The 288,358-nt window shown below is 41.1% G+C and overlaps 5 protein-coding genes and 1 pseudogene across 17 annotated transcripts; 3 read left to right on the forward strand and 3 right to left on the reverse strand.

Annotated features, from left to right (window-relative positions):
- The first annotated feature begins 4,951 nt into the window (after window positions 1–4,951).
- On the forward strand, window positions 4,952–60,712 carry ESRP1 (epithelial splicing regulatory protein 1). Of its 4 annotated transcripts, none has more exons than XM_055431741.2 (16): window positions 4,952–5,326; window positions 5,842–5,970; window positions 7,568–7,681; window positions 10,463–10,577; window positions 23,636–23,734; window positions 23,894–23,948; window positions 25,193–25,303; window positions 25,423–25,555; window positions 25,648–25,690; window positions 28,150–28,451; window positions 31,645–31,863; window positions 34,281–34,479; window positions 37,536–37,704; window positions 49,818–49,968; window positions 53,105–53,214; window positions 59,185–60,712. In XM_055431741.2, exons 1-15 carry the CDS (start codon window positions 5,195–5,197, stop codon window positions 53,177–53,179), a joined length of 2,046 nt encoding a protein of 681 aa, XP_055287716.1. In that variant the 5' UTR covers window positions 4,952–5,194; the 3' UTR covers window positions 53,180–53,214; window positions 59,185–60,712. The 4 variants fall into 4 exon arrangements, with proteins under 4 accessions (XP_055287716.1, XP_055287717.1, XP_055287718.1 ...); XM_055431742.2 differs by having other exon boundaries at window positions 5,090–5,326; window positions 34,281–34,467; XM_055431743.2 differs by lacking the exon at window positions 49,818–49,968 and having other exon boundaries at window positions 5,090–5,326.
- Window positions 28,777–28,868, reverse strand: LOC129560549 (small nucleolar RNA U3; annotated as a pseudogene).
- Window positions 60,713–75,973: 15,261 nt separating the features above from the next.
- DPY19L4 (dpy-19 like 4) lies at window positions 75,974–137,718 on the forward strand. Of its 2 annotated transcripts, none has more exons than XM_055431721.2 (19): window positions 75,974–76,107; window positions 81,328–81,438; window positions 89,793–89,917; window positions 92,299–92,389; window positions 92,662–92,783; window positions 92,890–93,035; window positions 101,111–101,234; window positions 106,701–106,835; window positions 109,342–109,473; window positions 109,571–109,669; window positions 110,203–110,276; window positions 115,626–115,784; window positions 116,788–116,907; window positions 119,689–119,809; window positions 122,150–122,206; window positions 122,948–123,030; window positions 125,945–126,077; window positions 130,134–130,292; window positions 132,265–137,718. In XM_055431721.2, exons 1-19 carry the CDS (start codon window positions 76,092–76,094, stop codon window positions 132,427–132,429), a joined length of 2,172 nt encoding a protein of 723 aa, XP_055287696.1. In that variant the 5' UTR covers window positions 75,974–76,091; the 3' UTR covers window positions 132,430–137,718. The 2 variants fall into 2 exon arrangements, with proteins under 2 accessions (XP_055287696.1, XP_055287695.1); XM_055431720.2 differs by lacking the exon at window positions 75,974–76,107 and adding an exon at window positions 77,349–77,776.
- Window positions 137,719–156,931: 19,213 nt separating this feature from the next.
- Window positions 156,932–203,833, forward strand: INTS8 (integrator complex subunit 8). 4 transcript variants are annotated; one of them, XM_055432563.2, is made up of 27 exons: window positions 156,933–157,228; window positions 159,711–159,885; window positions 161,520–161,660; window positions 162,097–162,168; window positions 162,886–162,937; window positions 163,809–163,991; window positions 167,569–167,676; window positions 169,028–169,183; window positions 172,330–172,430; window positions 172,877–173,018; window positions 176,651–176,721; window positions 177,114–177,289; window positions 178,415–178,548; window positions 180,349–180,459; window positions 181,941–182,142; window positions 185,174–185,295; window positions 188,903–189,087; window positions 189,530–189,563; window positions 190,320–190,376; window positions 190,463–190,524; window positions 193,886–194,004; window positions 195,260–195,363; window positions 196,111–196,161; window positions 199,697–199,770; window positions 199,845–199,909; window positions 200,074–200,117; window positions 203,632–203,833. In XM_055432563.2, exons 1-27 carry the CDS (start codon window positions 157,099–157,101, stop codon window positions 203,746–203,748), a joined length of 2,988 nt encoding a protein of 995 aa, XP_055288538.1. In that variant the 5' UTR covers window positions 156,933–157,098; the 3' UTR covers window positions 203,749–203,833. The 4 variants fall into 4 exon arrangements, 3 of the variants coding, with proteins under 3 accessions (XP_055288538.1, XP_088700798.1, XP_055288539.1); XR_016039332.1 differs by lacking the exons at window positions 195,260–195,363; window positions 203,632–203,833 and having other exon boundaries at window positions 156,932–157,228; XM_088844672.1 differs by lacking the exons at window positions 167,569–167,676; window positions 169,028–169,183.
- Window positions 200,128–216,899, reverse strand: CCNE2 (cyclin E2). 4 transcript variants are annotated; one of them, XM_055432569.2, is made up of 12 exons: window positions 216,425–216,480; window positions 215,371–215,410; window positions 215,178–215,274; window positions 215,044–215,097; window positions 213,980–214,131; window positions 212,941–213,076; window positions 210,501–210,647; window positions 209,294–209,389; window positions 207,641–207,775; window positions 206,498–206,609; window positions 205,661–205,818; window positions 200,128–201,268 (listed from the first exon to the last, which is right to left on the reverse strand). In XM_055432569.2, the coding sequence occupies exons 2-12, from the start codon at window positions 215,382–215,384 to the stop codon at window positions 201,242–201,244; spliced, it is 1,128 nt and encodes a 375-aa protein (XP_055288544.1). In that variant the 5' UTR covers window positions 215,385–215,410; window positions 216,425–216,480; the 3' UTR covers window positions 200,128–201,241. The 4 variants fall into 4 exon arrangements, with proteins under 4 accessions (XP_055288544.1, XP_055288542.1, XP_055288541.1 ...); XM_055432567.2 differs by lacking the exons at window positions 200,128–201,268; window positions 216,425–216,480 and adding exons at window positions 204,879–205,270; window positions 216,788–216,899; XM_055432566.1 differs by lacking the exons at window positions 200,128–201,268; window positions 216,425–216,480 and adding exons at window positions 204,879–205,270; window positions 216,641–216,763.
- Window positions 216,900–253,883: 36,984 nt separating this feature from the next.
- Window positions 253,884–270,819, reverse strand: TP53INP1 (tumor protein p53 inducible nuclear protein 1). 3 transcript variants are annotated; one of them, XM_055432574.2, is made up of 5 exons: window positions 269,930–270,120; window positions 263,222–263,481; window positions 262,267–262,627; window positions 259,809–259,846; window positions 258,592–258,730 (listed from the first exon to the last, which is right to left on the reverse strand). In XM_055432574.2, the coding sequence occupies exons 2-4, from the start codon at window positions 263,331–263,333 to the stop codon at window positions 259,825–259,827; spliced, it is 495 nt and encodes a 164-aa protein (XP_055288549.1). In that variant the 5' UTR covers window positions 263,334–263,481; window positions 269,930–270,120; the 3' UTR covers window positions 258,592–258,730; window positions 259,809–259,824. The 3 variants fall into 3 exon arrangements, with proteins under 3 accessions (XP_055288547.1, XP_055288546.1, XP_055288549.1); XM_055432572.2 differs by lacking the exons at window positions 259,809–259,846; window positions 269,930–270,120 and adding an exon at window positions 270,696–270,819 and having other exon boundaries at window positions 253,884–258,730; XM_055432571.2 differs by lacking the exon at window positions 259,809–259,846 and having other exon boundaries at window positions 253,884–258,730.
- Between the last annotated feature and the right edge of the window lie 17,539 nt (window positions 270,820–288,358).

The raw sequence follows: 288,358 nt of genomic DNA on the forward strand, positions 1-288,358 counted from the left end.
ATTCACGACACATTTCCCCAAACAAAGTTTTTCTGTACGTTTTCCTTCCACAGATAGTAAAATCTTATGGTGTCTTTAATCTAATATAAGGTGAGAGCCTTTGTGGTTATTGCCCAAATAGAAAAGTAAAAGTGTCAGTCACTCAGTTGTGTCCGACTCTTTTGCGGCCCCATGAACTGCATCCCGCCAGGCTCCTCTGTCCATGGAATTCTCCAGGCAATACCAGAGTGGGTAGCCATTCCCTTCTCCAAGGGATCTTCCCACTGCAGGGACTAAACCTGGGTCTCCTGCATTGCAGGCATATTCTTTACTATCTGAGCCACCAGGAAAACACCCTCCCCAAGGGAAGGTTCCAATTTTGTAGAAACTTCTTGGTTCTCAAGTTTTTTTCCTTTAAAGAAGACACTTCTTTACGTATTTCCTCTCCCCTGAAGATCTATGACATACACATTATCATCATGCCCAATTATATAGGTGAGAAACTGAGTCCTGGTAAGGTTAAGGAACACGCCCATAGCCATGAAGGTAGCACATGACAGGACCAGTTATTAAACCCATACTTTTTACATGCAGATCATCTATAATAATTGCCATAATAAAGGTTCAGAACAGTCATTTGTTTAAATGTGTAACGCACAGAGTAATTCATAGAAAATTATAATGTATTTCGTTATCCTGACCATCCTGACTCTCCCCTTACCTTTTCACTTCAGAGAGATTGGATTTGTCCAGGGAGTATAAAATGTGATCTCTTTTACAACTTTATCTCGTACATAAAACTAAGAAATATCAATGGTTTGTGGTAGCCTCCGAACACAAGGTTTTTATAATACTTTGATTTGCTCTTTTAAAAATGGAAATATAATTCATATACCATAACAGACTTTTTAAACTGTACAATTCAGTAGTTTTTAGTCTATTTACATGTTCGTGCAATTATCACCACTATCTAACTCGAGAACACTTTGACACTTTGATTCACTTTTGAAGGCTCTTTTCTTACAGGCACAAGAGAACCACTGAATATGTGCAAGCAAAAACTCCAAGAAAGATCTGGAGACCTCAGAGCAAGACTGGCGCCCATAAATGCAATGCTGCTGTAGTTTTAAGAGGGGAGCTGCATTGTAAGTAATAAGATGCAGCTAGGGAGTTCCCTGGGTTAGGATTCTGGGCTTTTACTGTCAGGCCTGCGTTCAATTCCTGGTCAGGGAACTGAGATCCCACAACCGCAGGGGAAAAAAAAGAAAAGACTATGATGTCCAGGTACTACTGTGTCAGTGGTCAGGCCACGGAGGACACATTTGTTTTCTGTCTAGTGCAAGAGCAGCTCTCTAAAAGTGCTAAGAGGAGAAGGGTCCAAAGAGCGTGATGAAGAGAAAGAGCAGGCAAGTACGAGTCATGATGAAACCTATAAAGAGGTTGCAGTAATTTAGTCTAGTAAAGTTATTTAAGAAAACCTTAAAAGATATGAAAGGATTTTTATACAGAAAATGTGACTGTTTCTTTCTCCTTTCACTAGGGAAAAGATAAAATGGATTCATTCTATAGTATGGAGGATTAGGTTAACAGAGAAAAGTCAGGAGATAGACCCTTGTTAACCACCAAATGATGGTGGCAGCAAGCAGTCCTCTGACACTAAAAAAAATATTTTATTTATTTTAAAAAAACTTTAGGTTGCAAAGAATAGTATAATTTGTTCACTCAGATTCTACATTAACATTTTACACTTTTTCTGTTATCATTCTCTTTCTCTTCATATATCTGTATATACACATGTGTTTATATATATATATTTGGTCAGAATCTTTTGAGCATAAGTTATAGACAATGATTTCCCTTTATCACTGGGTAGTTCCTAAAACAAAGGCCATTTCCCTGTTGAATCACAGTAAGATTACAAAAGTTCATAAATTAGCAGTGATAAGGCACTACTATCTAATTTTCAGACCTTATTCAAATTTTTCCTTTTGTCCCAATAATGTCCTTTAGACGGTAAAAATAAAAGTTTTTTTCTGGTACAGAATCCATTTTGCATTGAATTGTCATATCTTAATTCCGGAACAGTTCTTCAGAAAATAATTTTAAGGCCTTTAAAAATTTTAAGAATACAGGCCAGTTACTTTGCTGCCTGTCCCTCAATTTGGGTCTCTGCTGCTTTTAACAAAGGTTCGCTTCTGTTTTGGGAGTTTTAGGCGTGTCCTGAATTAAGACCAAAAGCAGAGGGTTCCTCTCTTACAAGGACTATTCCTATTATATATTCGAACCATTTGCAAATGGTGGGATGGACAATAAAACGTCTTTGCATTCAGAACTCATAATTTTTGTATTATATAGTTTGCTCAGCATTCCTGCATTTCACGAGTTTAATTTTTCTTTTTTTACAATATCTTGATTTCAACAGATTTGTGAATAATTAGCACCTACTCTTTCAAAAAACACTTGACACTTGAATTACCTATAAACTCCCCTTTTCATAATCTCACCGTTGCAGTCGTGAACTGTGCCGTGGCTCAGGGGACAAACAGCTGCAAAAACGGGTGGGTGGGTGGAGTTACTATCTAAAATCTTTCAACAAATATTTGTGGAGTACTTCGTGGATGTCAAGCTCTGCTCCAAGTCCTCGGAATCAATTGTACAACAAAGTAAGACAAAAAACTCCTGTCTGTGTAGTCGGACGAATTAAAATTCAGATTAAAAAGAATCGGACATTAGGAAACCGATTTCCTTAAAGAGGAAGCAGGCAAGGCTCTGAGAAAAGGGTTCTCAGAGGCTCGATCCTAACGCGCCCAACGCCGCCGATCCCCCGGCAAACGCCCTGGTAATCAAGTTCTGCGTTTACCCAAAACGCACTCCTCAGATCCCGACACCAAAGGCCTGGAAGGACGGGCGGGGCAGGACTGCCTGAGCAGTTGTAACACTTTTTCAGCAACAGTCTCCCGCCCGTGCGTGTGGGGAAGACTGCTTGTTCCCCCCGCACCAGGCCCCGCGCCCCGCAGGGCCGAGCACCTGGGAACCGCGCGCGGAGAACGCCCCGCGGGCAGGCGGCTCGGGGGAACCGGCTCCTCCGGCGGCCTCGCCCACTGCAATGCAATCTGGGTGGTTTTTCCAGGTCCCTCCCTGCCGCCTTCCGCGCCCAGTCCCTGCCCCCGCGGCGCCCGCGGGCCTGGGAGAGCGCGCGGGGACGCGCGGCCCGGGGGGTGGGCGAGGCTGCGGCCGCGGAACCCGTGGAGGGGCTGTGGGCGCCCTTCCGGATCCCGCACCTGAAAGCGCGGGACGCTGGGGCTCCGGCTGCCGACAAGCCTGGTACCCAGCCCACGCGGGGGCCCCCGGAGAGCCCGGCATTCATTCTCCCGCTCTCCCGGGGCGCGCTCTGCGGTTACCTGCGCGGCGACTCTCCACGCGGCCTCGGGCTCCTGAAACCCTCCCGCCACCTGCCCTCTCGGCCCGCGCTTCCTCCCGGGCGGCAAAACCCTATCTCCAGCGTCCCCGGAGCATCCTGAAAGGGGCTCAGATTTGTACCTGGCGCGGGTTACTGTAGTGATTGGGGTACAGTTACCGGTTCTCCCATTATGAGTCAAGGGCTGGATACTTGGAGCCGAAGGAATAATACTTCAAAAGGCGTTGTGTTCCCAATAAGAGATCGATTTCAAACATAAAAACCCAACTTCATCCCCAGCCCTTTTCTCTGGAAAACGGCAACAGAACCCACCACACTGCCGTCCGGCGAGGGGGCAGGGCGATGGCGGGGCTGGCGGGGGGCGCTAAGGTTGGCGCTCAAGCTCCAGGCAGGTTTAGCTGAACGAGTAGGGAGATCGCTCGGGGAACTTGGCCAAATCGACACAGAAGTACAAAGGCAATGGTACGAGGTGGAGGGCGGGAGATCTGAGCCACGAACTGTGCAAGAAGCTCTGCTTTGGCTTGATTTAGGAACACATCAGGTACGGTATTCGATACATTTTATTTAGGGCCCAGGGCAAAGCAAAGGAAGTGGGCCCCTGGACCGGAGGAGGCTGCAGTCTCCAGCGAGCAGCCAGCACCGAACGAGGAGGAGCAGTTGAGAGGAAAGGGCGTGGGGGTCCACGGTGCCCGAAAGCTTGCATGGGGCGACCGCGTCATTTGGTGGCCGAGCATCCAGCCCCTTTCGCCCCCGAGACCCGTGCCACCGCGCGCGGCGGTTTCACTCCCCAAGGTGGGCAGTGAGTGACTCGGGAACGGAGGAGCGTAAGCCCCGAGAGGGGGAGGGCCGGCAGGCTTTCGCCGGCTGTTTGCACTTAAAGGTGTGTTGGGCTCGGGAGCGGCTTTTCCGGGGCTTGGCCAGCGCGCCCGCTGCCTCCCGGCCGCCGTTGGCCGCTCCCTCCCCCCGCGGCTCGCCCCCTCGGGGCGCCGCGCCCCGGGCAGCTCCGCACCTGGGCCTCACCTCTGTCCTGCTTTCGCCTCCCCGCGCCAGGCCTTTGAGCTTGACCCTTTAGAACCTGCGGCTTCGTTCCCCACAGCCGGCGCTTCTCCAAGCGCACCCCCCTTGCCCCCCACCACAGCCTCTCGGGCCCTTCCACCCGGGCGACCGGTCCCTCCGCGCCCTCGCCGCCTCACCCTTCCCCGTCCGGCCTCGGCTCCCCCTCTGGGTGGCCGCCGCCTCTTCCCCGCCCCTAGCGTCTCCCCCTCCCCTCTGCCGGCAGCCAGCCATTGTCTCCCGCCCCCCCCGCCCCGGGCGGCCTCCTCCCCCACCGCCTCTGCCACGTCGTGGTTTGAAGGAGCCAATGGGCCGGCCCCGCCAGGTGTCTCCTACCTGCACCACGTGGGGGAGGGGGAGGGGGCGGGCAGGTAGGGCCACATCCCAAAACAGAAAAGCTTTTCAGCCATTGCGCGCCTCCCAGGGGTGCAGCCTGGGCTCCGAGCTTTTTGCATAGACGCACGGGGCCATTGAATACAAAAAGGGCAGGCCTCCTTCGCCCTGCTTCCCACCCCCCTTCCTGCCCTGGGCGTGGAGCTCGGGCCAGGTGAGGGCTGGGGTGGTTGGTTACCGCCTTTTGCACCGGCGGCGGCGGCGGCGAGGAGCAGGAGGGGGGGGTGGGTGGGCGCTCTATTTTTTTTTTTCCTTCGGAGAGGTTTTAGCACAGGTTTTTTCCCCTCGTTCTCGCGGCCGCCCCACCTCGCCGCCTCCCGACCCCCCTTCTCCCCCTCCCCACCCTTCGTCATGACGGCGTCTCCGGATTACTTGGTGGTGCTCTTCGGAATCACGGCTGGGGCCACCGGGGCCAAGCTGGGCTCGGACGAGAAGGAGCTGATCCTGCTCTTGTGGAAAGTCGTGGATCTGGCCAACAAGAAGGTATTTCTGCACGGTTTCTGTCCAAGGGATAGGCGTGGGGGTAGAAGCTGGTCCGAGTTGAGAGGGAAGTGGGTAAACAACGGCTCTCGTTTGCCCACTTGTGAGGCTGGACCCGAGGTCTGGAGAATCCAAGGAGAAAACCAGACTTCTCTTCCAGCCGCTTTTGAACTTACTCTTTCAGCCCTCCAAAATCTGGCCCAGGTGGGGAGGCCGGGCGCCGCCAAGCTCTGTTCTCCCGTCAGGGGCTGCCCGGCGGAGGCGGGGTGGGGTCCCTGGGGGGCCCGAGCACGACTTCCAGGGCGTTTTCGGACCTGATCCGGGTGGGGGTGGGGCTGGGGGGCAGGGCGGCACCGACCTCTCGGCTACCGGAGCCTGGATTCTGAAGCCGGACCCGCCGGGAGGAGTGGGCCTTCCCTGCAGGGGAGCGAGGGAGGAGGCTGAGGATGGAGGTCCCCGCGTTCACGGAGGGGAAACTGACCCCTGCTTCTTGTTTGTTTTCTTTCTTTTTCCCGGAGGTGGGACAGTTGCACGAAGTACTAGTTAGACCGGATCACTTGGAGCTGACGGAGGACTGCAAAGAAGAAACGAAGCTCGACGCCGAGAGCCTGTCCTCGGCGCCGCAGCTGGACCAAGCGCTGCGACAGGTGACAGCGCGGGGCCGCGCCGCCCACCCCATCCGCCGCGTCCGGGCGGCGCGCCCTGGCTCCCGGGTCGGGGTGGCGAGACCCGGGCCGGGAGCCCTCGGTGGACTCTCGGCGGCGAAGTCTCTGTTCCTTGAAGCCTCCCAGCCCCCCGGGGTGGCGGTGGTCAAGTCGCTCAGTCGTGTCCGACTCTTGCGACCCCATGGACAGTAGCCTGGCAAAGCTCCTCAGTGCATGGGATTCTCCAGGCAAGAACGCTGGAGTGGGTAGCCATTCCCTTTTCAAGGAGATCTTCCCGGCCCAGGGATCGAACCTGGGTCTCCTGCATTGCAGGCGGATTCTTTACCATCTGAGATGGGGAAGCCCAGCCCCCGGGATCTTTGGGCCAAAACTTGTTAGTTTTCGGGCTGTTTCCTGAATCCCTCCTGGGGCCCGAGATCCGCCGGGTTATTCACCAGTCGTGTGTCGAGCGGAGTTGGAATCCGAGCACCCCCAACCCCAGGCCGAGACCCCGCTGTGGTCTGCGGCTCTGCCCCCAGCGCAGGGGGAGCTGCGGGGCTGGCGGGCCTCGCGCGGAGAGCTAGAGGGGAGCCCCCGCTGGGTGGGAACCGGGGACGGGGTTGTGGCTTGGTTTCAGGCTCCTGAATTCCCCCCAGGACCCGGTTCCGGTTCCGTTTACCTCTTTAGTGACCTTGGGCCTAGCGCCGGGAGGGTTTGTGGGCCCGACCGGGTGGGGCTGCCCCTTGGGTGGCCGCGAAAGTAGTGGCTGGGGTTGAGGTGACCTGAAAACCAGGATGCTGACGGGTCCTGGACCGCGGCTAGGGCGGGGCGCTGAACACCTGTGCGCAGGTGAGTGTCCTGCGTGCTCCCGGCTTCTGCCCTAGAACAAAAGTTGCTAATTACAGGGAAAAGTTACCATTGCTGGGGTGTGTTACAGGAAACGTGGTGCTGCGTTTAACAGAGTTCTGTGTACCCATCGTTGTCTGGTCTCTTAAGTCGTGTCCGACTCTGCGACCCCATGGACTGTAGCCCACCAGGCTCCTCTGTCCATGGGGTTTCCCAGGCAAGAATACTGTCATTTCCTTCTCCTGGGGATCTTCCCGACCCAGGAATCCAATCTGCGTCTCCTGCCTTAGCAGGCAAATTCTTTACTACCGAGACACCAGGAAAGCCCTCTATATACCCATTAGCCACATTTACTTCAGAAGCTGGTATCTTTTAAGTTTAGAGCATCTTAACGGAAAAAAAAAAAAAGTAACACCAGAGAATGATGTAATCAGAAGGCAATTTGCTGATGAAATGAGACCTCTGACTTAAAAGTCTTGAATGGATTTATTAGAAAAATGCAAGGAGGAGGGATGTTGAAGGATGCATTTACTGAATTCTTCAGTCGGTTAACTGAGGGTTGATTGGAAAACTCCCCCGTCTAAAGGAAGCTGGACCATTTGGAGGGACTGGTTCCTTCTAATGTTGCCTCCAGTAGTGGTGTTCTTTGCAGCTGTTAGCCCGTTGTTTTCTGGTTTTAAACAAGAGGGGCCACTTTTCAGAGTTGGTGAATCCTGCATCCTTTGCATCTCTGGGTGTGTTTTGTTCTTTTCAGTTTAACCAGTCAGTGAGCAATGAACTGAATATTGGGGTAGGAACCTCCTTCTGTCTCTGTACGGATGGGCAGCTTCATGTCAGGCAAATTCTGCATCCCGAGGCTTCTAAGAAGGTAAGAGAGCCCATTTCCAGAAAAAGATGATTAGACCTTAGGGGTGACTGGAGGCTTAAGCAACGGTGTATCCAGGTTTCTCTATTTTAAAAATATGCACATGAGGAGTTAGTATGTCATGGGTACAGAATTCAGTTTGAATTGATGACAAGGGAGTGGTGGTGACGGTTCCACAACAGCGTGGCTGTATTTAATGCCTCTAAATTATACACTTAAAAATCGTCAAAATGGTAAATACTGCATTATGTATATTTTACCACAATAAAAAATTTGCGGCACTTTTATAGAGATATTTGAGGTAACAGTAATTTTATAGATATCCTTTGGGGACTTAAAAGTTTGTTTTTGTGTATGTTAAGTTTTAGAGAGTCTTGACACTCTTTTCCAAGGCATATTAGCTGAATTTTTGACATTTAAAGTGGGTAAAACTGTAGTTTAATACATCGTGATATTCCCATCTGTGTTAACAAATGCCTTATCCTAGAAAGGAGGGAGCAAAGAAAAAATCTTTCAAATTAGAGTGTAATTCTAATAATTTCATTAAAAAGCTTTGTACTTTTAAGTAAATAGTTAAATGTTAATTATAGCATATTGTGTTTTGTCTGACTTTAAGTAAATGTGCAGCTGATTGAATTTTGTATCAAAGTAATGGGGTCAGCCTCATCTTTTACCTTTACTCATCTTTCTGGTATGGAAAAAAGTATGAAATGAGAAAGATACTATCTTAGGTAGATGTGATTTCCCTTCTGGGGAAGAATACTGAGGGATTGAGAAAAAATGGTACCCATAGACAGCAGATGCAGTGTGACCAATTATTGTTAATGTAATTGATCTTATCAGCTTAATTAGTTAGAGCTGTAACTTTTTATTGTGATAGGCAGATACTGAACTTGAAAAGATGGAAGTAAAATATTTTCATACGGAAAGGTATGTGAGGTAAATCTTGCAATAAAAAGTGTAGACTGGCTAATTGATGTTACAAGTGAGTAGTCAGTGCAGACTTTTTGTTTTTACTCCAGCAGGGAAAGGAAAGGAATGAATTAAATGTATAATGACAACTTTAAAAGTTTAAAGGAGAAACTCAAGTTCCTGTATCTTGAGAGTTGGATAAAAACTCCTCTTTTTACAACAACCTTAGTAATTGATGAAAAGAGAGGGTTATTTGTTAGTTAAATGCTAAACAAATTGCTATACCCTCAATCCAGAAAAAGATACATATATGGAATTTTTTTTCCCTTCAAACTCATATAAGGGATAAAATTTAATCTTTCTCTTTTGGGCTGGAGTAAAGCAGCAGTTTTTGTTATTTTAGATACACTGCTTTGGATGTGAGACAACCTCCAGAGAAAAATTTTCCTGAGTAACTTCTGTTAAGATTTTGATAAAATTAAAACAATTAATTTAGCCTCATAATGAAAATAATTCTATTCATTATAGAAAAATAAGAAAATGGTAAAACAAAATAATCCTTCTAGTCAGAAAACAGTGGTTTTTTGAATGTGAACATAATTGAATGTGTTCTTTCAGAATTTTGAAAAAAAAGCCTTACTTTTACAAGGAGCATTCATACTACATAAATCTTTTAGCGTATTTTAAATTTAATATAACATCAGTATTTTGTGTAAGCAGTAAAAAAAAAAAATTCACTGTCTTAAATGGATATACCTATTTAAACCAAACTTTTATTGTTGGACTTTTGAGTTATTGTCAGTCTAAACTGCTTTTAAATAAGCATTTTTGTAGGTAATCTTAAAAGATTCACAATTCAAGATTACCTATTTTGAAAACATCACCATGATATACTGATACCTATTTCAAATAGCATGAGCAAACCACATCTAATAGAATCCAATAAAGGAAATTTAGAGATATAATTGCATAAATATTATGGGTCACAAACATTAAAAAGTCTTTATATCCTTGATTTTATAATGTACAAATTCCCAGCAAGTGAACATAGACTGTCTTGACGTTTTAAGACAAATCTAAATTCACTGTAACAAAACTCAACTTTGAAAATTATTCAATGAGGATTTTTTTTCTTTCAGAAAAGTGACACAATAGTGTGATATTTGCTCCGACAGTTGAGCTTTGTTTAATTACAAGAGTGATGCTAGTCAATAGGAACCATGTCTTCTTTGCCACTGAGATTTGTGATATATTCTTTTAAGTCTAATTTGAGTTCTCAGGGTTTAGCCGGAATAATAATGGTCTGGAAAACTAATGTGGGACTATAATTTGGCAGAAAAATAATCCTCTTCAGGTAATCAGGAATTTGCTATGTTATTCTAATTTTAGTGTGTGAAGTATGCTTTATCAGAACCCAGTATTTTAAGCTTTTTTTTAATAGAAAACTAAATTTTGATAAAGACTTAGGGTCCAATGTCTAGACATATGTTGTAAACATATGCATCTGTATGAAAACTGAGAGGACTAATACCGCTTCCTAAAACTTTGTCTAACATTGTGGCTAGACAAAGAACATTGTCCTATCAGACAGGAAATATAAAATATAGCCTAAATGTTTTATAGCTTCAGAACTGTCTTAGAGGAATACATAGTGGAGCACAAATGTATAATCTATTGCCTTAAAATGAATTATTTTTTCATGACACTTTTATATAGGATGTAATACTTTAACAGAAAATGAAGACACTCTGTTTAAAAATTTTTTTTAATTGTGGTAAAATATAATTACATTCAGTTCTTAGATTCCTAATTGTTAGGGAATTATTGAACTAAATGTGTCTAGTTAACACTATCTACCTTGTCCTTCCTCAGAATGTATTATTGCCTGAATGCTTCTATTCCTTTTTTGATCTTCGAAAAGAATTCAAGAAGTGTTGCCCCGGTTCACCTGATATCGATAAACTCGATGTTGCGGCAATGACAGAGTGTATCCTTTAAGTGATGACTCGGGAATCAGTTGAGAAGACAGCTTTAGGAAAACATGACAATTCAAGAAACTCTAAAACATTGTATGAAAATTCACTTGTCCAAAATTTGTCTCTTGTGCTAGGGGAAAACAGTACAGTCAAAGTAGTTATAATTGACTGAATTTGAATGGTGATCTATGTGGCTTTAGATGTTGATTTTTGTGAGGTGAACACATAAAATAGAATTCAATTTTGAATTATGGGAGTGGCTTGGTTTTATTTTGTTTTTTCAGTCAATGAATTGTTGAATGTGAAGACCAGAATTTTTTTGCCCATTCTAAGGCCACTTATTCTTGATTATCTTGGTTTTGGTGTTTATTTCTGCTTCTTTTGAATGGATAAGAGTGTTTGGTTTTTTAATTGTGGATGTATACTCTTTACAAACAGCTGTTCATCATTGGCACCCCTTTTAATCTCTGTTTTTCAAATACATGTAGATTATGATGATTACTATAACTATCTGTTGAGATGATAAAATGAGGTTAAGATTTTACCCCAAATTATTTCATTATCAAGTTAATATATCTGATGCATCATGTACTGTAAAAGTAAATTTTATAATCACAAATCTTGTCATGAATGACCCATCATCTTTCATATAGTAAGTCTTTAAAGTGCTAACTAGTAAGCAATTATGTGCTAACTATCAGATGTAACACTGAGTAACAGAGGTGTTGGGGACCCACCCAAAGCCACTATGAGAATCATGGTGAAGTCAGATTCAGGTTATTTTCAGGAACTTGTAAGTTACAGATGTTTATTCTTAAACTTCATCATTCTTTTTCAGGAGCTAAAGCCTGATTTTTATTTCAAAATTTCTTGATGAAAAAGATGGTTTGGATATTTTTCCTAACCATTTGTAAGCAGATCAAACTCATTTATTTGCTTTCTTGGAAGTAGATAGCTAGAATTTTGGTGTAACTGATTTGGCTGCTCAGACGATAAAGAATCTGCCTGCCATGTAGGAGACCTGGGTTCAATCCCTGGGTTGGGAAGATCCCCTGGAGAAGGGAACGGCTACCCACTCCAGTATTCTTGGCTTGGAGAATTCTATGGACAGAGGAACCTGGCAGACAACAGCCCATGGGGTCACAAAGAGTCAGACACAACTGAGTGATTTTCACTAAGTTACTGGTTTAGCTCCCAGCAGTTGGGAGAAGGGTAGAATATGCTCATTTGAAGGAATTCTTCACACGAGTTTTCATTAGAAGGTTGGGACAGCAGAAAAACATTTGTTATGTGTTTTGTTGGTTAGAATGCTGTATTAGTTAGCTCAGGCTGCCATAACGAATACCCTAGACTGGTGACTTATTAGATATTAGTAAAAATGTGCATAGCTACAAATAAGAGGTTCTTACATTTCGGTATTCTTTTTTTTTTTCAATGTGTTTTCAGTTCAGAGATAACTTGTTAAAAGTTTACCCATTTTTTCTCCTTGGTTTCTTAAGAGCTTAACATATATAAGATTTGGGATATTAGTAAACATCTTCAGTATGGTAACCTGGGCTTTTTACTTGCTCTATGCTATATTATCTGGGCTTCCCTGGTGGCTCAGATAGTAAAGAATCTGCCTGCAATGCAGAAAACCTGGGCTCGATCCTTGGATCGGGAAGATCCCCTGGAGAAGCGAATGGCTACCCACTCCAGTATTCTTACCTGGAGAGTTCCATGGAAGAGGAGCCTGGTGAGTTGGAGCATGGGTTGCAAGCGTCAGACATGACGGAGCAACTAACACTTTCACTTTTCACTTCATGCTGTATTACCTTCACATTATGCTCCGTACTCTTTAAAAAATTTCTGTATACCTTTATATAATTTTTGCGTTATCTGACCTTTAGGTGAATGGGTAATATGATATTTTTTTTCTGTCATTCCTTTTCATTTTAGCTCCATAACTATTTGTTGGCAATTTTGTGTTTTGTTTTCCAAATACCATAGTACTGAAAATCAGAAATATTTGACTACATCAAACAGGTGAATTATGAATAAAGCTAAGTTAGGCTCCATTTCAGGCATGTGTGTGTGCTCAGTTGTATCATACTCTTTTGTGACCCCATAGACTGTGGCCTTCCAGGCTCCTCTATGCATGGAATTTTCCAGGCAGACATACTGGAGCAGGTGACCGTTTCCTCCTCCAGGGGATCTCCCTGACCTATGGATCAAACCTCAGTCTCCTGTGTTGGCAGGTGGATTCTTTTCCACTGAGCTACCTGGGAAGTCCTTCTCTAGTTCCTCGACTACGAATCAAGCCTAGGACTGTGGGGTCTTAGCCACTGGGCCACCAGGGAAAGTCCCTCAAGCCTCACGTTTATTTGTGGTATTTCCCAGTGAAAGCTTTGTGAACCCTGGATGTAAATGAAGCAGTATGACCACTTTGATAAAAGGTTTAGGCATTTCTTGTATGCAGTCCTGGTTCTTACATTAGCATTTATTTTCCTCTTTTGTCTTTGTATTGGTTGTAGAACCACTGCAGGGGTTAATGTTGAGTCTCTCTGAGTTATTCCAGCTGCAATTTTGTTACCTGCTTTTTTGAGTTATGCAGTCCTAAGTAGAGAGAAGACCTCACTTAGCAAGTGAACTATGGCTGGCATTTTGTAATCAGGTGAAGCGGTAAGGGTATGATGATAGGAATTGGGGCCCATGTAATATTTTTTTTAAAGGAAGAAATTTATCATAGATACCTTGGGGGAAATTAATTTTACTTGTCCCCTGCTGAAAGTCCATTTTGATTATGAGACTGTTTGTATGACTTACCTGTTTTGTTTTTTTTTTAAGAACAAACCTATTTCCCCCACAATCTTGAGTGGAATTACTTCCTCCTGGTTTTTTAACCTATTTGTTTGTTTGTTTTGTTATTCATGAGCTGATTTATTCTCCTTAATCAAGACCTTTACCACTGTCTATTTCATTTTACCAAGCCTTTACTGAGAACTCATTTTAAATGAAGTATGGCCTTATCCAGAGAGCACGTGAACGTAGGAAACTGTCGATTGGAGAGTATTGTTTACCCAGTAATAGCCTCCCAAGAGCCCCGTAGAGGAAGTATTGCCCCCTTTTTATAGCTGGGGAAACTGACGCTTCGAGGTTTTGTCTTCAGTTAGAAATGGCAGCATTTGAACCTGAGTCTGATTGCAAACATCCTGCTTGTTAACTAGGGGATAAAATTCTAGAATTTGTAAAGATTATTTGAGCATGGGGTTGCCTACTTAAATAGATTATCTCCCTTATAAATTTATATTCTGTTTCCTGAGACTATAATATTCAGGGGGAAAGGGAAGCTAATTTTGTAAAATTTCAATCCAATTGTAGGGTATTACATCCATATATGCTGTTTGACATTATTAGCAAATGCCATTTCACTAGTGCAGGTTTACAATATCACAGTAAAAAAAAATCACTAAGCCACTCTTGTCTGCCCATCCGAGTGTTAGTAGGAGTGTGTGTGTGCTTCACCACTTAGTGATAGGAGTAAACCATACGTGTTTGTGTGGGCACGCTGCTAACATGGTAACAATGGCCTATTTTCCCCATATATTAAAGATGGACATAATAGCCTTACTGGCAGAGTGGTAAGAACAGGAGCTCTGGGGTCTGATTTACTGGGGGTGAATTTACTGAACCTTTCAGCCTCAGTTTCCCCATCTTGAAATGGGCGTGACTTTTCTAAGGAATAATCATGTGGTCCATGCAACCACGCAGCTACTGTCTGCCCTACTGTGCACTCTCCAGTGTAGACTGGGTTGTTGAGTGTCGTGGAAAAAGAAAGCCAGCTGCCGATGACTGAAAGGACTTCCTTATTGATTTAGGACCTTATCGAAACTATTTTACCCCTAAATATTTTTTTCTAACCTTGTATGAGACTGGGTATAGGCTTTTTAACATGTCAGCTACATGTTAGTACGGGTAAACTTAAGGGTTAATTTAGCTTCTCCATTGTAAAATGGTGAATGTGGTTCATTCTGCGCTTATGTGCTTGTTTTTATGATATTTATTTTTAATTGTTTTGTAATATTGCTTTCTGTCATACATCAGCATGAATAGCCATAGGTGTGCCTATGTCCTCTCCCTCCTGCCCATTCCCACCCCTCTAGGTTATCAAAGAGGTCCAGTCTGAGTTCCCGGAGTCATGCAGCAAATTCCCATCAGCTCTTTATTATGTTAATGTACGTGCAACCATGTGCCTCTCTCCCTCTCCTCCCCCACCCCATTGCTGTTCTTTGAACAGATTCGTCAGTGCCATCCTTTTAGATTCCATATATATGCATTAATATATGGTATTTGTTTTTTGACTTCTCTCCATATAATAGGCTCTAGGTTCATTCACCTCATTAGAACTGACTCAAGTGCATTCCTTTTTTCGGCTGAGTAATATTCCCAGCTTCTTTATCCATTCATCTGGCGATGGACATCGAGGTTGCTTCCATGTTCCAGCTGTTGTAAATAGTGCTGCAATGAACATTGAAATACACATGTCTTTTTCAGTTTTGGTTTCTTCAGAGTATATGCCCAGAAGTGGTATTGCTGGGTAATATGGTGGCTTATTTGGTTTTTTGTTTCAAAAAATGTTGTTTTGGTTTCGCTGGGTCTTCGTTGCTGCGAGAAGTGTTTCTCTAGTTGCGGTGTCCGGACTTCTCATTGTGGTCGTTTCTCTTGTTACAGAGCGTGGCTCTGGAGCACAGGCTTGGTAGAGGCTTGGGGGCTTAGTTACCCCGAGGCATGTGGCATCTTCCAGGGCAGAACCTGTGTCCCCTGCATAAGCAGGCAGATTCTTAACCACTGGACTACCAGGGAAGTCCACTTGTTTGTTATGATTAGTTGAACTGGATCTTTGTGGTTGTACACACCTTCGTTGCCCTTCTTAAAAAAATAGAGGCAAATGCTGAATCCTCCCTGGTATCTTTTTGCATATGAAAGGGATGTAAAATATCACCTAGTTAAGCTGGGTTACTAGTTGACCTTGTTAGCTGAAGTGGGGAAGAAATTATCTTTGGCACCACATGGCTGTGATGTGAGCCAAATCGGCCAGTAGTCAGGTTTGTGGTGACTAGAAATACTGTATATTCTTGGCCAGCACTCAGAGTTGTTATGTTAATTTTATGTGGTTTATTTTGATTACAAAATAGTTTACTTTTAAAATGTGAGTTTGGGAATTCTAGGATAGTTGTGTTTTTTGTTTTTTGTTTTTTAGGATAGTTGTTTTGTTGTAGAAGGCTTTGGAAAACATTATGGAGTCTCTCTTTCCTAATTTGTTTATCCCATATAAATGTCTTTTTCTAAAGTAGAAATTTTTCTTTTATTTTGCTTTGGCCCCTACTTCCAGCTTATTTCTTCAGAGGTATAATTGTAATATTAACAATAATACCTCCTGAAGTAATAGTTGTTAGGATGAATCTCATTTTTCTGTCCCTCTTAGAAAGTGTAGGCTTCTGCGAAAGAGTTAAAACTACGGATATATGTTCCCCAGCATTTATCATAAAAAAAGTTTTTGTTGCTTTGAATCTTAGTTACATTCTTTTATAGTGGCATTCTTATTTGCTTCTTTCAAAGCTTACTTTAAAATATAGCAGATCATTTATACAACCTGTTTTACTTTTTTTATTTTTTTTGGCCACTCAGCATGGCTTGAGGGATCTTAGTTCCCTGACTAGGGATTGAACTGTGCCCCCTGCAGTGGAAGCACAGAGTCCTGTCCACTAGACTGCCAGGGAATTCCCTAGAACCCATTTTTTTAAATTATGCAACTCATATAAGGGTAATTTATCACTTTCCCTTTTTTCCTTCACATAATTGTAGGAAATTCAGTTCTTATTTGGAGCACTGTTTCAACTTTTTTTTGGGTCTATTCCTTTGTTCCTTTAGCACAGGAATTTTATTGAAAAATGTCTGTCTGGCAATATAGGCAGCTGTGTTAAAAGTAAGCAGTAGAAGGGGAAGAAGCAAACTTTGTCTTTGGTGGGAGGTGCGGGGCTGCTCCGAGAAGGCACTGGCAAGCCACTCCAGTACTCTTGCCTAGAAAATCCCATGGATGGAGAAGCCTGGTGGGCTGCAGTCCGTAGGGTCGCTAAGGGTCGGACACGACTGAGCGAGTTCACTTTCCCTTTTCACTTTCACACATTGGAGAAGGAAATGGCAACCCACTCCAGTGTTCTTGCCGGGAGAATCCCAGGGACGGGGGAGCCTGGTGGGCTTCCGTCTATGGGGTCGCACAGAGTCGGACACCATTGAAGTGACTTAGCAGCAGCAGCAGCAGCTGGGCTGCTGTTTAATGGCAATGAAAATGCCTTTGAGTTGGAATTTTGATGCAATTTTAACATAGTTTAAATTCAGTTGCTCCACAGTGCCTTTGTTTTATATGTGTGCTTTCTCCTCGAAACTAAAAATTTGTTTTAAACTAGTTTAAGTCCTGAAATCTGTTTCACTGATGTGGCACCCTCTGTTCGTCTATCGACGAGGTCTCCGGAAGTCTCTGTAAATGCAGCGCTTAGCTCAGTTGTAGCCTGAAACGCTCATTTTGTTCCCACATGTCTGGCTTTACCCTTCCGCGTTTCCTTACGGCGTGTCTCATTTGTCGAGCTGGCCAAGCCTGTTGGTGCTGTTGTGGCTGCCTCGAGGGCAGAATGACTAAGTTGCATGACGAACCATAAATCAGGAGGCACAGACTCATCTTTCCGTCTCTCAAGATCAGACGCGTAGCAGGTCATTCAGTATATAATTATGAATTGATAGGAGAAAGAATCGGTACTAAACGTGTTTTTCTCACTCTCCTGTATGTATGTGTTGTTCATGTTACATTCTGGTAAGAATTACTCAAAACTGAATCTTCCGAGGACACTGGTGTGGGTGAGTGGGTGGTTTGGGCATGCAGGAGGTTGGGTGACTTTTAAAAGTTGCTAGGAGCTCAGAGCTGCTGATCTTCCTGGTGTGTGATGACTTGAAGGGAAACATGTTGGGACCTGTTATGTGGAAGCAGGTTAGCCAAATGTCTACAACACATTCTTAATTCAAAAAGTCGAGTTCAGTAAAATAATTCTTCAGGTGCAGATCTATTCTACACAAACAGGGTACTTCACGTAGTTACTTCTGATCTTTTTCACTTGGCTTTCATATATTTATTTGTTAATTATTATTTTATCACCTGTATTATTCCGAAAGTAGTTTCCATAGGTTGGTTTTAGACTTAAACTAGATAAAACGCCTTCTCAGCTTTAGTGCAACTGAGAGGATGTCTGCTTACATGTAATCTGGGTATTCTCAGGTTCAGACTGTAGTTCGGGCGGGATCATGACCCATGCTAGAGTCCCCCTTAGTCCTCTTTTCTGTTTTGGTTTTCAAACTTTAAACTTTTAATTTCGTATTGGAGCATAGCTGATCAACAGCGTTGCAGTAGTTTCAGGCTAACAGTGAAGGGACTCAACCATACATAAACGTTTCATATATACATTGAGAAAGCTTCTCACAAACTGTTGCTCAAAACAAATTAAACAGAGCTGCTTATCTCGGGGCGGTGAATTGCATACACAGTCAAATCAGAACTCTATGATAATTCCAGCTCCATTACCTACCAGCTGGGAAACTTGAGTGAGTTACGGAACTTCTCTCAATCCTAGTTTCATCATCTGTTTGGTTTCACTGTTATCCACCTGGCAGGGCTACTGCGAAAGTATAGGAGGAAATAGTGTTTGGCACAAAATGGTGTGTAGTAAATATCACCATTTATGTCAGTAGAATCTTAGAAGTTAATAGGTGCTGTGGTAGATGGAAAGAGATCAGAGGAAAGGGAACCTGTGCTCAGGAAATGCAAAGTAGAGTTGACGAGAGTCATATTAATATTGTATAGAAATAGTATCTAATCAACTCAGATTGATGGTTGTGACCTCGAGCAGTTAAAGGAGGCTTTGGTGCTGAGTGGGAGTGACCCATGGTCTAATTTGGTTAAGGGATTATGAAGATAAGAGAATTTTATAGGGGAGTTACCTGAGCAAAGGTGAGAAGGCTTATGCCTTTTGTCATTTACAGAAGAGAAAAAACTGGTTCGAATGGAGCATACTCTCCCCATCCAATTCCTTCAAAGTTTAATTTTCCCCCAAGATTCTGTTTTGTAATAGAAAGTTACAATGTGACAAATATTTCTGCAGCATTCTCTATTTTTGGCAATTTTATTCTTCCAAATCAGAAGTTAGCAATCCTATTCACTAAAGGGCTAGAGAGTCAATGTTTTAGATTTTGGAGGCCACATACAATCTCTTCTCATTCTTTCTTTACAATCCTTTTAAAAACAGGAAAGCCATATTTTTCTCTGGGCTGCCCCAAAATTGAGTGAGGGTCAAGGGTTTCCTTTTGCTGTGTTTTCATCCGTGTTCCTTAAGGTATAGGGTCTGTGTCTGTGTGTCTCTTCTGATCAGAGTTTTGTCACAGCATCAGATTGCCTTATGCAGTGTTTCCTTGGTTAAATATCTTCAAACTTCCTGTCCAGTAATGATCTCCTACATATAAAACTTTTCTCTGAATCAGTCGTAAGGGGTTAAGTTGCCGCTCTTTGGAGCTGTTAGCTTTTAATGATGTTTTTCAACCGAGGCTAGATTTTGCCCACCTGGGGACACGGCAAAAATCTGGAGACTTTTTTTGGGCGGGAGGGGGAGAGACATTGTTAATTGTTAAAACTGGTAGTAGGTAGAGGTTAGCGTGGTACTAAAAATCCTATGGTACAAAGACACCACCCCTTCTCCCAACAAAGATTTATCTATCCTACAAGCCACTGATGGTGAGGTTGAGAAACGCTGCCTTTGTGGTGGATGGCACTGGTCTCCGTTTCTTGGATATCCTTCTCTTTACGTCATTGTAGGCCCTTACAAGAGGGAAAGTGTTACAAGAATTGCAGGGTTCCAGACGATTGGTGGCATAGTTTACATGATGCGTTATGGCTAGTCACAGCTCTTATTTCTTAGTTCTGTAAGGGCCCTTAAAGTCCCTCCCATCTCCCCGGAAAACTTGGGGCAGTTGTCTTCCTAAAGCATCTTCAGCCTTTGGTTCCAGTTTTTCTGTCCTGTCATTACATTCTTTGAAAATGGCCCTGAATTAATAAATACAGTACAGTCTTCCAATGATGATCATTTTTTTAAAAGCTTCGTATTTTGTATTGGGGTATAGACAAACAATGTTGTGATAGTTCCAGGTAGCAGGGAAGGGACTCAGCCATACATATTACATGGATCCATTCTTCCCCCAAACTGCCCTTCCATCCAGGCTTCCACGTAACTTGGAGCAGAGTTCTCTATGCTATATAGTAGGTCCTTGTTGGTTGGTTATCCATTTTAAATATAGTAGTGTGTCCAGGCCCGAGAAGGCAATGGCAAGCCACTCCAGTAAGCTTGCCTAGAAAATCCCATGGATGGAGGAGCCTGGTAGGCTGCAGTCCGTGGGGTTGCTAAGGGTCGAACATGACTGAACGACTTCACTTTCACACATTGGAGAAGGAAATGGCAACCCACTCCAGTGTTCTTGCCTGGAGAATCCCAGGACGGGGGAGTGGGCTTCCGTCTGTGGGGTCACACAGAGTCGGACATGACTGAAGTGACTTAGCAGCAGCAGCAGCAGCAGTGTGTCCAGGCAGTTATAAGTGTGTCGTCCTCTAAGTGTGTGAGTCTTTCTGTTTTATAAGTTCATTTGTATCGTTTCTTTTTAGAGTGTATATATATATATATATATATATATAAGGGATGTCGCACAGTATTTCTCCTTCTCTGACTGACTGCATTCAGTATGACAGTCTCTAGGCCCATCCATGTTGCTGCGAATGGCATTGTTTCTTTTTAACGGTTGAGTGATATTCCGTTGTATATGTGTACCACATCCTCTTTATCCATTCCTCTGTTAAGGAGCATTTAGGCTGCTTCCAGGCTATCAGGTTGCTATTGTCAACAGTGCTGCAGTGAACGTTGGGGCGCGTGTATCCTTTCAGATCATGTTTTTCTTTGAATATACATGCTCAGTGCTTCAGCTGAGCACATGCAAGCACATTCTGTTTTGGGGCTTCCCGGGTGGTGCTAGTGGTAAAGAACCCGGCTGCCAATGCAGGAGACAGACTCGGGTTTGTTCCCTGGGTCGGGGAGATCTCCTGGAGAAAGGCGTGGCAACCCCCTCCAGTATTCTCGCCTGGAGAATCCCATGGACAGAGGAGCCTGGTAGGCTACAGTCCATAGGGTCGCAGAGAGTCAGACACACCTGAAGTGACTCAGCACAGACAAATACGAACATATGCCCAGGGTGGGATTGCAGGGTCATGTGGTAGCGCTGTTTCTTAGTTTTTTAAGGAGTCTTCCTACTGTTCTCCTTAGTGGTCATATCAGTTTACATTCCCACCAACAGTGTAGGAGGGTTCTTCTCTCCACACCCTCTCCAGCATTTGTTTCTGGATTTTTTTGATGACACCCATTCTGGCTGGTGTGAGGTGATATCTCATTGTATGTAGTTTTCTAGTTTTGATTCACATTTCTCTAATCATTAGTGATGTTGAACATCTTTTTACGTGTCTCTTGGCCATCTGTATGTCTCCTTTGGCGAAATGTCTATTTAGGTCTTCTGCCCATTTGTTGATTGACTTGTTTGTTTTGATGCTGTTGAGCATCATGAGCTGTTTGTAAATTTTGGAAACTAATCTGTTGACAGTCGTACCATTTGCAAATATTTCCTCCCAGTCTGTGGGTTGTCTTTTTGTTTTGTTGTTTCCTTTGCTGTGCAGAAGCTTTTGGGTTGAAGTAGGTCCCATTTGTTTACTTTTGGTTTTATTTCCATTATTCTGGTAGATGGGTCGAAAAAAGATACTGCTGCAGTTTATGTCATAAAATGTTCTGCCAATATTTTCCTCTAAGAGTTTTATTGTGTCTGGTCTTATATTGAGGTCGTTAATCCATTTGGGGCTTCTTTGTGTGTATGGTGTTAAAGAATGATCTTATTTCATTTTTTTTACCAGTAGTTGTCCAGTTCTCCCAGCACCATGTGTTGAAGAGACTGTCTCCAACATCGTGTAGTCTTGCCTCCTTTGTCATAGATTGGCCAAGGACAATCATTTTAATAACCCTGGTCACCGGTCATTGCTCGGTTGCTTGAACATCTCCTGGGATTGATTTTCTAATCCCTCAGTGGGCAGCACATTTATTTCATCACTCAGTGATTAATGTAAAGGGTGAGGCTACAGCGGGAATGCAGAAATTATCCACCATTTTAGCTTGATTATCCTGTGAGTATACCAATAGGCATCTGGTGAGCTCAGATTGTTTTTTAGTCATAAATGTGACCCTCTTAAAGTGTCCTTATTGTGGGTTATGAAAGTTGGGTCACCTAAAAGCGGGGAGCTTCAAGTATTAAATGCCTGCTTTGTGTCCTCAGCTTGTTTTATCTCGTTTAATCTTCACAAAAGTCCAGGAAGGTAAAGGTGATCACAGCTTTGGCTTTACAAATAGCATGAAGTTTAGTGGGGTTAAGTAATTTGCCAAGGAACATATGGCTGCCTTTCTACATGTAGTATATTTAACTACAGAGAAATGTAACTGGTTGAGAGACAAGAGAAAAATGAATTTGCCTGGCATGAGGGAAAGCAACGCAGTGTCTCTATTGGAGAAAGGAAAGAGGAAGCTGCTGGGGATGAAATAGAAAGGGATTTTGAGTTGAGAATAGAAAAGAGTATTACTCATTCGGAAGACTGGCTATAATTCTTGGTGGGAAAGAGATCTCTGAGTTGTTTTTACGTTGTATCCTCTTTATTTGCAGTTAAATGTTACCTACTTTTTATTAATATTTGTCTTCATTTTTTACCCTTATTACAAAATCCCAGTCAGAAAACATTTTTTATAAAATGAGGCAAACATTTTAACAACCACAGCACAGACAGCTGTTTTCATTTTAAACTCAAGAAAAGGCAGTCCTATAGTATTACTTGTTATGTGCATTGTCCTACACTATAAAACTTATGACACAGTGAATTCATGACAAAGTGACTATGGCACTGAAGCTGAAAATAAAGAAATGAGCCATTTTAATGTCTGTTGACTTTCTAAGGTAACTATTTTGACAAAGTCGCACGCTTTAGACTGCAAATTCATAAAACCTGGCAGAAACCTCTTTTGGTTGCACCCTCAACACAACTTGAGCCATGCATTTCGTCAAAGCCATGTCTCCTGGCTTATCCAGACAGTGTACTCACTTGATCAGAAGTCACATTGGTCACTGTTGGCCCTGAGTACTTGAGTTGTTTCTACACATCTACTCTGAAAAGACAAGCCTTTGTTGCCATCCAAGATAGCTGTGTTCAGTTCAGTTCAGTCACTCAGTCGTGTCCGACTCTCCGCGACCCCATGAATCACAGCACGCCAGGCCTCCCTGTCCATCACCAACTCCCAGAGTTCACTCAAACTCATGTCCACAGACTCAGTGATGCCATCCAGCCATCTCATTCTCTGTCGTCCCCTTCTCCTCCCACCCCCAACCTTTTCCAGCATTTATGGGACTCCAAAAATCTTGTGAAAAGGAGTTCAGGATAAAAATAGTATCAGAGATACAATGTTGTCAGTAATCTGAAAAGTTTTTGAACATTAGGCTTAAAGCCATTTAATACCTTGTGATTTTGGTAGATGTAACTATATCTTTCGGTCAGCATGGTTGTTGCCTGGGTGTGCTGTAAAGGTAAGGTAGGGATTCTGTTAATTTCACTGCATACTTCATGGTTTGACAGTAAAGTACTCATTATTCATGCACTTGCTACCCCTCAATAAACATTTTATTCCTGGTATTATTCCTCAGGACAGGATTGATTTGGCCATCTTAGTCCAAAGGGGCAATTGGTTACTTCAGGAACTGTGAGTGAAGTCCAGACTGATGGGAAGCAACTATTTTGAGATTTCAAAGAATTTTCAGTCTAGATGCATTTTACTTGACTTCTTCTTGGCTCCATGACAGTTTAATTTGGGGTTAAAAGGAAGCTCATTTTGCCTCCCCAAAATATTTCCTTAACTTAATTTCCCAGGTTTAAATTTTGAGAAGGATAGTTCAGCCTCCCGGTATGGAGCATCTCAAGTTGAAGATATGGGAAATATAATCTTAGCAATGATTTCAGACCCTTATAGTAAGTATTGGTGTTACAGCAACAAGGACCTGGAATCTGATCCCATCCACTTTCCGCCACCTATGCTTCTGAGTCCCGCTCTGCCCCGCCACACACACTCACACTCACACTCACAGCTTTCTCTCCAGCTAAAAGGTGACTTGTATGTTCTCATTTTAGATCACAGGTTTTCAGATCCAGAGAGAGTAAATTACAAATTTGAAAGTGGCACTTGGTAAGTCCTTGCATACTACTCCAGTAGAGTCTTTCAGTGTGTTTTTATTCATATTGTGGTATTTAACTCCCCTTATATTTTAGTGACTTTACTGACCCTTTTGGCTCTCCATTTTCTACTATTACATCATTCATTAAAGGAGATTGTGATTTAAAGTGAGCATGGATGTTGGGATTAACATTTAATGAAATATTTGTATCCTTAGTCACTGTGACCTTAGGGACATCTTGTGTTCCTATCTGTGATTTTGATTTTAGCCTCTGAACTGTCCATCCTCGCTGGAAAATTTCCAAGGGGGAAAATCACAGGGCTTAAAAGAGTTCACAAGTTTTTTACTGAGATAATTTTAAGTGTGTTCTATCAGCTCCTACTTTAAAGCTGGGAGAAGTATGGGAGAAGTATGAGATGGTGGTATCTCTGTTTGTGATCACAGGCAGACCTGTTTGTACATCACTGCAGCGGCTTGCATGAGGTTACTTGGTGCCTGAAGTGAACAGAAACTTCTGACATCTTTGCCCATTAGAGACACTGAGGCCTGTTTAGTTGTGGGCAAAGTGACTCATTAAGAAAATGTCCTCAGAGTACTGAAAATAAAAATATGGGAGTAATAGAACATCAAAAGATGTCAAAATATAGAATAGGTGATTTACAAATGACTCATTAAGGTGTGGGAACTCCCAAGCATTTCCATAAACACTCTGTGATGCCTCCCTGTTTGATAGGGGAGATATTTTAATGGCAGACTTCTGACCACGTGCACCCATTACTGATGTGGGTTAATTACCAGCTTTATGGGAATCTTAAGTTTTTGAAGTCAAGCTGGATCTAAACCCCACTGGTATACTGGCCAGATCAGAGAATGAGTTTAAACCTACCCTTCTCAGCTCTAGGAACTTACAGGCCATCAGGGTGTTGGGAGGATGTTTCTTCCTGTGAATTGATCTTGGGTTCTTGTGAGAACGAGGAAGCAGCAACTTAGCTGATAGGTGGTTTGCTGGGTAAGCAAGCTGTGATGAACTTGCATAGGCAGTTGCCTTTGTATAGTTACCCACCTAAAAAATACTTTGAACTATATACCCAGAGAATTTTTGAAATTATGAAGTACACTGGGCAGTATGACAAGTTTGTCTGAACTCCAAATGAAGAATAGCTCAAGTGCAAATAGGCCAGTTGTCTTAGGAGGGGGTAGTAGGTCAGACTGCCTAGCATTAATCACGTAAGCTGAAGTTTTGCTTGATCCACAGCAGCAAGATGGAACTGATTGATGACAACACAGTAGTCAGGGCACGAGGTTTACCGTGGCAGTCTTCGGATCAAGATATTGCAAGATTCTTCAAAGGACTCAATATTGCCAAGTTGGTTTTCCTTAGTCTCTATTTGACCTCACAGTCCCAAGGGGATAAATAGACGTTGTGTCACTTTTCTCCTCACTTATTTTTTCCCCCATTGTTTTCTGTTCGGTTATTTTTCTAAGGGGCGGTGCAGCGCTTTGTTTGAATGCCCAGGGGCGGAGGAACGGAGAAGCCCTGGTCCGGTTTGTGAGCGAGGAGCACCGAGATCTGGCTCTGCAGAGACACAAGCATCACATGGGGAGCCGGTACATTGAGGTGTGTCCTCAGCCTGCCGGCTGGCGTCCTAAGTGAGTGTGTGCAGCAGAAGCCTCAGAAACCGCATCTCATTTCCCTTCGTCTTTCCTTAGGTTTACAAAGCGACAGGTGAAGATTTCCTGAAAATTGCTGGCGGTGAGTACCTTCCATATAATGTGCCTGCATTGAGAAGGATCTAAAATTTTACTTAAATACCGAAGACAGATAAATAAAATCATGAATGTTTTTTTACTCCCAGTGAAACATAGGAGTTGACTTTTATTCCTTTGATAGGAGGAAGAACTATCCAGTGCTATCAGGTAGTGTACTGTGTAAAACTTGTCCTAAGGCTTAAGTCAACCAACTGTAGTTAAATAGCAATTAAAAATACTTCCATACAAAGGCCAAAGGGTACATGTAAAGTCATGTACAAAGGGAAAGAGTAGTTCATGCGAGAAATGAAATAGTCTGAAAACTTTCAAACAGCCATAACGGCCATACCCGAATACCTGGAATCGTTGCATATCTGCTTCTAATTTTTCTCAACTTCCTAACTCGTCAGTGGCCAGGAACATGGTGGCTTTCTGGCTTCTAGTATTTTAGAATATGTGATGTTTGAAGTAACATGGTCAAAAAGAAGTAGGAATAGGAAGTCTTGATCTAATTCTGGAGAGATTTGTAACTTTAAAACCTATAAATAACAGATACATAAAAAATGTCAACTGTGGTTTGTCCAACAGATGTTTTTCTTTGCTCATATTGCTTTAATTTCCTTTCTCCTTTTATTATATTATGAATATCTTCTTAAATATCTCAATGTTCCTCAGTGCTCATTGCTGGGCTTCCCAGGTGGCGCTAGTGGTAAAGAATCCACCTGCCAATAAGGAAAGGCACAAGATGAGGGGTTGATCCCTGGGTCAGGAAGATCCCCTGGAGAAGGAAATGGCAACCGACTCCAGTATTCTTGCCCAGAAAATCTCATGGACAGATGAGCCTGGTGGGCTACAGTCCATGGGGTCTCAAAGAGTTGGACACGACTTAGCACACACATGCAATTATATTTACCATAATTTTTTATGAAAACAATCATATTGGAAACAAGCTTCAATTGCCCAACTTTTCACTCTATAAGTATGTTGCAGTGAATATTTTTGTATCTCTGTTTGTGCCACTCATTAGGATAAATTCCTAAAAATGGGATTACTAGATCAAAGAATATGGACATCTTAAGGAGTTTTTGACACATATTGCCAAAATATGCTAAGGTGGCTTTCACTTAAATACAGAGAACTTTTATACCCCTTCATTATCATTTTATTATTTATCCCTGATAAAAATCTTTGTTGTTATTACAAGTTTTACAGTTGTATTCTGTTAATACAGTTTGCTGGTATATTTCTTGCACTTACTTCCTGAAATAAACCAAGGCTTCCAAATTAAAAACTTCTAGTTTAATAGGGTTTCCAATGTTTGCTATTCATTGGGGACAAAGTATATTTGGAAGTGCTATGGTCCTGAGGTTCCATGGTAGATAACATTGTACATCACAGGTAGCAAAGTTGACTGAGTGTTTGAGTATTTGCTACAAGGCAGCATTGTACAAAACGCTTCATGTTCAGCAGAGTATTGATAAATGTTGAAACTAGCTGCCAAATGTGTTCATTATCCTTTCTGCTTGAGTATGTTTGGACCTTTCCTAATAAAAAGTAATTAGGAAAACAATAACAAAAATCACTAAGTGCTTTGTATGTAGTCACTTATTCTCATAATTTATGAGGTAGGTAATTTTACTCCCATTTTACAGATGAGCAAACTGAGGTACAGAGATTAAACTTAATGAGGTCACAGCCTGGAAAATGATAAAGCCACAGTTGCACCCAGGCATTCTAGCTTCAGTGTCTGTGCCCTTAACCACCATGACTAGTTACTTCTCCTTCAAGAATATGATTGTTGGTCCATGATTCAACTGTATGGCTACTTTCCTAACTTAAGAGAGGTATTTTATGAAATCACTTGCTCACAAAGTGAAAGTTGCTCAGTTGTGTCCGACTTTTTGCGACCCCATGGACTACATAGTCCATGGAATTCTCCAGGCTAGGATACTGGAGTGGGTAACCTTTCCCTATTCCAGGGGATCTTCTCAACCCGGGGATTGAACCCAGGTCTCCCACACTACAGGCGGATTCTTTACCAGCTGAGCCACAAGGCTTCCCTGGTGGCTCAGAGGTTAAAGCGTCTGCCTGCAATGCGGGAGACCTGGGTGCGATCCCTGGGTTGGGAAGATCCCCTGGAGAAGGAAATGGCACACTACTCCAGTATTCTTGCCTGGAGAATCCCATGGACGGAGGAGCCTGGTGGGCTACAGTCCACGGGGTCGCAAAGAGTTGGACATGACTGAGTGACTTCACTCACTCATTTCATGAAAAGGGTAGAGGGGAAGGTTTCAAATTAATTGGAAGCGAGTTCTGATTCCTGGAATGTCACTATGAATTCTTTTGGTAGTGCAGGTCTTACTTATAAATTCAGGACATTGCCTAAGATTTCACCATTTTAATTTTGGTGAAGTTGATGTCTTAACTGTTTCTCCCTGTGCTTCCTGCTGTTTGTGTTCCCAGGTACATCCAATGAGGTGGCCCAGTTTCTCTCCAAGGAAAACCAAGTTATTGTCCGCATGCGGGGGCTCCCCTTCACAGCCACGGCTGATGAAGTGGTGGCCTTCTTTGGACAACATTGCCCCATCACTGGGGGGAAGGAAGGCATCCTCTTTGTTACCTACCCGGACGGTAGGCCCACAGGGGATGCTTTTGTCCTCTTTGCTTGCGAGGAATACGCACAGAACGCACTGAGGAAGCATAAAGACTTGTTGGGTAAAAGATACATCGAACTCTTCAGGAGCACAGCAGCTGAAGTTCAGCAGGTTGGTGGCTTTGCCTTATTTCTACCCTCTTTTTGTTTAACTAATTTATTTTTTAATTGCAATATAGTTCGTTTGCAATGTTTTAGGTATCTAGCAAAGCAATTCAGTTATATATATATTCTTTTTCAGATTTTTTTCCATTGTAAGGTATTACAAGATATCGAATATAGTTTCTACTCATTATTTCGGATCCTACATTATTTGGTGTGCTAAAATAAAACTTGGAAATAAAATTTGGAAATTACAGAAAGTATAAGCACATGAAAAAAATCTTATTCTGTAACTAAATGAGAGCCACTATAATCTTAATATACACACAAAAAATTCAGTATTTACTTCTATGTCTAACAGCAGCATATAATTCATTTAGAAAGTCTAGTAACGAACTATAGAAATGATTCCTGAAAGTATAGTCTTTTGTGTCGGGTTTTTGTTTTTTTTTCCCCTATCATTAGAAATTTCTAGGTAAACATGCTAATAAAACAGTCAGTTTCTGATTGATTTCTTTAGGACTGGATATGGGGAAATAAGATTTTAATGTCTTGCCAATTTGTTTCCCAAAAGGCTTGATCAGTTTCCTACTGCTGGGAGAGTGCGAAGTGTCCTTTTGTCTCGCTGCTGTTCATCCCTTTCACCCTTTCAGAATTGAGCTCTCTTTGAGACACGGACGGGGCAGTCAGTTCCTGAAAACATGCCAAGATCCAAGCATAAAACCATCTCTAGGGTCTCAAGCCTTTCAGCTGTTCTTCTTGACTTACAAGCTGATCATTTCACTTCAGGGGTCAGTTAGCTTTGCACCTGAGATCATGTAGACTGTTTCACGTGGCTCTTCAGCTTATTCTACTTGATTCGCTAGTAGGATATAGTCATTTCGGTGATTTTCTTTGGTCTTTCTTGCAAGCAGTTCAGACACTGACTCTACCGTTATTTCAGTGAGTTCCTAAAATGATTTTTGTCTAGCTTCTGCAAAGCCCATTGTAATGATTTAAAATAATTCTCCAAAGTTAAATGGAACCATCATCTGCTAGAATATCAGATTTATTTTTATGCTCAAATAAGTGTAAGCGAAATGCTTCATTTATTCTGTATTCTATTGTACTGGTGATGAGGGAATCCTAAACTATGAGCATACTTGTAGTATAATCAATTGTACTTGTTGAAAGTGAGTATCATAAATTCTGAGTCTCTAAAATATGCTGAGCATGCTTAAGGCTTAAAACGTCCTGCCCAAACTAGTGGGGGGCGGGGGTGAAATTTTTATTTTAGATCTTTAATTCAAAAGAACCGTTTCATGGAAATCATGCCCTAGAATGTATTACCCTAGAGCCTTGGCTGCTGCTGCTGCTAAGTTACTTCAGTCATGTCCGATTCTGTGTGACCCCATAAACGGCAGCCCACCAGGCTCCCCCGTCCCTGGGATTCTCCAGGCAAGAACACTGGAGTGGGTTGCCATTTCCTTCTCCAATGTGTGAAAGTGAAGTCGCTCAGTCATGTCAGACTCTTTGTGACCCCATGGACTGCAGCCTACCAGGCTCCTCCGTCCATGGGATTTTCTAGGCAAGAGTACTGGAGTGGCTTGCCATTGCCTTCTCCGAGAGCCTTGGCTACTGTTTATTTATTGGCTTGGATGTAAAGTATGCTGTCTCTATGACTCTGCCATAGGTGGTTTTGAGCATAGGGGGAAGTTTTCTCTTTCCTGCCTCCCATCTCTAATAATTTATTTTAATAAGTACTGAAGTAGTCTTAGACTTTCTGCTGTCTCTGTTACTAATAATCACTTAGGAACTTTTTACTCACCTTCTATTTGGCAGGTTATGTAGGTGCTAGACCGTTTCCTGTCCCAAGTTTGTTCATAACCACATTTGTTTTCTATTCATGTTCTTCCCCCTAATGTTTGTACTGTGTCTGGATTGTTTGTATATTTTCTTAAAGTCTTGCTTTCTCTTTGGCTGTGTTGTGTTTACTTTTTATTGTTGTCACCTCTTACTAACCTGGCAATTGGACAGGCTGTGAGTGAGGAAGTTAGTACAGTTTGGGGGGAGTTCATGGATTGTCTTATGTTTTTAGTTATGAGCTGGTAACTAGTTGGGCTTCCCTCATAGCTCAGTCGGTAAAGAATCTGCCTGCAATGCGGGAAACCTGGGTTCGATTCCTGGGTTGGGAAGATCCCCTGGAGAAGGAAATGGCAACCCACTCCAGTACTCTTGCCTGAAGAATCCCATGGGCAGGGGAGCCTGGTGGGCTACAGTCCACGGGGTCCCAAGAGTCAGACACGACTTAGCGAATAGACCACCACCACATGAGCAGATGAAGGCCACAGTGGTAAGTGGTTCAGAAATCTTGGGGATTCCACCCATGGCATTTTCACAAGGACCTCCTCGCGTTATTAGCTAATAGGCATACTCTAAACTACAACAGAAGTAGACAGCAACCTTGTGACACGAGTTTCGCCTGGGAGCAATTCTTTCTCCATTCCAGAATGTACCTGACCTCATCCATTCTCAGGAGAGCTGAATTCCATGAATGTAAAACACAGGAGCCTCTGTTTGCCGCTGTCTCAAATTCACATGGAAATTGATTTTTTATTTCCACGAGTGGATTTTTTCCCCAGGTTTATGTTATCCAGGCATTTTGCTTTACATATCATTATAAATGTGACGTATTTTAATGTAATTGAGTCACTATTTGACCTTTGGTTCCTTTACTGGGTGGTTTTCTTTATATTCTTGGGTTTGGAGGTGGAATGTGAAGATAATATTGAGAACACTATTTAATGAAATGGAATCTAGTAGGTTGTCCATAAGTCCACATTTTAATAATATGTCCTGAAAAGCAGCTGACTTGAAGAGTACTTTCTCAAAGCAGATAGTGATGCATTTGTCCAGGTCAGTAAGTCCTTAATCAAAGTTCATTGTGTTGTGTGTGGCGTATACCTCAGAATGCCTCTAACAAAAGTGGGCTTATGGTCTCCCAGCTGAAAAGCATGAACGACTTTCTCCATGAGTGCTTCTCAAACGTTATTATGCTGGTTGATCACCCGGGAATCTTGTTAAACTGCAGACTCACTCGGACTGGGTCGGGGTGGAGCTGAGAGGATGCATCTCTAGCCATTCCCCAGGAACGCCAGCCCTGGCCTGCAGGCAGCATTGCAGTAGCGAGGCTCTAAATCACTTCTGTTTTGCTTCGAGCACAGGTGCTGAATCGATTCTCCTCGGCTCCTCTCATTCCACTTCCAACCCCTCCCGTTATTCCAGTATTACCTCAGCAGTTTGTGCCCCCTACAAACGTTAGAGACTGTATACGCCTCCGAGGTCTTCCCTATGCGGCCACAATTGAGGATATCCTTGACTTCCTGGGGGAGTTTTCCACCGACATCCGAACTCATGGGGTCCACATGGTATTGAATCACCAGGTAAGAAAATCACTGGAAAACTGATTTGCTGCTGCTTATTAAAGACACTCTTCAGTAAACAAGTAACAACTGTTCATCCATTTGTATAGTAAGTTTTGCAGGAAAAATTTAAATGCAAGAGATCTTTTAAGATGAGCTCCAGAAAGAATGCTGGAGTTGGTACAGTAATTCAGATTCAGTTTTGATTCCATTCTCTCATACATCCACTGAGTCATCAGTAGCATCAGGTCGGAGAAAAAGACGTTATCAGCATTTTACTATTGCAACTATTGAATTCTGTTGGAGTGAGAAAGCAATCATAGACAGCATTTAAAAGGAATGAGCGTGTCTGTGCTCCCAAGTATTTTGTATCCATAGATGGTTTAGAAGTGGCTTATTTCATGCAGCTATCAAATCACATTTAGTAGAGTGCAAACTCAGAACTTGTGTCTATACCACTTGGAATAGTACGTGATCATAAAAGACATTCAAATGTATTAGTGTATTTGCATGCGTTCTAAGTCATTTCAGTCGTGTCCAACTCTTTGGCGACCCACCCGACTTCAGCCCGCCAGGCTCCTATGTCCATGGAATTCTCAAGTCAAGAATCCTGGAGCAAGTTGCCATGCCCTCCTCCAGGGGATCTTCCCAAACCAGGGGTCAAACCTGTGTCTCTTACGTCTCCTGCTTTGACAGGAGGGTCTTTACCATTAGTGCCATAGTTGTTGAGAATCCTCTATGAAAATCTAACCAGATTCTTATAGTTTGCAATATATATTCTAAGCATATTAAAAATAGGTCTCAACTTGGTATCTCTTGCTCTTTAAATAAAGTTAATTGTATTAGTTGCTGGGCAGTTTGCCAGTATGTTGTGTTATCATAAGCAGGACAGAACTCTAAATACCCATATAGCGTGTAATTCTAAATAAAATTTTGGAACTGTGTATTAAAAAGCCAAGTTGTATTAATTTTTGAAAAGATGCTTTCTGTGCGTATAGTCTTGAATATAGGTTTGTATTAGAAATACCCACATTTTCTAAACTGCTAGTTTCCCACTTTCTGTTTTCTTGTGAAGATGGGTCACATTCATAACCATAATCCTTGTCTCACTGGAAAGTGCGTGCCACTGGGTACAGGGAACCAGAAGGTGCTGAGTCCCTGGTTGATGTTCCACACTAGCACGTGCTCACTCTCACACCACTTTTGAGCTGTGTAACTTTTTATCCAACTAGGACTCCTCTCAGCATGTTTCACTGATGGGAGTCCTTTTGAATCAGATTTCCCACAATTCAGCATCACCAGAGAATTGTCTGGGTTCTGAGTCACCATTTCTAGTGATCTCGGGGCTATTATTGCTCTTTGATTAACAACCGTGGACAGGTTTGCCTCTCATTGACCCTCGTGACCTACCGTGACTGCACCTGGGAGAAGTGCTTCTTTGATGATGGACAAGCTCTTAGCTGCCTCAAAGATGTTAGTTTTCCATCTTGGACTGGGTTTCCCTGGTGTCCTTAATTTCCCTGGTATGGTAACTCTGATGGTAACTTGCATGGTAATCGTTTGCCGTAACTAGTCCCTTAGAGACTTTAAAGAAACCCATAAAATTAAAAAGAAAAGGAGTCTTATAAGCCAGTTGTGTCTTTCTTTCTCTCCCATAAAATGTCTATGCTAAATAAGACTAAAGCATTCTGGTCCTGTGTAGCAGAGATCCACCCGCTTTGTTTTAGAGAGGATTTTTAGCAAGCTGTTAGTAACAGAGGAAGTGTCTACAGACACCTGTTGGCCAAGGTTTAAAATGGAAATGCAAAGGAAGAGGTGAGAGAAGGGCTCCCACGCAGTGCTGGGCCAGCTCTGGCCACCCTTCACGGTGCTCTGCAATCCCAGCTCCTCTCCTCCTTCCCTGTCTATAGGCCACACCCCAATCTAGGTAGGCTTCAGGGAGGAGGAAAAGGGATGTTATACGTCAGTGAGGGACAGACTTGAGAGCCCATAGAGAACACTGGTTTCTTCATTTTCATGTAGGAGGATGGGTAAAGCTCTAATACTGCTTCTGTTACTAGCTTTTCTCAGTTGAGTGAGTTTTAATCAGATTTTTCAGAAAGGGAAAAACCCCAGTGTACAATCCCTATAGTTTGAAACCGCAGTCACAAGGAGACCTTTTCAAAAACCCATAAATCTTATTCTAGTTGATAAAAATCCAAAAAGGATCACTTTCAGCTATGAGCTCTCAAAACTTATTTCTTCAAGGTTTTGTGGGCAATTCTGATGTTTAGGTGATGAAACAGAAGTCAGGTTTCAGTAGATCTTCCTGTCACCCAGATTTTGTGGCTAAAATGTCTGTACCATGGGTGATTGTCACTGTGCATGTTTTGTAAGCAACCACTTCCTTGTTGAAGGAGACAGTCTCCTTTTGTTTTTATTCTTCCTTACGCGCTCAGGGCCGCCCATCAGGAGATGCCTTTATCCAGATGAAGTCTGCGGACAGAGCATTTATGGCTGCACAGAAGTGTCATAAAAAAACCATGAAGGACAGATATGTTGAAGTCTTTCAGTGTTCAGCTGAGGAGATGAACTTTGTGTTAATGGGGGGCACTTTAAATCGAAATGGCTTATCCCCACCGCCATGTAAGTTACCATGTAAGTTTTTCTTGGGTCTTGGCGCTATTCTACGCTATATGCTGGTAGGTGCTTAAGCTGCTTTCATAACTTTCTGTGCCCCTGGTTCTTTCTAAGGCAGGTGAGGTGGTTACATAAGGCTTTCCCGTCTGAAATCGGTAGTATCTGGTAATCATTTAAGACCTTGGTTGCGGACCCCCATAATTAGAGATGCTGCAAATACCTCCTTTCAAATTATATTCTTGCTTTTCCAGTGGTAAGCACTTGATTTCTGAAGCTTAGTGTGCTCAAGATAAGCACTGACTCTGGGAGGCAACCTGGCTATGTAGATATTTTAATACGCATTTATAGGTAAAATAAATATAACATCCCTTTTGTTTTTTTCCTGCAACATATGGTGGGTTTCTTTTTTTTTTAAAGCAAAGGGTGATTTCATGCCCATTTTGCATTTTTAATTTTTGAGCATTAAGTATTTTGGGGGAAGGATAACCTGAAGAGCATCTCTCTTGCTTTCCAGGATACCTGGAATGAGCAGGTTAGTAAAAACTAAAATGCGTAAATAAATTAGCCAAAGTTACCATTGTATCACAGGATCAGTGCTTAAATCAAGCCATGCTGTTGCTCATTGGCACCTGGGTGCAAGCCATCTGGAATCCTGTTTGAGAGGAATAAGCCCTTAAGCAAGGAGACCAAGTTCTGGTTCACGACTAAGGAACATTTGGGGATCTGATGTTCAAAACTTGAATTTCCTAATAAAGTCTTCAGTTTTGAATAAGACATTTTCTTAGGAAGTATGTTGGGTATGTTTAAAGAATGTAGCACTCAAAGTATAGTCCAAAGATAACTAAGAAAGTAAACTGGATGGTGTGCTTGATTCCAATAAAATGTGGAGTGTTCAGACATCACTTTCTAGTAAAGAGGAATCCATACCAATAAACCTATTTGATAAAGTATTATTCATAGAACATTTGGTAGGGCTTAATCCTTTATTGCCCTTGGAATTCCTAAATGCTAATATTCCATTTATCTGCTGCTTGCTGTTGGTGAACATCTAAGAATTGATCACTAATGACTATAAAGTTTAAAACATTCTTATTGGGCTGAATTGGATATCTTAATGCAATCTGTTGTGTTTCCTGTCCATAAACCTACTGATAATATCAGTAACTTTTACAATTTCCTTTACTGATAATCTATCAAACATTATAAGATAAGGGAATTTCTCCATCATGTATAACCCCAGTTCTTTTACTGTGATACCTTTTAACTTCTCTCTTCCTAGTGGAAAAAATGGTCATTACAGGCTTCATAAGACTTGTATTTCTCTTTCCCCTATCACAAACCCTAAAATAATAATTTTTCAAAATTTAAATGCATTTTTACATAAACACTTACTTCCATATTTTTATTACCTTCTAAAGATTTTAATTGAAATTCAGCTGTTTGTTATTTTAATGGAAGAGTTTGCTAATTAAAAATAATTAGAACCAATTTTTGCATGCTATTATGCTTGTTCTGGTAGTTTAGTCATTTAGTCATGTCCGACTCTTGTGACCCCTTGGACTGTAGCCTGCTAGGCTCCTCTGTCCATGAAAATTCTCCAGACAAGAATACTGGAGTGGGTTGCCAGGGATGCTTGTTCTACTGCACTTATTTTTTTTCTGCCAACTCACTTTAGGTGACCCTCTCTTTATGACTTAGGTGCCTCAGTTCTGTTTGCCCTTTCTCTGGACTTTTTCAGGCCAGGGATCATAATTTTAAAATTATCTACACACTAGGTATCTAACATGTAACAGTTTTTGATGGATATGAAGGAGGCACCCAAAAAGTGAATATGAGATCAATATGTTAGTCTTGGGTTTTTGGTTTGTTTGGAGGGGTTGGGGTTTTTTGGTTTTGTTTGTTTTTGGCTGCACTGCTTACCTTGCGGGATCTCAGTTCCCCAACCAGGGACTGACCCAGGCCATAGCAGTGAAAGCCCAGAATACTAACCACTAGACCACCAGGGCACTCTCAGGTCTCGGGTTTAAGTACCCTTATTCAGCTAACTTACTCATCTCCATAGACATACAGAAACCTCTAAGAAGACCCAAAGACAGAGAGGTTTTCATGTGAAAAGTTATCCATTGGGCCTCAGCTGTTGGCAAAATATATTGGGTGATCCTAGGTTTGAAAATTGAAGTCAGGGACCCCACATTCAGGCCACCTCTCAGTTATCTCTCCTGTTGGGTGCAGATGTCCTGGAGTTGTGCTCATCCCACACATTAAAGCTAGGGACCAGCAAGTGGTCTGACTTAAGTGAGTTGCTATCTTCAAAGGCTTTGCATAGCCAGAAGACAAAAAATCCAGTCCTTTCTAATCTAATCTGAATCCACTTTTCATCAGCTGACTCTCAGGAAGATTTACACATATTTCTTCAGGGTTTTTTTTTCAAGGAATCTTTTTTTCTTTTTTTTTTGCACTGGTCTGAAGATGTCGATTAGTTTTGAAAACCCATCTTCTGGGTTGCCTTGAAGTGTACACAGTACAGAGATAATCTGCTTCTTTTGGGTTAGTTTACTGTGTCAGTCCATGCTTTGGCCTAGTGCGTGGTCCTGGTGAATAGTATCTTACCGTAACTGTCCTCATGCTGTGCTATAGAGTCTAAAACAAGATGGACTGGCAGTATAGCTCTCAAAAGGGAAAAAAAAGAAAGCTTTTAGTTTGAAGTTGCACGAAATGTCAGTCTGTCCCATGTTTCTTTCCTCAAAGAGTGAGTTTGTGGTTTCTTGCACTTAGGAGCAGGGTTAAAAAAAAAAAACAACAACCATGTGTCATGAAATTTTGAGAAGACTTGAAAGTCCACTTGGAACCATTTGGTTTTTTTTCCCCAAATTTCAAACTAAGAACCATTCTTTAAGTAGATGGAGTATGTGAGATTTGAGATTGCTTCTAGTTATTATCTATGTAATCAAAAGGCAGTTGCTTGGGACGGTATACGGCACTGGTCTCTTTCTTTCAAATGTGTGTGTAGAAGGGCGACCTCATGGCGTCAGTGTCACTAAGATATCTCAAGGTCTCTCTCTCTGTTTGTGTAGGCCTGTCTCCTCCCTCCTACACATTTCCAGCTCCTGCAGCAGTTATTCCTACTGAAGCTGCCATCTACCAGCCCTCGGTGCTTCTGAGCCCACGAGCGCTGCAGCCCTCCGCGGCGTACTACCCCGCGGGCACCCAGCTCTTCATGAACTACACGGCGTACTACCCCAGGTAAGGCTCACAGGAACAAAGGACTCCTTTGATAGCCGCTGCCTGAGTCCACAAAAGAAGGTTGCCTGCCACGTGGAAGGTTAGCGTGGCAGGCTGCAGTTTCTGGTCATATATATCTCTGTCCAAGAAGGTTGTCTCAAGACAACCAGAATGTTTATTTTTTTATTCATCTCTTATTGACAGCATAGTCTTTTAGATTACTTATGTATACAGCTTTCCCTTTTTCCTTCTGTTTTAGGGCTGCTCGTGAGTTAGCCCAGTAATCATTATAAAAGGGTGACAGTATCATGTGAATGAATTACAAAACGAGAAAATCTGTGGTGAGGGCAGTTAATTTTTAAGAATTCATGTCAGCCGAAAATAGATAAAAATTGTTTTAAATTTTATAGGGCTTGTATTCTTTCCCCTCTAAGTCTTTACTAACAAGTCCAGAAAATGAGATTTTTCAGTACTTTCTTAGACTCAACATATTTTAAATCTGATTACTTTTAGTTGTTCTGTTTCTTGGAGGCAACAGGATATAACGGAGAGAAATTCTGTCAGTGTCATCTCTTCTACCCGCAGCAGTTTGCTTAACCTTTCTGGTTCTTATACAGCGATGGGATCAGCCATGTTTCTGGAGTCCCTGAGTCCCCCCCAGGTCTGATTGCCTGTGATTCTAACTTGGATATATAATGTCCTCTCATTCTCAATCTATTTTTCAAAAAAAAGTTTTAAGTCTTTGTTTAGTTACTAACCAGTTCACTTTATTAAAATAAAAATTTTACTTTGGCACAAACAATATTGCTCAAAATTTTTTTTTAAGTACACAAGGGCCTTGTTTTTTTCCTTCTCAAGCTATTTAAAATAGATGTGTTGAATACATCCACCAATGTACCTGTGAGGTTTTGGCCTGGAACTTACCTCTCTGATCTCTAGAGTTTGTCACATTGTGGTTTTTTATTTTTGTTGCTTGTTTGTTTGTTTGGCTGGGGAGTGTTGTTGGCCTTGCTGCATGGCTTTTGGGATCTTCGTTTCCCGACTAGGGATCAAACCTGACTCCCCTGCAGTGAGGTGTGGTGTCCTAACCACTGGACCACCAGGGAATTCCCTGTCACACTGTATTTCTGTGCCTTCTCCATCTACAGTTTCCTCACAGGGAGCGAGAACATTGAGATATTGGTATCAGTGAAGCTTGTAGCCAATAAATTTATTTTTTTAGGAATTTAAAAAACTTTCATTCTTGTTTTTAAATGGAAAATATTGAAAATTTTCTTTATTGGGGAAGAACAATGAGAAAGCCATGATAATCATCAGCTGACCATCTTTTGAAAATTTGAAAAGGCCCAGAAGCATGAGTAATTGTTCTTGGTTGAGTTCTGTGTCAGGCACCCACTCCAGTCCCAATCTGTCACCTGTGATAGTCACTTGCTGGTAGTGGCTCTGGTTATAAGAAAAATCTTGGTCTTCCTTTCTTAGGCCACCAGAATGCCAGGAGTGGAATGCTCTGTGCCCCTGGATGTCGGGGGCAGTTTCTTGTGTCTGTAATACACTTGTAGAGTATCCAGTTCCATCGTTGCCTTTCTCTCTGGACACTGTTAAAAGAAGGAATCTCTTAGAAATAGTTTCCCATCATAGTGAGTTGGGAGCTTCAGTCTGGAACTGAAGCCCCAAAGGCAAGAGAAACGGATTTATGGCTTAATAGTTCCTGTAATTTTTTTCTACTAGTAGTTTTAAAGTTTGTCGCAAAGAGTCGGACACAACTGAGCGACTGAACTGAACTGAATGTCCTCCTTATTAAGTCTAAGAGGATAGAAGTAGTGAGGAAAAGTAGATTCAGATTTTACACAACTCTTAAGTCCAAAAGTAACCTCAGTTATCAATTTGAGAACATACATATCTGTGTGCTTGTAAATAATGTGACATACTAACATATGCTTGGTTTGTTTTTTCAACTTGCCAGTAGACCTAAGGAATATCTGCAAATTTACCTCACTCTTGTAACTTCCCGTGGTAACTAACAAGTTACTTCCCATTCATGTAACTTTCTAAGAATGAAAATGTCATAATTTTAAAATTCCTTTATTTTTATAGACATCTAATTGTATCTTTCTCTATTAAACCTCATACCGATCATTAAATACTTCTATGGAACAATTTCACAAAAGTGGGATTTTTAAGTCATGCTTGTGTGTTGTATTTAAATTAATATTTCCAAATGACTCCTAGTATGTTTCATTATTTGAATTTTCATTTCCCTCTTTCTAGGAAATTATACACACTAACAAAGTGTTCAAACATTGGAATGTCCTGTTAACCAGACTTAAAGTCTGATATAATCTAAAAAAAATATTCCAAAAGCCATCAAATATTTCGTAGTTTTGGGAGAACACCATTAATTTCTAACCTCACATGACTAAGGCATTTGAGACTCTGTAATGTAAATGTTGAAAGTATATTTTGGCTTATTTACTGATGTGTAGGAAAATTGGAGATAGCATGCTATGCTAAGTCACTTCAGTCGTGTCCGACTCTGTGTGACCCCATAGACGGAAACCCACCAGGCTCCCCCGTCCCTGGGATTCTCCAGGCAAGAACACTGGAGTGGGTTGCCATTTCCTTCTCCAGGAGATAGCATACTTCAGGCTAAAACAGGATATTAAATCGGAAGCTCTGGAGTTTGTCTCTTTTCAAATTAGAAATAAATTTAAATTCCCTCCACTTAAAAAAAAATACTTTATTGAAGTATCGTTGATTTACAGTGTTGTGTTTATTTCTGCAGTACAACAGAGTGATCAGTTATACGCATTTTCTTTTTCCTGTTCTTTTCCATTATGGTTTATCATAGGATGTTGTCCCTCTACTTGTTAAATGAAAGCTAGCTGTCCAACTTCAGATTAATGCTGAAATTCAGATTAATGTTCATTAAAGATACTTTAAAGATGCTAACATATTTTGCAAACTTTTAAAAGCAGGCCCCTCAGAAAATGATACTGAGTTTTACCTGTTTTTAATTAATTTATCTGGGCAAGCTGTTATTCAGTACCTCTGTGTGCAACACATTTGGAATATTAGGATTAATAAAATATGAACCCTTTCTGCCATAGGGTAGCTGACAGAATTCATCCCTGTGCAAAGTCAGTGACTTCAAAGGGCTCCTTCCGCTAGAGGGCATTTGTTCTTATTTTATTTCCTCCTACTTGGTATATCTTCCAGTGGGTATTGCTCTGAGAATATGCTGATAACATCTCTCACCATTAGGATTTGGATTGCTTGAGGAACATGTAAGGAAAAAAGCAATGAACCAGTGAATTGCTTTTTGTTTATTACTAGATGAGTTTTTAGCAGTCTAAATGTGTGGCTGTGACAACAACATCTTGAAGAGCTAGTGAAATTAAAACAAATGGTTCTATTTGCTGCTTGTGAACATTGGTTTTTTTCTTTCTCCACTTGAAAGAAGGTTTCAGGTACCCAGTATGCCAGAGCTTAGCCTAGGATACAAAAGAAGTGTTGATGCCCACCCTGCTTATCACTCAAATGTTCTCTCCCATTACACCTTTTCTCTCCTATTACATAAAGTCCTACCTTTTGTTCTGACCTCTTATTTTTCTTAGAAAAGAATATTCTCTTTTGCATCAGAGCTATAAGCACAGGTAAGAAACATGCTAGATCTTCAGCTAAATGTCATATGATTTAAAGAAAGATGGATTAACGTAAATGTCTTGTGTATATCCATTGCCTCACCTTTTGTAGGACATATAAGTAATAACATATTCACCTTGAACCAAGGTAGAGGGCAAGGGGATGTTTAACGTTTTTAATGAGGGATGCTTTATTTGCATGCCCACAAGAAAGGGTGGGGGTTGGGGGGGATCCTTTTTTTCTTGGGATAACCCTTTATGTGAAATCAGCTCCTTTCTACCCAAGCATTAAATACATATATTTAGTAAGAGTGAAACATTCTGCAGTGCTTGGTTTGTCATGTCGTTTTTATATTCTCTTCTGAAAGTCTTTGCACTTGAACCGAAAGAATATGAACCCTCTGAGAGATACCTGCACTTGCTGTTGTGAAACACTTGGCTTTCTCGCTCCAGTCTCCTTTGTTTTATTGAGATAAGCTTAGGTTCACACGCCATGTAACAAACAGTACAGAGCATTCATATACACTTGAACTTGTTTAGTCACTAGGTTGTGTCCAACTCTTTGTGACCTCATGGACTGTAGCCCACCAGGCTCCTCTGTCCATGGGATTTCTCAGGAAAGAACACTGGAATGGGTTGCCATATCCTTCTCCAGGGGATCTTCCTGACTCAGGGACTGAGCCATGTCTCCTGCTTGGCAGGAAGATTCTTTTCTGTTGAGCCACTGGGAAAGCCATATTTACTTGCTGAAAGCTTTTTGATAGGACCAAGAAAAAGAATTCTTGTTTTAAAATTTTCTTTTTATAACAAATACTTAGTGTCACAAATGTAAGTTGGAACTCAGCATGCAGTGAAATGACACGAGAATTTTGTAAAATGTGATATTAATGCAATATCAGAGAATGTAATATCGAAGAAGCACCAGATAATTTCTGTTGGTGGAAACAGCTTTTTTTCTTTCCCAATTTGAATGTCATTGCTAAATGACATAAGCAAGAACTGTTGTGGGCAATAGACTATACTATCAGTGCTTGAGAATTCAGTGTAGTTTCATGGAAGGAATAGTTGTTTACTAAAGACCTTATATAATGAGTAACTCAGGGAATTTAAAATATACTTAAAATTCTTAACTTCAAGGAAAAAACTTTAATTACTCAAAACACTTAATTGATTTCAATATATAAGGTTTTTTTTCCCCTATTCTTTTTCTTAAAAATGTTATTTTAAGCATAGCTTTTAGAAAAGCTATTACAGAAATTTTCAAACAAGTAATTTGGGAATATATCTATTACTCAATATTTTGCCAATCTGGTGTCCTATCGAGGACATTTTAAAGCCCAGAAACCTAGATATCATTTCTTTCATGTGTTGCTGTTTATGTGCGCAGTATATCTTTAAGCACCTTATTCTTGAGTATTAATGCTGTTGCTGCGCTTGTGCTCAGTCCTTTCCGACTCTTCTCAACCCCGTGGACTGTAGCCCGTCAGGCTTCTCTGTCCATGAGATTCTCCAGGCAAGAATCCTGGAGTGGGTTGCATTTCCTCCTCCAGGGGATCTTCCTGACCCAGGGATCGAACCCACGTCTCTTGCATCGCCTGCATTGGCGGGAGGGTTCTTTGTTACTGTGCCACCTGGGAAGCCTTTAAGTATTGATAACTTTAGTTAAAGGAGATAAACTTAACTAGGACACACATACCTATCTTGATAAAACAAATAAGCCTCTTTTGCCTCCATTGCCCTATTTAAGCATTTCCTTGGTATATATTGATTGCACTGAAGTAGTTGTAAGGTAAAAACGACCCAGGCACCAGATGGATAGTGTAACAGGCTTTAATAGCAAGGTGCTCCCGGGCGGGGTTCCCGGACCCAAGCAAGTGAGGTCGAGGAAGTCCGCGCCCAAACAAAGACAAGAGGCAGCTTATACAGCTTTACAGTAACAAACAGCGAAATTTTTCCCGAATAAGGCAAGATTTGGAATGGTGGTCCCTCATAGGGCAGGAGCCGGGGTGGCAAGACCGAGTTGGTTGCCCGATCTGCTCAAGGTTGTGCTGATGCGGTGGAATAGTTCTTGCTGTTTCTGGGCGGGAGGTTAGGAGAGGGTTGATTTCTACATCAAGGACACTCCAGCAGTGGGGGAGGGAATGAGGGAACAGAGCACAATAGAGTTCTGGTGGGACGGGAAAGGGGGGAGGAGGCGGAGAGACCAAAATGGCCACCGAGGTCCGACCTTACATTAGGTTTAAAGGAAAAACCGACATTTGTCTATGAATTTTATTTAATAATAGAGTAATGCTTTTTATTTTATTTATTAAGTTCAAAATAAACCATAATAACCACAAAACTCGAATGGGATTGCTTCTAGACAGGGTCTGATTTGGGGGGAAAGAATGTGGTGGAGTCATCCTGCTTGCCTTTTACTTGTGCCTTTCAATGTTGTCCTCAGTTCCTATTCAAAAATAAGACAAAAGTGCGTTTAAAAAACAAAAACCCAAAAGTAGTTTCCAAAATAATAGCTTCTGTAAATGTGCCTCTCTGGAAATTGTTAACGTAGCATGGATCACAGTGTGTTTTGCTTGCTGCTTCATCTACAGCTTTTCATCAAAATACTGCTTTTTAAAATGTCATTGTTCTCAAAATATGTAAGAAGATCGGTTATCATTTTGTGCTTTAAATCAAGCAAAAAGATTACTTTTAAAATAATTTCTGGTGTAGGGTGTTTTCAAATGTAAAATGAAGCTTTGTGGGGACAATTCTTGTTTTGAGTAAGCAGTCTGTAACTTTACTATGTATTTGGAATATATTATGATAACTGTGGTAGGGGGTTTAAATTTTTGTAATCTTTAACATAATTGGAGTAAATTTAAGTTTAGCTACCAAACAATTTTGACAGTACCTAAATTTGCTTACTATTTTAGTGAAATGGATTCTTGAAAGATTTCTTTATTCCTTCTGAAGTGTTTTTATATTTGTTGGTTACTTAAACTTTCTCCAGGAGGTAGATGCACTTGGAAAGAGAGACTTGTAGCCTTTAAGAAGAGCTAACAGAAATGGAGGATCCATGTGTACTGAGCAGTCCATCTACATGAGCATTAAGCTCAAAAGAATGTTGCAAAGTCAGCCTTCTTGAGATTGTTCACTTCAGATGAACAAGTTAGTTCAGAAATTTCCAAATGAAAATTGATTACAGTCTTTACATGTGCTAGGATTAAAACATTGTTTTTCCAGTCACTTTCCAAATATAGGGTCTTTATGTCACTAGGGGTGTTAATAACTGTTAAGCAAAGACTCTGTACAGTAATTTTGCAAGGAAGTAGAAACCAGATTTCTTTTTGTAAGACTTCTCAGAATGTTTTCTGTGTTGATGTGTTGCTGATGTATTGTGACTCATTCAGAGGAGAGTATACTCTCTCCTCTAATTTTCTTTTCCCTTGACCTCTTTCTCTAATAAGGTAGATAATACTTTTGATCTTTGTTCTCTAGAGAAATATGACAAGTTGTTTGTCAAAATATCACATTGTTTTGTCATGCTATAACTGCTTCTACTTTGGAATGCTATCTGTGTTGCCAATGTTTAGTAATTTGTAATTGTTAAATGAAAGAGTATTGTCTTATGAGAACTGTTTTCAAAAGAGTATATATTTAGTTTTCTTGGTTGTTGAACACCTTGGCCTTCATTGTTTTTATATATCTTTCCCTGTTCTGAAAAAGAATTTGCAGTGATGTATTAAGATACAGAGTATTTTAAAAAGTGATATAAATTAAGACTTGATAAAAATATAAGATAGGAAATGTTTGATAGTCTCGCAATTAAATTAATCTTAGGCAGTTAATATTGGCATAACAGTCATGGGCTTTGGGCAGGAGGAAACTTTAATTGCACACAGAATTTAAAAGGAAAGGAAGTCATAAATATCTTGGGGAAATCCAGTTTTTCTCCACATCAAGTTTGAGAATTAGTACTCAAATCCACAGAGAGAACACGGAGTACTCCCATGGAGGAGATCTTCAACTTTATAACTCAAGTGTTTGACTCCAGCTACAAGTATACATATATCCCTTCCCTTGTGAGCCTCACTCCAGAAGTTTCTTAACACGATCTCAGGGTCACTTGCTGATTGAGTCTCAGCAGCAGTGTCTGCATAACTGTGATGCTCTAGCAGTCTTTTGAAAATAAACCTTTGGGGAGAACCTCCCTGCCACCCCATGCTGTTTTCTTTTTCTCTTCATCTCCCCTCAGGTTGCTGGTTCAGGCAACCCCAACAGGGTTTCTTACCAGTTCAAGGGCATCTCCTTGTTAGTTTATACAGTCTCTCCATGCTCTGTTGGAACTCGGTGTTCAGTGTTAGGTTGACTCATTCATTTGGACCCTAACCCTTGGGTTCCTTTGTGATTCTATCAGTTTTTGGATCTTTGCAGCTTTTGAGTACCAGTTACATTATTGGTACTATGTCCATCTGAGACTTTTTTTTTTTTTGCTGAGTGTTGGGATCTTAAGTTTCCCAACCAAGGGATTGATCCCATACCCCCTGCAATGGAAACACAGTCTTAACCACAGAACCACTAGGGAAGTGCTTCTAACAATTTAGAGTAACTGCTAGAAGAGCCATGGTGTCCATTAGTGGCAACTCCAGTTCACTTCCCTTCTACCCACTTTACTTGCCCCTTCCACATCCCTAAATAACTATTACTCTATTTTCTTTTTCTATAGATTTGCCTGTTCAGATGTTTAATATAAGCAGAATAATGCCATTTGTGGTCTTTCATGACTAGTTTCTTTGATTTAGCCTGTTTTTGAGGTTCATTCATGTTGTAATATGGATCAACAGTTTTCATTCCTTTTTATGGTTAAGCAATATTCCATTGTAGGAGTATACAACATTTAGTTTATCATCAGCTGTCAGACAGTTGGACTTGTTTATTCTGTCAATAATGCTATATACATCTGCTTTCAAGTTTTTGTGTGGACCTAGATTTTCAGCTTTCTTTAGTTAGATATGTACATAGGAGTAGAATTGCTGGGTCATGTGGTAACTTTATGTTTAAGTTTTCAGAATCAGCCAAACTGTTTTCCAAAGGGGCTTCACCATCTTAACATTCCCATTAACAATGTTTTGGCATTTTTCCTTTCTTTACATCTTTTCAGCTCTTTTAACTATTTTCATGGGTGTGGATTTGCTGTCTCATTATGGTTTTGATTTACATTTATGTAACTATTGATTTTGAGCAACTTTATATGTGCTTACTAGCCATTCACGTGTTTGCTTTGGAGAAAAGTTTATGGAAGTGCTTTGCACATTTTTTAATTGAGCAATGTTTCTTACTGTATTTTAGCTGTAAAGTTTCTGTATATATTCTAAGTAGGACATCTTAGGTGACTTACAAATATTTTCTCCCAGTCTGTGGGTTGTCTTTTCATTTTCTTGATGATGTTCTTTAAAGCACAAAAGTTTTTAAGTTTTGGTGGGTTTTGTTTTTGGCCATGCCACATAGTAAAATCATGGATTCCTAACCATTTGGATCACCAGGAGAAAAAAGTCAAAGTAGAAACTGTTAGTTGCTCAGTCATGTCTGACTCTTTGCGACCACTTGGTATGTCCATGGGATTCTCCAGGCCAGAATACTGGAGTAGGTAGCCTTTCCCTTCTCCAGGGGATCTTCCCAACCCAGGGATTGAACCAAGGTCTCCTGCGTTGCAGGCAGATTCTTTATCATCTGAGCTACCAGGGACTAATTCCCCAAAAGTTTTAAATTTTGATGCAGTTCAACTTATCTGTTTCTTTTCTCACTACACTTTTGTCATATAGAATGCAAGGTCATGAAAATGTATTACTACATATTCTTATAAGAGTTTTGTAGTGTTAGCTCTTGTACTTAGGCGTATTATCCATCTTGAATTAGTTTTTTATACAGAGTAAGGTAGAAGTCTAAATTCATCTTTTTGCCTGTGGACATTTCACTATTCAGCCCCATTTACTGAAAAGAGTTATTTTCTCATCAAATTGTCTTGGGACTCTTGTCAAAAATCAGTTGACCAGGGACTTCATGAGTCTTGTGGTTGGGACTCCATGGTTTCATTGCTGAGGGCCTTGGTCTGGGAACTGGGATCCCATGGGTTAACAAACAAGCAAATAAATTGACCACAAATGTAAGAGTTTATTTCTGGCCTCTCAAATTCTATTCTGTTGATCTTGGCCTACCATTATGGAAGTACCACACCAAAATTACTGCAGTTTTATAGTAAAGTTTTTAGGAAATTCAAAATATTTTGCTCTTTTTCAAGAAAGTGTGGCTGTTCTTGGTCATTTGTAATTCCATATATGTTTTAGCTTCAGTTTTGTTGATGTCTGGGAGGAACAAAAAGACAATATAATAGCTATTGCATCAAATCTATACAATTTAGAGTATTGCCATTTTAACAAAATTAAATTGTCTGTTTATGAACATGGACTGTCCATTTATTTAGATGACTTCAATTTTTTAACAATGTTTCATAGTTTTTAGTGTGTCAGTCTTGCTGTTCCTTTATCACTTTTTTTTTTGTGTGTAATATTTTGTTCTTTTAATGCTATTGTGAATGATTACTTTCCTAATTTCATTTTTGGGTTGTTCATTGTATGTGAAAGTCAATCAGTTGTGTCTGACTCTTTGCAACCCCATAGACAGTATATATAGTCCATGGAATTCTCCAGGGCATCTTCCAAACCCAGGGATCGAACCCAGGTCTCCCACATTGCAGGTGGATTCTTTACCAACTGAGCCACAAGGAACGCCCTATTGTAGTGTACAGAAATGTAATTGATTTATTTTGTGCATTGATCTTATATTTGTAACCTTCCTGCTTTGAATGAATGCTGCCTGTGTGTGGGGGAGCATTGAGCTAGGAGTTAAGAAATCTGTGTAGTTCTTTGGTTTTGTGAAGAGCTAACTGGTTGTGTGACCTTCGGGAAATTATTTAACTCTTAGTTTCCGTTTCTACCTCTGTGAAAACAAGAAGGTATGGCTGAATGATGGCTGAAGTCCCTCTCAGCCCTAAAGATCAGCATTCTCTCTCTGCTGTCACAGTTACACATAGATTGACTTTTGGTCTCTAAACAGACTCTCCTTGGAGAGAGTTGTAAAAATCTCTCCAAGTATCTCAAATATGCTGGTGAGTTGAGAATTACTGTTTTAGAGACTTAGATTATGGGCAGCTTGATGTCAAGTAATATTTTCAGGCTTCCATATTTTAGATATGATGAAATGGAAGAATGGTGATGGAAATAGCAAGAGTGAGAATAATAACAGAACAGCAAATTACTGCATTTATGGTTTGTGGAGGATTTCAATACATTAAATCATTGATGCTGAAGAACATTTCTGTGAAACTAGGAAGTGTTTTCATTCCCGTTTAAGAAATGATAAAATTGGAGTTCAGAGAAATTGACTTGTTCAAGGTTACTGTACTAATAAAATGGAGGCTAGGATTGGATTCGCCATCTGGTATCATTCCTGTTAACTCACTAGTTAGGATTATGTAGGATAGATAATCTCAAAAATTTTTAGTCCCTTTCATTATGTTTACTTGTCTTTGAAGTGGGATAATTACCTACTTAGAATGATTTGTGTTAATAATCTAAAGCTGTGGATCTTTATTGGTCTTTTAAGCTAATGACTTTAAAAAAAAATCCCTACGCATATATGAGTATCGAGCAACTAATTGTGAGAAACAGGTTGGTATGGGACATGGTGAAACTAATTTCATAATATAGTAATCACTTGAGTTACTACATGAAGAATGATTAGCTATTCATGTGGCTTGTGTTTCTTGGAGGTAATTGTTGCAGATACACTGAAAGGACCCAACATCAGTTTCCCCTCCTGTTAATTGTGGTTAATATAATTTGTTATGCATCGCTTCCAGTTTACTTGTCCCCTCCCCCAGTACACACTCTTTTTTCAGTTAGGTTGGAAGAAATAACTCATGGGTGCTATAGTACTTTGCTCTCATATTGTTCTGTGCTTAACTGTGTTGTGCATTTGCTTTACACAGGGATAGAACAGTGTGTTCTTTGGAGCAATCATTTTGTATACCTTTTGGTCTCTCTGGCTATGGTTTCTGTTATTCCTTTGTGTTCATGACTTTCCTTGCCTTAGTATTCCTGGTAACTAGCCAGTTAATCATCAATGAGCTGGGCTTTGGAAGTGGTGCTTTGTGGTTGAGTGGCTGCAGAAGTTTCCTTCTCTCCTTCCTTCACTTAAGAATCTCGGACAGAACCAGATCTTTGGGGACACCCTGCATTTAACTCTGCATTAACCCTTCTGTCTTTCCAACTTTGGGCTTTTGTAGAAATGGGGGACAGAATAGCTGTGGTGTACTTACCTGCCATGGGAGAGAGAACAGAATTCTAAGAAAGGTCACCTTGAGAAAGTGTTTCTTTAAGTCACTATTGTTTTTAGAGTAAATGTTAGACATTGTCTGTTTCTATTGGTTCATTGTGCTTTCTCTCCCTTTAGCCCCCCAGGTTCGCCCAATAGTCTTGGCTACTTCCCTACAGCTGCTAATCTTAGCGGTGTCCCTCCACAGCCTGGCGCGGTGGTCAGAATGCAGGGCCTGGCCTACAATACTGGAGTTAAGGAAATTCTTAACTTCTTCCAAGGTTACCAGGTCAGTACCTTGAAGAAGAAAAATGCTCAGTGCCCTTATTACTTAAGCTGATGTGCCTAAAGAATGCAGCCAGGAATATTCTCTGAAACTCATGTGTATAAGTGCTTTTAAATAGATTTGCTTTATGAAGAACCAGAGTCAGGGGGGACTCGTTATCTGAGTGCTTACTTCAAACTCATCCCTTTGGAAGGATTAGGGCGCTTCCATGCTATTTTAATGACTTCCACTTAATCTTAGATGCTTTTCTTTTTCTCTCTTTCAGTTGGGCTACTTGGAGAAAGCTCTTTGTGCACACAGTGGTGAGGGTCTTTCCATCTAGAATAAGACTGGCTAAGAAGGAATTTTCTTCAAAGTCAACTTTGACTAACGAGAAAATAGAGAGTTTGAGTATTTAAAAAGTAGTCAGAGTCCTTTCTGCCTGAAGAAACAAGGGTGACTCAATGAATCTTTAGATGGTAACTCTTGAAAAGAGCTGTAGGAAGTGTTTCTTTTATAACTCTAATGAAACTGCTTTTTACTCTTTTCTATTTTTCTAACACTACCTGTGTCCATCAGTTGTTCTTTGTTTTTTGGTAAGAGCTCCTTAAAAGCAGGCAGTCTTCTCGTTCTCATTTCACCTGAGAGGATACTTTTCCTTCCTTAAATCACATGGTTAGACCCAGATTCCTTCTTCCCTACAGTGTCTCAAATCAGTATCTTGCAGTCTTTTACTTGCACTAAAAGCGAAAATGGTCTTTCCTCTTGGAGCTGAGCCTTGCTCGAGTCATTAGAGTTGAGAAACACTTGTAGGCCTAATCATCAAGTCCTAAAGCATTAACTGGACAACACGATAAGGCTTTTGCCTGCAGGCGCAGTTGCGCTCTTACTCTTAGAATAGGTTTACAAGGTTGGTATCTATGGACCATGGAGTCGCAAAGAGTTGGACACGACTTGGCGACCATAAATCTTGGAGGATTGTGGAGCTCAGCTAAAGCAATGTCAGTGGGGCTGCCCCAGACCTACCAAGTTACCATCATGCCATATTTTTTTTTGACAATTGAAGAAAATCTATGTCTGATAGTGAAAGACTGAATGAAATTGGACAGAAGTTACGTTTTGTTACTGCTTGGCTTAGCACATTCTTTGCAGACATAAGCTATTTTTCAGAGATCAGCAGATACTTTGCTTCTTCCCTACCTGTTGGAATCCCTTGGAGTGGTAAAAAGTTACTTCCCAAACTTCTTATGTGATTCACTAGATTACAAAGGGAGAATTTTACCAATGGCTATTGAAAAGATAAAATCACATGGGGAATACATGTGAGTTTAGTGTTTTCTCCCATGATTTTCCAGTTGTTTTGACTAATTTTTGTTACATTCAAACTGAACAGCATTAAGTGGTCATACATATAAACTATATACGAGTAACGAAACTGCTCTTCTTATGGGTATTTATAAAACCACAAACACATAATAGCAGTTATTTCTAGATTTATGGCTAAAGGATTTACAGGCTTCAAAATTAAGATATACTACTACAGATTGAAGATATTTTATCTTCTAGTAGCTTCTAGGGAATTATTCAGTGTTGGAGCAGACCTAGTATAATCAGAAGCAAAAGGATTCTGCAACACTATTTTGTCTCAAGGCATTTGCCTTCATTTCTGAAGTGCTTGGAATTTATAAACTGGATAGATAAATTAGGATTACATAGGAACCTCAGTTATTGAATTCAGCATATCAAATTATTCTTGAATAGTTTTAAGGTAGTTAAAATGCATACATTAAAAATCTTTTGTATATAACCTAATTTCAAGTCACTTTTACATAAAAGTTTATATTTTCTGCTGTATTTAAGAGTCCTTGCCTTCTTATTTATTTTTGCCTGTTCTCAGTTATTTTAGTAATGGCCACTAACCATGAAGCTCTAGATTCTTTTAGATATGGTTTTGTCACAAGATAAAAAAATTAAAGATTAAAAAAAATTGTTCTGAGGTATAATCTTTGTGTCTATCTTTATATATGGGGCCTTTATTGCTGTTGCTTATTTATTGGGAGGCTTTTATTTGATTTCTGGTTACTTATAATTTATCCTACATAATTATGTAATTTATTTATGTAAGTAATAATTATGTAGGTAATAATACCAAATACTTGGTAATAATTGTTTGAATGAATGAAATCTCTTTATGGTTTCTGATTCTGTCTTTTAAAACATACATATATATATATACAATAATGGCGTATGTCATTTTTATAAATGTTACTTTTAATTTTTAGATGTATGGTTCCCCTTTCCTCAGCAAAATTCTTTCTGTAAAACTACTCCCACTTGATTTTTCCTTATTTGATTTGGGGTTGAGGGGGCTGGAAAGGGCTGATTTACAAAAAGAGAAAAATTGTGATACTAAAGCACGATGCAGGATATAGGTTCTGCTATCAAATCTGCATTTTTGTAAATTAACCTGAGTGAGGCCCATTTTGATAAATGAAATTAATAGAATGAGAATTGAATTTATGAAGGCAAACTACTATAAAAATATTTAGTGATGAGGATGTCATTCTGGTCGTGGAAACAAATCTTTGTCTTTATTTTAGTTGATGGACTTTTTATTCTGAAATGGGCTCTTAGGTATCCTTATATTAGTCCTTTAACTTGTTCATTTGCTCTTTGCATTAACCTTTTCTGTCAGTGGCTTTGCATTTTCAATAGTGTTGATTTTTTTTTTTTTTTCTCCTCCAAATACTGACTTTAATCATTTTCTGTTTGGGCCTCTCACTGCTTTTAACTTGCTGCACTGCTGAGAGAACTAGATTGATACTACAAATATAGCTAATGCTTGTGGTGTCATGGAAACTGTATTGTTAGCAAGATCTGAATTGTTTGGTAATGTTGTGGTACACTGTTCTTTTTCTATCTGCATGTTCATCTAACTTCCCACTTAGAAGAGATTTTTATGGTATTTAGACATGTTAAGTAAGAAACAATTTGAGATTCGCAGGTACATATATAGCTTGTATCAGCGTTAACTTGTTTCCTATGGTTTTAACGTCCTGTATATAATTCAGCTGGTAGAACTATTCAGTTGAAATACTAACCATCTGTAGTGATAGTTTGTCCATCTTTTGATCCTGTTTGTTTTTAACTTGCATTTTAGTATGCAACCGAGGATGGATTTGTACACACAAGTGACCAGGCCAGGACTCTATCCAAAGAATGGGTTTGTATTTAAGGGCCCCAGCAGTTAGATCATCCTCAGAAAAGAAGGTAAGGCTCCATGCTGTAGAAGTTAAATTATAAAGGGCCTAACAAAGAGAGATCAAGAATCTTGGTATTTTTTAGGTCAGGTGGGACTTCTCTTCCCTTTATGTGATATAAGAAATGACAGAAATCTTGGAAGGAATGGAGACTGAAATTAAGATTGTCATCTAAGTATAGTATCTAAGCAACATATATGGAAACAGTTGTATGTTATTTTGGCGTAAGGGAAAACTTTTCCATTTGGAAATTATTTTAAAGTATACAGTTAAATGATATTTAGAGTATTTGCAATATTGTACAACCACTATTTCTGTCTAGTTCCAAAACATTTTTATCAACTCTGAAAGAAAATCCCATACTCATTAAGCAGTAGCTCCCAGTTTTCCCTCCCAATAGACCCAGGCAACCAATCTACTTCATTTCACATGTTTTTGAGGTTTATCCATGTTATGTATGTATCAGTACTTCATTCCTTTTAATGACTGATTAATATTCCATTGTATCAAGTCGGAATTAATATTCTGGCTTGATGGACATGAGTTTGAGCAAGCTCCAGGAGTTGGTGATGGACATGGAAGCCTAGCGTGCTGCAGACCATGAGGTCACAAAAAGTCAGACACGACTGAGTGACTGAACTGAATATTCCATGGTACGGCTATATGAGATTTTATTTTTCCCCCATATATCTATTGATGGGCTTATGGGCTGTTTCCACCTTCTGGGTATTGTAAATAGTGCTGATATGAATAATTATGTACAAATATTTGAATATCTTAAATTATTTTGGGTGTATATTTAGGAATAGAAACACTGAGTCATATGATAACTCTATTAAGTTGGTTATACTTTCTTCCCTAGTTTCTCTTTTCTAAAGCTGTGGTAAAATAATATATAACATAATACGATTTTAATCATATTTTAAGTGTACAGTTCGTGGCATTAAGTACATCCAGACTTTCTTTCTTTGGCTGCACTGGGTCTTTGTTGCTGTTCTCGGGCTTTCTCTGGTTGCAGTGATCGGAGACTACTTTCCAGACTTCTTTCGGTGGCTTCCCTTGTGCTGAGCACAGGCTCCATGCGTTGGGGCTTCAGCAGTTTCAGTGGGCACACCCAGCAGGAGGCGGCTGGCGGGCGGTAGTTGTGGCACACGGGCTTAGTCACCCTGCAGCATGTGGGAGCTTCTGTAGCAGGGATCGAACCTGTGTCTCCTGCTTTAGCTGGTGAATTCTTAACCACTGGGCCTTCAGGAAGTCCTGAAGGGTATTTTTTCATTCTTGGTTTTTTAAGTGTATACTTTGGATTACTTTGTGGATTGAAAAAAAGTTGTTTTCTTTTGGATCAACATAGTGACTAATATTTTAGTTTCTGGCCCAAAAATTCAAGACATCTTTTGAATTAAAAAAGCCGCTTTGAAAATTGGACAAAACTTCTCTCTTCCTTCTCCAACTAGGATTATAAAAATGGGCCAGAATAACAAATAAATATTGATTCTTTTGATTTAACTGACAAACAGCCTTTCTTTGATTAAAGAATTTGAGTTATGGGTTTTATTTTATCTTGTCGGAGAAGGCAATGGTAACCCACTCCAGTACTCTTGCCTGGAAAATCCCATGGACAGAGGAGCCTGGTGGGCTGCAGTCCATGGGGTCGCTAAGAGCAGGCACAACTGAGTGACTTCACTTTCACCTTCATGCATTGGAGAAGGAAATGGCAACCCACTCCAGTGTTCTTGCCTGGAGAATCCCAGGGACAGAGGAGCCTAGTGGGCTGCTGTCTATGGCGTCGCACAGAGTCGGACACGACTGAAGCAACTCAGCAGCAGCAGCATCTGCAAAGGAAGAAGAAACTGTTCTGTCCTAATAAAAGATCCCACCTATGAATTACACTTTTCAGAAAAGAGATGTCAAAATTACTGGGAGGAAGTGAAATATTACAACTACAGACAGTCCCATACATATGAACAAGTTCTGTTCCAAGAGTACTTTTTAAGTCCCAATTTGTTAGTAAGTCCAACAAAGTTAGCCTAGATACCCAGCTAACACAATTAGCTATATAGTACCATACTGTAATAGGCTTATAATGCTTTTCACACAAATAATACATAAAAAATAAACATGAGAAATAAAACATTTTCCATCTTACCATACAGTACCTTGAAAAGTACAGTACGATAGCTGGCACACGGGCTGGCATGGAGTGAGCGGGCAAGGGCAGTTACTGACTAGAGGAGGGATGGGAGGTGGGAAAGCTGAAGGACCATCAGCAATAGGAGACGCAGGGCAAGCTGCAACTTCCCTCATACAGCTGATGGCACAGGATCTGGTTCTTTGCTGGATTAACTTCTGTAAGCCTTTGACTATATGGATCACAATAAACTGTGGAAAATTCTGAAAGAGATGGGAATACCAGACCACCTTACCTGCCTCTTGAGAAACCTGTATGCAGGTCAGGAAGCAACAGTTAGAACTGGACATGGAACAACAGACTGGTTCCAAATAGGAAAAGGAGTACGTCAAGGTTGTATATTGTCACGCTGCTTATTTAACTTATATGCAGAGTACATCATGAGGAACGCTGGGCTGGAAGAAGCACAAGCTGGAATCAAGATTGCCGGGAGAAATATCAGTACCCTCAGATATGCAGATGACACCACCTTTATGGCAGAAAGTGAAGAGGAACTCAAAAGCCTCTTGATGAAAGTGAAAGAGGAGAGTGAAAAAAAAGGTTGGCTTGAAGCTCAACATTCAGAAAACAAAGATCATGGCATCTGGTCCCATCACTTCATGGGAAATAGATGGGGAAACAGTGGAAACAGTGTCAGACTTCATTTTGGGGGGCTCCAAAATCACTGAGGATGCTGATTGCAGCCATGAAATTAAAAGACGCTTACTCCTTGGAAGGAAAGTTATGGCCAACCTGGATAGTGTATTAAAAAGCAGAGACATTACTTTGCCAACCAAGGTCCGTCTAGTCAAGGCTATGGTTTTTCCCGTGGTCATGTATGGATGTGAGAGTTGGACTGTGAAGAAAGCTGATCGCCAAAGAATTGATGCCTTTGAACTGTGGTGCTGGAGAAGACTCTTGAGAGTCCCTTGGACTGCAAGGAGATCCAACCAGTCCATTCTAGAGGAGATCAGTCCTGGGTGTTCATTGGAGGGACTGATGCTAAAGCTGAAACTCCAGTACTTTCGCCACCTCATGTGACGAGTTGATTCACTGGCAAAGACTCTGATGCTGGGAGGGATTGGGGGCGGGAAGAGACGGGGACGACAGAGAATGAGATGGCTGGATGGCATCTCCGACTCGATGAATATGAGTTTGAGTGAACTCTGGGAGTTGGTGATGGACAGGGAGGCCTGGCGTGCTGTGATTCATGGGGTCGCAAAGAGTCGGACATGACTGAGCAACTGAACTGAACCCTCTTGTAAAAAACGATCCAGTGATGTCTGGGTAGTAGCTGTTTTTTCTCGTCATAGATGACACAGTAGTGCTGGCTCGCATTCTGAATGGCTGCTGCAAACTTCTTGAGCCGTTGTACGCTCCCCTGCTGTGCCTCAAAGACTAATGGTACCTCCTCAAATAAACAAAATCCCCTCGCCATCTGCTGCGTCGTGAATCTCTTCAGTTCTCTGTTTACTTCTTCCCTCTTTTCTCTCTCTGTCCTTTCTCTGGGCTTCCAGTGCCATCAGGTCTCTAACACTCATTTGCATCTTTGAAAGTTTGCAACTTGAAGGTTCGCATGTAGGGGACTTACTGTAATAAGAGTTGTAGGCATTTTTTTCTTTTTAAGGGGTGTAGGTTCATTCCATAGGGCATAAGCACCAGTTGGTGAAACCAGATATTTTAAAAGAATTCTTTGTAAAGGTACATAGAACTTTTAATGACAGCTTAGTGCAAAATACAGCATTATACGATTTGACGCAGATCTTACTAGAAAGGAAAGACAAATTTGTGGATATTTGCAGTTGTACCTTAAAAATTGTCTTTGCATAATAGCATTTGTTTTTCTGCAGCTATAGGGGAATATGAAACATTTTCTCCTTATCCCTTTGAGGTTTGCTTTTTTGTTGTTGTTGTGACAGCTAGGAATCTACATTTGCATTGCTAAATTCTAAAATTCCATTGGATACCATGGGGATTAAAAGGCAGGTCTGAGAAGTTGTTAAGCTTTTAATTTTTTCAGAACTTGTCCACATTTTCATAAGACATGAAGGTATAACTTTCAGCATCTACAGTGATTTCCTACTGGAATACCAGTAGTCTGGGCTGAAAATGAGGAAGGTGGAATTCATTGACTCTGATAACAGACAGGTCCATAGTCGACCAGCTTGGCTGCATCCAAGGCCTCAAGCTCAGCCCAACTCTCTTTGTGCCATACTCGCAGCAAATCCTGGCTTGCCGCCCTTCCATTGCCAAGTCCAGAGGAAGCCAGGGCTTCAGTGTCACTGGCCTCACTTTAAGTCCATGTCTGAAACCATTGTGGCCAAGGACACACAGGACTCTAATGGGCTATATCTGGGTCACTTGTTGGGCTCAGTGGTAAAGTTGCCTCTTCATGGCCTTGAGATTGGGGGCAGGGCAGTCATTTAAGGAAAATCAGGTGCTGTTGCCAAAAGATAGACAAAATAGATATTGGACAACAGTAATGATGTCGGGTCATTGATAGAGATTTTCTTATCCAAATTTAGTATCCAAAGAGCAGGTTTCAATGCATAGTATTTTAAAGCTAAGTGCTAAATTATGGTCCTTTTGAAAACCACGTTTAAAAATGAATTCTAACAAAGAAACAAATGTTTCTATATGCTTAGAGTACCTGAATCTAAACCTGTATCCAGTTTTGAAATCTTTTTTTTTTTTTGGCTAAATGCTAAGTCTTAGTCGTGGCACACAGGATTTTGATTTCCATTGCAGCATGCAAACTCCTAGCTGTGGCATGTGGGACCTGGTTCCCTGACCAGGGATCGAACCCAGGGCCCTCTGCATTGGGAGCACGGAGTCTTAGCCACTGGACTACCATGCAAGTCCCAGAATCTGCTTTTAAAGCAAATCTGCGATTAACCACAATTACACATTGGCCATATGAACAGAACTAAACTCTGAAGAACTGTATTTCTATCTTCATTTATTTCTCATTTACATGTGAAAGTATACACAGGACTAGTTAGTTTTCACTTTGAAGATTGTGTGTGGGATATAAGTGAATAGCACAGAAGAACCAATTTGCATCCACATTCTAGATCTTCCAATTATTGGCTTAATTTCTCTGTGCCTCAGGTTTCCTATCTGTAAAATGGGGGTGACATGGCACAATAGGGTGGTTGTAAGGATGAAATAGTCCACATAAAGGTGGTTTTTATAGATTGGTCACTGACATATAGACCTCTTTTGCTACAGTGTCATTATTTGGTGCTTCTTTTCTTTTGGCTGCACCACATGGCATGTGTGGTTAATTTTCCCACCAGCTATGAAACTTGTGCCCCCTGCTTTGAAAGCATGGAGTCTTAACCACTGGACCACCAGGGAAGTCCCCTCTCAGTGCTTCTTACTGATACAAATCTTGTTTGAATTTTTTTTGAAATTTCTTATATTAGAATTTAATATTAAATTTTCGCCTTAATGGCTTGATTTATTTAAAAAATGGTATTGAACCTCCACTATCACTAAAATGCTTGGATAACTTGGGGACCCAGAATAAAGAATGAAGAGAATAGTCTCCTCACAAAAGATTTCAGTGGGGAGGTAAAAACATACATTATCCCATGCATGATAATATGGCTAGGGTATTGTGGAAAGGCCAATTATCACTTGTCAGCATTGTATTCCCTGAGAATTTGCTGTGTAAATACCAATTATGTCTGTAAAATAAAAATTTAGAATCCTTTTAAGACTTTTAGACCTTTTAGAATTCAGAATCTTTTTTAAGGCGACTGAGAATTGTAAAATTGAGAGACTATAATTTTTCTCTTTTTTTTCCAGTGTTTGAAAGATGTATGGAGATCCTGAAACCTTCAGACATAAGACAACTTCCAGCAAGTTCAGAAGAAGTTTGTCTACACTCAGGCTGCAGTATTTTCAGCAAACATCATTGGACGGTGGGCCAGTGCCCTATCTTTTGGTGGAATGAAAAATTTGAGCCAGTGAAGCCAAATTCTCATTGCAAGCAGCATGCTTGACTCCTTGCTCACTGCAAACAGGCATCTAAAATGTGAATTTGAAATCGTGTGTCTCCATTACTACCAGCTAATGTGGCATCATAGGTGTTTCCTAAGTTTTAAGTCTTGGGGGAAAAAAATACTCCACTAGCATCTGCCATCTCCATCAGGAACTCTTTTATGGAAGCTTCATTTTTGTGTGTTCCCACTCTTCTCCCCATCTCCCTATCTTCTGCACAATCCTGTGCTCTTCTGAAGTAAGAATAAGCTCTTGGAGTACGTAAGTCCAAGACTTACAAAAAGAAATAAAGCTATTATTTTCCCAGTCTCTTGGTCATCACAATGTCTTACAGTTAAAAGCCACCAAAAACTATTTTTAAAACACCTTGGAATAAGTGAGAAGAAATGGCACACCCATCACAAAACATACATAGTTTAAAAGTTGTATTTTTTTCTCAGTGGGTATCAGTTGTAAATAAAAATTCAAGGGGCCAAACTATAAAACCAAAAATGAAGCAGCTACATATAGTTATTAATTTCTAGTTTGAAGTGTAACTGAATACTGTGGCTTCGTATGTATTATTTTATATTGTACTTTTCCCATTATTGATGGTTCGGACTTTAATAAGAAATTCCATAGTTTTTAATATCACAAATGAGAATATTTGAACAATGTATTCTAGAAAGCAATATACTAACTAAAGTGAATGCTTGTATATAATAAGATAGCCTTAATCCTTTTTCTCTAATGCCTTAACTGTCAATTAATTAAAACTTTTAAAAAGCCTAGGGTTATAGTCAGCATGCTAGACTGAGAGGGAAACACTGATGTGGCGAGAACAGGTTCTGATGCTGTCAGTGTTTAGCACTGTGTGTTTAGCTGTGTTTATGCTCCAGAAGTGCAATATTAGACACTCGCTAGATAGTACTGCTGCCTCGTGTAACTCCAAAGAGAAAAACAGAATTTGATTAACCGAGTGCACGTGTTCCTTTAAGTTACTCTTAATGTCCTTAGCTTGAATGCAATGCCATACAGATTTATGTGGCTGCTATTTTTATTTACTTTGCCTTATTTTGATTAATACCTTGAATGGAAAGCCAAACATTCCCTCTTCACTGACCGGTAATGGCCCTTTATCTGCAGTAGGAAAAATAAGAAGAACCATGTTGTGTGAAAATTGGTGATAACTGGCACTTAAGATCATAAAAATAGTTCTTTATATTTGGCTGCCTTAAGATGCTGTTTGCCCAGAGCTCTGAAAGACTTTAAGATAGGCAGTAATACTATAATACTACTGAATTTTTGTAGAATTGTTACATTTGATAATAAAACTTGCCTGGTTTAATCTCAATGTTTGCATTCTGTTTTGTAATTAGAAGAGTTAAGGGTAATAGATGAAGGGTGTGGTGGGTAAAGCCATCTTTTCCTGAGGTGGTAGGATATTTCCCTAAGTTACTGTGCGTATTTGTAGGTGTGCTCTGTCGTGTCTGACTCTTTGTGACCCCATGGACTGTAGCCCGCCAGGCTCCTCTGTCCATGGAATTTTCCAGGCAAGAATACTGGATTGGGTTGCCATTTCCTTTTCCAGGAGATCCTCCTGATCCAGGGAATCGAACCTGCATATCCCGTACTTCCTGCATTATAGGCAGATTCTTTACTGCTGAAACACAGGGGAAGCTATCAATGATTAATGCACTCCAGATACAGATTAAACAACCAGCCTTAGAGTATAAATCATTGAGACTTTGATCCCAAAATTCTTAAAACTGTAGTCATAGTTATTAATATGTGGTCCTTGCATCTTACTATTAGAGCTCTGTTTGCTTGACAATTTGAAAACCTATTGGAGCCACATAAGACATTTCTTAAAAAGCCATATAATAAAAGCTAGAACTCTAGTGTTTCTGAATCCCATATACTTCTTTATTCCAATTTCTGTCTCTGCTGATTATGAGTTCTCCAATATTATCTCTAATCCAAATTTTATCCATTTTTTAGGAGCCAGGTTAAGACTTGCCTGACTTCCACCATTTTAGAGTTACATATATTGACCGTATCATTATTCGATGTATATATTCCTTATGGAGTTCAATTCCAGATCTAGTACATTTTTACACACATGATCTTGTTAAGTACTCACCAAGTGAAGTTTAGTTCACCTGGGACACTTTTGCAATCTCAGTCCTTGCCAATATCATTTATAAGAACGAAGCAATTGCTTTCAGGTTTGTCCTTCAGCTTTGGGTCTGTGAGGAGGGAGCAGAGCCCTCTGGGCAATCTAAGGTTCTGCTCCAGGTTCTGTATCTTTATGTCTGGTAGGCATTTAATGTCCAGGCTATTTCTTGCCTTAAAGAAAAACAGGTTGCCTGGGCTAAGGAGATAGCTATTTACCTCCTTGAAATAGTACCTCATATAGTTAACTGTGGTGCTGGAGAAGACTCTTGAGAGTCCCTTGGACTGCAGGGAGATCCAACCAGTCCATTCTAGAGGAGATCAATCCTGGGTGTTCATTGGAAGGACTGATGCTAAAACTGAAACTCCAGTACTTTGGCCACCTCATGTGACGAGTTGACTCACTGGAAAAGACTCTGATGATGGGAGTGATTGGGGGCGGGAGGAGACGAGGACGACAGAGAATGAGATGGCTGGATGGCATCACCGACTCGATGGACATGAGTTTGAGTGAACTCTGGGAGTTGGTGATGGACAGGGAGGCCTGGCGTGCTGTGATTCATGGGGTCGCGGAGAGTTGGGCATGACTGAGCGACTGAACTGAACTGAAGGCGGAAAAAGAACATCGGCAGTCATGATGGTATGAGATTAAGAAAGGCCGGTGGGAAAGAACTGAGAATAGGACTTGAGTATATAAAAAAAAAATCTTAAAGTCCTATCTCTTAGGTTTGTAGTTAGTTACATAATTTCTCTTCCTCTCTCTGCTTCCCCCAACTCTTTGGGGAAAATGTTTTTAACATATACAAAAATAGAATAATGGCCACCAAGCCTGTATCCAGCTTCAACAATTACGAACTCAAAGCCAATCTTGCCTGTAGATGGATTATATCATCAATTGTAAAATCTATTACATACTGGATTCTATGTAGTTATATTGTTGTTCAGCAACTACGTCGTGTCTGACTGCGACCCCATGAACTGCAGCATGCCAGGCTTCTCTGACCTTTATTACCTCCCTGAGTTTGCTCATACTTATGTCTACTGAGTCAGTGAGGCCGTTCAACCATCTCATCCTCTGTGGCTTCCTTCTCTTTCCCTCAATCTTTCCCAGTGTCAGGTTTTTTCTGATGTGTCAGCTCTTTGCATCAGGTGGCAAAAGTATTGGAGCGTCAGCATCCGTCCTTCCAATGAATATTCAGGGTTGATTTCCTTTAGGATTGACTGGTTGGATCTCCTTGCAGTCCAAGGGACTCTCAAGAGTCTTCTCCAGCACCACAGATTGAAAGCATCAGTTCTTTGGCACACAGCCTTCTTTATGGTCCAACTCTCACATCCATACATGACTATTGAAAAAACCATAGCTTTGACTATACAGACCTTTATCGGCAAAGTGATCTCTGCCTCTTAATACTGTCTAGGTTTGTCATGGAGAAGGTAATGGCAACCCACTCCAGTACTCTCGCCTAGAAAATCCCATGGACGGAGGAGCCTGGTAGGCTGCAGTCCATGGGGTCGCTAAGAGTTGGACACGACTGAGCGACTTCACTTTCACTTTTCCTTTCATGCATTGGAGAAGGAAATGGCAACCCACTCCAGTGTTCTTGCCTGGAGAATCCCAGGATGGGGGAGCCTGGTGGGCTGCCGTCTATGGGGTCACACAGAGTTGGACACGACTGAAGTGACGCAGCAGCAGCAGCAGCAGCAGGTTTGTCATAGCTATTCTTCCAAGGAGCAAATGTTTTTTAATTGCATGACTGTAGTCACCATCCACATTGACTTTGGAGCCCAAAATAAAATCTGACAATGTTTCCACATTTTCCCCATCTATTTGCCATGAAGAGATGGGATTGGATGCCATGATCTTAGTTCTTTGAATGTTGAGTTTTAAGCCAGATTTTTCACTGTCCTCTTTCACCTTCGTCAAGAATCTCTTTAGTTCCTCTTCAGCTTCTGCCATTAAAGTGGCATCATCTGCCTATCTGAGGTAGTTGATATTTCTCCTAGCAATCTTGATTCCAGCTTGTGATTCATCCAGCCCAGCATTTTTCATTATGTTCTCTGCATATAAGTTAAATAAGCAGGGTGACAATATACAGCCTTGAAGTATCCTTTCCCAGTTTTGAACCAGTCTGTTGTTCCATGTTCTAACTGTTGCTTCTCATTCTGTATACAGGTTTCCCAGGAAGCAGGTAATGTGGTCTGGTAGTCCCATCTCATTAAGAATATTCCACAGTTTATTGTAATCTGCACAGCCAAAAGCTTTAGCATAGTCCATAAAGCAGAAATAGATAATTTTTTGGAATTCCTTTCCTTTTCCATGATCCACTTTATGTTGGCAATTTGATCTCTGGTTCCTCTGCCTTTTCTAAACCCAGCTTATACATCTGGAAGTTCTCAGTTCACATGCTGCTGAAGCCTATCTTGAAGGAATTTGAGCATAATCCTGCTGGCATGTGAAATGATTGCAACTGTTCAGTAATTTGAATATCCTTTGGCATTGCCTTTCTTTGGAATTGGAATGAAAACTGACCTTTTCCAGATTATATAGATGATCCATATTTCTTTCCACTTTTCCCACTGTTGTGTTATTTTTAAGCAAATTCTTTGGGCCACGATTAAAATGGAACTCCAAGTATAAAACTGGGCCATGATAGGAAGTGTTTTAATGAGAAGTGTGTGTGCTCAGTCATGTCTGACTCTGTAACCCCATGGATAGTAGCTCACAGGCTCCTCTGTCCAGGGAATTTTCCAGGCAAGAATACGGGAGCAGGTTACCATTTCTGCCCCAGGGATAGAACCCAAGTCTGTTGCATCTCCTACATTGGCAGGCAGATTCTTTACCACTGCACTACCTGGGAAGCTTCTTAGTGAGAAGAGGCAAAGGCTAAATAGGTCTTAACTGGTAAAAATAATTCGGTTTCTGAATTTCTGCAGTTGTGCTTTGTAGTCCATTCCCTATCCCATGTGCCAATATGAGACACAGCGTAGACAGGAGACGGTGTAAACTGAGGACTGGAAGGCCACCAGAACGGAATTTAGAATACGAGAGCCCTGAATGAGTACCCTAGGGGGAAACTGTTTTTCTACATTTTTGCTGCCTTCTTTAAGTGAGTTTTGAGGCCAAGATCCTAAGGGATCAAAGGTTCAAAAACAAATGACTAGCTCCTAACTTAGAAAAATTAAAGGGAAATGTCCATATTTCAGTGTACTTCCCCTCAGTTACTTTATGTGGAAAGTGGAGGGATATTTCAAGCCAAAACCAAGCTGATAATCATTACCTTGGAAGAGTATACAAAAAAAAAAAAAACAACAGAGAATATATATAAATTATACATATATAAAAAGCACAATAAAAAGCACTGTGTAGGTTAAATGAATCTTCACAATAACCTATCAGGTGGCGCTGGCGGTAAAGAACCACCTGCTGATGCAGGAGACACAGACTCAGGTTTTAGCCCTCGGTCAGGAAGGTCCCCTGCAGGAGGGCATGGCAGCCCACTCCAGTATTCCCGCCTGAAGAATCCCATGGACAGAGGAGACGGGCAGGCTACAGTCCATGGGGTGGCAAAGAACCGGACACTATTGAAGCGACTTAGCATGCACGCAACACTATTATTTTTACTGACCAGGAAACTAAGTGTAGGTTAAGTAGCATCTGTCATGGCTGCCGAGAAAGTACAGGAAAGGATCTAGAAGATAAAGATTTGGAGTCCAGTTGATGTGATTAGTGCTCTCATAACTGCTTCTTAGCAGTTCTGGCTCTTCCTAGCATTGCACAAATACAATCCATCATTACAGAGTCACAGAGTTGGGCTTCAAAATGTTCCTTTGGTCTGCCTTTTCACATTTTTACCACTGTGCCATCAGTTCAGCTGCTGAATTATTCAGCAGCTACATACTATTGCTGTGCTAAAAGGCAGTGTTGATAAATGAGTAACAAAGCTGCTGATTACACACTCAAATTTGAGCTAGTGTTTTTTAACCCATATGAAACCAATATGATAGTGGCATTAAACACTAGAAACATTTTTAAAAATAAATGTGAAATTCCCATCTTGTTCTGGACGGTTCTCAGCGTGTGTGTGTGTGTGTATTCCCATCTTGTTCTGGACGGTTCTCAGCGTGTGTGTCAGAAACAGAGAAAGAGATTCATCCTTCCTTCCCTGATGGTGTTTGTCATGGTTTCTTCCTTAGCCACCTTCTCTATTTTTTGGGCAAATTCACCAAGTTACTTCTGCCGCCTTCTCTGGAGCCACTAGCTTCTAAACCCACCAATTCAATGGACATTTATTTCCATTTAAATATCTCTCTGGGCATTTCAAACGCAACACGCTAAAAACAAACATATCTTTCTATGTTAGCAGGGCGGAAAACCTGCTACTTATGTTTTCTCTACTTCAGGAACAGCACCACACAGTACCAGGTATTAAAGTTAAGAAAGCATTTGTAGCTTCCGCACCTCACCAACCTCATCATCAGCATCTCTCACGAGTTCTTTGTCTCAGTATTGAATCCGTGCATCAAAGTCTGCTTTCCTCTATTGCCAGAATGCTTTTCTATAAGAATATTTCAAATTATTAAATTTTAAAATAAAAGTGTTTATTTATTTGGCTGCACTGGTCTTTAGTTGCAGCATTCTGAATATTTAGCTTCAGCATATGAACTCACAGTTGTAGTATCTAGTTCCCTAACCAAGGATCGAACCTGGGCCCTGGGCATTGGGAATGTGGAGTCTTAGCCACTGGACCACCAGGGAAGTCCCTGATTACATGTTTTGAAACCACTTTATTGAAGTATTATTGAGATATAAAGACTGTACTTAATATATGCAACTTGGTGAGTTGTATCATAGAAAAAGCAAGAGAGTTCCAGAAAAACATCTACTTCTGCTTTACTGACTACCCCAAAGCCTTTGACTGTGGATCACCACAAACTGTGGAAAATTCTTAGAGATGGGAATACCAAAGTACCTTACCTCCCTCCTGAGAAACCTGTATGCAGGTCAAGAAGCAATACTTATAACCGGACATGGAACAACGGACTGGTTCAAAGGAGTGACTTGGAAAAGGAGTGTGTCAAAGCTGAATATGGTCACCCTGCTTATTTAACTTCTATGCAGAGTACATCATGAGAAATGCCGGACTGAATGAAGCACAGGCCAGAATCAAGGCTGCCGGGAGAAATATCAATAACCTCAGATATGCAGAGGACACCACCCTTATGGCAGAAAGCGAAGAGGAACTAGACAGCCTCTTGATGAAAGTGAAAGAGGAAAGTGAAAAAGTTGGCTTAAAACTCAACATTCAGAAAACTAAGATCATGGCATCCAGTCCCATCACTTCATGGGAAATAGATGGTGAAACAATGGAAACCGTGACACACTTTATTTTCTTGGGTTCCAAAATCACTGCAGATGGTGATTGCAGCCATGAAATTAAAAGGTACTTGCTCCTTGGAAGAAAAGCTTTGACAAACCTAGACAGTGTATTTAAAAACAGAAACATCACTTTGCCGACAAAGGTCTGTATAGTCAGAGCTATGGTTTTTCCAGTGGTCATGTATGGATGTGAGACTTGGATCATAAAGAAGGCTGAGCGCCAAAGAATTGATGCTTTTGAACTGTGGCGTTGGAGAAGACTCTTGAGAGTCCCATGGACTGCAAGGAGATCAAACCAGTCAGTCCTAAAGGAAATCAACCCTGAACATTCATTGGAAGGATTGATGCTGAAGCTGAAACTCCAATACTTTGGCCACCTGATGCGAAGAGCCATATCATTGGAAAAGATCCTGATGCTGGGAAAGATTGAGGGCAGGAGGAGAAGGGGGCAACAGAGGACAAGATGGTTGGATGGCATCCCCGACTCAATGGACATGAGTTTGAGCAAGCTCCAAGAGATGGGGAAGGACAGGGAAGCCTGGCATGCTGCAGTCCATGGGGTCACAGAGTCAGTCAAGACTGAGCAACTTAATAGCATACTAGGTAAGCATATTAGTGAAACCATCACCACAGTCAATGCCATAAATATCACCTCCAAAAATTTTCTCCCACCCTCTTTTTGTGTGGGTGTGTGATAAGAACACAACAAAGTGATCATGTGTTCTTCACATCTTTTCTACTAAAGGTTTCCATTTGCTGTTTAAAATACCCAAATGTATCGCTTCTTGGCCTTTTGGCTAAGATCAAGTGTAAAATATCCAAATGTATTACTGCATGCTATTGGGTGAGCTGACTTCTGCCTACCTCTTCAGTTTTATTCAAGGCACCCTTACCCTCATGCTCTACATTTTGTTGTCTTTTTTCCAGGTTGTTGCAGGAGTGATGCAGTTTTTTTCTGTTATCTTTCTCTTCACTGACTAACTGCTATGCAGAATTCTTACCTTTCTAAGGAAGGCCTTTCCCGACTCACTAGATTCTGTAAATCTCCCTATAATCTGCTCCCCAGATTGTAACTTCAATCAAGGTAAAGTGTATCTTCTTCCCCACTGAATCTTTAGTGACTAGGCAGCACTTGGGATATATACAATAAGTATCTGTTAAATGAATAAGTATTCAATAAGTATGTTCATTCCTGCAGGTGAAAAGGAATGTGCTTTATGCAGTTTTCCTTTAAAGTTGTCTATAAATTTAAAAGTTAAAGATAAAAAATTGTTTTTCTTTCAGTTCAGTTCAGTCGCTGAGTCGTGTCCGACTCTTTGCGACCCCATGAATCATAGCACGCCAGGCCTTCCTGTCCATCACCAACTCCTGGAGTTCACTCAAACTCATGTCCATCAAGTTGGTGATGCCATCCAGCCATCTCATTGTCTGTCATCCCCTTCTCCTCCCTCCCCCAATCCTTCCCAGCATCAGACTCTTTTCCAGTGAGTCAACTCGTCACATGAGGTGGCCAAAGTATTGGAATTTCAGCTTTAGCATCAGTCCTTCCAATGAACACCCAGGATTGATCTCCTTTAGAATGCACTGGTTGGATCTCCTTGCAGTCCAAGGACTCTCAAGAGTCTTCTCCAGCACCACAGTTAAAAAGCATCAATTCTTTGGCGATCAGCTTTCTTCACAGTCCAACTCTCACATCCATACATGACCACTGCAAAAACCATAGCCTTGACTAGACGGACCTTGGTTGGCAAAGTAATGTCTCTGCTTTTTAATATGCTATCTAGGTTGGTCATAACTTTCCTTCCAAGGAGTAAGTGTCTTTTAATTTCATGGCTGCAGTCAGCATCCGCAGTGATTTTGGAGCCCAAAAAAATAAAGTCTGACACTGTTTCCACTGTTTTTCCATCTATTTCCCATGAAGTGTTGGGACCAGATGCCATGATCTTTGTTTTATGAATGTTGAGCTTGTTTTTCTTTAGCACCATTTAAAATGTTAGTATTATCTAGTTATTAACAGTATGCTTTTTACACTAAAGTGTAAAGTCAGAGTCACCTTTCACATTGATGTACATATCCAAAGAGAAAGTTTGGTATGAAATTCACCCAAACATGATTTTGGATGCCTCTGCCATCTCCAGGACTTACAGTGACTTTTCAGGGTCCTTTTCTCAACCAGAGTGCTTATGCGGAACTGAAACAGATTTTTAAAATTTATCTATATTTAAATCATGTCATAATTGGCGAACATATTTTTTGTCTTTGGTTTGGTTTTTTTACTGTATTAAGAAAAAAATAACATGGCAATTACCCTGTTACACTTAAATTGTTATGGTGATACATCGTAATCTTGCTGGGAAAACTTTTCCCCCCACAATCACTGCATGCTTTTGGCTTTAAGATATATCTGTTCTCTGGAAGTGTGACTAGTCCTCCACACAGCTGGTCTAGATACACCCTATCAGTCATCTGCATTGATTGGCTGGCTGAGAAGCAGATCAGTGGTAGCTCTTGGAGGCAGCAGGACCATCCAAGGTCTAGCTGGAACCATTTTCAGGGTGGGAAGACAACATCAGCAGTTTCATGTATCAGTGCTTGAGGAATGGCAGATTCTTTTCTGAATTAATAATTGATGTACTCAGAATCCACCTGCTATGCCTTCCCTCTATCATGAGAAAGAATTTAATCTGTTATTTACATGGGTCCAGAATGCTGGAGAGTAATCAATGCTAGGGAGCTCCTCATGGGGCAGTCTCAATCCATAAATAGAGTCGACAAAGGAACGAAAAGCCAAACCAAACCAAAAGCAGCACACTTAATTAAATGGAAACTTCAAATAAGCAACAAGTAATTTTTAGCTTAAGCTGGCCCAAATATTGCATGGAGCATATTATATTAAAGTGTCCTATATCATCTGGCAATTCTAATATTCAACTAAATTTTACAAATATTTACTTACTTGCTTACCTTAGGGTTTACTTACCTGAAAGAACAGAGGATGAAATCTTGGTCTACTAAGATAGAAGCTTTGCCTGGGAAAATCTTAATAATAACCCATTTAGGACCACTAATTTTTTTTTATTAATGAATGAAATAATGTGTTTAATTAATGAATTAGTGATTTCCTATGACTAATCTGATTAAAAAATAAGTCTCTTCCTGGAGGACTTTTAACTGTAGGAAAAAACTATACTTTGGAAAATGTCCCAGAGTTCAACTGTCTATGTTCAAATGTCCTATGTTAAATTTAAAAATATTTAAATAGAATACACATCGTTTAATGTTTTCCCACTGGGGCTGCTGCTGCTGCTAAGTCACTTCAGTCGTGTCCGACTCTGTGCGACCCCATAGACGACAGCCCAGAGGCTTATACAGTTTCCCAGATTGACTATTGCTTTGTATGATTGTAATTCTTCCAGTCAGTGGAAGAGGAAGACAGCCAATCCTTGTGAGGGATAACACAGCAAATATATTCAAGAGGCACCGAAGTACAGCTTCAAACAATGAGGAAAAAGTGAGTCCTGCTTGAGAAACAACCACAGGAGCAACTGACAATATAGCCCTTTATTTCCTCTTTTACAGAAAAAGCATAGAAAAAAATTAATCCACAGTCACAAGAAGAACTAACGACAAGCTAATAAGACAAAACAGTGTGTAATCATAGTTTTCATGGTTAGTGTGAGATATGCAACTTATCTAAGACATCCACAGCTCATGCTAATTATCAGCAACTTTTAAATTAATTACCAACAAAGTCTACAACATGTTTCAAAGAGTTGAAAGAACAGGATAAATCATGACCAAAGTACAAGTCAGAATATAATCCTGGTAAGAGTGTTATGTGTTTTCAAGGACTACCTGATCATACCTGGTTCAGACTTCACAAAGGAGATGGTATTGAGAATAACTTAATATGTTACTTAATGGATAATTACAAATTTATGACATAATAAAGGTGAGAAAGAGTTCCATATCTTTAATAGAAGAAAAGCTGAACTAATGCAAAGATTTCACACTAATTAGTATTCTTGTCTGGGAAATTCCACGGACAGAGGAGCCTGTTGCAAAGAGTCAGACATGACTTAGCAACTAAAAACAACATTTAGTGACCAGTAGCAGTAGGAGACGGAGAAGGCAGTGGCAAGCCACTCCAGTACTCTTGCCTAGAAAATCCCATGGACGGAGGAGCCTGGTAGGCTGCAGTCGGTAGGGTCGCTAAGGGTTGGACAGGACTGAGCGACTTCACTTTCACTTTTCACTTTCACACATTGGAGAAGGAAATGGCAACCCACTCCAGTGTTCTTGCCTGGAGAATCCCAGGGATGGGGGAGGCTGGTTGGCTTCCGTCTATGGGGTCACACAGAGTCGGACACGACTGAAGTGACTTAGCAGCAGCAGCAGCAGCAGCAAGATGGAGAATTGGATAGAAGAATATCTTTTAAAATAGTCTTGTTTTTTTTTGGTTTCAAGTAGGTAAGTCTTCAAGGGCTTTTGTTTTATATTTGTCTCATATCCTGGTAACAAACAATACTTGACACACAGAAGGCACATGATCAATTTTAAGATAGAAACCTTAAGAGTCATTCTCAACTTATCATTTATCACATCCAATTTGTCACTAGGCCCTTAGATTTTACCTCCAGCATATTTTGAATCCGTTCTCTTCGAACACTTTTATTTCCATTGCCTTATTTCAAGCCTTTATTTTTTAACCCAGTTACTACAATACCCTTCTAAACTACATTTTCTTAAAAGACTTTAACTTCTTAAACAAAGCATTTCACATCCCTAAGAATATCCACTGCATACAAAAGGGGTCCTTAAACTTCTCGGTGGTAGTTTAGTCTCTAAATTGTGTCCAACTCTTGCAAACCCCATGGACTGTAACTCGACAGGCTCCTCTGTCCATGGGATTTCCCAGGCAAGAATACTGGAGTGGGTTGCCATTTCCTTCTCCAGGGGATCTTCCCAACCCAGAGATGGAACCAGGGTCTCTTGCATTACAGGCGGATTCTTTCCCCAATTGAGCCACTGGGGAAGCCAAACTTCTAGAGGAGGCAGTAAATCATACTGTTCTTTGAGTGTAGACTATAAATAAAAGACCATTTAAGAAAATCTGAAGTGTTTAGGGTTGGTCAAGACGAGGCAAAGGTTAATGAAGTGACCCTTCAAATTCTGGATGGGAAACTAGCAGCCCATGGTTTGCGGTCATAAAATGGTCAATGAAGTCAGAATCAGAAGTTATCATTCTGATTATCACACATATTAGGATCACGTGTGCGCCTGGTTGTGTATATTACCACCTGTAATCACCTGGTCTTATCGAGTTATGGAATGACCTACTGAAAGCTCAGCTACACTGCCAGGTGAATGGTGACATCTTGAGCAGTTAGGGGTCCGTCTTTTTGAATGAAATTGATATTTGGAATAAAAAACGTCTCATTTTTCTCATAGGGAAATTCCACTGGTTCAGGGATAAAATGATTCATTCTCAGTCTTACGGGAAGGTTTAGGGTTCAAGGGAAGACTGTTCCTATTAGGGAACACAATCACAATGCCACTGATTCGTATCTAAAGATTGAATAAGTATCTCTCCTTTCATATTCCTATTTGATTCTGAGAATCAATATTTTCTTCTCTTTTTCTACTTCTGTGTAGCGCATGTACGACCTGAGGAATGGTCATCACCTCAAGACCCTTGACCTGGAAAACAGTGGCCCTCATGAGGTGGAGCTCTGCTTGCTCCTCATCTGATAAGCTGGGCACTGACCTCTGCTGCTTGTGTGCATGGGCTCTTGTGGTTTTCAGTGACCAACAGTTCTGTTCTCTCAGTTTTGACTCAGGCTTTTTGTGGGCAACTAGTGTCTTCCCATAGAAACCCATGTTTCTAAGTCCTTGTCCAGTGTTACTTGTCAGGCGAGAAATATTTACAGGTGACCAAATGCATAAAAAGAGTTCCTGGAACTGTTTTTGCATAGCACTGAAAGCTGACAGCTTCTCCCCAAATATCCTGACTTAATATAGATGCTATTAGGAAGGAGACTTGCTGTCTGCTAAAAATGGGACAACCATCATTACCCCATGACTTCAGTGAGTTCTTGTGCTTTTTTCCTCTCATTCTATAACGGGCATTTTATCAGTTCTTAAATTTACTTTTTCCTACCGTTGAAATGCATGAATGCAAAGTGTTATGACCAGGATAACCATAATAGTGTGGTCACTCACCTAGAACCAGACATCCTGGAGTGCAAAATCAAGTAGGCATTAGGAAGCCTTACTACAAAGCTAGTGGAGGTGATGGAATTCCAGCTGAGCTATTTAAAATTCTAAAGGATGATGCTGTTAAAGTGCTGCTCTCAATATGTCAGGAAATTTGGAAAACTCAGCAGTGGCCACAGGATTGAAAATGTCAGCTTTCATTTCAATCCCAAAGAAGGTCAATGCCAAAGTATGTTCAAATTACCATAAAATTGCACTCATTTCTCATGCTAGCAATGTGATGCTCAAAATCCTTCAAGCTAGGTGGTGCTAGTCGTAAAGAAACCGCCTGCCAATGCTGGAGTTGTAAGAGATGCAAGTTTGATCCCTAGGTGAGGGAAGATCCCCTGGAGAAGGAAATGACAACCCACTCCAGTATTCTTGCCTGGGAAATCCCATGGACAGAGGAGCTCAACTGGTCTCAGTTCATGGGGTCGCAAAAATTCGGAGAGAACTGAAGTGATTTAGCACAGAACACAGGCTTCAGCAGTATGTGAACTGAGAAATTCCAGATGTACAACTGAGTTTTCAATAGGCAGAGGAACTAGAGATCAAATTGCCTACATTCATCGGATCATAGAGAAAGCAAGGGAGTTCCAGAAAAATATGTTTCATTGACTATGCTAAAGCCTTTGACTGTGTGGATCACAATAAACTGTGGAAAATTCTTAAAGAGATGGGAGTACCGGGTTACCCTACCTGTCTGCTGAGAAATCTGTAGGTAGGTCAAGAAGCAAGTTAGAATCGGACATGGAACAACTGACTGGTTCAAAATTGGGAAAGCAGGATGACAATATACAATACTGTATATTGTCATCCTGCTTATTTAGCTTATATGCAGAATATTTCAGGCAAAATGCCACCCTGGGTGACTCACAAGCTGAAATCAAGATTGCTGGGAGAAATTTCAACAACCTTAGATATGCAGATAATACCACTCTAATGGCAGAAAGTTAAGAGGAACTAAAGAGCCTCTTTGATGAGGGTGAAAAGTTGACTTAAAACGCAACATTCAAAAACCTAAGATCATGACATCCAGTCCTATCAGTTAATGGCAAATAGAAGGGGGAATAGTGGAAGCAGTGACAGATTTTATTTTCTTGGTTTCCAAAATCACCGCAGACAATGACTGCAGCCATGCAATTAAAAGATGCTTGCTCCTTAGAAGGAAAGCTGTGACAAACTCAGCCAGTGTATTCAAAAGCAGAGGCATCTGTTTGATATATGACAAAGTCAAAGCTATGGTTTTTCTAGTAGTCATGTATGGATGTGACAGGTGGACTGGAAAGAAGGCTGAACGCCAAAGACTTGATGGTTTTGAATTGTGGTGCCAGAGAAGACTCTTGAGACTCCCTTGGAGAGCAAGGAGCTTAAACCTAAACCTAAAGGAAGGCAACCCGAAACATTCATTTGAAGGACTGTTGCTAAAGTTGAAGCTCCAATAGTTCCGCCGCCTGATATGACTGAGCTGACTTACTGGGAAAGACTCTGACTCTGGGAAAGACTGAGGGCAAAAGGAGTGCGTCAGAGGGTAAGATGGTTAGAAAGTATCACTGACTCAATGGTCATGAATCTGAGTAAACTCCGGGAGATAGTGAAGGACAGGAGAGCCTGTCATGCTGTAGTCCATGGGGACACAAAGACAAGACTTAACGACTGAACGACAGCAATACTGTTGAAGGGGAAAGATCCAGGTATATTTGTAGAATGCCTGATATAATAAAAGTGAAGATAAACAGTGTGACAAGTTAAAACTACTGCACCCTCTCCTCTGCACTGGCTGTAGTATTACTGTTTGTAAAATAATATTATGAAATGCATATACCTTTCTTTAACCACTTTGGGCGGTTAAGACACTTAAGTTCCAAGTACAAGCTTCTTTCTTGTAAATATCTGCTGCTGCTGCTAAGTCGCTTCAGTCGTGTCCGACTCTGTGCGACCCCACAGACGGCAGCCCACCAGGCTCCACCGTCCCTGGGATTCTCCAGGCAAGAACACTGGAGTGGGCTGCCATTTCCTTCTCCAATGTGTAAACGTGAAAGTGAAGTCGCTCAGTCGTGTCCGACTCTTAGCGACCCCATGGACTGCAGCCCACCAGGCTCCTCCGCCCATGGGATTTTCCAGGCAAGAGTACTGGAGTGGGTTGCCATTGCCTTCTCCGTAAAGCGGGCTACTAAACCAATGTGCCAACAACCCAAAGGGGTTTTGCCGCGCTCTGAAGGCACTCTGAGGATTCAGGAGCCCTGGTTCAGACTAGCTTGCTGACTTAGCCTCGCTGTACCTCCTTCTCCTCTCTGTAAAATGGAGCAGCTACGGGGGCTGGATCTGAATAGTCTCTGGACTGTGCCGTACTTAGTCACTCAGTCGTGTCCGACTCTTTGCGACCCGGTGGACTGCAGCCCACCAGGCTCCTGTGTCCACTGGGAATTCTCAAGGCAAGAACACTGGAGCGGGTTTCTATGGCCTCCTGCAGGGGATCTTCCCGACCCAGGGATCGAACCCAGATCTCCCACACTGCAGTCAGAGTCTTTACCGTCTGAGCCAGCAGGGAACACCCGAGTCCCGTCACAACAGGGCCAGAAAGGCCCTCGGGCACCCACCGGTGTGTCTCCTAGGGTTGTGCGCGGAAGGGGCCCGGAGCGCCAGCCAAACCGCCCCCTTTCCTTCCCGCTCAGGCCCGGGCGCGCCCGCCAAACACTCCGGCCAGCCCTCCGCTCCCGGCACTCTAGTTCCAGGGCGGCCCGGGGCGGGGGGACGCGGTTGGCGGCGACACCGGAGGGGGCCGGGTGGGCGGGTCAGGAAGTCGGGGCGCGGCGGCCCGGGCGCGGGCCTGAGACGAGCCGCGGGGCTCGGCTACGCGGAGGCGGGGGACGCCGGGCGGCGCGGGAGCCCCGAGGGGAGGCCCTCCGCGGCCTCCGCGGGAACGATGGCGGAGGAGGAAGGTGACCGGCCCCGGGGTCCGCGCGCGTCCGGCCGCCAGAGGGCTCGGGAAGGGAGGGCCGGGAGCCCCGGGCGGCGGGCGGCCGCGGCTGGCCGGCGGGGGGGTGCGGAGACCTCGCGAGGGCGCGGCGTGCACGGCCTCGAGGCGTGCCGGCCGGAGCGGGAGGCAGCAGGGGAGCCTGAGGCTGCAGCGCGGGTCGCGGGAGAGAGCGCCGTGGGGGAGTGGCCGGGGGCTGCCGGCGGGCGGAGCGGGGGCGGGCTCGGGCCGCGAAGCTGCCGCTGCGAGTGCTGAGCGCCTCTGCGGGAGTGCACGTCGCGGGGCCGCGCGCCCCTCGGGCTGCGTGCGCTCCTGAGAGGGCTGCGGGCGCTGGCCAGGCCGCCCCCGGGTCGGGGGAGCCGCGCTGCGCGGGCTCCGAAAGGGGCAAGGGTGTAGGAAGAGAGGGGCGAGCGAGGCGGGCTGGGCGGAGACCGAGCGGCAGAAGCGGAAGCGTGAAGGGCAGCCAGTTTCATTCACAGGTTTATGGGGAGAAGGAACGAGTGGCTCTGGGGCGATCCGGAAGCCCGGAGAGCTTAGAGGGTGAAAGTAGGTGGGCTGGAGAAAGCTTTCACGGCCACTGCCGAGACAACTCAGTATTGATCCACAGAAGTTGATAGGTGTGAGAGAAAAATGGGGAGCTGGGCGGAACTTCGCCCAGAGAAGAGAGATGGTCTAGGAAACATTTGTGTCACGTGTTCATAATAGGCATGATGCTTTCAGGCATGGATGTAATGGTATCGCCTGACTGAGCAGTTAGACTTTTCATTCTTCTGGGAAACATGACTTTTTAACCTTGTTGAGGAGGGTTGTGGGTGTGATCTGTTTAGACTGAAGCCTTGCTAAACCAGGAATGCAAGAAGGGAGTCTGAAGAATTCAGTGGAAAACAGTTTTTAAAAAATTAATTTTAAGAATTGTTTGCTCTGTGACTTGCTGCTCTGTTTCTGCACTCACTCTTGCCTCATATTTGCCTCCTCCTCCTCCTTAAGTTTTCTGGGTTAAAACTGGTCTAATTTAAGACACTGTACCTAAAACCAGCTTCAAAACTAAACTCTTTGTTGTTGGTAAGGAAGAATGTATTTCTGTTTGTTGCCTTGGTTTTATCTTTGCTTCCAGTATATGTGATACATTTTTTCATATTTTTTACTTTTCTAACTACCTGCAAGTCTCTGGGGTGGGTTGATAATGTTTCCATGAGCAGTTAAAGCATAAAAAAATTAAAACTGCAGTACTGAAAGTCTTTAATATTATATATCATGCTAATGAGGAATTGTTTTAACAGGTTAAAGTTAGACCTAACTAAGCAGATATGATGTGGAACCAGTTATGATTTCATAAGCCATACAAGTTTGTGAAATTTACTTCCGTGATATAAAGTGAAAAATGACTTTTGTTTGTAGAATGACAGATAATCCAAAGGAATGAAATACATCTTACTTGGAAAAATTAATGCATTGAAGTTTTGTTAAGTTACAGTTTCATTCAACAGACTTTTAATTCCATAAATATTTGGCTGTCTAATTTGTTAGGTGTGCTTCCCCAATGGCTCAACAGGTAAAGAATATGCCTGCAATGCAGGAGACACAGGAGATAACGGGGTTGGAAATCTCTGGGTTGGGAAGATCCCCTGGAGGAGGTAATAACAACCCACTCCGGTATTCTTGCCTGAAAAATCCCATGGATAGAGGAGCCTGGAGGGCTACAGCCCAAAGGGTCGTGAACAGTCAGATATGACTGAGCACAGCAACAACTAGTAATTAAATTCTTATTTATTGTAATCTAGTAATGTTATTTATAGTAAACATGTCTACGTGCTAGGCATTATTTTGAATATGTTTATTAGGCACGCCACGCTTTTTTTCAGAATGCATGTTTTTGGTATTCACTGTATTAAAGTTTGACTAAATAGTGTATTTCACTTGTATCCACATGTTTTCTATATTGCTTTTTTGCTTATCATTCACTTCACTTGGACCCTTTGTCCCACTTTTCTCTAAGTAAATTCTCTTTGGAAATCTCATCTTCTCTTGATGCTGTAGAGAGTCATGGTATTATATTTGTATTTCCTGGAAGAAATGTTAGAGCAAAGGAAGTGACAGCTTTGAGTAGATCAGTATTCACACTTCTCTTGGAAATTGCTATGTATAGTCTAGATGGACATTTGAAAGCCTATTTGTAGCCTTGTTAACTGTATGATGTGAAGATCACAGAGCCAGAGACTGAAATAGTAGGTTGTTCCTCTGGCTGTGTTATCATTTTTATTTACTGGACTTTTTCTTTACAATGGTAAAATTATAAGATAGTGAAAAGAAAATTTGAATTCTATCCCAGAGCTTTCCTATCAGAATGAATAATCTGGTTTATCCACTGCTTTGGTCTTTGTTGCTTATCCACCTAGGGATTCTGGGCTTTGTTTGTCAGTTATGAAGTTAAAAGATCATCATAAAGAAAATGAGATAAAATTTGCATCCAGTCAGTTTTGTTTTATAGTCACAGGCAAAAAGTTTAGGAACAAGATGGAAGAAATTGGTTAAAAAGGTTACTGTATTTCCTAAGTAGTACTTTTTACTCCCACAATTTAATGCCACTGAAATTGGCATGCCTTAAAATCAGTGCAGGTATTTAATATGGTAGTATTTTTTTTTTTTCCTCTTGAGAAACTGTTATTAAATAGTGTCTTAAAATATATGACATTTTAGAATCAAGAAAATAGTACTGGAATTCCCTGGAGGTCCATTGCTTAGGACTTCGAGTGTCCACTGCAGGGGTCATGGGTTTGATCTCTAGAGAACTAAGATCCCGCATCCTGTGCAGCATGGATGCAAAAAACAAAACAAAAATGCCCATGTGTGTGCACACTCCATTAAAATCTCTGTAAAGTGATTTATTTTATAGAGAAATTTTTTAAAAAAGAAAAATAATAGCTTTTTGTGAAGAACACTTTTCTGTGAATATCCTCATCCTTCCCAAGTTATCATTATCTTAAATGCATACTTTTAGACTCTGTAATAAAAAAAGTCCTATCTAACCCATTGGTCACATATTTTGTTTGGCTTGCCTAGTTGCTCAGACAATAAAGAATCAGCCTGCAGTGCAGGAGACCTGAGTTTGATTCCTGGGTCAGGAAGACCCCCTGGAGAAGGAAATGGCGAAGCACTCCAGTATTCTTGCCTGGAGAATCCCATGGACAGAGGAACCTGGCGGGCTCTAATCCACCATGCTGCAAAGCATTGGATACAATTGAGCAACTAACACTTTAACTTTCAGTAGAATTGTTTACTTGATTTCTGAAATTACCCAATTACATTTTAAAAAAAATCTAATACTATTAACATGTTTGATCATGGATGTGTGTCTGCTAAGTAAATGTCTTGTAGTTATAATTTTTTCTTATATTCTTTTAAAAAATTTTTTCTGTATGTATTTTATTTTTGACTGTGTTGGCTCTTCGTTGCTGGGCTTTCTGTGGGTGTGGGGTGGAGGACTACTCTAGCTGTGGTCCCCGGGCCTCCACTGTGGTGGCTTCTCTTGCTGTGGGCGCAGGCTCTAGGGTGCTCGGGCTTCAGCAGCTGTGGTCCCCGGGCCTCCACTGTGGCGGCTTCTCTTGCTGTGGGCGCAGGCTCTAGGGTGCTCGGGCTTCAGCAGCTGTGGTCCCCGGGCCTCCACTGTGGCGGCTTCTCTTGCTGTGGGTGCAGGCTCTAGGGTGCTCGGGCTTCAGTAGCTGTGGTGCATGGCCTTAGTTACCTCACTGCATGTGGGGTCTTCCTGGACCAGGGACCGAACCCATGTCTCCTGCACTGGCAGGCAGATTCTTAACCACTGGACCACCAGGGAAGCCCTGTGTTCTGTTTCAGTAAAATTTAAAATGATCGCTTGCATCAGAAGACTTTGTTTGGCTTTACATACATTTTCATTCTTGTTGACTGCTTCTAACTTTTGCTTTAACCCATAGCAAAATTAAAAGGACATAATAAATGAGGAATATAATAGTATTTATTAGTTGTCCCAGATTTGTATGCAAAAATGCTTAATATCCATGGTATGACTTTTCTAATAATGTCATTTTCTAATCTTTGACTTTGCTACTTAATATGATTATAATATAAAGAATAAATGATATAAAAATGGTTAAAATTTAGACTAGTCAGACAGAAGCCACTAAGTATATGGTATTTTTTTCCCTCAGTATGTCAGTGTTGAAAGACATTTTAACAAACATACGAATTTGCTTTGAAGCACTTCTAAAATAAATTTTATTCATTTTCCACAGTTAGAATTAGCCATCTGATATCAGCAATAGTAGCTGATTCATTTCTCCTTTTTTGACTTCTCTTTTTAGACTCATTTTTCTATCCTTAAGACATTATAAAGAGAAAAGAGAAAAACCCTGCTTCTATAGGAAGGAGAAAAATTCTTGTACCACCTTAAACCTTGGTAGCCCATGATAGTGTCCTACACCTACATGACACAGTCTACCTTATAATTAACTAGGGAAGAAGAATAATTATGGAGAATATAGTAAATTCTTATTTAATTTGGAATTTGGTTTACTGATTTGAAAGTACTTTTTGCATTACATTTTTTTAGTCGGTTGTAGAAATAGTAGATAGTGTAAAATTGGAAAAAATTTTGAGAGCTTCCCAAATATATTGATTTTTATGGTTTCAGTCTGTTTTCTGATACCTAAACCTCTAAGACTGTTGAATGATAATGATAACACAGCACTGTGAAATTCTGTAGAACCTTCAGGATTTTAAACAAATGAAGTATAATTTTATGATCAATTTATTTTATTATATTTTTATTTTTAAAAAATTGTTAATTCATGAGTAATGCATATAATACTCTCAGTTAACTTGAAAAATAATCCAATTTATTAAATAACACTTTGTTCTCCAGTCATTCTGGAAAAGAGTACTTATTTTAGGATGTTTTGAAAATAGCATCATCTCAAGAGAAGAGCTCAGTTTATCCATAAGACTCTGAAAGCATGGATTAGAGGCAGAACTTATATTGTCTTTTGGTTTGTAGGAATATTTGTTTTGCAGGGAGTGCTAAACTAATTATGAAAAGAGTTATCTTTGGTACTAATAGTTCTTCATGGGACTTTTGCCTTAGTAAATCAGTTCAAGATATAGACAAAATAATTTGTTACACACATTGCAATAACGTCTCAAATATTTTAAGGACCACCTATAGAACTGCGCCAAAGAAAAAAGCCAAAGTCATCAGAAAATAAAGAATCTGCCAAAGAAGAGAAAATCAATGACGCTCCAGTTCCTGAAAGAGCTCCAAAATGTAAGTTAGATTTGGAGTTTTTTAGTTACGTTAGGTAGTATATTTTACAGTAACATTTTAAATTATAAATATATTTTGTCTTAAGTATGTGGTGATATCAGTCAGCTTTCATTAGGTTTTGCTGTAGAACATTTCCTAAGTGTCACTGGCTTACAAAAAGCGTTTATTTCTGATTAACTTGCATATTGCGGCTGTCAGTTGGCTGATGAAGCTTCATGTGTCCTGAAGGAACAATCTCTATTTGGGATGTGTTCTTGTGGCAGAGAAGAAGAGCAGGAGATAGGCAGAGTCATGCAGTACCTCATAAAGGTTTTGCTGAACTGCACACTGTCACTTGTACTTGCATTCTGTTGGCCCAAAGAAGTCATCCCATCAATCCAGGCAGTGAGGTGGAGAAGTTTATTCTGACTACAGGATGCATGGCAAGTCACGTGGTGATGGGCAGGGAAGAAAAATCTCTACAGGAAACGACAAAGTAGTTGGGAATAATAATAATAGTCTACCACTTTCTGGCCTTTTGGTCATAAATATTTACTTCTTTCCCTCAGACAAAATACACTTGGTACCTCCCCGACTCCAAGGAAGACACTCAGTCTTACCTAGTGAGGGCATAATTCTTGAAGCCTAAGGTCATCTTATCAGGGTCTATTAAGGGTCAGCTCTGACTCATTCTGATCCAAAAGAATTAAAAAAATAAGTTACTTGCTCTGTGTCAGGGGTCCCCAAACCCAGTCCTATGTTCAGACATTGAACAATACAAAACAAAATCAGCAAAGGGAAAAGGCATATGGGCTGAAGTCTGCAAGAAACTAGGCAAAAATTTCCAGGATGCCTAGGACATGCATAATTCCTTCAGCCTCAGTTTGTGGCATTTGTAGTTTTGTCTGCCTAGGAAGCTTACTAACAACTCTGCTCGGGATTTTTAGTGGTGGCTGATCACGTAACCTCTGCTTAATGCATGCAGAAGTTCTAGACTCCTAGAAGGAAAGCAGTAGGTGTGAAGTATACTGTTTGCACAAATAAGTTAGACACAGTAAACCACTCATTAGAAAATGATGGGAAACCTTTTGAAATCCAGGTTCCCAGAGGCCTACCAAGAGCCTAGCTTTTAAGCAGGCTTTTCTTAGCAAAGCAGTTATAAGCCTGCTATGGTAATCTTTTCTGTACATGTCCCCTTTTCCATTATACATTTTTGGTTGGAGACAGGATAACCAAAATAAATGCTTCCATTCAGAAAGAGGAAGAGTAAGAGGCACATTAAACACGGGTCCACAGCAATTTTGAAATCCTACTAGGTAAATATGAGGTCTTCCTCCTCTGGGGAAGGGAATGTTCCTTGATTAGTCACTAGCTGTTTTCCTCGGGAGTAGTTGCCCAGTTCATTGGCTTTATCCTCTGAAGGTCCTTCCTTTTCCATTATCCTCCTGAACCATATCTGAAAGTGGCTTTGGAGAATATGCCATCCTTAGGAGCCGAACAATTTGGTGCTTTTGAACTGTGGTGTTGGAGAAGACTCTTGAGAGTCCCTTGGATTGCAAGGAGATCCAACCAGTCCATTCTAAAGGAGATCAATCCTGGGTGTTCATTGGAAGGACTGATGCAAAAGCTGAAACTGCAATACTTTGGCCACCTCATGCGACGAGTCGACTCACTGGAAAAGACTCTGATGCTGGGAGGGATTGGGGCCAAGAGGAGAAGGGGACGACCAAGAATGAGATGGCTGGATGGCATCACCGACTTTGTGGACATGAGTTTGAGTGAACTCCAGGAGTTGGTGATGGACAGGGAGGCCTGGCGTGCTGTGATTCATGGGGTCGCGGAGAGTCGGACACGATTGAGCAACTGAACTGAACTGAACTGAGGAGCCGAACAGCTTTTACAAATAGATTCTTCCCAAAGGGAGTTCAAAGCCAATTTATATAAATTTTTTCAAATAAGATAAACATTTTGGGAGATGAAAAATAATAATCCATAATATGTGTGATAAATCATTCTATAAAACTGTTTCTGTGAATAGTTGCAATTTTAGTACTGAGTTTTGTTTTTGTTACTTTAGATAACAAGATCACAAAAGAGATTATTACTAGAGTACCTTGATTGTGAACTGCTTTGATTGCAGGAAAGAGATCCATTAGAACAGAACTGGCCCATTTGCCAGCAGACATGAAAAGGAAAACAGGAGTCCGAAATTTCTGAGACTTGTAGTGTTGAAGTTAGTATTGTTTGTCTTTTCAACTAGTAAATCATAAAATTGAGAAATATTTTAAGTAACAAAGGCTGATAAAGATGAATCCTTAGGGCAGTGACCAAATCAAGGGCATGACCAGTCACATAGTCTGTTAAAATGTATGAGGTTTAAAGCAGTTCCTAGTAACTCCTTTCAGTTGAATAAAGCACTCAGGGGAAAAGAACAAAGGGTGTGGCTTTTGTGACAAATAAGCAAAGCTTGATTAGCTCAAAATAAATGTAGTTAAATCTCTTAGAGAGGCATATCTAGAAGAAAAATTTGGGGTATAGTTATTGGAGAACAGAGCTGACTGGAATCAAGTAGGTAAAAAAAACAATAAAATCAGTTTTTTTTTTTTTTGCAAAATGAATGATTTAATTTTGTAAAATTAAGGTACAACTTACAATAAAATGCACAGAATCATAGGTATTAAGTGAATTTTTGTACTTGAATACAATTAAGATACGTAACATTTCCCTTATCCCAGAAAGTTCTTTTGTATCCCTTTCCAGTAGAGTTCCCCTGTGCCCCCTAAAACAACCACTCTTCTGATATTTTTCAATATAGATTAACTTTGCATGTTGTAGAATTTCATGTAAATAGAATCACACAACATATATGCCTTTGTGTCTGGATTCTTTCACTTAGTTCAGTATGTTATCCTTAAAATGTAATCACTTTGAGATTCATTCATCTTGCTGTAAGAGTTTATTCCTGCTTTTCTAGTTGGATATTTGATTAATTTCCAGGATTTAGCTATTATGAATAAGGCTGCTATGAGTACTTGTACTGGTCTTTTTGTGAACATCTATTTTTATTTCTCTTGGCGAAGGAAATGTCAAGCTACTCCAGTATTGTCTGGGAAATCCATGGACAGAGTAGCCTGGTGGGTTACAGACCATGAGGTCACAAAGATTCGGATACGACTTAGCGACTAAACAACAGCAACAACAATTTTTATTTCTCTTAGGTAAATACCTAGGCAAATTGTCGACTAAGCTTAGAGAGAGACATACTGTCAACAGAGCTGCCAGCCTAGGTTAAGAAGAACCCAATTATTCATGTCTTGAAATGATGTTTGAATTCCTAACTTTCTACATTCAGGAAGCAGGCTGAACAGGCTACTCTTAGGGTATCTTTCTTGAGGAGTGAGTGTTTTTGCCTTTGAAGGGAAGTAGATATTTGTGATGAATGGGGCAAACCCTGGTGGATTCTTCAGTTGTTCACAAATATTTTCTCCCCTTCCTGAAAATGCATTATATGTTCTTTCCCATTACTGTGTTGATGTGGAGTGCCTCTCTGAAGCAGAGTATACTTCCCTACCCTGTTGTCAGGCTTATATATGTGACTTGCCTGAGCCAATGGAATGTGAGTTAAAGTAGCAGTGTACTTGTTCTAATCAGAAATTGGAAGAGACATTATATGTTTTAGCCTGTTCTGATCTTTTCCTCTGTAATGAGAACAGCATGTCCCAAATAGGGACTGATTCTGTTCTGAACTCTGAAGATACAAGAAGAGCCACAGCTAATCTAAAATCTGGAATTGAGTGGAGAGTGACTGCTGATCCAAAATCCATAGTAACATGAATGAGAAACAAATATTTGTTTTCTAAGCCACTGGAAGTATGGGGGTCACTTCTTCACTACAGCAAAGCCAACTAATACAGTGATTATTTAAAATGTTTTGGAAAATGCAGTATAAGCAATTGTTCTATTAAGCAATTTAGAGATAACTACGATAGAACAGTATTTTCCCCCCAACTACAAAAATGTATTTTTAGGATCGAAAATGTGAAAATAGAGAAAAGTAAAATAAATATAAAATATATGTGTAATTCTACTAATAATAGCTATTAAAATTTTGACAAGGACTGCTTATATTTTTTCACTGTATTTATACTTTTTTCTTTTGTTTATTTTACTTTTTGTGAAATTGAATACTATGTTTTTTTTTTTTTTGGCTATGTGGCTTATGGGATCTTAGTTCCCTACAAGGGAGTTAACTTGGGGTTGAAACATACAGAAGTTTTTTGATTAGGCCTGTTTGTGACTGATGTAACGTAACTGGAAATCAGTCCTATACTTTCCAGTTTTCCAATTTTAAATGGTAATTTTTTTTTGTGGCCATGCTACACAGCTTGCTGGATTTCAGTTCCCTAACCAGGAATTGAACCCTGGTTGGGCCATGGCAGTGAAAGCCCAGAATTCTAACCACTAGACCACCAGGGAACTCCCTTGATAATTTTTAAATAAATAATTTCAAGGACCCAGAGCTCTTTATTTTCTCTAAAACATATATACTTATACACTGAACACTGATAGCTTGATTCCAGCTTTGACTCTCCAGAATCTTCACAAACAAAATAGTACTAAGGTAAGGCATTTATTGGAGAAGGCAATGGCACCCCACTCCAGTACTCTTGCCTGGAAAATCTCATGGATGGAGGAACCTGGTAGGCTGCAGTCCATGGGGTTGCTAAGAGTCAGACACGACTGAGTGACTTCACTTTCACTTTTCACTTTCATGCATTGGAGAAGGCTATGGCAACCCACTCCAGTGTTCTTGCCTGGAGAATCCCAGGGACAGGAGAGCCTGGTGGGCTGCCATCTATGGGGTTGCACAGAGTTGGTCACGACTAAAGTGACTTAGCAGCAGCAGCAGCAAGGCATTTATATGTAGGATTTGGTTGAATATATTTTTTGTAATAGCCCTTGATTATCAGGATTAATCTTCATTGTCCAGGAATTAATTTTAAAGATACAGGAAAAGACATGTTTAGAAACTGTATAGCACTTTTACCAAATTACCATGTGAGGTAAGTTTTCTTGTAGTCTTTTTATAGGTTACGTTGTGTCAACACTGCTTTAATTAACTATCATATATTTTTACAAGTATGCTTTTGCAACCCAATAATAATAATTATTATTTACTGATCTCTTGCTTTGTTCCAGGCCAAATGCTTTCCATTTGCTATTGGAAACAGTAATTATAAAATAATTGTGTCATGCTGATTCTTTTTAACAATTATTTATTTCCATATTTATTTTCATCTTTTGCCAAGTCAGATGACCTGTGGGATCTTGGTTCCCTGACCCAGTATTGAACCCCCGCCCTTGTCAGTGAAAGGAAAGTCCTAACCACTGAATCGCCAGGAAATTCTCTGATTCTGTTATTTGATTTATTGGCTAGTATCTTTCAAGCATTTTTAATATAATTCTTATTAATTTACTGATATCTAGCTGGTATTTAATATCTCTAATGTGCTATGCATACCAGTATTTATTAAATAATTTTTTAAGCTGCAGTTTTAGTTTAGCTAAATTAGTAAGTCAGCAGGTTTGTTTTTACAAACCTGTCAATCATTCAGTAACATAACATTGGGCATTGGACCTTGAGGCCTGGGCTTAATTTACTGAATCTTTCCCCCCCCATAGTTTTATTGTCAATTTATTTAATTGACATACAGCACTGTATAGGCATAATGATTTAACTTGCATACATCATGGAATAATTATCACAAAAGTTCATTAGATATACAGAATTAAAGAACTAGAAATTACAGAATTAAAGAAATATAAAAATTTTTTTCCTTGAGAACTCTTAAGCTTTCTTAACAGCTTTCATATATAACATAGCAGTATTAATTATATTTACCATATAATACATTGCCTTAGTACTTGTTTATCTTATAGCTGGAAGTTTGTACATTTTGACTACCTTCATTCAGTTCCCTCTTCCCCACCTCTCACCTCTGGTAACCACAAGTCTGATCTTTTTCTCTCTGAGTTTGTTTTTGAAGTATAATTGACCTACGACAATATGTTAGTTCCTGTTACACAACATAGTGAATCGATAGTTCTATAGATTTCAAAATGATGACCACCGTAAGTCGCCTTGCCATCTGTTACCATACACAGATGTGTTCTGTCTACCAGGGGGACAGTGGCAGGGAGGAATTGTTATCGAGTTTGATGTGTACACACTGTTGTGTTTAAAATGGATAACCAACAAAGACCTACTGCATATCACTGGGAACCCTGCTCAGTGTTATGTGGCAGCCTGAATGGGAGGGGTCTTTGGGGGAGAGCAGATAAATATATATGTATAGCTGAGTTGCTTTGCTGTGTACCTGAAACCATCAAAGCATTGTTAATTGCCTATACTCCAAAGTAAAATTAAGTTTTTTTAAAGACATATAATTATTGACTATAGTCTCCACACTGTACATTTCACACCTGTGATTCATTTATTTTGCAGCTAGAAGTTTGTACGTCAAAATTCCCTTCACCTATTTCTTCATCCCCCCACTTCTCTGCTGTCTGGCAACCACCTGTTTGTTCTCTGTACCTGACTCTGTTTCTGCTTTGTTATGTTCATTTGTTTTTTTTAGATAACACATATAGGTGAAATCACGTGGTATTTATTATTATTATACTGAATCTTAATAGCTGTAGAAGGGCTAAATCATCCTGTGTGTAGAAAATTCAAATGTGTTCTATGCTTTTGACAAGAAGTATTTACATACATATATATATGTAACAATTGTGTATGATGTTATAATCATCAACAGTCATTACCTTGTATAATTCAAAGAGCTATAATTTGTAGTGTGTAAATTATTCCTCAATAAAAAATTACTTGATGAGGAAAAAAATAACAGTAGTAATTCTAAATGAACCTGTATTTTTTTCTCTAGATATTTGGTAGTACATTCCTTTTATTCCTTTAGACTTTTATTTATTTTTTTTATACTTTTTCTTTTGTATTGGAGTATAGCCAATTAACAAACAATATTGTGATAGTTTCAGGTGAATACTGAAGAAATTCAGCCATAATATACATGAATCCATTGTATATTATATATATCCGTGATATATATAATATACATGTATCCATTCTACCCTGATAGACTTTAATTTTAAAAACTATTTTTCATTTATAGAAGAATTGATTAGATAGTATAGTACAGAGTTCCTATCTTGCACATCCCCCGTAAGAATTCTCCCTATTAGTAACATTTTATATTAGTATGGTTCATTTGGTACAAATAATGAACCATGTTATTGATACATTATTTTTTTTTAGCATCAATAATATATATTATTAATTTTATTATAGTTGCTTTCAGTTGCTTCAGATACTTTTTTTTTTTTGAAGTGGTTGATAGAATACTCCGTATACTATCTTGTGTGCTCAGTTGCTCAGTCATGTCTGACTCTCTGCAACCCCATGGACTGTAACCCACCAGGCTCTTCTGTCCATGAGATTTCCCAGGCAAGAATACTGGAGTGGGTTGCCATTTCCTCTTCCAGGAGAAGTTCCCAGCCAAGGTATCGAACCCACCTCTCTTGCGTTGGCAGGCAGATTATTTACCACTAAGCCCTCGATGACGTTATTTTTTTAACAAAAGTCCATACTTTCTTTAGTGTTCATCTAATATAATTCTGTTAAAAAATAAGGGATCACATCCAGGATACCACATTACATGTAGTTATAATTGTCTCCATAGACTTTTCTTGGCTGTGACAATTTCTCAGACTTCCCTTATTTTTGATGACCTTGACAGTTTGGCGGAGTACTGACCAAGTTTGTTGTAGGATACCCCTCTATTGGAATTTGACTGCTGTTTTTCTAGTGATTGAGTTCAGTTCAGTTCAGTCGCTCAGTCTTGTCCGACTCTTTGCGACCCCATGAATCACAGCACGCCAGGCCTCCCTGTCCATCACCAACTCCCGGAGTTCACTCAAACTCATGTCCATCAAGTCAGTGATGCCATCCAGCCATCTCATTCTCGGTCGTCCCCTTTTCCTCCTGCCCCCAATCGCTCCCAGCATCAGAGTCTTTTCCAGTGAGTCAACTCGTCGCATGAGGTGGCCAAAGTATTGGAGTTTCAGCTTTAGCATCAGTCCTTCCAATGAACACCCAGGATTGATCTCCTTTAGAATGGACTGGTTTTGAAATTAGACTGGGATTATGTGTTTTGGGTAGGATGACCACAGAGTTAGAATGCCATTTTTTTCAAACCACGTCAAAGATGCATACTACCTTTGATTACTTTTTCTTTTTAATAGAATTGCATACATATAAATGTCATCCATCACTGATTACTTTTAACATGCCTTTTCAGATATATTATTTCAGCGCTTTGCAAAGATATTCATTGGCTGTCTTGCAGCAGTTACTAGTGGTATGATGTATGCTCTCTATTTATCAGCGTATCATGAACGGAAATTCTGGTTTTCCAACAGGCAGGTAAGAAGAAAGAGTTTTGAGCATATGAACATTTGCTTCGATATTTAATATTAATTTAAAAAATGTGTTTTCCAGGGAACCAAAACATAAAAACACATGATAACATGACAGGTGTTTTCTTATGTTGTGGCTATAAGCCATTAAGAACAAAATGGTATAGAAGCTATTTTGAGTCATGGTATCAACCTGAAAGGTATAATAGATTGTATTTCAAAGTCATAGAAGAGAAACAGTGAGGGTGCTTTTCTTCATGCAATTGATTTATCAGGGACTTTTAAAAAAAATTTTTTTTTAATTGAAGGATAATTGCTTTACAGAATTTTGTTGTTTTCTGTCATACATCAACAAGAATCAGCCGTAGGTACACCCATGTCCCCTCCCTCCTGAACCTCCCCCCGTCTCCCTCCCCATCCTACCCTTCAACTTGTCACAGAGCCCCTGTTCCCTGAGTCACACAGCAACTTTATCAGGAACTTCTGATGACAGTGAAATGTTACAAAGTCTAGTCAGCTTTTTAGTAGTTTTGGTAGTTTACATTTATGAAACATTCTGTGGACGTTTCAGCATCAAAATATTTTAATTTTTGGATTACATGATTAGAATGTCTGGAGGTGCTGAAAATGATTAGCAGACATAATGGTATTTATTAAAATGTTGCCTCATATTAGTATGTTTCATGTTTGGTTTTTAAATCATGTGTAACCCACAGACGTTTGCTATGGTTATATTCATAATTCATTTCGCCTTTGAATAGTTTGTTTTCAGACTTATCTTTGCAGTCACAGATATCTGTAATATGCATTGGCAAAGTTTACAGTGTTACTACTTGACTTTAAAGATTTTTTGTTTTTGCTTTAGGGGAAACTCTTTTGTTGGTGTTCTTATTTTTGAGCTAGTAGTCAAGCTGCCTATATGTTTTTCAGACGTTGATTTACCTAACAACACCTAAACATTTACCTGAATAATTACTCATCTGTATTGATTTGACCAAGACTTTTGCATAGCCTATTTCCTTGAAAATAATAGTTCTCAACAGTGGATGTGCAGTAGATTAATCTGGAATGATTTAAAAACTAACTCACAGATTCTTAGGTGAAGCAGAGAGAGTATCTGGGGTCAATATTGCATAGTCTTTCCACGTGATTCTGTTACGTAGGCAGAATTGAGAACAAAAAGCGTTTGGTAATCTAGAAGACATTCATGAAGAACTTTGTTTTCCAGAGCACTGTGATGAGTCAGGGGTATTGGCATCATCTGGGAGCTTTTTCAGAGTTGCAGATTCTCAGGCCACACTTTAGAATCAGAATCTGTGTTTGAGTAAGATCTTTAAGAATTTATATGCACATTTAATTTGAGAAGCACTGATTAAGAGTTTACATCTTTGAAATTGTATAAAGAAAATCCTGTATCCATTCATAAAAAATGATTTTCAGGAAATTTATTTAAGCTAGTAAACTCTAAATGAGAAAAAAAGGGCTCGATAAAAGGGCTCTAGATCTGGTCAAACAGATCTAGAAAAGACTATATGAGATTCACAGTGCATAATGACTACCTAAATTCTGAAGAGTCCTGAAATTAAGAAATTCATTTAACTTTCTTTAATCTAGCCTTTACACAACTTATTTAACTACAGAACTCTTTTTAGGTAACACCCCTTTAATGTTAAGAAGTTCTATTGAGCAAACTTTGGGGAAAATGCTCTGATATCGTTTATATCATACAAATGATATGATACACTTTTATCAAATTATGATAAAATTATGCATGAAAATAATTGTTTCATTTAAAAGATTATTGATTTGTGAAAGTTTGATTCAGCATGAAAAGCACAGATTTCAGTGTTTCTGACTACCTATATTCTTGGTTTGTTATAGCCCAGTTTAGGAATTTTAAGATTTATTTACTTTACTGGAAGTTCATTTGAAAATCATGGATTAGTTATCTGCTGCTCTTCTAAACTCCTAAATATGGGCTTGGGAAATGGAATAGTAATAGAAAAATAATACTTTCTTCTTAAACTTTATGTTTTTATTATGAACTTGTGACACCTCAGCTGTCATTTTTTATTACCTGCCATACTATTCTTGTGCTCCTATGATAATACTTTGGGTTTTCCTTGTAGATTTTCCTTATATATAATAGGCAGATATCTTATCAGTTACAATATAGTTTAAACCATAGGTGTTTCATTAAAGTGATTGCCAGGTAATGGAAAAGTTTAACTTTATTAATATGGCCACTAGTGATTAAAGGAAAATTCAAATATGTCTTTGGATAAAAGGATAAATAAATAACATTAATTTGGTATATGAGGAGAGAAAAAGATAACAGTTGAAATTTAAGTCACTGAGTATTTAAATAATAATTTAATTTTCTTTTAGGAGCTTGAACGGGAAATCACATTTCAGGGTGATAGTGCCATTTATTACTCTTATTATAAAGATATGTTAAAGGCACCTTCATTTGAAAGAGGTATGATAACTACATTTGTATATTTAATAACAATATTTTCCTAAAATAAAGCATTGTTCTTCTGTGTGGGAGCTCTTGAATGTGGAGGTTTGTCTCGGAATATAGATATTGGTCTTTTTATGTAGTTAATTTAAAAATTGGAAAAAGAAGGCACAGAGTATTATATTTTGATATCTGTCTTGATAATAAAATATTTAATGACCTCTGAATAACATGTTCAATTTTCATAAAAGCGGAATAAATAACCTGGGGAAAAATTTTTCTGACTTTAGGTGTGTATGAACTGACGCACAATAACAAAACTGTATCTCTGAAGACTATAAATGCAGTTCAGCAAATGTCTCTGTATCCAGAACTTATGGCCAGCGTTTTATATCAGGCAACTGGTAGCAATGTATGTGTCTCTTTTGACTTTAATATTCATTTTCTCACATATTTATGAATATTCAAAATTATATACTGTCATCCTATTGTCTCCTCCTCTTTTTTTCCCCAATTAGGAGATTATTGACCCAGTATATTTCTATATTGGCATTGTTTTTGGATTGCAAGGAATATATGTTATTGCTTTATTTGTTACAAGTTGGCTTATGAGTGGAACTTGGCTAGCAGGAATGCTAACAGTTGCATGGTTCATTATTAACAGGTAAGAATGGTGTTTTTAATGAAACTTTACAATTTTTTGTGACTGCAGTAGTCAGAGTTCTAAAAATGGCTCCCCCCCTCCAAACTTTCCTTGCCCCTAATTCCTTCCTGTGAATATGAGATATCATTCCTGTGGTAGTGTTATGTTGTACGGCAGAGTTGACCTTAAGGTGGGTTGATTACCTGGTTGGCCTGTTCTAATCGTGTGAGCCATTAAAAGTGAGCAGCTTTCTGTAGCTGGTACAGAAGGGAAGTCAGAGATACTTGAAACGTGAGAAGATTTTGGTGCCTTGTTGCTGGATTGAAGTGAGGAGGAAGTGAATTCTGCCAACAACCAGTGAGCTTGTAGAAGGACTACAAGGCCTGAATGAGAACTCCAGCCCCAGTAACTGCTTTGATTTTAGCCTCAGGAGACGGCAGCCTTAGCCTTAGCCTTAGGAGAACAGAGAATCCAGCCATACTGTGCTGGGTTTGTGAGCTAATAATTTGTGTTCTTTCGGACCACTGCATTTGTGGTCATTTGTCGTGCAGCAACTGAAAAATAAAACACTCACCTCTGCCTCTCCTTTTTTTCAAACACAGCTACATTTGTGTAAATGGATACACCTCCTCTTTCTTCATTTATTTAAAATTGATGACATAGCTTCATGAAAAGAAGGAAGAGGCATCAGCTATCTCAGTTTTAAGCCAACCACTTTATTAGTTTGTGAATTAATAAATCCATTAATTTGGATTAATGTGTGCTTTAGATTAATAAATCTATTCCTTTTGGTGATCAGAGGAGTACCACTTCTTTAATAGTGAAGTACAAAGAGAGAAGGGGATGGGGCTTCTTTGAATTAGAGGGCTGAAGTTTTCTTGGCATTGGTCAGTGTCAAAAACTTGTTTTTTCAATGAACCTGGTTTTGCTTTTGAAAAGTACTTCCTCTACACAGCACTTTCTCCCCGTAACACTTAATGTGATTAGATTTTAGAATATGAGACATTTCTTTTGTTATACATTTTCTTTTGGTAACTGCCAAATGACAAATATACTTCCACGTTATTGAGATTCAGATATAGGGCTATATTTCTAACTGGGCTTTGTTTAGGGTCATATGCTGGACACAATTGATGTAAGGGATTTGAAAAATCTTCCTTAGGGCCTTCCCTTGTGGCTCAGTGGTAAAGAATCTGCCTACCAATGCAGGAGACACGGGTTTGATCCTTGATCTGGGAAGATTCCACATGCCGCTGAGCAACTAAGCCCTTGCACTGTAGCTACCGAGTTTGTGCTCAGGGCCAGGAGCTGAAACTCCTGAGCCCATGTGTCCTGGAACCCATGCTCCCCAACAAGGGAGCTCCCTCAGCGGAAAGCCCATGCACCACAACTCGAGAGTGGCCCCTGCTCAGCGCAGCTAGAGAAAGCGCAGCAGTGAAAACCAGCACAGCCAAAATCAAAGCGACCTTCCTTAGGAGCTGTCACGTGTAGCCTGCCAGCTTTTATGAGTCAGGTGTGTTCCTTCTTAAATATACAGGGATGGCGGGCTTTCCTGGTGGCTTAGGTGTAAGAACCCACCTCCTAATGCCAGAGTCGGGGGTTTGATCTTTGGGTCAGGAAGATCCCTTGGAGAAGGAAATGGTAACCCATTACAGTATCCTTGCCTGGGAAATCCCATGGACAGAGGAGCCCGATGGGCCATATAGTCCGTGGCATTGCAGAAGAATTGGATAGTTGGACACAACTTAGCAGCAAAACAACAATTATTCAAAATAGAGACCTTCTACAAGAATTGCTTTCTAGGCTGTCTGATGTATAATAGATCAGCCCAAAACTTAAGAACAACAAACATTATCTCACCATTTCTGAGGGTCAGGAATCCAGAGCGGCTTATCTGAGTGGTTCTGGCTCAGGGTTCCATTTGAGATTGAGTCAGTAATTGGTTGGGGCTGTAGTCATCTGAAGGTTTGACCAGCCTGGACCATTTTTACTTTTCACTCATGTGACTTTTGCAGGAAGCCTCAGTTCCTCACTGGGTGTTGTCTTGGAAGGCCTTAGTTTCTCATCACGTGGACCTCTGCAGAGGGCTGCTCACAACTTGGTTTAAGGTGAATGATGCAAGAAAGTGTGGGGTGAATGTGTCATAGTGGAAGCCAGGTATCTTTTATAACCTAACCTCAGAAATGATAGAACATCGTTCTGCCATGTTCTGTTGGTCATATAGACTAACCATGGCACAACGTGGGAAGTGGCTACATGGGTTGTTAATACCAGGTTGCTGTTGTTCATTCTCTAAGTTGTGTCTGACTGTTGTGACACCATGGACTGTAGCCTGCCAGTCTCCTCTGTCCATGGGATTTCCCAGGCAAGAATACTGAAGGAGGTTGCCATTTCCTTCTCCAGGGGATCTTCCCGACCTAGGAGGCAGGGGCTATTGTGAACCATGTTGGAGGCTGGCTCTAATACTCATTTCATTTAATCCCTAGATCTTTCTTCATCAGAAGTTCAAAGAGAAAGACAAGGCAACTTTTCCATGTAAAAATGACAGCAGTTAAAAAATAAATAAGACTCCCTGTCAAATAAAATATTTTAAAGATCTTAGTGAGAATTGTAACAAAATTGCCTTATTATAATTCAATTTCCTTATTTAATGACACAATATATCCTGGGTAGCTGGAACAGGAGTCAGGTAGAAAAATTAATCTGATATATCTCTGTTAAAATGTATCTTTTAGCAACTTAGAAATTCTTGGCAAGTACTTTTTCTTCATATGTTTGTTTTGTGTTGTTTATTTTTTGGTATATATTTTTCTTTTGTTTTTTTGGCTACATATTCTGTGGCTTTGGGATCTTAGTTCCCTGACCAGAGATTGAACCCACCTCCCCTGCAGTGGAAGCAGAGTCTTAACCACTGGACCACCAGGAAAGTCCCATGTTGGTATATATTTTATATGGCAAAATATATTTTAATGCCAAGAAAGAATATGCTATCTTTTGTATTCATAGCTTTGGTTTATATATGATTGCCTGGAAAAATATAAAAAGACATGAGTTATTCCATTGTATTATGAGTATTAGTTGTGTTCTTAATGACATTTTATGCTCCTTAATATTAGAATTAGAAAGCAGGATAGTAAAATAGCTCCTGTCTGTTCAAATTGAAGGATGCAGGCATACTAGAAAATTCAAGAAAATTTCAGGAAGTAGCACCGTGTACACAGCAGTGGGGAGAAGGAAGATGATCCCCTCCGAACAGTCTTATCACCAAAATGGGGCAGTCTGAGTCCAGTCTTCACGCAGGAACCACACGGAAATGCTCTTGGTCCTCACTGATTGTCGCGCCTCAAATACATACCAGGAAGTCACGTTCCGTGGACCCAACTGTGTGTTTGAAGAGCAGGAAAATTATATCTGATTAAAAGTTTATACTAAGTTTAATCTTTGGCCAAAAAAAGATTACTAAACACATTGGTGATTAATAAAAGGTAAAATACAAGGAACACACATGTGGCACAGTTAACAGAAAACAATGGTAACACGTGGTGCTGGATCTATAATAATCATATTGGTATACTCCAGATACGTGTGGAATTATAAGGTTTTTCAATTTTAGATTCCAGTTTTTCCCAGGAATTTCATTTTATCCAAAAAAGTAATTTTAAAAATAAGGGAAGAGTTCACTGTCTCAGTAGTATTGTTTGTAATAAAATGAAAGATTAGAAAACAACCTAGATGTAAGGGAACTAATAGGTAAACTAATATGTCGATGCAAGAGAACATACTGCTATTTGAAATGATCCTAATATTGCACAGGTATTTTTCAGCTTTCACACATGATACATAGACATGCCAAGCTGTTTTTCACATCTAATCTAAATCACTGTTTGTGAGCTTCCCTGTTGGCTCAGTGGTAAAGAATCCACCTGCCAATGCAGGAGACATGAGTTCCATCCCTGATCCAGGAAGACCCCACTTGCTGTGGAACAGCGAAGCTGTTGAGCCTGTGCTCCAGAGCCTGGGAGCCACAGCTAGTGAGCCCACCTGATGCAACTACCGAAGGCTGTTCATCCTTGAGTCTTTGCTCTGTAATAAGAAGCCCCCGCAATGAAAAGTCCACACACCACAACTGGACAGTAGCCCCCACGACTAGAGAAAAGCCCATGCAGACAAAGACCCAGCACAGCTTAAAGTACATAAATGAAAAAGTGTTTCTCAGACTTCACCTATGTATATTTAAAACTTTATAGCAATGGATTTCAAGTGTTGACTTAAATAATCTGAATGATGCGTGCATGTGTGCTCAGTTGCTTCAGTCATGTCCGACTCTGTGACCCCATAGACTGTAGCCCTCCAGGCTCCTCTTGTCTGTAGGATTCTCCGGGCAAGAATTCCTGGAGTGGGTTGCCATGCCCTCCTGTAGGGGATCTTCTCAACCCAGGGATTGAACCCGCGTCTCCAGCATTGGCAGGTGGGTTCTTTACCACTAGCGCCACCGGGAAGCCCAATTTGAATGATGATGTTACTTAAATATAAAACATAAAACTATGTTTTCAAACTCCTTGTGCCGAAAACATTTATGCTAATATTGAAATCAATTTACTAATGAAGTAACAAACTAGTAAAATATTAACTAGAAACATTAATGTGAAAAATTATATTTTGCTAAAGCCAAATTTCTACTCAGTGTGTATATAGTACTGGAGCTTCCCTGGTGGCTCAATGGTGAAGAATCTGCCTGCTAATGTAGGAGTCACGGGTTCAGTCTGTGGGTCAGGAAGATCATCTGGAGAAAGAAGTGACAGTTCACACCAGTATTCTTGCCTGGGAAATCCCATGGACAGAGTAGCCTGGCAGTCTATGGTTCATGGGGTTACAAAGAGTCAGACACAACCGAATAACATATACCCGTCCACTAGGTTTGAGTATGGCAAACCTACACATCTGGGTCCTGTGAGATGACTCAGATCTCATGTTGCTCTGTTATCCATTATAAAATCTTTTTTTTTTTTTTTTACCATAGTGATCTGTACATTTTGTTTTTACTTGGCAATACATCACTTAGTATTAAGAAATCCATCTCATGTTTTTTTTCTGATTAACCCAAGGCAATTGAAGTAGTACTGTGTAACCAACTGGATTATTAACACAGACATGAAAGTGAGTCCTGAAATCTTTTGGCAATAATGAGTTACAAATTGGTCATCCAGTTGATTCAGGTTATGTTTATACTATGATGTATTTGAAATGAAAACACAAAAACTCAGAGTTGGCTGTCTCTGGGAATATATCGGTAGGCCCAGTTGATGAAAGTAGTTCTTATTTGAAGTGCTGGTTTGTGCTGCACTTTGCTCAGCTCTGCCACTGGGGAGAAAAAGTCAGTCTCACTGGATTTTGTCACATCGCATTGTTATCCTTCTGGTGCTCACAGCCACCAGGGATGGTGGTGTGGGGAGGCGTTGAGTGGCGCGGGCATTCAGGACTGGGGCTGTGAGGAGGCTTGTTCATGTAGAGAATAGCTGGCAGAGTTCCTCAGTCTTTGCTGCAGTGACTAAGAGGTTCCCTCATCCCTTCCCAGACAGTGTCTCTGGTGCATAGTTTTGTAGGTTTCACTGTACTGATCTGTGCGTTGGGTAGGGGTAGTGAGTGAGTCTTTGGAATGAGGGTTAAGATTCAGCTTCCCAATTCTGGGTGGGTAGAGTGTTTGGCAAAGTCCTGACTTAAGAATAGACATCCTCTCCTTCCTGTTTGCTGACTAATGACATGTGAATATCTTGTTTTGTGTTTTAGAAAGCTAACTTTGACAACAAATTTTCAGAAGTAATATTGTATGAGAATAGGTGGTCTTTAGAATACATGATATTCACAAAATGGTATTGCATCAATGACATCCGGAGAAGAAATACTTACTGCATACACAGTAAAATAAATTCCAGTTGGGTTAAAGAATTAAAAGTAAACAATGAGACCAATGATCACTATACAAAAGCACTGGTTCCTGTTTTTAAAAACTGTAGTAAGTAAAGTCAAAAACAAGGCAAGTATATAACAATAGGAAGGAACTGGTTAGATTATGATAAACATGTATAGTTATGTACCATTACCATTCAATGTTCTTGAAGTTTATGGGCGTATACATTTTAGAAGGATGCTCATAATATATTGTTAAGTAAAAATAGATCATACAGAGTTATAAAAGTGGAAAGATCTAATACTGTTTACTAGGTTCTAGAAACTGTATTGTTTTTTAATGTGTGTTTCATTTGATCTTCATGTTTTTAATATGTGTGTATATATATTTTCAATTACATATACATTCATAGAACACAGGTTATTTTCTAATACTTTTTCACAGTTTTGAGGTATAATTGACATAGAATAAGCTGTACATATTTAAAATGTACCCGTTGATAATTTTAGATGTTTGGACACACTTGTGAAACCATCAACAAACTCTGTAATGTTATCTCCACCCAGAGTTTAGTTGTGCCATCTGGTCATCTCTCCCTTGTTCCTCTTCGTACCCCACCTCTACCGCTGTTCCACTGTCTTCAGGAAACGGATGATTTGCTTTCTGTCCCTGTAAATTAGTTGGCAGTTTCTAGAATTTTATATAAGTGGGGTCATGCGGCATATAATTTTTTGTTTTTTTCTTCCACTCAGCAGAGTCATTTTGAGATTCACGCATGTTGAGTGCATCAGTAGTTTGTCCCTTTTTATTGCTAAGTAGTAGCCTATTGTATGGCTGTGCCACATTAAAAAAAACGTTCACCAGCCAGGGATTGAAACTGCATACTTGGCGGTGAAACTGCAGAGTCCCAGCCACTGGACTGCCAGGGAATTCCCTGTACCACAATTTTTAAAACAATAATTTTACTTACTTATTTATGGCTGTGCTGGGTCTTCATTGCTTTGCGCGGCTTTTCTCTAGTTGCGTCGAGAGGGGGCTCCTCTTCATCATAGTACTTGGGCTTCTCCTTGTGGTGGCTTCTCTAGTTGCGGAGCATAGGCTCTAGGCGCGTGGGCTTCAGTCCTTGCAGCCCTCAGGCTCAGTAGTTGCTTGGGGCCCCGAGAGCACTCTGGCTCGGTAGTTGAGGCGCACGGGTTTAGTTGCTCTGCGGCATGTGGGATCTTCCCGGACCAGGGATTGAACTCCTGTCCGCTGCATTGGCAGGTGGATCTTAACCGCTGTGCCACCAGGGAAGTCCCTGTACAGCAGTTTGATTGAACCAAAATAAATGCAAGCATGTTTGTCTCCATTAGGAGAATTATGCAGCAGTTTTCATGAAGTATTAAAGCAGTAGCACCATTGTGTTTGTGTGGTGGGGCAGAAATAGCCATTGAATTTATGGAGATCCAAATTTAATTGTTGGGAAGGGAGTCCATTGTGGTAGAGGATATTCATAGGAGACAACACTCAATGAAGATTGATAGAGGAGAAACTTAGGAGGCACCTCCAAAAACTTCTGTGTTTGTGATTCTGGAAATTTTCAAAGCTCTCTAGATCTATCATATACAGGGCTACTGTAACGTTAATTCTGGATAACCTGCTGACTGAAGGGAGTATTAAGTAGATATCAGAAGATACGCATTGTAATCCTAATTGTGTCATCTTCTAGCTAACTGACTTAAGTCACCACTTCTCTGAGCTTCTTATTCCTTTTCCATAGGAGTTAGTATAGGAACTGCTAATTCCATAGGGCACACTGTGCTCTAGAGAAGTCCCTCTAGAGAGGGATAACCATGTCTTTTCTAAGGGAAGGGAAGATGGGGGTTGAACTCCAGTGTACTTGCAACAAGTTGTGTGTTGTAGCATGAGGCTGTATTTGCCCAGAGCAGAGATGCCTTTTTCAGATTCTCACAGAGGCGCATCTGTTCATCCAGCAGACACAGCAGCACTGAGTCTTCCTGGGTGGGAGGTAAGGTGGTAGTGACAATGAATTTGTTGTAAGATGCTGTATAGGTAAATGGTGGCTTTGTCCATGCCTCCCTCACGGGATGTGGAGAACAATGGATGTGTGTCAAAGTGCCTTGAAAAGTGTAGTGTTACACAAAGATAATGTCTTGCTCTTTCGCTGTTCATCTGTGGTTTATTTTAGGGTAGATACAACAAGAATTGAACACTCCATTCCTTTAAGAGAAAACTGGGCACTACCATATTTTGCATGCCAAGTTGCTGCACTTACAGGCTATTTAAAAAGCAACTTAAATTCTTACGGAGAGGTAAGATGCAAATTTATTTATCACAATTCTGATGTATTACAAATGTGGTATATAATTTTAAAGCTATTCATATGAAAAGTTAAGTTATATTCAGTGAAATATAGTTACTACATGATAGATAATCTTGTTATAACTGTTTCTCTGTAATCTGATTGACAGTAAATTATATTTAGGAGAAGGGAGATGTTACTTGTTTTAGTGCAGTTACTTGACAAATATGAAGAATATTTTATGAAGAAAATGAATGTCTCGTTATTTTACTATTTCTCTCACTTTTGGACATTCATGGCCTTTAATCGTCACGAGTTGAAGAATATTAATGAAGTTAGAAAGTGACTGCAAGTGACAGCAGTGGTAGCAATTCACATTTTGTTTGCCCTTATGTTTTCTGTGACTGAGGTATAGGTAAGCTTCAGGAGACTGTCCTGGGTAGTTTAGATTCTTAACTTTTGTTGTTGTTACTGCCGTAAACCCTTTCCAGAATCAGATGAAGCTTAGAGACTCCATCTCAGAATAATGATTTTAAATGCATAAAATAAATATGATTATAAAAGGCAACCAATTATACTGAACTTGACTTCAATGTAGTAATCTTTTGACAGTCTGTCTGCCTGTCTTGGATTAAGAATTCTCAGCCTGAAAAAGGGACTGACTATAGGGACCTGGTTGGCTAGGAAATAGGATTCGCTTATGGTTCTTTTGTGAAATCTCTGAGAAATACTCTATTCTTTCGGGGATGTCAGATGTCCTGAGCATAGCAAACTTTATTTCTTTTTTTTATAGTACTAGAATTTCCTTTTTTATCTAAGATAACACTTTTGAGATTTGTGATTTTTCTTTTGCTGGGCTTGTGTAAAGACCTTTCTGAGGAGGAATATTTTCTATAATAGGAAGTCTTTAATTGAGTGTTTTCCTGTTAGATTGTGCAGCCTTCTCCTAGGAAAGAATAGTTCTTCAGTTTGTATATAAAAGTGTAACCTAGCAAAATGAACTGCCTAAGCTTCTTTGTATTTACCATTATTTTGAATTAAAGTGAAAAATTTGTTGCCACAAAAAAAGATGTGTTTGGGTTTTTTTTGGCCGTGCCTCAAGGCATCTTAGGTACCCTGCTGCTGCGTCGCTTCAGTCGTGTCCGACTCTGTGCGACCCCATAGACGGCAGCCCACCAGGCTCCTCTGTCCCTGGGATTCTCCAGGCAAGCATACTGGAGTGGTTTACCGGGGATCAAACCCGTGCCTTCTTTAGTAGAAGTGAAGTTCTAACCACTAGACGGCCAGGGAATTCCCTATCAAAGATAAAATGATTTTAATAAAATCCTTCTGGAACTTCCCTGGTGGTGCAGTGGTTTACACTTCACCTTCCAAGGCAGGGTGCATGGGTTTGATCCCTGATCTGAGAGCTAAGATCTCACGTGCTGTGCTGCCAAAAAGAGAAAATATAAAACACAATCAATATTGTGACAAGTTCAATAAAAAACTTTAAAAATAGTCCATATGAGGGTTTCCCTGGTGATCTAGTGGTTAAGAATCTGCCTGCCAAGCAAGGGACGTGGGCTTGAGCCTTGGTCCAGAAAGATCCCACATGCCTTGGAGCAACCAGGCCTGTGCGCCTGAGAGCCTGAATGCTGCAGCGAGAGACACTGCTGCAGTGGGACGCCCAGACTCCGCCAGGAGGGGCGCCCCATTCTCTGAAACCAGAGAAAGCCCACACACAGCCACAAAGACCCAATGCAGCCAAAACAGTAAATAAAAGTGAAAAAGATCATCAGGAAGTGTGTTACTAATAATAAAAATTTTAAGAAATAGCCCATGTCAAAAAAGTTTCTTTAAAAAATAATAAAATTATTATTTATTTTAAAAGGCATTTCAGAAGAGGTAGAATGAAGTCTAAATTAATTTTTCCCTTCTATACCATATTCTGTATTTTTCTGAATATCATTGTTTCATTGCCATGTTATGTATTCTTTCTAGTACTTAAAAAATTTTTTTTAATTATAAAAGGACTTTCCTAGTGGTCCAATGGTTAAGAGTCCACCTGCCAAGGCAGAGGATATGGGTTCAATCCCTGGTCCAGGAAGATTACACCCGGTGCAGGGCAGCTAAGCCCGTGCACCACAGCTACTGAGCCTGTGCTGTAGAGCCCGCGTACTGCAAGAAGGGAGACCACCAGGAACAGATGCCCGTGCACTGCAGCTCGAGAGCAGCCCCAGCCCGCTGCAAACAGAGGAGGCCCGCTCAGAGGCCGCGGGTAGTGCAGCCGAAATGCACTCATATATGTAATAATAAAATACATACATTTAAAAAGTAATAAATACAGCTACATTATACAGATGGTAAAAAAAAAAATCCAGTCAGTGTAAATGGATGGACACACAGTGAAAAGTAGGTTTCCCTTCAGTTCACTATTGTTTACCACAGACCTGGTGCTTTTTGACGGGATCTAAGAACATTAAAAAGCAGAGACATTACTTTGCCAACCAAGGTCTATCTAGTCAAGGCTATGGTTTTTCCTGTGGTCATGTGTGGATGTGAGAGTTGGACTGTGAAGAAAGCGATTGCCTAAGAATTGATGCTTTTGAACTGTGGTGCTGGAGAAGACTCTTGAGAGTCCCTTGGACTGCACGGAGATCCAACCAGTCCATTCTAGAGGAGATCAATCCTGGGTGTTCATTGGAAGGACTGATGCTAAAGCTGAAACTCCAATACTTTGGCCTCCTCATGGGACAAGTTGACTCACTGGAAAAGACTGATGCTGGGAGGGATTGGGGGCGGGAGGAGACGGGGACGACAGAGAATGAGATGGCTGGATGGCATCACCAACTCGATGGACATGAGTTTGAGTGAACTCCGGGAATTGGTGATGGACAGGGAGGCCTGGTGTGCTGTGATTCATGGGGTCACAAAGAGTCGGACATGACTGAGTGACTGAATTGAACTGAACTGAAGAATAGCTTATACTCCTAGTTTTGTTTACATTTTTTTCTCCTTTTTTATTTAAGCACAATTATTTTTTGTATTTTGAAAGTATTTCATGAGTTTCTCCCTCCCGTTCTCCCATCCTCTTTCATTTTTTTCCTCTCAATATTAAAGGAAGTAAATTATGTTTAGCAGTTATTTGATTATTTGTAACCACTTATCTGGTCCTGGGCTTCCCTGGTGGCTCAGATGATAAAGAGTCCACCCTGCAGCGCAGGAGACCTGAGTTTGATCTCTGGGTCAGGAATATCTGCTGGAGAAGGGAATGGGAAACCACTCTAGTATCCTTGCCTGGGAAATTCCACGGACAGAGGAACCTGGTGGGTCTATAAGGTCACAAAGAGTCAGACACAACTAAGCAACTGACACACACATCTGGTACTTAAGAGTACACAACAGGAGCAAAATATCTATTCAAATATTAAAGCAGTAGCAATATTAAGGATTGTATAAAAACATGGCGGTTATAAAAGAGCAAGTTTTTACTGTGGTGTGTTCTTAACCCTTCAGCATAAAACTCAATTTTTTTTTAAATTGTAAATAATCACTTTACCTTTTTTATTTGACTGAAAAATTTCACTGAAAATCACAAGAAAAAAATCACAAAATAGTGATCACACATGCCATCAACTGTTTAAGCTATTTAATAAATGGATTCCAACTGGATCATAATATAAGTTAATAAGAAAAAGTTTAGAAGACTTAAGTTTGAGGTTCTAAATGCGTCTCAGAAGACTTATAATCACTAAACCACTATGATCACAGTTATATGGGATGTTCAAAGCAGAACTGGAAATACTGATTACTGCCATGTAGTTTGAGTAGTTAAATAAGTTAGCTGTTAATAGTGGGAAATATTTTGGTTTTTTAAAACAATTTTCTATACTGTATATTTGGACACAAGGATTACGGGAGAGATACATGCACATTTCAGTAATATTATATTGGCTGCTGCTGCTAAGTTGCTTCAGTCATGTCCGACTCTGTGCAGCCCCATAGACAGCAGCCCGTCAGGCTCCCCCGTCCCTGGGATTTTCCAGGCAAGAACACTGGAGTGGATTGCCGTTTCCTTCTCCAAAACTCAATTTTTTAAGAAAACAAAAACAAAACTGCACTTTCTGCCACCATGATGCCCGTGAAAAAGCTTGTGGCATGTGGGGAGCAAAGAAAGAAGCAGGTCCTGAAGTTTACTTGCAACCATACCGTCCCTGTAGGGCTTCCCTCATAGCTCAGTTGGTAAAGAAGCCGCCTGCAATGTGGGAGACCTGGGTTCAATCCCTGGGTTGGGAAGATCCCCTGGAGAAGGGAACGGCTACCCACTCCAGTATTCTGACCTGGAGAATTCCATGGACTGTATAGTCCATGGGGCCGCAAAGAGTCAAGACATGACTGAGTAACTTTCATTTCACTATAACCACTCTGCAGAAGATGGAATCTTTGGTGCTGCCGATTTTGAGCAGTTTCTTCAGGAGAGGAATTAAAGTGAATAGAAAAGCTGGGAATCTTGGAGGTGTTGTAATAGTTGAAAGAAGCAAAAGCAAGATTACTGTAACGTCTGAGGTACCTTTTTCCAAAAGGTATTTGAAATATCTCACCAAAGAATATTTGAAGAATAACCTCTGTAGTTGCTAAGAGCAAAAAAAAAGAAGTTACAAATTGTGTTGCTGCTAAGTAATTAATCAAGATGAGGAGGAGGAAGATAAAGATTAAAATTCAGTTATCTGGAATATTTTGTATGTTGTTGTTCTTTAGTTGTGTCGGATTCTTTGTGACCCCATTGACTGTAGCCCGGCCCGCCAGGCTCCCCTATCTGGGATTCTCCAGGCAAGAATACTGGAGTGGGTTGCCATTTCCTTCTCCAGGGGACCTTCCTGTCCCAGGGATTGAAACTGTATCTTCTGCATTGGCAGGTGGATTCTTTACCACTGAGCCACCTGGAAAGCCAAATTTTGTATGAGTTCTTCACTAAAATTTAGAAACCAAATATATATATATATATATATATATATATATATATATAAACTGTCCTTCCATTATGTTTGCTTCCCCTTCAGTTCAACATATACATACGTATGTGTGTGTGTGTGTTATAATTGAAGGAAGATTTGCACCTGAATCAACCTGAATCAGTAGTATTGGCCACCCAGCAGTCAAGTCTAGTAAAAAACCACCATTTAAAAATACTACTTTATCTCTTATTAGAATGAAAGAAAATTTTACTGAATTTTCCTTTTTTTTTTTGGTCTTCCTGAGGTTCTCAATATGATGTTGAACATTGAAGGGCAAATGGTTGATTTCTTTGTAGAATGTTTGATTTAAAATCTTATTGTTTATGTAAGGATTTAATAATAACTGTGCTTTTTAAAACAAAGTTTTAAGAGTCGCTTTAAAATGGAACCAGTAACAGCTGCAGAAGTTCAGGTAACAACCTTCTGGGTTTGTATAGTGACAAAGCTGTTAATCCTTAGTTTCTATCCTTTGTTTTCCCTAGAGGTTTTGCTACTTGTTGATGAGCGCCTCAACTTACACCTTTGTGATGGTGTGGGAGTACAGCCACTATCTCTTGTTTCTTCAAGCGGTATCTCTCTTCTTGCTACATAGTTTCTCACTGGAGCAGAGTGACAAGGTATCAATGGCATTTCAAGATTATGACTTTAAATCTGCAGAATTTTAAATCTAGTGCTTATAGGGTTGTATAAAAACCATTTAGCTTTTAAACTTGTTTTGAAATGCTTTAATAGGCTCTGATTTATACTTCTACTCAAAAGGTTGTTAAACTCATTCTTCCCTAGTCCTTTTAGAAGCACTTTGAAATTCCCTTAAGCCTGGGCTGTTTAACCAAAGTCACCCCTGTGCTTCTCTATTTCTAGCCATTTCTCCATCTTCCCTGTTTCCTAAAAGAAAAAAGTGAAATATAAGACATACTCAAAAGAGTCTATGTATGCTATATATATATCCCATGGTCTGAGTATCCAGGCCATAGGGGTCACAAAGAGTTGGACATGACTGAGCAACTGAGCACACATATAGTGTATAGAAAAAATATGAGTAATTGGACACCCAGGCCAAGAATTGGAGCATTTTAATACCCTGAAAGCCCTCCTTTCCCAGTCATATCCTACTCCCTCTCCAGCCGAGGCTAACTGGCCTGAATTTTGTTAATCCTTTCCTTCTTTTTCTTTATGTTTTTTTTTTTTTACCACCTATCTATGTATTTTTAAAATACGTTGTTAAATGATAATATATTGTTTACTTTTGCTTTTGAGATTCATCCATGGTGATATACAGAGCTATATTTCATTCATTTTTATTTATTAATGTATTCTACTGCTAAATAACATTTCAGTTTTTTTCCAGTTTATTGTTCATATGACCAGTGCTGCTATAAGCATTCATATACATGTCACCTGGCTCAAAAGATTTTTCTAGAATATATACCTCATAGTGGAATTAGAAGTCAAAGGATAAGTGCATATTCAATCTAACTAGAGATACCAAGCCTTTCCCCAGAATAGTTATATTGATTTATATTCCCGTCAGCAGTAGTTTCCCATAGACATTCAGTTCCTTTGTTTATCTTTTTATTTTTTTGCTTTGTTATCTTTCTTTTCCTTATTTATAAACATTTATTGAGTATTTAATATATTGTCTTATCTAGAAATTTGGGAATCTTCATGCTTATCCTTTTTCATCCGCTTGGTCCAGAATGCTGGTAATTAGGTTATTTAAATAATCATTGACCAAGTATAAAGTTGTTAACTTGTTAAGTGAAAGGGTAATAAGTACCTAAAAGTATTACAGAGGTAAAGCTTCAGGAAGCAGCTACCACCCTAGAAGCTGTGGAAGAACTGGGAATCATTAAAACTTAAAAGTTTAGAGGAGGGACCCCCATAGAGCTGAAACAGACCTCTGATAAAGAGCCACTGCTCCACTTTGCTGGTATCTCTGTACTGGAAAGAAGGGCTCTTTGGAAATGGGACCCAGACTTCTGAGAATGGTATTTGGCCAGCTGATCCCATGGTCTCTGGGGTAAGAAGACATGATAAAGCTGATTCTTGAAGCTTAAGAAAACTGCAGCTGCATGGAACTGCTGTTACAGGAAGGAATTACTCTGTTGGACTGAAGAAGCCTCGCTAAGGTGACCCACCTAGGAAATGCAGGCCACAGGAAGGAGTACATCCCTGCTCTATCCTCCAGTCTTAGCTCTCAGGAACACAGATTGGCAGAGCTTAATAGGGAGCCAAATGGAAAAGCAGAAATATAGATTATAAGGTTGGCCCCAGCATTATGAATCTGGGATAGAGGCATAGGTTTGGACTAAGAGAACCAGCAGCCAAAATGAAAAAATAGGATATTATTAGCACCCAGAAGATCAGCAGAGCCCTCTCCTTGTGATTGTGTTAGTCTCCCAACAGTGAGGTATCTTGTTAAAAAATGGCTCTGGCCTTTTAGGGATGTTTTTTTCTGGTTTTTTTGTTGTTGTTGTTAAAAAAACATCACTCTGCCTTTTGATTCCTCCCCCTCCCCCCAACTAATGTCTATATTTCGTCTTAGTTCTCCCCTTTCTATTCAATAAAAGGAATCTATTTTATGGTAGATTAAGTTACACTAATGAAGTTTAGAAAAGAAACCTAGTAAGACATACCTTTCTAGAAGAACTAGGAGGTCTTCTATTAGGAAATTAACTTTAACTTTCTTATTGTTACTGTTAAATGGATCAAGTGCAAAAATACTTTTCTCTGGTGCTGTATTTTATGGCAATATATTTTCCTTGGGTAGGTTTTGGGAACTACTGCTAAAGATTATGAGGTTTTACTTACATAGCTTGATGTTGCTCAGGTGGATAAGATAAACCAAGAGAAATGAAGCCAGACCTTGGGATTAAAGAAGGTTCTTCTAGTCTGATTTAGACATCCATGGTTTCAAAGCTTTTTCCTTTGTTTCTGGAGAGTTCTTTCTAAAAAGAAAGTGATAAATTACCTATATTCCGTGACATTAGAAATACAAATTGAATGGTTGTACAACACTGTCCAAAATTATAGTAGAGCATTTACTTTATAATTGTACTCAAATTTTATCTAATGAAAAAATGTACAATAAAATTCATTTTATTCTCATTTTTGTCCCAACAGGTTCATGAAGTGTATAAAATCTATATATTTTCTCTCTTTCTGGGATATTTACTGCAGTTTGAGAATTCAGCTTTATTGGTGTCTCCTTTATTAAGTTTAGTAGTAGCCTTAATGCTTGCTAAGTGCCTTCAGGTAAGTAGAATTGACTGTCATTCTTGGGGTGAAGTTTTAAATTGTTAATTTTTTAAAAATCTCACTTATTTGTTCATATGGTTCCTCCTCCCCATAGCTGAATGTGAAGAAAGGAACTTTTGTGGCTAAAATAATGAAAGTGATTAATTTTTACTTGGTGTGTACTCTGACAGTGACATTGAATATTGTAATGAAGGTAAGTAACTCTGTGTTGGAGATTCATGTAGTAGAGCAATTTGAATAATTTCATTTTAATGAGAATAATGGGATAACAATAGAGTTTATACAGTAATATTTTTAGTTGAACAGTAATCATACCTAGTATATTAGGTAGGAAAATAGGATTCTGAATTTTTTCTAGATATACTTCTAAAAATTCTACTTTATTTTTCACTTAATTTAAAATGTCATCATTACCCTCATTAGCATTATGTAATATGTAGAATAAATTCAGATGAGTAAAAGACATTCAAAAGAGTGGGTGAGTCATTTATGCTAGCTGGGAAAAGGTTAAAATTTTCTTACTACCCCACTATAATTTTATGCTTAACTCTAAGGTAATGTGATTGACTTATGCCAATAAATCTCCTTGCTTCATAGTTATGCCATGCATTTTTAATTCACATTTTTTGTTTCATAATCTTGCTGTGTTTTCTAGTTCTAGTATTGGACAAAAGCATATTGCTATAAGCATAACTAATAGTTCTAACTAGTGTTTTTATCCTCCAGATGTTTGTCCCACACAAAGAAAATGGACATATGCTGAAGTTCCTTGAAGTAAAATTTGGACTAAATATGACTAAGTAAGTTTTAGATTATGGAAGTTTACCTAACTAGGTAGTATGCACCTAATTACATACTATTCAGAAAATAATCTGGGATATTATAATATCTAGAAGAAATACGACATTAATACTTTTCTTATTTTAAAAATATATCTCATTTAGATCTTTTAAAATTAGATATATTTAAACCTGAGTAACATCACAGTAACTACTTTCTCTTGATGATACAAATCTAAGGTCAGGATAAATTAAAGATTTAAAATGAATAAAGAGCCAAGGAAATTTTAACCTCTAACCAGCAAAATCTTGAGAGTCCCTTGGACTGCAAGGAGATCCAACCATTCCATTCTAAAGGAGATCAATCCTGGGTGTTCACTGGAGGGACTGATGCTAAAGCTGAAACTCCAATACTTTGGCCACCTCATGCGACGAGTTGACTCACTGGAAAAGAGTCTGATGCTGGGAAGGATTGGGGGCGGGAGGAGAAGGGGACGACAGAGAATGAGATGGCTGGATGGCATCACCGACTCTGTGGACATGAGTTTGAGTGAATTCCGGGAGTTGGTGATGGACAGGGAGGCCTGGCGTGCTGTGATTAATGGAGTCGCAAAGAGTCGGACATGACTGAGCGACTGAACTGAACCAGCAAAATGCTAATATTTTAAAGAACATGGGGATTTCCTTGGTGGCACAGTGGGTAGGAATTAGCCTGCCAATGTCTGGGACACGGGTTTGATCCTTGGTCCAGGAAGATCCCACATGTTGCAGAACAACTAAGCCCACCTTCCACAGCTACTGAGCCTGTGCTGCAGTTACTGAAGCCCTCACACCCAGAGCCTGTGCTCCGCAATAAGAGAAGCTGCCACAGTGAGAAGACTGCACACTGCAGCAGAGTAGCCCCTGCTCACGACAACTAGAGAAAGCCCACACAAAGCAACAAAGACCCAGTGCAGCCAAAAAAAGAGTATAAAGTCAACTATAATTCAATTAAAAAAAGATTCACGGTACACTACAAATCTGTGCTTTAATAAAGATGGGGTATGGGCATAAAAATGAGGTGGTCAGTAAGATATTTATTTATTAGCAAAGAATCTCACCTTTGCTCCTAATAGTGGTTTGGGCCAGAAGCTGGCTTTTTAAATTCAAAAATAGTGTACTTTTGTTTGTTGGTTAAGTGCATTTTTAAAATCTAAAATGAAATAAGTGATTTTATATACTGATAGAATCTATTTGCATAGCAGAAAACATATGTTTACCTATGAAAGTGTTAGTTGCTCAGTCGTGCCTAACGCTTTGCATCCTGTAGACTGCAGCCCACCAGGCTCTTCTGTCCATGGGGTTTTCCAGGCAAGGATACAGGAATGGTTTGCCATTTCCTTCTCCAGGGAATCTTCCTGACCCAGGAATCAAACCTGGGTCCCCTGCACTACAGGCAGGTTCTTTACCAACTGAGCTACCAGGGAAGCCCTTAATGCCAAGTTCATTCTAGTTCACTCTGTAACCTTCCAAGGTTACAGAGAAAGTCAGTGAAAAGAAAGGCCTGTCGATTATTGTACTCATCTCACACGCTAGTAAAGTCATGTTAAAAATTCTCCAATCCAGGCTTCAGCAATATGTGAACCGTGAACTCCCAGATGTTCAAGCAGGTTTTAGAAAAGGCAGAGGCACCAGAGATCAAATTGCCAACATCCGCTGGATCATGGAGAAAGCAAGAGAGTTCCAGAAAACCATCTATTTCTGCTTCATTGACTATGCCAAAGCCTTTGACTGTGTGGATCACAACAAACTGTAGAAAATTCTGAAAGATATGGGAATACCAGACCACCTGACCTGCCTCTTGAGAAACCTGTGTGCAGGTCAGGAAGCAACAGTCAGAACTGGACATGGAACAAACTGGTTCCAAATAGGAAAAGGAGTACGTCAAGGTTGTATATTGTCACCCTGCTTATTTAACTTATATGCAGAGTACATCATGAAGAACGCTGGGCTGGAAGAAGCACAAGCTGGAATCAAGATTGCTGGGAGAAATATCAGTAACCTCAGATATGCCGTTGACACCACTCTTATGGCAGAAAGTGAAGAGGAACTAAAAAGTCTCTTGATGAAAGTGAAAGAGGAGAGTGGAAGGGTTGGCTTGAAGCTAAACATTCAGAAAACAAAGATCATGGCATCTGGTCCCATCACTTCATGGGAAATAGATGGGAAAACAGTGGAAACAGTGTCAGACTTTATTTTTGGGGGCTCCAAAATCACTGAGGATGCTGATTGCAGCCATGAAATTAAAAGACGCTTACTCCTTGGAAGGAAAGTTATGACCAACCTTGATAGTATATTAAAAAGCAGAGACATTACTTTGCCAACCAAGGTCCATCTAGTCAAGGCTATGGTTTTTCCCATGGTCATGTATGGATGTGAGAGTTGGACTGTGAAGAAAGCTGATCGCCGAAGAATTGATGCTTTTGAAGTGTGGTGTTGGAGAAGACTCTTGAGAGTCCCTTGGACTGCAAGGAGATCCAACCAGTCCATTCTAAAGGAGATCAATCCTGGGTGTTCATTGGAAGGACTGATGCTAAAGCTGAAACTCCAATACTTTGGCCACCTCATGCAACGAGTTGACTCATTGGAAAAGAGTCTGATGCTGGGAAGGATTGGGGGTGGGAGGAGAAGGGGACAATAGAATGAGGTGGCTGGATGGCATCACCGACTCTGTGGACATGAGTTTGAGTGAACTCCGGGAGTTGGTGATGGACAGGGAGGCCTGGCATGCTGTGATTCATGGAGTCGCAAAGAGTCGGACACCACTGAGCGACTGAACTGAACTGAACTGAATACCAACTTTTACTAGTGCTGCTGAGTTTCACGCCTGCAAATACACATTATAAAGATATGGTCCCTAGCTTTATGAAGCACACAGCCTCTTAAAGGATTCTTTTATCTTAGTGGATAGATATGATTTACAGTTCAGAAGACTTTTGTAGTGTTTAATCCATGTCAAACAGTTGGTTAACTAATACATCACAACATGAAACTTCATGCACAGTATGTAAAATTCCATGTAAACTAGCGAAATGTATAGGTAAATATTCTCCAGGGGACCTTTTCGATCCCTGAGTCAGAAAGACTTCTCTAGTTCATAGGCAGACCCTAGAACGTTATCATCGTTTGCTGCGATTACATGGGATTTTAGATATCATGCGTAAAATTTCATGTTGTGATGTATCAGTTAACCAAGCGTTTTACGTGGCTTAAACACTAGAGAAGTCTTCTGAAGCATGAATCATACCTATCTACTAAGATAAAAGAATCCTTTAAGAGGCTGTGTGCCTCATAAAGCTGGGGACCATGTCTTTTTAAGTTGTATTTGTAGACCTGAAACTCAGCAGGCAACTAGTAAAAGCTGCTTGTAGACCTCCAGAATCGCCTGGCCTTTTTACTGACTTTCTCTGTAACCTTGGAAGACTAGAATGAACCTGGCATTAAGGGCTGCTTTTGTTCAGTGTTTCTTATTTGATCTTGTGTAGTGCTCCTTTGTTCTGCATGTCAGGTACTAGATTTGCTTCACAAGGTAATACACTTGGTATTTTAATGTTAAAATTTAGTCCTTGTCCTTAAGGATATTGCCAGCTCATTAGATAGTTTTTATATGGCATGTAGGTGGTACAAATCGTTAAGTGCCTTATATTCAGATGTACCAGTTGGATACAGTTGGTTTGTAATGTTCCTCAGAATTTCAGGAAGCATTTCTGTTGAGAGAAACTTTTAAGAATAACTAAAGAAGTGTTAATAAATATTTATTTAATGTGCAAGATACTGGGCCAGGTACTCTTTGGGATACAAAAATGTCTACAGTCTGACACATGCGTGCTTAGTTTCTTCAGTTGTGTTTGACTCCTTGTGACCCTATGAACTGTAGCCCTCCAGGCTCCTCTGTCTATGGGATTCCCCAGGCAAGAATACTGGAGTGGGTTGCCATTTCCTTCTCTAGGGGATCTTCCTGACCCAGGGATCAAACAGTGTCTCTTATGTTTCCTGCATTGGCAGGCGGGTTCTTTATCACTAGTGCCACCTGGGAAGCCAATCTGGCACATAGTGGATTGCATTAAGCACTATAATAAAGCTATAATTAAAGTGCCATGGGAATATGGGAAAGAAAGATTGAGATTAGGATTATGGAAAGAAGATCATTAAATTGGGAATTTGAATTAAACCTTAAAGAATTAGTAGGTTTAATAGGCATATTTAAAAACAAGAAGCATTTGTCCTGGGTACAAAAGATTTTGATGACAGCCTCTTTGATACTGTTTTATTGCTGTTTGGCGCATTGAGAAACTTGAACCTTTTAGTTTAAACCCAGTGATTTGTGAAGCATTCTTGGTCCATCCATGAGCACTCCTGAACATCATTTTATCACTTACCTCCTTCCCCTGGGCTGGGAATTTAAGGATTAAATGGAAGTTAAAGATGGTTTGGGAGTGAGAATGCCGATAAATCTACCTGTAACTAGGAGTCTTGGTTATATTTCAGTCAGCTCAGTCCCTCAGTAGTGTCCGACTCTTTGCGACCCCATGAATCACAACACGCCAGGCCTCCCTGTCCATCACCAACTAGTGTGGGTTAAAAAAAGCAGTTTATCTGATAGAGCTGTAGTGAACTCCGGGAGTTAGTGATGGACAGGGAGGCCTGGCGTGCTGTGATTCATGGGGTCGCGGAGAGTCGGACACGACTGAGCGACTGAACTGAACTGAACTGAATATAAAACAAGAGTGTCCAATAACAATGTAACATTAGTTGCATGCATAATTTTCTAGTAGTCACATTAAAAAAAAGTAAAAAGAAACAAGTGAATTTAATTAATGTGTAAACAATATAAAATTACTGAGATGTATTTTTTTAGATTCCTTTTTTCAGCTGTTTTTATCTTTGAAGTGCAGTGTATATTTTGTGCCTAAAGAATATTTCCACTTGCACTTGCCACGTGGCATGTGCTGATAGCTACATGCCTAGTGACTATCATATTGGACTGTGCTGTTTGAGGCTAGACAGCTGAATTTTTTGTTTTCTTCCAGGTAAAAATAGAAAGTAAAACTACCTTAAAACTATATTGAGTCCTATATATATTGGAATGTATATATATGTTGTCACATTGCTGTATCATAAAAAAGTAGCAATTTTAAATTTATTAGGGCAGTTTGTTGAGAGTTACTACTGCTATTATTTTCATTTTTAAAGGGTATGACCTTGGTGTTGTAAGTTAATAGACTAAAGAAATGTGTTTTGTCTTAGTTTTTACTGAGATAAAAAATAACTTCTATGTTCAATATTTTAAAACATCTGTAATTTTAATATCATGCTTTTTGTTTTCTGTAGGAATTTTACAATGAATTGGCTCCTATGTCAAGAATCCCTTCAGGCACCATCTCAGGATTTTTTTTTGCGATTGACACAGTCGTCTTTACTACCTTTCTATATTTTAGTGTTAATTATTTGTTTTCTTTCTATGATTCAAGTTATTTTTAGGAGAATTAAGTAAGTAGCTAAGAAAACCAATCATATTACTAATTAATAAATTATGAAATACATAAAACATTTAATATCTTTCTAATATTTATGTCGGAGAAGGCAATGGCACCCCACTCCAGTACTCTTGCCTGGAAAATCCCATGGACGGAGGAGCCTGGTGGGCTGCAGTCCATGAGGTCGCTAAGAGTAGGACACGACTGAGCGGCTTCTCTTTCACTTTTCACTTTCATGCATTGGAGAAGGAAATGGCAACCCACTCCAGTGTTCTTCCCTGGAGAATCCCAGGGATGGGGGAGCCTGGTAGGAGGCCATCTGTGGGGTCACACAGAGTCGGACACGACTGAAGTGACTTAGCAGCAGCAGCAGCAATATTTATGTATTTGTTTTATAGCTTCTAATTTAATTCTCTTTTTTATCACTATGTAAAATATCATTATAAGTTGACCAGATAAAATTCAGATTTAAGCATATATATCTAAATATGTAATGTCCATTTTTAATGCAGGAATAATATTAAATAATCAGTTAAACTTTTAAAGACTCATTCACTAATATACTCAGGATTTTTAGTTATTGTAAGAATAATCTCTTCTACTTAAATGAAACTAGTAGTAAAAGTGATTTTAAATTATAAAGTTTGACTATTTAGAAGTATTTTTATAATGTTTGAAAGGAGGTTGTATATAGTATCTTAATTTTGAGAACTTACTCTAATTATGATTTAACTCTATTGATGTAGCATCCACTAGTTCAGTGATAATCTACGAGGAACCTAAGCATCTAAGTCTCTTTTTTATGACCGTTCTTGAACTTTCATGTTTCATCTTCATTGAGTCAGTTGTCTTCCAAATTTGAAAAGACTCTTTCAAAAACTTGGAGATGTATAAGTTAGGTATTTGACCAGCAGAAGGTACTTTCAAATTTTAAAAACTACCTATGTATTTTTTATGCGGATATTAAAGATCTTTGATTTTTCAAAGTAGTGAAAAAAACACATTTCTTTCGGTAGTGATAAGTCCCTGAAAGAAACTGTCACGCTTGAAGATGGACGAATTGGAGAAAGACCAGAAATAATTTATCATGTGATTCACACTATTTTACTGGGTTCTCTTGCAATGATTATAGAAGGGTAAGTGTATATTTGATCCATTTGTTTTAACAAAGAATTGTCCTTTATAATGGTAGTTAGTGTGTACTTTCCAGAATACATTTATAAAACACTACAGAAACTCAAAAAACCTTAATATAACTGGGGTTTAGAGATGTCCTTATAATATAATGAACCAGTATTTATTTATGCATTTATCTGTTCAAAAACTATTGAATATCTTCAAAGGATCCAGCATTGTGCTCACTGCTGGGGGTACACTGGTGAACAAAAGCAGACAGCAAACGTCTCTAACCTTACGTGATTTATGGCCTAGTAAAGGTGCCAGACACTAACCACACAAAAATAAAATCACAACTTTGCTAAGTGAAGGAGAGGTAAATGGTGTTTTGAGAGTGAGGGTTCAATAAATGATACCCTTTTCTTTGAAGTTTGACTTAGGTGAGAAATCAGACATAAGAGTATAAAAGGATTCTGAGCACCTGGTTTCAATGCAGGTAGGAGGTTTCTTTATACCAACAGACGATTCTCTGGACACCAGCTGGGTATCCTACAGTTCAATTCAATTTTGACACTTGTCTGCCAGGACCATCAGAATCCACAGGCGTAGGGTTCAGTCCTACAAGACTCCCTTGTTAACTCTTCAGACACCAATTACAAGTCCAGGTTTTTACCTGTTTTCTGATGAACTGACCAGAGTGTCCCAAACTCTGGCTGGAACACTAGTCACTTCAAGAAGTAGTAGGAGAAAAACTGAAAAGATGTGTCAGGGCCATATCTTAGAGGGCCTTGAAAACCATTTAGATGAGTTTCCATTTATTTCTGTAGGTACTGGGAAACTAAAGATTTTTAAACAGAACATGTCTTCTCATGGTTATGTTTGAAAAGGATTCATCTGGCATCTCTTTGAATTGGAAGAGAATTTAAAGGTTGAAATGTTAATTAGCTGGCTAGGTGAAATAAATGGTAAGAAGAGTTGGATACTAAGAAGTCAGTGGATTGGCATAATGGTCCAGTGTCTCCAGTAGAGTCTGTGTTCCAAGGGATGTCATATACATGTAATTTAGCGTGAATAAATGTCTCTTCGAGTTACAAATTAGACTTTAGTGTTGATTCTGGCTGACTGAAACAACTGGTTTGGTATTCTGAAATGGGGTTGTTAGGAGGGAATGTTAGTTAACTGGGGAAACTAATGGGATTCCTCTGTCTTAACAAAATGTATTCTGTATGCCACTACTTCTCTCAGAGCCTGATTCAGTATTCATTTTTTTAAACCTTAAATACAGTACAGTCTCAAATTGATCATTTTGCTTTCACATAACCGTGGACCTTATAAAAACATTTTTTAATACTTATTTTCTAATGGTTTCCCATATGTTCAAGTGCGACATTAGCTGCTTCCCAGATGGCACAGTGGAAAAGAACCCACCTGCCAATGCAGGAGAGATGCAAAAGATGTGGGTTTGATCCCTGGGTCAGGAAGGCCTCCTGGAGTAGAAAATGGCAACCTACTCCAATATTCTTGCTTGGAAAATTCCATGGACAGAGGAGCCTGGCAGGCTACAATCCATGGGGTCACCAAGTCACGCACGACTGAGCATGCATGCAAGAAATGGATGTGTTCAGTTTTATTCCATCTTGATAAAGACCTCCTTGAGAGCTGTAGCCACGTCTTGTCTTTTTTCTCTCTAGTTCTTTGGTCACCCCGAAGTGCATGATCAATAACTTATCAGATGAATGAATGTTACTGTGTTTTCCCCATTTCATAGCTTTGCTATTTTTTAAAACCAAAATAGTTCACATTTATACTCTGGCCTCATATTCCTCCCATCTCTTTAGAGTTTGTCATCAAAGAATATTGCTTGAAAAGGTCTTTTGATTTCCTAGTATTAACTACAAAAGTTACCCTTTGAGATGTTGTTTTTCTTTGATAATCTGTGTGAAGCAATGATGTCCACATTTTTTCTCAGCTCTTCCTCTTCCGTCTTCAGCTTTTACCATTACCTCTTACAACTACAAGTTAAAACTTGCAGTAATGTTCTTTTATTTACGCAACTTGATTTTTCTGTACACCTGGAATTTTAATCTTTTTAAGTTAAGAGCCCCAATTTTTCAATCCTGTTTTTAAAAAGTTAATCTCAAAAGTAATACACTGCAGACCATTTAACAAACACAAATATAGAAATGTATGAATTAAAAAATTAAAATCCTTCCATCTCACTCCTCAAAGGCCACAACTGTCAGCAGTATCTTTCCAGATGTTATCTTTTGACTATACTGTATATAGGTACATTAGGGGGAAAAAGTCACCAAAAAACTAGGGTAACAGTATACATAAAATTTTGCAGTTTGCTTTTTTGTTTTTCATAAAGATTTGTTTGATCAGTACCTATTAAGGATAGTTAGGTTTCTCAATTAAAACAACATATTTTTAACATTTATGCTAATGTATCTGTAAACTAGATTACTAGAAATGGCATTGTCTTGGGCTATGTAAAATTTTTATAGGTTCTGCCACATTGCCTTCTGAGAAAGTGAATCAGTTTATACTCTCTCCAAGAGTACAGTTTTACTACACCTCATCTATGTTAATGTCTAATCTTCATTTTAGTAACCCACATGTCTCTTGATTATTTAAGAAGTAACTATCTGTTGCTGAAAATTAGAGGGCAAGTTTTTCATTCTCCCTTAAAAACATTGTGGTGTTTTCATGAGTGTTAGGAAACAACTCAGAATAGAGAAATCATGTAATAATGATGTTCATAGACTAGCTAATGTGTGACTCTTTGTTGTCTTTTCCAGCTTGAAATACCTATGGACTCCTTATGTGTGCATGTTGGCAGCGTTTGGCGTATGTTCTCCTGAACTTTGGATGACACTTTTCAGGTGGCTTCGATTACGTACTGTACACCCAGTATTGTTGGTGAGTCATTATTTTGTATTAAGTTCTTGTTTCTCTTTCAAGTATATCAATGGAAATCATGTTGAATACAATTGAAATAGTGTGAGTAGATCATATTAGGTATTATTTATAGGTAGAGAAAAAGAGATTCTGTGGAAAAATTTTTTTTTGTAATTTCTGATTATAAAAGTAGTGTGTTTCAATGCAAAATCCTTAAAAAATAGAAGGTAAAAATATTAAGTGAATCCATAATTTGAGAGGCTATCAAAAATTAGTTTTTATAATATTTTTCTTGGTTTGACTTAGAACTATGGGATGTTTTCAGTGTGAATGGAACATTTATACTGTACCTGCTATGAATAATGTGCTTGAAATAAAAAGATGAATAAAACATGATTCGGGGCCTTCCCTGGTGGTTCAGTGGTAAGGACCCCAAGCTTTCACTGCCGGGGGCATGGGTTCAATTTCTGGTTGGGGAACTAAGATTTTGCAATAGTGTGCAGTATAGTTAAAAAAAAGATTAATTTCCTTAAGTGGATTACCATTTTCTGGTCATAAAAAGAGATAAGAAGTATTAATAGGGTGCTGTTGGAACTGAGAAGGCCTGCTTAATTCAGTTTTTCAGGGATTCAAAGAGAACTTCAATTCTGAGATTTGGAAAATGAGGTATTAGTCAAATAAAGGGTAAAAAGGGAGGGTAGAGGGAAGAAACAGAGTTGGCAAAGTACATGATACATTCAAAGGGAGTAAAGTCAGAGGGAAAACAAAGCATGATATGTTTAATTTTGTAGGCACATAAAACGTGAGGTAGGGGTGGTTAAGAAATGAGACTGCAGGAATCAAGGAGGGCAAGGTCACTGAGGCCTTTGAGTGTTCTCCTGAACTTGGTGTTGTCCCACAGGCAGTCAGAACACATTGACATGTTTGTGCAGAGGTGGGAGAAAGTCAGCCTTACCTTTTCTCTCAGCCCACCCTTAACGTTCTATGAAGGATAGGCTTAAGGGTGATCGACCTGAACCAGGAAGGAGGATTGAACCTCCCTGAACCAGGTACAGGCCATGGAGGAGGATGCAGTGAGAGCGTACTGTGTGTCAGGTACTGTTTGAAGCATTTTATATGCTATTCAAAGCTTACAAAGACCCTGTTAGCTAAGTTTCATTATCTGTATTTTATAGACAAGGAAACGAAGGCTTAAAAAATGATTAAATAACTTGCCCAATATCATATAGCTTATAAGTGTAATAAAATCATGATTCACACCTACTTTGGAGTTCTTTTATCTCCAAAGCCCATTTAATTAATATTGATCTATACTGAAGTGAAAAAAAATACAAAATTTGGTGCCTCAAAAAGTATGGGTAAATGAAGAATAGGGAGAAATCATAGATGTTTCCTAGGTTTGGAGTTTGCATGACTAGATTGTGGGGTCACCAATCGCCATAGGACGGTACAAAGGACAGGTTTTGGCAGAAAGCTGATAAATTAGTCTTGTTGTATTTTGCCAACCTTTTTTCAGAGGAATTTTATATTCTTAGCGTAGTAGTATACTGTATTAAAGAACCCACCTGCCAGTGCAGGCTGTAGACACAGAAGATGCAAGTTCAACCCCTGGGTCAGGAAGATGCCCTGGAGAAGGAAATGGCAACCCACTCCAGTATTCTTGCCTGGAAAATTCCATGGACAGAGGAGCATGGTGGGCTACAGTCCATGGGTCTCAAAGAGTTGACCACAACTGAGCTTGCACACATACTGGTATGTATTGACACTTTCCTGTGTTAACTCGTTTTTTTGCTGTTGTTAGCTATTCACATAGCTATTTATTTATTTACAGTTCAGTGTTATTTGTAAGCTCTTCCTAAGTTAGATTCTGGGAAAATTCTCAGATACTAACTTGCTGTTTGAAATGTGATGAGCATTATGTTCTGCCTTAAATTTATATAGTAAATATGTATGTCTCACTTTGCCGCCAGCTTATTATATTTTAAATCCATTGTTTTTCTGGTAGTTGCTAAATTGTGTCTGACTCTTTGCAACCCATGGACTATAGCCCACTAGGCTCCTCTGTCCGTGGAACTCTTCAGGCAAGATTGCTGGAGTGGGTTGCCATTCCCTTCTCCAGGGGATCTTCCCTACCCAGGGATTGAACCCAGGTCTCCTGCACTAAAGCAGAGGCTTTACTGTCTGAGCCACCATTAGCCATCACCATCTTACTCTGTGAACTAGGTTCCATGCTGACTCCAATTTCTCTGAAATTGTTTTAACTGTGAGAATATTTTATTGGTCATAGAGTCATTGTCTAGTACCTCTAAAGTATATTCTGAAGTGTATTTATCCATAACCCTTTTTGCTTTAACATTTTAGGCTCTTATTTTGAGCATGGCTGTGCCCACTATAATAGGTCTCAGCTTATGGAAAGAGGTAAGAAAGTTAGATTTTTCATAAGGTTAAAATATATGTTGTTTATAAGGTAGTGATAAATTTTTATGTGTGTGTAGGATACTTTATTGGGGCAGTATTTTTAACAAAATAAAATGTGATATACTAAATAATACTTAATTTGCTACCAATAGGACCATGATAGAAGAGCGAAAACATTTTTAGAGTGCCATTTTCTATAGTCTGAATCAATTTTCTATAGTCTGATGCAATCTTCTATAGTCTAATATTGTTGGACTATTACAGTTGACTAAGGAAATAGCTGAATAAACAGTATTTACTAGTAAAGAGTTAAAAGCATTTTGGCAATCCCCAAATTTAAGTATTTACAATGTAATATAAATTCTTTACCTTATCATAATGTAACATGAAATTAATTGCCAGTAAACCTGTGAATTATTTGACTTAACCTGAAATTTATTTGCTAACTTATTTTTTCAGTGTGTATGTGCATGAAAGATGCAACTGGTGATTAATTGGTGATGCTAAAATTATGTATTGAGTATACGTAGTAAATTAACCAAACAGTAAATTGTTTGGACTGAGAAGAACGAACAGGAAACTGAAAGAAAGTAAAGTGATCCGTGTATTTTTTCTATGAGAACAGTGTTGTAATATTGTTTGCCACAAGTAGGCCTCTTTGTCTTTGGAAATACTTTGAAACAGCTTTAAACTTTCTAAATACTTACACACAGGTTTCGGGGATTTTGTTTTGTATTTTAGTTTTTTCCAAGATTAATGACAGAACTAATGGAACTACAAGAATTTTATGACCCAGATACGGTGGAACTTATGACCTGGATAAAGTAAGAACTGAATTGCCTGAGACTATTGTTAAGCTATTAATTAATCATTGCATGCTATTTAATGGATTCAGGGGGAATAATAAGGTAATCCTTTTCCCATGAAATTCAGGAATTTTACCCTGACTTTTAGGGACAGTTGTTAATTAGATATATAATTCTAATTTTCTAATTGAACTCATTTCCATCAAAAGTACAGTACTGATAAGTTGAAATATGAAACTCTAGCTATTAAGCATCTAGAAATGTGGAATAAAAGGGAACCAGTGTCCTTTTATTTAGATAGTTAAGAGATGCTTCTTTTAACCAGAGTTGGAGGTGAATGAACGGTGGGTTTCTAGTATTGATAACCAAGGTAAACAAGATTTTTAATTTTGATACTCACGCAGATTTTAATGTGACAGGAGATGTGCTATTGGACCTGTGCAAGTGGGGAATTGTAATTGAAACACCCTATTCCCTCCCCTAACATATTAATACATACAGAACTAAGGGACCCTCAAAGGGCCATGCTGTCAGTGAAAGGATGAACTCAAAATATCCAACAAGTGGTAGAAAAAGATGATGAGAAAGCATGTCTTCCTTGGCCTCAGCTCTTGGTCAAAAATAAAGTGTTTCCTCTGAATTTGTGGCAGTCCCTCTGAATTTACATGTCTGTAGCTTGAAATTACACTTGCTTAATCCAGGGAACCCTTTATCAAGAAATTAGCATAAAAAGTATTTCTGGGATGGTCTGGAGTGCCTAATATAATCCTCAACCCAGGCTACCCAGGATTTCACAAGTAAAGCTTCATGGAGATAAGTTCTAAAGTTACAAAACACATAAAGAAACGGTTCGGCACAGCAAGACATATTGCTGTCATTTATGATAAACAGTAGAACTAGACCTCTAGCAATTTCTGATAATAAAATTTGTTTGTGTCAGGTTTTGCTGCACAGTGGGCTCTCACAAAACTTAGTGACTTACAAACAATAAACATTTGTTATTTTGCACCACTTCTGTGATCAGCTGAGTGGAAGCAATGGGTAGGATCCTTCTGGTCTGGGCCAGCTCATGTGGAACTGGGTAGTCTGGCCTGGCCTCTCTCACATGTCTGTGGCTGGGTAGTGTCTGGATGACGAGAAGCAAGTGGCTAAGTCAATTCCATGCCCTCAGTAGACACTACTGCCCTCAGCAGACACTACACTTCTCGTCATCCAGCCCAGGTGAGACAGGGCTCATTCAGGGTGGTGATTGTAGAGCTCCCCAGAGCAGCATGAAAGGACGAGTCTCAATGTCAGCATGTTTTAAGTCTGCTCATGTTTTAAGTCTGCTCAGGTTGTGTTTGCTAATGTCCTATTGGCCAAAGGAAGTCACATGATGGAAACTAGAGTTTCCTCCAAGAGCATGACTATGGGGAAAGAATCATTGCAACCATTTTTTCATTCTACCCCATGAATAGAGACTGATAAATAATATGAAAAAATTTAAACACATAGATAAAGAAACTAATACTTGAAAAGGGAACAAAATACTATCAGAAAAGACCAGGATAAAAGGGAGAAAAAGATTAAAACTGTTTCTAGAAATGAAGAATTAATTTCATAGAATAGGTGAATAGAAGTGAAAATTGTTGTTGTTGTTCAGCTGCTAAATCGTGTCCAACTCTTTGCGAATCCATAAACTGCAGCACGCCAGGCTTCTCTGTCCATCACTATCTCCCTGAGTTTCCTCAAACTCATGTCCATTGAGTCAGTAATGCCATCCAACCATCTCATCCTCTGTCACACTCTTCTCTTGCCCTCAGTTTTCCCAGCATCAGGGTCTTTTCAGGCTCTTAGCTCGTGGCCAAAGTATTGGAGCTTCAGCATCAGTCCTTCCAGTGAATATTCAGGGTTGATTTCCTTTAGGATTGACAGTTTGATCTCCTTGCAGCCCAAGGGACTCTCAAGAGTCTTCTCCAGCAACACAGTTTGAAAATGAGAATAGGTCTTATGTAAGGTCTCATTATTATGACGACACCTCTTATATGTATAAAGATTATTATTTTAGATCATCCTTAACTACTGCCTGTTAATATTTTTTTGTAAATTGTATTTACCTTTTGGAACACTGACAGGATAGCCTTCTGTTGTTAACAAAAGAGGAAGTCATGTTTACATGTATGATTTACCACAATATTTTCAAAAACAGCAAAGGCCTAAACATTGGACCTTTTACCTCAAATGACTGGGCATTTATGTCACTGTGACATGATTTTTCTGTTTCACTTTTGTTTCCCCATTACCGGGTGCTCCTTGAGGACAGTGGCTGTGTCCTCTTTACTTTCAGACTTTGACACGGTAGGTGGATGCTGAATATTGAATACAGGGAGGGAATAAATAAGTCAGGACATTAGAGCAGCCCTTTGGGATCTGTCTTGTGAGGGAACTTTGAAATTATGATTCAGAGAAGAGAAGTCCTTCATGTGTTAACTGGAGACAGACACACGGGTAGAGGCAGGGAAGGAGCAGGAGGATAGGTGGAGCTGGGAGGAGCTGGGTTATGGTGGTTAGTATTTGCCAAAGATGAATTTGAGAATTCACAGCATCACCATTGAACTGTTACTGTCCAATTACCCTGCATTATCGCCACCTGACCTAGATGGCAGTAGGAGACGTTTTTATCCTCTCCCCAGCTCTGTCTTGAAAGCAGTGACCTTGTCCTCCCACCTCTCTTTTTAAAATATTTATCTTTAGCACTCTAAACAATTTCTGGCACATAATAACTGCTCTTTTTTTTTTAATGGATCCAAAAATGAAATTAAATTAGAACTGACATTAAAACTTAAGTGTATAATCCATTTTAAGTTCCTTGATATTTCAGAATTGATATAAATCGGTGAGCTAAATAGTATACTTACCTTTTCAGTGTGTGAATCTTTGTGGTTCTTTGCAGAAGGCAAGCTCCAGTTGCAGCTGTGTTTGCAGGAAGTCCACAATTAATGGGTGTGATTAAATTATGCACCGGATGGATGGTGACAAGCTTGCCTCTTTACAATGATGATGATCTTCTTAAGAGAAATGAAAATGTAAGGCATTTTATAGTCTACATTGGGATTTTTTTATATGACTTTTTAGTATAGTTTTATAATGATGTATATGTTCCTTGGGTTAGCTAGGAAAATCCAGACAATTTTAGAAGAGTTAATTAGTTTTAATTTTTTAAAAAGCTGTATAGTACATTTAACCAAGAGGGACCAACATTAGAATATGAAGTTCTTTTATGAAAAGTATTGATATGTTTCTAGGAGAAACATTTCATTTCCCACAAGGCTCCAAGAGACTAATGTGTAATAGTTTATGAAGGGAAGCATTCTCTTTGAGAATATCATTGTTCTCAAATTGTTGAAGGAAGGCTTTCAGTTACTATCTTATACACTTTGTATTTCTAAGCCAAAATTCTGTTATTGCTTATAAAGCACTGATTTAGTTTTCAGTATGGGCTGTTGTTAATAACTTAGTATATATAACATTTGTATGGTATCTAATTGCTTCTCTTTCAGAGCATTTATAATTTTGAATGTTTTGTTTGGATGTAAATGTAACTTCATATCTGAAGGTAATGACCAATTGAACCTGAGTTCTAAATATTCTGTTTTTCAGTTGGAGAGAATTTCACATAGTTTTTAAGTACACCCTATGCTAAGTAGGGTATACTTATATATATATATATATATATATATATATATATATATATATATATATATATAAATATAAACTGAACTGACTGATGCTAAGTAGGAAGTATAGCAGTATAGAAGTTAGACTGTAATACAGAGGTTCAGTTCAGTTCAGTCGCTCAGTCGTGTCCGACTCTCCGCGATCCCATGAATCACAGCACGCCAGGCCTCCCTGTCCATCACCAACTCCCAGAGTTCAGATACTCTAATTCTAGAGACTGGATTCTTAGAGCCTAATACAGAGGTTAGACTCTTAAGAATCCAGTCTCTAGAATTAGAGTATCTGGACTCAAATGATACCTCTGCCATGTACTAGCTTTGTGATCTTGAGCAAGTTTTTGAATCTGGAAATAATAGTTCTGACCCTCTACTTAGGAGAATTAAATAAGATAGCACATTCTGTCTGAAACAGTAAAATTTCAATGTTAACTATTATTATAATTATGTACTCTAATATTTTAAGTCTTTGTGTGCACACACCTTCACATACAATCACAGAAAGTACAGAGAGGAGTTCAAAAGCAGAAGCAAGTCAGTTCTGCCTACAAAAATCCAAGTCTTCATAAAGGACATTCCTTTGATCGCAGATTTGCAGGATGACATAGAAACTTATTTGAAAAAAAGAATACAGTAATTCCAGATTGAAAAAGTCACAAGAGCCATGAAATTTGTTTGGCCATGAAACCAGAAAATAAGAGGCCAAATTCTGAAGGACCTGGAAGGTCATACTTAAAATTTAGACTTACCCTCAAGGCATTTGCGAGTTTTCAGAGACCTTTTATAAACCTAGGAATGGGATGCTTAGGAATTATTAAGGTCATAGAACAGTTGAAGCAAGGGAGAGGTCAGAGGTGGGGAGGTCTCCCTGGGAGTGATTTATCTAAGAGATAACAGCCACCTCTGATTAATATTTGCTGCACTTGAAAAGGTAGTGCTGCTTAGAAGATATATCACAGCATATTCCTAAAGTTAGTGTATGTTAGTCACTCAGTCGTGTCTGACTCTTTGCAGCCCCATGGACAGGGGCCTGCCAGGCTCCTCTGTCCATGGAATTTTTCCAGGCAAGAATACTGGAGTGGGTTGTTATTTTGTAGTCCAGGGATCAAACCTGCGTCTCTTAGGTCTCCTGTATTGGCAGGCAGATTCTTTACCACTAGTGCCACCTGGGAAGCACTTTCCTAAACTTTATTTTTTGTGGATTTAAACCAACAGACCCTGATATGTCTTTGTTTTCTTTGTTGTTTTTTAATTGTTTTTCAACAATTTTGATTGGTTTTTGAATTCTAATATAGAATTTCAGAATGACATGTAATTAGGTCAGAGTTCGAATTACATTCTAGTTAAATTTAAACATTTTAGAGTTTTCAGTTTTATATGAATAGGAACCAACTTTTCCCCAAAATCTTCATCCTTCTCTGTGGTGTCTAGTACATAGCAAAGTACTGAATAAATTTGTTTTTAAATTCAAATTGAAGTCCATAAATGAGATCATATCATTTGAGTTAGACACCACAGTCTATAATTCATAACATGTGACTAATCTTTGTTTAATCTCCTAGGCCAGTGATTCTCAAACCTGGAATGATGGTGCCTCCAGAGGACATTTGGCAATGTCTGGAGACATTTTCTGTTGTTACAGCTGGAGGAGAGGTTCTACAGGCACCTAGAGGGTAGAGACCAGGGAACGCCTAAACATCCTTCAGTGTGCAGAACGGCCTCCATTAGGTCCCAACAAAGAATTATGTGGCCCAAAATGTTAATAGCACCAAGGCTGAGAAATCTCATGCTAGTCGAACAGTAATGTTATTGCCATTGCATCAAAGTCATTTTTTTTCACATGCCCCAGTAGTATGTTACAATTTCCCCAGACTCAAAAGTAAATAAAAATTGTATAAAATACACAAGTATTAAACTGGATAGGCTAGAACCATTCACATGAACTTACTTAGCAGGTGAAGTGAGTGAGAAGCTTCCTCTTGATGTAGTCACATTCTGTATCCCACAAAATGAGTACCTGTCATGTCGGTGGATATTGGACCCAAAGTTGCTGGATAGACAGCAGCCAAATCTGTCGTCAGCAGCTGCTGAGTATCCTGCAGATACACTGGGATCTTGTCCAGTCTAGATTACAAACCTCAGGATTTTCAGGACAGTCTGTGATACTTCTGACCTAACTTTTACGGCTTTTCCAAGTTTAGCATTTCAGGAAAACTGAGTGAAACGAATCGCCAGTCCAGGTTCAATGCATGATACAGGATGCTCGGGGCTGGTGTACTGGGATGAACCAGAGGGATGGGATGGGGAGGGAGGTGGGAGGGGGGTTCAAGATGGGGAACACATGTACACCTGGGGCAGATTCATGTCAATGTATGGGAAAACCAGTACAATGATGTAGAGTAATTAGCCTCCAATTAAAATAAATAAATTAAAAAAAAAGAAAAACTGAAAAAAATGTATTATCTACTGTAATAAGATGCAGAGCTTATTATCTAATAAGGTCAGCAAAATTATAATGAAAAACACCATGTAATCAAGGCATGGGTTTTAAGCATGCCTATTCTTTCAGTATTGTGACAAGGGTCAAATTGCTTTTAACCTCAATGACTTTATCTCATGTATAAAATGAGTATTAAATACTTTGATACATGGTAATAAAAAATATTAAAGGAACTATTACTATTCACTAATAAAAAGACCACCCAAATAAAAAATGGACAAAGGCCATTTGCAACAACGGGGTAAACATTGAGGGCATTATGCTAATAAGTGAAGTAAGTCAGATAGAAAAAGACAAATACTGTATGATATCACTTATTTATGGAATCTAAAAAAGCTGACCTTATAGAAACAGAGAAGAGTTGTGGTTGCCAGGGTTGAGAGACCTCGAGAAATGAGATATTGGTCAAAGAGTACAAACTTCTAGTTATAAGATGAATAAATTAGGGCTCTAATGTACAGCATGGTGATTGGAGTTAATAATACTGTATTGTAGATTTGAAAGTTGTTGGGAATAGATCTTAGATGTTTTCCCCACACATACAAAAAATGGTGATTATGTAATGTGATGCAAATATTAGCTAAAACTATGGTGATAAATTATTTTGCAGCATATGAGCTTATCAAATAAACATGTTGTATACCTTAAATTTATACCCAGTACTGTATGTCAATTATATCTTAATAGCATTGGAGGGAAATGGACAAAGGACTTGAATGTATATTTCTCTAAAGAAGATACGCAAGTAGCCAAGAGCAGATGAACATAAGCTTCCTGAGGACAGGAATCAGGTCTTAGTGAATATCTTTGTTTTCCACAGATAGTACTAAGAACATCGATGCTCAGTGTTTGATAAATAGAAGTTTTAAATGTCTTTTAAAGTTGTTGTTTTAATTATTTTCTTTCAGATCTATCAGATCTATTCAAAGCGATCTGCTGAGGACATTTATAAAATACTGACATCGTACAAGGCTAGTTACCTAATAGTAGAAGATGCTATCTGCAATGAAGTGGGAACCATGAGAGGCTGTAGGGTTAAAGATTTATTAGACATTGCAAATGGCCATGTAAGTAACCATTTGTAAAGTTCTAATTATTTTTTTGAGAAAAATGACTTTGTTTAAACTTGTAATAGTATCTTCAAACTTTACTTTTTGGAACTTAACTAAGAATATAATTAAAAATTATGTAACAGTGTGTGCGTGTGCTCAGTCATGACCGACTTTGCAACCCCGTGGACTGTAGCCCGCCAGGCTTCTCTGTCCATAGGATTTCCAGGCAAGAATACTGGAGTGGGTTGCCATTTCCTTCTCTAGAGATGTAACAGTGAGGGAATTTATTAAAAGTAGTTTGACGTGTTTTTGCAATGTACAAAGGAAAAGTTGGACAGTTTTGCAAAACAACTATAGTTTTATCAATACCTGGGCTCATTAGTTGCCTGCACTTGCACATGTTCTACATCTATGAACAAAAGATAATCTGTTTGGAATTATGATTTTATTTTAACATTTTACTATAAAGAGCAGCTGTTTGTTATATTCTTATGTTGAAAATTTTCTTATATTTTGATTCATATCTAGAAAAATTGTGTATTAAATTAACATAGTCTTGTACATTGAGCCCCTATTACCCACAAAATAAGTGTATTCAGAACTACTTTAGTTGTTAGGATTTAACTGTATTTTCAGTTTTCATTGATTTTGCTATTTTACCAAGCTGTGTTAATTCTCAGCCTGCAGTGTATATACTATATACCTGGCAACTAAGACTGACAGGGGAGTTTGTTAATATTTAGTAATTACTGTTTGTATATCTGGTAATTAGGCACTAGAAAGGGTACCTTTACTCCTGGGAAAGTTGGGGGTGGAAGATCTTAAAGTTTAGTAGGTCATTCTTGTTTAGATTGCATATTCTATTCAGACTGCAGCCAAGACTTCTCTGTCTCTTCCTAATTAAATAGCTTTGTCATAATCATCCCAGACCAGTTTGGAGGTGAGAAATTAGTTTGTTGCTTTGGGGGTTTTTTTGGCCATTTTGCGAGGCATGTGGGATCTTAGTTCCCCACATACCATGGAACTCATAAAAACCTCATGACCTCTTAATCATACAAACTTATTATGTTTTCTGCTGCATGTATTTTGAATTTTCTCTCTTGATACTTGATGTCTGTGACCTTTGGCTTAATTGGTGACAAAATGGAATTTTATTAAACATCAGGTATTTGTTGATAAAAGTAGGAGATGGCAACCCACTCCAGTATCCTTGCCTGAAAAATCCCATGGACAGAGGAGCCTGGCAGGCAACAGTCCATGGGGTCGCAAAGAGTCAGACAAGACTGAGCACGCACGCATTTAGTAATTACTGCTGTATTGCTGTCTCCTGTCTAGAGTTTATTCTGCTCTTGGACACCCTCTTGCTCCATTTTGAAGGTCAGGTTACTTCTTTCATGTAATTCCAGGTATAGGCTTAAAGCTAATCTCTTCTTTTATTGTTAAAACTGATTCTCTGACATTTCTCCAAGGCATTAGAGTAATATTTAGTGTTTTTATTGTAGAAAACTCTTTGAGTTAGCTAAGCTATCTTAGTGAGCCTCATTAAAGTGAAAATGTAAAAGATTTACTGATTAGTCACAGAAACTTACTGTTGTGAGTCAGTCCTGCACAAGGAGAAGAATATGATCATACATTAAGAATATATGTCCATTTCTCAGCTTCTGTAGGCTCCACGATAAGATTCTTCAGATGAGTGATAATAGACTATGGAGACGTAGCCTTCTAAATCTTAGGATTAAATCTTTTAAAAATTGGAAAACACTTTATGTCGGTTTCTCAATCTCAGTGGGAAGCTCAAGAATTTAGTGACCATGGTAACTCTTATGAAGAGGCTTTTATTTGCTGAACAATATGAGATGTTTGCTAACCAATGTGAAATACGCCATATTTAACAAAAATATATATATTTATATAAATATAGTCACTTGTACCTTGATTGCATTTCTCCTATAACCTTTTTAACATTATGTTTCATATCATTTGATAGGTAGTTTGTGAAGAAGGTGACAAGTTAACCTACTCAAAACATGGACGATTTTGTCATGAGGTCAAAATTAACTATTCTCCCTATGTGAATTATTTCACTAGAGTATACTGGAACAGATCCTACTTTGTATATAAAATCAACACTGTGATATCCTTTCAGTCTTGAAAAATAACAGAGCCTTCATTTCAAAGACTTATATACCACCTGAAGTAAAATACAATTTTCTTCTACCTGTGTGGTGTCTTTTGGAAATCAGAGTGTGGACATTGAAATGTTGCTGCTGATTTTCCCTCCTGCTGTTAACTGGATCTAGAGTTCTGTGGGGGAAAGAAGATCAAACATTACTGTCCTTCAGTAAAATGTCAAATCTGCCACTCTGCAGTATTCCAGCCAGGTGTTTTCTTTATTGCTATGATTTTACCTTCCAAACTGTTGTAAAATTTTCCTCATAAATCTTCTTTCCATCATAACATTAGTATTGAATTTGAATATGTTGAAGGTCAGAGCATGTCTCAGACATAACATTTAACAAATACTTAATGTGATATAATTACAGAATAGAAGGAAAGAATTATCCTTACCCTCAAGGCAGTTTCTGAAGGTATTTCATGATGTATAATAGAGCTGAAATAAAAAACTAATTTAAATGTTCACTGAGAATTTGGGGCATTTAAATTAAAATGGAAATTATATAGAGGAAATTTATTTTTAAGGATATACATTAAGATATATCCAGATTTTCCATGATATAGCTCTCATCATCTGCTGCTTATTTGTGAGCACTTTCTTAATAATATATAGTGCTTGATATTACATTTCACTACTTTATGACTATTAAGTGGTTAGTTTTTTAACTTACGCCCATAAATTTGATACCAACTTAATCATGATAAAACAGTTAACTCTTGTTACAACGTATTTTTTTAAAACATACATTTAAAAGAATGTTGCTTTAAGTTAAAAAATAAGAAAAAAAATAAAAGAACGTTCAAGGTTTTTAAAAATATGGATATGGAGTATATAATCTATTCACGTGTTTTCTATTGAAGTATGAAGTAAAAACTTAAATCTTTATCAGAATGAGAGTATGTCCACTAAAGTGAGCAGCAATTTCTGGAGATATAGCATTTGTGATAAAACACAAGTGCTGTTCCATGTGAAATGGTGATACGGTTTTCAACGTTAAGAACAAAATGACAATTACCATAAAATTCACAGCACAGTTCCACAGTCTGTGTTCCTTTTCATACTTTTAATTATATTTAAAAGAAATTCTAAAATGATTAATTTGGCCTTATAAAGAGTTTCAGTATGGGTGTATCACTTTAATAAGATGGGATGGAGGTTTAGTTTTATCTTATACACCTGTTAAGTAAACAGATTTAAAATTTTTTCACTGGTTAGAGTGCTGCAAAAATTGCAGTTTCATCACTCTAAATTCCTATATTAGAAAGGAGCATCTTCCCATTATGTTCTGTGATATATCTTTTAAAAGTACAAGAGCTCATGCATTCTTAGACTAAGATGTTTTGTTCTTTTGGAGCTTAAGAATTGTTTGATGACTGTATCATATGTCTGGTTCATTAGTTTTATTGGTTCTCATGTCATGCTTTTATGTAATGTTTAGCAATTATATTAAGATAGCTACAGGCAGGCTATTTCAGCTTCTCTGTACATCTTAATAGTGAGTCACTAGTATTTAGCTTCAAGCCTTATAAAAATATTACCGTAGTTACCTAAGTATGCAGTGTACAGAAGTACATGGTAGTACTTATGATTAGATGCAGCATGTAAAACAATGTAATTGAAAAGGTGGCTTGCATATTTTGAAAGGGAAATAGAACAACCTACTTTCTATGTAGCATGAAATATTTAATTGAATTTTTACTGATTTATGATCAAATATGCTGAATTTTGATTGTTGTGTGTTTTTTGTTTTTGACATATTAGTAAGTTGCTTTTGCTTCTATCAACTTATTTCTTAAATAAAATAGGTTTGGAGCAGCTTTTAATTGAATTTTTTAAATAATGAATTTTTCATTTAGCATCAGTTGAAAAGAAAAATGTGAGCTTTATTATAGAAATAATAATACTGGGTATGGAAGATAAGCTTATTTGCTTCTATTTTAGCTCTAGTTAGAACAGTAGTGCTAGAAAACTTGAGCATTTAATTAATTTCCTTACTTATTTGTAGAGTAACAAATGATTAAGAATTCTACAAGTAATTCTATTTGGGTTAGGTTTGACAGTAGAGATCTACTGTGAAAGGGGCAAAGTTTATGGGCTTGGGGTGGAAGGAATTTCTTAAAGAAATATAAAACATACTTTGCCCTTGATGTTGCAACACCATGGAAATAAGTGCCTTAACCTCCTTATTTCAAAGTTTACCTTTTATTATTAAAAAATTTTCCATTTCTTTCATTTTCATAAGAAAATTTTGGTAACTTTTCCCTCATCATTAAGCACAGAGAAAGAATCCTCAGTATGCTATTTTCACTATTAGCTTTAATTTATTAGTAACCAAATCTTTGTTAAAGGTAGTGATGGGATTTCTAGCCTGCTAAATTAATTTATAGCTTCCCAAATGCCAAACAATCCAACAGATAAAACTTACTTGATAAGATGTATGATATTGACCGTGCTGGTTTATATGTTTTCTGACTTTGGCATCTGTGTTAGACTGGTAGAGTTTCACAACCTAGGGAGTATGCATTGCACTTATAAATTTTTTTCTTCGTTACTTTCTGAGTATATAGACAGCATTTTTTTTGGGACATTAACTCAAATTGCTAAAAGCCTAATATGACACGCTTCCATACAGTCTCGATTGACTAAAGGAAAAGTAGAAATGGAGGTCAAAGTCTGTTACAAGTTGGGGCTGAAAAATATGCTTTAAAAGATAGGCTATTAATTTATTGAACACCGAATAGCCATCTTATTAAACTTTGTTGTTTTGGGGAAATCAGTTGCTTTTTGCCTTTTTTCTATTTTTGAGCTGTTAAAACATTTTGATGCCTTTTGGGGGTAAAAGTAGTGTCTCTCTTTATAAAATTATTGGGTTTTTAAAATTGTAGGGAAATCAGTTTTATTTGTAAATTTACTTTAAGTGCATGAATATTTAAAGGACATTTAAATAAATTCTTCTGTGCATTTAAGAACCTATTGTAAAGCAAAATGACTACTGCATCTCAATCTATTTTCTCATTTGTCCCAGTTTTTAAAATATACTTTCTCTATTATTACTGTTTGCTGATAGTTTTAAATCCTAATATATATTAAAATTAGAGCCCTGAAAAGTAGCAGTTGAAATCAAGCAATTTCTTATTGAAGTAGTAGCTCATTATTTAGTTTTTGAATGTATAAAATTAATAATTTAAATAAAATTAGATGTGAAAATTGCAAAGGAATATATTTGATTCAACTATTTTCCATCCATTAAGATTTCTAAACAATATATTTGTTTACCATAATTTATAAAAAAGGACATTTTAGAATCAGATTTGCTGAATTTAGCATAAAGGACTTTCTGAGTCATTTCTGTTTTGTAAGTCTCTTAGAATTTGCACATTCTAATTTTGGCAAATATAATCTCATGTGCAGTTTTATAAGAGATACATTGAACATCTGACCACTATCTTTAGTAGAATAATAGTATCAAAAAGAAACATGCATTCCATACTTCTAATGTACGATATCTCATAAATAACCCTTTCGTATTTTAAATTAATAGCTTTGTACAGCTATTTAAGAAAGATGAATACAACTGAATTTTTTTCTTTTTTTAATTTATTTACTTTTAATTGGAGGATAATTGCTTTAGAATGCTGTGTTGGTTTCTGCTGTACAGCATCATGAATCAACCATAGGTACACATATATCCCTCCTTCTTAAACTGCCCTCCCACCTTCCACCCTGTTCCACCCCTCTAGGCTGTCACAGAGCATTGGGTTGAGCTCCCTGCATCATACAGCAAATTCCCACTGGCTGTCTGATTTGGTGGCTCAACTGGTAGTAAAGAATCCACATGCAGTGCACGAGACCTGGGCTGGGAAAATCCCCTGGAGAAGGGACTAGCTACCCACTCCAGTATTCTGGCCTGGAGAATTCTACGGACTGTATAGTCCATGGTGTGGCCAAAAGTCGGACATTACTGAGCAGCTTTCACTTTCACTTTTCATCTGTTTTACATGTGGTAATGTATATGTTTCAATGCTTCTGTCAGTTTGTTCCACCCTCTCCTTCCCGTGCTGTGTCCACGCATCTGTCCTCTATGTCTGCCCCTCCATTGCTGCACTACAAATAGGGTCATCAGTTCCATCTTTCTAGATCCCCTATATATACATTCATGTGCTATATTTGTTTTTCTCTTTCTCACTTATACTTTACTCTGTATAACAGGCTCTAGGTTCATCCACCTCTCTAGAACGAACTCAATTTTGTTCCTTCTTATGGCTGAGTAATATTCCATTATATATATATGTATGTATCCCAACTTCCGGAGAAGGCAGTGGCAACCCACTCCAGTACTCTTGCCTGGAAAATCCCATGGGTGGAGGAGCCTGGTAGGCTGTAGTCCATGGGGTCGCGAAGAGTCGGACACGACTGAGCGACTTCACTTTCACTTTTCACTTTCATGCATTGGAGAAGGAAATGGCAGCCCACTCCAGTGTTCTTGCCTGGAGAATCCCAGAGACGGCGGAGCCTGGTGGGCTACCATCTATGGGGTCGCACAGAGTCGGACACGACTGAAGTGACTTAGCAGCAGCAGCAGCAGCATCCCAACTTCTTTACCCATTCATCCCTCAGTGAACATCTAGGTTGCTTCCATGTCCCAGCTAATGTATCTCGTGCTGCAGTGAAACTTAGGGTACATGTGTCTTTTAGAATTGTGGTTTTCTCAGGGTAGATGCCCAGTAGTGGGATTTCTGAGTCATTTCTGGTCATTCCTAGTTTTTAAAGAAATCTCCATACTGTTTTGTGTAGCCACTGTTCTCCATAGTGGCTGTATCAATTTACATTCCTGCCAGTAGACAAGAGTTCCCTTTTCTCCACATCCTCCTCAGCATTTATTGTTTGTGGATTTTTTGATGATGGCCATTCTGACCAGTCTGAGGTAATACCTCATTGTCATTTTGATTTGCATTTCTCTAATAATTAGCATTGTTGAGCATTTTTTTCATGTGTTTATTAGGCATCTAATACAATTGATTTTATGCATGTTGACTTTTGAATGGTGTCTACAACAATGTATATTTAGATTGTGTTCTTCCTGTAACTAAGGATACATCTTCACAAAAGAATAAAAGTTAATTTCAGTAAACAAATCCTCTAAGAAAGTTGGGTTATAAACTAGTTTATAATATTAAATGTACTTTTATCAAGAATGAAATTACTTATTTCATGCTTAATTATACTCCTTGTTTTGTTTCTATAATAAAATTCTTAGAATTTTAAGTTGTCTTTTATTTATACGTGAATCTTTTTTGGTTACAGCTTTATTGAGACATAATTTATATACCATAGAGTTTACCATTTAAAGTGTACCATTGAACAGTTTTTAGTATAATCACAGAGTTGTGCAACTGTCATCACAATCAATTTTAGAATATTTTCATCTCCCCAAAAAGAAACCTCACACCTTCTGTCTGCCACCCCCAACCACTTCATCATCAGGTAACTTCTACTAATTTACTTTCTGTCTCTGGACAGAATGTTCTACTTTAACATTTCACATAAATGGAATCATATAATATGTGGTCTTTTGTGACTGACTTCTTTGGTTTAACAGTATTTTCAAAGTTCATTCATTTTGTTGCATGTATCCTTTTTCATTGCCAAATAATATTCCATTGTATGGTTATACATTTATCCATTTTGTGCATCCATCCATTGATGGACATTTGGATTGTTTCCACTTTGGCTGTTATGAATTATGCTCTGTGACTATTCATATACAAGTTTTTAGGTGGACATATGTTTTCAGTTTTTTGGATATATGTCTAGGATTTCTTAGTCATATGATAACTGTGGTAACTGAGGAACTGCCAGACTTATTATCAAAGTGGCTGTGTTATTTTACAGTTCTGACAACGTATAGGGTTTCCAATTTCTCTGCATCCTTGCCATCACTTGCTGTTATCTTTCTTCTTGATTATAGGCATTCTAGTAAGGTGTGAAGTAGGGCCTATCTTCTATTTTTAATCTGCATATTCATCATATCTAATCATTTTGAACATCTTTTCTTGTGTTTGTCATTTGAATATCTTCTTTGGAGTAATGTTTATTTAGAAATTACCCATTTTTAAATTGGGTTGTCTTTTTATGATTGAATTGTAAAAGTGTTTATAATTCTAGATTATAAGTCCCTTAACAGATACGTAATTTGGAAATACAGTTGTCCCTTGGTATCCATGAGGGTTTTGTGCAGGACCTCACCCTCTCTCCTCATTACCCATGTGTATCTGAATCTGTGGACAGATCCAGGAGACCCATAGAAGGTTTCCTGATCCTCAGGTTCTGCATCTGTGGATTCAGCTAACTGCAGAACATAAACATAGTACTATATTTATTGAAAATAAAATCTGTGTATAAATGGACCTGCATAAATCAAACTCATGTTTTCAAGGGTCGACTGTCTAGTTGTTCCTTGATATCCACTGGGGAATTGGTTCCAGGAACTGTGCAGATACCCAAATACACAGATGCTCAAGTAAGTCCCTTGTATAAAATAGCATAAAACAGTCAGCCTTGTGTATCTGTGGATCTAGCATCTGCATACTCACATCAGTCATGGCTCGGTTGAATCCAGGGATGAGGAGCCTGTGGATATGGAGGGCCAATTGTATTTCCTTCCAATCAGTGGGTTCATTTCACTACACTGATAGTGCACAAATGCTTTTCATTTTGACTGCATTACGTTCACACTTGTTATTGATCATAGCATTTTTACTTTGATGTGTTTGAAGTAGATCTCCTTGCATGTATCTTATTTGGAATTTGTCGAGCTTCTTGGTTATATACTTCAAGAGTTTTGTTTTTTAAATCAAAGTTGTTAAGGTGAAGCTAAAAAAAATTGAAACTGTGAGGTGGTGGAGATGTTAACTAACCTTATTGTGGTAATCATTTTTGCAACATGTACTTATATAAAATCACTACATTATGCACTTTAAACTCACACAGTGTTGTCAATTACATCTCAATAAAGCTGGAAGGAAAAAAAATCAAATTTGGAACTTATACTTCCATTATACATATGTTGGTGTGTTTAATGATGACCTATGTTTCTCTGAGGTTCTGTTAAATTTTCTTCAATTTTTTTCTCTCTGTTCATTGGATTGCATAATCTCTATTGTTTGTTAATCCTTCTGTAAGTTCAAATCTACTGTGAGCCCCTCTGCTGTGTTTTTCATTTCAGTTATTTTTCAACTTCAGAATTTTCATTTGGTTCTTTTTAAAAGTAACTTCTTTCTCTTTGATATGCTTTGTTTATAGCAACTCTGGAAATTGACATCCCCCTGTCCCCTGGTAAAGGCTCAGCTGGTAAAGAATCCGCCTGCAATGAGGGAGGCCTGGGTTTGATCCCTGGGTTGGGAAGATCCCCTGGAGAAGGGAAAGGCTACCCCCTCCAGTATTCTGGCCTGGAAAATTCCATGGACTACACAGTCCATGGAGTCACAAAGAGTCGGACACAACTGAGCGACTTTCACTTCACTCACTGTCCCTTGGAGCTTGTTAATTATAAATGACTTGTTTATTTCTTTAGTGTTAGCTGGGCTATTTTAGTGATGTCTGTTTCCCCCACATAGTGGAGTCTCTCTTATAGGTCTCACATGTCACTGCCTTGAGCATGTACACAGATAGTCTTGTATGACCGTGACTTTTATAGGGCTCCTTACCATCTCTTTCCTTGACTGTATCCAGCTGTTAAGTTCCCCTGGTCATCAGCTGATTGCTCTATTTAGTTTTCAACACTCCCTGGGGTATAAATCTCCACAACCAATTAAATCCTGGCTCTTTGAAGGATAGTGTTAGAGGACAAGGTGGGTTTCTTCTTTTATTTATTTATTTTTATTTTTGGCTGCATGGAGTCTTCGATGCTCCACACAGGCTTTCTCTAGTTGTGGCAAGAAGGGGCTACTCTCTAGTTGCCGTGCATGGGCTTCTCTCTGCAGTAGCTTCTCTTGTTGCAGAGCACAGGCTTTAGGATGTGTGGGCTTCAGTGAGTGAAAGTCGCTCAGTCATGTCTGACTCTTTGCGAACCCATGGACCATACATGGAATTCTCCAGGCCAGAGTACTGGAGTGGGTAGCCTTTCCCTTCTCCAGGGGATCTTCCCAACCCAGGGATCAAACCCATTTGCCCTTCGTTGGTAGGTGGATTCTCTACCATTGGACCCCCAAGGAAGTCCTGTGGTTTGTTCGAAAGGTAGGGGAGCTCTTAGCTATCTCTTTCCCTGGTCCTCTCTGGTAAGCTAGATGGTCTATGGTTTAACTTGTATCTCTTACAAAGCTACCTGCTTAATTGCTTTCCATCAAAATCTCTATTGTTTTGAGTACTCTTGAACTTTCCTACACTCTGTTTCAAATAAAGTCAGTTCTTTCAGGGATAGCTTTGAAACTCTCTTTCATATCCTGGTTCTGTCCCTTAGGGAAAAATCAACTGAGCTACAGTTGTGGAGCTGGGAATGGAGACATAGGTGTGTGTCTCAGTGACACTCTTACTTTAGGAGCAGGCTTCTGGGTGGGGATGGTCTGGTCTTCTTGACATGCCTTTCCCAATTTGAAACTCTGTCCTACAAACTCTTTTGCCTCTCGATGAAACTGAAAGAAGAGAGTGAAAAAGTTGGCTTAAAACTCAACAATCAGAAAACTAAGATCATGGCATCGAGTCCCATCAGTTCAGTTCTTCGGTCACTCAGTCGTGTCCAACTCTTTGCGACCCCATGAATTGCAGCACGCGAGGCCTCCCTGTCCATCACCAACTCCTGGAGTTTACTCAAACTCATGTCGATCGAGTCAGTGATGCCATCCAGCCATCTCATTCTCTGTTGTCCCCTTCTCCTCCTGCCCCCAGTCCTTCCCAGCATCAGAGTCTTTTCCAGTGAGTCAACTCTTCACATGAGGTGGCCAAAGTATTGGAATTTCAGCTTTAGCATCAGTCCTTCCAATGAATACCCAGAACTGATCTCCTTTAGGATGGACTGGTTGGACTTCCTTGCAGTCCAAGGGACTCTAAAGAGTCTTTTCCAGCACCATAGTTCAAAAGCATCAATTCTTCGGCACTCAGCTTTCTTCACAGTCCAACTCTCCCATCCATACATGACCACTGGAAAAACCATAGCCTTGACTAGACGGACCTTTGTTGGCAAAGTAATGTCTCTGCTTTTTAATATACTATCTAGGTTGGTCATAACTTTCCTTCCAAGGAGTAAGTGTCTTTTAATTTCATGGCTGCAATCAGCATCTTCAGTGATTTTGGAGCCCCAAAAAATAGTCTGACACTGTTTCCACTGTTTCCCCATCTATTTCCCTTGAAGTCATGGGACCAGATGCCATGATCTTCGTTTTCTGAACGTTGAGCTTCAAGCCCACTTTTTCACTCTCCTCTTTCACTTTCATCAAGAGGCTTTTGAGTTCCTCTTCACTTTCCGCCATAAGGGTGGTGTCATCTGCATATCTGAGGTTATTGATATTTTTCCCAGCAATCTTGATTCCAGCTTGTGCTTCTTCCAGCCCAGCGTTCCTCATGATGTACTCTGCATATAAGTTAAATAAGCAGGGTGACAATATACAGCCTTGACATACTCCTTTTCCTATTTGGAACCAGTCTGTTGTTCCATGTCCAGTTCTAACTGTTGCTTCCTGACCTGCATATAGGTTTCTCAAGAGGCAGGTCAGGTAGTCTGGTATTCCCATCTCTTTTAGAATTTTCCACAGTTTATTGTGATCCACACAGTCAAAGGCTTTTGCATAGTCAATAAAACAGAAATAGATGTTTTTCTGGAACTCTCTTGCTTTTTTGATGATCCAGCGGATGTTGGCAGTTTGATCTCTGGTTCCTCTGCCTTTTGTAAAACCACCTGGAACATCTGGAAGTTCATGGTTCACGTATTGCTGAAGACTGCCTTGGACAATTTTGAGCATGACTTTACTAGCGTGTGAGATGAGTGCAATTGTGCGGTAGTTTGAGCATTCTTTGGCATTGCCTTTCTTTGGGATTGGAATGAAAGCCCCCGTTACTTCATGGCAAATAGATGGGGATGCAATGGAGACAGTGACGGACTTTATTTTCTTGGGCTCCAAAATCACTGTAGATGGTGACTGCAGCCATGAAATTAAAAGATGCTTGCTTCTTGGAAGAAAAGCTATGACCAACCTAGACAGCATATTGAAAAGCAGAGACATTACTTTGCTGACAAAGGTCCATGTAGTCAAATGATGGTTTTTCCAGTAGTCATGCATGGAAGTGAGAGTGGGACTATAAAGAAAGATGAGCACCGAAGAATTGATGCTTTTGAACTATGGTGTTGGAGAAGACTTTTGAGAGCCCCTTGGACTGCAAGGAGATCTAACCAGTCAATCCTAAAGGAAATCAGTCCTGAATATTCATTGGAGGGACTGATGGTAAAGCTGAAAGTCCAATACTTGGACCACCTGATGTGAAGAACTGACCTCATTTCAAAAGACCCTGATGCTGGGAAAGATTGAAGGCAGGAGGAGAAGGGGACGACAGAGGATGAGGAATCCAGTGCCACCTGGGTTCAAATGCTACAGGCTCTGGCTCTTTTTATGGAGTTTCAGCAATGTTTTTTGAATAAATATTTCTTCATTTGCTATATGCCCTTAGGTCAATTTCCGTAGGCCTCAGTGCCTGTTATTTTTTTAATTGTCATTGGTTACATTTGTTTCTCAGGGGCCTCCTCATAGTGCCATTCCAACTGTGGGAGTATATATGTAAACTTCAAAGCTATCAATGACCAGAGAAAAATTTACAGGACATTTACAGTAGTTGCTAATCAACTTTCTCTCCTGGCAGTATCATTGGTAAAGAAGTGGAATTAATAGAGTTATTGCTTACCTGAAAACTTGTGGCTGGAAGTATGGAATGAGGGAACGGCTATTTGTCAGTCTGGTAAATTAAATGTCCTATAGAAATGAAAAAATAGGCTCAAGTAATTGCTGCAAATACTGTTATAATACTATTTAGTGGGTTTCATAACCACAGTGACAAAGTACAGGGAGATGAGGATAATTGGGTCATTGGTGGGAAAGAGAAATTAGAGTTTAAGTAAAGCATTTTAAGTTCCTGATATGTAGCTGCTGCTGCTAAGTCGCTTCAGTCGTGTCCGACTTTGTGCAACCCCATAGATGGCAGCCCACCAGGCTCCCCTGTCCCTGGGATTCTCTAGGCAAGCACACTGGAGTGGGTTGCCATTTCCTTCTCCAATGCATGAAAGTGAAAAGTGAAAGTGAAGTCACTTAGTCGTGTCCGACTCTTAGCAATCCCATGGATTGCAGCCTACCAGGCTTCTCCACCCATGGGATTTTCCAGGCAAGAGTACTGGAGTGGGGTGCCATTCCTTTCTCTGGATATGTAGCTAGTGGTTTGTAAATGTGAGATTCCTATCGCACATTAAGTTTTTGTCCAGTTCCTAATACATAGCATGTGAGTACTTTCACAGCCCCTATATATAGTTTATCTTTTTAAAAGCATTAAGTATTGCATTAGAAATTAATGCTTTAAGAGTTAGCCCTAAAGTATGAGCTTATTCAATAAAATATATTGGAGTAACTTGCAGTATATATTTACATGATTCTTATGACCAACCTAGATAGCACATTAAAAAACAGAAACATTACTTTGCCAACAAAGGTCCGTCTAGTCAAGGCTATGGTTTTTCCCGTGGTCATGTATGGATGTGAGAGTTGGACTGTGAAGAAAGCTGATCACCGAAGAATTGATGCGTTTGAACTGTGGTGCTGGAGAAGACTCTTGAGAGTCCCTTGGACTGCAAGGAGATCCAACCAGTCCATTCTAGAGGAGATCAATCCTGGGTGTTCATTGGAAAGACTGATGCTAAAGCTGAAATTCCAATATTTTGGCCACCTCATGCGACAAGTTGACTCACTGGAAAAGACTCTGATGCTGGGAGGGATTGGGGGCGGGAGGAGAAGGGGACGACAGAGAATGAGACGGCTGGATGGCATCACCGACTCAATGGACATGAGTTTGAGTGAACTCCGGGAGTTGGTGATGGACAGGGAGGCCTGGTGTGCTGCGATTCATGGGGTCGCAGAGAGTCGGACACGACTGAGCGACTGAACTGAACTGAACTGAGGGGCTAATAATTCTTACAGCCAAAATGAAGTCACACACACACACTCTCTCTCTCTCTCTTTAAGAACTTTGAGATCCTTTCTTATTCTCCACTCTGTGATCGTTAATATAAATATATCTCAACCATTTTATTATTACCTTATATAATTTGATTTTAACTTTGAGTCATCTTTAATGGTGAGATGCAAAGAATTTTCACGCTCATACTTTACAAGGCCAGCTCTGAAATTAATCCTGCTTTAGTCACATGAAAGATGTACGTATGATCAGAATCAGGGTCTGGTTTCTTTCCATCATGACATGCTTTCCTGGAGCACAGAACCAGCTGGAAACTCCAGTTTTATAGCTGCTAGCTTAATCCAGATGAAAGCAGAGAAACAAAGGGATGTCATGTCATTTTTTTTCCAACCACAGCTGGGGAATCTTCTAGTTAAATGCTTCCACTTGCAAAGAGCAGAGGTTAACTTACCTTAATAAAAGTTAAGGTGAGAAGAGTTTCATTGTAGGAAAAAATGTCAGGAGCCAAGTCCTCTTAAGTAAGCAGTGTCTCTCATTTGCTGTGTGATGCCTCACTGGATATGTAACATGTAAACATATTGCCATGGTAACAGTTACCAGTGAGCCAACTCATTGGAAAAGACCCTGATGCTGGGAAAGATTGAAGGCAGGAGGAGAAGGGGATGACAGAGGACAAGATGGTTGGATGGCATCACCAACTCAATGGACATGAGTTTGAGCAAGCTCTGTGAGATGGTGAAGGACAGGGAAGCCTGGTGTGCTGCTGTCCGTGGGACGCAAAGAGACGTGACTGAAAGACTGAAAAACAACAGCATCTATTAGTTAGCTCTGCTTATTCATTTCTTATTTTTTTACCATTTACTTTGGTTTGGCCCGTTCCTAAATCTGGGTCATGGCATCACTTCAGCCTCAACTCATTTTTTAAACGTCCCTGATCTGTTATTTCAAGTTTCTGAGAGAGGGAATCTGGCCCAGCTTGAGTTTTTGGACTAGGCCACCAGGCATACCTAGATGGTCATACAGCAAATAATTGTCATAACTAGGATTTAAGGCTAGGTTTGCTCCCTTGGTTCAGATGGTAAAGCGTCTGCCTACAATGCAGGAGACCCGGGTTCAATCCCTGGGTTGGGAAGATATGGAGAAGGAAATGGCAACCTACTCCAGTATTCTTGCCTAGAAAATCCCATGTATTCTTGCCTAGAAAATCCCATGGACAGAAGAGCCTGGTAGGCTACAGTCCATGGGGTCGCAAAGAGTCGGACATGACTGAGCAACTTCACTTTGCTTCCTTGGCTGGCTTTTGGCATTCACCTCAGGTTTATGGAAATGGGAAATCTAGGAGATGGGGACCTCTTGGCAGAACTGGGCAACAGCCTTGGCCCAAGAGGTTCTGAGTCTGGGACCTGGGACCCTTTGCTGCAGTGCTGTAATGCTTGTACCTGGACAAACATCTACTTCAGCTACAAAGGACAAAGAAATTTTAAGCAACTAAGAACAACTATGTGTGTGCGAGTTGGGGCAAAAAGATACAAAAAGACAAAAAAAAAAAAACACACCAAACCGCCACTTCTAAAGACCCTGGAGCAAAAGCAATGTACTCCACGTGCCCCCAGCACACACCACAACCAAAGGAGTGGGCAAAACACCTGATATTAAAGAGATATTACTTTGGCAACAAAGGTCCCATATGTGGACACACTCCTACCATCACCCCATGTAAGGAACCTGTTACTTGTTATAGCTCCCCTCTGCTGCAGTGGGGGCCCCAAAAGAGCCTTGCCTGGATTTCTTGACTGGCCTCTGGTCAATTTCTGTTGATTGAGGAGGGCCAATAAACCTGGTCAATGTCATTTCCAGATTATTCTAGTTTCGTTCAAGGAGACAGAAGCCAAGAGAGCATGGAATAGAGTCTAATGTGAGGGTTTGGCATGGCGGGTCTAGAGCCCCGAGTGCACAGTGTTCAAAGGACCCTTGTCTGGAATCCAGGCTACTCTAGCAAGGATGGGCACTGCAGTGGCTGGCCTGCATTGAGGCCACGACCCTGGAGTTGGGTTCACGCAGGGAGGCATCCTGACTCTGACGAGTATTTGGAGAATACTGCCTGGCACTAATGAATGGAAACCAAGTCATCCAAGTAAGGGGAAGTCTAACCCTGATGCTGGGAAAGGTTGGGGGCAGGAGGAGAAGGGGACGACCGAGAATGAGATGGCTGGATGGCATCACCGACTCTGTGGACATGAGTTTGAGTGAACTCCGGGAGTTGGTGATGGACAGGGAGGCCTGGCGTGCTGTGATTCATGGGGTCGCAAAGAGTCGGACACGACTGAGCGACTGAACTGAACTGAACTGAACTGAACCCTCCTCAACAAAGACTTGCAGAGGCTTGGTGTCCAATTGAGCCTCAAGCTAACACAGAGTTAAGACCAGCCTAGTTGGTTATGATCAACCTAGACAGCATATTTAAAAGCAGAGATATTACTTCGGCAACAAAGGTCCATGTAGTCAAGGCTATGCTTTTTCCAGTAGTCATGTATGGATGTGAGAGTTGGACTATAAAGAAAGCTGAGCACGGAAGAATTGATGATTTTGAACTGTGTTGGAGAAGGCTCTTGAGAGTCCCTTGGACTGAAAGAAGATCCAACCAGTCGGTCCTAAAGGAGATCAGTCCTGAATATTCATCAGAAGGACTGATGCTGAAGCTGAAACCCCTGTACTTTGGCCACCTGATGCAAAGAACTGATTGATTTGAAAAGACCCTGATGCTGGGAAAGATTGAAGGCGGGAGGAGAAGGGGACGACAGAGGATGAGATGGTTGGAAGGCATCCCCGACTCAAGGGACATGAGTTTGAGCAAGCTCCGGGAGTTGGTGATGGACAGGGAGGCCTGGTGTGCTGCAGTCCATGGGGTCGCAGAGTCCGACGCGACTGAGCGACTGAATTGAACTAACAGAGAGGGGGCGGGGGCCGCCGCCCACCGAGGGGGCGGACTGGCTGCTGAGGGTCAGGGACGGAGTCCACCCGGGCTTCAGAGAGACCCGCGCCCCCCACGAAGGCTTGGCAGGGCCGCGGTCCCGCGCCTCCTCGTCGCCTCCACGGACCCCGTGGAGGGCGTGCTGATGGCCTCGTGAGCTCAGCCTGGAGACCCCCAGTCCGCGCTGTTCGGGGCGCGCCGGGTTTGAGTCGCGCGGTCGGCAGCGGCTCCGCGGCGGCCCCGGGGGCGCCCAGGCGCGCGTGGCGGTGCCCCCGCCAGGCGGACGCTGTAATCCCGCCGGCGGGCGGAGCAGATGGCGCACCGTTCCGCGCGCGGGCCCGGCGTCCCAGCTCCGCGGCCCGGGCCCGTCTCCCAGGCTGCAGCCTGCGCCGCCGCCGCCCGGGGAGTGGAGGTGGCTGACGGTGTAGCTCGACGTCGGGGCGCCGGCGATGCCGCGAGGGAGAGAGCCTGGGGCCTCGGGGTGGGGATTCTGGGGTCCTGTGCGTGATGCCCGTGCCCTTTCTCGAGTCAGTCCAGAGGCACTCATGTTCGCTCGCCTTGTTTTTTATTGTACGGGGCAGATGCAAGGAGCCAGCAATTCGGTGCAGAGCTGCAACGACAAACGGAGTGAGACGTGCCGCAGGAGGCGTCAGGGATTCTGGCTGTTGGGTGCACTTACTTATTGCAGTGACAAAGCTAGACTGCGTTTTAGAAAGCAGAGATATCAGACACAAGTACTTTAGCTGGGCACGTCGTTATCCACAAACATGTCTCCATTTTCCAGACTCCCTTGCAGCCAGGCACAGCAGCCAAACAACTAAGTGCTGGCCAATGGGATATGAGCAGAAGTGGTGTGTGCAACTTCTTAGTGTGTCCTCAAATGAAGTGGAATGCACCCTGCTGTATCCCACTTACCGTCCCCTTTCCCGCTTCTGGTAGCTGGAATGTGAACAGGATGGTTGGAGATGGAGCAGCCATTCTGTACCAGGAGGTGAATACCAGACGCTGAGGATAAGCAGAGCTACAAAGACAAAAGGAGTCTGGGCTTCTGACATATTACCTCTGGGTCTCTTTCCTGCAAGAGCTATATGGACTTCATCTCTCTTTTATTAAATCTCTTAATTTTTAATTTTTGACCAGCACATGGTCAGTGTAGTTAATGTGAAAGAAATCACTATCTGGATGAGATATCTGCACCCCTGTGTCCATTGCAGCCTTATTCACAATAGTCAAGACATGGAAACAGTCTAACTGTCCATCATGTGGTGTATATATACAATTGAATATTATTCAGCCATAAAAAAGAAGGAAATCGTGCCATTTTTGACAACATGGATTGACCTTGAGGGCATTATGCTGAGTGAAATAAGTCAGACACAGATAGACAAATACTGCACTATCTGACTTATATGTGGAATCTTCAAAAGTTATACTCACAGAAACAATAGAATTGTGGTTGCCAGGGATGGGGTGGGTGAGAGAAATGAGATGTTGATCAAACTTTCATCAGAAGATAAATAAGCTCTGAGGATCTTACTACAGCATGGTGACTGCAACTAACAGTATTTCCTTGAAATTATATATTAAATATATTCTTGAAATTTGCTGAGAGACTAAGTCTTAAAACCCCGTACACAGAAAAGGTAACTATGTGAGCTAATGGATGTGTCAACTAACTTCACTGTGGTAATCATTTCACAAATGTATATGGATCAGATCATCATATTATACATTTTAAATTTACACAGTTTTGTCAATTATATCTCAAAGCTGGAGGGAAAAAAAGCCAGTGTGATGTAACTGAGAAGAACCCACAGAAAATAAACATATATGTATTTTGCATTCCTGAGACTCTTCTATTGCACTGTCTCTAAACATTAAGTGTTAAATGTTTTTGTCTTAAAAAATAAACAAAACACCTCTGAGAACTGCCCAAGTTATAATTAACAGCTATGATTCCACATCTAAACCCATCCTTTTGAAGTCTGTGGGGGTAGTTTATTCTGGGATCTGACTTCCTCTTGAGGGGGCAAGGTGTGATTTAAAGTGGCTGGCTGCTCCAGTGCCATTGTCATAACTGACTGGCTGCTGTTTCCTGGAACCTGGAGTGTGTGGCTGGCAGCCAGGCCACTGACAAGATCGGCAGCAGAGGCCCGATTGCGCCCCTCTCCACCCAGGCTTCCCCATTTAAGAGTGTGGTTCACAGAGTTCTTCCTCCAGAAAGCACTCCAGCAAAGGAGCCGTAAGTGTGGCAGTCAAGATCCCAGCAGGAAACAGATAAACAGATGAGCAGCACGCTCCGAGAGGTGTGGGCAGCCACAAGAAGTCCACCAAGGATGGCAAATCACCCAGGGCTGCTGCTGTTAGTCCTGAAGAGCCAAAGGGGCAGGGGATTTATTGGAATCAGGGGAGAGCTATACCCTTGAAGAGGGGTCACTGGACAGGAGCCACTGCTCAAAGTGAGGTTCCATGGGTATGGGTAGGAAGGGGGTTCTTGACTTCTTCCCCCCTCGCTCTCTCCTCTCCTGCCCAGCTTCCCATTAAGTGAATCTAACTGGAAGCCAAAGGCAAGGGCACCCAGGTCGAAACCAACCCTTAGCACTTAGTTCGTTGTCTTAGTGATGGACCAGTGTGCCCCCTCATTGCCCCCACCCTGCACAGAGAGGTACCATGTCCTCCCAGTTCTGTTAGGCCAATGTGCATGACGAAATGCCATCTTTTCTCAGGCAGTGTGAGTTCCTGACAGTATGCTGTTGCTAGGCAACCGGTTACCCTGTGTAAGAAAAGCCAGCTCCGATAATTTAATGAAATGGAAAGCACCACTCACAAGAGGGATATTGACGGGAAATGGCAGCAGTGAGCTTAATACTGCTGATTAGCTCTCAGCCCCCGGTGGTCAGTCCCTTGAACACGAGGGATCCTCCAGGTGGAATCCTGGTGGTCGTGGTGGTGATGAGGGCACACCTGTAGCACAGGCAGCCCTGGAGCCAGTGAGAGCCAGGGAAACTGTGTTCCTCCCTGGTGCCCTGCTTCAGTCTGTTTTCTACAATGTGATTCAAATTTTTTTTGCCCTTTATGTTTTCTCTCTCCCATTTTTAGGCATGTTTGCATTGTGTATAATTCTATCAGTTCAGTTCAGTTCAGTCGCTCAGTCATGTCTGACTCTGCAACCCCATGGACTGCAGCATGCCAGGCCTCCCTGTCCTTCACCACCTCCCGAAGCCTACCCAAGCTCATGTCCATTGAGTTGGTGATGCCATCCAACCATCTCATCCTCTGTCGTCCCCTTCTCCCCCTGCCCTCAATCTTTCCCAGCATCAGGGTCTTTTCAAATGAGTCGGCTCTTCTCATCAGGTGGCCAAAGTATTGAAGTTTCAGCTTCAACATCAGTCCTTCCAATGAACACCCAGGATTGATCTCCTTTAGGATGGACTGGTTGGACCTCCTTGCAGTCCAAGGGACTCTCAAGAGTCTTCTCCAACATCACAGTTCAAAAGCATCAATTCTTCTGTGCTCAGCTTTCTTTATAGTCCAACTGTCACATCTATGTATGACCACTGGAAAAACCATAGCCTTGACTAGATGGACCTTTGTTGGCAAAGTAATGTCTCTGCTTTTTAATATGCTGTCTAGGTTGGTCATAACTTGTCTTCCAAAGAGTAAGTTTCTTTTAATTTCATGGCTGCAATCACCATCTACAGTGATTTTGGAGCCCCCAAAAATAAAGTCAGCCACTGTTTCCACTGTTTCCCCATCCATTTGCCATAAAGTGATGGGACCGGATGCCATGATCTTAGTTTTCTGAAATGTTAAGCTTTAAGCCAACTTTTTCACTCTCCTCTTTCACTTTCATCAAGACACTCTTTAGTTCTTCTTCACTTTCCACCATAAGGGTGGTGTCATCTGCATATCTAAGGTTATTGGCTTATTTAGTTAGCACATAGTTATTGGGTGCCTGTCGTGTGCCAGGGACTGTACTAGGTAAACAATGCAACCACTGTCCTGCTCTTTCCCACCTACCATCACTAGCGTAGAGTCTAGCAGCGAACCTAGCCTGTTCAGGAATTGCAAGGAGATGAGGTGAGTGCCCTGATGGGGATGCACAATGCCATGGCAACAGGGAACAGGGCTCAGGGAAGGCCTCGGAAAAAGTTAATGTAAGCATCAGGAATTTGTTTGGTAGCTATAGGACTCACTCCTTACCTCTCCAGAGTTCTATTTTTGGAAGCCTCCATGAAGATGTGATTCAGTTAATTGTTCAGGATAGCTTATGTAAAGAACAGATGACCTCCAATCACCAGCATTGTGTGACATGCCTTCTTCCTCACAGCAAAGCATCAGAAGTGGGGTAGATCTACGCGACTGGTAGACAAACTACCCAGAAACGGCCACAAGATGGCAGTGCAGCCATCAGCAAAATACTTAACTGAATACTTAAATATGCATTCATAATTGAACCATGTTGTGTTGGCTTTTTAAAAATTTTCAGATAAATATGAACTGAATTTAAATTTATTTATATTTATATGATTTTTCAGAGACCCTTCATGAAAAAATCTTTAAGGTACACTGTGTGTGTGCTCAGTCATGTCTGACACATTGGGACCCCATGGACTGTAGGCCACCAGTCCCCTCTGTCCATGGGATTCTCCAGGCAAGAATACTGGAGTGGGTTGCCATTTCCTCCTCCAGGGAATCTTCCCAACCCAGGAATCGAACCCAGGCCACGAGTGTCCACAGGACTCTCCTGGCAAGAATACTGGAGCGGGTTGCCATTTCCTCCTCCAGGACATCTTCCCCAGCTAGGGATCGAAACCACATCTCTTGCGTCTCCTAGATTGGCAGGCCAATTGTTTACCTCTAGTGCCACCTGGGTACATAACAGTAATAATATCTCTATGCATTTTCCCCCGTTATAACTCTATTTTCCTAGTGGGGAGAACTGATTTCAGAAGGGAAAAGTTAATAACTTACTGGAAAACCAAGAATGCTGGAAGGATATGAGAGAAAATATTTTAAGCTCTAGTGAAGCCTTCTTACATCATGAAGCTTTCGTGGGGAAACTATGACCAGTGACTGCTGTTTAGGATCAGCATAAAACAGAAACTCCTACTTGAATCACTGTTGAGCATGCACAGAATGCTACCTTTGCAAGATACTCTGTAACATGTAGCCATCATTGTAACAATGTTTGCTAGAATTCCACTTTCCTGATATTGCTACATCTGCTACCATCTCTTTTGTGAATTTTTCTCTTGACATAAAGTTAAGCACTCCAGTGCCTTTTAGGCCCTGTGACAGCCATCAGGCCGTTTGATTAACAATTACTACAAGCTTCCTGTCTCATCTTCCTTTCCCTTCCCGTATTCCTTCTCAAAGGGGATATGCAGCATCCAGCATACGGGCAAAGTGAGGGACTGCTGCATGTCGACTTGCCTACTGTTAGGGTTTGCCGGGAAGGAGGCGGGCCTTGTAAGGTTGCAGGACTTCCCTTTAAAACTGGTACAGTCCCGGTCAAACCAGGAGAAGCTGCTCCCTCTACTGGTATCCAAAGGAAACAGGGTAATCCAAGAAGGTGTTGTGAAGAGAGAATGATGGAGGAAGTGTGGCAAAATATTCACAATTGAGTCATCTGGGCAAAAGGGGTGTGAGAGGTCTGTACACAGTTCTTGCAACCATCCTATAGGTTCATAACTATTAAAAAAACAAACAAAAAAAAACAACAGCAAGGTATCTTCTTTTTGGCCATGATGTGCGTCTTATCTGCTCCCATCACTTCATGGGAAATAGACGGGGAAACAGTGGAAACAGTGTCAGACTTTATTTTTCTGGGCTCCAAAATCACTGCAGATGGTGATTGCAGCCATGAAATTAAAAGACGCTTACTCCTTGGAAGGAAAGTTATGACCAACCTAGATAGCATATTAAAAAGGAGAGATATTACTTTGCCAACAAAGGTCCATCTAGTCAAGGCTATGGTTTTGCCAGTAGTCGTGTATGGATGTGAGAGTTAGACTATAAAGAAAGCTGAGCACAGAAGAATTGATGCTTTTGAACTGTGGTGTTGCAGAAGACTCTTGAGAGTCCCTTGGACTGCAAGGAGATCCAACCAGACCATCCTAAAGGAGATCAGTCCTGAATATTCATTGGAAGAACTGATTTTGAAGCTGAAACTCCGACACTTTGGCCACCTGATGCGAGGAGCTGACTCATTTGAAAAGACCCTGATTCTGGGAAAGATTGAGGGCAGGAGGAGAAGGGGATAAAAAGAGGATGAGATGGTTGAATGGCATCACCGACTCAATGGACACGGGTTTGTATAGACTCCAGGAGTTGGTGATGGACAGGGAGGCCTGGCGTGCTGCGGTTCAAGAGTTGGACATGATGGGTGACTGAACTGAACTGAACCGTGCGGCTTGCGGGATCTTAGTTATTCGACCAGGGGTTAAACCCTGGGAAATGGCAACCCACTCCAGTGTTCTTGCCTGCAGAATCCCACGGACAGGGGAGCCTGGTGGGCTACCCTCTATGGGGTCGCACAGAGTTGGACACGACTGAAGCAACTTAGCAGCAGCAGCATGGCACACAGCAATGAAAATGCTGAGCCTTAACCACTGAACTGCCAGGTAATTCCTGCAGTTCAATTCAGTCACTCAGTCTTGTCTGGCTCTTTGCGACCCCATGAACCACAGCATGCCAGTTGTCTTCTTATGAAGCAGAATTCTAAGTTTGGCCTGTGGGATCAGATAAAATGGAAACTCAAGTCCCTATTTTAATACTAACTAGTTGTGTGATTGCCAACATCCAGAGGATTATCGAAAAAGCAACAGAGTTCCAGAAAAACATCTATTTCTGCTGTATTAAATATGTCAAAGCCTTTGACTGCGGATCACAATAAACTGTGGAAAATTCTGAAAGAGATGGGAATACCAGACCACCTGACCTGCCTCTTGAGAAATCTATATGCAGGTCAGGAAGCAACAGTTAGAAATGGACATGGAACAACAGACTGGTTCCAAACAGAAAAAGGAGTACATCAAGGCTCTATATTGTTACCCTGCTTATTTAACTTATATGCAGAGTACATCATGAGGAACGCTGGGCTGGATGAAGCACAAACTGGAATCAAGATTGCCGGTAGAAATATCAATAACCTCAGATATGCAGATGACACCAGCCTTATGGCAGAAAGTGAAGAACTAAAGAGCCTCTTGATGAAAGTGAAAGAGGAGAGTGAAAAGGTTGGCTTGAAGCTCAACATTCAGAAAACAAAGATCATGGCATCTGGTCCCATCACTTCATGGCAAATAGATGGGGAAACAGTGACTATTTTTTTGGGCTCCAAAATCACTGCAGATGGTGACTGCAGCCATGAAATTAAAGGATGCTTGTTTCTTGGAAGAAAAGTTATGACCAACCTAGACAGCATATTAAAAAGCAGAGACATTACTTTGCCAACAAAGGTCCATCTAGTCAGTTCAGTTCAGTTCAGTTCAGTCGCTCAGCTGTGTCCGACTCTCCGCGACCCCATGAATCACAGCAAGCCAGGCCTCCCTGTCCATCACCAACTCCCAGAGTTCACTCAAACTCATGTCCACAGAGTTGGTGATGCCATCCAGCCATCTCATTCTCCGTCGTCCCCTTCTCCTCCTGCCCCCAACCTTTCCCAGCATCAGAGTCTTTTCCAGTGAGTCAACTCGTCGCATGAGGTGGCCAAAGTATTGCAGTTTCAGCTTTAGCATCAGTCCCTCCAATGAATACCCAGGATCGATCTCCCTCAGAATGGACTGGTTGGATCTCCTTGCAGTACAAGGGACTCTCAAGAGTCTTCTCCAACACCACAGTTCAAAAGCATCGATTCTTCGGCGATCAGCTTTCTTCACAGTCCAACTCTCACATCCATACATGACCACGGGAAAAACCATAGCCTTGAATAGACGGACCTTGGTTGGCAAAGTAATGTCTCTGCTTTTTAATATATTATCAAGGTTGGTCATAACTTTCCTTCCAAGGAGTAAGCGTCTTTTAATTTCATGGCTGCAATCAGCATCTGCAGTGATTTTGGAGCCCCAAAAAATAAAGTCTGACACTGTTTCCACTGTTTTTCCATCTATTTCCCATGAAGTGATGGGACCAGATGCCATGATCTTTGTTTTATGAATGTTGAGCTTCAAGCCAACCTTTTCACTCTCCTCTTTCACTTTCAAGAGGCTTTTGAGTTCCTCTTCACTTTCTGCCATAAGGGTAGTGTCATCAGCATATCTGAGATTATTGATATTTCTCCCGGCAATCTTGATTCCAGCTTGTGCTTCTTCCAGCCCAGCGTTCCTCATGATGTACTCTGCATATAAGTTAAATAAGCAAGGTGACAATATACAGCCTTGACGCACTCCTTTTCCTATTTGGAACCAGTCTGTTGTTCCATGTACAGTTCTGACTGTTGCTTCCTGACCTGCATACAGGTTTCTCAAGAGGCAGGTCAGGTGGTCTGGTATTCCCATCTCTTTCAGAATTTTCCACAGTTTATTGTGATCCACACAGTCAAAGGCTTTGGCATAATCAATGAAGCAGAAATAAGGCTATGGTTTTTCCAGTAGTCATGTACGGATGAGAGAGTTGAAGTATAAAGAAAACTAAGCGCCGAAGAATTGATGCTTTTGAACTGTGGTGTTGGAGAAGACTCTTGAGAGTCCCTTGGACTTCAAGGAGATCCAACTAGTCCATCCTAAAGGAAATCAGTCATGAATATTCATTGGAAGAACTAACGTTGAAGCTGAAACTCCAAAACTTTGGCCACCTCATCGGAAGAACTGACTCATTTGAAAAGACCTTGATGTTGGGAAAGATTGAAGGCAGAAGGGGATAACAGAGAATGAGATGGTTGGATAGCCTCACTGACTCGAGTTTGATAGACTCACTGCACATAAGTTTGAGTAAACTCGAGGAGTTGGTGGTGGACAGGGAGGCCTGGGGTGCTGCAGTCCATGGGGTCGCAGAGTCGGACACGACTGGGGAACTTAACTGAAATCTCAGAAGTGGAAGTCGGAAAATTGAAATCAACAAACACAGATTTGCCTAGATGACAGTCTGAATCTCTCGCGTTCACTAACTTTCCCTAAGACTCTGAGTCCTGCCGATGAGGCTGTTCTGTCGGCTGCCCAAGAAACCCTCAAGGAACAGGGAAAGCCAACTGAGCGACGCAATTCACCTGCAAGCCGTCTCCCAGGGTAACTGGGAGTGGGCGTGGCCTGGCCATCGGCCCCCGCCCCTTCTCCAACTCGAATAATGATTGGTCTGGAGGCGCGGCGGGGGTGGGGTGGGGGCGGATCCAGGACGGCCAGCCCCGGCCGGGGGTCAGGCCGCCATCTTGGGTTGTGTGGGTTTCCGGGAGGTTCCTCGTGCCTCCTCGCTTCCGGGCAGTTCAGCTCGTCAGAGGCCCCCGGGGCCCGCGTCCGAGTGTCAGGTTGGAGCCGGGAAGCGTCCCTGGGGGTAGCGGCGGCGGGGGCAGGATGAGCGCGGAGGCGGCGGACCGGGAGGCGGCCACCTCCAGCCGCCCCTGCACCCCGCCGCAGACGTCCTGGTTCGAGTTCCTGCTGCAGGAGTCGCTGTTGGAGAAACACCTGCGCAAGCCCTGCCCGGGTAAGCGCGGCACCCGCGGCCCGAGGCCTGCCGCCGGGGCTCCCGCCGCCCCGCGCCCCTCCTCAGCCGCGGCCCGGGGAGGCGGGCCTCGGGGCCGAGGCCGGCGCCGCCCCGTGTCTGACTGGGCATCGAGCGTGCCCGCGCGGGCGCCGCTCCGGGAGGCCTAAGAAAGCGGGAGACAGAGGCCCTCCCGCGCCCGCCCCCGTTTCGTGTTTGCCGTCTGGTCTCCTCTCGGGTAGGGGCCTCAGCCCTCCCCTTGACCGTACTCGGGCTGGGGCCTCAGCCCTCCCCTGGGGCTGAACCCGGGACACTTTGGGCGTGGGGTGCGGTCTGCGGAGACGTCAGCTGTTCAGAGGCTGGTCCTCACGCTGAATCTTAGGTCCCTATTTTGACTGTTTCATTCCTCAACGAGGGGATTCTGCTGCCTCGATTATTCCAGAGTTGGGCTGTAAATCAAAGCGAAAACTTCTGAAAGCAGAAAATGCTATCACAGTTGCAAGATGGTTATTGTATAATGGTGTTCATGATTGATACCGCAGTTCAGGAGTGCCGTTTAGGGAAGGTGGGAAATAACGGGTATTTCCGGAAAGAGGTACTGGCCTGAAAAGGTGACTTCCTTGGATGAAATTTTGCTGACAGAGTTCGAATCCAGATGTGGCTTGTTCAGTCTAATGCACCGGCCAGAACTGGTGGAGACTCCTGTGCGGGAAGTTGGTGTACTTCACGTGGCGGTTTTATCACTATATTGTATTAATGTGCTTTTAATTCAGTGCTTTTGATAAACGTTTGTTGAGTGTTTCTGGGTGCTTCATGCTTCATATCTGCATTCTTGTATAATTCCGTTTTCATGATAGGTAGGTGATCCTCTATTTTTCATCGACATAAACAGGTGCAGAGAGGTAACTTGATGTAGGTCCCACTAATTAAGAGTTAAAGCAATAATTTTAAACATGGCATTTTTTCCCCCTAATTGGCAATTGTTGTTTGCTGAACTGCAATCTGTAACCATTATGTTCTGTCCTCTAAAGTGCTTTCGTCTGCAAGAACCTGTTATCTTTCCTTCTTACATCCTTCCTGATCTTTCGTTTTAATAGCCAGGCACACTTCTTGTGAATCATAATCCTTACTCATTGTAACTACACAACTGTTTCAGTTCAGTCGCTCAGTCCTGTCCGACTCTTTGCGACCCCATGAATCGCAGCACTCCAGGCCTCTCTGTCCATCACCAACTCCCAGAGTGCACTCAAACTCATGGATCCCCTTTTTTACCCCTTAACTTTCAAAAAAAATTGAAGAGTAGTTGATTTACAATGTTTTAGGTGTATAGGGAAGTGATTCAGTTACCTGTATACACCTGTTCCTTTTCAGATTGTTTTCCACTGTGCATGTGCTTAGTCGCTCAGCCGTGTTGGACTCTTGCGACCCCATGAACTGTACCCCACCAGGCGCCCCTGTCCATGGGATTCTCCAGGCAAGAACACTGGAGTGGGTTGTTACAGTTATTAAAATAACCTATTTGGATATAGTTCAATGTCGAGTATAGTTCCCTGTGCTATGTAGTTTTGATATTGATACTTAATATAGTTCAGTACATTGATATTGAATATAGTTCCCTGTGCTCTGTAGTTTTGATGTATTGATATTTAATATAGTTCAGTATATTGGTATTGACTATAATTCCCTGTGCTATATGGTAGGTGGTGGTTGTCTCCCCTTTGTATATTAGCGTGTATCTGTTAGTCCCAAGTTCCTGATTTACCCTTAACCCCCAGCCCCTTTGGTAACCATAAATTTGTTCTCTTTCTGGCTCTGTTTTGTGAGTAAGCTCATTTGTAGTATCATTACTATTTTTTGATTCCGCGTAAAAACATTGTCACGTGACACCTGTGTTTCTCTGGGCTGCCTCACTTAGTGCGGTAGTCTCTGGCTCCGTCCGTGTTGCGGCAGATGGTATCATCTCATTTCCTTTTATGCAGAGTGTTGTTTCACTGTGTGCATGTGCTGCACCCTTTATCCGCTCGTCTGTCGGGGGACATAGAGGTTTCTTCAGTGTGTTGGCTATTGTGAGTAGTGCCACTGTGAACACTGGTGTGCATGTATCTTTTTGAATTAGAGTTTTCATCTTTTCTGGACATATGCCCAGGAGTGAGATTGCTGGGTAGTATTAATTAAAATTATTTTCCATTATAGGTTATTATTATTATTTCCATTCCAATAATTACTAAAAATTAATTTTTTAAACTAACCTCTGTATTGTTTTTCATATTTGTAGGCTTTTAGATGATAGCCATTCTTACCTTTGTGAGGTGATTGATTCCTCAGTGTAGTTTGATTTGCAGTTCTCAAATGGATACAGAGTATCTTTTCATGTGCCTGTTGGCCTACTTCGGTTCCTTTTGTGGCCAGAAACCAATATGGTGAATCCTTTTGCATCTTCATAATTAGACCTTAAGTTCAAGAATTGCTTTCTTTTAAATCCTAGATCCTGCACCAGTTCAGCTTATAGTCCAGTTTTTGGAACAGGCTTCCAAACCTTCAGTTAATGAGCAAAACCAAGTTCAACCTCCGCCTGATAACAAGAGAAATCGTGTTTTAAAGCTACTTGCTCTTAAAGTTGCTGCACATTTGAAATGGGACTTAGACATATTAGAGAAAAGGTATACAAGATTTAAATGAATTTAAAAGAAGATGTAAATGAATTTATTTTGAGAACTGTTAGATATATTGGTTTATTTCAGTATGTGTTCTTATAATACTGGTCTTTAAAGTGAAAACTATTTTTCTGTGTCTTCTTGGTAAAATATGCAAGTATTTTTCAAAAAGTATAAGAAAATATTTGCCTGTTGAATGACTTTAAGTCATCTTTTAAAGTATAAACTTGGTGTTATCAATAATAAGTCAATTTATTATTTTTATTTTTTGATATGCTAAGTAGAAAAAATCCACGCCTAAACAGTTTTAAATCTTAATTTTACTTTTACATATCTGAGGAAAATAAAAATTAATGATAAATCGTACATAATATTATAGTACATATTATTTTTGTTAAATAATTCACTTAATTTTACTGGTCATAAATCAATCACTGTCTCTTAAACTTTTTAACTGTCCTATTAGAATCAGTGGTTATTCGTTTATAAATAAATATTTCAAATGCATAGTTATATAATGATTTGTTTTCACCCCCTTCTCACAATTTAAAGAGAAATATCTTATAGAATATTTGGAGAAATTGAGAAAATAAATAATAAGGAAGAGGAAAGAAGTGTTTTTAAAATTTTTGTGTAATTTCGTTGTTTTCCTCCCTGTGTTTTTAAAACAAGTTGTGAACATACTTTGTATACTGTTTTGATTTTTGTTTTATTTCATATAGCAGGATATCATGAGCATTTCCCCAGTTTGGTTTTTGGAGATTATCCGTTGTATAGATAATTTATTAAATTGTTCCTCTATTGACAGTTGTTTAGTTTTTCTCTAGCTTTTCACTTTTATAAGTCATAGAGCTTTAAAACGTGTTTGTCCATAAGCTCTATATAAATTTCGAGTTGTGTCCTTAGTATAATTGTTAAATTGCCAGGTCAAGTGGTGTAAACATTGTTAAAGCGCTTTATGCATATGCTGGATTGCATTTCCAGAGTTATATTTGTTTATACTCACACTAGTAGTATTTGAACACTTTTTTCACCATATATTTTCCAGCATTAAATATTAGGATTAAAAAAAAGGTTTGTTCTTTAAGGGGGGAGTGTATCAGTTAATAGACTCAAGGCTTATCACAAGATAGCAATGTGCGCAACACAGTATGCTATATATGACAGAGTTGGAAAATTGAGCACTTGACTGGATATTTCATGATAAACAGTAATTTCTTAGATGTGAAATTTATACTGTCATTATGTTCGGAGGTAATTTATTGGAGATCCGTTCTGAAATACTTGGGAAGAAATGATTTACTATTGGGACTTTGCTTTACAGTAATATGGAAAGGAGGGAAGTGGGTGAGAGTAGAGATGAAACAAGATTGGCCATCAATTGATAACTGTTGAAGCTGGATGATGGGCACATTGGTGTGTATTATATTATTCTGTCTACTTTTGTATGTATTTAAATTATTTTCATAATAAAAGCTTAAAAAATCTTTTGGTAAATTTTCATTTACATTGTTGAGACAGATGAATAGAATGGCCCTGTGGATTTACTACTTAAGCAATATAATTATTTTTAGCAAAGTACTGAATTGTGCATTGTGTACTTGCACAACTTATGTGTCTTTTGATTCTTCCTTTTTAAGTTTGTCTGTTCCAGTATTGAATATGTTGTTGAATGAACTGTTGTGCATCAGTAAAGTTCCTCCCGGGACAAAGCACATAGACATGGATCTGGCCACTTTACCTCCAACCACTGCCATGGCCATACTTCTCTACAATAGATGGTAAATTTTTCATAAACCTAAAATATGTTGGGCAGCCTTTCTTTAATTGCGTTCTGACTTCAGGGATGTGCTTTTTAAGTCATTCATTCTAGGGATCTCTCAGAGGATCTTGGGAATAGTGAGATGGTGGAGAAATCATGACTGTATAGACGAAAAGCATTCTGATAGAGACGTGGATGACTTATTAAGTTTTTACTATATGTCAGAATTTTGGATAGTTTATAGCTCTGATAGAGACGTGGATGACTTATTAAGTTTTTACTATATGTCAGAATTTTGGATAGTTTATAGCTCTGATAGAGACGTGGATGACTTATTAAGTTTTTACTATATGTCAGAATTTTGGATAGTTTATAAGTCTTCTAGGAAGTACTAAAGATTCTTGAAGTGACATTTATAATGTATTAAATTTTGCTTTTGTCTTTTTTTTTTTAAGGGCAATTAGGACAATTGTTCAAAGTAGTTTTCCTGTTAAACAGGCAAAACCTGGACCTCCTCAGTTAAGTGTGTAAGTTGGCCAATAAAGACCCTTACTTGGCACTTTTTTGTCAGTTTTTTGTGTTTTTTTTAAATTTTGCAAGTTTTTAAGAACTCTTGGTACAGAAGGAATAAAGCAGAAATCGGAGGGCAGAAGGCCCGCATGCAGGTAGGTTTGGAGGGGTTAGAAGGGTGAGAGCATCAGACAGGGCTCTGGATAGCTAGCGTAGAGAGCTCTGAGAAAGGAGGGAAGCACTTTGTAAACTGTGCCTCCCCTCTTAATGTTAGCTGACCTGCTTCCTGGAATTAAGGCTGTTTTCATTTAATTAGATTTACTTGAAAGAGATATGTTTGTTCTGTATGTGGGAAATTTTAATTTAGAGTTCAAAAGTTAAGTATAATAGTTTGATCAGGTCTGGAGTTTTAAACCTAGTTCTTAAATTCCAAGTAGTAGCAACTTACCCAAATTTGGAGCTAGAGTGTAGTTTCTAACTTGATATAAATGAGCTTTTGCTGCCAGAAAGTTTTATTTTTAAATTGAGGGTTTTTTTTTTTTAATGCAAAGCAAATGAAAAAATAACGGTAAATAAAGGAGCATCATCATAATTGAGTTTAAGCATGAAAAGAAATAGCATTAAAAGCATTTTTTTTAATTTAAATTCAGCCTCACTGTCAAGAATGATCTTTAAGTTTTGAATTTTCAGTCTTCCAAGTAATATTTGATACTCTTCTGTCATTTCTCTCTTAGTATGAATCAGATGCAACAGGAGAAAGAGCTAACAGAAAATATTTTGAAAGTGGTGAGTATTGGTATCGGTTACACTGTAACCTTTCTGGGATGTGTTATATTTAGAGCATGTATAGGTGCTTCTTCTAATCTTATATATTAAGAGTTGGCATAGTCTCAATGTGATGACATTTAGACTTTGACTGTTAGAAGGTAATTTAATAATATTCTAAATTGACACTTTACATTTTTTTTTGGCCATGCTGTGTGGCTTTTGGGATCTCAGTTTCCCAGTCAGATTGAATCCGGGCCACTGAAGTGAAAGTGCCAAGTGCTAACCACTGGACTGCCAGAAATTCCCTAAAACTACTTTTATATTCAGAAAAATACAGTTATTTTTAAAATTGCTTTAGTCAACATAAAAGTAGAAACCATAATTTAAAAATGATCTCTTTAATTATTTAATATCTACAATGTACCAGAGATACCACCCAAAGTGCAGAGACTGGGAAAGGAGAAGGAAGATATCAGACTGTCTGTATCTGTATACAACAGATAATGCATTTTGAATATGGAAGCAAAAAACCTGTGTTGTTATTATTATTTAATGCCTAGTAAAAGTGACTGGCACATTGAAGCCTACAAAACATTTCTTGAATACATCAATGAAATGGTGCAAATCTTAAACATTTTTTATCAGTAACTTTTATATAAAAGAAAGATATCAATCTTTTCCAATTTGTGTTTTCAGTTTCACAATAGGAAACTTCTGAATTTTAAAATCTAAGATAATTTTAACAGAATTTAACTCTTGCTATGTTAGATGCATTTTAAAAATAGACTAGTACATTAAGCTGCTAAGTATCCTGTAAATATTTTTTGGTTAATATAGTCCAGTACTGCCATTTTTGTGTTTTAAAATTTTGTTTATTGAACTTTTGTAGCTAAAAGAACAAGCTTCTGATTCTATCCTGGTACTAGAGGCAGCCCTTAAGTTAAACAAGGATCTTTATGTCCACACGATGAGAACACTAGACTTATTGGCCGTGGAGCCAGGCATGGTAAATGGAGAAACTGAGAGTTCCACTGCTGGATTGAAGATCAAAACCGAGGAGATGCAGTGCCAGGTATTTATTTCAGTGTTTAATCAATGCATGGCAAAATTTTGCAAAATCTTACATAAAATCATCCTTGTATTTTTAATTAGAGCTTATTTCTGCCCTCTTCCCTTTGATTTTACTTCTGATGTTATTAAAACTTTGCATTGTAGTTAATTGTGAATTTTATAAGACCTCCCTTGAAATTTTTCTGAAAGAAATGGAAGGAAAATTTCTTATGATCTTTTGTCTCCAAACTAGTTTCCTAGTTATTTTTAAGAGACTGACAATGCAGGGAGTAATAATATGAATGAACTGACTGACAGTTCATTCACATCATAAAAAATCTAATCAGACCGAAAAAACAAGACTAATTTTGTGCCAGATTTTGAAAAAGTAGGCTCCTAGAGAAACACCTAGATTTTCAAGGATCTTGAGGCTGCCCGCTCTCTGTGACTCTGTACCCTAGTCGCTTTGTTGCTTTCAGATGTTTTTTGTTGTTAGATGTTTTATGTATTGATAACTTCTTTTTCCTTGCTCGAATATAAACTCTTTGAGGTCTCTCTTTTTTAAAATGTATTTGCGTCTCCTTACTTTCTAGCACAGAATCTTGAGTATAATAGAAATTTTAAAAGAGTTAATGATTGCCTACGGAGGGCCACTAAGATAGAGCCTTTATGTTCTGTATTTTCTTCGTTGTGTGAATTGGCATAGCATTTTTAAAAATTAATTTTTTTGGCTGCTCTGGTTCATTGTTGCTGCTCACGGGCCTTCTTTAGTTATGCCAAGAGGAAGCTACTATCTACTTACGGTGTCTTCTCTGCTTGTGGAGCACCGGCTCTTGAGCTTTAGTAGTTCTGGTCATAGACTCTAGAGCACAGGCTTAGTGGTTGTGATGCATGGGCTTAGTTGCCCCAAGGCATCTGGGATCTTCCTGAACCAGCGATCCCACCCACATCCCCTGCATTGGCAGACAGGTTCTTAACCACTGGACCACCAGGGATGTCTGGCATGACTTCTTTTATCACTATTTCCCATTCTTGAAAGAGCAGAAATAACTTTAAAAAGGGTTGAGAGGTACGTTTTCAAATTAGCTGGTTCTGGAGTTAAAGATAATCCCTTCTCAAGACTTGCTGAGGTGGAGTCTCATAGAGTAGGAGTCATGATGCAGTCGCAGTTGGTAACCTCTTCAAGGGCTCCCCTGGTGCCTCAGCAGTAAAGAATCTGTCTGCCAATGCAGGAGACGCAGAGTCCATCTCTGGGTCAGGAAGATCCGCTGGAGAAGGAAATGGCAACCTACTCGAGTATTCTTGCCTGGAGAATCCCATGGACAGAGGAGCTTGGTGAGCTACAGTCCATGGGGTTGCAAAAGAGTTGGACAGGACTTAGCCACTGTACAACAACGACAACAACTCTGTCTTTGCCTGGAAAGGGGAATTATATGTATCTATAATATGTGTGCATATACAGGTGTGCTTGTGTGTATATAAATCTTTCTCTATTATAGACACACACATACTTTAGTTTAAACTTTAGCACTCCTTTATCCTAGATGGAAGGAGGCACTGTAGAGTGGAAATCTGCTCAACATTAAGTGTGGATTAAATAGTGTAAAGCAGTATTCTAGAGGCTGAGGAAGAATTAATCTTGATTTGTTGAACAGGACAGAATAGTATCTATAGTCCGTATCAGTGAAGAGCAGTTTGGTCAGGAGTATCAGCTTAGGAGTTTGAAAGAGGAATGAGTATCTGTTGGCTCAGGTTGGTTTGGTGCAAATGGAAATAAACGGTATGGAATGAAATTTATTTCTACATCCGATGTGAATGGGAAGTTGAGAAGACTGCTGTGATTGAAATAGACAAGAATAGAGAGGTTTGGAGAGAGAAGGCAGTCCAGATTCTGAGATCCTTGAAAGTCAGGCTGTGGGGTTTGAACTTTCTCCTACTTGGGGGAATAAGTTGAAGGCTTTTTTAAAAAGTCAGATTGAGAAGACAGACCAGTCAGCCTTGTGAGGAGTAAATTTGAGATAGAATATTAGGAACCTAAGGGTCTGGCTTCAAGTCTGGACTCTGCCAGTGCTTGGTTATATGCTTTCAAGTAGAAATGTCACTTTCTGGGCCTTAGTATTCTTGTTCATAAAATGGCCAAGTTCAACCCAGTCTTTGAATTCTGCATTAGGTAAATCTAGGCCACCTGATGTGAAGAGCTGACTCATTGGAAAAGACTCTGATGCTGGGAAAGATTGAGGGCAGGAGGAGAAGGGGATGACAGAGGATGAGATGGTTGGATGGCATCACCAACTCAATGGACATGGGTTTGGGTGGACTCTGGGAGTTGGTGATGGACAGGGAGGCCTGGTGTACTGCAGTTCATGGTGTCGCAAAGAGTCGGACATGACTAGCAACTGAACTGAACTGAGGTGTCTGTTTAAGAATGCTCCTGGAAAAGTATGCAGGTTCTGTTAGAAAAAGGCAACTGAAAATGTGCTGTCATTTTATACTCACTCATTCAGATTTCTCAGTATTCTGGCCAGTTCTTTGATAGTAGACATTTGCCCCTCCTACCCTTTTGAAGACACCCCCGTGGCTGTCCCCTTTTTCATTGTTAGAAGAATCCCGTACCTTCTGAGCCTTGATGGGAGGGAGAGCCTGTTTCCTATAATAAAACTGACAACTCCAGATATTCATGTTCTCTAGCCTTTTCCTGCTTGAGGGCAGGCACATCACATCAGTTTAGACTGAATTAGGAGCTAGCTGGGAGAAGGCAATGGCAACCCAATCCAGTACTCTTGCTTGGAGAATCCCAGGGACGGGGGAGCCTGGTGGGCTGCCATCTATGGGGTTGCACAGAGTCGGACACAACTGAAGCGACTTAGCAGCAGCAACAGGAGCTAGCTGGGCTTGCCCGGTTGCTCAGCAGTGAAGAATCTGCCTGCAAATGCAGAAGCCACAGGAGATGTGAATTTGATCCCTGGGTTGGGAAGATCGCCTGGAGAAGGGCATGCCTATCCACTCCAGTATTCTTGCCTGGAGAATCCCAGGGACGGAGGAGCCTGGCGGGCTACAGTCCATGGGGTTGCAAAGAGTCAGACATGACTGGAGTGACTAGTACTCACAGTGAAGTGGGATGATGGAGCATCCATTGTGATGGTGAGTAACTGCAGCAGGGACAGGAAAGTCTCGTTTCCGGGCAGCCCTGGCAGGAGCGGAGCTGCTGCTTTCAGTGTCTGGCCCTGCTGGCTGCAGTTTCCAGGATCTGTGCTTTGGCTGTTGAGATGGCTGTGCGGTGTTTCACTGCATCAGTGGTGGCTCTTAGTTCTGGCTGCTTGCTTCCCATCCCCCGTTTATTTTCCAGGCCTGATTCTTTGGCTTTCTCAATAATTCTGTAGGCCGCCTGACGTCTTACCAGTAAGTCCCCTTAAGTCAGTCAGAGTTGGTTTCTGTTGCTTGTGACTAAGAACCTTGACTGTTTTACTGCTCATTAAAATGTTTTTTTCTTTTTTGCTACATGTGTAACTATGTTGCTGAGATAAAGGTGATTTTGAGTTTTGTCAGCTCTTAAGTTCATGAAAAATCACTGAGCAAATTGGTATTCATTACCATTTTAGGTGTGTTATGATTTGGGTGCAGCATACTTCCAGCAAGGCTCTACAAATCCAGCTGTCTATGAAAATGCCAGAGAAAAATTTTTTAGAACCAAAGAACTAATTGCAGAGGTAAATACAGTCATAATGGTCACATGATTTTCATTCCTTTAAAACATCCATATATTTTTTGGCTTTCATTTTTCTGATGATTAAAAAACTGTTCATTGTAGTAAAATTGATAGTTCAAAAAACTAATGGAAATATTTTAAAAAATCTGTAATACTACTGCCTGGAAATAACCCCTTTTGCAGTTTTAGCTTTTTGTTTTTTTCCAGTTTTTGTTCTTTATGTTTTTATACAGTTAAGCTCATGCTATTTTATATCTTGCTAAAATGTTAGAATAGATATTTTAAATGTATCTATCCTTTTCTGTTCTATATAGATGTGCTATGATTTTCCTAATGTTTGAGCATTTAGATAGTTTGCTGTTCTTATTTATTATAAAGTTGCAAAATTTATATCTCCAAGCATAAATTTTTGTTTGGACTTTATAGAAAGTTAAATTCCTGCAAGTAGAATTACCATGTCAGTGGTCATTAATTTTTTTAAAGGATGTAATATACAAAGCCAAATTGATTTCTGGGTACATTTCTCTGAGGGCTCTGCTATCAGAGTGAAGTGTTTTTAATTGCTAATTTGATATTTATCTAGAATACCTTTAAAAGAGTTGTGTTTCCTTAATTCCTAGTAGGGCAAACGTTTTCATGTGTTTATTGTTTGATTTTTCTTTTTGTGATTCACACAACTGAATTTTTAAGTATATAACTAGGTTTTTATATGCCTGGTGGCGAGAAAAATTCTCACTTCAACCTTTCTTTTCTTCACCAGAAACATTGAATAAATGCACTAGAGATATACTTTGTGGGAATTCTCATTTTCATTTGCCTGGGAAACTCATCAGATTTCTGATTTTATGGCGTTATGAGTATAGTAATTTAAAGCTTTAATTTTTTAAAAAAGTATGTCTTAAAAAATCTTTTTTCTAACAGTTTTCATTCTTTGTTAATATCTTAATTGTTGTTATACCTACAGAGTGATAATAACATCTACCTTTTTATGTTGGCCTGAAAACTCTAAACCAGGAATCAGTAAATGTTTTTGTAAAGGGCTAAATAATAAATATTGTAGGCTTTGTGGGCCATATAGTTTCTGTGGCATATTCTTAATTTTTTTTTTTTCCTCCCTTTACGATGCTAAGGATTATTCTTAGGTCACAGAATCTATAAAAACAGGACATGGGCTGGTTTTGGCCTGTTAGCAATAGTTTGCTGACCCCTGCTCTAAACCTTTAACTTTTTCATTTTTTATGGTTCCTATTTTCTGTTGGCATTTTCTTATACTGTTAAAATGCAATAAATGGGTGCTAGACTATTGTTTCTATTACATTGATGGATAATGATATATACCTCTTACTTTACAGATAGGTTCATTATCTCTTCATTGTACCATAGATGAGAAGCGGTTAGCTGGCTATTGTCAAGCATGTGATGTTCTCGTACCTTCCTCTGATAGTACAACTCAACAATTGACTCCATATAGTCAGGTCCATATTTGTTTGAAATCTGGCAACTATCAGGTAAGATGTATGATGGGGATACAGTAGTGTCGTTGGAAAGCATTGGAAGCCAGACAACCGAGTTCAAATCCTGACATCACCATTTACAGTTGTCCCATTTGGGGCACGTCAAACAGATTGGCCTATAAAATAGTTGTAATTATAAAGCTTTTTTTTGAGAGTCAAATGAAAATATAGTTTATAAACTCTTAAGGCAGAGCACTGGATAGATGTTGACTCATATTACTGATAATTATCCTTTCTTGAAGGTATAAAATTTGCCCATTTTAAGTACATTCTGTAAGAAACTCTGTAGGCAGAACTTTTAACTTTTAAAATTACAGGTAGAGAACTTTTGGTTTTATGGAGGCTAAAGATCTGAAATTACGGTCTTCCAGCCTTGACCTTATTAGCCACTGCGAACAGTAAGACTGAAGGAGAGGGTGAGCAGAGCAGTTTTGGTCTGTTTGGATAGTCTATTACATAGCCCGCTTTTCCAGGGAGGCTGGTCCTCCTCTCAGTTTTACTCATGAAAAGAGCTTAAATTAGTCTGTTGAGATTTTTTTGTTGCCCTCTCTGAGTATATATCTGCAGCTTTGTAATGAAAATCACTGGGAGTTAGGATTTGTACTTTTAAAATCTTTTTCAAAAAGTCTTCATTCTAGAAAGTGAACAGTGCCTTCATCTTGTTAAATTCAAAACAGAAATTATGAAATGACAGTGCTCTAACATGCCTTTAGTTTTGTGTCTCCACAATGGACTTTTAGCCTAGGCTTTTAGTTCACTTTTCTCAGCTAGAGTTTTGGGATTTGTTTTTTTTTCTTCAGAGAAAATAGAAGAGAGGGTGCTCCCTCTCCTTCCCTCTGGCCCCATTTTTGCCAATTCTGATTTGCCCTAGGGAAGAAAAGTAAACTTTCTTGAAGGTAGATTTCAGATATAGATGAAGTTATCAAACGCAAGAGATCTTTCAGTTACATATCCCTAGTACAGGCTTATGAGGAGTGGTAATCGATTATGAGAAGATATAGAATCTTTAAGAAGGTCCCCGGCATAGTAAGACCCGTGCAGGCAGGAATGTTAGATTGGCACATGTTGCCTTGTGTGCCATGCTTAGTCGCTCAGCCATGTCTGACTCTTTTCTACTCCATGGACTGTAGCCCTCCAGGCTCTTCTGTCTATGGGAATTCTCCAGGCAGGGATACTGGAGTGGGTTCCGTTCCGTTCCCTTATCCAGGGGATCTTCCCAACGCAGGGATTGAACCCAGGTCTCCTGCATTGCAGGTAGATTCTGTACCAGCTGAGCCATCAGGGAAGCCCACATGTTACCATAGAAATAATAAAGGGCCAGATGTATAACTCAGGAAGTAGTGTAATGGATAGCTAGGAAAGGGGTAAGAGCAATCCTGTTGCGACTCTGGAATTTATCACTTTAGTTACGTATGCAGGAGTGTCTTAGAAATTAATTTAGCTTCTTGGGCGGGGGGATTGGATTCTCTCTGTGGCTGATTCGTTACTGAACAGCTGTAACATATAGGTCTTCTAACATTGGGAAGTGACTTGCTTGCTCCCATGTAGCTCATGTTTTGCTGTGGAAGTGAAATAGTGGTCGCTGTGTAGTTTTGAAACCATTTTCGTCAGTGCTCTTGTTGTAGAGCTGATTTAGCTGTTTCCAGAAATCCCCACACTGTCACCCCTACTTTCTTCCACTGCTTGATAAAGATCTGATAAACAGCTGAGAAAAAAGACTATAAAAAGACCGTGGTAATATCACTTATTAGAATGATAAGTTTTATACAGTTCACTAATATATTTTAAACCATTTAACTTGTTTAGACTAGTTTCTTAACACACGTTTTTTCTAGCTGAAATATTTCTCTTTGTTTTAGCGTTTTAAAAAGTTTGTTAATATGAAATCATGTTTAAAGTGGAGGAGAGGAATTTTAGAAGTCTGTCTAATAACATAGCTGAATTACTATTTAATGATTCTCTTCTCACGTCTCACTTTTGGCCCATGATCTCCAATTTTAAAGAACGGTGGGGGGGGGGCTTTTGCCTTTTCATACTGTTCATGGGGTTCTCAAGGCAAAAATACTGAAGTGGTTTGCCATTCCCTTCTCCAGTGGACCACATTTTGTCAGAACTCTGCACCATGACCTATCCGTCTTGGTTGGCGCTACATGGCATGGCTCATAGTTTCATTGATTTAGACAAGGCTGTGGTCCATGTGATTAGTTTGGTTAGTTTTCTGTGATTGTTTTCATTCTGTCTGCCCTCTGATGAATAAAGATAAGAGGCTTATGGAAGCTTCCTGATGGGAGAGACTGACTGGGGGTGGGTGGGTTGGGGAACTGGGTCTTGTTCTGATGGGCAGGGCCATGCTCAGTAAACCTTTAATCCAATTTTCTGTTGATGGGCGGGGTTGTGTTCCCTCCCTCTTGTTTGGCCTGAGGCCAGGCTGTTGACCCATGCCTCCACCAGAGACTCCTGGACACTCACAGGCAAGTCTAGCTCAGTCTCTTGTGGGGACACTGCTCCTCACATAGTCATGTATGCATGTGAAAGTTGGACCATAAAGAAAGCTGAGCGCCGAAGAATTGATGCTTTTGAACTGTCGTGTTGGAGAAGGCTCTTCAGAGTCCCTTGGACTGCAAGGAGATTAAACCTGTCAATCCTAAAAGAAATCAACCTTTAATATTCGTTGGAAGGACTGATGCTGAAGCTCCAACTCCAATACTTTGGCCACCTGATGCGAAGAACTGACTCATTGGAAAAGACCCTGATGCCGGGAAAGATTGAAGGCGGAAAGAGAAGGGGTCGATAGATTGGTTGGATGGAATTACAGGTTGGATGGCATCACCGACTCAATGGACTTGAATTTGAGCAAGCTCCAGGAGTTGGTGATGGATAGCGAGGCCTGGCGTGCTTTAGTCCGTGGGGTTGCAAAGAGTAGGACATGACTGAACCATTGAATTGAACTGAGGGGGCTGCTATTTTTACCCTTAATGTAATTTTAAAATTTTAGGAAGAGATTTTCCTAGCAAGATATTTTTATGATTTTCTTCACTGTGTAATTTCTATTACAGAAAGACTTAAAATTTTATTAAAAACACTTTTTAAGAGACTTTCAAGATTTTTGAAATAGTTGCAATTTTTTGTCTGTGTTCTAGGAGGTAATAAAGATCTTTGTTGAAGACAACTTAACCTTCAGTTTACCTGTTCAGTTCCGGCAGTCAGTCCTAAGGGAACTCTTTCAGAAAGCTCAACAGGGGTAAGTAAGTGAATTACTTTTTGATTTTTATGCAAAAGAGTAAGTGTGTATTTCCGACTTATCAAAAATGTACCTCCAGATTACCTGTATGTCTGTCACAGTGCTTCACTTCATTTTTACTGTATGGAAAGTTAACATGGTCAGAGGAGCCACTTTAATTTTCATCTAATCCTTTTTTTAAAAGTGCTTGGGTAAAAAAATTTACACAGCAGAGTTTGATTCTGTTAGTTTGATATTGATTAATATTACCTAGATTGTCCCTTGGTAAATTCAAAAGTTTCCTGTTTATTTTTTTCCCCCATTGACTTAGGTATTTACTAATGTGCCTGAATATTATAAAAATCTTACCTCTCAAGAATAAATGGCCCATTCTTGTGATTTTAGTTTTATAATATATGCCTTTCTATTAAAAAATAAATGAGTGTATCTACTTTCGTATTCGACAGAAATGAAGCCCTGGATGAAATCTGTTTTAAAGTCTGTGCCTGTAACACAGTCCGTGATGTATTAGAAGGTAGAACGATTAGTGTTCAATTTAACCAGCTATTTCTTAGACCTAATAAAGAGAAAATAGACTTTCTTCTTGAGGTAAGACGTTTTTTCCCCCTTTGATTTATAATTTCGCTTTACCAGTGACCTCTTAGCTGCCACATCCAGAGCCCTCTTCACTGTCTTCGTCCCACTTGCCTCTCCGGCTCAGAGGTGGTACGGCCGACAGACCACGCTTGCCCACCGTGTCTGCTGCTGGAGCTCTTCTGGTTCTCTGCCATCACTGTGTTTTCCTTAGTCCTCCATTGACTTCTCCTTTGATCTCCCTCTAATGTTTTTATTTACAAAAGTTTTGTCCTTGGTTCATTCAGCTTCTTTTATTCTTCACCACTTTTATTCTCTTCCAAAGCTTCAGTCACCTCACTAAAAACGCTCAGATCATACTTCTTGCCTCTCGTGTGAGCTCCATAATTTGTGTTTCTACTGGACCTTTCTCTCTAATAGTCTTAATGTAACAGACCTTGAGAGAAGTACATATTATACAGATAATACCATTTTGTTCCAAAAACATGACATTGCCAATGCTCTCGAAGTCCTTAATGCATCTTACCACACCCTCTCTGCTTCTCCTTGAAGAAATCAGCACCCTGCTTTTTTGTGATAGTGATTTCCTCGTTTCTCATTACAGTTGTATCCCCTTTGTATGTTCTCTTAAAGAATATTCTTAAATTTGCCTCTTTTGCTGCTGCTGCTGCTAAGTCACTTCAGTCGTGTCCGATTCTGTGTGACCCCATAGACGGAAGCCCACCAGGCTCCCCTGTCCCTGGGATTCTCCAGGCAAGAACACTGGAGTGGGTTGCCATTTCCTTCTCCATTGCCTCTTTTGACCTCCACATAAATGAAATCATATAAAATAAATTGTCTTTCAGGGAACATACTTGTGAGATGTTTTTTCAAGTTGTATGCAGATATAGTTTTTTTTTCCCCCATTGCTGTAAGATGTTACAACATTATATAACCATGCCACAATTTATTTATTCTTATGATGATGAACATTTGTGTTATTTACAGTTTGGGGTTATTCTGCTTGAACATTCTTGTACTTACATCCTGTGCACCTACATACCATTTGTCTATTACATTCCTGGAGAAAGTTTGTCTGCAATTTTACCTTAAAGTTTCAAAGTGTTTTTGCCATTACATGTATGAGAGTTTTTGTTGGTTGGGATCTCACTGTCAGATTTCCTGTCTGGGTCACTGTATAATGGTATCTCGTTGAGGTGTTTTTATTTACTGATTGATTGGCTGCATCGGGTCTTTGTTGCTGAGTGGGCTTTCTCTGGATGCGGCCAGTGGGGTCTACTCTTCACTGCAGTGTGTTCATTGCGGTTCAACTGCAGTGCAGTTTTAGCCCTTCGTTGCAGGGCTTCTCATAGTGGCTTCTCTTTTTGTGGAGTGCAGGCTCTGGTGCACAAGCTCAGTAGTTGTGGGGCGTGGCCTTAGTTGCTCTGCAGCGTGTGGGATCTTCCTGAACCAGGGATTGAACTCCAGCCCCCTGCATTGGCATGCAGGTTCTTAACCACCGGATCACCAGGAAAGCCCCCATTGAGGTTTTAATGTCCTTTTCCTTTCCCGTTATTTTTTTTCCTTCCTTTTCCTTTATTACTGATGAATTTTACAGCTTTTCATTTATTTTTTTGCGTATGCAGATTTCATCTTTTGAGGTGCCTGTTCCAAGTGGTATGCCTCAGTTTTCTGTTGAATTGTCTTTTTTTTTTTTCTTGGCAGAAGTTTTTAATATATTCTGTCCTTTACTAGTTTTAAGTATTGCAAGTATGTTTTCTGAGTTTCACTTTTAACTTTTATTATTTTTAAAGATCTTAATTTTAATATAATAAAATTTATCAGTCTCTTACAAAGGAAGAGATTAGTGAATTTCTGTGTCTTGCTTAAGAAAGGTTTTCCTATCCTGTAGTTGTGAAAATCATCCTGTACTTTATCTTCTAAAAGCTCTAGAGCTTAGCCTTCGTTTCACATTTAGGTCTTTAATCCACTGTGATTGAATTTTGTATGTCATGGGAAGTAGGGAATCTGCAGTTATGTTTTTCCTCACTTGTTTCAGTACCAGTTATTGAAAGTTTTGTCTTTTTTTCTACTGGTGTCTAGTGCTGCCTCTTTGGAATGCCAAGTGTCAGACATACACATATGTGTGGGCCTGTCTGTGGGCTATTCTGTAACAGCGTTTCTGTTTGTTTACCCATCCATCATCCCCATACCCTGCCTTGGTATCATCTGAAGCACAAACCTTGTTTTCCAAAGTTGTATTGGTTCTGCTTATCTTTTTACATTTTCTCGTAGACGGTAGACTCAGATTGTCAAGTTTCAGAAGTAAGCCTGTTGGATTTTTGTTTGAAATTACATTACATTTAAAAGCCAGTTTGTGAAAAATTAGTATCATTACCATATTGAGTATCCTAATCCATGAACTGGTATGGCTCTTGATTTATTTTGGCGCCCTTTAATGTCCTTTTAAGCTTTTTAATTTTTCCATAGAAGTCTTTTTTTCTTAATGAACTATAATTGAATTTGTATAGTGGAGTTTGTTTCCAGCTAGTAATATACAATTCACCCATTTAAAGTGTACAGTTCAGTGTAATTTTTAGTATGTGTTTAGAGTTGTGCAGCTATCATCTCAGCCAGTTTGCCAACATTTCATTCCTCTCTGTCCCTGCAGGAAAACCTCTTAACCACTAGCAATCATTTCTCACTTTCCTCTCAATCCCTGCAACCCCAGGCAACTGCTGATCTGTTTTTTGTCTCTGTAGATTTGCCTATTCTGGACATGTCGTATAAATGAAATCATAAAACATACGGTCTTTTGTAACTGACTTCTTCCACTTGGTATTGTAGCCATGTCATCCATGTTGGAGTGTCCATCAATACTTCATTCCTTTTTGTAGCTGAATAACGTCCTACTAAGAGGATATATTTACTTTTCAGTGTCTGTTTTGAGGGTCAGGTCATCACTTGATGGACATTAGGATTGTTTCTACTTTTTGGCTCTTGTGAATAGTACTGCTGTACACATTATATAATTTAGCTTTTGTGTCAACATATTAGAGAATATTGACAATTTCATGAGTTTAGGCTCTTTTATACTAATAATATATTTTTTTGACTTCTTGTAAATAATATGTGGGAAACCCAATCTAGTAAATTCAGAATGATATTTAAAGAGCATTATTTTTAGATGACTAATATTTTCATAGCGAAGTTGCTCTTTATTTTCATTGTTTATTTTTTAAACCTTGGTTAGCTCCCTAACCATTGGTTCTGTGTTCTTTAGCTGTTATCGATCATTCTTTTCAGCTATCCAAGATGAGTCTTTTCTCTCACTTTTCTGACAGGAACTACTGATTCTTAAAGTTTATCACTCCATTTAATTTGGGTACATACTTTGTAAATTTCAGCAGGACTTGTTCTGCTGAATCTATATGCTAAATAGATTATTCTTTACTGCATATAAATACCTGCAGTTCTTGAAATGGTCACATTCCACTCCCTCTTCACATAATGCAATCTTATTCTTTGGTCTCATTTGTTAAATTTCTTAACCAAATCTGTGACTGATCCATGTTTGAAAGAACAATTTGTTTTTAAATCTAAACTTTCAAGCTGTTATAATTATTTTGAAGTACCCATATTCAAATAAAAATTACTCAAATTCCTAGGTTTGTTCAAGATCAGTAAATTTAGAAAAAGCTTCAGAATCTTTGAAAGGAAACATGGCTGCTTTTTTGAAGTAAGTGCCTTTCTTTTCTTCTTTTTCTTCATTTTGAACTTAGGTCTGTGAGAAAAATATCTTTTATTCCTTATCATTTTACATTTACCTTGCCTGTCTTCGTGTAACCAGGCAGTAATTGGTAGTTGAAAACATTTATGGTTTAAATTTGTGTAGCCACATGAAACAGGATTCTTGCTGTTACTCTCTTTGTAACATAATATTATGGCATTGAAATCATAACTTTAGATAAAGGCCAAAGAGAAATTTTAAAAACTGTTCCAAATTATTGTTTTGCAATTATTGGATGGTGGCTCTTAAACAGTTTATTAATAAAAATTGGTTAATATGATTTTTTTCCCCAAACTAAAATTATACACTTCTTTGTTTTATAATATTTCTTACTGATCTAGGAATGTGTGTCTGGGGTTGGAAGACCTGCAATATGTTTTCATGATTTCTTCACATGAGCTTTTCATCACATTGTTGAAAGATGAAGAACGAAAGCTACTTGTTGATGAGATGAGGAAGAGGTCCCCTAGAGTCAATCTGTGCATTAAACCCGTGACTTCATTTTATGATATCCCAGGTTAGATTTCCTAGCTCAAATTTTGGCATATTTTGCCCCTCTGGATATTTGAGGCTGTCGTCTTAATTTTTTTTCTATTTACACTAATGCTAGTAACTAATAGAAAACCTGTCTTTTGAGGTCATATTTCTATAAGCAGTTAAGTTTTGGGAGTCTGCTGAGTCTATGGTTAATGGAGATATAGGCCTGGATACATAAAAGATTTTAGCTGGGGAAATAAATCCATGTGCCTCTGCTGCTGTGTTCTTGAAGGTTTACACCAAGAGGGAAGAGGAGTGGTTACAAGCAAAGAGTGGTGCAGGCTTGCATGCATTTCAGTCTTTGTGTCACTGTCTGCTGGCTAAACATTCGGCTTTGGCAACGGGCCATTTTGCCTTATTTATTTGATGATTTTCTTCCATCGTTTCTGTTATTTTATAAATAAGAAAGGATAGTGCTGCTTGTTAAGAAGAAATACAAGCTTCATCACTTCAGTATGCAGGGGAGACAGAATTCAGTTGACTGAGTGAACTTGTAGCTACTTTGGACCTCACTAGATTTAAGCTGCTTTGACTGTTGGTCTCAAAGGAAAAGAATAATATTATCAAAGATAAAATGCTGGAAATGCATTATTGAAGACTATATGTGAAAGCTGAGTTGTAATTAGGGATTTTAATGATCAGTTCTTGGTTCTCTGGGAAGGCAATGCCTCTACCTTCTCATTCTCTCCTTTCATAAAACATTCTCAGTGTTTACTACTCAAAACGTCTTAGAAGCCCTTTTAACACAGGATGTTAAAAAATAGGAGACTGACTGTGTAAGTTAAATTTTTCCATATACCCCACATAATTCTTTCCATGTAAAGTTACTGATTTTTATTGGTTTATATTTTCATTATCTTTATTTGTTAAATGAAGACATAATACAAGTTGTGTTAGGCTTTTTATATGAGAGTGAAGTTAAAACATAGTTTGCATTAAGTTGGATAAATCAGTTTACAAGATGAGAGAGACTTCTAATATTTATAAACATGCACAATTTCTGTCAGTAAATTGCCATTCTCATGTTTTTACGATTATGAATGAGTAACGAATGAATACTGTATCAAATAATTATTTAAATGAAAATTTCTTCTTCCTTTCTTAGCCTCAGCAAGTGTCAACATTGGTCAGTTGGAACATCAACTGATACTGTCAGTGGATCCATGGAGGATTCGACAGATTTTAATTGAATTACATGGTATGACTTCAGAGCGTGAATTCTGGACAGTGTCTAATAAGGTAAGAAACCTCTGTTAAGAACAGATAAGAAAATTACCCTTGTTTTCTCATGTAATTTAATAGAAGAGCTGTTCCTTGACCTTTTTGGGAATAAGAAGCCCTTTTATTTGTTAATAATTCATCAATAATGTGAAAGACCTTCTCAAGACATTGTATTTTGAACATCTATTGACAGAGAAAATATGAAATAGGCAAAAAAGATAATATTAAATCAGTAACAACTAAAAATGAGTTTATATTTCATTTGTTGTTATAGCATCTACAAGCATTTTCAGTATAGCTGCAAATATGTGTATAAGGTATGATATTTGTGCTGCTGCTGCTAAGTCACTTCAGTCATGTCCAACTCTGTGCGATCCCATAGACGGCAGCCCACCAGGCTTCCCCGTCCCTGGGATTCTCCAGGCAAGAACACTGGAGTGGGTTGCCATTTCCTTCTCCAATGCATGAAGGGAAAAGGGAAAGTGAAGTCGCTCAGTCGTGTCCGACTCTTAGCGACCCCGTGGACTGCAGCCTACTAGACTCCTCCGTTCATGGGATTTTCCAGGCAAGAGTACTGGAGTGGGTTGCCAGTGCCTTCTCCGGTAAGCCAGGCTAGCTGCTGTTTGTGCAGTCTGTAGCTAATACTTGCCATACAGAGTATTTTTGGTGTAGTTTTTTCATGTCCTCTCAAAGTCTGAAGCCTGCAGGTTAGAATCACCTCATTAAAACTTCTTAATAGAACATTTTTAGCTTTAGATAATTGTTTAAAAATGCCCCCCTCACCCCCCAAAAAATGCCAAGATAATGTTTCTGAAGTTGTCTGTTTAAGTTTTTCTGCATGGAAAGTGCAAATGAAATAGCTTTTTAAACATTCAGTGGACTATAACTAGAGATACAAGGGAAATAGTTCACAGATGCAGGTAAAGTTATATGGGGGCTTGCCTTTAGTGCGTACATCTTACTTGTTAGGTCTAGTTGTAGTGCATCCATGCTGTCGTGTCCCGACTCTTCGCAACCCCATGGACTGCAGCCCACCAGGCTCTTCTGTCTGTGGGATTTCCCGGGCAAGAATACTTGAGTGGGTTGCCATTTCCTTCTCCAGGAGATCTTGAACCCAGGTCTCCACCATTGCAGGAGGATTCTTTACTTGCTGAGCCACTAGGAAAGCCCCTATAATAATTTGAATGTGTTTCTAATATAGCTGCATACTCCCTCTCTGCTGTATGTGATAAAAGCAGCTAGAAATTGATGTATATTTTGTGGGTTTTGCATGTACAAGTGAAGTGAAATGGAAAAATTGGTTTGAATCTTAGTTGGGCTTCCATAGCATTGAAATCATTATTTGTGTTCATTTATATGGATGAGAAAGTGTACAGCATTAGAGTTACGAGCCAGAGTTTTGGTACTAAGTACCTGAGTGTGAATCCCAGTGCTATACTTAATTAGCTGTATAGTCTTCAGCAAGTTATTTAACTTGTGTGTGCCTCCTTTTTCTCATCTGTGAAATGGAGATATAGTACCTATTTAATAATAATAACTGTTGTGAGGATCATATGGATTAATACATATTAAACTCCTAGGTTTTTTCTTTATTTCTATAGGCTATCCTTCAGAAAGTTCCAATCCATTTTTTATTACTAGGTTATTATAGTGAATATGTTCATCTTGATTAGCAGTTCATTGCGGCTATCATTTTCCTTTCTCTTTAGAAAATGACCTTTGAAGGATTTTATTAAATAGAGTTGACTGTTACTGAAGGATTGTTATCTAGATTTGGCTTTGTGTGTGTGTGTGTTTATGTATTTTCATTTCTTCTAGTGGGAGTTACCTCTTGTCTATAGTAGTGTCATCCTGGGAATTAAAGACAATTTAACAAGAGATTTGGTTTACATTCTAATGGCCAAAGGTCTACACTGCAGTACTGTTAAGGTGAGTAAAAGTATACACTGACCTCTGGTTAAGAATATGCTTTATTAATTTAGGGTGAAATCAGAAATCAGGATCAGTTTTGTTTTTCTGATCTTAAAATCATCATTGTAGGTCTTAAAGGATATCTGAAAAGGTATTTTGGTTTATTCTTTTCCCTTTATCTCCATAACTGTACAAAAATGGTCTTGGACATATAGCTTCTTCTCTATTTCTTTTAAAAAATTAGAGAACATGAATAATTCTTATTTGTATCTAGTATTACGTTAGTAAAAGATTGTATTTCAAGCTAAAAACAAAACAAAGATCCTTAAAATCACTTCTGTAGATTTTACATAAGGAATTTGTAATCTATTTGGGAAGTAGTCTGGGCTGGAAACACAGATTTGGGAATCATCATAGATTACCCTAGGAGGATATACTAGGGTGTCTGGCATTGCATCCAAGAAACAGTGGCATGGAAGAGTCTGGTCTGAGAACCAGACTCGTAGAGTCATGATAGCTAAGGGGATAGAGGATGCCAGGTAGAGGGAATGGACGGTCCTGGGCTATAGCCCCGAAGTCCAGTGAGGTAACTGGAAGGTACTCAGCAGAGTATGCCGTTAGAAGTTCTTTATTTAGTTAGAGCCATTTCTTCTTCATGACATGGGGGATAGAAGCTGGATTTATAAGAGCATGTGGGGAGAGAGAGAATGAGTGATAGATCACAGCTGATTTGTTTTATTAATCAGTTATATAGGCTAATACGGTTGTGTGCAGAATTTTAGAATGTGGAACCTTGTGGAAGGGGGTGAGGTCTAATTCTGACTGTCTGAGGTGGAGAAGGGTGTTTAATCATGGAATTTCATACCTGTATAATATATGTATATTGTATGTAACATTTATATAAATCTTTTAGTTTTGTTATAGTTTATGTAAAACTTCTTTAGTAATATAGCATGCATATTATACTAATTGTTTATTGGATGTTTTTTAAAAATTGCAGGGAATTCCCTAGAGGTCCAGTTGTTTGGACTTAGGCTTCCATTGCAGGAGGCATGGGTTTGATGCCTGGTCAGGAAGATCCTCTGGAGAAGGGAATGTCAACCCACTCCAGTATTCTTGCCTGGCAAATCCCACGGACAGAGGAGCCTGGTGGGCTACAATCCATAGGGTTGCAAGAGTTGGATATGACTTAGCAACTAAACCACCATATATATCTGCACCACCATCACGGAGAACTAAGATCCTGCATGCCGTGTGGTGAAACCAAAATATATTTATATATATAAGAATTAAATATTTATTGGAATAAATCAATAATGCTGAAATGATAAGTAAAAAGGTGATAATCTAACCTCACTCCTCGAGATAGCCAGTGTTCACCATTTAAATTAATTCTTCTCAAAAAATAATTAATTCTTCTCTTTGTTCTGTACTTATAAAGACATTTTTCTCACTTCAGAGGAAAGGTGATTCAGACCATTCTGCTATTCTTTTTATAGGACTTTTCCCATGCTAAACAGCTATTTGCTGCTTGTTTGGAGTTGGTGACAGAATTCTCACCAAAACTTCGTCAGGTCATGCTGAATGAGATGCTGCTTTTGGATATTTATACGCATGAGGCTGGAACAGGGCAGTCAGGAGAGAGACCGCCTTCTGATCTTATCAGTAGGGTGCGAGGATGTCTGGAAATGAGGCTTCCCGGTAAGACACTTTCACAAAGCCACATTTCAGGACTGTAGTGCTCAGGTAACTGTGGGGAAGATTCTAAAAGAATGTTTACAGGACTTTTTAACCATCAAAGAAAAAATTAACTTTCTTTTAAAACAATTCAGATGTGGAGTTCACCCGAGAACATTGGGGTAAGTGTAGAAAACTCTTCTAGGACTGCCATATATTAGTACCAAAAACTTATTTGTTTACAGTTCTCGCAATGAGACGTCTGAAATCAGGGGGTCTGCAGGGCCATGCATGCTTCCTTTGAAGGCTGTTGCTCCTCTGTAGTCTCTAGTGGCTCCCAGCAGCCTTTGGCATTCCTGGGCTTGCAGCTGCCTCACTCATCTTTGTCTCTTTCACGTGGCCTTCTCGTGTGTGTGTGTGTGTGTGTGGCATTTTGTCTTTTTCATGTGGCCTTCTCGTGTGTGTGTGTCCGTCCGTGTCCCCATCCCTGTCCCCATCTGCCTCTCTGTAATGACACCAGTCACTGGATTTAGGGTCTGCCCTGATACAGTGTGACTTCATTTTAACTAACTTCATCTTCAGAGACCCAGTTTCTGAGTACGATCACCTTCTGAGGTTTGAGGTGGACATAAATTCTGAAGGGACACCTTTCAGCACACTATAGAAATTATATTGCAGTTTTAAGATATTCTGTTAGAAAAATGAAAATGTCCTTGAAGCTGCATGTTGAAGGTTTATTTCCTCATTGCTGCCATAGACAGCCCTCAAAATGATTGCCAGTGGGTCAGAATCTCGCTTATGGTCACTTTAGGAACAGGTTTGGCTGGTCCAAAAATGTTTTATGAAAAGGGGCTTAAATAAGAATTATCTGTGTTACATATAATCTTGCTAAGTTAAAGCAGTTTCTTAATTTTAAGTATTTTAATAATATTTAGAGCATTTCAATCATACTGTACACATTTAATACCAAAAACAGTAAAATTTATGTTGTAGAAGTATCAAGGAAGGTGCTAATAATGTGTCCAAACAAATGGCTGCTGGTTTTCTGGGGTCTTTTGAATTAATTGTTAACATTGTGTTTCCTTAAAGACATTACAACTTTTTAGCACTCTAGAGATAGATTTCCTTTGAGTCCATCAGTATCTTAATAAGAATTGACCTCATTAATATATACTGTCAACAGAGTGTTTTTTTTTTTAAAGGTTGAAGATTGTTTTTTTCATATGTGAGTTCTCTAAAATGAAAAGCAAAAAGAATTTTAAAAATCCTAACATCTATTGAGTCCTGGTAACTATATGTCAGACATTGTTCTAAGAACTTAGTACATAACTGATTTAGTCCTCTTGGCAGCTCTGTGAAGTAGCTTCTTCTTTAATTATCCCTGTTTTGTAAATCAAGAAACGAAGGTTAAAGAGGCCATGAAGTAAGAGATAAAACTGTGTTTTGAACTCATCAGTCCAACTTAACCCTACGCTTTTACTCTTTGAAATGATTGGCAATGCCTTCAAATAATTACAGTCTCTTTGTACTACCTTATTGTCATTTGAATAGTTTGGGGTTCACATACTTTTCCTTCCCTTCATCCTTCCTTCCTTCCCTCCCTTGACTTATTGAATGTTCTTCTGTTTTTCCCATGGTTTGTGTTGTCAACAGTGTTGGAAATGAGAAAGGAAAGGATGTACGGTTAGGAAGAGTGAGAAAATGATTGATCCCCACTGTGGATGCTAATTCTTCTCTAAGAACAATTGTGGACTCTCTAATGAGAAGTGCCCAGTGAAGAAAGGAAGCCTTGGAGCCAAATGCTGTCTGGCTTTCCTTTGGCAAAGAGTATAGTGAGCAATGCACAGTGACACGTTGTGTGCTGGGATATTAAATTCACTTCAGTCTTCATTCCTTCTTTAAGAAGATAATGCAAAGAGTGTGTTCTTATTTAATTTTGCTGTGTTCCTATGCCTCTTTTATGTCGTTTCCAATTGCTTTTTGGAATAAAGTGAGGTTTTAAACAAATAGCCACAAGTACAGACTTTTTAGAAAGACTGAAAAATCTAGCTTTCCCCATTTTAAGTATCAGCATTGTTATTTAGTATTCAGTGGGTTTCTTTTCCTCTTTCTTGAAATACATTAAAACCTGAGTATTGTATACTTTGAGCTACAAAAATTCAAATGTATTTAATATTAAAGTATATTTATTTCAAAGGAAATAATAGTCAAACAATTCTGAGTGACTTTTTTCCTCATATCTTTTTTATTTAAAATTGTTACTGGTATAATATTTTTTGAATGAGTGAATGATCTGTGTCATGAATATTTATCATGCTTTACTCAGAAAAATTACTAAAAATGAAAAACATTAGCTTAAACTTACTGCAGGTTTTACACATAGTTTACCTATTTCTGCACTCTAAATATGCTAGAAGGTTATACTGTACCATCATATATTTGTTTTGTTTGTGTGGTTATTCTGCGCACTGCTACTGCTGCTAAGTCACTTCAGTCGTGTCCGACTCTGTGTGACCCCATAGACGGAAGCCCACCAGGCTCCCCCGTCCCTGGGATTCTCCAGGCAAGAACACTGGAGTGGGCTGCCATTTCCTTCTCCAATGTGTGAAAGTGGAAAGTGAAAAGTGAAAGTGAAGTCGCTCAGTCGTGTCCGACCCTCAGCGACCCCACGGACTGCAGCCTACCAGGCTCCTCCATCCATGGGATTTTCTAGGCAATAGTACTGGAGTGGCTTGCCATTGCCTTCTCCGCTATTCTGCGCACATTTAAGTTATAAATTTGCAGAGGCTAGATACCAACTCCTACACTTCTACAATAGAGTATTAGGCATCTTAAGTTGTTATTAATAGAGAATATTGTTGATTAGTGTAGAAACTGTGGCAATCTATTGGAAAATATTAGACTTTCTAGAAGAAAAGTATTAAATGTTAGTGTTTTTCTATTTTTTTCATCTGTAACTATTGTTTTTCATTTACTCAACTGGAATCTGAGCAACTATTTGCTTTGTTCTTTTAATGTTATGATAGTAATTCCAACCACTTTCTTTGCTCTTCAGATATTCCTTTTCGTCAAGTTATTTCTGAGGAGTGTGTGGCTTTTATGTTAAACTGGAGGGAAAATGAATACCTTACTCTGCAAGTTCCTGCATTTCTACTTCAGAGTAATCCGTTTGTGAAGGTAATTCATGTTTAATCTAAATAAATTATTAAGGTGGGATTATTGGACTAGTTTCTTTAGATCTGTACTCCTTAGGGAACTTGTCCAGTTTCTAAGATTGAATATAAGTTTGGACAAATGCTTGTTGGTTTGTAGGTAAAAGTATACTTTTTGATAATTAAGGCACTTGAGTTTGCCCTCTCAATTTTTTTTTCTAGTACCATATAGTTATGAAAATGTAAGCAAAAATTAGTTAACAGACAACATTTTGGTATAATCTTAAACTAGTGAGAAGTTGGTTAGTTTTTCTGGCTTTGATTGATGTAGTCAGACGCTGACTTTAACTCTGGAGTACCTGGGGTAGACCTGAGGAAACCCCCAGGGATGAACTGCACCCATTTCCCTGTGAGCACCTTACCCTTCTTCAAAGCCTGTTGAAGTTTCTTAAGTTGATGCCTGATTCTTATTAGTGTGCGTGCAAAGTTGCTTTAGTCGTGTCCGACTCTTTGTGACCCTATGGACTACAGACAGCCAGGCTCGTCTGTCCATGGGGGTTCTCCAGGCAAGAATACTGGAATGGGTTGCCTTGCCCTCCTCCAGGGGATTTTCCCGACCCAGGGATTGAATCCAAGTCTCTTAAGTCTCCTGCACTGGCAGGTGGGTTCTTTACCACTAGTGCCACCTGGGAAGCCCCCCTTAATTAGTGCGCATGTTTGTTATTAGTAATTATTTCCATGTGAAAGAATTCATTCAGTGAATTCTGAATGACGGTATGTTTATTATTCTTTCTTAATTACATTTCTCCTGTGCCACTGAAAGTGGTACACTGTGCAGAGAACTTCAGAAATACGGAGGATGTTTTCCCTAAGAAGACACATCTTTCATTCGTTAATACTATGTTTGCCCTGAAGAAGCAGTGAGCTTTTCTCCCTTTCTGGTCTTACAGTTTAAAAAGAAGTTGTTTCATGATTTAAGATTTTTTATGTATGCATTTCATCCCAAGTTTCCTTATTCTTTTTCTAAAATGCTTATTTATTTATCTTTGTTGCTGCCCTTGGGATTTTTCTGGTTCTGACGATTGGGGGCTACTCTCTAGCTGCCGTTCAGGGGCTTCTCATCGTGGTGGCTTCTCTTGCTGCGGAGCACAGGTTCTGGGGCGCACGGCCTCTGTAATTGCAGCTCGTGGGCTTAGGTGCCCAGTGGCATGTGGGATCTTCCCTGACCAGATATCGTACTGGTATCCCCTGCATTGCAAGGCAGATTCTTAACCTCTGGACCACCAGGGAAGCCCTTATGCTTTTCTTAATGCTTGTATTACCTTTTGTTATTCTTATCTGCCCTCATCTCGTCTTTAATACATAGTCCCTTAAAGTGATGGCTATCTGGGGTCCTTGCAAGATTGTTCTAGTTTTTTACATTTGTCTTCGGTTATTTGTTTCTTTCTTTTTATTTCATGTATGTTCTTTGAAAAACTGAGCTCATTTTATTTCAGCCCTTTGGAATCTTACTGATTTTTTTGATTTTCCCTCCTTTTTTGTTTTCTTTCTGATTGTTCATAAAAATATATTGTTCTCCCTGAATTATCCTTCTCTTTGTAATTTCAGACTTTGGATTATATTTGTGTTTTTAGTCAGCTTTCTGAGATAGGAGTTCCTCATGTTCAGGGAATTTTTCTGATTATGCCTAGCAGTCTCTTAGCCTTTAGTAAGCCCTCAGATGAGAGAACCGTTTTGTTTCAAGATTGTCATGTCCACTTAGAATGGTGGTTTGGTATTAAGATAGTGCCTTAGCTTCTCTCTGTTCATCTTAGCAGTGAATTGGGTGGAGCCATGCACCAGAGAGGTTGGCCGCGCATTTGAGGGCCTGCAGTGCAGAGGTTGTGTTGTCGGTTACCTAACCCTGGGCTTGGTTAGCCCCTGCCTCCTGCGCTTGCCCCACATCTGGCTGCAGAGGAGGAAGGGTAAGGGGTGACCTTGCTGCAGGGCCATTCAGGCTTCTTGTTGTCTCATCTGGGTTAGGGTTTTGCCTGCCTCCTTCCCTCACCGGCCCCTTGTTCCCTTGTTAGCGTAGAGGAGAAAGTAGAGAAGTCTGGAGTGTGGGATGTGTATTAAAAATTATACAGTGTAGAGCACCTTTCTGGAGAAGGCAATGGCAAGCCACTCCAGTACTCTTGCCTAGAAAATCCCATGGATGGAGGAGCCTGGTGGGCTGCAGTCCGTGGGGTCGCTAAGGGTCGGACACGACTGAGCGACTTCACTTTCACACATTGGAGAAGGAAATGGCAACCCACTCCAGTGTTCTTGCCTGGAGAATCCCAGGGACAGGGGAGCCTGGTGGGCTTCCGTCTATGGGGTCACACAGAGTCGGACACGACTGAAGTGACTTAGCAGTAGCAGCAGCAGAGCACCTTTCAGACTTGGAATTTCATGTGGAATATAAATATACATGCATAGAGAAGAGTCTGGAAGGATATTAATAGTCATTATCCCTGGGTAGTGAAACAGTAAGTGATTTAAATCAATTTTATTTTCCATTCTATTTCACGTTTTATTTCTTTAAATATCCGTTTATCACAAAAAGGAAAGACGAAGCCCTTAAGCGTATGACTAAAGATGACCTTTTGAAATAGTAAAAAGCTGTCCAGCCTCCCTCGCGGATCAGGGTGGGGGTAGCGTAGGAAAATATATAGCGTTGATGGGCACTTGGATTATAGGAGACTGGCTGGTGGGAGGAGGAGAGAGGTTGGTGCTCACTTAGGTCGCAGTGGTGCAGGACAAAGGCCCCAGCTTTGACTGAGCCTGCCCGGCCTCGTACGGTGCCGGAGCCGCTCCTTCCCCCCTGTCCTCCAGCCTGTCCACGGTGCCAGTGCGCTCCCAGCCCCGTCCTCACGGTGCTTTCTCACGCTCCTGCACTTCTGCCCAGGTCTGTGCTGTGTGTTCATTCCGGATCCTTCCTCCACCTTAGGTTGTGAAGGCTGCCTTTGTTCAGATCAGTCCCTTTAAGTAATCTGTGCTGCCTTAATTCTGCCTCCTCACATCAACAGTAGTTACAGCCCCAGTCGCTACCATTTTCCTTAGGGAAGAGTTGCTCTAAATCTTGTTCCTCTGTTCTGCCAACTTCAGTGTCCATGTTTTTTCCTCATTTTTTTCATTAAAATAATGTGTGGGTGTAAGTGAAATTTAACCACTATTTTAATCTTATCTCTGGGCTTTTACAGTTAACGTTTTCATGTATATATTCCATTACAGACTTTTTTTTTTTGAGTGGGATCATACTAAGTATATTCAGCAACTTTTGTTCCCCCACTTAATAGCATGTCTCTCTGCATTACTTCAGTTTTACTCTCATTAGACTATGCTGTTTTTGTTCTCCTTAGACTGGTTGTTTAGAAACAAGAAGGTTTGTAATGTGGTGGAACCAGAGGATCCTCTTCCCAGATCTGACTCAGATCTGTCAGTGGACAGTGAACTCTAAATTCCTTGGTGGTCGAATAGAGGCCAGCATCAAAGAACCGTGCTTCGTGTGTGCAGGCAGTTTTGATCTTTCTTCAAATGTTCCTCAGTGATAGAAATAGCATGTATGACATTACAGATTATCTTTTGTGTGTTTTCTGTTTTTCATGTTATAGCTTGGACAGCTTTTAGCAGCTACATGCAAAGAACTTCCAGGCCCTAAAGAAAGTAGACGAACTGCTAAAGACCTTTGGGAAGTTGTGGTTCAGATCTGTAGTGTGTCCAGTCAACACAAACGAGGAAATGATGGCAGAGTTAGTTTAATAAAGCAGAGGGAATCTACATTAGGTATAATGTATCGGTATGTTTCTATTAGTTTGTTTTTTAAGTTATTTATACTATTTTGTACTATTTTAAGAATGTCGGTCATTATCCTAGTGTATCATAAAAATGGACAATGTAAGAATTCTCTGGTGCTGATCTCGGATGGACTTGTCTAATAGCACCACCTTAGGAAATACCTGTTTATATATAGTTACTTTAAGGAACTACCTGTTAATTGTCTAATATAATCAAACCTGAATTCAAAGTCAACAGTGTTTGGTTGGATAGTACTGAAGATGTCACATGTAATTAAAACAGGAAAGACATTTTGTTAGGTTAGTGTGACGATAGAATATTACACTCTTTTATACATGTAGAACTGGAAAATGAGGAATAGACCTTCGCCTAGAATTTACTTTCTTGTTTTTATTTTGAGTTTCTTGTATTAAACGTATATACAAAAATTTGTGTTTTTATAGGAGTGAACTGCTTTCTTTCCTCAAAAGATTAAGGGTAAGTTTTGTAGAAGTGGGTCTAACTACTGGTGCTGACTTCTGAGGATATAATAAAATATTGAGTGTTAAAATGCTGATTATTTAATCTGTTAATGTGCTTTTTATCTTCAGTGATCATTTTTTTGAGGATGGGATAGTCTGAATGGAGAAGTTTATTTTTCATTTACCTTACTCTGTTTTAGTGAGTACAATAGGTGTTTTTAAATTTTAAAGGAGTCTTCATAATAGGGCTAGATGTGTAAATCCTAACTTTAATTCTTGATAGGATTAATATCATATTTGTTTGTTGGGCATAGATTCCACTCTTTAAATTCCATTCTGTAAATATTATTAACTGTGCCACACAGCTTGTGGGATCTTAGTTCTCCCACCAGGGATCAAACCTGTGCCCCCTGCAGTGGAAGCGTGGAGTCTTAACCACTGGACCACCAGGAAAGCCCCTGACTATTAGTTTGAGAATTAAAAAGCCAATTTTTTTAGAGGTAGCTGGAAGTACTAGTGGGAAGGAGTTCTATTTATTCAATTTCAAAAGACGTGGGAGGACAGACACCTAAATTTGATCATTGTTGTGTTAATTGTGTGTTGTGATTTCTTTCATGAGATTAATGTTAATCTCTAGTGTACTCTTAACTAAAGCAGGTGATAACTTTCAAAAGTGTAAGAATGTTTTGAAGGAAAGTATTGGTATCCTTGAAGCTGGTAGAGAAATACTAAGATATATGTAATTAAGGATTCTTTGTTTTCTTTCTCATAGGAACCATTGGTTTTGACTATTATTTTGTCACTCTTTGTGAAACTTCACAATGTTCGGGTCAGTATTTCATAATATCATCTCAAAAAAAATCTTTGAAAGTTCTTTTTAAATCACAATTTTTTTTTCTTTTTTTTAAAAATAAGGAGGACATTGTGAATGATATTACAGCTGAACATATTTCTATCTGGCCATCCTCCATCCCCAAGTAAGAAGTATTACAGCTTACATTTTATTAAATTGTTTATATATTTAATATATATATAAAGTATACTGACTGATATAGATAACCTTGAATAATTTGATTAAAAGACTGCAATTTGTTGCAACTCTATAGCCAACTTCATATTTTTCTATTACAATAATGATCTTCCTAAAAATTATGCATCAGGCATAACTAAGTAAGAGCTGAAGTGTACTAGCCTTAGGTTGAATGTGGACTGTCTTTCAGTAGTCCTGATTTCTTGTCAGTTGTGGAATTAGAAAATAGAGGCTTACGAAAGGATGACTTTCTATCTGCTTTTTCTAAACTGATTGTCAGAGGTCCCCAGCTCTTTTTAGTTACCTGAAGAAATTATTTTAGTTACTTTAAGAACTCTTCTTTCTTTTATCACCTGAGAACCACAGAAAGAGCTAGATGACTAAGGACAACTAAGGGGAGAAGAAAATGTTCTTCCTTTTCTGGAAGAAGAAACCATTTACATTTTCCTCTTCCCACAGATGCCAGCTTCTTATTCAGGAGAGTCCATTTGTTTCCTCACAGAAATTATGCTTCCTTTTCTTCCCTAGTCCCTAGTCATCTTCTTATGTCTGAAGGGCAGGCACAGAAATCTAGGCCATATTTTATTGCTCTTAATAAAGGCATCTCTGAAGAAGAAAAGATTGTAGTAGGTAGGTAAACAGTCTTAGAGATCGGAAGCTCTCTCGGACAGGGATTTTGGAGGATCCAAAGTGGTGAGTGACCTTTGCCGCCACTTAGAAGGCCTGGTTCCCAAAGCAGCACCGTGCTTCCTGAAGCGAATAGCTGCAGATTTTTTATGTAAAATTGGTATATTAGGTAGCAGTCCATTAATCAGGTAGAGATCATTTTGCCTTTTTTTTTGGTTTTTGACTGTGTTGCGTCTTCATTGTGGTGCCCAGGCTTTCTCCAGCAGTGGTGCGAGGGCTCTGTTTGCAGAGCGTGGCTCTGAAGCCTGCGGGCTCACCATTTGTGGCATGGGGGCTTAGTTGTGCTGTGTTATGTGGGATCTTAGTTCCACAATCAGGGCTCGAACATGTGTCCCCTGCTTTGAGACGCTGGGGAAATCCCCATTTGCCTTTGGTTATGGTAAGTCTTAGGTGTTACTTCTTCAGCCTAAGTTTAGATTGTAAAGTACTGATTGATTTTTTTCAGTGTGTGTTTATAAATGAGGCAGTAGTTTGTCACAGAGGTTCCGAGCCAGACTCGGAGAGCTTGAGTCCCAGCCTGTCCACTGACCAGACATATGACCTCGGGTTAGTTGCTTTCTGTGTCAGTCTCCTCATCTGTAAAATGGATATGGGAACAGTAGCCACCCTGTGAGGGTAATCCATGTTCTCAGCTGTTTACAGTGATTACTGCTACATAGTAGGCTTCGCTATTTCTGTTTTCATGATAAAATTATTCTAATGTGAATTAACATGGAGAAAATAAGATATGACTAAATGTTTGACCAGAGACTTTTCTCTTGAGCAAGAGTCTTTTTTGAGTCCAAGAATAGTGTGAGGATGTCATAGATTAAATATTACTGCTTTATTAAAATTGTTTGACATATAGTACCAGTTCTTAAAGTCAACATTTTACAAATTTCTAGAAATTATAAACTAGTTAAACTTATTTGTGCTGTGCTTAGTCGCTCAGTCGTGTCCAACTCTTTGTGACGCCATGGACTGTAGCCCGCCAGGCTCCTCTGTCCATGGGATTCTCCAGGCAGGAATCCTGGAGTGGGTTGCCGTGCCCTTCTCCAGGGGATCTTCCCAACCCAGGGATTGAACACAGGTCTCCAGCATTGAAGGCGGATTCTTTACTGTCTGAGCCACCAAGGAAGCCCTTAACTTATTTAAATAATTGTAAATAAATTAGTTGTAGGCGTCCCTGTTGGCTCAGCAGTAAGGAATGCACCTGCAGTGCAGGAGCTGCAGGAGACGTGGGTTCGACTCCTGGGTTGGGAAGATCCCCTGGAGAAGGGCATGGCTGTCCACTCCAGGATTCTTGCCTGGAGAATCCCATGGACAGAGGAGCTTGGCAGGCTCAGTCCATATGGTCGCAGAGAGTTGGGCATGACTGAAGTGACTTATCACAGGGAGTTCCCTAGTGATCCGGTGGTTAAAAATCTGCCTGCCAGTGCAGGGGACAAGGTTCAGGAAGGTTCCCTGGTCCCAGAAGACCCCCCATGCCAAGGGCAACTAAGCCAGTGTGCCAAAACTACTGAGCCTACAAGCTGCAACTACTGAAAGCCTGTGTGCTCTAGGGCCTGCAAGAGGCAACAAGAGAGGCCAGCGCAATGAGAAGCCCGCACACCTTGACTCCAGAGCGATTCCTGCTCTCTGCAGCTAAATAAAGCCCACTTGCAAAAATGAAGACCTAGTGCAGCCAAAGATAAATAAGTTGTAAACAAACAGTGGATGTTTGCTATTCGCACCATGATACTTTCCCGCTACACTGGGAACAGTGGTGAATTATAGTAAAATTTAGCTCCTCAGGGCAACAGAGATTGCCCCTGTCTAAGTTCATCTTGTAAGTGATAGAGCCAGGACTTGAACTGTAGTATGCTTCCGAATCAAAAGCCTGTTTTTCCTACCGTTTGGTCTCATTGCTTCCGGGAGGTAGGACTTGTGGTTATGTTTCTTGGGTGCTGGCCTGGCTTTTATCCTCACACTTCTGTCTCCTTATTCTGTGTCTCAGAATTTCCAGGTTTAACCGGGCTCAGAGCAGCTGGCCCCATTCCCTTCTCATTTTTTGGATTCTTCATTGCTTCCAAATGCATTGCAGAGATAACACTTGCTATATATCTCGCCCCTAACCCAGTAAAACATCTAATCCAGAGGAGTTAGTTACTCTTTTAAGAAGCCACAAGATAGACTTAAAGCCACATATAGCAGTATTGTTGGTGTTTGAACCCTTGTTTTTGGTAGCTTTCTCTAGATGTACAGAACTTAAACATTTGGAAAATTTTTATGAGTATATCTCTTTATAATTTTGTTGCCTTATAAGTTATGCATAAAAAGTGGAGATAGGGTTATATCATGCCACCTTTTTGTGCTTTACATTGTAAAATGTTTAAAGATACTCTTAGAGTGGCCTAGTTTACCTTTGGCATTTTGGGGAAGGGAAACAAAAATCAGATTGTTTTCAGTCCCATATAAAAAGTTAGCTGATCACACGTCCTCCGACTTAGTTGTTTTGATAGTTTTAAAATGTTTACTGCTAGTAATATTTAGCATTGTATTTATGATCACTTAAATTTTGACTCATTGTTTGTTTGTTTTAATAAATGTGTGTATAGAATGTGAAGTTGACTCCTAAATTATGTTTATTTTCTTCACTGTAGCCTCCAGTCAGTGGATTTTGAAGCTGTAGCGATCACAGTGAAAGAGCTAGTTCGGTATGCCCTCAGTATAAACCCAAACAACCACTCCTGGTTAATTATTCAGGCAGACATTTATTTTGGTAAGTGACATGTATCACTGCTTTGTGTTTTGTGTTTGTAGCTCTTTTAGAAGTGAACATAAATGTGTTATACTTACTATTACAGTACTTTATTAAACTTGTCTTGTTTTTGACATCCTCTAACTCTTCTTCCAAGAAGAAATTGAGAGTAATTGTTACTGTTAAATGTATGCATTTTTCTGAGTCTTTGATTCAGATGTTTTAAATTTTATGTTGACCACCTTTTTTCTGTTGATTTTTTTCCCATAGTAAGTGATCATCTGAACAGTTGGTAAAACATTCTTAGGAGGCTAAAGTTTAAAGGTTCTCAAATATGCCCAGGCACTCTTGATAATTATTTGCGTTCATGGGAAGAGAATTGGCGCCGCCCAGTTTTAGCAGTAATTAACTCAGGGCCAGTCTTATTTCATCTGTGCGCTCACCTACATCATATTGCCCTCTTCTGGATTATTTTTGAAACAAACAATGGCCAATTAAAAAATATGTCTTATTTTTGGCTGTGCTGGGTCTTCATTGCTGTTTGAGGGCTTTTCTCTATTTGCAAAGAGCAGAGGCTGCTCTCCAGTTGTAATGCTCGGGCTTCTCATCGCGGTGGCTTCTCTTGGAACAGAGCCCGGGCTCCAGAGCCTGTGGGCTTCAGTAGTTGCTGCATGTGGGCTCAGTCGCTGAGACTGCAGGCAGGCTCAGTGGGTGTGGTGCCTGGGTGTAGTCACCCCCAGGCATGTGGGATCTTCCTGGATCGGGGATGGAGCCAGTGTCCCCTGCATTATTGCAGGGCGGAATCTTAACTACTGGACCACCAGGGAAGCCCAATAATTGCCAATTTTAATGCTTATGGTTACCCTAGCCCCGCAAAGAATTTATTTTCAGGATCTTAATATCTTTATTCAGGGTAAATTTTCTGATTCTGAACTATCTCAGAAAATAAGGTCTGTTTCTAGTATAGGCATTTGAGAAATAAATGCCTCCAGGTACTAAGTTCTGTACTAGTAAGTTTGACAAGAAATCTGAGGTAAAATTTTGTCTAATCAGTCTTAGAAAAACATCTATATAGGGCTTCTTTAAAGTGGTTGAAATAATAATAAAGCCAATTTTTCTCATTCTTGTCCTGGCTAAGCGTTAGCCCTAGGTCTGTGGTTTGAATCTGCTTTGTCACACATGAGGTAATAATACCTGACCCTTGACAAAAGAGGCCCTGTCTTTTTAGCTGCATATTTAATGACAGATCATCTTTATCTCTGTTTTCTGCTTCAAGCAACAAATCAGTATTCAGCAGCTCTTCACTATTACCTCCAGGCAGGAGCTGTGTGCTCTGATTTCTTTAACAAGGCTGTGCCCCCAGATGTTTATACAGACCAGGTAAAAGTTGTTGTGCGCTTGCTTGCTTCTTGTGTGTCTGAAAACATTTTCCTGGGCCTCTTTTTGCCTGAGTTTCTTCATTTCCATAAATGTGGTAACTCCAAATGGATTGATTGCTCTAGGTCAGACCGCCTTCATGGTTCCAGTGCCCACAGCCATTGCTGATTTGATTTCCCCAAACACCTCAAACGCAGCCTCTCCACAGCTGGTTCAGCAGCTTACTCCACCAGTCTCTCCTCCTGATGACCTTCCCACACCAGAGCAAAAACATAAACCCCCACTGAAATAGCAGTCAACTCTGTTCTGCCCTTTGAGTTGACCAGGCATAAATCCTGAGTGTCATCCTCTTTTCTAATCCTTCCACCAATATCCACTCAACCTTTAATGTTGATTCTGTCTCTTCAGTCTCAAATTTTATTCATTTTCTCCCAATATGCTCTACTCTTTCCTCTGGCTTCGGCTGCCAATATCATAATGTCATAAATGGCATTTTTTAATACTTATAATGACTTGAAATAGGATTTAAAATCTTTTAATAATTAGGTTTTTAAAATTAGAAGCTCTGTTTTTTTAGAGCAGTTTTAGATTCACAACAAAATTGAGTGAAAAATAATAGAGTTCTTTTATTCTTCCTATCCCTGCACATGTACAACCTACCTTATGATTGACATCCCACCTCAGAGTGGCACATTTGTTACAATTGTTATAAGTTAGTTTTTTAAAATAATCAGAATTTTGTTTTTGTAGGTAATAAAACGAATGATAAAGTGCTGTTCTTTGCTGAATTGCCACACACAGGTTAGTTTATAAAATTATGGTGTTGGTCTATTGTCTTGTAAGTTAGAGTTTATAGTAAATACAAGGCATTGCACTGGGAAGTATTATCCATGTCATAATTCCTTACATTTATGGCATTTAAGAATTTGGCGTGATCTTAATATTTTTTTTAATAGTTTACAGAATTTTAACCAAAATGGAAGTGTGGGTTACAAAACATTGGCCTTTGAACCTCATAAATAGAAAAGCCATTCTCAAGTATGTCTTATATTTAAGAGTAGATATGTGCATTAATCATTGTGTGTGTGTGACTCTCTGAGTCGTGTCTGACTCTTTGTGACCCCATGGACTATAGCTTGCCAGGGTCCTCTCTCCATGGCATTCTCCAGGCAAGAATATTGGAGTGAATAACCATTGCCTTCTCCAGTGATCTTCCTGACCCAAGGATTGAACCCAGGTCTCTTGCATTGCAGGCAGATTCTTTACCATCTGAGCCACCAGGGAAGTTCCATATTAATCATTCAGTTCAGTTCAGTTGCTCAGTTGTGTCCGACTCTTTGCAACCCCATGAATCACAGCACGCCAGGCCTCCCTGTCCATCACCAACTCCCGGAGTTCACTCAAACTCATGTCCATCACGTCGGTGATGCCATCCAGACCTCTAGAAGATTCTAAATAATGGCTTGCATATTGAGGTCTTTTCACTTGGTAAGTGGAAGCACAGATTGTTTCCACTTCTTTGTGCGCTGGTGGTGGTTAGGCTTACTGCCTTTCAGTTTCAATCCCCTCTTCCTGTATCCCTCAGTTCAGTTCAGTCGCTCAGTCGTGTCCGACTCTCCGCGACCCCATGAATCACAGCACGCCAGGCCTCCCTGTCCATCACCAACTCCTGGAGTTCACCCAGACTCATGTCCATAGAGTGGGTGAGGCCATCCAGCCATCTCATTCTCTGTCGTCCCCTTCTCCTCCCGCCCCCAACCTTTCCCAGCATCAGAGTCTTTTCCAGTGAATCAACTCGTCACATGAGGTGGCCAGAGTATTGGAGTTTCAGCTTTAGCATCAGTCCCTCCAATGAACACCCAGGATTGATCTCCTTTAGAATGGACTGGTTGGATCTCCTTGCAGTCCAAGGGACTCTCAAGAGTCTTCTCCAGCACCACAGTTCAAAAGCATCAATTCTTCGGCGATCAGCCTTCTTCATAGTCCAACTCTCACATCCATACATGACCACAGGAAAAACCATAGCCTTGACTAGACGGACCTTGGTTGGCAAAGTAATGTCTCTGCTTTTTAATATACTATCTAGGTTGATCATAACTTTCCTTCCAAGGAGTAAACGTCTTTTAATTTCATGGCTGCAGTCAGCATCTGCAGTGATTTTGGAGCCCAAAAAAATAAAGTCTGACACTGTTTCCACTGTTTTTCCATCTATTTCCCATGAAGTGATGGGACCAGATGCCATGATATTTGTTTTCTGAATGTTGAGCTTCAAGCCAACGTTTTCACTCTCCTCTTTCACTTTCATCAAGAGGCTTTTGAGTTCCTCTTCACTTTCTGCCATAAGGGTGGTGTCATCTGCATATCTGAGGTTATTGATATTTCTCCCAGCAATCTTGATTCCAGCTTGTGCTTCTTCCAGCCCAGCGTTCCTCATGATGTACTCTGCATATAAGTTAAATAAGCAGGGTGACAATATACAGCCTTGACGTACTCCTTTTCCTATTTGGAACCAGTCTGTTGTTCCATGTACAGTTCTGACTGTTGCTTCCTGACTTGCATACATTAGGGAAACGTAAATAAGCACCACAATGAGATATCACTTCACACTTATAAGGAGGCAGTAATTGAAAGACAGAAACAAGTATTGGTGAAGCTGTGGAGAAATTAGAACCCTCATATCGCTGGTAGGAATATACAGTGGGGCAGCCTTTTTTGAAAACAATTTGCTGCCTGCTCAAGAAAGTAAACATCAAATTCCCTACCATATGACCCAGCAGTTTCACTCATAAGTATATATCCAGCAAAACTGAAAACATGTCCACAAAAGAATTTATATGTGAAATGTTTATAGCATAGCACATTCATTATTCATAATAGACAAAAAGTGGAAACAACCCAAATGTCCATCTGCTGATGAATGGATAAACAAAAATTGGTATATTTATATAGTGAAATATTCTTCAGCCATGAAAAGGGATGAAGTACTGATATATGCTACAACAGAGATGAATCCTGTTTTATGTTGAGTTAAAAAAAAAAGCCAGATACAAAAAGCTTTGTTTTGTATAATCGCTTTGTATGAAATGTCCAGAATAAGCAAATCTGTATAGTCAGTGTATGTTAGTGGTTGTCAGAGACTGGGAGATAAGGAGGTAGGAGAGAACTGGAGAGGGACTGCTAATGGATATGGAGTTTTTTCCCCTGGGGTAGGGTAATGAAATGTTGTGGAATTGTAGTGGTGATAGTTGTACAATTTTGTGAATATAGTAAAAACCACTGAATTTTATACTCTGAAAGGGTTCATATTTTGGTATGTGAATAATAATTTTTAAATTGCTATAAATATTTAAGGAAGAGATTAGCATTATGACCTACATACCTGGTTGAAATGGATCTGTCTATAATCTTAAGCAGACAGGCAGCTTACATTTTGCCAAAATGATCTTCTGTACTTGCCAGCTGTGAAAGGTCTGATTGGGTGTTCTGTATGTCCTTGAACATTTAACACTTTTGTCAGTTTTCCATTCCCTTTGATTTTCTAAACCAGCCTTTTGCCACCCTCTCATTCAAGTAGAGCTCTAAAAATTTTATGATTTAAGTTACTGGTGAAGAAAATATTGGGCAGACAATTGTGTAAGGATTTTTGCCATTAAGATTGGATGGATTCCATACGAGCTGATTCATTCAGCCTGATCTTCAAGGCCTCTTAAGTTAGAGAATATATTCTTGACATAGGGCTTCCCTGGTGGCTCAGGTGGTAAAGAATCCCCCTGCATTGCGGGAGAGCAGGATTCAAACCCTGAGTTAGGAACATCCCCTGGAGGAGGGCATGGCAACCACTCCAGTATTCTTGCCTGAAGAATCCCATGGAAGGAGCCTGGGATTCAGACTCCTTCAGGAGCCTGGGCTACAGACCATGGGGTCACCAAGAGCTGGACACGACTGAGTGACAAAGCTCACATTCTTGACAAAAACTATCCCTGCAAAACCAGGAGTCATTGTAGACACTAATTACATGAAACCATTCCCCCCCTCAAACTTTAAACTTTTTATTTTGTATTGGGGAATAGCTGATTAACGATGTTGTGGTAGTTTCAGGTGAATGGTGAAGGGACTCAGCCATACATATATTCTCCCCTAAAGCCCCCACCCATCCAGACTGGCATGTAACATCGAGCAGAGTTCCATGTGCTATACAATAGGTCCTTGTTCGTTACTTATCCATTTTAAATACAGCAGTGTGTACATGACCTTCCCTAAATCCCTAACTATTCCTTCCCCACAGCAACCATAAGTTCAGTATGTGAAACCATTTTTAATTCTTTTGTTTATGTAGGTGGCAATTTTATGTCAGTTCCTCAGAGAGATTGACTACAAAACAGCCTTTAAATCACTGCAGGAACAAAACAGGTATGAATGGTTTTTAAAATAAAGTTGAAATTTTCTGCTTAAGGAAGATGAAATAACTGAATTCTGTTTTTCAGTCATGATGCAATGGACTCCTACTATGACTACATATGGGATGTTACCATTTTGGAATATTTGACTTGTATCCTTTAATTAACATATGTGTGTGTTATAGAACAGTTCATTTTCTGTAAATTAAAGAAGTATTTAATATTGTGTATTTTCTAAATAAAAAATGAACAGTACAGAGACTCTATCATGATATGTAATCGTGTTAAATTTATTATTCTTAACTGATTCATTTAGATCTTCATCATAAAAGAGGAGAGACAGATAAAAGACAAATTGCAGTAAGTTCTTTCGTGCTTTGATTCTTCAGTGATGTACGTAATTTCCCTGATAGTAAACCATTTCTTGTCTCATACAGTGCTGTTGTCCTTACAGTGGTCTGCAAGGTCGAGAGTGACCTGACCTCTAGCTCGTCACTTGACTCCCCTTTGCTAAGTTCTGCTTAGCAAAGTACCACTGTCATGCCAAGAACATTCACCACCGAAATGTCTGTAATATTTTCTCGTTCAGAAACATTCTTTTGTAACTTCGCTCAGGTTTCTCTTCAGATGTCACCTTCTTAGAAATCATTACTTTCCTGTTGTTCAGTCACTGAGTCGTGTCCCACTCTGCGACCCCGTGGACTGCAGTAGGCCAGGCTCCTCTGTCCTTCACTGTCTCCTGGAATGTGCTCAAGTTCATGTCCATTGAGTCAGTGATGCCATCGAATCGTCTCATCCTCTGCCCCCTTCTCCTTTTGTCCTCAGTCTTTCCCAGCATCAGGGTCTTTTCTAATGAGTTGGCTCTTCCCATCAGGTGGCAAAGTACTAGAGCTTCAGCATCCTTCCAATGAATATTCAGGGTTGATTTCCTTTAGGATTGACTGGTTGGATCTCCTTGCAGTCCAAGGGACTCTCAAGAGTCTTCTCCAACACTACAGTTTGAAAGCATCAGTTCTTCAGTACCCAGCCTTCTTTATGGTCCATCTCTCACATCCATATGTGACTACTGGAAAAACCACAGCTTTGGCTATGAGGACCTTTGCTGGCAAAGTGATGTCTCTGCTTTTTAATACATTGCCCAGGTTTGTCAGTCTGTCATAGCTTTTCTTCCAAGAAGCAAAGAAGGGTCTTTGAATTTTATGGCTGCAGTCACCATCCACAGTAATTTTGGAGCCTAAGAAAATGAAATGTCACTGCTTCCATGTTTTCCCCTTCTGTTTGCCCTGAAGTGTTGGGATTGGATGTTATGATGTTAATTTTTTGAATGTTGAGTTTTAAGCTGGCTTTTTCAATCTCCTCTTTCGCCCTCATCAAGAGGCCATCTAGTTCCTCTTCACTTTCTGCCATTAGAATGGTATCATCTGTGCATCTGAGGTTGTTGATATTTTAAAGCTTTCTGTTTGGCTAAACTTTATGGTCATTATTCAGAGGCGACAGAGTGACAACAGCATCTTTAAAAAAGAGAGAAAGACAAGAGAATGTAGTGCCAGTTGCACTTTATTGGAAGCTACTCATTCTTTTGTTTACAACTTAACCAGGGTTGGAAGGTAATGCTGAAAATTTCTCAGTACCCTGATGAGATTTCCAGATTACCTCTACTTGTATCATTTTTTAAGCCCTTTCTTGGAAACTTAAACCTACTTCCTTACTAGCTCATCTAAATGTTAGCCTAGTTGTTCATCTGCATGCATCAAAAGATGTATAATCGACTTATCCAGCTCCGCAACATTCCAAGTTTCATTGTCCCCTTATTCTTCATCAGCCTACAGTATCCATAGCCAGGCCTTTTTGACAGAATTTCTCTATTAAGATCTCTCTGCCAGTAATCTGTCCCTTTCTTACCTCTTGACTTTCATATTTCTCATGATCATGAGATGTTCAGGTTTCATGACCAAGTCCCCAGTCTGTCAACCCTTTCCCAACTTGCCTTCTTTCCTGCTGGCCTGGAGTACAGCAGATACTGGCTTGTGTACTCCACGGCCTGCAACCTTAGTTGGCCCCTGATTTCTTTTGTCCACCTGCCAGTAGTCAGTGGTCTGCCTTCTTTTTAGGGAATGTTTTATACTTTTGCTCTGTTAAGCCCTGACCTTTCTCTCCTTTTTCTGTTTTCAGTAACTTCTTTGTATTTAAAGTAGACAAGAAAAAAAGACTCATCAGTTCCTGTCCTTGTGAAAGTTATAGTCTTGGGAGTACGGCCCTGTGAGTGCCAGCTTCAAATTCCTGTTTCAGATCCCTGCTTTCCACCTTTGAAATAATTGCCAGCAGTACTCAGTATGTTTATGCTACTCCTTCATGAAGATTTTTATGCTTTTGATTCTGTCCCTTCAGTTGGTTATCTCCTCTCTTACACTGTCAAGCACTGCCATTAAATCTATCAACTATTTCATCCTTAATAAAAACTTCCCTCAATTGTGCCTCTACCTCTTTCAGTCCCCTCTGCCTAGTTTTTTGAAGCTCTTTTACCCAGTACAGTTTGATTTCTCCTGAACCCCACTGTTTTCAAGGGACACCAAATGCCAAAGGCAGTGAATCCTTTTCAGTCTTTATTCTGTTGTTTACACCTCCTTCCTTGAAATTCTTTATTCTTTTGGCTTCCTTGACATCATTTTTACTCAGTTCTTCTCCCTGACTTTTCAGCCTTTTCTTTGTGGATATTTCCCCATCTACCCCGAAACTTGGTTTTGTCAAGAAGTTAGTCCTTGGGTATTTCATGAATGCGCTTCATTCTCCCTAGGTAACCTCATGCACTTATGGTTTTGACCACTACCCACTTAGGGTGTGTTATTTCTCTCAAATATATGCCTCCTATTCCAGTTTCTGTCTTTTTAAAATTTTTATTGGGATATAATTGCTTTGCAGTGTTCCGTTAGTTTCTGCTATATAGCAGAGTCAATCAGTTATATGTGTATTCCCTCTTTTTTAGATTTCTTTTCCATTTAGGTCATCACAGAGCACTGGGTAGTTTCCTTGCTATTCAGTAGGTTCTTATTAGTTATTTTTTTTATATGTAGTAGTGTATATATGTCAATCCCAGTCTCCAAATTCATCCCCCCGCCCACTGTTATCCGTAACTTTGTTCTCTGAATAATTTCTGTCTTATACCTTGGACTTTTTTAGCCAGTTGTCTTCAGGATATTTTGTTTGAAATAACTAGTTATTCCCCATTACTAGGTTTTTTCACATGCATTCTTTCATATTGAAAAGGCATTATCAGCAAGTCCTCCTACCCACTAACTTGATGATCATTTCTGAAGTCTTAGCTTCCTTCAGGCTACCTATCAAATAGTCTGTTGTTTTTTAAAAAAAAACTTAGAACTTCTTTAAACGTAATTTTAAGGTCTTAAAACATGCTCTCACAAAACATTCCATGGCAGAATACTACTATAGATTTTTATCAGGCTAAAGTATTTCTAATCATGAAAGAGATGGGTCACTATATTTAGTGCTGAGCAACTAGCTGTTTTTACATATATAAAAAGTGAAGCCCCAAAACATGAATTTTTATTTTTTTGAATTAGTTTTTAGAATCTTTTAAAAATGTGTCAGATTACATGCAGACTTTATTTAGTGATATTTTTAGTCAGATAAACTTAAATGAATTTACTTAATATTCTGAAGATAACTCCACAAACTGGTAATTGGTCTTTTCCTTGAGTGCTTCCAGTCTTTATGTTAATTTCTTCTACACCTCTTAGCATCTACAATTAGAGGTTCAGTTATCGTTGTTAGCAACTAGATAGTTTTATATTATGTATACTAGCAAAGCTTTGTTTTTGACCAGACCTCTAACAACATCACTTTTCTGTTTTGGAAGATTAAAGCCATCGGCCAGACAGAACTGAATGCAAGCAACCCAGAAGAAGTGTTACAGCTGGCAGCGCAGAGAAGGAAAAAAAAGTTTCTCCAAGCAATGGCGAAACTTTACTTTTAAGCAGTTAGTTACAACTTTTAACTTTTATTTTTTAAATGATGGGCTAAAAATAAACAGTATTAAAAGATTAAGTATATATAATACATATGTACATATTTAGTGGCGTTTTCTCTTCAGACAGAATACTGAAACATTAGTTTTAAAATGAAAACTATACAGAAGACTTCATACCATAACAATAGCTTAAATTTATAATTTCTTCAAAGGAAAAAGAGAGTCACATGTTCAATAACAATAAACTAGTAAATCTAGGATAATTTTCTAGTCTACTTTTGAGGCTGACATTTCATTTTTAAAAAAACTAGAATATTTATGTAGGAGTAGCTATATACAGTAAGTTCTTACGTCAAGGTTTTGTTGCTTTTTTTTTTTTAAATAAATAGATTTCTAGGAGTCAGTATACATTTACTGCTTTTCTGCCTTAAGAAAATAGAAGTTTAAGTCAAGTGTTAAGCTTTATCACTTTGACACTGTCCTTAACTCATAATGTAAGAATTTAAAAAGGACCTTAGCAGTTTTGCAAATATAAATAAAGCCTTAGTCACACTAAATTAAGATAACCCTAAAGATTTTTTTTAGAGTAATAAAGTGATTTTCTAATATAAATAGTTTGAAAGGGTACTTAAGTTTTTTGCCCCAATTGTGATGTACAAAGAGTTATTATAAAGCAACCTTTATGTCAAAGCCCCAAGTAGGAGCCACAGCATTTATCTGGTTTATAATTTCTTTGGTATTCCCACTGTTCAGAGTACAGTTTAAACACCATGTTCATCTAAGCTTTACTGGTTAAAAATGTTATATAGCAAGGCAAATAAAAATAGTCAAACAGATTAAAGTTCACCATTTTTTAAAAATTCAAGTTTTATAATAGCTTGCTTGCTACAGCAGCTATAGATAAATTAGTCACCTTATTACAAAACTAAACCTTTGTAAACAAGTTTAAATTTTATTTTTAAGAACCAAATTGCACTAGTTAAGAGTTTATAAATTTTGAGAATCTAAAAACTAGATTCAAAGTACTATATCATTTAATATACCCTTTAAGGTAACAGTTATCTAGTTGAAAACTCCAATGATGAAATTCCTAGTTTATCAGGATAAACGGCAACACTGGGTCAAAGGCTTGCTGCGGCATAACTCGTGGCTGGCGTGCATCCAGCCAGTGTTGGGAATGAAGGCATCTTTGTAAACAAGCACTGCTGTTTCTCTAAACAGCTAACATGGGAATTAAATACATTTCCTCCTTAGTGCCAATTTTAAGTGGTTTTTAAATCAAAGAATGGCAGTGAAACTTCTGAACTGGCAGGACAGTCACAGCACTATTTTCCTGTAAAACTTAAGTAGTTCAGCTCCATGAAATGCTGTGCAGCACTCCATCAGTTCCACGTTGTTTGCTCAGTTAACCTCCTTAGTGTTTTCCTGGTGGTTTTTCAGTGCTCTTTGGTGGCGTCATAATGCCGCCATTGCACACTGGTGACAGCTGTCCCTCCTTTCTGAAGGTGCTTACATAATTTACTTCATCCTACACATGTGAAGAAATCGTGGACAGATTAACAGCTAAGATAAAGCATTGATACGATAAAGTCAAACCAGACTCTTAGGCTTAATATAATGGTCTCTTTATGTCTCTACAACTGTGACTAGTCATATTCTAGAGGTTCAACAATATTAACTGCCTGCAACTTGTATTTTTAAACTCTATCTGGAGTACTGGTAATCTTGAGACACTTAACAAATCTTGATTTGACTTCAAAGTTAATTATTAGGTATTCTACATTTGAAATCAGTGTCCTCACTGGAACTTTCTATCCCCTTACTATCTTATAGAACTGTCTGAAATATTATTCCATTAGCATCCTTACTGTCAGTTTCAGTGCCTTATCAAATAGACCAAAAAATACAAGAAACATACCAGCATAGCCAGATAATTTGTATGTGTCTGTATGTTGTGTCTGTCTTCCATAGAAACCTTCTTAAAAATCTTAAGCTTCGCTGGGCTAGTACTTTTTACTACACTGACAAAAGGTACCATCCAGTCTACACATTCAGAGATGTTGTCCCATTCCAAACCTAGATAAAGCAAAGTTAGAAAAATACATGTATCATTAGAAAAATACATATATATGTTTCTGTTATATCAGAAACATGATTACTGTATTTGCTTGTGCTTCAAAATTTAAAGATAGTTAATTAAAAACTCATGTAAAAAGGAAACCAAAATAAGCACATAAACCAAAATCAACAAGTTTAGCAAGTCAAAACAGATTATTCCTCTTAAACTGTTTATGACTATTTTGAGGGAGAAAAAAGACTTAGAGCTTTTTAGCCAATACATACTACATAGGGAATTAAAACTGTCAAAACCCAAAAACTTAAGGCAGAGCTGTTATCACACTGACTCACTTCAAATGGATTTAAATTCCATTTGACTTCATTTTTAAAGAAAATACTTATTTGGCTGCCTGGGTCTTAGTTGCAGCATGTGGGATCTAGACCCCTGACCAGGGAGACACCTGGGCCCCTGCATCAGGAACATGGAATCTTAGCCACTGAACCATGAAGGGAGTCCCAACCTTAATTTTTATTTGTGGATATACAATGGATTAGAAACTACCTATAATAGAAGGGAAGATAATTGCTAAACTGCTTTTTTCCATTAAAATTTAAAGTCTTGCTTAGCAGGATGCTAAGTTCATAAATAGTCCCTTCAAGAGTTGTAAATAGATAAGAACAAAATACACGGTCTTACCTGAGGCTTTCTTAACCACTTCAATAGACGTAAAGTGGCACAAGGCAGCAGCAGCCAGTATTCTGTACTGGAACTCTAATGAATCAATGGCTAAAATACACAGATCTAAAAGCTAACAGAGGAAAAAGTGTAAGAATTTAGGAAAGAATGACTACTAGATGTCATTAGTCAGCTAGCATTTTAGAGTGCTTACGATGTGGACCATATGCCAAGAATTGCTAAAACTGCAGGGATCCAAAGAGAAATAAACAGCTATCCAAAGGAAGTTCCAGTCTTGTTAACAGATAAGTAAAGGACTGTTACAATGTAGCACACATATCCTATTAGGAAGTGCCCTGATCCAGAGCAGGGAAGACTCTGCTTAAATCAGTCTTAACAGAGGAGGCAGCCAGAGAGACTGGAGGGTAGAGAATGTTTTAGATACAGGAAACAGAATTTACAAAGATACATGAGAAAGTATTACTTTTCTGTGGAACTCCAGTATTTCAGAACACAAAAAATATGAAATAAAGAATATCTTTCCCTCAGGTTTTTAAAAAGGGAGCTGCTAGAGAGTTATGGCCTAGAAGGGTCTTTAAGAAGTCAGACCTTTATAGTTCTCATTATTCTACTTATGAAAAGCAGGCAGGAAAGAATAGTACCCTCCTCCTGTACTTTCTTAGAATATTTGTTACACTCTGGCTTAGGAAAGTTTAATTTAAACTTAAATTTTTAAATAATGTTATAACTAAATTAGGTGATTTTAATTCCAATATGTAAAATAGGTTCTGTATGTATTCAAACATAAGATGGTAAGATAATTACATTGCAATAATTTTATACCATTTAAAACCTAAAACAACTGGCCAAAAAATACCTTTCTCTGTTAAATCAAAAAGAGGTATTAACTGTCTACCTCATTCATACTCCTAGTGAAAAGTGCTCATGATATATTTAAACTCAGGTTTAAAAACTTTTCTAGAATTTTCAGTTAGCAGTGTAAATACTGGGACAGAATTTTATGTATCAGGAGCTTTGTTCTAGACAGTTGAGTGAATTTAATTCAGTATGCTGTCATTTTGTTGTATAGCCTATTTAAAGAAATACACCAAACAAAACCTGTAATTAATAACATTAACATATATACAATAAAAATATCAATACCTGAGCAATTTGAATGAACTTTTCCTGAGAATACTGAGGTAGAAGAACTTTAGGAGCATCTTTAAGAGCATCAACTTGGAGGAAAAGATTTAGCCAGGAGATGACCGTTACAGGACAAAGTTCCCATTTTAAAGCCTGTTAATGAAAATAAAATGCCTGTTAATAAGTGTAGTTATATATATACCACATTATATGGGTAGTTCCTTAAATAGCTGTTTTAAGAAACTTTCTGTTTTAGGCTTATTTCTTCTTATTTTAATGAAAATATTTATAGGTATCTCACCATCTAAAGTGGCTTGTGTTTTAGTCTATAATTGATATAGACCCCTTTATTATATTCTAGTTATCTTTATTTACAAAGTTCATTGGGCCTATTTTTCATTCCTATTTTTCTCATTTCCTGCAGCCCCTTGTCTTCCAAAAGTGTTCTCTACTTTATTGAAACTGCCCTTTTAAATTTTATTCAATGAATCCACAGCTAATGCCATTCAAATCTTCCAAGAGCTGATTCTACACTTTTTCTTTCTTTCTGTGATCTCCAGTGGCTTCTATTCAAAATGTAAAAGTTAAAAATAAAGATCCTAATTTATATCTTTCCCTCCACGAAGCCCTGGGACTTTACCATGTATAAGTCTACAATAATTAGGATAGAACAGAGACTCTTAATGCCTGTAGGACCACCCAGAGAATTCCATCTTCTCTTTATATATCCTTCTTACAGTATACTTCGGGTTTCCCAGGTGGCGCTAGTGGTAAAGAACCCACCTGCCAATGCAGGAGATGCAGGAGACCTGGGTTGGGAAGATCCCTTGGAGGAGGACATGGAAACCCACTCCAGTATTCTTGCCTGGAGAGTCTCATGGACAGAGGACCCTGGCGGGCTACAGTCCATAGGGTTGCAAAGAGTTGGACATGACTAAAGTGACTTAGCATACATGCATGCATACACTATATCTGAAGTCTGAATCTAGATAACTTTATTATTAGAACATGTCAGAACTATACTAAATATAATAACCTATAACGGGAAAAAAAATCTGAGAAATAATATGAACATATATATATATATATAAAAAGCTGAATCACCTTTGCTATACAGCTAAAACTAACAGCACTGAAAATCAACTATACTCAAGAAAATTGTTTTAAAAAGAACAGTATCAGCATGCCAACAAGATCACATTCTAACACAGAGCTATCAATCTGAGTGTTTATAAACATTTTACAACAAATTTGTAATTTATATTTTAATGCATATAATTTATAGATAACTTACAAATGAAAGTCACATTGTGTTCTCCTCTGTGTCCTATTCATAAAGCCATGATGCTCAAATTTCATAACATACTGTCTAGTAGCTAATATTCACCCTTTAATTTCTAATTCAAGGCCCAATTAAACACCTTTATGCTTCTCTCCTCTATCCTTCTATTAATAGCCCTTGCCATACATATAGAGAAGAAAAAAAGGCAGTGAAATATTTCAAAGATGCAGAAAAATAGTTTACAGGTTAAGCAAATTCCCCTCCCATCTTAGAACTGGATCCTAATACTAAAACCTCAGTTTTAACTACTTACATTGTAGTCTTTGAGATTTAGTAAACTACAGTTACTAAATTTCAAGTAGAAATAATAAAGATATAATTATTATTACCTTTAATATAGCAAGTTCCATCCTTAAGATATCCTCTTCACTGCAAGCACCATCAGTGACATAAGCAAACTCTTGGAGCTTAGGAGCGTAGATTTCCTTTAAAATGGATTTAATTAATATCAAGCACAGTTGAGACTGAGACTAAAACAAACCACATATATACACATATACAAACCACATCTAGGCTTCGTTTTTAAAAGACGGCTTCACAAGTGATTATAAATCTTTATAAAATAATTCTATGATAGCCAAAGCAACCTTATATTTAATGATATTTTTCATATCTAGGTATCTAAATTAGCCAACTTGTATTGATTGAAACATTTTTATAAAACTGATTTAAAATCTTAGTTAATAAACAATTAGAGTATTTTAACCAGTGGTTTCAGTGACTGGTTAAAACAAAAAGCCAAACTTGTTTTAGGACTGCCTAGCATACTAGACTAAAAGAGGATACTCAACAAAATCTAGAAACTGAAAATGTTAACCTTACCCTAGTACAAAAGTATGGTTAGTCAAACAATAATTTGTGCAGTTTGTTGATGACAGAACTGTCTCAACAGTTCAGAGAACAAGAACCAGAATGATCAGAGTAGTAGAAGAGATGCTTGCCACAGGTGAGAACAGGCTAAAGATCAAGATTCAGTCTAGAAAAATATTTGAAACATATAGTATTATTTCAGGTATGGAGATACTGAAACTACAAGCTTATAAAATTTGGGGATAGCCCATAAACCTCAAAAGACAAAATCTGGAAGAAAAATACAGTTAAGGAAATTAATGCATGATTCAGTCCCTCCCGTACTCTCAAAACTGTACAGGCTTTGAAAACATCAGATGAAGTTAGTAATGATCAGTGTTGAATTTAAGAAAAGTAGATTGAAACTATGAAAAAAGATTTCAGGCAGAAAAATTATTTCCTTCTATCCTGGCACTATTATCAGATAGAGAAATATTAGGCTGGATATAGATCATAATTCTAACCCAACGTAGCATTTATTGCATTTGATTAGTTAAGTAGGCTTCAGAGACCATTCTATTGAATCCAAGCACCATAACTAGGTATATGGAGACAGCATTGGTGGTTTTGTTTGGCACAGTGAGTCATGGAACATTTTACCTAGATTCTAGTTCCAGAATCAAACTAGAGAGTTATAATTTAAGAGTTTGGGGTAAACACATCTAGGGATAAACTCTGAGAACTTACCTCAAGTTTGGAAGCAATGAATAATGAGGTAATTCCAATCAGTTGAAGCATATTTTTATTTATATCCTTTTGTGTCAACATAAATCTATCAAAAAAGTCTTGTGCAAGATAAAATGTTTCCCTATGAAGTGTGTATACTTCACATACCTAGAGAAGAATCCAAACATTTAAATATTATTCCATTAATTTCTCCAAATTACAAAGTTCCTCTTAGCATACTAAAGAACAGTTTTCTGAAGCCCAGCTTTTTTAGGATACCAAATCACAAATGCAGGAAAAAATTAACATGTGCTAATAGGATAAATAAATCTATTACCATCCTCATTGACTCTTAATTAGTTTCATAGGTTTTTTCCCACATGGATTTAATGTGTTTATTCCCAGGTACATTTTGCTAACTATAGATAAGATCTTTTTTCTTACTAACTTTTTAATTTTTATTGATGATAAATGGGTGGGTGTTTTCATGATGCTTAGTTTGTCTTCTGATAGTTCCAAATGATTCATCATTCTAGATATACATTTAACTACAAAATGACAACAGTGTTTCTTCAATGTTCTTATCTCATCTAAGAATTAAAGAAGAAAATGGATAACATTGGTGATAGTCAAAATTTTTATTGTATTCCTTGTTTCCGACTGTAATGGGAGTTCCCCTAATGTTACACTATTACTATCACTAATAAGTAGTATGTGTCATTTCCACAATATAGGGAGAGCTTTTAATTCTCAAAGTAATTTCATGAAGCAGGGAGGAAACAGAGGGATAGACATCAATGTGTTTCTAATAAACATTTAATGTGTTAAGGAAATTTATTCCTAGTTTATTATACATTTAAAAATCAGGAATGTATTTGAATTTCAAAAAATACCTCTTACATCCATGATATATAACCTTATGATTTTTCTTCCTTAAACTATAAATAGAATTTCTAATGTTGAACCATTTTTGCATTCCTAGACTGAAAGAATACTAAGACAAAGTAGAGATTAGTGCTCTGCTGGATTTGACTTACTACATTCTGTTTGGTTCTGTATATGTAATCATATTTAAGGGAAAACAGGGACTGCAAGGAGATCCAACCAGTCCATCCTAAAGGAGATCAGTCCTGGGTGTTCACTGGAAGGACTGATGCTAAAGCTGAAACGTGGATACTTTGGCCACCTCATGAGAAGAGTTGACTCACTGGAAAAGACTGATGCTGGGAGGGGTTGGGGGCGGGAGGAGAAGGGGACGACAGAGAATGAGATGGCTGGATGGTATCACCGACTCGATGGACGTGAGTTTGAGTGAACTCCGGGAGTTGGTGATGGACAGGGAGGCCTGGCATGCTGTGATTCATGGGGTTGCGGAGAGTCGGACACGACTGAACGACTGAACTGAACTGAGGGATAAATTTGATAGACAACCACTGAATAAAAATCAAGTTAACATAAAAAGGAGAAATAAAATTAATATAATTATACTGAAAATTTGCATTCGTGATCACTAGACATTCAGAAAAAGTCAGAAATCAACTACAGTCTTATACACATATGACTGAAATATAATCTTCCCTTCTATCAGAATAAGGAATAAGATGACCAGATTCAGAAGAACAACATTTTGTACTCATAAGAACTTTTCTGATAGCTTCTGATATCTATTCTGCCATGTGGTACTTCCCCCTTAAAGTTCACTGCCTCTATACAAAACAGGGAAATTACAGAGCAAATATCCAAGGATTGTGGGAAAATCAGTTTGTTATCAATACAGGTAGTCATTTTCTTAATAATAACTTGAGATTCTTTCAGAATTATTATCCAGAAAGGGTATGGGGCCTAAATGAGAGCAGACATTCTGGCACAGATTTTTAGGGACTTCTGGATCACTAATTATTTCTTTAATGGTACAGTTTATTTCTCAAAGGAACAGGGATATAATAAAAGGAAGTTACATGGAGCCTTGGGGGCTTAGGGCTACTGGATATTCAAAGCCTCCTTATCATTTTCATCTCGAGTATCCTTGGCACCTAGAATAGTGCCTAGTACACAGCAATACTCAGATACCAGGATTTCTAAATTGTGTTTGGGTTGTATGGGATATAGTAGCTGTGTCAAGATTTTACTCTTATCATTTGGTATCATCTGCTGGTGAACAGCACCCAAAACATGCCTCCTGGGGTCTTTCCTGGTGGTCCAATGGCTAAGACTCTGTACTCCCAATGCAGGGATTTGAGGGAACTGGGTCCCACCTGCTGCAACTAAGAGTTCACATACAGCAACTGAAGATCTACATGCTACAACTAAGACCCGGTACAGCCAAATAAGTACTAAACAACAACAACAAAAAGGCTCCTGGCAATAGGTAATATACCATGAGGGCACATGGAAAGCATATTATGTTTAAATACTTTACCATCATACAGAGAAAAAGGAAATTTGTACTGCTAGAACATACCTCTAAAAGCCAGTCTAGAAGTATTGACCTCATCTGTGGTTCCAACTCAGAATGCAGAACTTCAAAATGTTTGTCGTGAACATATCTGGTCTCTTTTTTTAACATATTTAGCCAAACATCTTGTGAACATCCCCAGCTATGGAAAGGCAAAAAATATTGTGTGATCTACATAATATACAGCTACCTGTTTCACACTGAGTAAACTCAACTTCCAAACACTGAATTAGAATTTGGAAGGAATAGCTCTTTAATTAGGAAAAATTGCTACTTTAAGAAACCATTTCTTTAACATGAAATTATACAAAGAACTTGGACTACAATGATCTAAATTGACAGATTTCAAGAATGACTTAGCAGCAGCAGCAGCAAGAATGCCTTCTTGTCCCCATTTACTTATATTTTACAAAGGCACCGATTTAAGAAAACCATGTCTTCTCGAGAACAATACTAAAAAATAAATATTTAGAATGTATGATCCCAGTAGAGATAGTCTCAATCACCTCCAAACAGATTGTCAGTACTCTGCAGTGGGAGTTAGGTGGGACAGGAAAAAAGGAAGATAGGTGAGTTTAAACATCTGAGTCCATTAATTTGCTTATTAAAGCCAAATATAAATTGCTACACATTTTATATAAGCTGTACTTCTTATTCATTAACTATAAAAAAGTACAGACCTTAATAACTAATCTTGGTAAGAAATAAGAGGAGCTAATCTATCAAATGAAAATGCTGTACATGTTAAAATACTTCAGCTCAACAATGTACATAAATTACTTAAAACTCTATTAAAAAGGTGATTCAGTTCTGATAAGGCTTACAGTCTTCAGCAAGCAAATGAAAATACTGTTATAAAATCAGTATTTTAAATACCTATGTCATCTGCAATAGCACTACTGCCAGAAAACATACTTAAAGACTAGTTTTAAAACAGTTTTTACAAGTTTTTATATCTTATAACAAAGGCAAAAAAACCCTCAAAATAGCACCATATAATACATCAGTAAATTTTAATCTTTGACATTACTGAAATTTTTCTTACCTTAAATCAGGTAAAGGTGAAGGATTAATAAAAAGATTTTTAAATCTATAATTTGTGAATCTGGAGAAGTCACTTGTTCCTATTTCTTTGTGGGGTGTTTCAATGATAATGCAAGGACTGATCCCCCCGGATAATACAGGTGGCCAACAATTCTGTCATTTTAAAAAAATATATATATTTGTACAGTAAGAAATCATCTTTTGTCAGAGATCTTTTCTAAATGAAACCTAATACTTCTAAACAGTCTATAGTTTCCCCCAAACACCATCATTAGCTAACAGTGCTGACAAGTCTAGTTAATTTAAGCTGACATTCATATTTAATAATTAGCCCTATAACTCATATCAGTGTTCATAAATAGTAACAGGATGTTTTAGACAACAAATTACAATTCTGGAAATACAAGACATTAGGTATTGAGGGAAAGGAGAACAACAAAACGCATCTGTAGTCAGCTCTTTCAATATTATAAAATTCTCCCTCTATATTTAGCAAGTGTCCTGGGCACTTCTCCACCCTCTCTACTCCTTTAAGGCCTGTTTCAGGGTTAAACTTTAGAATACATGAAGGCAAAACCTTGAAAGTAGAAACAATTACTTAAATCTCTAAAGAGCTCTTTCTCCAGTCAATGCTGGCTTCAAAGAGAACCACTATTTCTACAGTGTTTTCTGTACAACACATAGGCAGAGTAGATAGCAAAGGGCTGGGTGCCAGTCTGTCACCGACTTTACATCCTATTTATGCCCTAGGAGCAGCTATTAGGACCCTCCACTATAGTCAGAGAGGGAACAAAGAGCACTACATTGGACAGATTAGGCGGGCCCTGGTGCACCAGAGAGCTCCTAGAGGGAGGGATTTACAAAGAGGAACCAGCTGCGTCAAGGCAAACTTACTCTGCAGCTGTAGAAGGATTCAGGGACATAAAAACCACCCAAAGACATGCGCTTTCCTGCTGACCCCTAGGGGCATTAAAAGTGTCAGAAGAGTCCTCCTACCGCAAAGCAATAACACAATTTTTTTGTCCCGCGTTTGTGTCCCCCAAACCCAGCCCAGTTCTGCATTACCCTTATTTCATACTGATGTTTCTTGGTGACCTCCTCTTTTCTTGTTTTGACATCCTGGAAAATAAAGAAGTCATGGTTACACTAAGGTCCCAGCAAGGAATTTTCTCTCTCCTCTCTTCCCCTCCTTAACTCACCTGGGCCGTTTTCCTCTTCTTTGCCTGAATTATCTGGGCTTCTTGCGCGGAATCCGTCTGACTGGCCTGGGGCTGCTGTTTAGCTTGTAAACGGCTACTATAGTGTTTTTAAGAAGGACGTTTAATTAGAAAGTGATTCGTCTCAAAGGCAGCAACTAACTTTGAAACATATTTCCAAGACAAATGATGTTACCTGCGTCTTGACATTCTCTTCTTTCAGGTGAAGGAAACCTCTGGGGGGGCGGGGAGGGGGAGGAAAGACCAGAGTCAAATACGTGGTCGTTCATACTCTCCCAAGTGCCAGTCAGAGGTTTACACCTAGGTTCCTCAGGAGATGACCCGAGCCATTTTGCCGCGATGACGTCTGCACTATATTAGCGCATGATTTATTAGACACATGCCTGTATTCCCTCAACTCAAGGTACAGCCCGGACGGGAGTGTCTTCAAAAAACATTTTGCAAAGCGCCCTCAGAGCCCCTCAGATCGCGCAGGGAAGCAGATGGGATCTTTTCTGCGTCCTGCACCCCTCTCCCCCGGACCCCCACCCCCAACCCCGAGCGGGGCCTGGGCAGCGCCCCCACTTTCCCCCACCCCGCACAAGCCGCGGGGAGAGGGGGGTTGTGGAGGCGAGACGCTGAGGAGAAGCGGGTTCCGCGCCAATTTGGAGAGCGGCGGTGGCGGGGGAGCAGGGGGCGGAGGGAACTTGTGTCACGTCCTTCAGTCTCCTTTCCCTCCTTCCCGGCCCCGCCGGCCCCTGCCCACCGCCTGGAGGGGCACTGCGACCCCGACCCCAGATGGGAGAGGAGGACGAAAAAAAGGCAGTTCCATTTAAAGAGTGGGGGTGGAGGGGAGAAACCGGGGTGGTGTGGGGAAACCGGTCGGCTCTGGGAACTTTTCTCCCCGGGAAGGAGACCCTGACCCTCAACCCTCTTTCCTGAGGGGATAGCTCCCCGAATGGGGGCGGCACAGAGAGGCCCCGAGAATGAGGGGCTGCTCCGCGGGCCTCCCGCTTAGGGGCAGCCCTCCATCCCCTGCCACCTCCCAGGTCCCCTCCAAGGGTCCTGACAGGGACGCGGAACGCGGGAACCCGGCGTCCCCAGACGCCTGCTTCTCAGCCCTGCCCGCTTTCCCTGCCCCTCCAGGCTCCCGCCCGCGAGATGGACCGACCCGGGGGTGAGGAGTGGGGTAGGGGTAGGGGGGGGTTTCTTTCCTCCCGCAACCCGCCCTGCTCCCGGCACCTCCTCACCGCCAGACCCGCTACCGCTCGGCGCTCAGCTGGCGCCGGCGCCAACCCAATATATAGGCCGGGCCGGGCCCGCCCCGCGCGCATGCGCCGCAGACTGACACCTCCGGACAGCGCGCTCCCCTCCCCCGCGCGCCCGCCACCCGCCCGCGCGCGCCGCGCCGCGCCCTGGCCTACGTCCGCGCCCGCCGGGCTCCAGGGCCCGCAGGGCTGGCTCACCGCGGCCCCCTGCCCGCGCGGCCCGGCGGCAGGAGGGAGCCTCTCAAGAGGGCTCCGCTCCTCCGCCGCCGCCTCAGCCCTGCTCCCCGCCGCTCGACTCCGTCATCTCCCGCCAGCACGTTTCTGTTCCCTCCCTCCTCTCTCAACTCTAGAAGGCGGGCGGTGTCAGGCCGCAGCCCCCGGTCCCGGCGTACGGCCCTGTGGAGGCGGCTCGGGGCTGGGGGTGGCGGTGGGGGTGGGGGCCACAGAGCGGCTAGGAAGTGGCCAGCCTGTGGCGCAGGCTGGCTGTCCCGCCTAGGCCTCCAGGAACCCGGGTTTTCTGAGGAGACAAGAGGACCCAAAGGGCCCTCCCCCTGCGGGCGGAGCGCGGAGCCAGGGACGGGCGAGCTGGCCAATGGGAGGCGGGGACGGCGGCACAGCGTGCAGCCGCCTGGCGAGCTGGCCAATGGGAGGCGGGGACGGCGGCACAGCGTGCAGCCGCCTGGCGAGCTGGCCAATGGGAAGCGGGGACGGCGGCACAACGTGGAGCTGCTGCAGAATGTAAACACAGCGCGGCGCGCCGCGGACCGCGTGTGTCGCCGTGAGGCCCACCCGGGCCCGGTGGGACCCCTGGAGCCCCACGACAGCCACGCTCAGGGATGCATGTCTTGCACTTTGCTCCAGCGCCCCCGCCGAGGTATGCATCAACCCTCTTATTTCCCCCGCCCTCTGCTCTGCGGACTCGGTCACGGCTCTTCGTAGGGGTGGGTCCCTCCACTCCGTGTCACCCAGCCCCTGCCTGGCAGCTTCCCCATTCAGTGGTCCCAGCGCAGGAAACAAAATGCTAGCTCCGGGCCGCGCGGTCCCTCTCTCCTCCCAACCTTCAATTCTGGAGCCCATCAGTAGGAAGCGTAGACATCTCTCCGGAACGGGGCCGGGGGATGGGGGTGGGCGAGTGGCATCGCACCTTTCCCCAAGAGAACGGTGACTTTTGGGGAGCCATGCCCGACGGGGACAGCGGTTCCACCACGTGCAGGCCCAGGGCCGGCCCGCCGCGCCCCGCCCCGCCGCTACAGCCGCCAGCGCGCCCTGCGGAGCCCGCGCCAGCCGCCAGCGCGGGAGCTCGCCGCCCGCCTCCGAGCGGTCAGGCGAGGAGACGGTCCGGCGCGTTACCCTCCTTTTCCCCTAGCATCCAAGTTTGGGGTTCCCTTCGCTGCCTCTGCTAACGTCCCTCCCCGGCGCGCCCCCAAGATCGGGCTATCTTCAAGTGGGACCAGCCGCGGACCCTCCCGCAGCCCGGATTTGCGGGGTGAGAAAGTGGGGTGGGGGACGCCCGGCGGGAACAAAGACCCCCGGGGCGGGAGCAGCCTTGCGGAAGCTTCCTGGGCCCCGCGGCGGCTCGTGCCGGACGCCGGCAGGCGTGCTCGCCTCTCTGCCCGGGCCCGATTGGAGCCTCCGGGGGAGGCCGGGAGTCCTGGCGCGGCGGCGCGGCCCGGGGCCTTCCCGAGATGCACCGGGAGGCGGCGGCCCCGGGCTCGCGGCTCCGCGCCTTTTGTGCCGCGCGGCCGGGGAGCCTCGAAATCACGCGTGCGCTTCAGGCAAAGCCCTCCTTCGCCGTTTTCCCACCACAGTCCCCGGACGCCAGCAAATAGTTTGCTTGTTTGTTTCCCTCCCAAGTTCACCCGTGAGGAAATAAGGATTTTGTCTAAGGTGACGCGGGATTCCCAGGTGGCGCTGAGTGGTGAAGAACCCGCCTGTCAGTGCGAGAGACGTGTGAGATGCGCGTTCGATCCCTGGGTCGGGAAGATGCCCTGGAGGAGGAAACGGCAACCCCCTCCAGCCTTCTTGCCTGGAGAGTCCTCATGGACAGAGGAGCCTCTTGGGCTACAGTTCCGTGGGGTCGCACAGAGTCGGACACGACTGAAGTGACTTAGCGCACAAAAAGGTGTCATGGAATCAGAAGAGGCCCGGGAAACTTCATACCACTTAGGATGGTTTATAATGGCTTTCTCGATGAAGGGGCCGTTGGCTCCTTTTTGTAGTCACCTCAAAACGCTGTGCTGTTCCAGCGTAAAGCTTAGGGAGCTAATAGCGTGATGGTAAGAAATGGGAGGCCTTCCAACAAGCTTATGACTGGAACGTAAGCAAAACTGGTGGCCTCCGTGAGTGAATTTGGTAGTGACACTGAAAACCACTCTGGGGAGTTTGGAAGCCCAAGGCGGGGTCAACTAGTAAATGAGACTCCATAATTAGAAGTGTTCTGTGGACCGTACCGTTGACTGTGAAGTGAACAGGGTGGAATCCTAGCAGAGGAGACATTAAAATCCTAAGACTGCTTTGTGTGGAAACGGACAGAGTGAATCCTGCCATATTACCAGGACCTGGTCACTAGTCAGGTGGGACCAAAATGAACACGGCTTACCTTTCAGGTGGACAGAGCCTTGAATCTTGCTCTGCTGTAAGTCGTCTTAATCCCTGTGAACATGAGTTTCCTGGAGAAAAGATAGCAGACCTTCCTTTCAAGGGCTGTCTCAGATTAAATTTTATAATGTGTATAGACACCCTTTGTATACACCTGGACGTTATTTGAGCAAACTCCTGGGTCAGTGGAGAACAGAAGAACCTGGCATGGTTTGGTCCTTGGGGTTGCAGAGTCAGACAGGACTTAGCCACTGAACAACTACAATAGAGACCCTCTTGCATGTGTACCTGTCAGAGAGCAGATGCTAAGTGCTGTCTTCACTCTTCTATCCACCCCCCTTCCTAGTTTATACTCATAGACTTGCAGATTATAAAACTGCTGTTTCCCAAAGTTTTGTCCTTGTACTCGTCCTTTTAGGTACCTATTTTAGGTATCATCTTTCAATATGTTATCTTTGTTTTGTATTTGTATATGTTCATTTTTAGCGCCCTCTTTTTTCTACTCATCCCGGTTTTAATATTCACTTACTTTGAAATGTATGAAATTCCTTTATACTTGTAACAGTTTTAGAAACTTTGGCATTTTCTAAAGTATATGTTGTCCATTGTACAAGCAACTTTAAAACACCATGGTAAAAAAACTGTTGCCTCTACAGTGCTTTCATTTTCAGGAAAAAAAAAAAAAAAAGGGAAGATTCTCAGAAGGACCGATAAAAAAAAAATTAGGCCCAGCCCAATTATTTCTTGCTTCTGCACCTTTTCTGTGCCATACCTCTGTGCTCTTCAGCTATGCTCACCTCTCAGGACAGTAATTACCAATTAAAATGTCTTTTTGTCTTCAACTAGGTGGTGGGCCTTGTTTTATCCTTTTTTTTTTTTTTAACAGCCAGTACCCATCTGTTCAGAGGCATGCTTGATAGGAGCTTGGTAAATACTGAATTGAATTATGGATAGGATATCTCATTATAGAACTTAAATTTTGTAAGGTTAGAGTGATGGATGGTAGAATTATTCCCAATTAATGTTAAGATTTTTTAAATTAATAAACTATTTTTTAGAAAAGTTTTACAGAAAAATTGAGCAGGTAGAACAGAGCTTCCATAAACTCCTCTCGTCTCTTCCACCCTCCCCCACAATGGCAGTTTCCCTGTTGTTGACATCTCACTTTACTGTGGTGTGTTTGTTACCATATGAACCAATATTGATATTATTATTCTAATGCAAAGTGAAGAATAATTAAAGTCTGTATTTCATTCAGATTTCCTTAGTTTACCCTCATATCTTTTCACTGTGGCAGGATATATCACATTTAGAAGTCATGTCTTCTTATGGTTCCTCTTGGCTGTGACCATTTCTCAGACTCTTGTTCTTGATTACCTCGACAGTTTTTAGGAGTGCTGATCAAGTATTTTGGAGGATGTCTCTATGGGAACTTATCTGATGTTTTTCTCATGGTTAGATGTTTATGGGTTTGGAGGAAGATCACAGAGGTAAAGTGTCATTTTCATCACATCTTATCAAAGCTCCATGCGATCATCATGGTTTATGAACTGCTGATATTGACCTTGATCACCTGGTCGTGTTTGTCAGGCTGCCCCATTGTAAAGTTGCCCCCCGCCTCACTATATACCTACTCTTGGGAATGAAGTCCCGGTATGCAGCCCACACCTAAAGAGTGGGTCCTTATGCCCCCACTCCTTCAGGGTAAAGTATCTACATGGTTCATTTGGAATTCTTCCACGTGGGAAATTTGTCTCTTCATGTAAGTCATCCAATGATTTCTTTATATCTTGTTGCTCAAGTTCTAACTTTGGTCAGGGTAATACCTTTTTATTGTTATATATATATATATATGGCTGATTTGAAGTTAAACAACAGTGAATGTGGCTAAATGATAATCAACATTTCTCACATATGAGAGGAATAAAACTCCCCCCCCCGCCCCGTTTCATTAGACTTCCTATTATCTGTATTAGCCAAGACGAAACTATAGAAAAACAATCCTTCCAGATTGTAATACTGGATTACCCATCAGACTGTTCTTTATATTGCTTCATTGTGGATATTTTTCAGTATACCAGCTTTATTTTTGACCTGGGGAGTGGTGGTACAAGGACTGCTAATATAGTTTGCTGCTGCCACCTTGATTTTGTACTAGGGCACCAGTGGTTTTAACTGACGTTGCATTTGCACCATCAGAGCCAGCGGTAATGTGTTGAAAAAGACAAATGTCTTTAACTTTTTTGTGAAAATAGTTGTGACCTTTTGGTCCTTCTGAAAGGGTCTTTGGGATCCCCGCCCCCGCAGACATCTATGGAACACACTTTGAGAACGGCAGACCTAGTTTCCAAATCAGAATGTTTAGTCATCTTAGTCCCCTAGTGGAATCTGATTCCAGCCCCCCTGTACTGTATTGTCTTCCAATTACCATTGCATCTCTAAAAGAAATCATTCCTGGGTGTTCATTTGAAGGACTGATGTTGAAGCTGAAACTCCAGGCCACCTGATGAAAAGAACTGACATTTGAAAAGACCCTGATGCTGGGAAAGATTGAAGGTGGGAGGAGCAGGGGACAACAGAGGATAAGATGGTTGGATGGCATCACCGACTCAATGGACATGAGTTTGAGCAAGCTCAGGGAGTTGGTGATGGACAGGGAGGCCTGGCCTGCTGCAGTCCAGGGGATCGCAAAGAGTCAGACATGACTGAGCAACTGAACTGAACTGACCATCGCATCGTTTCCAGATTCTCTCCCCACAACCCCCTTAGTTCAGGACTACATTCTTTCCTTAAATACTGCAGTAACCTCCTAATTGGTTTTCCTGACATGTGTTGCCCCTTCTATTTTGTGTTCCAGTGTATCTCCCAAGCTCTCTAAAGCACAGATCTAACCACCCACCCAAGGGCCTGTTGTGGATCACTTTGGGTTAAAGGCCAAGGCCCCTACTTAACACACACAGCCTCTCGAACCTAGGAAATTCAACGGGGTACCGCTGTCCTGCCCAACCCTGCCTTTTTCACTTCCGAAACTTTGCGCCTGCACCTCTCCCCCTACCTCCACTGTCTTCCCTAGCTACCTCCCGGGAATCCTCCTCTAGACGCCTCCTCTAGAAGGTGTCCCAGCGGCCGGAGGCAGGGCGCCCCTTCATCCCTCCGCCTCCTGCCTCCGGCCTCTCCCACGGCCCTTCCCAGGCTGCAGGGGGCTGCCGGGACGGAGGCTGCCTCTGTGGGCCCCTCACGCTGGGCCTGGGGCCTGGCCGACCGCGGCCTCTGACTCCACCCGGGGGGCCTTGCTGCCGGGACTCCGGCGGGCGCCGGGGGGAAGCGCTTCGCCGCGGGCAGCTTGGAGGGCCGGCCGGGCCGCGGCCGAGCGCCGCCCTCTAGAGGCGGAGCTGCTCCCGGGCGCGGGGGCCCTGCAGCCCCGCGGGGTCAGGGCCCGGGGCGCCCGCTCGGCTGCGCTGCCCGCGGCTGTCATCTGGGAGGCGGCCCCGTGAGGAGGACGGCCTCTAGCGGGTGAGAGCGCGAGCCGGCCCTGAAGCCGGCGGGGCCGGCCCCGCTTCCCGTGCAGGGAAAGAACAGGGGTAAACAGCAGCCTTGGAAATCCAGAAGCTCTGCGAGGAGGTTGAAACTGACAGGAGGGTGAGGGTTGGATCAGCCCCCTCTGGGGCAGGCGCTGTTAACTGCAGGACCTGAACTGTCCACAAGAGCTTACATTCTTGGGGGGTCAAGGGCAGAGAGCTTGAACTGAGGTGTTGGAGAAGACTCTTGAGAGTCCCTTGCACTGCTCGGATATCCAACCAGTCCATCCTAAAGGAAATCAGTCCTGAGTATTCATCAGAAGGACTGATGCTGAAGCTGAAACTCCAGTACTTTGGCCCCCTGATGCGAAGAATGGACTCATCTGAAAAGACCCTGATGCTGGGAAAGATTGAGGGCAGGAGGAGAGGGGGGTGACAGAGGATGAGATGGCTGGATGGCATCACCGACTCGATGGACATGGGTTTGGGTGGACTCCGGGAGCTGGTGATGGACAGGGAGGCCCGGCTTGCTGCAGTCCATGGGGTTGGACACGGCTGAGTGACTGGACTGACTGACAGAGAATAGACGTGTAACAGATAACTGTTAATAAGCACGACGGGGACTTCCCTGTAGTCCCCGTGCACTTTCACGGCAACTAAATACTGGATGTAGACAAATAAATAAAAATAATTGTTTTTAGATTGAGGTACATGAACCTAGAGCCTATTATACAGAGTGAAATAAGTCAGAGAAAAATAAATATCGCGTATAAATGCATATATATGCATCTAGAAAGATGGTTCAGATGAACCTATTTGCAGGGTGGCAATGAGGACGCGGAAATAGAAGACTTGTGGACACAGTGGGGGAAGGAGAGGGTGGGACAAATTGCGAGAGTAGCACAGAAATATATATATTACCATATGCAAAACATAGCCAGTGGAAATTTGCTGTATGATGCAGGGAGCTCAAACCCAGTGCTCTCTGATAACTTAGAGAGGTGGGGTGGGGGAGGGAGACTCAGGAGGGACAGGTGTATGCCTCTGGCTGATTCACGTTGCCGCATGACAGAAAGCAGCACAATGTTGGGATCAGTTGTCCTCCAATTAAAAATTAAAAAAAATTTAAGAAACATTGTGAAAAAAGTAAGCGGTATGAAAAAGGTAAAATATTCTGATATGAGAGAGGGGACTACTTTAGCAGTAGAAGATGGGGAGGGATATGGGATAGACTCAGAGAAGGTGCTATTTTATCTATTTCATATATTCAGCAAACACTAGGCCACCTGATTTGAAGAACTGACTCATAGGAAAGTTCCTGATGCTAGGAAAGATTGAAGGAGGGAGGAGAAGGGGAGGACAGAGGATGAGATGGTTGGATGGCATCACTGACTCAATGGACATGAGTTTGAGTAAGCTCTGGGAGTTGGTGATGGACAGGGAGGCCTGGTGTGCTGCAGTCCATGGGGCTGCAATGAGCGACTGAACTGAGGACATAATATGTAATAACATAAACAAAAATTCCTGTCCTTCGGAGGTTGATTCTGGTGGGGGCGCATAGGAAGCAAACATGTCGGATAGTAGTAAAAACTCGGAGGAAAAGTACGGGCAGCATGGGTGATGTGGTGGGAAGTACTATATTAGATAGATGTTCAGGAACCTTTCTGGTGTAACATGAGCGGAGAACTGTGAAGTGCGACAACAAGCCCTGTGGATGAGGAGGGTGAAAATGCCAAGCAGAGGAACCTCGGCGTAGTTAATAGACATTGAGGAGGAGAGCAGGATGGCTGGAATAGAGTGAGTGGCAGAAGAGGCAGCAGGAGGATGCATTCGAAAGTGGTCAGCGCGACTGCTGTGTGGAGAGTGGATTCTAAGGGGGAGAGTGGAAGCAGGGAGACCAGTTAGCAGACCAGTGGGTCCAGGTAAAAGATGATGGTGTGCACTGGAACAGGGCTATTGTGGCAGGCTTATGGAGAGGCGGTTGCATTCAGGACATATGCTGAAGGTAGAGCTGAAAGGATGTGCTGATGGGTTAGATGTGTGGGACAGGGACAGCCCAAAGGTGAGCACCTAGATGAACGTTTGTCACTTTTCAGAATGGGGAAGGTGGAGGGAAAAGTGGCTTCAGGGAAGGAGGAAATCAAGAGCTGGTTTCAGACGAGCTAAATGTTAAAATGTGGGAGGAAATTTTAATAGAATTTTAAATGGTCAGCAAAGTTGAAAGGACTTTATAACAAACACCCATATACTCACTGCCTAAATTTCATCAACATTTTGCTATGCTTGATCTTTCCATGCCTCTTCTATCTATCATTCCATCTTGTTTTTTGATGCATTTCCAAAAAAAAAAAAAAGGGAGATATCAATTTGGGATAATTTTGGTATTTAGGATACATTTTCCCTGGTGGCTCAGATGGTAAAGAATCTGCCTGCAATGTAGGAGACCTGGCTTTGATCCCTCAGTAAGGACAACCCCCTGGAGAAGGAAATGGCAACCCACTCCAGTATTCTTGCCTGGATACAACCCAGGTCACACTGTAGCCTGGCGGGCTACAGTCCATGGGGTCACAAAGAGTCGGACATAACTGAGTGACTCGCACTTACTTACTTGCTGCTGCTGCTGCTGCTAAGTCACTTCAGTCGTGTCCGACTCTGTGCGACCCCATAGACGGAAGCCCACCAGACTCCCCCGTCGCTGGGATTCTCCAGGCAAGAACACTGGAGTGGGTTGCCATTTCCTTCTCCAATGTATGAAAGTGAAAAGTGAAAGTGAAGTCGCTCAGTCGTGTCCGACTCTTTGCGACCCCATGAATCACAGCACGCCAGGCCTCCCTGTCCATCACCAACTCCCGGAGTTCACCCAAACTCATGTCCATCAAGTCGGTGATGCCATCCAGCCATCTCATTCTCTGTTGTCCCCTTCTCCTCCCGCCCCCAATCCCTCCCAGCATCAGAGTCTTTTCCAGTGAGTCAGCTTGTCGCATGAGGTGGCCAAAGTATTGGAGTTTCAGCTTTAGCATCAGTCCTTCCAATGAACACCCAGGATTGATCTCCTTTAGAATGGACTGGTTGGATCTCCTTGCAGTCCAAGGGACTCTCAAGAGTCTTCTCCAGCACCACAGTTCAAAAGCATCAATTCTTCGGCGATCAGCTTCCTTCACAGTCCAACTCTCACATCCATACATGACCACTGGAAAAACCATAGCCTTGACTAGATGGGTATATGCTTTAGTTTTATAAAATAACTGTCAGACCTTTTTCCAGAGGTTCACGGACAAAAGACTGAATGGATACATTGTGATATATTGTGCTATGGTTAAAATGAAGTAGAGCCACATGTGTCAACACAGATAAATTTCAAAAACATTGTTTGGTGGAGAGGAAGCAAATTTTAGATCGAAACATTCAGTATGATACCTTTATATCAGGTTTAAAAGCTTGTGAAATATTACATATTGTTATGGATACTTACTTATACAGTAATAGCATAAAAGCCAGCAAGCAGTGATCAATTTCAGGTTACTGGTATCTCACGGGGGTTGTGGAGATGAATGAGATCCAAGGGGTTCACAGTTGGCTTCAGCTCTATCGGTAAACTTGTTTTTCTCCTTAAAAACATCTGAAGCAAATATGGTAAAATGTTAAGATTTTATAAAGTTGGGTGCTGGATACATGTTTATTACATTAATCGCTGTAGCTTTGGTTCTCTGATTGCCAACTTGTATCTAAGGCACTGCCCCCGACCTCCAAGGGGCCAAGCCAGGACTGGGGAGCAGAGATGCTCAGTCCATTCCCACTGTGTCCTTCCTGCGATGCCGCAGTTCAGGGGAAGCGCCCCAGAGCCCCCAGGGAAGAGGTAGGCAGCCTTGCAGAAGACTGCCGGGCCTGCCCTCCCCGCCTCACTCCTAAATTTAGGTCTGTGACCTGGGCCTAGCTCCCCCTCCAGTCCCTACTTAAAGTTGGGCTCATTTTAAAGGATCCATTCTGTTGGTTGTTTTGGGTTTTTCCCTCAGTTACCCTGACCTGACGTTTGTGCAGCCTCCCTTGGCCTGTCTTATTCCCCGTCACTCCCTCCCTAATGGTTTTTATTCATTTCCACTTGATCTTCACTTTTATTTCTCTGTATCTTCCGCGGGGTCCCTCAGAGTGGTGTCTGGTCTGTCTTGTGTTCCTTTAATTGGTTTTTGTTCTGAAACGTCTGGCATTTATTATTCTTACGCTTACTCCCTCAATCTAACCATTTCTGTCCCCTGCCCTCCTGCTCTCTGTCCCCTTCTGGTCCTTGACCTGACCATCCCCTCCTTGAACCATTTCTGCTTTGTCAGCCTCCTGCTTAGCTGCCACTGCCTCGTTACATTTGTAAAAATTCATCATGGGACGTTGGGATAAAACTTGCTTCTGCTTTGTGGCCACATTTTTCTGCTGCGTTTTCTTAGCCTGCAGGGAAGTTTCGTTGCTCCTCCTCAGATTTTTCTTCTGACGGTACCTTTGTAGAGATGTGTTCCTGACCAGTGCCTTTGACTGAATGTTGACCTCTAACTTTTTATCATTTTGGAATGAGTTGGAGTTTTCTAAAACAATTGTTAGCAAGAGAATCCTATGATGGGAATGAGGGAGCTTTCCGCATTTCTCAGCTCATGGCTTCCCACCTCTGTCATGTAGCGTATACCTGACTTTGTGGCACCTTCATGTATCGGGGTGTCCTCTCAGTTTAGAGCTGTAACCTGGCTCAGCTGAGCTCCTGTCATTCATCCGGAGCGCCCCTGGTTCCTCCCCCAGCCACTGATTCCCAGGCATCCTGCCCCTTCCTGCCTGCCTGGTCTCCTCGCTTTCCTGAGCTGCAGCTGTGGCTGCCCCAGTCACTCTCAGATTTATTTCTTCCTCCCCAGTGTCCCTGCCCTCTTCCTCCTCAGTCCCACTCACCCAGCTGTTCCCACCCAGGCCGAGTCCTCTCCTGGGCTGAATTTTCACTGGGCACTGCTGAGACCTGCCCCCTCAGCACCCTTGTGCCATTTCTGCCCTTCCCTGGGGCACCTGCTGAACCTCCCATTACAGTTTCCCATGTTTGCTGGTGGGGGGCGCCGCACACTGTGCGAAGTCTGTGAAACCCCCTCCTTGTTTGATTTACTAAAGATGTTTCACACCTCTGTTCTTGTTGCTCTGAATGGGTTTCAGGAAGATGGGAGAGATTCTGCACAAAACCGTCACCACGCACCCATCAGGCTGGTCTAGCATCCTTGGCCAGGCATTCGAAGCCCTGCACAGTCTGGCCTCAGTTTCCCTCCCTGCTCTTGGGTGTGACCCCGGCTCTGGCCAGACTAATCTCCCAGCAGCCCAGGAACTCACCGTGCACATGCCTTGCTCTCTGTTCCAGCCCGTGTTCCCCTCAGGGCCTCTTCGTGGTAGCCATTTTTGGTGGCCCGGCCTGTATTCCTCCCCCTTCTCTACCCACCCACCAACAGGGACAGACACATAAGCCCAGTATGTTAATCATAGTTCCCTTTCCCTGGGCAACAGTTTAAGGGAAAGCTGAATGGCCCAAGTAGGGCCAAAGTCCCTCTCTGACTTCCTTCCACTGGAGCTAGCTGGAAGCCTGCCTCTTGCCTCTGGGGTCACTGTGTCAAAGAACGTTCATCTGGAAGAACACACCATCTGCAAAATTACAGGACATGGTAACACACAGAGCTTCCTTAAGTCCTGATCCACCGAGGTTCCTGGTGACATAAGCCAGTCCATCAGTTTAGCTTAAGTGCAACTGAACGAATCCTGTCTTCCCCCGTCACCCTGGTGTTTAATCTATCGTAGCACACCTTACACCATGCCGTAGTGGTGACTGCCTGTTTGTGTGTGTATGTCTCCCACCGAAAGCCCTTTGCTGCAGGGTCCACACTGCTCACCTGGGTGCCTGACCAGCATTGGGCCGTGGATAAATTCTCAGTTGAAACTTCATTTTTGCTTTTCCTAATTCTTCCTGTTACTCAAGGTCTCCACCTCCAAGTTCTTTGTGGAGCATTCCACATCAAATCCAAGAATCCACGTAAAATGTCCCGGATGAAGCAGGTTCTCATCAGAGCTGCAGCCTCCCCTTCCCTAGTTAACTCGAGCCAGAAGTGATGTCTCCTTCGTGGGAGCTCCTGTATCTCCTTTAATCAAATGGTATCCACTCATACTGTCTTCAAAGAGAGATGCAAATGCCCTGTAGCTGATACAAGTTTTTAGATTTGATTGTAGATGCCAGAGCAAGGACCTGGTACCATGTTGCATGTAAAAGCACCCACAGTTGTTGAATGAACGGCTGAGTACGCAGCACAGTGATCAACACTTCAGAGGTCAGAGGGCAGCTGGTAGTCTGTCTGTTACTGGCTGTGGAGTCGTTACGGTAAGTGAGCCACCGGCTAAATTCAGAGGAACCTGAGAGAAGGATGAAGCTGAGTCACACTTTAGCAGAATGGGTGAATGCGGTTTGAAAATCTGATAAAGCCATAACAACTGACCACAGCTGAAAAATAGTTGTGGTTATTTTCTCCACCCAGACATCTCATTCCTTGGTAAAGGCGGTTAACTTGTCCAGGCTCCATAGTTGGAAGGAGAAATGAGACATGAGGGGGACAAGTCAGAGTTTATGAGGTCTCCCATCCTGAGTGTAGCCTGAGAAGAGGCCCGCAGTGCTGGGTCCAGAACCATGTTCATACCTCTCACCGCAGCCTCATACTTCTCATTGGCTGTGCCTTACATATGTAATTAAAAAAAAATATATATATATATGTTAGTCGCTCAGTCATGTCCAACTCTGCAACCCCATGGACTGTAGCCCGCCGGGCTCCTCTGTCCATGGGATTCTCCAGGCAAGAATGCTGGAGTGGGTTGCCATTTCCTTCTCCAGGGGATTGTCCCAACCCAAGGATCAAACCTGGATCTCCTGAATTGCGGGCAGATTCTTTACCATCTGAACCACCAGGGAAGGCATATGTACTCATATAATTAGTGATAGTCTGGTTGATTCCACTCTTCTGGTGGATTGTAAGCTTCACAAGGCCAGAGACCTGGTCTGTCTTGTGCAGAGCTCAGCCTCCCAACACCTAGAACAGTGCCTGGTCCTTAGGTCTGGGGCTATAGTAGGAGCTCTGCACATATTTATTGAATTCAAATCTACAATACTGGACACAGCTTGTTTACCTTTTATGTAGCTTGCTAAAATGTATACATGTCCAGATTTCCTTGTCTGATGCAGATGTTCAAAGCACATCTTCAGGTCCAGGTCCTGTGATGTCAGTGACCTCCAGCGTCTTATTCACGAAAGTATCTCCAGTGCCCAAAACAGAAGACATTCTTTCAATATTTTCAGAATGAATGATCTCAGTATCTGATTAGGGAAGTTTAAACTAAGGGAAGACATGGGAACAAGTGTCTCAGACTTGGTAAGAATGTTCTGCTGGGTTTGTTGTAACCTTTGCAGTTTATAAGTACCCTCTCAAATGCTTAAATCTTATAGCAACACTATGAGGTTTATTTTGTCAGTTTTATAGGTGAGGAAAGTCTCAGGAATCACAGCGCTTGTCTAAGATCACATAGCTGGCAGGTTGGGACTGAACCCTAGACTGCAAGTTGTACGACCTTTCAACTTTTTCATGGATACCACTTAGAGATGAGATGGAATTATCAGAAAACTATCAGCATTTTATCTTTGGAATTATAGAATCTTAGAGTCGGAAGTGGCCTTCCACATCATAAATTCCAAACCCCTCTCATTCAAAATGGAAAAAGAAGTTTTGGAGAACTTCTACGACCCGTCCAGAGGCACGCCTCCGGTTTGAGCCATGGTTCGGCTGATGGCGGCCCCTCCACGCTGGCCTCCGGCTGGTCCTCAGATTTCACTCGCAGTTGGAGACGGTGGGCTGAGCTGCGGGAGGCTGCACTCTGTCTGCTTTCCTGTATCAGAGGCTCCAGACACCCCGCCCTCTCTTACAGGAGCCTGGCCCTCGCTCAAGGAAACGGTTTTGTTTTGTTTTTTTCCGCTCTTTCTCTTTTTGTCACTTCTTTTTCTTCTTTCTTATTTACCCTGCAGGTGAGGGGCGGAGGCTGTAAAAGAGGCATCTGGTCTTCAATGTTCCTTCCCCCCTCCCCCGAAAGACCTGGTCTTGATACAGCCTTTGAGAGTTAATAAGAATGACCCCACTTACCTCTCCATTTATTTACTGTTATTATTGAACCGTTCACACCTCAGAGTTCAGTTGTGTCTTCCTTTCTTTCTCTGATGCCCGGGTATAGACCCTACTGTCTAACTGAGGGTGGGCTTTGCCCAGAATCCAACAGACCTTGCCCCTGTCTTATAGGGATAACTACCAGCCTTAGAGGCAGATTGCATTGTTTGGTCTTGCACATCGCTCTTTTTTATGAGTCAAACCCTGATAACAGAAGAGCGCAGATCTAAATTTTACCAGTAACCAAACAAATGCAATGAAATACTATTTTTGACAATCAAATAGGCAAAATACTATATCAGAGACCTTGGTAGTGTATCTGGCAAGAGGGTGAGAAAATGAGCACTCATCCATTGCTGCTGTAAATATGAATTGCTATTCCTTTAAAAAATACAGAGATTACAATCAGTGATGTCATTTTTGTTGATTTATTGTGTGGAAATCAAGGGTCTAGTTTGTAAGGTTCTATGCCCGAGGAAGTTTACTAAAGCTCAGTTTGTGACTGCAAAAAAACTAAAGACAATTTGAATTTCTGTCAGGAAATGTTGAATAAATTATGGTTTATCTGTAATACAGAATATAGCATGCAATTATCTTTTAATGAGTTAGGGTTGTATGTATACACTTGGAAAATTGTCTGTATTATATAAATGTAGACATAAAGTAACCGAGTAACATTAATGGGATGATCTTACCTTTGGGAAGAAAACAAATCTCTGTGTGTGTTGTTGTCGTCAGTCACTAAGTCGTGTCCAACTCTGTGACCCCATGCACTGTAGCACACTGGGCTCCTCTGGCCTCCACTGTTTTCCTGACTTTGCTCAAACTTTGCTCAAATTCATGTCCATTGAGTTAGTGATCCTATCTAACTTTCTCATCCTCTGCCGCCCCCTTCTTTTGCTTTCAATCTTTCCTAGTATCAGAGTCTTTTCCAGTGAGTTGGCTCTTCAAATCAGGTGGCCAAAGTATTGGAGCTTCAGCTTCAACATCAGTCCTTCCAATGAACATTCATGGTTGATTGCCTTTAGAATTAATTGATTTGATCTTCTTGTAGAGTCAGGGACTCTCAAGAGTCTTCTCCAGCACCACAATGTGAAAACTTCAATTCTTTGGCACTCAGCCTCTTTACGTTCCAACTCTCACATCTGTACATGACTACTGGAAAAACCATTGCTTTGTTTATACAGACTTTTGTCAGCCAAGTCATGTCTGCTTTTTAATATGCTATCTAGGTTTGGTTTGCTATAGCTTTTCTTCCAAAGAGCAAGTACCTTTTAACTTGACAGCTGCAGTCATCATCTGCAGTGATTTTGAAACTGAAGAAAATAAAGTCTGTCACTGTTTCTAATTTTTCTCCTCCTATTTGCCAAGAAGTGATGGGACCAGGTGCTGTGATCTTAGTTTTTTTAATGTTGAGTTTCAAGCCAGCTGTTTCACTCTTCTCTTTCACCTTCATCACGAGGCTCTTTAGTTTCTCTTCATTTTACTCCATTAGGGTTATCATCTGCGTATCTGAGGTTGTTGATATTTGTTCCAGCAATCTTGATTCCAGCTTGTGCTTCCTCTAGCCCAGCATTTCACACGATGTACTCTGTACTGCAAGGAGATCCAACCAGTCCATTCTAAAGGAGATCAATCCTGGGTGTTCATTGAAAAGACTGATGCTAAAGCTGAAACTCCAGTACTTTGGCCACTTCATGCGACGAGTTGACTCACTGGAAAAGACTCTGATGCTGGGAAAGGTTGAGGGTGGGAGGGGATGGGGATGACAGAGAATAAGATGGCTGAATGGCATCACCGACTCTATGGACATGAGTTTGAGTGAACTCCGGGAGTTGGTAATGGACAGGGAGGCCTGGCGTGCTGTGATTCATGGGGTCGCAGAGAGTTGGACACAACTGAGCGACTGAACCGAACTGAACTCTGCATATAAGTTACATAAGCTGGGTGACAGTATACGGCCTTGACTCATTCCTTTCACAATTTTAAGCCAGTCTGTTGTTCCACATCTGGTTCTAACTGTTGCTTCTTGACCTGCACACAGGTTTCTCAGGAGACAGGTAAGTTGATCTGATATTCCCATCTCTTTAAGAATTCTCCATAGTTTTTGTGATCCACACAGACAAAGGCTTTAGTATAGTCAGTGAAGCAGAAGTAGATATTTTTCTGGAACCCCCTTGCTTTCTCCATAATCCTAAATGTTGGCAATTTTATCTCTAGTTCATCTGCCTCTTAGACACCCAGCTTGTACATTTGGAAGTTCTCGGTTCACATACTGTTGAATCTCAGGTTGAAGGATTTGGAGCATCACCTTGCTTGCATGTGAAACGAGCACAATTGTATGGTAGTTGGTGGCTCGGACGGTAAAGATTCTGCCAGCACTGCAGGAGACTTGGTTTCTATCTCTGGGTCAGGAAGAGCCCCTGGAAAAGGAAATGGCAACCCACTCCAGTATTCTTGCTTGGAGAATTCCATGCACAGAGGAGCCTGGCAGGCTACAGTACATGGAGTCACAAAGAGTTGGACACGACTGAATGACTAACACTTTTACCCTTTGGACATTCTTTGGCATTGCCCTTCTTTGGAACTGGAATGAAAGCTGACCTTTTCTAGTTTTGCGGTCACTGCTGAGTTTCCCAAATTTGTTGATGTGTTGAGTGTAACACTTTAATAGCATCATCTTTCAAGATTTTAAATAGCTCAGCTGAAATTCTGTCACCTCCACTAGCTTTGTTCTTAGTAATGCTTCCTAAAGCCCACTTGACTTCACACTCCAGAATGTCTTGCTCGAGGTGAGTGACCACACCGTAGTGATTATCCAAGTTATTAAGAACTTTCTTTTTTAGTTTTTCTGTATATTCTTGCCACCTCTTTCTAATCTCTTCTGCTTCTGTTAGGTCCTGTCCTTTATCATGCTCATCCTTGCATGAAATGTTCCCTTGATATCTCCAGTTTTCTTGAAGAGACCTCTTGTCTTTCCCATTCTATTGTTTTCCTCTATTTCTTTTCATTGTTTGTTTAAGAAGGCCTTCTTTTCTGTCCTTGCTATTCAGTTGGGTATATCTTTCCCTTTCTCTCTTGCCTTCTGCTTCTCTTCCTTTCTCAGCTATTTGTAAAACCTCTTGAAATAACCACGTTGCCCTCTTGCATTTCTTTTTCTTTGGGATTGTTTTGGTCACCACCTCCTATACAATGTTACAAACTTCCATCCATAGTTCTTCAGGCACTCTGTTTACCAGAATCTAACCCCTTGAATCTATTCATCACCTCCACTATATAATCATAAGCAATTTGATTTAGATCATACCTGAGTGGCCTAGTGGTTTCCCCTACTTCCTTCAATTTAAGCCTGACTTTTGCAATAAGGAGCTGATAATCTGAGCCACAGTCAGCTCCAGTTCTTGTCTTTACTCACTATACAGAGCTTCTCCATCTTTAGCTGCAAAAAACATAATCAATCTAGTTTCAGTATTGACCATCTGATGATGTTCAGGTATGGAGTCTGCTGTGTTGCTGGAAAAGGGTGTTTGCTATGACCAGTGTGTTCTCTTGACAAAACTCTGTTAGCCTTTCTCCTGGTTCATTTTGTGTTCTAAGGCCAAACTTACCTGTTATTGCAGGTATCTTGTGACTTCCTAGTTTTGCATTCTAATCACCTATGGTGAAATGGACAGATTAATGATGCATCCCAATAAACCCATCATAAAAAGTTGAAAATATATTTAATACACCTAATCTTCTGAACTTCATAGCTTCAGGACAGAAATAAAGGACAGAAATGGTATTGATCTAACAGAAGCAGAAGATATTAAGAAGAGGTGGCAAGGATACACAGAAGAACTATACAAAAAAGATCTTCATGACCCAGATAACCACAGTGGTGTGATCACTCACCTAGAGCCAGACATCCTGGAGTGTAAAGTCATGTGGGCCTTAGGGAGCATCACTACAAACAAAGCTAGTAGAGGTGATGGAATTCCAGTTGAGCTCTTTCAAATCCTAAAAGATGATGCTGTGAAAGTGCTGCACTCAGTATGCAAGCAAATTTGGAAAAGTCAACAGTGGCCACAGGGCTGGAAAAGGTCAGTTTTCATTCCAATCCCAAAGAAAGGCAATGCCAAAGAATGCTCAAACCACCGCACAATTGCACTTATCTCACACACTAGTAAAGTAAAGTTCAAAATTCTCCAAGCCAGGCTTCAACAGTACGTAAACTGTGAACTTTCAAATGTTCAAGCTCGATTTAGAAAAGGCAGAGGAACCAGAGTCAAATTGCAAACATCTGTTGAATCATCGAAGAAACAAGAGAGTTCCAGAAAAATATCTACTTGTGCTTTATTGACTACGCCAAAGTCTTTGACTGTGTGGATCACTACAAACTGTGGAAAATTCTGAAAGAGATGGGAATACCAGACCACCTTACCTGCCTCCTGAGAAATCTGTATGCTGGTCAAGAAACAACAGTCAGAACCGCATATGGAACAACAGACTGTTTAAAAATTAGGAAAGTCATGTCAAGGCTGTATATTGTCACCCTTCTCATTTAACTTATATGCAGAGTACATCATGCAAAATGCCAGGCTGGATGAAGCACAAGCTGGAATCAAGATCGCCGGGAGAAATATCAATAACCTTAGATATGCAGAGGAGAAGGCAATGGCAACCCACTCCAATACTCTTGCCTGGAAAATTCCATGGATGGAGGAGCCTGGTAGGCTGCAGTCTATGGGGTTGTGAAGAGTCGGACACAACTGAGCGACTTCACTTTCACTTTTCACTTTCATACATTGGAGAAGGAAATGGCAACCCACTCCAGTGTTCTTGCCTGGAGACTCCCAAGGACAGCGGAGACTGGTGGGCTGCTGTCTATGGGGTCTCACAGAGTTGGACATGACTGAAGCGACTTCAGCAGCAGCAGCAGCTGCTGCAGGTATGCAGATGACACGACCCTTATGGCAAAAGCGAAGAAGAGCTAAAGAGCCTCTTGATGAAGGTGAAAGAGGAGAATGAAAAAAGCTGGCTTAAAACTCAACATTCAGAAAACTAAGATCATGGCATCCAGTCCCATCACTTCATGGCAAATACATGGGGAAACAATGAAAACGGTGACAGACTTTATTTTCTTGGACTCCAAAATTACTGCAGATGGTGACTGCAGCCATGAAATCAAAAGATGCTTGCTCCTTAGAAGAAAAGCAATGACATACCTAGATAGCATATTAAAAAGCAGAGACATTACTTTGCTGACAAAGTTCTGTCTAGTCAAAGCTATGGTTTTTTTCCAGTAGTCATGTATGGATATGAGAGTTGGACTCTAAAGAAAGCTGAGCACTGAAGAATTGATGCTTTTGAACTGTGGTGTTGGAAAAGGCTCTTGAAAGTCCCTTGGACTGCAAGGAGATCAAACCAGTCAGTACTAAAGGAAATTAGTCCTGAATATTCATTGGAAGGACTGATGCTGAAACTCCAATATTTTGGCCACCTGATGCAAAGAACTGACTCATTGTAAAAAGACCCTGATGCTGGGAAAGATTGAGGGCAGGAGAAGGGGACGACAGAGGATGAGATGGTTGGATGGCATCACCAACTCAATGGACATGAGTTTGAGCAAGCTGTAGGAGTTGATGATAGACAGGGAAGCCTGGCGTGCTGCAGTCCAGGGAGTCACAAAGAGTCCGACACGACTGAGCCACGGAACTGAGTCTTCTGAACTTCATAGCTTTGTGTCGCCTACCTTAAACATGCTCAGAACACTGCCATTAGCCTGCAGTTGGACAAAGTTGATACAAACCCTGTTTTATAATAAAGTGTTGAGTGTCTCATGTAATTTACTAAATACTGAAAGTGACCATTGGAATAGTTGTCTGGGTACAGGATGATTGTAAGGGCATTGGCTGTTTACCCTCCTGATGGTGTGACCAACTGGTAGCTGTGGTCTGTTGTTTGAGAGTATCGGATCACATGTCGCAAACCTGAGAAAAGATCAACATTCAGAATTTGAGTACAGACTCTACTGAATGCCGATCACTTTTGAGCAGTACTGTAAAGTCTAAAGTTGTCAGTGGAGCCATAGTAAGTCAGGCATCATCAGTGTGTGAGTATGGAGAGGGAGATGGCAGGATACCAACTCAGCTAGTGAAATTTATGCTTCGAGGGCAGACAGAGTGTGGAAGGAGACATCAGCATATCTGTGTTGTTTGTTATAACAAACACGCAATGAGTTTATGATTTTTTTTTAATAAAGTGAAAAAATTTTGAGAGAATAGGTTTGAGACATAGATGGTTTATAATCTAGTTTCTGTCACTTAATAGTTGTGAGAGATTTGGTAAAGTATTTAACCTCAGTCCTCATCTGTAAAGGACTTCCCTGGTGGCTCAGACAATAAAGAATCTAACTGCAGTGCAGGAGACCTGGGTTCGATCCCTGGGTCGGGAAGATCCCCTGGAGAAAGGAAAGCTACCCACTCCTGTATTCTGGCCTGGAGAATTCCATGGATGGAGAAACCTGGCAGGCTATACAGTCCATGGCGTTGCAAAGAGTCGGACATGACTGAGCGACTTTGCCTTTCACTCATCTGTAAAAGGGGAGTAATACCTACATCCCCATGTGTGATGAAAGGCAGTAACATATGCAAAGCAAATTGTAATCCCTCTGTAAATGTTAGTGTCTTTTTCCCTCTATACAAGCAATTTGCAGTAGAAAATTGAAACACAAGCAAACTATGTTGGCTGTGGTACCAGTGTGTGTTATCCTGATGCGCGCAGTGTGGCATTGGCCTACCAAAGGGGTGATACAGTGTCTCTGTTTGCTCCCCTTAATCCTTACAGAGATGAAGAATAATGTACAACGGTGCATGGCTCTCTGGTGTTATTTACCTGGTGCTTCAGTTACAAGTAACCCAGCTGCAAAGTAGAGAGGAAGGAAGAGGGCCTCTGAATAGCCAGGACAGATGTCTGAGGTCCAGGCTCCTGCGGGATCATTTATTCTTACTTTCAATAACCCGAACAAGCTTTTCCAGTAATGATGCTATGGCAGTTACCCTGAGAGCAGACAGGAGGATCTGAGCCCAGGCATGCATAGAAGCCTAAACTGTGAACACAAGTACTCAGGAAGCCAGATGGTCTGGGGCTAGGCCCTGTTTTCACAATGAATAACTGGTCTTCATAATGACGATGGTGAATTATTAGGGAGAAATTAATTCATGCTTCATGTAATCTTGTAAAGGCCCCTAATTAGAGTGTGATACAGTCTAGAAGTATTAGCCCCAAAGATGATTAAACTTTTCAGTTCCATTGTGTAAAAAAGTAAGTTTTGTTTTGGTATTAGTGCCAGAATATAACAGAGGTCTTTATCCTATGAGGGAAGATAGTATAGCTGCCTATAGTTAGAAGTCTGGACAGCCAAGTGTGGCAGGTGTTAGAAATTGTTTAAACAGGATTTTTAACTTGGAACAACAGAATGATCTCTCACAAGTACATTATTCGCTTTTTGACTAAAAGAACAGCCACAGTCTATAATCGAAAATCCTCAGGGCCTGGTCAGTTTCGGAATTCAGAATTTTTCAGATTTCTTAAGCAGTGGTATGTAATGTAGTAACCCGAGCAGAATCTGACGTAGCATACGATGGTCAAATATGTTAATATTTCTGTAGTGAAGTATTTATTAGGACAAAGAATGGGTAGTTTATTTAAATAACAAATCACCAAAATGAAATAGTGGGATAAATACAGAATGTAAATAATCTAGTACTTATTTCTATGAAAACATTTTGGAAATCTTATATACACAGGTTTGAATTCAGCTAAATATGCCTGTGCAAAGACAAACATGAACATCCACCGCCTCTGGTTGCTTAAGCATCTTAGCGGGGGGAACCTCAGTGCCTGTCGCCAGCAGCAGCCGGAGCGCCCCCTGATGGCAGGAGCAGGACTAAGGGCCATTTTAAGTACTTCTCAGGTCAAATGCTTCGTTAATTTAGGTTTCCATCTAAGCAGTCCCTCTTAAATTATGAAAACCACCATAAGCTCACGCTTATTGAAATGCGGCATGGTTCAAGGCTGCTGCTGCTGCTAAGTCACTTCAGTCGTGTCCGACTCTGTGTGACCCCATAGACAGAACACCAGGCTCCCCCGTCCCTGGGATTCTCCAGGCAAGAACACTGGAGTGGGTTGCCATTTCCTTCTCCAATGTGTGAAAGTGAAAAGTGAAAGTGAAGTCGCTCAGTTGTGTCCGACCCTTAGCGACCCCACGGACTGCAGCCTACCAGGCTCCTCCATCCATGGGATTTTCTAGGCAAGAGTACTGAGTGGCTTGCCATTGCCTTCTCCGTGGTTCAAGGCTAGCCCCTGACTAATCACACATTTTCACCATCCCATGTAGGGCTGTTTTTTCCACCTGTGTTTACAAAGTCATGTCCATCATCACTGTTACCCATGATTATCTATATTTAAAACCATTTCACAGTCATTAGGATAGCTACTATCAGAAAACCAAATGGCAGGTATTGGAAAGGATGCGGAGAGACTGGAGCAGCTGTGCGCTGCTGGTGGGAGTGTAAAATGGTGTAGTCACTGTGCAAAAGCGTGTGACGGTGCCTCACAAAATTAAAAATAGAATCACTGTATAATCCAGCAACCCCATTTCTAGCTGTGCACTCAGAATAATTTAAAACTGGGTCTCAGAGATATTTGTACCCCCGTTTTCATGGCAGCACTGTTTTCATTAACTAAGACATGGAAGCAACTCAAGTATCCATCACTGATGAATGGATAAGCAAATTGTAGTATATACATACAAGTCAGCCTTAAAAAAAGAAGGAAATTCTGCAATATGCTACAACATGCATGAACTTTGAGGACATTAGGCTAAGTGAAATAAGCCAGCCACGAAAGAGACAAATACTATATGATTCCAGTGACCTGAGGTACTTGTTGTTCAGTCACTCTGTCTTGTCCAGCTCTTGCGACCCCATGGACTGCAGCACGCCAGGCTTCCTTGTCCTTCACTGTCTCCCAGAGCTCGCTCAAACTCATGTCCATCAAGTCAGTGATGCCATCCAACCATCTCATCCTCCGTCACCCTCTTCTCCTGCCTTCAGTCTTTCCCAGAATCAGGGTCTTTCCTAATGAGTCAGATCTTCACATCAGGTGGCTAAAGTATTGGAGCTTCAGCTTCAGCATCAGTCTTTCTAATGAATATTCAGGATTGATTTCCTTTAAGATTGACTGGTTTCACCTCCTTGCAATCTGTGGGATTCTCAATGTCTTCTCCAATACCATAGTTCAAAGGCATTGATTTCTTGGGCGCTCAGCCTTTTTTATTGTCCAGCTGTCACATCCATACATGACTACCGGAAAAACCACAGCTTTGACTATTCAGACCTTTGTCAGCAAAGTAATGTCTGCTTTTTAATATGCCGTCTAGGTTTGTCATTGCTTTTCTTCCAAGGAGCAAGCATCTTTTAATTTCACGGTTGCAGTCACCGTCCACAGTGACTTTGGAGCCCAAGAAAACAAAGTCTGTCACTGTTTCCATTGTTTCCCCATGTATTTGCCATGAAGTGATGGGACTGGATGCCATGATCTTTGTTTTTTGAATGTTGAGTTTTAGGCCAGCTTTTTTCACTCTCCTCTTTCAACTTCATCAAGAGGCTCTTTAATTCCTTGAGATACTTAGAGTAGTCCAAATCATAAACACAGAAATTATAATGGTGGTTGCCAGGGGCTGAGAGGAGGGAAGTCTGGGGAGTTAGTGTTTATAGGTAACGAGTTTAAGTTTCACAAGATGAAAAGAGTTTTGGGGATGGATGATATGGTGATGGTTGTGCGACAGTGTAACTGTATTTTAATACCACTGAATTGTACATTTAAAAATGGTTAAGATGATAAATTTTATGATGTGTATTTTACCACAATTTTTTAAAATAATTCACACACACACAAAGCCACTTAAGCATTTTCTTACCCAAGACATGCCCAATGGAAGTATCATCATCAATGTGGAATGTTTCTTTGATGTCAGTTTATACTTTTAGCTTATAAACTTTTAGCAAAAAGTAGTCTTCTCATTAGTGATAAGAAATCCTTTAAAGTATTCATCTGTGGATTTAGCTTCAAACATCACTATAAACCAAAAATTCAAGCATTATTAAAAATAATGACTTTTGATTTTGAAATAATCTTAGATTTTCTGAAAAATTGCAAAGATAGTATGGAGTTCCCATATACCCTGAGCCCATCTTCCACTAATGTTAAATAACCATGGCATATTTGCAAAACTAAGAAATTAATGATGGTATCATAGTATTCCTTAAAGTCCACACTTTATCAGCTTTCACCAGTTTTCTCATTAATGGCCTTTTTTTTTTCCTGGTCTAGGATCCAATTCAGTTTACCCCCTTTCATTTCATCGTCATGTCTCCCTGGTTTCTCCTTGAATCTGTGGCAGTTTCCGTCTTTCCTTGTTTTTCACAGCCTTAAAACTCTTGAGAATTGTTGGTGAGGTATTTTGAAAAATGTCCCTCGAGTTGAGTTTGTCTGAGTTTTCTCATGATTAGTGACTGTTTATGCATCATATCAGTGACAAGCACTTTTAATATTGATGTATCACTGTAATTCCAAGTCTGAGCACCTAATGGCATCCCAAAGATTGAATTTTTCCAGAAAGTCTTTGATTCTGAGACCTTTTTAATTTCTGCAAGCAAGCATCTAGGACAATATTGTCTTACTTGTTAAATGATTTTACTTGTTCTTCACTAAGGATAATTCCACATTGGCATCACAGGAAATTCAGGGTGGTCTTGTGGAGCACTTCTCTAGGAAAAGTAAAATCTTGCAGTCCTTCCCAGGCAGCCTACCTGCAGGGAATGCCCCCTGTAAATCCTCACTGACCCATCACAGTATTTCTCTAGCTACCTGTGTTCTGTGTGCAGCCCCGGTAAATCACAGTATTTCTCTGGCTACCTGTGTCCTGTTGGAAGCCAAGGTAAATCGCAGTATTTCTGTGGTTACCTGTGTCCTGTGTGCAGCCCAGGTAAATCATGGTATTTCCCTGGCTACCTGTGTTCTGTTTGTGTCGTGCAGCGCAGGTAAATCACATGCACCTTTCTGACATCTGAGGGGCTGCTCCCTCCAGACACTGCTAGTTTGTCTACTGGGCAGTGGTCACAGCACACCCACGACCTGTGATCACTTTTCAGCGTTGTGCATGTCTTTCCAAGAGTGTATCTCCAAGAAAGAGCTATTTCGTCTACACTGTCAATTTGTTCAAGAATAATGTTTTCATCAGTCATGAGTTTATCAAATTTACCCATATAATTTTCTGATCATTAGAAGTTTTTTCCACTTGATTTCCAGATCATTTCACACAATGGTGCTTCTTCAATGTGCCCTCAAAGTCGCTTCAGTCGGGTCCGACTCTTTGTGACCCCAGGGACTGTGGCCTGCCAAGCTCCGCTGTCCACGGGATTCTCCAGGTAAGAATCCTGGAGTGGGTTGCCTTGCCCTCCTCCAAGGGCTCTTCTTTCCTGCATCAGTATCTGTAGCCAATTCTAATAAATGTTCACACATACCTTCAGGTTCCATTCTTCATGGCATATATTCCAGATACACATTCCCTTCTTGTGGAATCCACTGAACCAAAACTTGGTCAAGGTCTTAACTTTTTTGTTCTATGCAACGTTTTCTGTTTTTTATTTTTACTAATTTTTGTCCATCATCACTCTATACCTTAAACAACCTCTGTTTAAGTCATATTTCATAATTATTCTACTTCATAATCTCCAGTAAGATGCCTCGCAGACCGCAGGATCAAGCTTCTGTAATGACGTCACTGTGCCGTGCTGTTGTTAATGAGAAACACTTCTTTTCTTCTTTTTATCTTCTCACTATTACCACAGGGTATCTTTGACTCTGTTTGACGTTTTTACAGTTACAAAAGAACCAAAAAAAAAAGAAAGAAGCAACAAAACACCAGTATTCAGCAGATATTTTGGGAGGAATGTTATGACACAACTGAGTCTTAGGTCAGTTCAAGCCAGGTTTTGCTGCAAAATAAGTTTTGTGCCAAAGCTATGAAATAACTTTTGGTTTTAAGAGCTTTCAGACTTCAGAATTGCCAATAAGCAACTATGGGCCCATTTAAAAAATCTTTTGGCCACGCTGCATATCATGTGAGATCTTAGTTCCTGACTAGGGATTGAACCTGCGCCCCCTGCTTTGGCAATGCAGAGTCTTAACCACTGGATTAAGGGATATCCTTAATGTCCATATCAGGGACATCCCATGGGCCTACTTTTTTGGAAGATATTTTTCATGTAATGAAGGAAATAATAGTTCCCTTCATGAAAAACTGTTTCTTGAGCACCTAGGACAGAGAATGCATTTTTGTTTATTTGTTTTTAACCAGAGGTCCCTTTAGCCTTGGAGCTCTAACTGCCAAACAACGGTTCTGATTGGCACTGAAATTTCATTTAGAGAAACAACAAATATTTTGACTTGTATACAAAGTAATACTCAGAATTCTCCAAGCTAGGCTTCAACAATATGTGAACCAAGAACTTCCAGATGTTCAAGCTGGATTTAGAAAAAGGAGAGGAACCAGAGGTCAAATTGCCAACATCCGCTGGATCATAGAAAAAGCAAGGGAATTCCAGAAAAACATCTACTTCTGCTTCATTGACTATGCTAAATAAAGCCTTTGACTGTGTGGATCACGACAAACTGTGGAAAATTCTTAAAAAGATGGGAATACCAGACTACCTGACCTGCCTCTTGAGAAATCTGTATGCAGGTCAAGAAGCAACAGTTAGAACCAGACTTGAAACAACAGACTGGGTCAAAATTGAGAAAGGATTACATCAAGGCTGTATATTGTCACCCTGTTTATTTAACTTATATGCAGAGTACATCATGAGAAACTCTGGGCTGAATGAAGCACAAGCCAGAATAAACACTGCTGGGAGAAATATCAATAACCTCAGATATGCAGATGACACCACCCTTATGCAGAAAGCGAAGAAGAATTAAAGAGCCTCTTGATGAAGGTGAAAGAGGAGAGTGAAAAAACTGGCTTAAAACTCAGCATTCAAAAAGGAAGATCATGGTATCCAGTCCCACCACTTTGTGGCAAAAACATGGGGAAACAATGGAAACAGTGAGAGACTTTATTTTCTTGGGCTCCAAAATCACTGCCGATGATGACTGCAGCTATGAAATTAAAAGACACTTGCTCCTTGGAAGGAAAGCTATGACAAACATAGACGGCGTATTAAAAAACAGAGATATTACTTTGCCAACAAATGTCTGTATAGTCAAAGCTATGGTTTTTCTAGTGGTCATGTATGGATGTGAGAGTTGGACTATAAAGAAAACTGAGCACCAGAGAACTGATGCTTTTGAAATGTGGTCTTGGAGAAGCCTCTCGAGAGTCCTTTGGGCTGCAAGGAGATCCAACCAGTCCATCCTAAAGGAAATTAGTCCTGAATATTCGCTGGAAGGACTGATTTTGAAGCTGAAGCTCCAGTACTTTGGCCATCTGATGCAAAGAGCTGACTCACTGGAAAAGACCCTGATGCTGGGAAAGATTGAAGGCAGGAGGAGAAGGGGACGACAGAGGATGAGATGGTTGGATGGCATCACCGACTCAATGGATGTGAGTTTGAGCAAGCTCTCGGAGCTGGTGAAGGACGGGGAAGACTGGCATGCTGCAGTCCACGGGGTCACAGAGAGACACGACTGAGCGATGGAACAACAACATACAATTCAGACTATGCATAAGGTTTGTTAGCTTAATATATGTTGCAGCCTCGGTGTTTATATTGAAAATGGCATAGATTTTTTACTGGTTTTCCCACAAGTCCAGGGGTCTCAGGCTGCAAACTACCACACATGTCCCAGGTTCTCCACACAAAAGTGAACATACGGTTCTTTGAAGCACAGCGTGGGAAACGTGTGGAGCCCCCCGTACGAAACTGAGCCACAGGTGTCCAGGGCTCAGGACTTAAATTTAGCATGAACCCTGAGGAGGTTCATAGATCTGGTTCTCAGGGTCCCAAAGCAAGCAGAAGTACAAGTGGGGCTTCAGAGAAATGAGTGGCTGGGAGTCTGCTGAGGGGGACTAGGAAGAAACGGGAAGACCTGTGGGAGTGAGTGATGCCTGTTCTAGACCTTGTAGGATGAGCGGCTTCCGGTGGGCGGGTGGAGAGGCACCCCACACTGGTGTCGGTGCCCTCGCTGTTCTTCAGTAGTAGATCCCCTTGTTTGGCTGAAAGAAAGACCACATACACTTCCTCTTCTCCCTTGCAACTAGTAGAGACCACCGACTGAAATTCCCGCCAACAGCAGGGAAGCAGAAATGGTGTATACGGCTCAGGCAGTGAGGCAGGAATGTGCGGTGAGTTTGTAAGTCTTCTAGGAGCTGAGGGAAGTAGCAAGATGCATAACGTTTTTTCTCAGTAGCAACTCAACACTGAATCAACACAACGAATCACACAGAGGCCAGCCAGATGCTTGTCGCATGGGATCAATACCACCCAATAGCAAGAAACTTCCTGAGGAGAGCCACTGTCCCCGGCCCTTCCATCTGAGGGAGAGAGGCCAGCGCCCTGCCCTTCACACCCCATTCATGACCCGGCTCCTTCTACAGCTCAGCTGTTATCCTGTCAGATACTTCTGTGTATTTAGCATTTACATTTAAAGAAGTTACTACAGAGTAGGTCCAATTTTAGCTTACCTTACCTATTAAAAAAACAACAAAACAGAAAAACAGCCAGAAGAATGAATTTAGAAGACAAACCACTGGAAAGGGTAGTATCAATATTTAAGTTCCTACAATAAAAATACTACAGTAACACCCCAAGGAGTGCAGTCCTCTGGTTTCTGCCTGTTCCCCAGGGCCCCCATGTGAGAGGTATGGAGGCATTTAGTCACATCTTCAAGTCAGTTTTACTTCCTTGGGATCGTTTCACACACTTACTGGAATTTCAGCCTCAGCATATGTGTAGCTATGGGATATGACTAGAACTCACATTTCCCAGTATCTGATGAGGCTATTTCAGCTGAAAAGTAGATTTAAAAGTCAGTTCTGCCAAAACTGACAGTAAACATAAGTCTTTGGGTCTGAAGTGGGTCATTTTTGTATAATAACCAGGTATTTGAATTACCAAGAAGTGTCTTAGCAATGGCACCCCCACTTTATGGTTTTAAAATAGAAAATACAGCCACAAAGAATCTCCATCTAGAAGAAATTTAGTGTGTCAGCACTACAGAGATTTTAGAAAATGTCAGATGTACAGATTCTGTTCAAAGGGAGGTGCAGAATTTTAGTTGGAACCTGAGACTGATGTCCTCTTAATTCGTCAAGTCCTCCCCTGAATGTTATGACCTCATGCAAGTTCTACCAATCCAGTTTTATGACAAAGTATACAAGAAAGAATACTTGAGTTTATTTACATTGCTTTAAGCATATGAAATAGCATCAATTTCTTCATTATTTTGCTAAAGAGCAAGAGTATTAACCAAAGTTTCTTGTGTTAATAATCCCTCAGGTACTTCTGCATAACTGTGGGGCTGCAAATGCTTTCTGCAGCACGCGTTTGCCAAACGCAACATGTTTTTGGATCAGCAAAACTTTTTGTAAGATGTTCCCTAGTTCCAAGACTTTCTAACTTGTTCTGGATTTCTGAGTAGATATTTGTAATTTTTCTTCCCCCTGAAAACTACTGCCTGACCTGTGAAACAGAAACTTCGAAGTGCAGTGTACTGATCCATTTGACTCCCTTACTGATGGGTGCCATCGACTTTGCCTAGGCTCATCAGGGAGACAAAGCCAGGTGCTGTTCATGTCCCCTGGGGTCCAGGCTTGGTGTGAAGCAGGAAACCTTGGTCAGGGTCTCCCAGGGTTTCAGAGATAATAGGGACAAGCAGGTCCTGGGAAGGCTGGTTGAGAAAGAAACTGTCCAGGGAAGCCACCACGTCAGACTCTGTTACTGTTATTTGAGAGGCTTCGTTTATCATCCACAAAGCCTGGTCAGCTTTGTAACTGCTAATCTACTTTTCAGCTTCACAAACTTCTCTAGGGTGAGCCCGTTAAGAAATGCACAGTGTCTGGCCCCACCCTGGACCTAGTGGATCAGAACCTACATTCTTCTTAAGATCTCCCAAATGATTCGTCTACACATTAAAGCTTGATGGCACTGGGATAGGGGTCTTGAGGTGAGCAGAGAAGGGGAATTGTGTCGAGTTGACCAGGCGCGCACAATAGGATGGCCCAACACTGACACTCAAGCTTGTACCCCCGAGTGTCTCATGGCCCCGATCCCCACAGTTGTGTGACTAACTAGCTCCAGTAGCTCTTATGCAGCTTGAGTGTAGAAACAAAGGCCTGCATTTGGATTGGCCTGAGGTTGAAGATCAGCAGAAGAGGCATGTCTGAAAGAGAGAAGGTGCAGAGTTAAGCGTGTGATCATGAGCATGGTGCAAAGTGGCGTTGAGGCTGGGTAGGAAGGATGGTGGCTGTGAAGAAAGAGGATGACAGCCTGTATAGTTGTGATGACTTAAAGCAGGTTATCTGATAAAGGGGGGAAAGCTGCCTGGCAGAGCAGCGGTGCGAGCCTGCTGCACAGGAGCTGTGGAGCTGTTGCTAGGCATAGAGATCGTTATGGGTGAAGGAAATGTTCTTATCTGAAACTGTCTATCATGGTATCTATCCTCTGGCCACATGTGGCTGTTGGACACTTGAGTATGACTGACTACTGTGACTAAGGGAATGAACTCTTAATTTTATTTGATTCCAATTAAAATAACCACTTGTGGCTAGGGGCTACCATCTGGAGAGGCCAGGTCTAGAGTCTGCAGTCTTATGGGATCCAAAATTGTACATTCGGGCAGAAGTTTTTATTCGAAATATAAATTTGCATGCTACAGGATACCTTAGTATTTTAGACCTAAAATTAACCCAAAGACACAGAACTCAAGTCTTACTATAATTCTCAACTGCATATCATCCATGGTCTAATGAAACAGAGGCAGAACCACTAAAGGAAGGAAGATCGAGATAGAAGGAGGCGACAGAAAACAGGGAGCAGTCACACTCTTCTCTGGCTGGTCACCTGAGACCAAGAAGGAATTGTACGGTGGGTGGGCCCCTGCCTCTTATTTCCAGGGCAGCAACGGGAACCCGCCTTCAAGAGCTCAGTATCTTGTGCCTGGGCTGTCCGCTCCCAAGGAAAGGGCTCGGGCTCCCAGCTTCCGGGGAGGGACAGGGGGACTGGGACATGGTCCCTGGAGTTCCTGGCAGCACAGTCTGCTCTGACTCCCTCTTCCGCCACCAGGGGTTCTCAACTTCAGTTGCCTAAAAATCACAGGGAGCTTGAAGAACCCAGATTCCCAGGCATCCTCTGGAAATTCTGATTCAGTAGGTCTGGAATAGAACGTCGAAGCTGAAAAAAAGTTACTTAGTTTCTTTGAAGTTGTGTTAAATACAAAAGGATGTACACAGTGAAAAGTGTATCTTTCTCCAACCCTAGCTCCTAGAGCCCAGTTCTCCCACGCTCCTGTGATTTCTCTTTTTCACTTTAAGAAGCATTCCTATCTTACGTGTAAGGCTACAGGTTGTCCACTGTCACTGTTCCATAGCAGTGCATTGCACAAGTACACCACAGTTTATCCAGTCTACCATCGGTGGACATTTGGGTTGTTTCCAGTTTCTGGCTGTTGGGAAACAAGTGCTGAAAGTTCTGGGACATGAGTCCTAATGCACAGAGGCACACACTTCTGTATGGTCTGTACCTGGAATGGAACTGCCAGGACCCAGGGTGGTTGTGTCACCGTAGACCCACCTCCACTTGTCATTGTCAGTGTTGAATTTTTGCCAATCACGTGAATATGTAATTGTATTTCATTATGGTTTTAATTTGCAGTCCCATCATAATTAATGAAGTTTAGCATCTTTTCAAATATTAATTGGCCCTTTGATTTTCCTCTGCTGTGAAATGCCTGTTCAAGGGTTTTAACCATGTTTCTATTTTTGAACTTTTTATTTTTTTACTGTTTTGTCAGATTTCTGTATGTGTTCTGGATACCGGTCCTTTGTTGATTATGTGTTGTGAGCATCTTTTCCCACTTTATGGCTTGTCTCTTCACTCATTGGAGCATTTTTTATTTTGAAGTAATCTTAGACTTCCAGAAAAGTTGCAAAAGTAATACCCTCATCTAACTTCTCCTAGTGTTAAAAACATATCATCATCAGGACATAAACACTAGTATCACATAAATCAACCCTGAATATTCATTGGAAGGACTGATGTTGGAGCTGAAGCTCCAATACTTTGGCCACCTGATGCAAAGAACTGACTCATAAAGACCCTGATGCTGGGAAGGATTGAGGACAGGAGGAGAAGGGGATGACAGAGGATGAGATGGTTGGATGGCATCACCGACTCAATGGACATGAGTCTGAGCAAACTCTGGGAGACAGTGAAGGACAGGGAAGCCTAGCGTGCTGCAGTCCATGGGGTCGCAAAGAGTTGGACAAACAGTGACTGAACAACCACAACATAATGAGGTCATCACTTTATTGGAATCTCACTTAATGTCCTTTTTCTGTTCCAGGACCCCACATTGCACTTCACTGTTGGGTCTACTTAATTCTCTGACAGTCTGTGGCACTTCTTCATTCTTTTCTTGTTTCTCATGGCCTTGACCCTTACAATGAGTTGTGGTCAGGTGCTCTGTATAATGTCATCCATTTGGATCTGTCTGATGTTTCCTCATGGACCGAGGTTAGCTCTTTTGACAAGACTGTCACGAAGTGATGTAGTGTCCTTCTCAGTGTATCTCATTAAGGAGCACATGATGTTACTGTGTCTTTAACATTTTTGTTTTAATTTTTAGCTGTGCTGGGTCTTGGTTGCTGTGCCCAGGCTCTCTCTAGTTGCAGCGAGTGGGGGTTACTCTCTAAGTGCTCGGGCTTCTCGTTGCTGTGGATTCTCTTGTGGAGCACGGGCTAATGGTGTTAAAATGGAGTGAAAAGGTGTCAGGGTAAACTATGTTTATCTATATGTATATTAAAAATTGGGCTTCCCAGGTGGCGCTAGCGGTAAAGAGTCCGCCTGCCCATGCAGGAGACATAAGAGATGCGGGTTTGGTCCCTGGGTTGGGAAGATCCCCTGGAGGAGGGCATGGCAACCCACTCCAGTATTCTTGCCCAGAAAACCCCATGGACAGAGGAGCCTGGCAGGCTATAGTCCATGGGACCGCAGAGTCAGACACGACTGAAGCAACTTTAGCAGCAGTGCTGTAGCAGCAGCATGCTAAAAATTAGTTAACCCTGACACCTTTCATTCCATTTTAGCACCATTAAAGCCCATTCTAGTCTTCCCCATTTCCTTAGTTGTAACTTCTTTCTCCACTGCTGTAACTGGTTTTTGTTTTTTGGTTTTAGTTTTTCTTTGGGCCATACCAAACACCTTGTGAGATCTTACTTCCCTGACCAGGGATCAAACCCCAGGGCTCTTGGCTGTGAAAGTGTAGAGTCCTAACCACTGGGCCACCAGGGAATTCCCTGTAGTTTGTTTTCCACGCCACATAATAAGTTACCACAAATTCAGTGGCTAAGAACACCGCCTATTTATTATTTCAGCTTCTGTAGGTAAGAGGATCTACCTCTGTTCCCTCCCAGGCTGTTGGCAGATTGATGTCTTTGTGACTGTTGAATTCCTAGCTGCTTGTTTTTCAGATCCAGCAATGGACAAAGAGTTTCTACTGCTTCAAGCCCATGACCTCTAGACTCTCTTTCAGAGGGCTTGCCTAATTGTTCAGTCCATCCAGGAGACTCTTCTGATCTAAAAATCAGCCGATTAGGGACTTCACTACATCTACAAAGTCCCTTCACCTTTGCCATATTCTGTTGGTTAGAAACAACCACTGGTTCAGCCTTCACCGACGGGGAAGGGATTACAGAAGCTGTGACCTTGCTCGGGGTCATCTTAAGTGTGTGTCTGCGTCATGTGGTGTGAAACTGGCTCTCATTATCCACCATATATTCCGTTCATATGTTCGGTCCTAATATACACACAAAATGATAGAATTGCTAACTCATACCTTTGTGAGCAGCAGATGACTACTTGGCTTATTTGTCTACAGTTCTTTTCATCTTAGCCTTACATTAATAGTACCCATTCAAAATGCTAATCTCCAGTTACTTAACCACACCTTCAGTGTGGTTATATTCTCATTTGTAATACGACCAATTGTAATTGGTTCCAAATTTGAGATTCCTCCTTCACACACCCTGGTTGATTTTTATGTTTTATTTTGTGGGGGTGCTGGAAGCATTACTATGGTTTCTAAAAGCTAAAACTATACAAAAGGGACACTCAAGAGAAATGTTGCTATTTCCTTATCCCAAGGAACCTGTCCCAATTCCTCTCTTCAGCTTTTTTACCTGCCCTCTGAAGGTTTAATAACTTCCCTGGTGGTTCAGACAGTAAGGAGTCTGCCTGCAATGCAGGAGACCCAGGTCTGATCCCTGGGTTGGGAAGAGCCCCTGGAGGAGGGCATGGCAACTCACTCAGTATTCTTGCCTGGAGAATCCCATGGACAGAGGAGCCTGGCAGGCTGCAGTCCATGGGGTCGCAAAGGGTCAGACAAGACTGAGCGACTTCACATTCTTTCTGAAGGTTTAGCTGCCGGTTTATTCTTCCTAAATTTTGTACAAATGACCAGATACATGTGTGTTTTCTTATATTCCCTTCTTTCTTGCATGGAGGGTATCTTGCTTTAAATACTCTTTTGCACTTTGCTTTTTTTCCCACTTCAGAGCCTCAGAAATCACTCCAAATCAGTTCATAGAGTTGATCTCATTTTTTAAAACCAATGAGCATTGACCTCCATTATGCAATGTACCACAATATTTTCAACTATTCTCCTATGTGTAAACATTTAGGTTGTTCCTAGCATATTACATTTTATAGGCAATGCTGCAGTGACTAGTCTTCTGGTCAGTATAAATTCAAATGAAGGAGCTAGATAATCTTAGCAGATGTTAAAATGTGGAACCCTGACATACCCATCCCTCACAAGCCCATCTTGCTTCTGAGTCGCCTACTTTAGACTCCGTGCAGTCACTGCCCTTGAGATGTGATGGAGCTGCAGTATTCCCCTGACATTCCAGTCACCCGGAAGTGGGCCTGCTAAAGACTCAACGACCCTCCACCTGCCCCTCCCAGGTAGGTGCTTTCATTTCATGCTGCTTCATCCCAAATCGACACTCATGACCTTATTTTCATCTTTGGGGTCACCCATTTTCTTCACCCCTGCCCCCAATCTTTTCATTTCAGCTGAGAGTTTCAAGAGATAACAAAAATATATCCTGCAGTAAGCTACTGTTCTAGAATGCCGATCTTCCTCAAGACCCCTTCAGTTCAGTTCAGTTCAGTTCAGTCGCTCAGTCGTGTCCGACTCTCCGCGACCCCATGAATCACAGCACGCCAATCCTCCCTGTCCATCACCAACTCCCGGAGTACACTCAAACTCATGTCCACAGAGTCGGTGATGCCATCCAGCCATCTCATTCTCCGTCGTCCCCTTCTCCTCCCGCCCCCAACCTTTCCCAGCATAAGAGTCTTTTCCAGTGAATCAACTCGTCGCATGAGGTGGCCAAAGTATTGCAGTTTCAGCTTTAGCATCAGTCCCTCCAATGAACATCCAGGATTGATCTCCCTTAGAATGGACTGGTTGGATCTCCTTGCGGTATAAGGGACTCTCAAGAGTCTTCTCCAACACCACAGTTCAAAAGCATCGATTCTTCAGCGATCAGCCTTAGTTATTCTTTGTGCTTCCTATTCAAGTATTCTTGACTAGGATGTTGAATGTTATTGGCCTTTTTAAACTAGAGTGCCAGAGGAATGGCCCAGTGGTTAGGGGACTTCCCTGATGGCTCAGATGGTAAAGAATCAGCCTGCAATTCAGAAGACCTGGGTTTGATGCCTGGGTTGGGAAGATCCCCTGGAGAAGGGAAATAGCTACTCACTCCAGTATTCTTTGCCTGGAGAATTCCATGGACAGAGGAGCCTGATGGGCTGTAGTCCATGAGGTGGCCGAGTTGGACATGACTGACGCTCCAGTGGTTAAAACTCGGTGCTTTCACTGCTGTCGCCCAAGTTCAATCCCTGGTTGAGAAACTAAGGTCCTGCAAGCTGTGCAGCATGGCCGAACAACAGAGACCAAAAGAAGTGGAGGGCCGCAACGGGACATCAGTGGGCCTCAGGGACACCGTCCCGCAACGCTTACAGAAGACTGTCTGCATGTCAGGGAGAGGAGCTACCAAGAATTCAACCACGCTTGCTTAAAAAAGGCCAAGAATCATTATATTAAATTCTGTATTTGTTTCTTAACACAGATTGGCTGGAGGGAAAACGTTCTGGCTGGGATCATTCCCAAATGCATGCTCAGGTAAATGATTATTCATTTTAGCCAAAAATTTTTAATTATTCAATTTTTTTAAAAAAGTAAAGTGCATATTAAATGTATCTTTTGGACAAGTAAAACTAAAAAGCATTCATTTTAAGACAGCATATTAAAAAGCAAAGACATTACTTTGTCAACAGAAGCCCGTCTAATCAAGGCTATGGTTTTTCCAGTGGTCATATATGGATGTGAGAGTTGGACTGTGAAGAAAGCTGAGCGCAGAATTGATGCTTTTGAACTGTGGTGCTGGAGAAGACTCTTGAGAGTCCCTTGGACTGCAAGGAGATCCAACCAGTCCATCCTAAAGGAGATCAGTCCTGGGTGTTCACTGGAAGGACTGATGCTAAAGCTGAAACTCCAATACTTTGGCCACCTCATGCGACGAGTTGACTCACTGGAAGACTGATGCTGGGAGTGATTGGGGGTGGGAGGAGACGGGGATGACAGAGAATGTGATGGCTGGATGGCATCACTGACTCAATGGACATGGGTTTAGGTGGACTCTGGGAGTTGGTTATGGACAGGGAGGCCTGGCGTGCTGCAGTCCATGGGGTTGCAAAGAGTCGGACATGACTGAGCGACTGAATTGATTAAGTAAGTTGTACCTAGTTTTTCACTAAGACTAATGACCATAAAGATAAAAGAATCTGACAGATGTGAAGGTAAAGGACATTTTATTTATTGACAGATTAAAAACCGTAACTCCAGGTAGTGCAAAATACACCACTGAACCCAATTACAAAGAACTGGTGTTAATATACAATGTTTAAGCAATGCTACACTTATTTTTTTGGCAAAGTGCTGTATTGTTTAGTCTGTGTGTAAAACTGACCATCTATGAACCAATCAGTACAAAAATTTTCTATAAAAACAGAAAAAAAATTTCGACAGTGGCTCAAGAAAACAAGCTGCCATTTATGCATAGATTGATGTACAGTATATAACCTAACCAAATGTCCCTTTTAAGTTTTCAAGTTGTTGAAAAGAAAAACACAAAAAACTGTGTCCAGAAACACATCAAGAAGGCACAGAGTACAACCTACAATACTCTTCAGTCTCTAGAACTGATGCCCCACCCTTGAAAAGCAAATGTGTTCACAATTTTACTTGAGGGAAAAAAAAAAAACAAAGCCACTTAAAATATAATACACACAATTACTGATTAAGATTTCCAAACCTCTGAAGCAAAACACAACCAAAAATGGAAGCAAAACCACTCATACACACCAAGCTTGGAAACAGACACATCTAACCTCCCCACACACTGGTTTGGTTTTTAGAAGTCAACCTAGAAAACAAATACTAAAACTTCAGGCAAATACAGAGAAAAATTGGGCATTTAGCAATCACACAATTTAAAAAAATATTTTAACAAAAATTGTCAGTGACACACAAAACATTATCCACTTCAGCTGCCTTCCTTGGAATAGTAACTTCTCCTCCCACATAAAGGATACTGTTGCAAACAGAAAAAGATATCTGTATGCTTTCCAGGACTGCCTTCTCCACCCCAGACCACTGCAATTGGTGTCAAATTTCAAGTGAAATTGGTACATGGCAAGGCTGACACCACTATATTATGTAAGTTTTCTAAATAAAGCGTTTTATATAAAACTTTAAGCATTAAAATAAGTAGATAAGAATGCCATTTATAATACATCAACAGGGCCGATGGCAGTGAAACCATCCATGATAGTGGCCCATCTCTTTAAATTCTTTAACCAGTATGTATGGGACTTATAAAATAAACAGATAATTTTAAGGTAACATTACAAACATATGCTAGTATCTCCAGTACAAGGAGCAGTCTCTTAACTGTTTCTAAAAACAAAGACTAATAATTGGAAACTCTTAAATTTTTTCCACTAAGCTATTTAAATTTAAATGTCTATCTTCTAGAGTCCTTTTTTTGTTTTGTTTCCAACTCAAAGAAGATGACAAAAAGAAAGATATCCTTCTTTACTCTTTTTTCTTGAGTATATAAGACAATATATTTCTTTGAAGAAGAAGAGAAATAGCAAAGACACTCAGATTCAATGAAGACACAAAGATTACAAACCAGTGTACTACACAGATTTGAGAAGCAAAAACATTAGGCGATGCTGAATGGCCCTCTCAAGTTTTAAGTAAACTGTCATCTCACTAGACTCAAAGTACTGATACAACAGAGAAGGTCTGTAAACAAAAACAGTTTGCATCGGAACTGGGAAAACACGCACAGGAAATCAATGTAAAAAAAGCTCCCTGGAAGAGTAAATAATAAATCCAATCATTCTGCACCTTCTGCAAAAAATTCCCTCCCCTCCCCCCAACCCAACCACATAAATTCCCACAGAAGATAAATAATGGGTGGTTAATCATCAGCTTACGGTGCAGTACGTAATCAAACTATTTGAGGAAGAAAACTAATAAACATAGGATATACGTCATAGAATGTTTTAAAAATGAAAAACACAAACTTTGAGAAACACGGTGCATTATACAAACTAAGAAACTCATTCATGAAGCACTGCTATGTGCACCACATATTCCAGGCTTTTCAGTTTAGAACCAGAGCGCTAAATTCAAAGGGGCTATTTCTCACTGCTGGAATTTTTAAGAAATATGCACTAAAGCACACTGTAAACCATTTATATTTGCAACAGCAAAAATAATAATTAACTTATAATAAGCTGCATTTCAGCCCTGTTCCAAAGAGTACTTAACAGGCCAATAGCACTCTGTTATTACTGGTCTTGTGAACATGCACATAGTCGATCCCTAACACACGTGGTGACGTACTGAAGTTGAAGAACTTCAACTGCATTAGGTGACCACTTTCTTCAGTTCTTACATGGGCCAGTTTTAGACAGAAGACTTAGACACTGATGCAGAAACCACAGTATGATAGCACAGATATGTGGTAGGCCTTACCCGGAAAAAACACTGAAAAGACTGAAGTCAATTGTCTTCCAAGTACAAAGCATAAAAAACCTGGCCCAAATAAGGCAAATAAAAGTCAGTAACTGACAGAGATGTAAATGTATTTAAAGGATCAGGAAATCTGAAAAGACAAGTTAAAAAAAAACAAAGACCATTGCAGTTTTATATACAGATCTGTTCATGCTGCCAAACAAATTCTCATGGCTGAACTTCTGGAGCTCATGAGGTACTAACAGCTTACATTTAGTATGTGAAAAAAAGAGACCCCCATGTATTCAGAGGCTTACACCTATGCTCAAGTTAGCAACATACGGCCCTTTAACAGTCATGGTATAAAACATAACACACCTTTATGAACACTCTATCTCCCAAGGCTGGTAAACACAAATAATAACAAAACAACTTCTAGCTCAGTTTGACAAAACTTAACAGACTTGGCCCCTAATGAGGAAAACAAATAAATAAAGGGGTAGTTGAAATGGAAAGGGACTAAGGTGAGAAGGGGGATATAGACCCTTGTTCTGGAGACATTCCTAGTCCTTCAGCATGGCCAGTAGTGGAGGAACAACCTACTACCCCCATCTAACTAAGCTATGTGATCTCTTCCGACTCCACACATCCCAGTCTAGTCAGAAATGAGCAGAGCTCTTCACTGCAAAGTCTCCCATGGTTCCCTGCACCCAGCTGCTACAGGGTTACTGAAGAATAAAACAATACTTCACATAACTATATGCTGCTTTTTCCTTGACAACACTGTCTAGTCATGTACTCAATTAGGATTGCAGAGGAGATTGGAAAAATAAGCTATTTGCTTATGAAGGTGATAGTATTATTGCTGTCAGTAGAATGTGCTTTGGATTGTAAATGTGTTCAACTTAATTTCAGAGGAAACTGGTGAGTGCATATGGCTCAGCAAAACCCATCACAACTGCGAAAAAATAAAGTGACTGGTTAGAGGTAAAGAAATAGGTTTTCTCTGCGTTCGTTGAGCTAACTGGCCTCGGTATGACTTGAACCCTGCACCCTGGCCTCACAAGCACCAACACTCTCAAGAGGAGTTGTGGCTGAAGAGCTGCCCCGGCCCCGCCCCTTCACTAGACTCGGCAGAGAGGACCTTGGAATTTCACACAAGGATCAGTTCAGGACAGCCCCACTTCAAATCAGTACACGGTCCTCACGACTGGGAGGGAGGTACATGTTACTACTCCCTATTTGATGGAAGTACCAAAGGCCAAAGTGGTTAAGGAATTTGCCTGAAGCCCAAGTTAAAAATATATATATAAACTCAAGGAAAAACTCAACCTGTCACTCTTCATTTAGATACTATGAATAGATGTCACCAGAATCCCTTTCAGTGTTGCTTGCCAGCCGGCGAAACAGGATCCATAGCAGAGGATCTATCACTGTATCAGAAATACAAACCCTATCTCTTTTCCCCTGGGCATATATAAACAGGAAGCCACTAGAGTGCAGGACACACACTTCTGAATTTACAGCTGATGTGAGGTGGAGGGTAGGCAGAGCTGGCAGGAAAGAATCCAAACAGTGGACCAATGTATTACTTACAGATACACATTTCCCCAAATACAATTTCACAGGTCGAATTTAATCCCTCTGCACGTGAGACGGGCGCTGTTGTCCCACGATGCCATAATGTCTGTACCACGTTACACAGTCACGTCGGAATCATTGAATGCACTGTTCACCAACACTTAATGTACCTGAATTCCAAAATGAACTGCATGGCTAATCTGGGAAATAAAAACCCCATACACACAGAAGTATATCAAGTTTTCTTCCAAAAGAAAGTTCAGCCATAATTCCATTATATCTGTGGCAACCACATCACCTGTTAATGCTCATGTTAGTGTGTAAAAATGTATTCATTATATACAGAAAAGATTATCAAGTACTGGTCAATAAAGTGTATGGCTGACCCTGAGAATAAATTTCTGCTTACTCAAAAGACTGATTAATACCAAATAAAATGAAATTGAAAGATGCCTATTCTCGTACTTGGGAAGAAACATCTTTAAATTGCTAACTCATGTACACCGTGATAAATTTAAAGACGTTCCCAAACACTAACTGTATTGATATGTTTCCAAAAATATTCTGAAAAAATTTTTACAAAAAAGCAAATGTTAAGAGCAAGGCATTACGTGATACAGAATATCAATCTGGTTTTCAAGACAGTGTCTATAAGCACAGATAAAACTACGTGATTGGTCACCTGCCGGCGGCAAAGAGACAGCATCTTCACCGTCCATACATGCGCATGCCCACACATATGCACAAACTACGAGAAACCAACCAAACACACTTCAGATTCTCAGTAATTGTACTGACGTGGGCAGGGCTGATGGACAGCCCAGCCGCTGTGCTTGACTTGCCGAGAGTGGCAATCTCGGGTAAGATTTTGGCGACGAAGGCTATTTCTGTTCAGAGACTGTCTTTCACTGTGTTCTTTAATCCACTGGGAAGGGCGAAAGCTCTTGGGTTGTTCCAGAAAAGCTGTATGAGCAGCGAGAGCTGCAACATAGCAATGAATGTGCTGCCCCATTTCATTCTCAGCTTCCACTCTGAAACAGAAAAGAATTGGGCATGCGTTATGTAACATAATGTTATCGATGAAGCTGAAAAAGCTACTTGGCAATTCAATTTGCCACACTAATTTGTTTATGGTTGAGAGCTCAGTGTTTCATGGCTGTCAGACAAGTTTTTATTTTGTGACCACACTGACTGATAATGGTAGAAAGAAGCAGCCAACTTTCATTTGAAATATGTGATAGAATCCACCCAGAGGTGGTAAATTAAGTAGACTATAGTTTTTAAAAAAAAATGCTTTACACTTTGAGTGAATTTCAGTTACACACCAAACACATTTATACATGTAGGTTGATTCTCACTATAACCTTAAAGGAAAACTATTTTAATTCCTACATTTTACTAATCAGAAAACTCAGGCTCAGAGAGGTTAAGGTCACAATTATTAACTGACTCAACCAAGAATGTAACAAAAGTCACACTCCAAGGTTTGATTATGAGGCAGGGTTGATACTGATGCACTGTGCCAACAGCAGCTTCACAGACTTTATGTGTCTGTGAGCAAAATGTTCCAGGAAAACAAGCTCTAAGTCTGACTTTAATAGAAACATGCATAAGGAAATTCTACTCATCTAAAAAAAATCTGTCTTTATAATAAGATATCTGCTTATTATAAAACATAACTCTTAAGTTTTATATTTATATCACAACAGGCACACTTTGGAATGGCATTTGCAGAGCAATGTTATAAAGACCCTTGGAGAACACATAATATATAGCTACAAACCATGTAATTACTATATATTTTCTATATTAAAAGCTAATCAGATAGTTCTAAACTACATTAACACATAATGAAGAACTTTAAGATTTTTAAGGGTTATTTTACACAGGAAGGCAGTTATATATTCTGCCTACAACTGCTAGAGGAAAACACAGTTATATTTTTAATATATTATTTTTATTAAATAGTAGAATTAAAGCAGGTCACATTAAGAAACTAACAGAAAGCAGTTAAAACAAAGACAGTGGTTCTTAAAAGCTGTATGCCTTGAGTCCTTTGCCTTCCTGCTCACTGATAACATATCACAGTCTCAAATGAAAGATACTTACTCTGTGCCAGTGAGTCTTATAAGCAGCTTTTCCTGGCCCTACAAATGTTAAACGGTCAACTATTAAATCACTAGTAAAGTTGAAAATGCTATTTAATTTTAATATTAGGATGTGGTCACCTTTTCTTTATTAAAACTGGGTTACTATGGGTCATTAAAGGAACATGTATTACTTAAGATTATGATAGCACATAAACCTCCACATACAATATTTTATAAAGGCTACAATGCAATAAAGTACATGCTCTGAAGCCTATCTTTAATTGTGAAGCACCTACTTTTATGCACTTTATGGCAATCTCTCGAAGGATATACAGGATGGAAACAATCTTAACTTTCGAAAAGCATATGATTTATTTCTTGCTCAGAAAACATAGATATTTACTACATAGCCATCTTCCTAAGTTTGGTGACATCTGATTTCTATCTTGATTTAGTGGGCCTTTCTTATAAGAATTTAAAATCTAAATATAAAGGTGTTTAAATTTTTTAGTTATTATAAAACTGTAATAATTACAGTACTTTCTTATGTTCAGAAAGAATTTATATAAAATTAGGTGTGTCCATTGAACTGAACTGATTTGATCCCTGATTTATAATTAACTTCCCTAAGTGTTATATCAAAACATATAACAAGATACAGTGACAAACAAGATATAAAAAAATGAACATTCTCACTCCATCAAAACTGTAAACACTTAACCAGGTTCCATGCAAGGTCCTGAACTGGATCCCGGTTTGCACAAACTAGATGAAATATTCTGGGCTTTAGTGGGCAAATCTGAGTATGGTTTGTATAGTTTACAAAGTAAAATTTTACTGGGAGAAAAAAAAAGGTAGAGATCATTGCCTAAAGAAGCAGATTATAGAACAGTACCTATAGCTTGATCCCATTTAGGTTAAAAATGGTGTTATATATCCATGCATGGGCACATCCAGAAAATACCACCTGGAAGGATATGCCTTAGAGTCTTGACAGTATTCATCTCTCAGTAGTGAGAAAAATGTTATTTAAAATTAGAAAAATTTTGCCCTTTCTAATTTTCTGCAGTGCACACGGACTGCTTCTGTTGTCTACAAAGCTGCTGAATATACATATGTAAATACACATACTTTAAATACTGAAAATTTAAATATACAAATGCTAGTAATTTAAAGTAGCTATTAATCACACTAAATTCTCGAGTGGAACTCCTCAGAGATGAGATCAAAATAAGGTTAGAAGAATTTCTAAGAACTGAAGAAATTAATTTGAATCAACTGCTAAGCAATTAAAGAAATTAATTAAACCATCTCAAAAAATTGTATTTTAAACTTCTGTTGGAATGCCTGAAACATTAACCTCTTGATAAATTTATAATATGGAATCAAGTACCAGTCAAAGATCAAAGATCCTACCTAACACAAAGCTTGGGTAACTATATAAGCAAATGTTTTTCAGTCTGGTACAAGTGTATGTTTATCTTCATTCAAGAATATCTATAATATTGAGAGTTGAAAGTGCAGCAAACTCTGGTAAAGTTATCAGATTAATGAGCTGCCTGGGCTTTGTTTATATTCGGCAAACAGGAAATAGAAGGAGTTACACATACAGTGGCCTGGTTACTAGAGTCAGAGCCTGGACAACTGAAAAAGAGGCCCTCTGGGTGATTGCACTGAACCACAGGAACAATGTGAGCTGCTCCAAAATCCAGTTCACCTGTCCCCTTGACAGGTATGAAGGGAATTAAGTCAGTGCCAGTATCCTACCAATACCTTAATACCAGAGGGGACCTCCCACCAACATGCATCACAGACCAGCTGGACTTTGAGCGCTGAACGCAGCCACAGGCTTTGTTTTAGTGGGTGGGAACAATCTTGAGTATAGTCCCTGGATAAAGGCCACAGACTGTGAGTTTGTTCTGGAACGAATTACTGACCAGACACCCTCTCTGAACCATTCCAGACACTCAACCCATCTGCCATCCAAGCAGAGCCTTTCAAACCACTTGGGACACCCATATAACCACAAAACAGTTTTAGGTGAAAGTTTCCCTCTGCGAGGCAGAAAAGAGCTCTCTGGGCAAAATGCTTTGCTAACTCTGCCGTTTCATTTACCTCGTGCTTCAGACTCCTCAGGCTCTCAAGGCCAAGCACCATTTGATGTGACGCAGTGAGGGCTACTTCAAAGATCATGGGATTTATTTTAAGATATACCATTCCTGTCAAATTTGATACCCCAAATAATCCAGACTATAAAGTGCCAGAGTTATAATCTAAGATACTTAGCAGAAATGACAGTCTTTTCTTTCCATTCAGTAGCAGAATATTACAAATCAGACAGCTCTCCATTACATAACTGGGGCCATGCGAGAACTAATCTTTTTGAAAATCTCAAATGAGTTCATCTTTTCATCCCATCACCCGCCTTATGCACTAGGCACATACTTTCACGAATGTCTGTGGAGACAGTAACATACCTGGGACTGCCTGGGTTATGAAATTCCTCAGTCCCACAGTGGGCCTCACTGAGGCTGGGGCAGGGGTCATGCACAGCATAGACGGACATGCTGGGGTGTTCGATGAGAAGGTTTTCCATAGGACTGGTTTCCACCTTGATAGTGGTTAATCCACCTGCAGTAAAACATGGGGGAGGGGTGATAAACCAGCTCTCCTCCATTGGACAGGACTCAAACTGGAGGAAGCAGGAGTCACTCGTATCAGCCAAGCACTCGAGAGACGCAGGGAGACAGGAAAAGACTGAAGGGTGCTCGGGAGGTGACTCTTCACTGACGTCTTCTTCTTCCTCATCCTCTGCTGCTGAGAAACCCGTGCAAGTGTCTAGATGGTAGTCCACACACGTTGTTGAAGTCCCGCGGGGTAATGAGTAACACATTGAGATCACATCAGAGCACAGAAAAAGAAGAGATGATGCTGTTAGCTGATGCTCACAGTCCTCCCTTTATTTAGACCAGACACAAAACCATTCGTATTCACTCACAATGATCATAAAATAATTTCTGAGCACCTAGTGTGCATGTGTGTGCATGCATGTGTGCGTGTTAGGGGGCGGTGTGATCCATTGTATGCGATGGATTATGTTGGTTTGGCAGAACAGTTTTTAAGACTGGTTTCTACTCTGCTGAGTAAACACATAATGCACCAAATGGGTTACGGCTTGTCGAGGATGGGGGTTTCCTATAAAAGTGCCTTTGACTGGATCAGGGTATAAGAGCTGCCATACTGGAGAAGCTGACATCAGTTTCACTGATCTGATTATCTGGCACAGAATGCTTTCCTGCAATTTTTTTTAGGCAAATTCTTGTTTATTTACTTCTAAGGCTTAAAAACCTTCAGAGTTATTGGTTTACTTATGCAAAAACTTGATAAAAGAGTTTCCACTTTTGCTGTGATGATTAACGGCTATACCCTTACCTATGAAGTCAACAAGAATCCACTCATCATCTTCTTTCTCGCTAAATTCTGGTTCTTGGTTTGAAGAAGTATTGACTTCACCCACAAACATTTTATTCAATCTCTGGAACATGGTTAAGGCAAGACTGAGACTTTGGCTGATGTCTTTGTAGCTGAGATTTCCAAAGCCTGTCTTCGGCCAGCCTGATGCCACTGACAGGGGATTAAAGTGCACAAGGTGCTTATTCAACTTAGGCAAGAAGCAGGAAGAGTCATTATCCCTAAAATAAAACAGAAAAAAAGGTTATTTCAAATCAGCACATGTTTATATAACGTGTACATCTCCTCACACCTAGAGAAAAGCACAGGCCTTAGCCTACAGCTTGGCTCTTCCCTTCTTTCAAACACAAGGATGCAGAATCTCTTTTTTACAAACATTAATCAGGTACTCAAACGCAACCTGTAAATATCTCAAAATGTGCAATGGAAGGGGTTAGTTCTTTTTCACATCTGTGCTTTTATAATAAGGGATATAAAAGTATATCCCTGGGTAACGTATTTCAACTGAAATACGACTTTTCTGTAAATAAAGCGCAAGTTGGGTTTTCACAGTCAACTGGTCAGAAGCTGCCAACTGAGCCCAGCACTCGTGCCGGGTGAGTGTCCACTACCACGCCAGGCCCTCACCTTTCCCTGGCACCTTTTCTCTCCTGCTCTATTCTTGTGTATGATTGTAAGCACACCTAATTCCATCAAAATCTGTAACTACAGCACACTTTGACTTTCAAAACCATTCCTACAGCTGGCATGGATAAAGTCACACTGTAGAGAACTCAGGTGGGTCACCAACCAGAACCGAAAAGGACCACTGTGCCTGGGTTCAAAGGTGGCCTGTCTCCTAGCAGGGTGAGGAAGTCACACCACTCCAAGGGTTCTACCCCATGGAGTTCTGGTGAGTTCTAACGAGGAACTCCAGCCTCGCCTGATCTTATTCCAGAGTTCCAGATTTGTATAACCATTTCTGCCTGGTTCCCTGATGGGCAGACCAAACCTAACAAACTGCAGGATCTTTTCCTTTTCCCCACAAACAGACTCAGGCTCGCTGCCCAGCACCCCGCTTCTCAGGAAGGAGAGGCAGCAGTTACTCAGGCCGAACACGGAGCCCTCATTCTTAACGCCCTTTCACCCTCACCCACAGTCACAGCACGTCCTGTGGGCTCTAGCTGCACACATGGCTGGAATCCACCTACTCCTCTCCACCACTCTCACTCTAGTTGAAGCCAACGGGTTTGACTGTGCCCATCACCACCTCCTAGATGGCTTCCCTGATCCTACTCCTGTCCAGTGAGATAGTGCAGGCAACCTACTTAGCAAGGCACTTGGTACAGAGTTCTCAGTCAGTGTCAACTATTATTCTGCAAATATTTGCTGGGCACCTATTACACATCAGGCCTGGTGCTCAGGGCAGGAGAGACAGCAGCGGACAAGGCCCTCCCACAGCAAGCCCACCAACCCGGTGTGATGACTGTCACGTGAGAAGTACTGGCGGTTCCTCAAGTCCCCAGACAGGGGTCACAGAAGGACACCTGCAATCATGACCTTAATCGTGAATGATTGAGAAGCTCAAGAATGAACAACAGAGAAAGAATGCTGTGGAAACGTGCAGATCAGTGAGAATGTGGCTCACTTCCATATGGCTCAAGATCCAGGCGGACAGTCTGGACAGCAGGCTTGGGGGCTACGTGGGGACTGGATCCTGCAGGGCGTTGTGTGCCAGAAGTGAAGGGGAGGGAAAAAGTCAAGGATGCCCTAGGTTTTTGGCTTGGCCAACGGGGGCTGGGGCTGGGGGTGGGGGTGGGGGTGGTAGGAGAGTTCAGTGGAAGAGGAACAGAGCAGAGGTGTAGGCCGTGTGCTCTGGACATGAGGAACTGGGGAAGTTGGTGAGTCCTGGGGATGTCTTCATGGAGCTGAATCTAGGGCTCAGCAGTCCAACAGCATGGTGTCTGCTGAGGGCACAGATCTGGGAGTTACCAACACAAAGCGGGTGACAGGAACCATAAGAACCATAAGAGTGGGTGAGATCCACTGAATCCCTAACTCCAGACTCTGGATATTTCATCTGCAAAACAATCCTTAGCTATAAAAGATGTGGTTCGCATCTGCTGGTGATGAGACTCCTGGTTCAATTCCTTATGTGTGCACTGGACTGCTGTGACTGTTTGGCAGGCTACTACTCGTGTAGTACTACAAATATGTGTCTAAATAAATGACATTTGAATACTCCTGTGGTCACAATCTGTCATCCTCAGCCATTAATTATGAAAAACGGGTAAACAGGAAGTGTCACTTGCATAACCAGTCTTCCTAAAACCCTTCTGGAAAGCAGTATGGCCAATCATGTAGTCTGGAGCTCGAGGAAGAGAACTCAAAGTGAACTTTATGTTGCATGTAACTGAGTTTACAATAGAAGTGGGCTGTGGAGTTGGCTAGACTTGATTATCCCAAAAGATGAGCTATCAAAGGGCTGATGTGTATGTAAAAGTTTTGAGCATATGAGCTAGGAGGGAGAAGGATACTTTAAACTTTGCCCCATTTCTCTTAAATTATTGGCCCCAAGTACAGTTCTGGGTCTGCTGACCTAGTTGGATGAATTCTCCAGAGTGCCTGGCTGGACTCAGGCCCTGCACCAGCAAGAGCTGCTGGGTGGGGAGGGCATACCCCACAGGAACCCTAGCTCGTCATGAATATGCCCTTGTCCCCCACTGTGGTGCCACGTGTGGTCAGTCACTGGGGCCCAGGCCAGTTAGGTGGCAGCTGCTGCTGCTGCTAAGTCACTTCAGTCATGTCCAACTCTGTGTGACCCCACAGACGAAGTCCACCAGGCTCCCCCATCCCTGGGATTCTCCAGGCAAAGAACACTGAAGTGGGTTGCCATTTCCTTCTCCAATGTGTGAAAGTGAAAAGTGAAAGTGAAGTCACTCAGTCGTGTCCGACCCTTAGCGATCCCACGGACTGCAGCCTACCAGGCTCCTTCATCCTTGGGATTTTCTAGGCAAGAGTACTGGAGTGGCTTGCCATTGCAGCTACAAGGCAGCAATCAAGCCGGGGCCACTGTGCTTGGGAAGCTGCAGGTTCCAAACTGCCCCCTCTTCCGTAACGTGGAAGCCAGCCTAGGCCTGGAGCGCACACGGGTCTGCCACGGGAAGGGCGTCTCTGGAGGAGCTTCCCCCAGGACTGCACGAGTCAAGCCTCTTTGGGTTTCCTAAAGTGAGGTTGTTCTGACTTTGCAAAGTTCTGGCCCCGCTTTCTATAGCTGTCACAAAGGACAAGGAGCTGCTGGAAAGACCCCAGTACACTGACACTGTTCAGTGAGATGGCCTCTGGGAACATCAGGTGAACGATTATTTGAAATGCAGTTAGACTGAAAAACTAAAAAAAAAAAAAAAAATTCTTTGGCCGCATCACACAGTATGTGGGATCTGAGAGATCTTAGATCCCCAACCAGGGATCGAACCCACGCTCTGTGCAGTGGAAGCTCAGGGTCTTAACCACTGGACTGTCAGGCAATTCCCTGAGAAACTAAAGTTTAAATCTTATTTAATTTGGGATATAGTAGGTTAGATAAAATATATTAACAAAATTAACTGCACCTGTTTCTTTTTCCTTATTTAAGGGGGCTACTTAAAAATCCAAACCTCCATACATAGCCCACACTGTATATTGGACAACGCTGTTCTAATGTCTTGATGGCCTATCTTCCCACTGACCCAGACTGTCACTACCAGGTCACTGCTACTCTTCACCTTGGCTTTGGCCCAAGAATGGAGGCTCTCCTTGGGGCTGATCCTGTGCAGCTAAAAGGCAAAGGAGAACTTCAGACTGCACTCCTCAGCAGGTCACAGACTTTTTGATATTCACAACTCTAAGACAAAGATAAAACTAAGGTGGAAATTCCAGAGAAAGCAAGTGTCCTAAGAGGACAAATTTACAAATACAGCTCTGGAATTTAGCCAAGATGTAGAGGAATGAAGGCAAGGCGGGAGGAGCTGCTGTCCGGAGCACCTGCCAGCCTGGCTGTCTCACCCTGCTGGAAAAAAGAAAGTGTCTGTGCCCCAGCATTTCAAAGAGGCAGCTTTGGCCTCTTCCACTTGGCTCTAAATACCTCCATTCCCTCCCTTCATTATAAAATGAACCAAACCACATTACAGAAAGTTTAGAAAATAAATAAGGAAACTGTTCATACTTTATTGCAATCATTGTTAGTACATTGTGCATTTTCTTCTACCAGTAGTTTCTTTTTTATCACAATTGTAGGCCAATGCACGCACAATTTTGTATCCTGCTTTGTTACTTAACATTATCAATATTTTTCATATGAGTAGAAATGCTCTGTGAGCAGAGAAAGCTGGCTGAGTTTAATACTCATGGGGTAAAGCATTCTAGTTTGAGAACTTAGAAAAGGGGTTACTGGGCTGGGAAGTTTGTTGGTATGATTTATTTTCTCATTTTTAGGACAGGCAACCAACCTTGAGGCCACGTGGCTCTGGAGTTAGCCTGCTCAGTTTGAAATCCTGACTTTGCTCCTCAGAATTTGTGTGTATTTAGGATATATAGTAATTTCTCAGTGCCTCGGTTTTCTCATCCCTAAAATGGGGAGATAGGGCCAAACTGAGGAATAAGTGTGTATCACTTAGAAGCAGGCACACAGCAGGCACCCAGTAAATATTAACCACAAGTTCACTTCAAATCAGGTGTATGACTGTGAGCAAGTCACTTAGCATCTTTGGGTCCAAGTGTCTTTATTGGCAAAGTGTTCATATAGTCATCAGAGCTGTGATTTACTCAATGTTTATTGTGTGTGACAGATTTCAGGTACTTATTTGTCCCATTTGATTAATAAGGAAACTGAGGCTCAGAAATTAAGTAACTTGCTCAAAAGTGACAGAGCTGTTCAGGGGTGGGGCCCCCGTTAGAGCAGAAGTCTCTCTGGTTCCCAGGACCTCGCGCTCTTGCCCCCCACCCCCAGCACAGGATGTCTCAGGCTCCTTCCAGCTTCAACTCTGGCTCTATGAACTTTGGAGACCTGCACTTTTCAGTTGGTTTTGGCTGCCAGTAGGCGGCTCCAAAAACATTTTAAATTAAAAAAAAAATCCCACAACTTTGATGATTTAACTCCTAACTATGTGTACAGTTGTGGCTTCTTGACAGTTTCGAAATATCAGGTGGCCAAACTAACACATCATCATCAAAAAGCAGCTCAAAATGATCTCTTTATCCCACCCTCTCTCACTAGTTTAGAAGAATAAACGTGCTGATTCAAGTAATTTTACATCAATTTTAAACTGTAGAAAAACCAAGCCAAGAAAGTTGTCTTCGCTTGTTCCACTCTATCCAGCCTACTCAACCAGCTACAAGGAGGTTATTCTCCCCGGGATCCACCAGGTTGGCTCCAAAGCCTTGAATGACAGTGAACAAAGACAGCAATAAATGGTAATTCACAGCCTGTTAACCCTGAAGTTTGAAAGTGGGACCATTCCCAAGAGAACTATGCGCAATCGATGAAGCATTCACAGAAAAGAACAAAAAATAAAGATACAAAAACAAACCAGACCTTAGTCATAGAAATTAGCAAGGTCCTGGTTCCAGGCTGGAACCTTCGAAAGTTATGCTGCCAGTTCAGGGTTATAGTGACCGTGCCTTAAAATCAAAAGCTTCCTAGTGCTCTTTGCATCTTCAGTGAAAAAGATATTTCAGTTACCAAGCAAGTGATTTCCAGAACTTGGGGCTCCTCATTATTACCTCTGATCAACAACCCCAGGGGACTTTCCACTTCCCTTTCTCAAAACTACTTCGTACTCAGAAAGGGTTCTTGTCTCAATGATGGAAAGGGGAGAGGCCCTCCTCCTTAATCTCCTCGAAATTGGAATTAACACAGGAAGGCAATGAGCAGATGTAATTAGGAAATACAATTAAAAAAAAACCCACAAGGAATCCCTACAGAAAACTCATCTTCAACTTAAAACACCATTTTCCTTCTAATTGGCTGTGTGGTCTTGAGTAAGTAAAGTCCATCTCTCTGGGCCCTCAGGTTTCCCATCTGTAATACAGCCTAACTTCACAGGATTATTGTGGGAATTGAGTTAATGCACGTAAAATCCTCACCGAGTCTGTGGCCCACGCTAAGCACCCAACGAGCGTGCGTGACCAAAATGATGAGGATTTTAACTACGATGGGAGATAAAGTGCCTACCACTGGTGCAACCTCCACCAGTGATAGGAAAGATCAAAGCAAGAGTCAAGGAACCTGCCACCGACCGGCGGGCGAGCGCCGGTCGCGGGGCAGCGGAGCCGCCGCGCGCCGGGAGGGCTGCTCGGGCAGCCGCGAGCCCCGGAGGCTGTGCCCCTCCGGGGCCCGGGGCCCCCGACGCCCAGTCCCGGGCGGGCAGCCCCAGCCCAGCGGCGGAGGGCAGGAGGCGGAGTGAGGAGGAGAGAGAAGAGGAGATCGGTCCCGCGGCGGCCCCGAGAAAGCAGGCCGCGCTCGGGGTGGGGGGAGGCAGAAACCAAACACCCAACCGCCGCCCCGCGCCCGCGCGCACCCCCGGGGCCGCCGAGGCGGACGGCAGCCGGCCCGCGGCGGCGAGCGGAGACGGGGGTCGGGGGCGCACCGACCGCGGCCCGAGGGGCGACCCGGAGCGAGCGGCCCTGGACGCCGGCCCCGCCCGCACTTACGTGGGCCCGACCCGCGGCCGGACGGGCGGCGAAGGCAGCCGGCGGGGACCCGCGCGCGGGCGGCTGAGGTAGCTGCGGCTCCCGGACGGCGGGGCGCGGGGCCGCTTCAGCCCTCCTGAGGCCACGCCGCTAGCGGCCGCCGGCGCGTCCCGCTCCTTTTGTTGTTGTGCAGCCTCGGAACAGCTGATCCGCCGCTGCGCCCGCCCGTCCGGCCCGCCCGCCCAGACGCCCCGCCCCGGGGCGGGGCCATGCCCGGCCCCACCAATCAGCGGCGCGCGGGCCCCGGGGCCACCCTGCGAGAGGCTGTCACTAACGCACGTGACCTGGCGCCGGGCCGGGCGACGCTCCGGAGCCAGAAACAAGCCCGGGCAACAACGCCCGGGCGCGCAGCGGGGAGAAAGGGGCCCGCGGAAGGCGGGGGTACTGGGGGCTGGGCCGGGGGCGAACCAACGCGGAAACCCGCCCCGGAGGGTGAGGCCCAAGGAGACCTGGACGCCGAGAGGAAGAACCCTGACCCCAGCTGTCCCTTTGGCCGAGCGTCAGGGGGCACACAGGGACACAGAGTTGCTGTGAGAGGAAAGCTAAGGGCCTCGAGAGTGATGGAAGCCCAAGACGGTGAGGCAGGCCCACTTTCCGTCTTACCTGTCGTGGGAAGGAAGGGCTGGGCCCCGTGGGTACAGGCGTGCCGCCCACCCAACCTCCTTGTTTAAGACCAGGAGCCAGGCTCACCCCTTGCTGTGGTCACTGACCCTGGGAGCTGACTGACCTCGTCTACTGGCTCGGAATGCAAGCCTGCGAAGCCGAGGAGGCCATGAGACCAGACGTTGAAGGCGGAGATGCCAGGAGCCTGTAGACGCTATGCTCCAGAAGACAGGGCCCGGTCTAGGCTCTGCTCTGACCCGGGGAGCCAGTGGCCTCTCTTCTGCTGTTTACACAGCACAAAACCGTGGGCGTTTACCAGAGGCCTACCTGCTCACCCGGTTATTTATAGTGAGAGGAATGTAAGCCAGGGGGCTTGAAAATATTTTCGAAACCAAAACTCTGTGCGGGTAGAGATGGATTCACACTGTCTGGCAAAGGCAAAGTAGTCATTTCGACGTATCTCCACCCTCACGTGCATTTTGTTTGGACTGAGATGCAGTTCTCTGACCCAGGGTGAAATATGTATAGAGACCCTGAACAGGTGTGTCATACATTAAGGATCTGAAAGGCTGTGGCCTCCTTACCCTCAGGGGTATCCTGTGGCCAGTCTGTTTCCAGCAATACTAGTTTTAAAGGGTGTAAAACACGGGGGACTGTTTGACACCTAGGAGTAATAACCAAAATTCAGGGGCCACTTGACTTTCTTCTCAGAAGATAGATCAAGGCATTAACTTGGATTTTGGCAAATCAGGCTCCTCCTAATATTTTCTCTTGATTGTTATTGCTAATATTACATGCCCCCAAATCTCGTTTCTTAGGAATTTGCCAAGAGACCATCTTGGCATTCAGAACCCAGGCGTGATGATAATTCTAAGAGTCTGATTTCTTAAAAGGTCACAGCCAGACCTACCTTTTTCCAGTGTGATAAGATTTATCATCATTAAAGGCAAAATGTGGGAGCATAAAATATCTTGTTATGACAGAGAAAATGACCTGAGGTAGATGCTGATTCCAAAGATGGTCACAATGGTATCTGCATGATGAAGTTTATTTTTTCTTCCGTTTGAATTGGGGCTGGCCCTGTGACTGCTTTGACCTATAGAGTGTGGCAAAAATAGTGTTTGAGGTCTTCCAAGACCAGACGTTAAGCAAGCATGATGGCTTCTGCTTTGCATTCTGGGGAACACCAGCCTCCACTTAAGGAGAACCCACCATGCTGTGAGCAAGTCTAAGCTATGTGGAGGGGCCACCTGGAAAGAGAGATGACTGGCCCCTAGGTGTTCAACCTGTCTCAGCTGAGGTACCAGACTTGTGAGTGAAAAACCGCTCTAGGAAGGTCCAAGGCCAGCAGACCCCACATGGAACAAAGATGAGCCAGCCATCCATACTGAGCCCTGCCAAAACTAGAATCATGAACAAATAAATGATTGTTGTTCTAAGGCACTAAACGTTGGGGTAGTTTTAAAAACAGCAATAGGTAACCAAGACAAAGCTAAACAGGAGAAAGTCCCCTAGCATACAGATCAACATTCTGTAGACTCCACAAGGCAGAGTTTGGGGGATAATTCTTTTTTTTTTTATCTTATCTCAGGAGCCATTTGCTTTCTGTTTACTCTGTTGCTGATTTATAATCATCCCACCTGGTGCTTGTTTATCCCAGTGTTATACCAAGGGTGGGAGGAGGAAACACAGGAGAAGTCTGCCCCAATGAGGGAGGAGTATTTTATCACTGTACCTTGTTTGGAACTGTTAGAGCATGAAAATAATAAAAAGCAAACAGAATTTACATCAGCTTTATTGTTGTTTTTAAGTTCTCTCCACTCACACACACACACACACAAATCCACTGCCTGTTGCCTGAACGGGTGGCTCCCATTGCCGCCCTCCTTGGTGTGCCACTGGTTTACATACACACTCGCAGTGAGACTCAGAGTAAGGTCGTCTGCACAGCACAGAACTGTCTGAACACAACCAAACTGTCAAATCACACAGCTGCAAACCAGCCTCTTGGTCTGTTGGCTGACAAAGACCCAGCCAGGTTCCCTGCCTGGGCAGACCCAGTGAATCCAACCTTCTTTTAATTCACAGGATAATTCTCAGTGGGTTGCCATAGTACCCACTTCCAAGCTGACCCCCTGCTGTGGGGGTGACCCTTTCCCCATCTGTCAGAGCCCTCCTGTCTGTTTTCCGTGGAGCTCAATGCACTGCCTTATCTACCCCAACAAAAGAGACTCAACCTCAAGTTTTGTTTTGAAGGACCACAGGGCAGGGCCACATTTCTGCCAACTTCCAGAAACAATACAGCTAATGCCCCTGCCTCCTGTTAACAAAGGCAGGCTATGGCCATTACCCTGCCAGTTGCATCAAGGCTGCTAAAGAATGTTGTTTCCTACCAAGCTGCAGATGGGGAACCCCGTAGGGTGGCTGCTCAGGGCAACCTCGGAACAACAAAGCAACAAGTCATTCAGTCTTTACTGGGGAGACTCCCAAAGTAAAGTCTGCCCAGGTAATTTTCAATCTGTCCATCAACACAGTATCTGCTAGGCTTCTATCCATCCAGCTTGATGTCAAGTATTTGGGAAAGACAGAAGATTTGTTTGTTTGTTGTTTGTGCATTTTGGGAAAACAATCACTTGGAATTCCAGTGAAATCTGTTGTCATAAGAGAAAGAAAGGGTCTGTCTTTGTCTCCAGAAAGCCTGGAACAGAGGAAGTAAGAGGTTTGGTGAACTCCACTTTCTGGAAAAGAAACAAAACAAGTCAGGCAACTGGGCTGCCAGTTATCAACTCAGGAAGAAGTCAGGAATTATACTAGAGCCATTGTGTACTAGCTTTTCAGGACTCTGGAACCTCTGTTACTCCAGCAGATTCGTTTTTTTAAATGAGTGATAATTAGAAATAAAATCCTTAAAAGGGTTTGTGTTCTGGCTGAGGCTCCAGGAGGGAGAAGGGAGGTGGGGCCACCTTGTTCGACAGCCAGTGTTTGAGGAGCAGTGCCCCCAAGAGCCGTGGTGGCATGCGGTGGATGGTGAGTGACTGGCGACGATCCGCCAGACCTAGTGTTCTTTCTCCAGTTTCTGTAAAGCCCCTGCTTTAAAGACTTTTTGGTTTCTAGGTGAATGCACAAAAAGTGTCCAATTATTTAAAATTATGTTAAAATGTATCCTTACAGCAGAGTGAAGAGTCATCCCTCCATGGATGTGACTGAGATCCATGATCTAGAGTAGCCCTCTATGCACGGCACATGCACCAGGGCACCGTGAAGCTGAAGACAACACCCGTCCCCCTCCCTGGAGGGGCAGGCATGACCTGTCCCAGTGCTAAGGCAACTGTTATCTAAGGAGTGTGAGCAAAGGTCTTTTGTCACTCCTGTTGCGGAAGCTACCTCTTCACTCTCACGGCTGCTTCTGGGTCATTGCCCAACAGCCCGCATGTGCCATAGGCAGCTCCGGGTGGGATCTGTAACCATGAATCGCTCGGTTATGGGCACAGCTTGAGCAGAACGTGTCTTGCCGCCTTTCTCCAAGGGGGTGACATAGACAATGTGATTGCTCCTTATGTAACCTGCACGCTTCCTGTCAGTCTGCCTATTTAAGGAAAACTTGTTTACTGGGTTATTCTTTTTGCTGGAATTAACTACCTTAAATATCAATTACATTCTGGAAGGTTAATTTGTGTTCAGGTTTTTCAAGGCTTTGGCCATGAAATCAGAGGCAAGAGGGTTTTTGATTTCTATTCTTTGGGGGCCTCTTTCCCTGTTTACTCCTCTGGTAGGAGTCGTCATGTCTCTCCCTTTAAAGCTCAGACAGAAGAAGGATATGAATAGAATAGCCTGTAAAGACTGAACATCACCCACTCATTCCTTCAGGCCTACTGTGTTTACAGCATCTATTCATTCATTCAGTAATTATTTAATGAGCACCTACTCTATGGTGTTCATTGGAAGGACTGATGCTAAAGCTGCAACTCCAATACTTTGGCCACCTCATGCGACGAGTTGACTCACTGAAAAAGACTCTGATGCTGGGAAGGATTGGGGGCGGGAGGAGAAGGGGACGACAGAGAATGAGATGGCTGGATGGCATCACTGACTTGATGGACATGAGTTTGAGTGAAACTCCGGGAGTTGGTGATGAACAGGGAGGCCTGCCGTGCTGTGACTCATGAGGTCGCAAAGAGTCAGACACGACTGAGCGACTGAACTGAACTGAACTCTATGCTAAGCGCTGGCGATAACCACAGTGAACAAAATAGTCTCAGCCCTCAGGAAGCTATCCTCTCAGTTCAGTTCAGTCGCTCAGTCGTGACCGGCTCTTTGAGACCCCATGTCCAGTTCTAACTGTAGCTTCCTGACCTGCATACAGGTTTTTCAGGAGGCAGGTCAGGTGGTCTGGGATTCCCATCTCTTTCAGAATGTTCCACAGTTTATTGTGATCCACACAGTCAAAGGCTTTGGCATAGTCAATGAAGCAGAAATAGATGTTTTTCTGGAACTCTCTTGCTTTCTCCATGATCCAGCGGATGTTGGCCATTTGATCTCTGGTGCCTCTGCCTTTTCTAAAACCTGCTTGAACATCTGAAAGTTCATGGTTCACATATTGCTGAAGCCTGGCTTGGAGAATTTTGAGCATGACTTTACTAGCGTGTGAGATGAATGCAATTGTGCGGTAGTTTGAGCATCCTTTGGCATTGCCTTTCTTTGGGATTGGAATGAAAACTGACCTTTTCCAGTCCTGTGGCCACTGCTGAGTTTTCCAAATTTGCTGGCATATTGAGTGCAGCACTTTCACAGCAGCATCTTTCAGGATTTGAAATAGCTCAATTGGAATTCCATCACCTCCACTAGCTTTGTTCGTAGTGATGCTCTCTAAGGCCCACTTGACTTCACATTCCAAGATGTCTGGCTCTAGGTGAGTGATCACACCATCGTGATTATCTTGGTCGTGAAGATCTTTTTTGTACAGTTCTTCTGTGTATCCTTGCCACCTCTTCTTAATATCTTCTGCTTCTGTTAGGTCCACACCATTTCTGTCCTTTATCGAGCCCATCTTTGCATGAAATGTTCCCTTGGTATCTCTAATTTTCTTGAAGAGATCTCTTGTTTTTCCTATTCTGTTGTTTTCCTCTATTTCTTTGCATTGATCACTGAGGAAGGCTTTCTTATCTCTCCTTGCTATTCTTTGGAACTCTGCATTCAGACGCTTATATCTTTCCTTTTCTCCTTTGCTTTTTCTCTTCTTTTCACGGCTATTTGTAAGGCCTCCTCAGCCATTTTGCTTTTTTGCATTTCTTTTCCATGGGGATGGTCTTGGTCCCTGTCTCCTGTACAATGTCACGAACCTCCGTCCATAGTTCATCAGGCACTCTATCTATCAGATCTAGTCCCTTAAATCTATTTCTCACTTCCACTGTATACTCATAAGGGATTTGATTTAGGTCATATCTGAATAGTCTAGTGGTTTTCCCTACTTCCTTCAATTTAAGTCTGAATTTGGCAATAAGGAGTTCATGATCTGAGTAGCCATCATGGTCAACAAACGAGTCTGAAATGCAGTACTTGGATGCAGTCTTAAAAATGACAGAATGATTTCTGTTCGTTTCCAAGGCAAACCATTCAATATTACAGTAATCCAAGCCTATGCCCCTACCAGTAACGCTGAAGAAGCCAAAGTTGAACGGTTCTATGAAGACTTACAAGACCTTTTAGAACTAACACCCAAAAAAGATGTCCTTTTCATTATAGGGGACTGGAATGCAAAAGTAGGAAGTCAAAAAACACCTGAAGTAACAGGCAAATTTGGCCTTGGAGCACGGAATGAAGCAGGGCAAAGGCTAATAGAGTTTTGCCAAGAGAACGCACTGGTCATAGCAAACACCCTCTTCCAACAACACAAGAGAAGACTCTATACACATGGACATCACCAGATGGTCAACACCGAAATCAGATTGATTATATTCTTTGCAGCCAAAGATGGAGAAGCTCTATACAGTTAGCAAAAACAAGACCAGGAGCTGACTGTGGTTCATATCATGAACTCCTTATTGCCAAATTCAGACTTAAATTGAAGAAAGTAGGGAAAACCACTAGACCATTCAGCTACCCTCTAGTGGAGGAGATAAGTGTGGAATGTAATGGGTGCTGTGAAGGAAGACAAAGCTGGATTAGACAGAGGTTGGTGGGGAGGTGTTTGTAAGGCCTTACCAACAACCATGAAAAGAGACGCAAAACTCAAAGGAGAAAAGGAAAGATATACCCATTTGAATGCAGAGTTCTAAAGAAGAGCAAGGAGAGATAAGGAAGCCTTCCTCAGTGATCAGTGCAAAGAAATAGAGGAAAACAATAGAATGGGAAAGACTAGAGATCTCTTCAAGAAAATTAGAGATACCAAGGGAACTTCTCATGCAAAGATGGGCACAGTAAAGGACAGAAATGGTATGGACCTAACAGAAGCAGAAGATATTAAGAAGAGGTGGCAAGAATACACAGAAGAACTGAACAAAAAAGATCTTCACAACCAAGATAGTCATGATAACGTGATCACTCACTTAGAGCCAGACATCCTGGAATGCGAAGTCAGGTGGGCCTTAGGAAGGATCACTGTGAACAAAGCTTGTGGAACTAAACAAGGCTAACTAGGTGAATGCCAGTTGAACTCTCAGATCCTAAAAGATGGTGCTGTGAAAGTGCTGTACTCAATATGCCAGCAAATTTGGAAACTCAGCAGTGGCCACAGGGCTGGGAAAGGTCAGTTTTCATTCCAGTCCCAAAGAAAGGCAATGCCAAAGAATGCTCAGACTACCGCACGATTGTACTCATCTCACACGCTAGCAAAGTAATGCTCAAAATTCCCAAGTCAAGCTTCAACAGTATGTGAACCATGACCCATGAACCATATGTTCAAGCTGGATTTAGAAAAGGCAGAAGAACCAGAGATCAAATTGCCAACATCCATTGGATCATAGAAAAAGCAAGAGAGTCCCAGAAAAACATCTACTTTTGCTTTATTGACTATGTCAAAGCCTTTGACTGTGTGGATCACAACAAACTGTGGAACATTCTGAAAGAGATGGGAATACCAGACCACCTGACCTGCCTCTTGAGATATCTGTATGCAGGTCAGGAATAAACAGTTAGAACTGGACATGGAACAACAGACTGGTTCCAAATAGGAAAAGGAGTACCTCAAGGCTGTATATTGTCACCCTGCTTATTTAACTTATATGCAGAGTACATCATGAGAAACACTGGGCTGGATGAAGCACAAGCTGGAATCAAGATTGCCGGGAGAAATATCAATAACCTCAGATATGCAGATGACACCATCCTTATGGCAGAAAGTGAAGAAGAACTAAAAAGCCTCTTGATGAAAGTGAAAGAGGAGAGTGAAAAAGTTGGCTTAAAGCTTAACATTCAGAAAACAAAGATCATGGCATCTGTCCCCATCACTTCGTGGCAAATAGATGGGGAAACAGTGGAAACAGTGGCAGATTTTATTTTTGGGGGCTCCAAAATCACTGCAGATGGTGGCTGCAGCCATGAAATTACTCCTTGGAAGAAAAGTTATGACCAATCTAGACAGCTTATTAAAAACCAGAGACAAAATTTGCCAACAAAAGTCTGTATAATCAAAGCTATGGTTTTTCCGGTAGTCATGTATGGATGTAAGAGTTGAACCATAAAGAAAGCTGAGCACTGAAGAATTGATGCTTTTGAATTGTGGTGCTGGAAAAGACTCTTAAGAATCCTTTGGACTGCAAGGAGATTCAACCAGTCAATCCTAAAGGAAATCAGTCCTGAATATTCACTGGAAGGACTGATGCTGAAGTTGAAACTCCAATCCTTTGGCCACCTGATATGAAGAACTAACTCACTGGAAAAGACCCTGATGCTGGGAAAGATTGAAGGTGGGAGGAGAAGAGGACGACAGAGGATGAGATGGCTGGATGGCATCACTGACTCAATGGACTTGAGTCTGAATAAACTCCGTGGGTTGGTGATGTACAGGGAGGCATAGGGTCGCAAAAAGTTGGACATGACTGAGTGACTGAATTGAACTGAACTGGTGGGGAGGTAGGATGATCAGATGGAATTCTCTGAGGACAGAAGGACATGAGGTGAAGAGGCAGCCCAGGCAGCAAGGAGAGCCAGTGCAAAGGTCGGAAGCACAAGAGTCCTTGTGCTCATGGAATAGCGCTGCTCTCGTACCAGTGTCACTGAGCATTTGGCAGGACCTGGGATCTGACGGTTACCTGAGCAGACCTGTAAGTCCACGAGCTCGAGGACTGGCCCAGATCTTGAAAATCCTCTGTTAGTCTTTGGGTTTTGGCCACAAAGGCATATAGGTCCCTGAGAAGTGGCTTTTGTGATTATCATTGTGTCCTGGGACTAAATTTCAGAGCCCTAAGAACAATGGCTTCAGGGAGTCAATTCAGTATCACGTTGGGAAGGCAAAACCACTTTGTGGCAAAGGAAAGTGCCCTTGAGGAAAATACCCTTATCTTCTTATGAGGAAAATACCCTTGTCTTCTTTAATAAGTCTATAAGCAAAAACCACAGAGGTGGTCCGGACCTATGTTTGAATTTGTCCCCATGAAACCTGCATTTTGTATTATATCCGATTGTTTAAAACCAGAGTTTGGAAAATAAGCGCCTCCCTAGCAAACACTGATACAGCAGAGTTACTTTACCAGCTCAAACACAAGTGCAGTGGAAACTAATTAATCCTGGAAAGTAAACTCCTAGAAGCCATATTGTCCATAATCAGGAATAGCGTTTAAAGTGAGAAGCAGCTGAACTTCATGGTTAAGAGCACCAGTTCTGGAATCAGACCTTAGTGTAAACTATATGACCTTGGGTTTAACCTCTCTGAGCCTCGGTTTCCTCACCTGCAAAGTAAGGATGATAAGAATGTCTCATTAGGTGGTTCTGATAAGTAAATGAGATCATGCATATAAAGCATTTAATATAATGCTCAGCACTATAGTAGGAGCTTATTAAAATGTTAGTAGTGTAACCTGAGTGTGCTGAGTTCTGCAGCCTTCAGGAGAGTGATACTGAGACAATGGGTCAAAGAAAGCCTCTCGGGAAGGTGAATTTTGAGTCAAGCCCTGAGTGATGCGAAGGACCAAATAGGCCTTGTGAGGCTCTAGGCAGTGATGTGGAGTAGAGGCAGAAGGAACAGTAAGTGTAAAGGCCACCCCAGGTGTGCATAGAGTGCCAGCAGAGTGCCGGGAGCGTGGTGAGGGAAGGGGCTGTGGAAGAAGATGCTGTCCAAAGGGTAACGAGGAAACTTGCAAGCAGGAATGAGAAATATGGATTTCATTCTAAATATGATGAGAAGTTAAAGTCTGGAGTTTCAGACATCTTGAGTCCAAATTACTCTTTGGATATTCAGGGAAAATGTTCCAGGCAATTGAATATTGAGCCTGGAGCTCAAGGAACAGGTAGGTAGGTGTTGCTCATGCAAATGTACGACTTATCAGCTTTTTATTAACACTTCAAGCCAAAGAACTGAGTGGAATGACTGAGGGAAAGATTATAAACAGAGAAGAGGGCTGAGGCCTGGCCGGGGGCTCTGACTTTTAGAAGACAGAAGGAAGGAATATTCAGCTGAGAACACTGAGAAGGAGCAGCCGATGGGGTGAATGAAAACTTAAGAGTGAAATAACCTGGAATCCGAGGGCTGAAAATGCCTTAGGAAGGAAAGAAACTGCAGAGAGGCCGAGTCTGATGAGGATGGCGATGTATCGTCTGGATCCAGCAAGATGGCGGCCAGCGGTAACGTTGGGTGAGCAGGTCTGGCGGATTGGTTGGTGGCTACGGAATGCTGGCTGGAAAAGGTTAACAAGAGAAGGGAAAATCATGAGAGAGACTAGGAGAGGAGGAAGCAGAGGCAGAAGGTCTAAGTGTATTAATTTGCTAGGACTCATAACAAAGTGCCACACACTGGGTGGCGTAAACACTAGACACTTATTTCCTCACAGTTCTTGAGACTTGGAAGTCCAAGATCAAGGTGTAGGCAGGCAGGGTTGGTTTTTTCCTGAGGCCTCTCACCCTGACTTGCAGGTGGTAGCCTTCCCTCTGTGCTGTGTCCTAACATTCTCTTCTGGTCAGGACACCAGTCATATTGGATGGAGGCCCACTCAGACTGCCCCCGTTTAACTTAATCACCTCTTGAAAGGCCCTTTTACGAATGTAGTCGCATTCTGAGGTGCTAGGGTTTATGGCTTCAACATATGGATTTCAGGGCAAGGGGGCACTTTTCACTAAGCAATTCCTTTTCAGAAATTTTGCTGTGAAGGAGAGCAAAGGGCTGCACTGGAGGTGACAGGGGAGACACGGAGGTTTTGTCTTCATTTTGGATTTTTACTCTGGGAGAAGTTCCAGCCACTGGTACTGCTGGTGAGAAAGACTCGACAGAGAAGCTGAGACCAGTGTGAGGGAGAGAGGGGGTCAGTACAAAGTCCTCAAAGCTCTGAGAGGGGATGGGATCAAGAGGTGTGCAATGACTTACCCAGATCACTAACCTGTGAGTGGTGGGGCTTGCACTCGACCCAGAGACTCATGGTCTCGCCAGCTACATTTCAATACCAGAAATAACTGTAGAAATTCCCCAGGAAAGGAGCAGAGGATCACGATGGAGTAAACACAGTCATGCATGGACTTACAGCTGTCCCCGCTAGCTACTAGCCCCGCACTCAGGGGTTGGCTGGGTGGTCTTGGGTCCACAGAAGGGGAAGGAGGAGAAGCAGGTGAGGCTCTGTCTAACTGATCAATGAGCTGAAACACCCCCACGAAGTCCAGTTCCACCGTGGTTGAATATTTGGAATCTGTGACCCAGAACTGGCCTATTTATTTGAACTGAACTGGGCTTCAGGTCACCACCAGTTTCAGCCAGTTACATCATCAGCTTTTCACATGCAGATTGCTACCCTCTTTCATAAGCCCAAGGAACGTGTGGCTTTGTGATTTTGCTTTTACAAGCTCTCTTATCACAGCATCACCGACTCGATGGACATGAGTTTGAGTGAACTCGGGGGTTGGTGATGGACAGGGAGGTCTGGCATGCTGTGATTCATGGGGTCGCAGAGAGTCGGACACGGCTGAGCGACTGAACTGAACTGAACTGAACTTATCACAGCATGTGTGTGTTGGAGCCCAGATGTTAAACAAATCAATCAGTAAATAAACCTTGGCTTCACATTTTGTACAAAGTTAACTGCCACATGGACACACAGTCTGTAAGCTGCTCACAGCCTCTATGTCACGGGGTCTCTGAGTGAAAACACTTCATTTTTTTTTTTTTTGGTAAACTGCTTTATTGAGATATAGTTCAACTGTCATAAATCCCCCTCATTTAAATTGTACATACACTGATTTTTACTGTATTCACAGAGCTGTCAGCACTTCCTTCCTGACGCTGTGGTTTTCACCTGAGCAGACAGGTCACACCCCCAGTGTTGGGACACCTCTGCTCTTTTAATCACGGCCAGTTCCTACCCTGAGAAGGTTACCGGAAGGCAAATGTAGGTCTGACTGTGCCTTCCCTGGTGCCTAGTGAGCCGCTGATGAACCAGCCAGTTCCCTGGTAAGGACCACTCAGAGTTTGTTGCGTGGGAGACTGCTGTGGGGTAAATAGGTTGAGTGAGCAGGTTTTACTCCAGGGAGGCATGGGCACTCTACTTGGAACTCAGACAATGAGGTCTCAGTACGTTTAATCCAAACGGCAGAACACCAAATCCCTTACATTTCTTCCACATCTTCTTACCAACCCTTTCCCCTAAATGCTCCATTTCATTATCCTCCAAAGTATTTGTTTTGAAACTATGTATGTCCTCCTCCCTCTCATGGAAACCACCTGTAGCAGCGACCACTGGGACTGTTGCAAGCATTTGTTTTTGATAACAGTGCATTCTGAAAGTCTGTGGTTTCAATTTCTATTTTTGTCCCTTACTGTCATAACTTTTCGATCTTTTTATGCCTTTTATGGGTAGTTTTGCTTTTTCCCAAGCATTTGAAATGTGCTGAATGTGTCAGCTACATAAACTGTGAACTAAGAAATTTATAATTTCAAAATCAGTATAGTTGTCCATGACTTACAGCTCTCAAGATGTTTCCATCTACAATGTTTAAGTTGATCCTCACAACTCAATGTTCAGAAAACCAAGGTTTCCTGGCTGGTCAGCAACAAAAGTTATGGTAAAAAATGGGTCATTTGAATTCTAGTCTAGGATTTTTCCCCTTCCAGAACACTGGCCACCATATATGTCTATGGTTCTCCAACTTCAGCTGAGTCAGAATTGTTGAGGGGTCTTGATACAACAAAGATTGTGAGCTCCACCCCAGCATGTCTGATTCAGTAGGTCAGGGCTGAGAGCCAAGAATGCTATTCACATCCAAGTTCCTCCACTTTCTCCCCTGCCTTCCCCGTCTAGCTTCCCTTGCAGCTAGGAGTGGTCATGTGACATATTCTGGCCAATGAGATGTGAGGAGAAGTCTGGGAAAACCTGTGCTTTTCTAATGCAAAGGGACATACTTGGCCCTTCACGCTTCCTACTTCTTCTTGTTTAGAACTTATAAGTAGTGCTTGGAGGTACAATGGCATTGATGACCAACACACTGAAACTGGCAGGGCAGGAAGGTAGGAAGAGACTGGGTCTCTGACAGCCCTCGGTTGTTTATCTCCAGATTTCCCTTCAAGAGAGAAAAGTAAACCTCTGTTTACGCCACTGTAGTCAGGTTCTCTGTTACTTGTAGTCAATAGCATACCTACTCAATACAGAGAAAGAAGGATAGAAGGGTGAATGAAAATCTGGGCGCTGCATGAGAAATGGCGCTTAACAAGCATTTGTGAGGCCCGATTCTGTCACTGACATTGTGCCAGGTGAATGAGACATGGTTCCTGTTGAAAAGACCACCACATAAATACACAAATAATAACACCTGTGAATATTACTCAGCCATGAAAAGGAACCATGTTGGGTCATTTGTAGGGATGTGGATGAACCTAGAGTCTGTCATACAGAGCCAAGTAAGTCAGAAAGAGAAAAACAAATATTATATGTTAATGCATGTGTGTGGAATCTAGGAAAATGGTACCGATGAACCTATATGCGAGGATGGGAATAAAGACGAAGGTGTAGACAACACACCTGTAGACGTGCAGAGGGGACAGGGAAGGTGGGATGAATTGGGAGATTGGGATTGACATACATACACTGCTACTGCTGCTAAGTCACTTCAATCGTGTCCGACTCTGTGTGACCCCATAGACGGCAGCCCACCAGGCTCCCCCGTCCCTGGGATTCTCCAGGCAAGAACACTGGAGTGGGTTGCCATTTCCTTCTCCACATACATACACTACCACGTGTAAAATAGCCAACTAGTAGGAACCTGCTGTATACCACAGGGAGCTCAGTTTGGTGCCAAAGGGGTGGGATGGGAGGTGGAAGTGGGAGGGAGGTCCACGAGGGAGGGGGTATATATGCACATATATATGTGTATGTAATCGTATATGTATATATATACTTTCATTTCGTTGTACAGCAGAAACTAACACAACATTGTAAAGCAACTATACCCCGAAAAGTTTAAAAAACAAAAAACATATGACAAGCACAAAGGTAGAAGCAAAGTGTTTTGGAAACCCAGACAAAGAATGTTTCCTAGGGAGGTCAGCAAAAGAGCCTAGGAGGTGACATTTTAGCAAAGTCCTGAAAGATGAATAAAATTGCCAGAGAAGAGGGAGGGAAAAAAAGCTCTATGTACTGTGTTCCTTCTCACCCTTACCTTTAGGGGCCAGAGGCTGGCCCAGCTGGGGATATATTGGGACAAACTGCCAGCAGAGTCCACAGCTATGCAGGAAACTCAAAGTCCAATGAACCAGGAGTGAAGTTGTCAGGATTGGCAGCAACCCTTTGTTGCAGTTCAGGGAGCCAGAAATCTGGGGCTGAAAGACCAGAGAAAGAGATCAGAGGGCACATGGGCAAGGGCAGGGCAGGGACCCGATAAGATGGGCAGAGACTTGCTTCTCAAGCAGGTAAGAAACTTAGGGCACCAAACACCCCATTTCATGATTTCTTATCATTCAACTTCATTTTCACTCTCAGCCCCCATCCTGTTAGGCTTGTAGGAAATTCAATCTTAGTCTTTCCTGTGGCTTCCCCCTGCACCCCAGGTTCTGATGAAATCCTGGTCTGTTACCCAGCCAGCAGGGCCCTGCATTCACCTTTGCTGATGTCTCTGTGACACATGAACCCTGGCTGCGGGACCCCGTTGTCCTGAGATATCATGACTATTTCCACCAACTGCCCGATACATCCTCCGGTGCTTCTAGAAAGCAGGGCTCAGGTCCCTGCTGCTGGTGGGCCCCAGAAGCCCCTCTTTCCTCTCCCCAGGTCGAGGCAGCTCTTCTTGGTTTGGAGGAAATATCTCCCTCTGGTCAGTTTCCACTAGAGATGTATCCTCCCCACCCCCATCCCTAAGCTGCTCAGCTGACTTAGGGCTGGGGAAAGACGGGCCAGGAAGGGAAGTGTCTACAATCCAACCCTGTTCCCCTGAGACTGGAGCAGACCCTTTTAGAATGGGAGAAGGCAAAAGGGGAAATGCAGGGAGAAAAGTTTAAGCTTTCAATTATTGGGCCACATATTAATGGTGGTTGTGTGGTTTAAGGGGCCCCACACACATATCCCAGGAGGTGTGGTGACAGAGTCAGGGAAAGCCTGAGATGTCTAGAGAACCGTGAGTGCCTGGGGAGGAGGAGGGGACACCTTGGAGGACCATTTGTATAGTTTGGATTTTATTTTGTTGGCAACAGAATTCAGGGAAGATCAATATGCTGTGTTGATACAAAACTTTTTTTTTGGCCGTGCCGCACAGCATGTGAAATTTCCCCAATCAGGGATCAAACCTATGCCCCCTGCACCACCAAGATCTTTTTTTTCTTGTTTGTTTTAAAGGGGCAGCTCTGATGGAAGATAAGTTGTGGAGAACCTGTTCTTGGCCACAGGAATAAGCCAGACAAAGGCGAGTGAGAATTTAAATCAGGGAGACAGAAAAGTGCCGCCACGGTTCTGGGATAATAGCAACAGAGAATCTGGTCACTGATGGGCTTTGATGGAATAATGGGGAACAACAGAGGAGTTGAAGGAGAGTCTGAGGTTTCTAGCTGTGGTGACAGAGTAAAGCCGTTTACTTTGAGGTGAGAGGCCAGAAGGCAGAGGAGAGGATGGGAAGGGTGACGGGGAGGAGAGAACTAAACATATTTAGCACTGGTTTTATGCCAGGTATTGTTTCTGTATATTTTTGTCATAAAAACCTACTTATGAAAGTAGTGGTATTATGATCATTTCACAGGTGAGAAGGCTAAGGCTTAGAGGTGCTGCTGTTCACCCAAGGTTGCTTGGAGAGTAACAGAGTCAGGGTTGGAAATGATACCTGCCTGACTGCAGAATCCATGCTGTCCCCACCTGCTCCTAAGTGCCCCCCAGAGGGGATAGCTGAGGCCCTTGGGAGCTTGGGAGATAGGCAGAAGGTGCAGGCATCAGTTTGGGAGTCTTTATTATGTAGATGGTTCCTGAAACAGTGGGAGCAGATGAGACCAGCTGGGAGAAGTGCATGGCAAAAAAGAGAAGACAAGCACAGACCCTGGGGAAGTTCACAGTTAAGGGTTACATCAGCTCCACTACTGACAACAGATTTTAATTTTCTCATAACGGAGGTTCTGATGGGGCTCTCAGTATGTTGGCTTCATTAGAGAGCCAGGCGCTCGTTTTTCCTTTCGCCATATTTAATGTGTGCATTTCCTCCTCAAATTTACCTCAATCACAGAATGGCTACTTTAGGTCTCGGTCTCCCATTTCAGGCAGAGGGAAAACAGAAGAGGCCGAGAGAAGAGTATATCTTCCCACCAAGTGAGCCTGCTTTTAAGAAAGTCTTTCTAGGAGACCTACTCCATAATTTCTGCTTATATTGGCCAGAATTTAGTCACTTGACCTAGCTTCAAGGGAGGCTAGGTGATGCAGTTCTTTAGACAGGCCTCTTATTGCTCCAACTAAATTGTGGTTCTTTTTTCAAAAAAATTTTTTTTTCTTTCTGGCCGTGCTGGGTCTTCACTGTTGCAAGCAGGTTTTCTCTAGGTGCAGTGAGCCGTGAGCGGGGGCTACTCTCTAGTTGCTGTGCTCAGGCTTCTTATTTCTGCAGCTTCTTTTGTTGCAGAGCACGGGATCTATGACGTGTGGGCTTCCCTAGTTGTGGCTCTCGGGCTCTAGAGCGCAGGCTCAGTAGCCGTGGCACATGGGCTTAGTTGCTCCATGGTATGTGGTATCTTAGTTCCTGGGCCAGGAATCAAACCCTGCACTGGCAGGTGGATTCTCAACCAATGGACCACCAGGGAAGTCCTAAATTGTGGTTCTTTTGGTTGAGAAGAAGGGAGAATGGAAGCTGGGTAGACAACTGTACTCTCTGCTGTAATGAGGTAGGCAGAGGAAAGAAGACGGTAAAGAACATTTAGGGGCAGGGGAGAGAATGATGCCATAACAAATGTAATAGTTAGGATGCTTTTAGTTTCAAGTTATTGAAAACTCAGCTCAAGCTAGCTTAAACTTTGCTCAGACAACCAAAAAAATGTAGAGAAGAGCCCTCGTGTTGGCTGGGGCTCTGGTTTTGCATATTTTCCTGGCTCCGCCCCTTCTTCATTGGCCTTACCTCCTAGTTGGCTTCACAAAGGGTAGTAAAATGGCTGAGATAGTTCCAGACTCACACATACACGCCACATCGTCCAGAACAAGACAGGCCATCTTTTTAGCATGAGTCCTGAAATTCATTCATTCACTCAAAAATATTGCTGGGTAGTGCGGTATGCACTTTTCTAGATGTTGGGGATAATGTCAATCAAGCGGATGAATTCTGGCCCCACTGGATGTGGTTTGAGTCATCTGTTGCTGTGTGACATATTATTCCAAAATTGAGTGTCATAAGACAACTAACATTTGTTATTTCCCAGTTTCTGTGGGTCAAAAATTTGGCCATGGCCTGACTGGGGGACTCTCCTAAGGCTGTCACTAAGATATCAGCTGGGGCTGCTGGGGGGACCTGGTTCCTGCTCATTTGTGTGCTATTAGACCTTGGAGAAGGAAATGGCAACCCACTCCAGTGTTCTTGCCAGGAGAATCCCAGGGACGGCGGAGCCTGGTCGGCTGCCGTCTATGGGGTCGCACAGAGTCGGTCACGACTGAAGCGACTTAGCAGCAGCAGCCTCAAGTCATCGCTGCCTGTTGGCCAGAGACAGCAGTTCCTGGCACTGTGGGCCTGTCCTCTGGGCTGAGGGTTGAGGTGGGGGGAGGTAGGATAATTAGTAGTTTCTGTAACCTAATCTTGGAAGTGACCTCCCATCACCTTTTCCAGGTTTCATCTGTTTTGAAATAAGTCGCTAGGTCGCGCTTACAGGCGAGGGGAGGGCATCACCTCAGGGCGTGAATACCGGAAGGCGGGGGTCATGGAGAACCACTCTGAGGCTCTCTGCCCCTGGGCTGTATTCTAGTCAGTGGAGATGGACAGCAGACACAGTGTATCCTGTGTAAGTGACAGAAAGTATAATGAAGGAGAAAAATAAAGCAGAGTGAGGGAAGGCGTCCCTCATGAGACGACTCTGGAGTAGCGTCTAGAGCTGCTGAGGAGGTGAGCCATGGATGTCTGTGGAGGAGCGTTTCAGGAGGCGCCCAGGGCAGGAGCAAACTCCCTGAGGCAGGAGGGTGCTTGGCGTCTTTAAGGAATCACATAACCAAGACG

This window comes from Moschus berezovskii, chromosome 16 (assembly GCF_049115385.1).
Source record: "Moschus berezovskii isolate FMDL1 chromosome 16, NW_MosBer_1.0, whole genome shotgun sequence".
Classification (NCBI taxonomy): domain Eukaryota; kingdom Metazoa; phylum Chordata; class Mammalia; order Artiodactyla; family Moschidae; genus Moschus; species Moschus berezovskii.

Excerpts from the sequence above, each read along its gene's own strand:
- ESRP1 (XM_055431741.2), top strand. The coding sequence starts at position 5,195 with ATGACGGCGTCTCCGGATTACTTGGTGGTGCTCTTCGGAATCACGGCT. Across the intron at positions 25,691-28,149 it reads TTTCCTGAAAATTGCTGGCG|GTACATCCAATGAGGTGGCC; the intron begins GTGAGTACCTTC and ends TTGTGTTCCCAG. Across the intron at positions 34,480-37,535 it reads ACCGCCATGTAAGTTACCAT|GCCTGTCTCCTCCCTCCTAC; the intron begins GTAAGTTTTTCT and ends CTGTTTGTGTAG.
- DPY19L4 (XM_055431720.2), top strand. The coding sequence starts at position 77,683 with ATGGCTCAACAGGTAAAGAATATGCCTGCAATGCAGGAGACACAGGAG. Across the intron at positions 92,784-92,889 it reads ATCAGGCAACTGGTAGCAAT|GAGATTATTGACCCAGTATA; the intron begins GTATGTGTCTCT and ends TTCCCCAATTAG. Across the intron at positions 119,810-122,149 it reads CTGTACACCCAGTATTGTTG|GCTCTTATTTTGAGCATGGC; the intron begins GTGAGTCATTAT and ends TTAACATTTTAG.
- INTS8 (XM_055432563.2), top strand. The coding sequence starts at position 157,099 with ATGAGCGCGGAGGCGGCGGACCGGGAGGCGGCCACCTCCAGCCGCCCC. Across the intron at positions 178,549-180,348 it reads TCTGGACAGTGTCTAATAAG|TGGGAGTTACCTCTTGTCTA; the intron begins GTAAGAAACCTC and ends CATTTCTTCTAG. Across the intron at positions 196,162-199,696 it reads TGCTGAATTGCCACACACAG|GTGGCAATTTTATGTCAGTT; the intron begins GTTAGTTTATAA and ends TTGTTTATGTAG.
- CCNE2 (XM_055432567.2), bottom strand. Across the intron at positions 206,610-207,640 it reads AGTTCATTCAAATTGCTCAG|CTTTTAGATCTGTGTATTTT; the intron begins GTATTGATATTT and ends TTCCTCTGTTAG. Across the intron at positions 205,819-206,497 it reads AGTGGTTAAGAAAGCCTCAG|GTTTGGAATGGGACAACATC; the intron begins GTAAGACCGTGT and ends TGCTTTATCTAG.
- TP53INP1 (XM_055432572.2), bottom strand. The coding sequence starts at position 263,333 with ATGTTCCAGAGATTGAATAAAATGTTTGTGGGTGAAGTCAATACTTCT. Across the intron at positions 262,628-263,221 it reads GATTCTTGTTGACTTCATAG|ACACTTGCACGGGTTTCTCA; the intron begins GTAAGGGTATAG and ends ACTACCATCTAG. Across the intron at positions 258,731-262,266 it reads CATAACCCAGGCAGTCCCAG|AGTGGAAGCTGAGAATGAAA; the intron begins GTATGTTACTGT and ends TTTCTGTTTCAG.